Source organism: Mus musculus, chromosome 17 (assembly GCF_000001635.26).
Source record: "Mus musculus strain C57BL/6J chromosome 17, GRCm38.p6 C57BL/6J".
NCBI classification, from domain to species: Eukaryota; Metazoa; Chordata; class Mammalia; order Rodentia; family Muridae; genus Mus; species Mus musculus.
Genome location: NC_000083.6, coordinates 25,861,983 through 26,138,962, shown reverse-complemented (window position 1 = coordinate 26,138,962; position 276,980 = coordinate 25,861,983). Strand labels below are relative to the sequence as shown.

The following is a 276,980-nucleotide window of genomic DNA, read 5'->3' as shown; positions in this document are numbered from 1 at the left end:
GCGGGCGGGCCACGGCGGGGGCGCGGCCCTGGGGGGCCCCCATCGCGGCGGCGGCGGCGGCTCGGCGACCCGTGGCCCGGAGGCGGCGCAAGGCAGGCCGCAGAGCGCCGCCAAAACCGGCTGCTCACTCTCACCAGCCCTCTCTGGAACCAGGCTCCAGCCCGACCCCAGCAGGCTCCTGCGGCGGCGGCCGCAAGCGCTTCCCTGAGCCGGGAGCCTGAGCCCAGAGCCCTGAAGCCCAGGCCTGAGCGCCCCCGCCGGCGCCGCCCGGAAGTGCGGGGGCGGGGCCGTGGTGTGGGGCGGGACTGCTGCGGAGGCTGGGTCTCGTTGTAGAGGCAGAACCACGGTGTGGGGCGGAGCTTCTAACACGGGGCGGGTGGGAGTCCGAGGACAAGAAGAGTAAGGGGCAGAGTCTTGAGCGAAAGGCGGGACTGCGGCGTACTCAGGAGCCAAGCACTGTCTTGCGGTGGTGAAGGCGGGGCGTGAACTAGGAGTGCCGCTGAAAAGAAACGTAGCCGCGGAGGATGCCCAATGGGGCAACGACTACTGCTCGTCCCGAAAGGTGCCATGGGAAACAGCCCTGAGCGCGCTCAACAACCACAGCCATCACTGAACCCTAGGCCAGTACACTGAAGGCAGACCACTCATATCTGATCGCAGATGCTATTGAGAGAGTAGAGTTTCTGGGTAGCTGGTCGCCCTCCACACAAATACACACATAACACTTATAATGTCTGCAAGGCATCTCTTGCTAAGTCTGCAAGCGCAAAGAGTCAACTCCATTTTGCCCCACCACAGGAACATAGATGCACAACTCTCTACTTGGCAGGTCTCAACCCTCGGTCAGCCACATCCCAAGGAGAAATATGTGAACACAAGTAATTACTGCACTTAAGAATGTCATCTACCAGTCAAATCAGCCCCTGACACCTCTCAGGTAGTCCATTTTGCAGACAAAAAGTTGTGACCTAGGCTTAGTACGCACCCACCCAGACCTCACCTTGGCCAGAGGACTCCTGGTACCCATACCACCCTATACTGGCTGCATCTGCACTTGCCATCTACATGCTTTTATACTGCTGCTGCCAGTGCCACTGCCATGTTTTGTTCTGGACATTGTTCTCCCTCATTGCCTTGTCCCTTCTTCATGGCTCACAGGCAAAAGCAGTAGTACTGGCTTCAGACTCTAAACCCACAGCTGACTGGGGTGATCCTAACCCTGCCACCTGTCCCTTAAGAGGACTTAGCACAGTACCGAGGACCAGGATTGCTATGTATAGAGAAGGAACCACTTGAACTATAGCTACTAGGGTGACCAAGCCTGACAAATTCCCCTCCTAGACTCATCACTGAGCCTCAGGTCTGGGGCTGGGGTATAGATAGTGCCCCCCCCCTCAAATGCCAGGACAAGTTTCATGTTCACTTCTGTCCATCTAATGCAGCCTCAGGTCCTCCGGCCTCTGGGCACTGGAGACTCTCTAGCAGCCCCTGACCCAGACCATTCAGCCTCATACCATTAGAAGAAACAATCACGACCACTGAGTGAGCAGTAGATAGCCTTGGCCTTGGGCATCCTCCCCACTCCCAAACCCGGACCCCAATGCTTGCCTTGATTCTGTAGAGCTGCTGCTGCGGCCAGGCCAGGCTCTCGGGATCAAGTCCACGTCCATCCTCCTGCTGGCCCACGGTGGTAGGTATCCCCAAGCCCTGGGACCAGAGTAGGGCCCTCGGGCCTCCAGCTCCTCGGGACCCCTGCCCTGCAGGGACAGGAAGGGAATCAGGAAGCCTGGAGGAAATGCAACGGCCTGCTAAGGAGTGCTGGGGGGGGGGGGTGTGGTGGGGGAGAAATTATAAATAGGGGTAAAAGGATTAAATTATGAAGACCTTGAGGGAGTTTCTGCAATGAGAGGGTAAAGGACAGCACTTGAGAGCCTTGAAATGCCTTTGCTCCTCCCAGAATTGCCATTAGCAGCTTTAACTAAATTTTCATGGCATTTGCTCATGTTTCTTGCCAGGAATCAAGAGTTTTAAAAACCCAAACTCATGAGCAGAAATTCTTTTCCTCAATGTAGACATAGAAATATACTTTTGCAAAAAAGGTTTATTTTTATTTTACGTATGTATGTGAGTACACTCTCACTCTCTTCAGACACACCAGAAGAAGGCGTCAGATCTCATCAGAGATGGTTGTGAGCCACCATGCAGTTGCTGGGAAACGAACTTGGAACCTCTGGAAGAGCAGTCAGTGCTCTTAACCACGGAGCCATCTCTCCACCTTGACATAGGAATACTTTTAAATAAAGTGTCTTTTAATAATGATACAAAGAAGCCGGGCGTGGTGGTGCACACCATTAATCCCAACACTCGGGAGGCAGAGGCAGGCAGATTTCTGAGTTCGAGGCCAGCCTGGTCTACAGAGTGAGTTCCAGGACAGCCAGGGCTACACAGAGAAACCCTGTCTCGGAAAAAAAAAAAAAAAAAAGATATAAAGAGCTCCGGGTGTGGTGGCACACGCCTTTAATCCCAGCACTTGGGAGGCAGAGGCAGGCGGATCTCTGAGTTTGAGGCCAGCCTGGTCCAGCCTGGTCCAGCCTGGTCCAGCCTGGTCTACAGAGTGAGTTCCAGGACAGCCAGGGCTATGCAGAAACCCTGTCTCAAAAAACAAAAACAAAAACAAAACAGAAAAAGATGATATAAAGAGTGGGTGGGCTGGAGAGCAGGGCGGGGGGGGGGGTGCATATAGGGGACTTTCAGAGAGGAAACTAGAAAAGGGGATAGCATTTGAAAAGTAAATGAAGAAAATTTCTAATGAAAAAAAATTTTTTAAATGATACAAAGAGGGGCTGGCAAGATGGCTCAGTGGGTAAGAGCACTGACTGCTCTTCTGAAGGTCCTAAATTCAAATCCCAGCTACCATATGGTGGCTCACAACCACCTGTGATGAGATCTGACCCTCTTCTGGTGTGTCTGAAGTCAGCTACAGTATACTTACATATAATAATAAATAAATCTTTAGAAAAAAATGATACAAAGAAAGTCACCTGGCACCACCTGGTATGCACACTACAGAGGGTCTGGCCTAGTGATACACTGCAGGAAAATGCATGGCAGAGGGCCAGCTACAGAATGGCCACTGTCCATGCCACAACTCAGGAAGAGAAGGACCATTGTGATCTTCAATTCTAGGGCAAGAGGGGCTTCAGGCTCTGCTGGTTTCTGTCTGTCCCTTGCCCCCTCTACCCAGTGCAGAAGTCGGGGGATGCAACTGAATCCCTGGTAGAGAAGACATGTGGTCTTATATGTTTTATTTGCCATTATAGAATACAGCAGCCATCTGGACCCAATGTGACCCAGAATGCTCAAAGGACTCAGGTGGCCCAATTCCCTCGCTGTCAGCCAGCTATCTCCCTGCCATAACCAATCCCTGGCTTACGTCTCACCCCCATGAATCTTCTTTTTCCATCGTTTCTGACACTGGGTTCAGGGGTTGAGGGGTGGGAGTGGGGTGGCCAGGGCCTCTCTGCCTACGAGGACAAGGAGTTGGAGACACAGCAGTGAGAAAACCCGTAATGGTACTAAAACAGATGCTAATTTTTCTATCATAGAGCAAGTGACTATGAAGGCAGGAAGAATAAGAGCTTATTAAAGAGGGCTCATGTAGGTCCCTAGAAGAGGCAGAGCTACCATACCACTCCAAGATGGAGTGTAGCTCAGGCTGGCCTTAAACTTAGGATGGCCCTGCCCAAGCTTTCCAAATGCTAAGAATACAGGAATGAATGTGCCCAGCGTGCATTTTACTTCATTGTTTTTTATTCATTTTTATATGTATTGGTGTTTTGCCTGCATGTATTATGTCTGTGTAAGGGTGTCAAATCTTGGAGTTATAGACAGGTGAGAGCTGCCATGTGGTTGCTGGAATTTGAATCTGAGTCCTCTGGAAGAGCAGTCAGTGCTGTTAACCGCTGAGCCATCTCTCTAGCCCCATTTTATTCATGAAAGTGTGGCAGGGACGGTTGTGGTGGTGCATGCCTTTAACCCCAGCACTCGGGAGGCAGAGACAGGTAAATCTCCGTGAGTTCGAAGCTAACCTGTTCTACAAAGTGAGTTCCAGGAGAGACAGGGCTGTTACACAGAGAAACTGTCTTGAAAAACTGTAACAAGTAAAAGAAAACTGCTGCTGTAATATTACCATTACCATGAAATGGAAGCCTCAACCATTCTGCAGTTGCTATCATCTTCCAGTGACATCAGTGTATAAGGAAAAGGGACAATGGCAAAGTGAGCCCCTGAAGGATACAGCTGCTCATGGGCAGCATTAGCTAATGTGTTCCTGTGTTCACTCCAGGCTAGGGCAGAAGGCCTTAACTCTGTGCCAGCAGCCACCTTGGCATGAGCGTGACCCATGACAGATTTATTTATTTTTAATGTGTTTGGGCTCAAGATAGCCATGGTCCATATGTAGATGTCAGAGTACAACTTTTGGAAGTTGATTCTCTTCTACACGTGTGCCCTTAGGACTGAACCCAGGCAATCAGGCTCAGCAGCAAGCTCTTTTAACTGCCAAGCCATTTTGCTGGCCCCAAGTTGTTCTTTTCCTCGTATCACTCCTGGGGATGTGTGTTCTGAGCTGGCACCTTGCATGACTCTTGGTGTTTGTATTTTGCCCAGCAGGAGCATGACTGTTCTAAAGGATATGGACAGTTCAACATGGCTGCAGTGTTAACCATTGCTGAGACTGCTAAATAACAGGTTATGCCAGCCAGCATTGCAATGTGGGGTTCTGATGGTTCCTGCATTAAAATGCTGTTACAGCTGAGTATCTGCCTTCTCCTCCCAGGTGAGAAGCATCCATCCACAGAGGAGTAGAAAATGAGTTATTCTGCCTTGCTAGCATGGTCTCTTCAGAGATGGACACTGTAATCACCGTTTGTGTCCTTTGGACTGTTATCTGTTCCAGGCCCAATCAGGAGTAGCATGCTTATCCCCTGGATTAGACTCCAGAGGTCCTCACAGCCATGTCCTCCTTTGTCCAGCACACCTGACCCAGCATAGCATTTCTCTGCAGCCTAAAGGAGTCAGGAGCCAGTAAGGCAGGAAAGCAGTGCCAACAGGCATGAAGGTAGTGCTGAGCTAGCTTTCCACTTGAGTGGACCCTAAGAAATAAACCCTTGTCAGGATGCAGCTCACACCTTCTTACTGAGGTCTGACTCCCTATTGTCTTAAGTTTGGGGCATCTGGGAGGAAGGAGAATGCAGATACCAAGGTAAAAGGCTAAGGTGGCGCACGCCTTTAATCCGAGCACTCAGGAGGCAGAGGCAGGCAGATTTCTGAGTTCGAGGCCAGCCTGGTCTACAAAGTGAGTGCCAGGACAGCCAGGGCTACACAGAGAAACCCTGTCTCTCGAAAAACCAAAAAAAAAAAAAAAAAAAAAAAAAAAAGGCTGAGTTGATCAGGGTCAGCAGGTAGGTATGGAGGATGTGAGGTCTAAGTTAGCTCTTTTTGATATCCTCAGCCTAGTAAACAGTCAGGGAGGGTAGCCTGCCACCAAGCCCAATTATCCCCACCCCCACCCCCACCCCAAGAAGCCTCAGGAACATAAGGGAATGGCACTCTGGAGACTTGAATACTTGCTATGTCTGAGTTCCCTCCTTGGCGAGATGAGGATTCCTTAGCGGTCCATGCATAACTTGTACAGACAAGACTGAGTAGCAGAATAAATTCTACTGCTATGCCCGGTATATATCTGGTAGAAGGAGCCAGCTGGTCTCCCATTTGTCCAGGGTCGGCAGTACTCTCCCTTGTGAGTGTGCCAGGCCCTAAAGATGCTCTGCAAGTGTTCTTTCATACTTTGCTACTCCACCCCAAGTCACTTCCTCTTCCTGTTGGGGCACACCTGTCCTCCTGCTGCCCACCGCCACCTTACTCCTTCTGTTCCCACCCCTCCCATGTCATTTGCCATCCTTCCCAACTTCTCACATCTTCATAAGTCTCTGTCCCAGGCACTCTTGCACCATGTATTAGGTATTCATTTTCCTTCTGTCTGGCTCTACTCAGTTGTCCCCACAAACTTGCAGAGTACCCATCAGCCACCTGTCCAGCAGGCGGCCAGGGGATGTCCAGACAGGTGAAAGGGTGTCACCTAGGAAGGCCAGTGGCCAACACACCTTCAGCTCGCTTAGGCCCCTTCTACCTCCCACCCTCTCACTGTTGTCCTGAGATGTCTCTCTCTGCTGCCTAGGAACCCCGTGGGCAGCGGCGGCCAAGTTCTAAGTATGTGATTATGTATGCTAGGGTCCCTCCAGCCCCTTTGTTGCCGCAGAATCTGTCTTGGCAAACAAAAGTGCACTGGATTAGCCACAGTGGATTAAAAGATTTGCTTCTCAGAGTTTACCTAACAACCTACCAATCACATCGACAGCAGCTTTCAACCCCCAGGATGCAATTCCCAGGCCAGCTGAGTGCTCATGGGCAGCAGGACCTGGTGCAGTTATAAACCCAGATACAGCCCATCCTCACATCGACCACTGCCCGTGGCCCAGCATGCCTCCCTAGCGCCTACAGGCTCCTTTAGGAAGACTCTGGGGAAGGGACAGGACCCAAGTAAAAGTGGAGGCCCGGCCAGAAATGGGGACCAGGTCTAGGCAGGACTGCCTTCCAGAGGATGCATTAGGGACCAGGCCTCTCTTTTGCCCAGCCTGGCCCGATGCATCCACGCATGTCATACACAGCAGCAAGGACAGAAGCAACATGGAGGGTGGCCACAGGAGGCAGGTGATACACAAGGCTCTTCTGTACTATGGCACATGGCCCCTCCACTGTCACCACACAGCATGTGCTCCTATACACACACATGTGCACACTCGCGCACACGTACATACACACACACACACACTCACACTCTCACAGGCATGCCCCTTTGATCTCCAAAGGGGACTCCATTGACAAGCTCTTAATCGCAGCTGCCTGTGCAGGGCTGTGCTCTGAAGTCCCGAGTAATGGGATTTGGCGCTTCTGATCTATCTGGGCTGGCTGCCCCCCCTTGTTATAGGTGGACATTTTTTTCTGTTGCTTTTTTTCCCCCTTACTGGAAAAAAAAAGAAAAAGAAAAAGAAAAAAAAAACCACGCTCCCTAAACCATGCCGATTTAAGGCGGCTTGCCGCAGAGCCCTGGCATGGTGGTCAGGACACTAAGGGCCTGGGCTAGTCGGGGGGTCTTTGATGCTGCCTCTGTATGGAATCTGACGTGAGAGACCAACCAAGGCAGTTTTCGGGCCCGTGGTGATGTGGTGTGGCTCCATTCTGCTCATAGACTTTCTTTTGTCTCTTCCCTTGACCCTTCCATGGACGATGTGGGGTAAGGATCCAAAGTGAAGGTTCGGTGGGAGAGTGTGTGTGTGCTGAGGGTGGGGTGGGCTGAGGGCAGGGCCACAACCACAAGAACAATGGGCTACAAGGACCACCTACATACACCTGTCCACCCATTCTTCCACCCATCTGTCCACCCGCCTGGCTTACCTCACCTGCCTGGCTCCAAGTGCCTGATCACGACCCACTGTCCCGCTGTCCGCCATGATGGGCTTGGCTGTCCGTCCGAGCACTTTCAGCCACTCTAGGAAGCCGGTCCCTGCTCTTGGCCACTGTGTGGCTGGGAGGCAGAAGCGTGACTCTAGGCTGCAGCTCGGGCTCCTGCCGCCTATTGGCTGAGGCAGGGACCAGATGACGGGCCTCAGAACCCTATGGTAGCCATGGCAACCAGCCCCTTTAGACACCGCCACCCCCCAAGCCACTCCTATTTGCGGAGGGAGCAGGCAGTGCTGCCAGTGGCCCCATGCCAGTGTCCCTTCAGAGGGACAAATGGATTGACTATATGGTAACTGTCACCACACTAGCTGTTAAGCATTTTTGTTATGTGTTTCATACGTGTCCCATGTGTATGGGTTTCTGTCTACCTTATGGCCTCTCTTGAGCTGTTCCATGTCCTGCTTGACTCCCTGGCTGAAGTAGAAACAATGATCTTTGAAGTCCCTACTGAGAAAAGGACTTCAGGTCAGGCTTGCCCCAGGGGCAGACGGCCAGGCCTATGCTGGTGAAAACCCAGTGAGAAGTGAGGAATGGAGGACAGTAAGAGGAAGAACAGGGAGAAACCCCGCCCCAGCCCCCAGTGGGAAAAGCCAAGGTTTCCACCTACCTCAGATGGACGTTTGACAATGTTGTCTCTATTCACAAAGCACTCCATACTCTTACTGTAATGTCATTGCCTGCTGAACACACACAAACTGCCAAGAGCCTCCAAAGGCCCTAAGTATGGCCCTGCTCTCTATGGACCTGGGTGCCTGACCTGGAAAGACTCTGGAACCCTTCTCAGAGTACAGGACCTTCTGGAGAACACTGAACCCCCAGAGCCAACTAATATTAGCCCCTAATGAGACATTCCAGGATACCCCCAAAACAGAGATTCTCAGCAAGAATACGATGTGGCACACCTCCATGGACTGCCCATCCTGTTAACAGACCCAGAGCAACCTTGAAGCCAGCAACATCCCAGTTCTGGGACATTCAGAAATACACTATCTGGTCAGACACCCCTATGAGCAGCACTGCCTGGCCTAGAGCACTGCAAAGGCCTCTGGGAGCTGCCAGACTGCATCCCACTTTCTAGGTAAAGCCTAGGCCACACCTGCTGAACAGTGTCTCCTCCAGGGCTCCCAGGAACTCCTTAGAGAAAGTCAGAGCCTAGCAGGCCCCAGAAAACTAAGCGGCCAACTTAGAGGGTCCTGCCAAGACAAAGGGACCAAAGGGCCAGGATGGGTCCCAGGATTCTTGCATCCAAAGAAGTAGGGTAAGAACAAGCAGGGCTGGTCTTAGGGCTCCAAGCTTGGACTGGTGACTCAGAGACCAGTCCCAGCAAAACTCATGGCTCAACTGCTTCGCACTGCTCAGACCTGGTGTCTCCTGAGCTGACACAGGACAACACCTGGAAGTGGAAGGGTCTCCTTACCATATTGGAGGCCATCAGTAGACAAGTCTCATCCACAGGCAGGGTATGGGTGGGAATGGGAGCCTGGGCCAGCTGGTTGTGAGAAAGGGTCCACTCTGTAGCACAGTGTGAGTTTAGGGAGGCTGGGGAGAGCTACACCAGATGAGCTAGGGTGATGTGGAATTCCTCCTGCTGGCTAAGCTCTTCAGGCCCAGGGATCCAGCTTGGGATGGCTCAGAACAGACAGGAGAAGGCCTGAGTACCAAACAACCTGACCTATATTTGCAGGATGGGTTCAAGTTGTCAGGAGACCTTGGTGGTAGCACAGACCAAGGCAGGTAGACTACCATGCACAACAGGGGTAAAATGAGTGAGCCTAGTAGCTCCCTGGGCTCCCAGAGTGCTGACAGGGCACAGAACAATGTCAAAGGTTCTTAAACAAGTCCCCAGGGCCCATCCACACTCCCCTAATACCCTAAAAACCACTGTGGGGATCAACATATATGTCAAACTCTCAAAACAAGTCCAGTACAGAACTCTGGGCTCACAGGCCACCTCACGTCATCTCACCTTTGAACAGCAAAGGTTCTTTCTGGCCCTGGTCTCATTTTTAACTGGAACAATGGAGTTGCAGCTTCTCCGGCCTACACTGCCCTCTCTCAGCAAACAGGAAAAGCAGCAGTGAGGAATCACAGCTACGATGACCCAGCCTATCAGCCCTCCTCATCCCAACCAGCCGCAGTCCTCTGACATTAAGGCTGACCTCAGACTGTTGTCATAAAAACATAGCGGGAGGTCTTTCTGGCTTTTAACAGTTAGTCTTCGTACATAACCCCAGTGCAGGCCCTGAAATGCAGCACATGGCCACGCTGGTTCCAGGAGCACACAAAGAACCGGGGAGAGTGGCTAAGGCAGCTGCAGTGGAGGACTCATGACAGACAAGAAAACACAGACAGTTCCCCAGAGCTGGCACCTCAACCCCTAGACCATGTGTGCTGTGGGTGACCAACACAGGCTGGCCTCAGCATGTATGTGCGTGCACATGTGAGCAGGGACATTTCATGTTACATCAGCTCCACTCTGTAAGTTGGGACTCTCCCTCACCACACCCCAGAAGGCAGCACAGGGTGCAGATGGTTTGGGACCTGCCTCTGACCTGCTCGTCCTGTGGGAAGAGGTAAGCTAACCATTTACTCTGGAGCATCACAGTTTTCTGACCCAAGGATGTTGGTGAAGCTGGGCATGGCTCACACCTATAATGCCACAACTCAAAAGGGTCGAGGCTTTAAGTATACTTCACGTTCCAGGCCTTCTTGGGCTAGTGAGACCCTATCTCAAAAAGAAAAAAAGTTGTATTTATGAGGATGTAATGAAACAAATACTACATCCCACTCGAATGGGGCTATTCTGGGAATCAAGGCTAGAGCCACAGAACTCTGCCTGGCCTTCTATTAGGAAAACAAAACTGCCTTAGACCTCAGCAAAGGTGACTAGCAGTGGCCTCTTCATATTCAGGCCACATTCAGCACCTGTTACTGCAGACTGAGGTCAGAGCTTATAAGATCTTAAGTGTAGCCTTTGCCCTGTTCTGACTATATACCTCAAGGTAGCCATTGTCACTTGGGGCCCCAGGAAACTGACACAAGATATCATACAGGACCTAGCCAGGCCTGGGAGTGGGATGGCAGTGTGTGTATTTGTGTGTCTGTGTCTGTGTGTCTGTGTGTTGCATCTATAGCTCCAGCACATGGAAAAGAGAAAGACATGAAGATCTGGCATTCAAGGCCAGCCTAGGCTACATAATGGAGATCTCCTCTACAAAAAGAATAAGCAACAACAATAACAACAAAAACTCGACACAGGTCCTACTTGACCCAGGCCTTGGCAGTGAAAACAACAACAAACAACAATGGATAATCAAATAAGCAGCTAGCTAAACCAAGTCAGTGGGGACATTCTATTCCACACCCCAACAAGGATGTAGCCCTAGCTGAAAGATCTGGTTTAAATTTAGGACTCAAACTTAAAGCCAGTGATGTGGGAACTATCCTGACAATGATTTAAACAGCTAGGGTGAGCCTTTTGGGCTCACCAATACAATAGCTGGCTGAGTAGTATTTGCTTTAGGTAAAACAAACAAAACCCTTTAAATTGCACTTAGCAAGATGGCTGAGCCAGTAGACACTTGCCATCAAGCCTAGTGGCCTGACTTTGATTCTTAGAATCCACATGGTGGAAGGAAAGAATCGACTCCCACAAGTTGTCCCCTGACCTGCGCATGAGCCATGGCACATGGAGGCACACATATACAATAAATGTGATTTAAAAATTTTAGCCTAATTATTATACACAGAGTAAGAGTATTATGTGATATGCAAGGACACAGAGGCCAGAACAGACAAAGACCCGGGGTACATCCATTGGGCTCTGACCTAATCCTTATGTATGTCTGTGTAGGTCCCCTAACACTGGAAGAAGGGCTGCATGCCAGCTTTGGCTTTAGCATCAAGAACACAGTCAAGCACAGGCACTCCTATTGTCTCCCCTGAGTGATCCCACAGTCAGTGACCATGTCCAAGTCCAGCAGGCACCCAATGTCCCCTTTTACACCAGCCAGATGTGGAGCTCTGCTAACTCAGCTCCCACTACCACTCCAGCTTCCTCCACACATAGTTGGGGAGACCCTCCTTCTCCTTCCCATAGAAAGGAATGGATTTCAGTGCGAATACCTTTGAGCCCTGAGCTCTCAGGTGAAAAATGCTCCTGGCCTGGCTTCCTACCTCAAGCCATAGCCTCAACCACAAGTAATGGGGGCAGTTAAGGATGGGGTGCTGAAGTCAAGGCCTTTTAAGTCCATTGGGCCCCACTTTCTGCATCATTGCAAGAGATACTGACAAAAGCTCTGGACCCAGAAAGCTTCCCACTTTTAGCTCTTCAGGGCATACTGCAGAGACCCTTCCCAGGCCTGACCCATGGCCCAGGCTCCCTTCCTGTGCCCAGAAAAACATTCCAGAGCAGGCAGGAGCATACACTGGATGTAACCCAACTCTCTATGTCCTGATGCCTCACACATGAGGGACATAAGCAGCAAAAAGGCCCTCAGTGCCCACAGCGCAGAAGTCAGCAGCTACAGCTGGACAGTGCAAACAGTCTGCGTGTTTCTGGAACAAAGGAATGATCCGGACAAGAATGCACAGAACTGAGGCTGGCCATGGTGGCGCACACCTTGAAACCTAGCACTTGGGAGGCAGAGGCAGGTGGATTTCTGAGTTCGAGGCCAGCCTGGTCTACAAAGTGAGTTCCAGGACAGCCAGGACTACCCTGTCTCAGGATGGGGAAAAAAAAAAAAAAAGAACTCACAGGACTCCAGACTTCCAAGCAAACCAACACACTTTACTGTGGCGCAGGCTGCCTCAGACTGTTACTTATTTCAGCCCAAGAACTAGAAGGACTTGACCAGCTTGGACAGGCATCTGCTCCGCTCCAGGCTTCCACGAGTCCTGGCACAGAAGGGTTCTCTGAAAAGTCTACCACAGGAACTGTGTGCTCGGCACATGCCAAGTGGGGTTCGCCCACTGCCCACAGGGGAGGCTGAGCCCAGTGCTCAGGCGTGGTCACCGGCTCTCTTCTGCACCACTGCGGGCCTGGACAGAACCTGCTCCTGAAGCCGCTGGACCAGCTCCTCTACGTAGACCTTGAACAGGGGTACAGGGTCCTGAAGGGGAGAGGGCATGGTAAGGCTCAACGTAGCCCAGGGATGGCGCCCTAAGGAGGGTGACAGCCAGCTGCTTCTGGCTGACCATGGGGAGAAGCAGGGTGTAGAAGGACTGGGGATGTTGCTGCTTGTCATCCTGGAGGGCATTTGACCGCCAAAAGAGGACTGCTTTCCCTTGGTCACACAAACTCACATGCCTACCCTTGGCTTCCCTGTAACTGCTGGCCGCCACAGGCTCTTGACTATTCTGGGAAACAGACACAAATGGAACATCCTAGGGGCTGCCAAGGGATTAAGAAAACACCTAGTGCCGGGCGGTGGTAGCGCACGCCTTTAATGCCAGCACTTGGGAGGCAGAGGCAGGCAGATTTCTGAGTTTGAGGCCAGCCTGGTCTACAGAGTGAGTTCCAGGACAGCCAGGGCTACACAGAGAAACCCTGTCTCGAAAAACCAAAAAAGAAAGGAAGAAAGAAAGAGAGAGAGAGAAAGAGAGAAAGAAAGAAAACGCCTAGTGCCAAAGATCCCCGAGCATTCAGAGAAAGAGAGGGAAGGGCTTCACGAGACGAAGCATGCCATGCAATTTCAAAATGGAAGGAACCAAACGTATGGCAGCATTTCGGTGTGGCAGACCCTAAAAGCTAGCCTTCCCGCCCCCCCCATCACTCAACCTCAGTGGCCTGAGATCTGCCGGTACACAGGTACTCACCTTTTCCTCCAGAAGCCTCTGTTTCTCCAGGGCCTCCTCCAGCGTCAGGCCAACCCACTCGGCCTCTGCCTCGGGGATGACAAAGCTCTGAATAAGCAGGAGAGGAGGCTGGCATGAGGTGTGGGGGCTGGGCCAGGAGCCTCGGGCAGCAAGCAGGATGGGGAAACTCTCACCCTGTACTTGTCATAGATGGCTGCTCTCCGCTCAGGGTTCTCAGGGTGGAGATGGGGGTCCTGGCGAGCAAGCCTCAGCAGCATCCCTCGCTTCAGGTCCATGCCAAACTTGGAGCCCAGGTCCTCCTTAGGGGTCTGGCAGAAGGTTCACATAGGGTCGGGTGCTACAGCAGGCTCACCACCCCACCCCCCCACCCTGTCAGCTGACCCTATGGGTTCTTCTTCAGCTGCTGGCAGCCCTAAGCTAGACCACAGCAGAACAGGCATTGGGATCAGCGCTAGCATCCAAGCCTATATGGGTCAGGCCCAAGGCATGCATGGTGGCGCACACCTTTAATCCCAGCACTCGGGAGGCAGAGGCAGGCAGATTTCTGAGTTCGAGGCCAGCCTGGTCTAGAGTGAGTTCCAGGACAGCCAGGGCTATACAGAGAAACCCTGTCTCGAAAAAAAAAAAAAGAAAGAAAGAAAGAAAAAGAAATGGCTACAACCATTGGACAAGTCAGCGACTCACAGGGAGTGGCCTCAGCAAGACAGAAAGCTTCAGGGGCTGCACCAACAGGGACTCAGTCCTACTTGTAATGGCTACCCTGGGGTGCCCCACACTCCCTGCCCATGCCCATGCAGTGCACTCGGCACTTCCCACGAGTCTGACAAGACCTTGGAGTGCACTAACCCCTGCTTGCCTTGAGAATATAGAAGTCAAATCCATAGGCCTCATCGATGAGATCCAGGGTCCTCATGGTCACAGTCACGGTGAACTTCTTGTCCAGGATTTCACTGTAAAGCTCCCGAGTGAACAGCTGTGGCTTCCACACCTTCTTCACCCTCTTGGAGAGCTAAGGGTGCAAGAGAAACCTCCCGTTTTCCTATAGACCAAGTGGGCCCCAAAGCACCCTTCTGGAACCTGGGCTACTGTGAGCCAGGCCCTCTCCCTTCCTCAGACGCTCCTCAGGACCACTGATGCAGGTCAGGGCCCCTGAGCTGGCTCTGGACACCCACCCACCTAGATGTCTGCTTCACTCAGGCTAGCCCTAATGCTACTGGTATATGTTCCAGATTCTCACACAGCTGAAACCCAGTAGCCACAGGCAAGTGAATGACACCCTGGAAGGCCTGAAACATACTCTCTCCTCCCACAGGGCTTGCCTAGGAGCAGAGTATCACCAGAAGAGATAGACTCCAGGCAGTCATCTCGGTCTTTTTGATTTTTATGTACTAGGAGCAAAGTTATTCCGTCCTAAAAATGAGGGAAATGCGCATAGAAACTAGCAGGTGACAAGCAGATTTCACTTCTCCCTCCTCTTCGGCACAAGCTTCGAATCTATCCTTCCTCCTTCCTTTTCTCCACCACTGTCCCCACTCTGTCCTTACTTTTGATACTATCTGATCCAGGACCACCCCACTTCAGGACTAGACTTTGCTATCGGAGTTAGCTTGCTCCGTAAACAAAACGCTTGTGTTAGTCTGGTTGACCGTTTGTGGCGCCCAGAGCAGCGCCTGCTCAGCAAAGCATGCAGAACAGCCGAGATGGTCCGCACCCACCTTGTCGTTGTTGGCGTATCTGTAGCCTAAAATCAAGCCCTCTCCACCCCACAGTCCCTGCTGGGACTCTGGAGGGTAGTGAACTGGAATGGGTACGTCCTCAACGCGCTCGCGCTGCCCATTCTTGGGGTTGATCTTGAACTTGGTCCCGTGAGGTTTGTAGTGTACCGGGGTCGGCGTCCGTTCTTCTTCCAGTGAGCGCAAGAAGTGGGCGGGCAAGCGCGCACAGATGCCCTGCCGCAGCCGCAGCTTCTGCCACAGGTGCACAGGATACCTGTGCAGCGGCATCGCGCGACCCTCTACTTCTAGGAGAGCGCGCCCGCGCCTCCCGGAACCGGAATAGCGTCACCGAACGTGCGCCTTCGCTCGCTGCCAATTGGCAGCAACGCCCGTCCATCTAAACTAATCCCTTTCCCTCCGCCTCCTTTAGGGACCATGAAAAATTATCTACTGCGAATGGGTTCAAGGCACCGTCTGCCAAGTGCAGCCCAGGAGTTCCCCAGCAGCTTTGGCAAGCCTGTTGGGAAAGGCTACCCTGAGCTCAACCTCCCTTTCCCTCCAGGGACGCAAGGAAAAAAAAAAAAAAGACCACTCATTTGATTTGAAAAATTATTGTAGAATATTAAATTCACCAATTACATAAAAATATGCCTTCATATCTTAGAACAGTAACATTTTACCACCTGCCCCCCACCCCCAACAGAATATACACATTTCCCCTTTCAGGGGCTAAAGTGTGCTTTGGTGCCAAATAAAGGATGTTAGTAGCTTGGGAAGGAGCCCAGAAGCCCACACCTGCAATCCCAGTACTCAGAGCAGATGAGCCTCACAGTGGGAACCAAATGGCCTGGGCACACAGCACTACCAGCTCAGTGACCCCAGGAGACCAGAAAGATTGGGCTGGGGATCCAGAACCCACTCCTTAATCCTCAGTTGATCCAGTAGGGGTCAGCCTCATCCAAGTGTCTAGGGCCAGCACAGGAGAATGCTCACCAGACTGGGGCCTTGGACCCCTTAAGAGAGAAGGGAACACTAGCGAGCATTGTGTGCCTTCTGGAGCCAGACCTCATACAGCTGAGCAGCCTGCTACCTCAGGCTCTCCCGAAGGCCTCCTGCTCCAACAGACAATGAGGGAGGGACAGCACACAGCACTCCAGGTCTTAATCAGCTCTCTGATGACCCTGGACTCTACCATAGCAACTGCAGCAGGAGGGTATCCCCATGCCAAGGCAGGATGGCATTAAGGGTACAGGATGTCAGAGACAGTGAGTGACCTCTGTGCACTCAGACTTCCTTGCTTGTGGGTCTCATATCACGGCTTTCCAAAGGAAGGGGACCACAGGAATCCCTTATCTGTATCCCCATCCATAACAGCGTGATCAGCCCACACGTGGCACCTGTGGGCTCCAGGTGGAAACAGCTGTGACCTTCAGAGGAATTGGCAGCAGCCATAAAGATTTTTTGGGGTGGAGGGGGTCTTCTCTGGAGAAAGAAGCCAAGCGTCTCAGGACAATTTTATTCAGATGGAAACCTGGTTGGGGCTAGACAAGCACCTCTCTCGCTTGTCCTAGCTGAAGAGGTCATTAGAGTTTCAGGTGTCCATGAACCAGCCTTATCAGGTCACTGTGTACAACTCATCCCGATCATTCCTGCAGATCTGGTAGTGACAAGGGAACTTCTGCAAACAGGCCCAGGACCCAGCTTTTTCCTCTCGTGGTGGCAGAAGAAATGCTGCACTACCAGCCAGTAGGATGTGCCAAATGCTGTGGGTGTAGTAGTAATTGTCACTGGTCATCATTGAAGTATACATGGCGATGCCAACGGAAGCCATGGAGATGCCAGGCAGGAGGTAGAAGACCCAGCGCTGCCAGGAGGTTGGGTAGCACTGTCCCCGGTGCCCACAGCGGTATATCTAGAGTGGATAGCCACATGGGAGTTGGTTGGTTGGTGCAGACCCAGAGCCAAGAGGTATGGGGTCTATCTAGATCTGGGCAGGAGAAGTGCATATGGCCTCATGCCTAGTGGTTATCGGCACAAGACCTAAGGCACATAGCCAGACTGGGGCTCTATGGGTAGCTGCTACCGACTCTAAACAGATGTGGAGTTTTGGAGCCCTCCCAGCATAACTGGAATTAAGGGCCTGGCTCTCTTCTCCATGAGTCTGAACAGGAGACTATATGCCCTGTTCCTTACCCACATGGAGGCCATGATCACAAAAGCAAAGACGCAAGGTCCCATCAAGTTCCAGATGCCCCTGCGATCCATCTGCAAGGACATGGCGATGACGAGTGTGCCGAGGACAAGTAGTACCTAGGAGAGACACAGTGGTTTGTGAGGCCATAGAAGCCTTTGGCTGGAATCACCTGTGATAGCACGAGACACAATAGGCAGGCGCTGGGGTCAGGGGCGCTGATTACCCAGGTCAGCTTCCCAACATCCTGGCTCCTCTCCTCTGTCGGCTCCTCTTAAGACTCTGCCCCGTTCCTGCTCAGCCCCTGGGAGGGAAGTACCCTTCCTCTAGTCCCTTTACTGTGTCCAAAGGACCTTTGGAGGACTAGGTGATGATGTCCACTCCTAATGGGCAGTCTTGTACACACTTGCATGACCGTGCATACCAAGCCTTCCAGGATCTACAAGCAGGGTGGCCTTAGATGCAACCTGGGAGGGGACCCATGCCTAAGTTTCTATCTGCCCACTGCCTGAAAGTTCATGCCCTCCACACTCAGCCTGCTGGATCTCCAAATTCCAGAACTTTCTCCTCCCACTCTTTGAGATGATATGGGTGCCCCTGATGGGCAGTACCCAGGCTATAGAGGACACAGCTCACAAGCACCGAAGAGTCACCTCTATTGTCCAGATGCTGCATAAAATCCCCAAGTGCCCTTAGACAAGGAACCCAGGAACATGGCTCCAGCTTCTCAGGGAGGCCTGCCCTGACTCCTCTTTGAGATTAGGGTCCCGGTCCCCATCTTCTTTCCTGGCGTCCTGACGGCTACACCTTTCCCTCACAGCTTCCTACAACGTCCTCCAGTAGTGGATGACGAGTTCTCTTGTGAGATCCGATACCCAGTCCTATCTGGTCTATCCCTCTCTGCCACGTCATGTACTGTATGTGAGGGCCCCTGCTTCCCTGGAGCCCAGGCTTGGCATCAGAGGCCACTCACCTGTTTCAGGATTGTCTTCAGACGGGCCATGCAAAGAATGGTCACCCAGGTGGACGCCCCAGAGCCCAGAAAGTCGCAATACTGTAGCGTGTCATAACTGAGGATGCACAACACTGCCTCCCCGGGTTGGTCACAGGCGTGGTAGAACTATGAGGTGAAGCGATGAGCAAGCAGACCTGACCTCCCCACCCAGAGTTCCCGAGAGGGTTAGGGCCAAGCCTACCGTGGAGAAGAACATGGTGTAAAAGTAGACAGAGGCCTCGACCAGGAAGGAACGGTGCAGGGATATAGCAATGGGGGCCAGGAACATGAGGTTGCTGAGCGTGAGCAGAAGCGCTGCTGCCCTCTGCTGGGCTACGGTCTGCGCTGTGCTGTTGTCGGTGCAGCTCCACCCACGCCAACCTGGGGGCCACGCAATACCTAGGCATGAGCTTCTGAACTTTAGGGCCCTTCCTCGCCCAGAGGATGCTGTGTAGACAAGCCTGAGGGAATCCACGGGCATAGGAGGAGGAAATCGGCACTAATAGATACTGGTATATGCAAGAGTGGGCAGGCACGGGCAAGTGGGGACAAAAGTGGAAGATGCATGTAGGCACGGGAGGGTCTGGACGAGCACGTGTATCCATAGCAGGCATGGTCAGGAGTGGAGAAGGAGGGATAAGCATAGTTGGTACAGGGAAACAGGTATGGACGGGTGTGTGTAGACACAGGTAGGCGTGGCCAAGTGTGTTCTGCTGTGAGCAGGCACATGGAGAAGGCTGTGTGAACCAGTACGTGTAGGTAAGGGCGGACAGGTGTGATAAGTTGGTAGGGACAGATGTAGAGATATGTGGACACGTAGGAGCCAGTGTGGCATGCATGGACAGACGTAGAGACTGTCGAGGAAAAGTGTGAATCAATATGTAGTCACAACAAAACGTGAGCAGTAGGACACAGCTCAGACAGGAGTGGGTAAGGCAGACAACTGTAGGCACTGAGTGGGTAAGGGCAGGCAGGATGCAAGCAATGCCACAGTCAGGAGGCAGCACCCCAACCCCCCCACAAATCAGTGTCCCTTACACCTAGACTGGGGGTCCCAAGTTAGCAGGGGAGCGTGAGAAGGAGTGGGAGGGAGTGTCACCCCTGCTTGGCCTGGCAAGCTCATCCTCACCTGCCTTGCAGCTGCAGCCTGCGTACACATAGCCGTATCTACGGAGCAGGAGACACTGGCCGTAGGGCCCACAGTCATTCAAACAGGGCACCAGATACAAGATGGTCTCCACGCGAACCACAGCCTGTTCACAATCCCTACAAAGAAGTGGCCTGAGAAGGCTGGTTGTAGCGCTCCTGTTGGTGGCTCTACCACTAGGACTCCCAGGCCTAGAGCCAAGCCCTCCAGGCTCCAATGGCTGGGATTCCCATTTCCCCTGCTTGTGCTGCTGTGGGATGGGGGGCAGGTGGAAAAGGAGAACCCCTCCAAACTCATAGATGCTTCCCACTCTCCACTGCTACCAGCCCATGTCATGTTGCCCAGGCCCAGATTCACATACTCAGGACTCTCAGGGCACACAAGCTGCAGGGAGAGGTACCAGTTGTCTGTCTCCGGGAAGGGCATGATGAGGTTGGCCATGTGAGATGAGGCTCTCAGAAACATGGGGTAGCCCTGGAAAAAGGCTGCATGGGGTGGGAGGGCCTGTCAGAGGTGGCTAGAGGGGCCAGTCAGTCTCTCCACCAAAACTGCCTGCCCAGAATACCTGTGGTGCAGTTGAGTGAAGTGTTGAAGCTGAGGAAAGGGGAGGCAGCATTCACACAAGCTGCTACCAAGGTGCCATTTGTGACCTCTGTCTGGAAGGGGAAGTAGGGTAGGTTAGCCATTGTCACCCCTCAAAGACATCTAAGGAGCAGTTTGCCTCCCCACCTTGTACTTTAGCTCGGTCATGCTGGGTCCTTTTTTTGAGGGGAGGGAGGCCGCCTGCTAGCCCAAAGTTCATCATGGTCCAAATTTTCTTCAGCTGAATTATCTTCAGCTGTCTCCTGTTCTGGCCATTTCCCTGTCCATTTGCACAGATATAATTATAACTTCTACCAGGGACAGGGCTTCGGGTAGGGGAAGTCTTTTATCTTGGAGGAATCCCCTTCTGGCCCATGCTATTGATAGCATGCTATCACCTACCAGGTCCCTTCACCCCAGTCTCAGAGCTGAAGTCACCCTGTACCCTGAGCCAAGCCCAGGCTACCAGCAGCTGTAGACTGCTTCAGTGGGCTTCCAGAGGATACCTTGTTAGTCCTCAGGACGATGATGAAGGAGCCTCCGCTGTCCATGCCTGTATCAAGGCGGAGCTGCATTACAGAAGGCATGCTTGAATGCACTAGCACGAAGGCCCCATTCAGGGGCTGGAAGTGTACAGACACCACATCTGTGTCCTCCCTCAGGACTGGATAGTTCAGGAGACAGAAGGGGCCACTGTCCACCCTGCTACTCCTGCCCAGGTCCCGGTGGACAGCGCTTTGGGACAGCTGGATTGCAGAGGTATCATAAGTCTGGTTTGGGTTGTTTTGTATAAGATGATGGATGGTCACACTCCATGGCCTACATACTGTCAAAAAGACAAGGGGCTCAACCGGAAGAAAGCCCAGAGCTCTGGGGGAGGTAGACAGAGCCCGTCCACCCCGCCCCACTCCCCTCCCATGGAGCCCACCTGTAAAGACAGCTTTAGCAGTAAAGCCCACTGTCACATGAGGTTCAGCCAGGCTCTCAAATGTCACTTGTAACCACCGGCCCCAGGGTGGAGAGGACAGTAGCAAATGGCAGGATGGAGCGAGGCCAGTGCAAGTCAGCACCCTCTGGAAGTTTCTAGGCAGGGTGGTTGCCCCCACTGTGACACGTACTGGGCAGCCGGGGCTCACACTGGACACACAGCCCTGCAGTTCCAACCGAAGCTCCTGGGTGTATTCAGGGACAAAGATCCTGTGGCAAGGTGGTGACTCAGACTTGCTAGCTCGCACTGGGCACTTATTTCTCCTAACATGCTTACAGGGAGATATCTGACTTCTCTTCCCAGCGCGTCTCTACGCTTTCTCACCTGCAAGATGAGATGGTGGTACCACCCACCCTAAACCCAAAGGTTTGCAGCTACAGGACAGACTTGGCCTCCCTGATCCACTCACTTGAGGTAGCTGGGGTAGGAGAGCAGCGTCTGTGGGAGGGGAACATCAGGCTCTAGGGTGGAGACTTCAACCACCCTCATTACCAGCATATCAGGCTGGAAGATGTAGGCACAGGTTGGAACAAAGCCCTGAGGGGAGAATAAGGCAGGAAGTGATAGGGGTTAGAGAAGGTAGGACATAGGCCAAAGGAGAAGACGGAGTTGAATCTAGAGTCGGGTAGCTGAGAGTAAGGTCTGCCCAGACATTGACAAGAGGCTGGGTCCTCCATGCATCAAGCGGTTCAGCCTCCATCCCCGGAGGTCAGCCCCTCACCTTCACCTGGATCTTCTGGGAGGAGGGAGGGAGGTGAGCAACCAGGAACCAGTCCCCAGGGGCAGGGTGGGAGATGTTGACTGAGGTGTTGTCCAGCATCAAGGTGCTCAACAATGCCCTGATATGGAAGGAGGCGTGGCTCAAGGTGTTGTCAGGGAAGCTGGTGCCCAGAGGGTTGATGACAGGAGGGGCGCCATAGCGGAAATGCCTGGAAGAGATCATGTCAAGCAGGGGTGAGAGTCGGGGTTTCTGCCGGGCATAGGTGCCGGGGGTGCAGAATACTGGGTACCTACACTGTGATCTCTTCGTCAGTGCATGAGGGACTTCCCTGGGACACGTGCAGCAGCCAGCGGAGCAGCACAGTGTCCGGGGGCACGCGGAAGTGGAAGAGCCGGGTGCTGCCATACCAGCTGTAGAAGGACAGCTTCTGTGGGGCCTGGGAGAAGTGTTCAGATACCAGTCCAGCCTCTACAGGGAAAAGGTGACAATCAGGTAGGTGGGGCAGGCACACAGGAAGCATGGGCTCCAGGAAGTACTTGTCCCACCCTGAACTTTGTCCTTAGCCAAAGTAGAAAATGCGCCTTCTGCCTGCGGTGATCAACAGTTTCTCTTAAAACTGAGCAGTCAATCCTTGGCCTCCTCTCTCTAGATGGCAGGGGACTCTGCTTTCTCACACTACAGCAACGTGTAAACAATGAAGTCAGTAGCCCTATCAACCACCACCTTCAGATGGACCCTCCCATGGTGGGTCTTTTTGTGAGCTAGTTATTTGTACCCTTGCACTATATTCTAGTACATCCAGGCCAAGAAATGTGGAGCCTGAAAGACAGCGGGGGAGGGGGGGGGGCGGCCCCGGGGGGGGGGGCAGTCTGGAAGGAGATCCCTCCCCTGTTAATATCTACCTTGAACTCAGGGCCACAGCAAAGGCTCCTCCCACCTCAACTCCTCTGAACCTCCCAGAACCACATGGGCAGGTAGGGAGGTTTAGGTCCAGAAGATGGCTGTCTCTCCAACTTGTTATGACTTAGGACACAGCCAGATCCCTACCCAGTAAAAGACCATGATGAGGGACTGTAGTTCAGAAGCCTGGAACCAAGGGACAGGTGGCCTCTCTGTTCCAAATGGGTGAGATCTCCAAATGCCCTCAGGGCACACACCCATGCATGGAGGTACAATGACAGAAGACCAGGCAGACAAACTCCCTAAAGCCCCCAGACTAGGGCATCATGTGGCCTCAGGCCCTGCATCATCTTACAGACTCCTACCCCATACCCAGTGGCAGCTCAGGCCTTGCGCCTGTATGATCTTGGGTGCCCCTTACCTCTCTAGATTCCTGGATCCCTATGGGTAGTCTAAAGCAGACTGCTTTTCCCTTTGAAGTTAATGAGTAATAAAGTGCTTTAAGAGAAACACAGTACTATTTGGCGCCCTTCCCACTCAGGAAGCCTCCCTTTGCCCCACTGTGAAAGTGGTGCCTGGTTCCCCCAGGAGAGAGGAGAGGGAGTCAGGTGAGCAGCTGGCTTTCTTGCCAGACATGTGACTCCTCCAAACAGAGGCACCTGGAGAAAAGCTAGCAGCCTGCTGGAGGAGAGCAAAGGAGCTGCAAAGGAGGCTGGCATGGGGAGGGCAGAGGGGAGCTCCCTCGGTGAACTCCACGCTCTCTGCTAGCTGCAGGTCCCATTCACCAGGTTGAGGACTGAATACCAGGAGCTGCTACATGGTAATATGATAATGGAGCAGAAAATAAACTGTGAGGCAGAATATTGCTCTCTCAGCTGAGGCAGAACAGGTTCCCCACCCCCTAGGACTGTGCGGTCTTGGATAGGCAGGTATCCAAACCTCTGAGGCGGCCCGGTGGGAGAGATTACCCTACAGCGTACAGCAGCACCCTTAACCTGCTAAGGGAAAAGCCCTTGGACCCCACAAAGCCTTTGTGAAGGGAGGGACACTTGGAATAGAGCTGACATCTGTGATGTTTAGATACCTAGATGAGACCCAAGTACCAAACTCTCATGTCTAAATAACCTCTCCAGACTTCCTTGATGAGACACACACTTACTTTGTTGAACACATATGACCTAGACAACTGGCATGGTAGGGTGAGCCCTGCCTGCCCCACACACCACCCCCATTGGCATAAGGTTGAGTAGAGAGTGGGAAAAGAAAGTCCTGAACTTTCCCTGAGAATTTAAGCAAAGGTACTCTGCCCCACACCTTCCAAACCCCAGCAACTGTCAGAGATACTACCCACACGTCAAAGCAGCCAGGGCCACAGAGCCACTTGTCCCCCACCCAGCCATCAACTCTCACTTGGGCTTAATCCCAGGGCTGGAGAAGGAGGAACAAATAGGATGTGGTATGGAGCAATCTATCAGAAGGTCTTTAGGGAACACTGCCTTTCATTTCAAACTATACCAACTCCTCGGAAACCAAAAACAACAACCCTCAAAGAAACAAGAGCTCCGGGCTGGAGAGATGGCTCAGCGGTTAAGATCACTGACTGCTCTTCCAAATGTCCTGAGTGCAAATCCCAGTAACCACATGGTGGCTCACAACCATCCCTAGTGAGATTTGACTCCCCCTTCTGGAGTGTCTGAAGACAGCTACAGTGTACTTACATATAATAAATAAATAAATCTTTAAAAAAAGAAACAAGGGGCTGGTGAGATGGCTCAGTGGGTAAGAGCACCCGACTGCTCTTCCGAAGGTCCGAAGTTCAAATCCCAGCAACCACATGGTGGCTCACAACCATCCGTAATGAGATCTGACTCCCTCTTCCGGAGTGTCTGAAGACAGCTACAGTGTAATTACATATAATAAAAATAAATAAATAAGTAAATAAATAAATAAATAAAAAAGAAAGAAACAAGAGCTCCAAGGGAGGAGGGGGTGGAAATGGGAGGTACAGTCAACATCCGGAAAGGTCCAAGGAACACCAGGTAGCACAAAGGTCTCCCGGGGAGTTTCCCGCCGGGCAAGAGAAGGGAAAGTACTCATCTTTCCTATTTCTAAATGTCTGCGGGTAGGCAGAACACAGAGGGTCAAAGATCTAACTGCCTCCTTAAACTGTAGTCCAGTGCGTTCCCACTTGCGGAGCAGAAATAACAAAAAGCAGTTAGGAAGCTCCCCTATAAGGGAGTACCCTTTCTTTACATCCATTCTGGTCAGCCAGCTTCTCTAGGGCCAGCTGGCAGCACAGTCGGTGAGAAGCAAAATCAGCAATCAAGAGTGACCTTCCTGGGATTGGATTAGGAACATAATGCTGGTTAGACCCCCCCTAGTCCAGGGTCTGCCCAACTTTCTCTAGCTCAACCCTTCTACCAGATACTGTCCCTTGCGTCACCACGGTTCAGCTATTCTTCGGAGATAGGTTCCTCTACCTCCCAGCTCTTGGGTGCCACAGTCGCGTCTCTAAAGCACAGGAGAGACGGACCGGTAGAATCCGCTCCAAGTGAGCGAACTCGGCGGGCCCGGAACGGAAAAGCGGGCATGGGGGTTTTTCTGGCCCGGATGCCCCGCAGGGGGCGCAACCCAAGATGAGAACCTCGTTTCAACGCCGCGCCAGGTGAACGCACAGGTGCCCCCCGTGAGTCACAATCCCCGCCTCCCGCCCGCCCCCGGCCCGCGCCGCGGATGGCGCTGTAGGCCCGCGGGCTCACCGCTCTCCTTGCTGTTGCTGGCGGCGGCAGGCGGAGGCCGAGCCAGGAGCAGCAGCAGCAGCAGCAGTGACCCGGTCGCTGCCTCCCGCGCTGTGCCCCCGGCCCCAACCCGGCCCATGGCTCGGCGCTCAGCCCGAGCTACCCCTCCCGCGTCCCGCGCCGCTCGCCCCCGCCTGGGCAGCCCCCGCCGCCTCTGCGGCCGCCGCCACTGCCTCTGCCCGGAGCTCCCATGGCTCCGATAGACCTGCCGCCAGCGCCCCGGGCACTTCCGCCTCCGAGGCCCCGCCCCGCAGGGAGCCGGCCTGCGGTCTAGGTTCCTGAGGATGCTGGACCGCGTCACCTTGGCCAGAGTGGAGGCGAACAGCAGGGGGCCGAAAAGGTCTCATTGGAAGGGGACACGGATTCACTGGGGATCACTCAGCTTGAGGGGGTGGGCGGCAAAGGATGAAGGGTCCTGTCGAACGCTTTGGGGTACCAGACGACAGATGTCACGTATACGTGACATATACGCCCGAAGGTGCACTCTGACCTTGCCTGGAAGAACCGAACCTCCAGCTGCTCTCAGGACCCCTCACACCATAACCATAAACTGCCGCAAAAGTATAAGAGACCAAATGGAAACGGGAAGGTGCACTTTGAGTAACCGAGTTTCATGTCAGTGTCAGATGAACTACTCTGGGTACCAAAGGGATATATTCCAAACATGTTAAAGATGTGGTTGCAAACTGAAAGCCCAAAAAGAGAAGTTGAGGCTTTTTTCAGAGGGGTTCGATGCAACAACAAAAGTAAAACAATGCACTAAAAACATGCGTACAAAAATAAGCCAAACATTTGTGGCCCGTGCCTTTAATTCCAGCACTGGGGAGGCAAAGGCAGGCAGACCTCTGAGTTCAAGGCCAGGGTAGTTTACAAATAAAGTCCAGGACAGCCAAAGCTATTACACAGAGAAACCCTGTCTTGAGAAAAAAAAATTATAAATAACACCAGGTCAGGTTGCAGCCTATCATGAAAAGCTGAGTACAGTGGATCTCAGCTGAAGTCCCAGTGCTGGCAAGGCTAGAACAAGAAAATCACCAAGAGTGAGGCCAGCCTGACCTACAGATACTAGTAAAGTGCTCCCCACATCAGTATTACCTGCCTTTTCAGGAAAGTGATAAGGGACCAGGGTGGTCATGGTGCACACCTTTAATCCCAGCACTTGGGAGGCAGAGACAGACCAACCTCTGAGTTCCAGGTACTCAGAGAAACCCTGTTTTGAAAAGCTGGGGGAAAAAAGTCAAAGTGCTACATGCTACAGGATTCCTAAAACATTATGCAAATTAGAACAACAGGACCACCTCCTGTGTTAGAGAATGTTAAAAAGTTGGAGCATATTTATCCTTTTGCCAAACAAAGATCAAAAAGCTCTTTGGGGAGATGGGGCCCAAATTAAGGAATGTCCCCAAGGAGCCTCCGAACTCTCCAAAAATAGCCCCAGCCTGTAGGAAAACTATTTCCTTTGTTATCCTGCCAGGGTTCACTGAAGTGTGGGGCTGCATCCACCCACTGTTCTAATGGTAGATGCATATATAAAGTGGTCACCCCTACTGAAAGTGACTGTGGTCACATGAGAAAGGGCTGGTGGGGCAGAGCACACCTGTATCTCAGCACAAGGAAGGAAGAAAGGCCCCACCCACCGGCAAGGCAAGTGGATATCTAAATTCAAGGCCGGCCTCGGGTACAAAGGGAGTTCCAGGACAGCCAGGGCTACACAAGAACTCCTTTCTCAACACCTCCCCTTTCTCCTCAAGAAAAAAAAGGAAAATATTGTGCTTTGTTTGGGAATGATGTACTGTGTTAGGAAAGTGGGGGGGGGGGGATGTTTTAATTGAGTGAGAGAAATTCACATCTTGTGTTGGAGAGAGTGATAGCCACAGGTTAAAAGCCCTTGCTCCTCTTCTAGAGGACGAAAGTTCAGTTCCCAGAATCCATGTTAAGTGGCTCATAACCACCTGTAACTCCAGCTAGGGGATCAGATAAGCTCCTCTGGTCTCCTAGGCCACTCCCATAGAAAAATAAAATTAATTTTCATGTCTATGTATCAAAGGTATGGAATATCTGCAAAAGAAGTTGGCATCTGGTCACCGTGCTGCGCCCTGGGGGAAGGGAGACAGGAGGCTAGGAATAGAAGACTGAACCATACCTGCTTTTATCGCTTAAATGTTTTACACAGTAGGGGGAAGGGAGAGGTAAGCTTGCTAGCAGCATTGAAGAAGGCATTGAAGACTGAAGGGTGTAGGTCACAGAGGAAGGAAACAAGGTAGCCAAGCTAAAGGAGACCCTTTGTTGCTGTGGAATCCGGCTGAGCCCTGCAGACCCCAGCTGCAGGGGGCCCTCCAGCCACTCTGAATTTAAAGCGACAGAAGTCTTTGAGTGTTACTGCTCCATGCCTGCTGAAGCATCCCACAGTCCCAAGAGCAGCAGACGTGATCAGTACTGAAGTATGCTCTACTGGCTGACCCAGCCTGGACTCAGAGCCCCCTCTCCTCTCTCTGCCCACTCCAAAGCCCTCTCTGAGTGTGTCATTGTGGAGGAGGGTTGTTGTGCTTTCCAAGTGAAAAACAGGCAGCAGAAGTCCCTGCTGTGCCCCTGTAAGGGCTAGAGAGCTTGAGGGTGGACACTCACCCCAGAGTAAAGCCTAAGGGCCCCGGGCTGAGTAACAGCTGAGCAAGGACCCCTACCAGGAAATTGCACTCGCAAGGAACCCTTCCAGGAAATTAGGGAACAGCAAATGCAAAAACGTACTGTATTGTGTTGGCCTAGTAGTCAGCACACAGTGCACAGTTTGCTGCAGGACTGTGAACTGTCTTGTAACAAGAATCTTAGGGGCTGGAGAAATGGCTCATTGTGTAAGAACAGAAACCACTCTTGCGAAGGACACAATTTCAGGTTTCAGCACTTACATTGGGTGGCTCCAACCAAGCCTTTCTTCTGCTTTGCTGTGGCACTTGTGCGCCACTTGTAATTAAAAATGAAAACGTTTTTAAAAGCTGTTAATTGCTGTCTGATGTGTTAATCACCATCTTCACCTAAAGGACCAGATCTGGTTCCAACAGAAGTATATACTCGGAATGCAGCTTTTTCACTATACATAGCTGTCCTTGTCTTGGGACAAAACTCCATCCTCAGCAGGGAGCTCTGAGAGGACAAAGGAATTTCCCTCGATTTGCACAACCTAGAAGAGGGTCCAGAAATGGGTGTGTTGATCCTGCTTGCAAAGCCTTGCTGGTTCTGGAATCCTAGGAGACCACAGGCTTAGGACAATGATTCTTTTGGCTTTGTAGGGGAGAGAAATGAGAAAACTGGGGCTGCTTAGTGAGGACCCTGTGTGTGTGACCGACAGAATGCACCTCAAGGCCAATGAAACAAAAGGAAAGTAAAAAGTATCAGAGCTTCACCCCTTTTTTTTTTAAATTTAAATTGTGGGTCCACGTAAAGAGTCAATGCTTTTTTTTTTTTTTTTTAAGCAAAAAACAGCTTCTATGTGACTCCTACAAACTCAGCCCTTGAAAATGAATGTGGGGCTGGTGAGATGGCTCAGTGGGTTAGAGCACCCGACTGCTCTTCCGAAGGTCCAGAGTTCAAATCCCAGCAACCACATGGTGGCTCACAACCATCCGTAACGAGATCTGACTCCCTCTTCTGGAGTGTCTGAAGACAGCTACAATGTACTTACATATAATAAATAAATAAATCTTAAAAAAAAAAAAAAAAAGAAAAAATGAATGTGCTAACACATTCATTGTGGTAGAAATTCCAGGAGCTGAGGAGGGAAGACCTCCAATGCCTGCTGCTGTAAACACCAGCCAGCCTCGAGAGCAGAGCACAGAATAGAGATGGATTCCAAATGTTCCTTTTTCTTTTTAAGACAATTTCAGGGGCTAGAAAGATGGCTCAGCGAGTGCTTACGAGCACTGACTGCTCTTCCAGAGGTCCTGAGCTCAATTCCCAGCAACCACATGGTGACTCACAACCATCTGATGCTGTGTGTGGTGTACTGGTGTGTCTGAAGACAGTGACAGTGTACTCACATACATTAGTAAATAAATAAATCTTAAAAAAAAAAAAGATAATTGCACTGTATAGCCCAGATTGTTTTCAAAACCATTATGTAGGGAGCTGGAGAGATGTCTTAGTGGTTAAGAGCACTGACTGCTCTTCCAGAGGTTCTGGTTTGATTCTCAGCATCCACTTGACTGTTCATAACCTGGAACTCTCGCCCTAAGGGATCTGACGCTCTTCTGGCCTCATCTGGCACTGTACACACACGATATACAAACCTGCATTCAGGCAGAACAGCCATACGTATAAAATAAGTCAAGAAAGACCAAGCTAACCTCGAACTCTGATCCTCCTGCCTCTGCCATTTCCGCGTATCATACCGGCCTGCACCACCAGAACAAGAAGGAAGGAAGGAAGGAAGGAAGGAAGGAAGGAAGGAAGGAAGGAAGGAAGGAAGGGAGGGAGAGAGGAAAGGAGGGAGAGAGGAAAGGGAAAGGAAAGGAAAGAAGAAAGAGAGAGAGAGAGAAGGAAGGAAGGAAGGAAGGAAGGAAGGAAGGAAGGAAGGAAGGAAGGAAGGAAGGAAGGAAGAAAAAGAAAATCAGGCTGGAGAGATGGCTCAGAGGTTAAGAGCACTGACTGCGCTTTCAGAGGTCCTGAGTTCGATTCCCAGCAGTTACATGGTGGTTCATAACCATCTGTAAGGGGATCTGAGGCCTCCTTCTGGTGTGTCTGTAGACAGCGACAGAATACTCACATATATAGAATAAATCTTTAGCCGGGCGTGGTGGCGCACGCTTTTAATCCCAGCACTCGGGAGGCAGAGGCAGGCAGATTTCTGAGTTCGAGGCCAGCCTAGTCTACAAAGTGAGTTCCAGGACAGCCAAGACTATATAGAGAAACCCTGTCTCGAAAAAACAAAACAAAAACAAAAAAAAACAAAAGAAAAAGAAAAAAGAGAGAGAGAAAAAGAAGGAAGGAAAAGAAAGAAAGAAAGAAAGAGAGAGAGAGAGAGAGAGAGAGAGAGAGAAAGGAAGAAAGGAAGGAAGGAAGATGGAAACACGATGTGGGGTGAGGCTGGGGCTGGGGAGATGGCTCAGTGGTTAAGAGCACTGGCTGCTCTTCCAGAGGTCCTGAGTTCAATTCCTAGCAACCACATAGTAGCCCATAACTACCTATAATGAGATCCGGTGCCCTCTTCTGTCATTCAGGCATACATGCAAGCAGAACACAGAACACTATATACATAATAAATAAATCTAAAACAAACAAAAATACCCACTATTTTTTTTCCAGACTGGCCTGAAATTCTTGATCTTCCTGCCTCAACTTCCTGAATATGAGGGTTACAATGTTTGGACCCATTTGGGTTGGCCGATGGGGTCTAGTTCAACTTGGATCTGATTATACCACATGGAAATCTCACTGAGATTAACCACTAAACTCAGCAGTGACAGTCAATGAGTCAGAGAAGGGGCCCCTTACCCTTATTGTAGCTAAGAAATATTAAATATGGGCCCCCAATGGAGGAGCTAGAGAAAGTACCCAAGGAGCTAAAGGGGTCTGCAACCCTATAAGTGGAACAATATGAACTAACCCCGGAGCTCATGTCTCTAGCTGCATATGTAGCAGAAGATGGCCTAGTCGGCCATCATTGGGAAGAGAGGCCCCTTGATCTTGCAAACTTTATATGCCTCAGTACAGGGGAACACCAGGGCCAAGAAGTGGGAGTGGGTGGGTAGGGGAATGGGTGGGGGGAAGATATGGGGGACTTTTGGGATAGCATTTGAAATATAAATGAAGAAAATAGCTAATTAAAAAATAAGCAAAAAAAAAAGAAATATTAAATATAATTCTTTTTTTAAAGATTCATTTATTTTATTTATATGAGTACACTGTAGCTTTCTTCAGACACACAAGAAGAAGGCATCAGATCCCATTACAGATGGTTGTGAACCACCATGTGGTTGCTGGAAATTGAACTCAGGACCTCTGGAAGAGCAGTCGGTGCTCTTCAGCACTGAGCCATCTCTCCAGCCCCATATAAACCTTTTTTATAAAATACTTTAAAATTTGTATTTAGGAAAAATAATCCAACCCTTTATTTATTTGTTTATCTATTCATTCATTTATTTACTTATTTCAGTTTTTTGAGACAGAGTTCCTCTGTATAACAGCCTGGCTGTTCTGGAACTCAATTTGTAGACAAGGCTGGCCTTGAACTCACAGAGGTCCATCTGCTTCTGCCTCCGAGTGCTAGGATTAAAGACTGTGCTGCCAGCCAGGCATGGTGGCTCATGCCTTTAATCCCAGCACTTGGGAGGCAGAGGCAGGCGGATTTCTGAGTTCGAGGCCCACCTGGTCTACAAAGTGAGTTCCAGGACACCCAGGGCTATACAGAGAAACCCTGTCTCAAAAAACCAAAAAAAAAAAAAAAAAAAAAAAAGACTGTGCCACCATGGCGGGCTTCTCTCATAGGACTCTCTCTTCATGGCCTTCAGTTTCAGTCCTTGTGTCCTTACTGTGTTCGCGGCTCATCCCTCATCATCCCTCAGCACACTGAGGTCATTAAATTTCCAAATGGTGGTCTTCATGGAAACCCACTATGACCATGCCCCTGGGCGGTTTTTTTTTTTTTAAGATTTATTTATTATATGTAAGTACACTGTAGCTGTCTTCAGACACACCAGAAAAGGGAGTCAGATCTCATTACAGATGGTTGTGAGCCACCATGTGGTTGCTGGGATTTGAACTCAGGACCTTTGGAAGAGCAGGGTGCTCTTACCTGCTGAGCCATCTCACCAGCCCTTTTTTTTTTTTTTTTTTGAGACAGGGTTTCTCTGTAAAGCCCTGGAACTCCCTTTGTAGACCAGGCTGGTCTCGAACTCAGAAATCTGCCTGCCTCTGCCTCCCAAGTGCTGGGATTAAAGGCGTTCGCCATCACCGCCCGGTGCCTCTGGACTTATCTGTCATCCTCCAACCTCTAAGAAGAAAGTCCCTCTAAGGAGCCATAATTCCTGTACACACGGCCTGGAGAAGCCAGCTTAGTCACCACCCTTTTACCTTCAGACAGAAGTCTAACTTTACCCTGAGAGAGGGTCACTTGGCAATAGGGAGTTAGGGGAGAGGTCAGAAGAGGAAGAGACAGCACACTCATGTCATAAAACACTTGGTACTCAGTTATCCTTCCAGATACCTCCATCTAGAGACCCCACTCCTCCTGAAGAGCACTCGGTGCCTGCTTGAATCACCTACTTTTGCTTTCTCTGAGTCTCTGCTCCTTCTATTCTTAGGTGTCCAGTTGTTTATTCACCTCTTAGAAAGAGCCTGACTCCCTGGACAGTTGACCCTCATGGAAGAACCCTTAGGCAAGTGGCCCCCAGCTCAAACCCCCAACCCCAGGATCAACCCCTGTTACACAGTTATAGGTATATACCACCACCCTTGGCATGTTCTGAATTTCTGACATTCTTAGGTCCATCTGTAGATCTTCTGGAGGAATAATTGCTACCCTGGGAGGATCTAGTTGCTGAAAAACATGAATGTGCCCTACTTCCAGGCCGACTAGAAACCCTCAGACCCACTCCCCAGCACAGTATCTGTTTCCTCAGACAATGTGCTCGTCAGTATCACGCTTTGGGTACAAATTTCCAAAGCTTAACAACAAAAGATTCCTATCTAGAGCTAAGTTCTAATGTTCCTCTCTTGTATGCGCAAAGCCCTCAGTATCAAAAAAAAAAAAAGGAAGGAAGGAAGGAAAGGAGGGAGGGAGGGAGGGGGAGGAGGGAGGGAGGGAGGGAGGGAGGGAGGATAGGAGGGCCTCTGTAGTTTAGCTTGAACCAAATAACAAGGGGAAATGCTATAGAGCTTTGGTTTTAAGGATGCCTCCAAGCTCCTGAACCTGCCCTATGCCCTACAGATGATAGGAAGTGGAGGGGTTTCTCTCCTGACTGTCCCACAAAGGGACCAGGGCATGTTCAAGGCCACCAAGCTATATTCTGTGTAACCTAGAAGGAAGGAGGGAGACACATATTCTCTCTATCTCCCCTCTCCCTCCCCAGTACCCCAACTTGTTAGTATAATTAATTAGACCAGGGCTGCCTAGATGTTTAGGCACATACAGTGTTCATAGTCAGTGTTGTGGGAATCTTTCTCAATAAGCACCCCACACCAACGAGAGTGGAAGAGAGCAATGTGCAGATGTCACAAGTGTATGGAAGCCAGGACTGCTCCTGAGAGACCTCCGTCCCAAGTTGTGGTCTCATTTTACAGATGGGGCAGGCTAGCAGGAGCTCTCTTGCAGAAGCATACATGGCACTCAACAGGTTAGAAGCAGCAACCATTAGTAGTTTCAGGCTCTCCTCCAGTGCATTCTTCAAGTAGCAAGTGAAGTAGCAAATGGGCATACAAACGTGCTTTGGGTAAATCACTAAATAAGTCAATAAATATCTAATAACTGGTCTTTTTTTTAAAGATTTATTTATTTATTTATTTATTTATTTATTTATTTATTTATTTATTATATGTGTACACCATAGCTGTCTTCAGACACTCCAGAAGAGGGCATCAGATTTTTGTTATGGATGGTTGTGAGCCACCATGTAGTTGCTGGGATTTGAACTCAGGACCTTTAGAAGAGCAGTCGGCGCTCTTAACTGCTGAGCCATTTCACCAGCCCATAACTGGTCTTTTTAACCTTGTTCTACTCCACCAGCATAAGATTTCTGAATCTTGCTGAGCATGGTGGTTCATACCTGTAATCATAGTACTGTAATTATAGGAGGCTGAGGCAGGAGAATTACTGAGAGTTTAAGAGCAGCTTGGGCTATAATTATGAGACTTTATTTCTACACCAGAAAAAAATATTCTGAACCTTAGTTATTCTAAAACACCTGTGTTTTCCCAAATGCAACTACCCTCTACAATTTCACGAAGGAAAGATCATTTTCTCAGAGGAAAATATAAAGAACATTCTCTTTTTTTTTTTTTTTCTTTTTCTTTTTCTTTTCTTTTTTTCTTTTTTTTTTTTTTTTTTTGGTTTTTTGAGACAGGGTTTCTCTGTATAGCCCTGACTGTCCTGGAACTCACTTTGTAGACCAGGCTGGCCTAGAACTCAGAAATCCACCTGCCTCTGCCTCCCAAGTGCTAGGATTAAAGGCGTGCTCCACCACTGCTTGGCTATGGTTGCAGTTTGTTAAGTAGTCATGTGCAAAGAAGAAATTAGGTATCTTGATGGTGAAGATCAAACTTGCCCCATGGACGTCAGTGCCCATCAGTAACAGGAAGTAGTCTAATGATAATGTCACCTGCTTCCTTTCTCTTCTATCCCTTTCTTGTCTCTGAGGGGCAGAGAAGAAAAAAACCCACAAAGTAGCCAAAGTCAGGATACAAATTTACAAATCATTTCTTTTTTTTTTTTTTTTTTTTTTCTTTTTTTGGTTTTTTGAGACATGGTTTCTCTGCGAAGCCCTGGCTGTCCTGGAACTCACTTTGTAGACCAGGCTGGCCTCGAACTCAGAAATCTGCCTGCCTCTGCCTCCCGAGTGCTGGGATTAAAGTATTGTGCCACCCTGCCTGGTTCTTTTTTTTTTTTTTTTTTTTTAAGATTTATTTATTTCGAAAAACCAAAAAAAAAAATTTTTTTTACTTATTTAATGTATATGAGTAGCTGTACAGACGGTTGTGAGCTTTCATGTGGTAGTTGGGAATTGAATTTAGGACCTCTGCTCTGCTCGCTCTGATGGTCCCTGCTCACTTCGGCCCAAAGATTTATTTACTTTTGTACATAAGTACACCAGAAGAGGGCATCAGATCCCATTACAGGTAGATGTGAGCCACCATGTGGTTGCTGGGATTTGAACTCAGGTCCTTCAGAAGAGCAGAGCAGTTGGTGCTCTTAACCACTGAGCCATCTCTCCAGCCCTGGTTCCTTTTTTTAAAAAATGACAAATATTATAGAAGTATGTTTTCATTTCCCAGGTGGGGGATATTGGCCTGCTTCAGATTGTCCACAGAGGCTAATTTGATTTGCCTCACACTTTATTTAGCAGAGCACAATTTTGCCAGCTGCAGATAATTTTCTGTGATTGTGCAACGTTTGGAATTCTGGGGATTCTTCAGAGACTATATAAATGCTAGGGCTCTGGGGAAGAGGGGTTGTTGGTTGGTTGTTGTTGGTAGTTCAGGTGGGTTGTTGTTGTTTTTTGTTGTTTTTTTGGTGGCTGTTGTTGGTCATGTTTTGTTAAATAGTTAACAAAAGTAGAAACAAAAAAATGAAATTAGATAACCTGACAGTGAAGATCAAACTTGCCTCAAGGAATTCAATACCCCTACTCAGCAGGAAGTAGAATAGCAATAACATCGCCCCCTTTCTGACCCTGGACTTTATTCAGAGATCTCTTTCCTTTCCCCTTTCCCCTTTCTCTCTCTTATCCAGTGTTAGTGGGTTGAAAGGGTGGAAGCTAAAGGGTAGGAAGGGTGGAAGAAAGAAGAACCCACAAAGTAGTCAAAAGACAAGCAGCAAACACCTAACCACTGAGCTGTCTCTCCAGATCCCCTTTTTCCTCTGAAAACAAAGATTCCACTACAGAGGCCGCCCTAACTCTGCTGCAGCTCTTTTTTAAAAAAATGTAGCCATGCATGGTGGTGAGAGCTTTTAGTCCCAGCACTTGGGAGACTGAGGCAGGCAGATCTAGACCTCTTTGAGTTCCAGGACAGCTAGGGCTACAAATGAGACCTTGTTTCGGAAAGAGACAGAGACAGAGACAGAGAGAGACACAGAGAGACAGAGAGATAGACAGAGAAAGACAGAGAGGGAGGGAGAGAAGGGAGAGAAAGAATGAGAGAAGGGAAAGGAAAGGAAAACAAAAGGCAGGTAGCTCGTACCTACCTCCTAACTCCCTGTATAGACAAGGATGACTTTGAAAGTCTGATCTTCCTGTCTCCAGGGTTAGAATGTTGTGACTATACACTTATGTCACCACACCTACCTACTGCTGTTCTTTCTTTCTTTGTTGTTATTTTGTTTTCATTTTTGTTTTATTTTTTTGTTTTGTTTTTTTTTTTTTTTTCGAGACAGGGTTTCTCTGTATAGCCCTGGCTGTCCTGGATCTCACTCTGTAGACCAGGCTGGCCTTGAACTCAAAAATCTGCCTGCCTCTGCCTCCCAAGTGCTGGGATTAAAGGCGTGTGCCACCAATGCCCGGGCTCTTTATTTTATTTTTGAGACAGGGTTTCTCTGTGTAGCCCTGGTTGCTCTGCAGACCACACTGGCCTCAAAATCTGAGATCAGCCTGCCTCTGCCTCCTGAATGCTTTAATCCACTGAAGCTGCTGCCACTCCCATCTTTCTTTCCTTTGTTTTTTTCTTTAATTTTTATTTTAAGTGTATGGGTATTTTGCTCACATGTGGAGGTTCACCACTTCCTCGGACACCAGGCACACATGTGGTGTACAGACATATGTCCAGGCAAAACACTTAGATCAATTAAATAAATCTTAAAATTAAAAAAAAAAATTTTTTTTTTTTTGCACTTGGTAGGTAGAGGCAGGCAGATTTCTGAGTTCGAGGCCAGCCTGGTCTACAGAGTGAGTTCCAGGACAGTCAGGGCTACACAGAGAAACCCTGTCTTGAAAAAAAAAAAATAAAGCACCCATTTCTGGGAAGATCTCTCTGGGTGGGCAGGTTTTGCTTACTGAGAGAAATAACAGCAAATTCCAAATTTAAAACTGCTTGTGGTGATCTGAGCACAACTGTAGTCAGCAGTTTTCCCTGTGCACAGGGCCTCCTGCCTCTGAGCATGTGAGTCAGCACTCTGCATGCATGCCTGCCTGCCTGCCTGCCTGCCTGCCTCCCTCCCTCCCTGCCTCCCTGCCTCTCTGCCTCCCTGTCTCCCTGCCTCCCCGCCTCCCTGCCTCCCCGCCTCCCCACCTCCCCGCCTCCTGCTCCAGAGTGGCCACTGCTCCCCTGATGCCAGTCACAAAGGGAAAGGATTTCAACATGAAGCTATGGGCTGCTTCGCCCTTTTCCTCCAGTCATTCTCTAGACTCATCTAAGTGGTAGCTCAGGGTATGACAGTACATATCTGCAATCCCCATACTTAGAAGACTGAGGCAGGAGGATTACTCCACACTGAGCCAAGTTCTAATCAACCATAAAGACTTACCAGTTTATGCTAAGCAAGGATTGACACATCTCTCTCTCTCTCTCTGTGTCTCTCTCTCCATATATATATGTAGTAGTAGTAGTAGTAGTATGTGCATGTGTGTGCGTGCACATGATGTGGACAAGTTTGGTGAATGCCACAGTAGACTTGTGGAGGCCACTGGACAACCTTGCCAGTTGTCACCTTCTACCTTTATGTGGATGCTGAGAACTGAGCTCAGGTCCTCAGGGAGCCCCCAGCCCCCTACCCCATGCCACCCCATCCCACTCTCCATCTCCATTTTCTACTCACTTTGGGTCAATCACTGCTCTCCTTTGCCCATCTTTGTTCATCTAGCTAATCCCTGTCGCTATGCGGTATGGCACCACCACTTCCCATTTATAACAATCTACGATTTGAGGGAGTCTTTTGGTTTTTTGGGTTTGGATTTCTGAGACAGGGTTTCTCTGTGTAGCCCTGGCTGTCTTGGAACTCACTCTGTAGATCAGGTTGGCCTCAAACTCAAAGATCCACCTACCTCTGCCTCTCAAGTGCTGGGATTAAAGGCCCAGTAAGCAGCCCAGCTCTTGCCTCTGACCTTTCTATATTTGCCCCCCCCCCCAACCACCCCCAGCCACCTCCCCCCAACTATGGTGCTGCCACTCTGAGGGAGGGTCTTCCCTATCAGTTAATCCTTCCTAGCAGTGATTCACAGACCAGACCAGTGGGCTTGTCTCTTAGATCATTTGTGATCCTATTACACTGACTAACAAGATTAACCATGAAGTGAACAAAAACAAAAACAAAACAAAACAAAACAAATACAAAACAACAACAGCAAAAACCCATCTGGTCTTGGATCTTGGGTACCAATGAACCAGAAAGTGCAGGCCAACAACTTCAAGTAAACATTCTGGCCTGTGGAGAGCCTGGGGTAAGGTCTGTGCTGAGTGTCTCTGCCCCATTCCAAGCAGTGCAGGGAGGGCTTTGTCATGCCTTGTGCTGTGGCTTGAAGGCTCAGTTTGGTGCCTGGCAGCAAGTAACCCGACCTGGCAGGCAGGAGTGACACCCTGGACCTTCTACATAGAAGCAGCCCTCATTCCTGCATGTTTTACATACTTCCAGTAGTAACTTTAGTAGGGCAGAAAGAGGGCTAAAGGGAAATTAGAGTTCCCGGAGAGTATGAAAGAGACTGAGACAGAAAAAAGTATTGGTTAAAATACCTTTATTTTTCAGACTTGAAGAAAGGCATTAATCGACCAACTCAAACAGCCCAGTTAACCTTAAGAATCAGTACAGGGGAGCTGGAGAGGTGGCTCAGCGGTTAAGAGCACTGACTGCTCTTCCAGAGGTCCTGAGTTCAATTCCCAGCAACCACATGGTGTGTCTGAAGACAGTGACAGTGTACTCACATATATAAAATAAATAAATCTGAAAGAAAGGAAGAAAGAAAGAAAGAAAGAAAGAAAGAAAGAAAGAAAGAAAGAAGTCTAAGAGAGAAAGAGAAAGGAAGAAAAACTCAGTAGTATTTACTACTCCACAGTGGACCTGGGATGGTAGCTATAACTTGATAATCTCTGGCCTCCTGGGACACCTACATGTATGTGAGGTACACAAACTCATGCAGGTACAAAATGTACACATAAATAAAAAATTAATTAAAAGTAAGAATAATAATTACCGCCAGGCTTGGTGGCTCACACCTTTAATCTCAGCACTTGGGAGGCAGAGGCAGGCAGATATCTGAGTTTGAGGCCAGCCTGGTCTACAAAGTGAGTTCCAGGACAGCCAGAGCTACACAGAGAAACCCTGTCTCGTAACCCCCCACCAAAAAAAAAAATTAACAATAAGAGGGCTGGAGACCTGGAGACATGGTTTGGTTTAGTGGTTAAGAGTAACCACATGGTGTCTCACCACTATCTATAATGTGATCTGATGCCCTCTTCTGGCTTGCAGGTGTACATGCAGATAGAACATTCATAAAATAAACAAATAAATCTTTAAAAAAAATTAATAATAATAGAATCAATGTGGAGTCTTGCCTGGTGGTGCAAGCCAGCGCTCCCAACATTTGGGAAGATTTTTTTTTTTTTTGTGGTGGGGGAGTAAGATTTTAAAATCAAGGGCTGCCTTCGCCGTTGTGCCGAGCCCGCAGAGGAGTCGCCATGAGCAAAGCCCACCCTCCCGAGCTGAAGAAGTTTATGGACAAGAAGTTATCATTGAAGTTAAACGGTGGCAGGCATGTCCAAGGAATACTGCGGGGCTTTGATCCCTTTATGAACCTTGTGATTGACGAGTGTGTGGAGATGGCAACCAGTGGGCAACAGAACAACATTGGCATGGTGGTCATCCGAGGAAACAGCATCATCATGTTAGAAGCCTTGGAAAGAGTCTGACCTGTGCTCAGCAAGCAGTGTCCACATCCCTCCTCAAAGGCCTGTTTGATTGTGATGTAGAATTAGGTCATGTACATTTTCATATGGAACTTTTTACTAAATAAACTTTTGTGATACTCAAAAAAAAAAAAATAAAATAAAATCAAGGGCTGTCAGGATAACCTACAGGTTAAAACTCACCTCAAAATAAATAAATAAATAAATAGATCTGGGGATGGTAGAAAACTTGTCTAGCATGTTCGGGCACTGGGTTTGAACTTCAGCAAGGCACAGACCTGGTGTGGTGACCCTTGCTTGTAATGCCAGTACATGGGAAATTCAGGAGGAAGATCAGTTTATCTACATGATGAGTCTGAGGACGGCTTGGGCTATAAGAAATCCTGTCTGAACAGCAACAATCGTAGCAATAGATGGTGGATATCTGGCTCAATGCTTAAGAACACTTGCTGCAGCCGGGCGTGGTGGCGCATGCCTTTAATGCCAGCACTCGGGAGGCAGAGGCAGGCAGATTTCTGAGTTTGAGGCCAGCCTGGTCTACAAAGTGAGTTCCAGGACAGCCAGGGCTATACAGAGAAACCCTGTCTTGAAAAACCAAAAAAAAAAAAAAAAAAAAAAAAAGAAGAATGCTTGCTGCACTGAGTCTGGAACAGCCCAGTCATGGACCAGAGAATGACTGCAAAACCAATGATGTAGTGAGGACAGGAGGATTGAGGGGTTGCTCACTGTCAGTTTCCTACAAGAAACAAGAGCTCGAGGTTCTGGGAGATGCTCTACCACAAAGAATAAGGTGGAAAGTGATGGGGAAGGACAGCCAATGACTTCTTCTGGCCTTTGTGCAGAGACATACACATGTGCCTATATCACACATGTACACTCATACACACACCTATATCACACACATATACACATGTACATACACCACACACATCAGACAGGAACACTCATACACACACATATAGCACACACATATATACATGTACATAGATTACACATACACACATGTTACATACATATACAGTGCATACACTACACATACACACTCATACACATGTACATACATCACACACATTCATACACACTCATACATATATCACACACACATTCATACACACTCATACACATGTGCATACATCACACACATTCATACACACTCATACATACATCACACACACATTCATACACACTCATACACATGTGCATACACTACACATACACTTCATGGATAAATCAATAGGTAAATAAAATAAAAAGAAAAACAGCTGAGTGTAGTGGCGATGGCTTTTTTCCCCTTATTTCTTTATCATTATTATTTTGTTTGTTTGTTTGTTTGTTTCAAGACAGGTGCTTTTCTGTGTAGCCCTGGCTGTCCTGGAACTCACTCTGTAGACCAGGCTGGACTCAAACTCACAGATACCCACCTGCCTCTGCCTCCTGAGTGTTGGGATTAAAGGCGAGCGCCACTAGCAGGTCAGTGCCAGTGCAAGCCTTTAATTGCAGTGTTCCAGATGCAGAGGAGGCCAGCCTGGTCTACAGAGTGAGTTCCAGGACAGCCAGGGCTACACAGAGAAACCCTGCCTGGAAAAACCAAACCAACCAAACAAACAAAAAACAAAAAACCCAACCAGAGTGCTGCACCACTGCTAGATTAGTGGCAATGCTTTTGTTTGTTTGTTTGTTTTTGTTTTTGTTTTCTGAGACAGGGTTTCTTTGTGTAGCCCTGGCTGTCCTGGAACTCACTCTGTAGACCAGGCTGACCTCAAAGTCAGAAATTTGCCTGCCTCTGCCTCCCAAGTGCCGGGATTAAGGGCGTGCGCCACCACCGCCCGGCTGGCAATGCTTTTTTTTTTTTTCCCCTTCTTTTTAAAGATTTTTAAAATTTTATTTTGTGTATGCCTGCATGCCAGAAGTGGGCATCAGATCCCATTGTGATTGTGAGCCACCATGTGGTTGCTGGGAATTGAACTCAGAAAGAGCAGTCAGTGTCCTTTACCACTGAGTCATCTCTCCAGCCCTGGCAATGCTTTTAATCTTGGTATTTAAATAGAACTCTGTGAGTTCAAAGTCAGCTTGGTTTACATAGCTAGTTCCAGGCCAGCAAGATACACAGTGAGAAGTCGGGCGGTGGTGGCGCATGCCTTTACTCCCAGCACTCGGGAGGCTGAGGCAGGCAGATTTCTGAGTTTGAGGCCAGCCTGGTCTACAGAGTGAGTTCCAGGACAGCCAGGGCTACACAGAGAAACCCTGTCTCGAAAAAAACAACAATAAAAGTTCAAGGGGTAATATATATAATAAAATAAAGTACAACGGGTAAGAGCACTGACTGCTCTTCCAGAGGTCCTGAGTTCAATTCTCAGCAACCACATGGTGGTTCACAACCATTTGTAATGGGATCTGACACCCTCTTCTGGTGTGTCTGAAGACAGCTAGTGTACTCATATACATAAAATAAATAAATCTTAAAAAAAAAAAAGAGTTCCAAGCCAACCTCTGCTACATATGCAATGCAGTGACAGCAGCAAGGATTGATTATACCTTTGTCATAAAGTCAAAGCAATTCCCAGCTCCCAGCTGTGGTACACAGATGGGGTTGGAGAGATGACTGAGTGGTTAAGAGAGCAGTGCTTGGCCTCCCAAAAGATGTGAGTTCGGTTCCTAGCACCCATCCTGGGCAGCTCTCAACTGTTCAATGTAAATCATTTTTCTTTGGGGGTGAGTTGAGAAAGGGTTTCTCAGCAGTGGTGGCACACGCCTTTAATCCCAGCACTTGGGAGGCACAAGCAGGTGGATTTCTTAGTTCAAAGCCAGCCTGGTCTACAGAGTGAGTTCCAGGACAGCCAGGGCTACACAGAGAAAACCCTGTCTGGAAAAACAAAAACAAAAACAAAAACACAGGCGGGGGGTGGGGGGGGGGGGAGGGATTCTCAGAGAGCTTGACTCTACCTTCTTGAGGGCTAAATTCAAGGAGTATGCCACCACCACCCTGCTAGTAAATAAAAAATAACTTTTTTAATCTAGAGAGGTTTAAACAAAATAAAAAATTCCAATAAATAAATAAATTGATAGATAACTTGAAAATCAAGGATGTAATAACAGAACTGACAAATAGTCCAACTGTCAAACTTAGAGAGCCAGTTGGTATTTGCGGCGATGGCCACTCTGCCCCCAAAAGTAGATATAACAATATTTGACTGTACGTTATGAAAACAAGTATATAATCTAAAAACTGAATGAGCAACTGCAAAATTTATACATACGCGCATAGACACGCGCACACACACACATAATTTTTCATTTTTTTTCCCCCTGCAGTACTGGGGTTGGTCGAGCCCAAGGCTCTGAGCATGATAGTCAAGCGCTCCGTCACTGAGCTGCACCCTGATTTTAACAGAGATCAGTGTTTGAAGGCTATCAGCTCCAGAAGACAAGAATGTGATGTGGGGCCCCAGCGGGCCCCTTAGGGTGGAGGCGGGGCGGGGCAATGCGTGGCACCTCCCACTGCCCGCTCTGCGCGGCGTTCAGTGCGGCGCCAGCCCGCAACATGGGCAGCCTTTTCGGGCGCGTCGCGGCGCTGCGGGCGCTGTTGTGCGGGCCACGCTTTCAGTGCCTGCTGGTGCGCCCCAGTTCCGGTGAGTCCTGTGCCCGTGGGGAACTAGGCGGATGGCCGCTGCGCGGCCTTTGTTTGCGCACGTGCGGCAGCCAAAGGCTTGGTCTTGTCCCGGAGGAGTGCAAGTCCAACCCTCAGCAGCCCGGGACAGAGCTTTTAGCAGTAGAAAGCCAAAGCCGAGGCGGGGAGACTACCAGACGCTATGGGGTCACGTTCCCTCCGCGGAGCAGTTGTTGCCCGGGTATTGAAACTTGAGCCAGAGCAGGCCTAAGACACCCCGGTCATTTCCTGGGGTCTTGGCCCTTTCTATCCACTCATGGGGTGCTTTCTGAGAGCCAGATAAAGGGTATTCCTTTCATGAATCTTGGAAATTGAATAGCCTCACCAAGGCACAGACCAGCAGGCATCAGACTCTGGGGCTATCCTGGGTCTCTTGTCCCTTGGGGAACTTGCAAGTTAGGGAGACACCTCCCCCCTTTTATCAGCCTGTTGAGTTTAGTGGGCATTCATTGTGGCCTGGGGATTAGAGCCTGGTCGATCACCTCTTCTCTAACTTGGTGTTTCTCCTAACTTTGCTACCGTTTTGTGAGTCAGTCAGGGGCTAGGACCCTCTCAGAAGTAGCGTTTGTTTTTGGAGGAGACGCACGTGCCGTGGCAGCTATGTTTCTGCCCTGTAGTGTGGGTCATCCTCTGCTCAAGCCTGATCCTTGGTCCCCAGCACTTAGCCCGCCTAGACATCGTGCACTAATATTCCTTGATTTCAATGCCATTTCTCCACACCCAGAGGATAAGCTCCTTGTGGGCAAGCCTGGGCTTCACACACTGTGGTACCTGGAGTCATGTGAGGCTAGACTCAAGTTTTCTTTTCAGGGGAAAGGGAGACTTCATCACCAAGACTCTCTGGCCCCTAAGTTATCTGAGCCTTTTCAGGGAAACCATCTCCACCTTGAGCAGCTTCTGCGACTGCCAGGGCGGCTCCCCTTTGCATTTGTCTGTGTTTGTATTGTGGCAGGAACTTCCCAGTCCTTTGATGTCTGAGCTCTGTCAGGTATCTAGGTGGGAGGGCCCTGAAAATGTGGAGCATCCTCACCCCGACCTGTCTTTTTTTTTTAACAGGAGGCCCCCCCTGGCCCCAAGAGCGGACGCTGGTTGCTGTGAAGCCAGATGGGGTACAGAGGAGACTAGTGGGGACTGTGATACAACGCTTTGAGAGGCGGGGCTTCAAGCTCGTGGGGATGAAGATGCTGCAGGTATCTCCCTTGGGCTGTGGTGTCCCAAAGGCTCCTAGCACTTGCAGTTGCAAGGGTTGGGAGGTATCCATTGTAGGAGCTAGCTTCTGGAGTTGTGTCCAAAAGGTGCCCCAAACTCAGGACACCAATTGGGGGTTTATTCTCCGAGGGTTGGTCTCACACCTCTTTCCACACAGGCACCAGAAAGCATCCTTGCTGAGCACTACCGGGACCTACAGAGGAAGCCATTCTACCCAGCTCTTATCAGCTACATGAGCTCTGGGCCTGTGGTGGCCATGGTACAGCAGGGCAGGGGCAATGGAATGGGTCTTTGGGGTGTCATTCTCCGAGCAAAGGAAAGGGCTTGGATTGAGCCCAGGGCACCCAGGGTCCCCAGCTTCTCTCGAACCCCCATATCTGTGCTGCAGGTCTGGGAAGGCCCCAATGTGGTCCATATCTCAAGGGCCATGATAGGACACACCGACTCAACAGAGGCAGCCCCCGGGACAATCAGGGGCGACTTCAGTGTTCACATCAGCAGGTATGGAGGCCCTGACACCCTTAGTCTCCCAAAGTGGGGCAAAGAAGGCCAGTGTTAGTCAGGCGGCTGTGACAGTGACAGTGACACCCCCTTAATCCTACCGCTCAGGAGGCAGAGGCAGCCAGATCTCTGAGTTTGAGGACAGCCTGGTCACAAAGGGGAGTTCCAGAACTGCCAGGGCTTCACAGAGAAACCCTGTCCAAAAAAAAAAAAAAAAAAATCCTTGAGAAGTGGGAATCTTGCTGGGCTGAAAGAAAAGCCAGGTTTTTTTTTGAGATCTGTTCTCAGGTAGGCCAGATTGTCTCTGAGCTTATTGAAGGTGTCTTAAACTTTTTTTTAAAAGATTTGTTTATTTTACTTATATGAGTACACTGTAGCTGTTTTCAGACACACCAGAAGAGGGCATGGGATCCCATTACAGATGGTTGTGAGCCACCATGTGGTTGCTGGGATTTGAACTCAGGACCTCTGGAAGAGCAATTAGTGCTCCTAACCGCTGAGCCATCCCTCCAGCCCCTGTCTTGAACTCCTTAGTCTCATATCTCTACTGCCTGAGTGCTGAGCTTACAGTAGGCTTCCATGCCTGACTAAAACCACTTTTTCCTGGCTCTTTAGTATTCTGTTTTGGTCGCCAACCACGAGGGGCGTCTCTGATTACCGGTAGGGAGAGGCAGCTGTCAGAAGTTAGTATATAGGCTGGCCTCTGAGCTTGGGAGAAACTGAGGCCAGGAGAGATGCAAATGTCCAGCCCTTCTTACTGCCCACCCTTTCCCCTTCCTCCTTCCCTTCATTTTTCTCATGTAATCTAGGCTGGTCTCAAACTGATTATATTGCTGAGCGCAGCCATGAATTTGTACTCTCCCTGCCTCTGCCTAGTACTGCCTACCGAGTGCTGGGGATCAAAATCAGGGGTTTGTGCATGCCAGGCAAGCAAGCACTCTACCAACTGAGCTTCATCTCTGGCTCTCGTCTCCCTTATTTATTTATTTATTTATTTATTTATTTATTTATTTATTTATTTATATTTTATTTTATCTTTGTGTGTGCATATGCCTGTAGTGCCTGCAGAAGCCAGAAGAGGGTGCTAGATGCCTGGAGCCAGAGTTACAGGTAGTTGTGAGCCACTGTATTTGGGTGCTGGGAACCAAGGTCTGGGTCTCTGCAAGAGAGGATGTGCTCCAACTGCCATGCCATCTCTCCAGCCCCCGTCTTCTATTCTGAGACAGGGTCTCCCTCTCTAATCCAGACTGGCCACGATTCAAGGCAGTCCTGCAATCTCAGCTTCTTCAGTGCCCTTGTTATAGGCTTGTAGCACCATAACCAACTCCAAAATCTCCTTCTCTTCTCTACGGTCACCTTGTTCCCTGACAGAGGGCAGCAGGTTAGAGGCAAGATAGCCCTGGGGTCCCAATCCAGACTTAAACTGGACTCAACCACAGACTCCACCTTTTCCACCTCTCACAGGAACGTCATCCATGCTAGCGATTCTGTGGATGGGGCCCAGAGGGAGATCGAGCTGTGGTTTCAGAGCAGCGAACTGTTGAACTGGGCAGATGGTGGTCACCACAGCAGCTGCTACCCTGCCTGAGGGCTTGCACTGCCTTCTGCACTTCAGGTCTACCCATGACCTACTACCTCTGTCAACAAGAAGTCAAGCCCCCATGCTTCCCATGTCCCCAAACCACTCCCTACTCCCGCTCTACCCAACTCCAGCCCAGGGGAGTCTAAGCCTCAACTCTATGTGCCTTTTTGTATCCTAAGTCAATACAATATTGGACCATGTCCTTGTGTACAAAAGTGCCAGACAACCTTTGGGGCATTGTCAAAGGTGACTTCACCTGCCTCAAAGGAGAGACATTAAAATTTTATGCTTAAAATGGAAATGGTCTACTTACTAGTTCTGCTATCTCAGCACTGTGTGACCTTTCCTGGGAGATATGAACAAATGCTTGTTCACCCCCTCTAGGGCACCAATAACAGACTAGAGTAACAATTCCAACCATTTCCAGTTGGTGAACCCATGAGTTCGTTGGACTGGCTTATGGGACCGTGGATGAGAGATTGGCCACAGAAACATGGGTGACCTCAGGACAGCCGAGTCACTGAAAGGTCCCCCTGCCCCCAGCATGGGCAGTGACAGCAAGCCTGATGGGATCCTGCTTTCAGTTTACCTACCTCCTACAGGGGAGTAGAAAGTCCTAGGTGAGGAGTTAAGGCCAGTGTATAATGCCGATCCTGGATTACTACTCCCCTAGTCCCAGCTACCACCGTATTCTACTTATTTCATTGGCACGACTACAGGGCCAAGCTATAGGTCACCAGAGCAATGATGCACCATGATGTCCCATAGTCATGACAAATGTGGAGGAAATTGCTTTACTCAAGCACTTTAATGAGTGTTTTTATGCATGGTATAAAACATTAGGCCTGAAGCTTAGAGCTTTGAGTAAAGAAAGGAAGGATCCCTCGACTTTGGGTAAATGCAAGAACCAAGCAAGAATCCAGGGCCCATGAAATTGAGAATCCAATTGGGGTTCTTTTGCGGGCGCTGGTATAGCTCCTGCCCATCTGATTTGTCTGAGGATGGCAGTAAAGAATAGACCGGACCTGAGGCTTCTTCAAGGCCCAGTGAGCGAGCCTTCAGTAGGAGTACACACCAGTCTTTGTGGGTATTGTGTATCAGGTCTCCTGAAGTTGGAACAGCAGAGCCTAACACTCCAAGGGCTACTCTCATCTCTCCCTCAATGCAACCCAGGCACAAAAGAGTATCCTCCACTCCCGACCTGATGCTGTCCATGATGACCACCACGGCCTGATGTCCATTTATGTTCACATTGACACATGTAAGTCACATCTCACCCCGGATCCCAGAGTCACTGATTCAGTTGCAGGTACATCATGACAGCTTCTGTGGCTAATTTGATAAGTCATTTCACTCTTTGACATCTAGACAATGGAACCCAGTTCTTGGTTCTCTGAGTTTCAGTGCAGTGATTCTTGCCAGCCAGCAAGAGGTTCACTCTGGACTTTCCACCCGGGTTAGCCACGAGAGGGAGCTATTGGGTTTGCAAGCTCCAGATTCTCTGCACTGGGAGGTAGTGTCCAAGAGCGGTGTTCATCTGGAGTTCCGACTTCCACAGCTGATAGCACGCAGCCCGGCCAGCTTGGGTATATGGACTAAGTGGCTGCACAGACACCAACTGGGAAAGGAACCGGGCATTTAACTGGCTGGAGCGTCTCTGGGCCTCTGTATCAGTGCCTCCTCCCATTCTCAGTCCCAGCAGGCTGCGCGCCACCGAGGGCGGGGTGTCCGCCTGGTCGAGTGGGAAGGGCTGGAGGCTGGGAGTTGCGGGAGGGTCTGTGATAGGAAGGCTTGAAGGGCCCAGGCACCTTTTTGGGGTGGGGCGCCCCTGTCCCACCCCCGTCTGATGGGCGGCTTGATGTGGGGGCAGAACTTTGGTCCTGGATCTTTCTGGGCGGAGCGAGCAACCTGCAGAACGCTGCGTTTTGCGTTGGAAAGGTAGATCTGGTTCCTGGTTCCACTGTCCTTGCCATCCCGGACACGCAGCAATCATGGCCCAGCCGCCGCCCGACGTTGAGGGGGATGACTGTCTTCCTGAATACCACCATCTCTTCTGCCCGGATCTTCTCCAGTGAGCTAAAGCAGGGAACCAGGGGGCGATCCAGACTTGGGGCACAGGGTTTAACGAATCTGCCACTGGATGTGACATCACAGAGGACAGATGCTCAGTACTCCGTTCCTGGGCAATCGTAGACCTGAAGTTTCTTGGGGTTCTGGAAGAATGGGATGAGGGACTGAGGGTGGAAGCTGCTCACTTTGTTTTGTTTTGTTTTAGAGACAGGGTTTCTCTGTATAGCCTTGGCTGTCCTGGAAGTCACTTTGTAGACCAGGCTAGCCTCGAACTCAGAAATCCGCCTGCCTCTGCCTCCCGAGTGCTGGAATTAAAGGCGTGCGACACCACGCCCGGCGCTTGCTCACTTTTGAAAACAAGTCTCTCTTGGTAACTTACTACGCAGAAAATTTTAGGCTAAATAAACTCCTTCACCTCCGAACTTCTAGGGAGCCTAAAAATAACCGACTTTAAAGATTGCAGTTTTATGGCTGGGGATTTATGTCTTGCAAATTCATTGAGTACCTGTTTAGCAGGAGCATGTTTTCCTTCATAGCGAAACTGGGTAGAAGTTCATGGAGTGAAAGTTCTCCACGGGCCGCTTATCTATTTGAGCTTGAGTTAACAGAGATCTATCTATCTAAAGCTCTTCGAGATGAGGTTTCTCTGTGAAGCCCTGGCTGTCCTAGAACTCTCTCTGTAGACCAGGCTGGCTTTTAATTCTTGGTCCCCCTGTCTCCACTTCTCACAGGCTGGAATTACAGGCATGCATCCCCCATCAAGCTAAAACATGGTTTTCAAAGAAGAGTTTAGGGACTAGAGAGATGGCTGAATAAGTTCAGAGCACTTACTGTTCTTGCAGGAGACCCAGCATTGGTTCCCAGCATCCACACGAGGACTCAACTCTCTGTAGGCACACAGGCAAAACACTCATACTGGTAAAACAAATAAATATTTAAAAATGACTACATTTTCTTGTTTTTGAAGGGACAAAGTGGCCTTTATCACAGGTGGTGGTTCTGGGATTGGCTTCCGGATCGCAGAGATTTTCATGAGGTACACACTACCGGAACCCTTCCTGCCACCTTACGTCCCTTTGTCTGGATCTTGGTGGATTTGGGGGAGTGGTTGAATGCTGTCTTGGGGAGAGGTCAGGACCTTTGTGGTCTCCTAGAATTAGTTGAGACTGTGTGTGACTAGCCTCACAGCCTCGTACGTTGACGGGGTGCTGCTGATGTGGGAGAAGAGTGTCCCTTGGACACAGGTTTTGTGACCTCATTGAGAGGATTAGCAGCTCGATACCAAAGCTGGTGGAGGCTCAGAATTGTGGAGGTGGAGGTAGAAGAACCCTTCTCCAGTCTTCCCCAGCACTCAGCTTTTCACAACTGGACGTGAGTCCCACAAGAATCGACTGAGGCTCCAAGTAGTAGATTATTATTCAGAGCTGGTGGCTTTATGAAGTTTCTTCTAGTAGAACAAAGCCCTGTCTATTCAGAGTCGGGAAGATTAAATAAGCTGGTGTAGCTTCTATGAAAACCTGTGGAGCAGGTCATAGACACTGTTGTCACCGGGTGGCTCCCCCTCTCAAAATGGGCTCCTGTTCTTCACTCCAGTGTCCCAGCAGGGCCCTGCACAGATATGGGATTGACACCAGTATCCCACTACACCCTCTCTGCCATGTACATGGTATCTGAGGCAGGGTACCCCAAGCCAGAGACACACCACAGACACCTAGGAGTGGGCAGCCATGGCATCCAGAAGTCTGTCTAGACTTACACAGTTGTGCCTGCTGCCGGTCAGGCCAAGAAACTAAGAAACTTGGGGGAGTTCCTTCTGGAGTAGTGCTTGCTGGGAGCCCCCCAGGGTTTGTCCCTCATCTTTTCTTCTCAGGCCTACTATCTGGTTTTATAGGCATGGCTGCCACACTGTCATCGTCGGCAGGAGTCTGCAGAAAGTGACCACGGTGAGAAGAAAGCTGTGGGGAGGAGTCCTGAGACCCAGAGGATAGAAACAGAACAAAATCTGTCTCTTCTTGAGCAGAGGAGCTCAGTGGAAATGGAGTCTCAGAGATCCCCTGGACTTTTTTTTTTTAGAAGTTTGGTTATTGGGTCATGTTTTTAGAAGTTGTCTGGTTCCAGAATGGCTCAGTAGGACCGTCAGTGTTAAAGGCCATCACTCCAGCCATCTACCCTCCAGGCCAGGCGGAATGTAGGCAGAAGGTGGGGTCTGGGATGGGTGACAGATTATAGAGAATGCAGGCTGTCTTACCAACATCCACCAGGGGTCTGGACCCAGGATGTCGCTATTTTCAAGCTAAGTCTCCCTGGCAGGTACCCCAACAAACTTGGGGTCCTAATGTAATGTAGATGAGTCATTCCCATGAAGTTCTTAAGGGTGTGCTTCTTCAGGCTGAGGCTGCTTTTCCAGGCTAAGGCTGCTTCTCTGGGCTGAAAATGCTTCTCCAGGCTGAGGCTGCTACTCTGGGCTTAAGCTGTCATCCAGCTCTCTTTCTCTCTGCTGTCTAGGCTGCTAAGAAGTTGGTTGCTGCCACCGGAAAGCGGTGCCTCCCTCTGTCTATGGATGTCCGAGTTCCCCCAGAGGTCATGACTGCTGTGGATCAAGCGCTGCAAGAATTTGGCAAAATCAACATCCTCATTAACTGTGAGTGTGGCTTAGTGAGGCCAGAGTCTGCTGATAGGTTAGAAGTGCCGTCCGGAAGCTCCAGAACTCTGGTCCAAGGGCAGTGATGTGACAGAGCCTAGGTGTTTGTCTTGGTTGAACTATCGCCTCACAATCGGTTCTGGCCCAGCTGTGACCTTTCAATTAGGACAATCTAGAGTATGCTCTGCCCTGGACTGTTTCCTACGTCACACAGGTCAGCAAACTCTAAGCTACCCTGGATGTCCTCTGGACATGACTAAGTCACATACAGGGTGTTTTGTGTACTGAATTTTTTTTTTTTTTTTGGTTTTTCAAGACAGGATTTCTCTGTATAGCCCTGGCTGTCCTGGAACTCACTCTGTAGACCAGGCTGGCCTGGAACTCAGAAATCTGCCTGCCTCTGCCTCCCGAGTGCTGGGAATAAAGGCGTGTGCCACCACGCCCGGCATGTACTGAAATTTCTACTTTAAAAAAACAATGGGAAGAGAGGCCCCTTGGTCTAGCAAAGATTCTATGCCCCAGTACAGGGGAATGTCAGGGCCAGGAAGCAGGAATGGGTGGGTTGGGGAGCAGGGCAGGGGGAGGGCATAGGGGACTTTCGGGACAGCATTTGAAATGTAAATGAAGAAAATATCTAATAAATTTTTTTTTGTTTTTTTTCGAGACAGGGTTTCTCTGTGTAGCCCTGGCTGTCCTGGAACTCACTATGTAGACCAGGCTAGCCTCGAACTCGGAAATCCGCCTGCCTAATAAATTTAAGCCGGGCGGTGGTGGCGCACACCTTTAATCCCAGCACTCGGGAGGCAGGGGCAGGCAGATTTCTGAGTTCGAGGCCAGCCTGGTCTTCAGAGTGAGTTCCAGGACAGCCAGGGCTATACAGAGAAACCCTGTCTTGAAAAACAAAACAAAACAAAACAAAACAAAACAAAACAAACAAACAAAAAGAACACTGATTGCTCTTTCAGAGGACCTGGGTGTTCAATTCCCAGGACTCACATGGCAGCTCACAACTATCTGAAATGCCCAGATCTGACACCATCACATAGATAAAAATAAATAAATTAAAAAATTAAAAAGTGGGCTAGCCTGGCAATGGTGGTATGCCTTTAACTCCAGCACTTAGGCAGAGGCAGGTGAATCTCTATGTTCAAGGCCAGCCTGGTTTACAGAGTGAGTTCCAGGAAAGCCAGGGCTACATAAACCATGTCTTAAACAAACAAAACAAAACAAAAAACAGCAGTAACAACAAAACCATGGAATGGGGAGATGGCTCAGCAGCTTAGGTCTGAGTCCTGTCCCTGGAACCATGTGGTGGAAGGACTGGATTCACTAGCACAGGTCATCCTTTGTCCCCTACATGTATGCCGTGGCACATGCACACCCACACACATCATACATACATGTGTACATACATACAAACTAAATACATGTTAAAATAAAAGTATGGGCTGGCTCTCCAGGTGTGGTGGCACATGACTTTAATCTAAGCACTCAGGGGCAGAGGCAGGAGGGGCTCTAAGTATGAGGCCAGCTTGCTCTACCTAGTAAGTTCCAAGACAGCCAGAGTTACATAAAGAGACCCTGCCTCGGAATTAATTAATTAATTAATTAATAATAAGCAAACCAATGTAATAGATATAGGAATGAAGCCCAGCATGCAGAAAGCCCTGGTTACTATCATTAGCCCAGAAAAAAAAGTTGATTTCATAACCTTACAGAATAATTAAGTAGATAAAACAGAAGTCTATATAATTACTTCACTGTATCTGCTATTAATCAAATGTTACATGCCAAATAATTGATATTATTACCGTGTATCAAGGTTCAATCTTATGGCCTCCACAGGCACCAGATGTACACATGGTACACAAGCAGGCAAACACTCTTAACACAAAATTAAGAGACCTATATACATATATATTTGTAAAAGTAGACAGAAAAATGTAAACATCCTGTATGTTCGCTTCCTTGGGATGAACAAGTGCCACAAACTTGGTGGCCTTAAAGACTAGGTACAATTCCTCAGTTCTAGAGGCCATTGCAAGCTAAACTCAGGTGTCATCAGAGCGCTACTCTCTGCAGGCTCCCAAGGGGCTCACTCTGTGGCTTTATCTCAGCTTTCAGAGTTGTACCAAGTTTTAGTGCCCCTTAGCTTGTGGCTGTGTCGCCCCAGTTTCTGACTCCATCTTCCTGTGACCCTTCTGTGTCTTTGTATCTTTACGTGTTCTCTTTCTGCCTGCCGATTGAACCCACAGTGCTGTGCATGCCAGGCCAGTGTCCTACCCCTGAGCCACACCCCAGTTCCTCCTACCTCTTCTTAGAGAAAGAAATCAGTTAGTGCTGAACCTAACTCAGCACCATCTCAACTTGATAATAAACATTCTATTTCCTGTTTTTGTGGGATGTTTGTTTGTTTGTTGAGACAGGGATTCTCTGGCTATCCCTGGATGTCCTAGAACTCATTTGGTAGACCAGGCTGTCCTTGAACTCAGAGAAATCTGCCTGTCTCTGCTTCCTGGGAATAAAGGTGTGTACCACCATGCCTGGCTAAAGGCTCTCTATTCAAATAAAGTCACATTCACAAAACAAAAAAAAAAACAAAAACAAAAAGAAAACAAACCAATAAACTGTCTGTCATCTATCCATCTACCCATCCATCTGTCCGTCCATCCATCTCCCTATTTTTGTGAAATAGAATCTCCTATCTTCTTTGGGGTCAAGCTCACTATGTCCATTGAACTTCTGATCTTATTGCTGCTGCCTCCCAAGTGCTGCCTTCAGACTTGGTCTTAGGACTCCACTTCTTGGCATATAGTCTTCTATCCTGTGTCTGTTGAGTGCGTAGTGTCCTGTCCTGTCTAGCTTAGACTACTTTAAGGGTCTCCATACTCTTTTTTGTTGTTGTTGTTGTTGTTGTTGTTTTTTTTTTTTTTTTTTTTCCCGAGACAGGGTTTCTCTGTATAGTCCTGGCTGTCCTGGAACTCCCTTTGTAGACCAGGCTGGCCTCGAACTCAGAAGTCCGCCTGCCTCTGCCTCCCAAGTGCTGGGATTTTTAAAGGCGTGAGCCACCACGCCCGGCGGGTCTCCATACTCTTGCTGTTCTCAGAACACTCCTGACAAGGCTTAGCTCATTAGTGCCCTGTCTTCTCAGAGCCACAACCCACCAGCTTTCCCCTTCTATTCTCTAGGTGCAGCTGGAAACTTCCTATGCCCTGCCAGTGCTTTGTCTTTCAATGCCTTTAAGACCGTGGTTGACATTGACACCATCGGTACCTTCAATGTGTCTAGTGTGCTTTACAAGAAGTTCTTCCGGGTGGGTATCCTCCTGGCAAGGGCCTTTCTTCCTCTTGGCTACTTGCTCATCACCATCCCTTATATGTTTCAGGACCATGGAGGAGTGATTGTGAACATTACTGCCACCCTCAGTATGAGGGGGCAGGTGCTACAGCTACATGCAGGCGCTGCCAAAGCAGCTGTGGGTATGTGTGTCCCCTGTGCACTCCTTAGACTCTCCCCAGAGGCTGATAATCTCCACATGAACTTGATCCTAGCTGTGGACACTGTAGAGCTCACACTGATACTTGGGCTACCTCAGAGCGGAACAGCCTCACAGTTTCCCCTCCCATATGCATTTCTCATGCAGATGCTATGACGCGACACTTGGCTGTGGAATGGGGTCCCCAGAATATCCGTGTCAACAGCCTGGCTCCTGGTGCCATCAGTGGCACTGAGGGTTTAAGGCGATTAAGTAAGTCTCCCTGGGAGTTTGAGACACCCATCAAAGCTTCAAGAATTGTTGCAGTACTTAACAATTCTGTCTTACTGGGTGGTGGTGGCACACACCTTTAATCCCAGCACTTGGGAGGCAGAGGCAGGTGGATCTCTGAGTTCGAGGCCAGCCTGGTCTACAGAGTGAGTTCCAGGACAGCCAGGGCTACACAGAGAAACCCTGTCTCAAAAACAAAAACAATAAGGACAACACAACCATCAACAAAAGTCTTCTTATTCAAGTCAAGAAGTTATCTAAATGTTTAACCTTCTACCCTGTTGAACTTGGCCTACTGTGAGGGTCTCCAATGTCCATCATGTGGGTTCAGTGTCAGTCTGCTGTTGGCCTTGATAGAGCAACCACTGTTTCCAGATCTGGGTCAGGGAGAGAGCTAGCTGGAGAGAGCAGCAGACACTGTGGCATAGAGGCTTACTGGGATCTGACTTCCTATTGCTTTCCAGGAGGCTCCAATGCCAGTTCGAAATTAAAGCATTTTTCAAATCCTATTCCAAGACTTGGGACCAAGACAGAGATCGCTCACAGCGTGCTGTACCTGGCCAGCCCTCTGGCTTCCTATGTCTCAGGTATCGTGCTGGTGGTTGATGGTGGAAGCTGGATGACATTCCCCAATGGCATCAAGCAACTGCTAGAGTTTGAATCCTTCTCTGCTAAGCTGTAGGTAAGGTGTTGTTCCCACTTCTCGGGATCCCCATGTCCTTGGATGCCTCATCTTTTATTCTACTAAGTGCAGCTATAAACTACTAGTCATGTTTTCATAGGAGCATCCCTGCCCCTGTCCTGGCACAGAGGGGCCCTGGGCCAGGTGGGCAAGACATGGTCTCCAAGAATGTGAAGGAAGTGGGCTCTATGACACTGGGTTTTCCCAGACCTTATCCTCGTCTCTATTGGAGAAATACAGCCTTAAATTTGCAATTTTCCTATCTTAGCCTCTGGAGTGTGAGAGTACAGGAGTACATGCTAGGATATAACTTTTTCTTTTCTTTTCTTTTCTTTTCTTTTCTTTTCTTTTCTTTTCTTTTCTTTTCTTTCCTTTCCTTTCCTTTCCTTTCCTTTCCTTTCCTTTCCTTTCCTTTCCTTTCCTTTCCTTTCCTTTCCTTTTCTCTCTTTCTTCCTCCTCCTCCACGTTCTTCTTCTTTCTCCTTATAACTTCATCTCAGGTCAACGTTTATTCAGTGATGATTAATGATTACTTTTCTATTAATTAATGAATTAATCAATTTTCTTTACATCATGACTGAAGCTTCCTCTCCCTCCCGTCCTCCCGTCCCCCAGGGGAGTCCTCCCGTGGATATCCACCTTCTTCTTCTTTGAAGATAGGATCTCATGTACACTATGTAGCTGAAGATGATTTTACAAAAGAGCCACCCTGCCAATTTTTGCAGTGTTTGAAGATCACACCCAAGGCTTCCAGCAGGTTCAACCAGCAGAATCAACTGATCTGTACGTCCTCCCCCGGGGATCTTCTGACACATAAACTTCGTACTCAAGATAGTTGTTTTGAGGAGGCAGTGTTCTTCATGGGGAATGCCTCCTGCCTTGCATAGGTCTATAGTCACACAGGAAGTGTTGAGTCTGACTTGGAAATCCGAGCCCACTCCCCTGCCTCTGGGATCAAGCTCTTTGCAAGCTCTGCCTCTCCTCCGCCCACATCTTGAGTAGGAATAACCCGATCATGCATAGCTGAAACTTGCTTACAGTATCTGAGGAATTCCTATGGTTTTACCAGAAAAAAAATGCATTTTCTTGTAAAAAAAAATTTTTTTTTTTGAGACAGGGTTTCTCTGCATAGCCCTGGCTGTCCTGGAACTCTGTAGACCAGGCTGGCCTCGAAATCTGCCTGCCTCTGCCTCCCAAGTGCTGGGATTAAAGGCATTCGCCACCACTGCCCGGGTTTTTTTTTTTTTGTTTTTTGTTTTTTCTACTATAAAAATAGCTATGAGTTGGAATTTGTAAAAGTTTCTAGAGGGCTGGCAAAATGGTTCAGCAGGTAAGAGCACTGACTGCTCTTCTGAAAGTCCTGAGTTCAAATCCCAGCAACCACATGGTGGCTCACAACCATCTGTGATAAGATCTGGTGCATCTGAAGTCAGCTACAGTGAACTCATGTATAATAATAAATAAATCTTTGGGCCAGAGCTAGCAGGATTGAGCGAGCAGAGCAGACCAGAGCGAGCAGAGGTCCTAAAAATTCAATTCCCAACAACCACATGAAGGCTCACAACCATCTGTACAGCTACAGTGTACTCATATACATAAAATAAATAAAGAAATCTTTAATAAAAACGTTTCTAGACAGAAAAAAAATTGACTGATTCTACCATGGAAATAGTGCTTGTGTTTCCTGTCTTTTTTCCATATCTCTTTAGCTTGGTTGCTTCTCATGCCTTCCTCCCACCTACCGAGCCCAGTCCTTCCCCCCTCATGCACTCCTCCCACCAACTGATCAAAGTCCTTCTCCCTCATGCCCTCCTCCCACCAACTGAGTGAAGTCCTCCCCCCTCATGCCCTCCTTCCACCAACAGAGCCCAGTGCCCTCCTCCCCATTATCCTGCCCCCCAACCCTAGCAGCACAGCTTCCTGACTTCTTACCAATGGTCTCCAGATCAGAGGGAGGTGTGGCACTGTGGCCACCCTGGTGGGAGGGAGCATCTCCCCCTCCCTGAAACCTTTCAGCCCTATAGTCACCTGTCTTTGAACTCCCCGCTCTACTACAAATCCTGAGCATGTTCTGCTGTTCCGGGCCCCTTTGGCAGACACAGTATCAAGCTCTTAGCTGTTGAGCCAGCTCAAGAAGGACACAATTTCAGCACTCACTCAATGTGTAAGGTACAAGCAGCCCCACTGCCCCATCCGTGGGGGTTGCCTGCCGGCTCCAGCATGTGGCCACCATGCTGGTGTGTCAGAGCATTTGGTGGCCAGCCTTGTCTAGCAAGTGCTGGGATTAAAGGCATGCGCCACCACCGCCTGGCTAACCTTAATGTGTTAGTGTAGATACCCCCAGAGTCCAGAAGAAGGCATCTTTGAGATCCCCCTGCAGCTGGAGTTATAATCTGATTTGAGTCTCATGAAAATTGAAATCCATTCCTCTTCAAAAGGAGTATATAGCTCTAATCACTAAGCCATTTCTCCAGCCCCGCCCCCCCCCCCCAAGATGCAGATTTTAAAAGGCATTAGTTCATTATGATGGCACAGGCTTGTAATCCCAGCACTTGGGAGACTAAAATAGGAAGATTAAGATTAAGGGTGGTTTAGACTGCACGGTGAGACCCAGCCTTAGAAACCAAGCAAGCAACCAAACAACAAATAACACACCCCTCAAACCCAACCCAAACCAAACCCCCTCAGCAACAGCAAAACCCAGGCTTAGTGGTATACACTTGTAATCCTAGCATAACTGCCACAAATTCAAGGCTAGCTTGGCTACAGAGTGACTATCAGCCATGCCAAAAACCTGTCTTAAAATAACAAAGTGGGGCTGTAGAAATGGCTCAGTGGTTAAGAGCACTGACTACTCTTCCAGAAGTCCGGAGTTCAATTCCCGGCAACCACATGTGTCACTGTGAGGGTGGGCTTTGAGACCCTCCTCCTAGCTGCCTGGAAGTCAGTCTTCTCCTGACTGCCTTTGGATCAAGATGTACAACTCTTTTTGTTTGTTTGTTTGTTTGTTTTTGTTTTTGGAGACAGGGTTTCTCTGTATAGCCCTGGCTGTCCTGGAACTCACTTTGTAGACCAGGATGGCCTCAAACTCAGAAATCAGCCTGCCTCTGCCTCCTGAGTGCTGGGAGTAAAGGCGTGCGCCACCTTGCCCAGCTAAGATGTACAACCCTTGACTCTTTCTCTAGCACCATGTTTGCCTGCACACTGCCATGCATCCTGCCAATATAGTGCACTAAACCTCTGAACCTGTAAGCCAGCCCCAATTAAATGCTGTCCCTTATAAGAATTGCCTTGGTCCAGCCGGGCGTGGTGGCGCTCCTTTATTCCCAGCACTCGGGAGGCAGAGGCAGGCGGATTTCTGAGTTTGAGGCCAACCTGGTCTACAAAGTGAGTTCCGGGTCAGCCAGGGCTGCACAGAGAAACCCTGTCTTGAAAAACCAAAAAAGAAAAAAAAAAAGAATTGCCTTGGTCATGGTGTCTCTTGTTAGCAATGGAAATCTTAAGTCATACAGCCAGTACTGTTACACAGAGAAACTCTGTCTCAAAAAACCCACACATCCTCCCCTACCACAAAAAGAACAAAGTGTCTTGGGTTGTATGTGTTTAATGAACGAACAAACAAAACTGCATGTACTCACCCGTGCCTTGGTTTGAGCCATACAGGTGATTTCTAGCATGTCAGTGTTTTCCATAGGTTACAAATGAAGGTCTGGGTATGTTTATCTTTGTCTATCCAGAACACAAAAACCTTAAAATTGCCCAAAATAAACACTGCTCATTTGGAGGGGGTTCCTTTCCACTGATTTCTGTTGCCTTGGTAACTTGGAGCAGCCCAGCTGTGGCTTGCATGTACTACAAGATCTGGCACCAAAATCCACTTGTCTCCCTGGAGGATTTTCCCAAGCACTGGGTCTTCCTCTCTGTTTGCCAGGGCGGGGCCACCTCATGGAGACATAGGAAACAGGTTGAAGGTACCTGTCTGTTGTATTTGTTTGTTTGTTTTTGCTTTTAAACATTTGTTATTTATTTGCATGCATATGTGTGGGCAGGATGTGTTACGATGCTCATGTGGAGATCCGAGGATAACATTAGAGACTTGGTTTTCTCCTTCTACCAAGTAGATGCTGGGGGTTGAATTCCGGTGACAGGTTTGGTGGTCTTTACCTGCTGAGCCATCTTGCTGGCCCATATTACTGTGTGTGTACAGAACATGGGAAGGGGAGCACATGTATGTGCAGAGGTCAGAGGACAGCTGTGTGTTGTCACTTCTCTTCTTCCTTCCCATGGGTTTTGGGAAGCAAACTCTGGTTGTGAGGCTGGCAATCTCTATGCACTGAACCATCTCAGCGGCCCCTGAAGAAGACCTCTTCACGTCAACATTTTTTTTTTTGAGTTTTTATTTACATGTCTAAAAAAATGTTGCCTGAATATGTTTATGCACCACAGGTATGCAGTGCCTGCAGAGTCCAGAAGAGAGCATTGGATCCCTTGGGATTGGAGTTACAGTGAGCTGCCATGTGAGGGCTAGGAATTGAACCCAGGTCATCTGCAAGAGCAACCAGATTTTTTTTTTTTTTTTTTTTTTTGGCTTTTTTATGGTCTGGAGAGATGGATCAGTGGTTAAGAGCACTGACTGCTCGCTCTTCCTGAGTTCAATTCCCATCAACCACATGGTGTCTCACAAACATCGGTAATAAGATCTGATGCCCTCTTCTGGTGTATCTGAACACAACAGTGTACTCATATAAAATAAATAAATCTTTTTTAAAAATGCATTTTTATGCCGGGTGTGGTGGGGCACGCCTTTAGTCCCAGCACTTGGGAGGCAGAGGCAGGCGGATTTCTGAGTTCGAGGCCAGTCTGGTCTACAAAGTGAGTTCCAGGACAGCCAGGGCTATAAAGAGAAACCCTGTCTCGAAGAATCAAAGAAAAATGCATTTTTATTAATAAAGAACATTGAAATGAGTGTATGTATTTAAATACAAAAAAAACCATTTCTCAACTTGATGATCATGTTAAAACAGATTTGCTCATCTTATTCACGGCTGTTATAGTTCACAGACTACTTAGTATCTCCCGTTTATTCTCTTTCCTCCCGTTTCAATGGTTGACATTCTTCTGTCTGTTAAGCTGATGACCATGAACACCTTGTCTCAATGTTGTCTGAAGCCTTACTCATCTGAAAGGCTGTGGCTGGCTGCTAGTGTCTATAGAAGAGCAGGCAGGAGGGTCCTGCAGCCAGTGGGCACTCTGGACACCACGCGTTAGGAACCCAGAGTGTGTGAGCTGAGCCTCCCTGGGAAGTGATGACGTCTATGGTCATGGCTTCTTGTCTTCTCTTTGCCTGAATTCATGTGGGCTCACTGACTGAGTGGAGGAGAGACAAGCTAAAATGGCATTTTCTAGAAAACTACATTAGCCAAAACATTTTAAGGCCAGCAGATGTTCCTGTAACAGCTAACATGATGGCTAAAGTTATGTTTTAAGGTTAAATTACTGCACTTAAAGAGAGCTATAAAATAAAAATGCTTCTAACCTGTAAGCCCTACTTGCCCAAGGACAGATGACTTCCTGGAATGCTGGAGGCTGTTGTTCATGTAAAGTAACACCAAGACACAGGTCTGGTCTTTACCTTTTTTAAAATTAGGTATTTATTTCATTTACATTTCCAATGCTATCCCAAAAGTCCCCCACACACTCCCCCACCCACTCCCACTTCTTGGCCCTGGCATTCCCCAGTACTGGTCTTTACTTCTATAATCAAGTTTGGTTGCCCCAACAGCACAGGTGTCTAGGCAGGAAGTACCTAAGAATGTATGCTGGCCCCTGATTGGAAGAAGAAAAAATACCTATTTTCAAATCGTAGTTAACCAATATGATATATTAAATAGCTGTATCATTAATCTTAATGTGGTCTAAATTAGTATTCAATTAGCTAAATCAGCATCAGCATTCAAATATTATCTCCAAACAGCAGATATTTATATAAATGTTAGCTATCTCAGTTTTTAAATAGCAATACATTAAAATGTTATACGTGACATATTAAAAGCCTCAATGTAAAGAAAGGAAGGAAGGAAGGAAGGAAGGAAGGAAGGAAGGAAGGAAGAGAGAAAAGAAGAGAGAAAGGAAGAAAGTAAAAGGAAGTAGCTAAGAATGTATGCTGGTCCCTGATTGGACGAAGGTGGGAAGCACTGTAGCCTCATGGGTTTTGCTTTTATAAAACCCTTACTTATGAAACTCACCTCCATATTCTGGGAATCCCAGGTCTGGATCTGGCCAGGGTCCACCATCTTGGCTAGTATTTAATAAAATCTTCATTTGAATCTGGCTAAAACAGTGCAGTAGTTGTCTTATTCTCAGCCACTGGGCTCACCCCTTCCTGCTTAATCATTCCATCCTTCTCTCCCAGGACAGATTAAACCTGTCTTGCCATGGTGAAGCTTTCCCGTGGATGTGTAGGTAGGCAGTGAGTAGCATTTTGTCCATCTCTGGTTCTGTGCTGAAATTTCAGGCACACAGCAATATCTTCTAGGACACTGAACAATGTCAGTTTTGGGGCCATGTCAGGATTTCCCAAGCTGGCTCCAGCTGTCACTGCCTTCAGGACACATCAAGCTTTTACTTGGATGCAGGAAGATCTGCTCTGGCCCCATAGATCTAAACAAAACCCTGGGTCCCCGAGTCAGGGAAGATGCACAACACAAGAGTTCCAGGCCTGGGATGGAAGAGCTCGGGTCAGACTCCAGCCACACAGGCACTTGACAAGCTATGCTCCTTTCCAAGACAGGGTTCCCATGTAGTCCTGGCTGACCTGGAACTCACTCTGTAGACCAGGATGGCCTTGAACTCAGAAATCTGCCTGCCTCTGCCTTCCAAGCCCTGGGATTAAAGGCGTGCACCACTACCACATTCTTGTAATCCCAGAACTCTAAAGGAGGAAGTAGACCAGCGTTCAAAATCATTCTCAGCCACACAACTGGTTCAAGGCCAAGCTGGGCCTCCTGAGGCCTTGCCTGTAAATGAATAAATTAATAAAATTGACTTTGAAGCCAGATATGGTGGTCTCTTTACTCCCAGTACTTGGGAGACTGAGATAAGAGGGTTGGCATACATTTGAGGCCAGCCTGAGCCAAACACAGAGCACATGCGAGTCAGGGCTGCACAGCAAGACTCTGCTTCCGAAACCAAATGGAAAGAATCACTTTAGGATTCTTCCATATGTGATGTCATAGTACGAGGAGGAGAACAGAACGATTCTTTAACCTGGGACAGAAACTGATGGGTGCTATAGACAAGCCCTTCTGATTCATGGCTGCAGCTCTCCTGCTGGTGCTTCTCCTGCCCCAAGCTGTGTGTGTGGGAAAGGGTGTAGAGGGGAGGAGGAGACGGGTGGTGGGTGACTGTGGGGGCTGTGGATGCTGTTTCTTCCCAGGGAGACAGGAGCAGGTGTGAGCAACTTCAGCATGAGATGTTAAAATAAGAAAACCAGCAAACCCTCAGGCTGAGTCAGGAGGAATTAAACTCTGCTCTACAAACTCACACTCTATTTTTACTCAAAGAAATGTACTTTGCCAAATTTGAAGGTGAGGAAAAAAAAATCCTTCCCACTAAATAAAATATCAGTAAACATGGGCGGCTCTGTGCCCTTGAGTGCCGGAGGCCCCAGGCGTATGTGACATGGACCTAAAATTGACTTCTCACTTAACTTTGCTTGTCAATACAAAATGCTAACCTAGCTTTCAAAAGTATAAATTTAAAAAGGCTATTTTAAGGTTGGAGAAATGGCTCAGTGGTTAAGAGTACTTGCTGTTTTCCAGAGGACCTGAGTTTAGTTTCCAGCACCCATGTCAGGTGGCTCAATTGTAACTCCAGCTCCAGGGAATCTACACCCTTTTCAGGACTCATGAGGTACCCACATGTGTGTACCATGAAGCACACACACACACACACACACACACACGCACGCACACACGCACAGGCACACACACACACACACACACACGCATGCACGCACACACACACACACACACATGCACACACACACACACACACACGTGAGAGCGCACGCACACACACACATGTATACACATATGGACACATGCACACATGCGCACACAAACCTTCATCGAGGCACTGTTTCTAAGAAAACACTGAAGATGAATATATAGAAAAAAGGCATCAGAATAAAACATGTCTGCTTTCAATATCTGTACACTTTTATCTTTACATTTTTGTCTGGAAGAATATGAACAAAACCAGGTTCACCACGCTAAAATAATGGTTTCGCTGACTGCCGTAAAAGCAGAACATACGAATTGCAGGGCTTTTTCAGGCCTTACGTTCCATGATTACTGAGAGGCTTCCCCTGCCCTCGGTGGTTTATTATATTTCTTAAGAATATAGGAGCGGGCTGGTGAGATGGCTCAGTGGGTAAGAGCACCCGACTGCTCTTCTGAAGGTCCGGAGTTCAAATCCCAGCAATTACATGGTGGCTCACAACCATCTGTAACAAGATCTGACTCCCTCTTCTGGAGTGTCTGAAGACAGCTACAGTGTACTCACATATAATAAATAAATAAATCTTAAAAAAAAAAAGAAAAGAATATAGGAGCAAGCTGGGAGTGGTGGCACACACCTTTGATCCCAGCACTTGGAAGGCAGAGGCAGGCAGATTTCTGAGTTCGAGATCAGCTTGGTCTACAGAGTGAGTTCCAGGAAAGCCAGGGCTACACAGAGAAACCCTGTTTCAGAAAAAAAGAGAGAGAGAGAGAGAGAGAATATAGGAGCAGTAGCTTATCACAAGTCTGCACTAGCACATTAACGATGGAAGCAGAACACAACGGACTAGTCAGGATGAGAGACCTCAGAACTACCTGGACTCAGATTTATGCTTCTTCCTGCTCTGAATAATTTAGGATTTTGTGGTGTGCCTGACATAATAACTATTGCTGCTGTTTGAAGTAAACCTTCTATGCTCCTTTTATGGCAAAAAAAAAAAAAAAAAAAAAAAAAAGCAATTCCAGCCAAGATTGACCTTTGTAAATCTGAGTTAACACTACTGAACATCAGGATAGCAACTATCGTCTCAATAGTAGGAAAGACAAGGGCTCCACGCAGAATCCTAGTAACAGAGACGTGGTCTGCTAAAAGACCAGCTTCAACTGGAATTTGAGAACAGGACAACCAAATTCTTGGGAAGGAATATACTGTTCAAGATTTGTAGTTTGAGTATTTGCACCATAGTCTAAGCACATTGTCTTCCCAGTCAATCATTTTGCCTAGTTATCAGCGTCACAGGAATAGTAGAAAGTCTAATCAAATCGATAAAAAGTCAGCTCGCTCCATGACGTGCAGCCCGGCTTTATGTCCTACAACCTGCATCTCTGTCACTGCTCTGTAAGTCACAGCTGTCCATGAGATAGATCCAATCATTATTCCTGTTGCAGCAGAAGGGCAAGATTTTGAGACCAGTCTATCTGCAAGGTCCAAGACCAAAAAGACTGGACCCAGTTTTGGAAAAACGATTAAGTAACTCAGCACTGCACTGAGGGCACGCCACTCTGGCTGCGCTGTTTTCTCTTTGCTCCTCATCTGCCCAGCTTTGCAGACAAGCCAGGTGGTGAACTCACTCACTTAGCAGAAACTGCGCCTGCATGGTCTCACCCAGTCAGCACTTTTATCATCTTCATCGGTGGCAAAACACACCCACAACTTCTGTCCAGCATCTTGGTTTGGTTTTTTTGTTTTGTTTTGTTTTCTGTTTTTTTTTTTGAGACAGGGTTTCTCTGTAGCCCTGGCTGTCCTGGAACTCACTCATGTAGACCAGGCTGGCCTCAAACTCAGAGATCTGCCTGCCTCTGTCTCCGCCTCCTGAGGACTGGAACTAAAGGTATATGCCATTCCCCATCTGGCACATTGATTTTTTTTTAAATTACATGTATGTATGTATGTATGTATGTATGTATGTATGTATGTGTAGGTGCATGTGTATGTATGTGCATATACACACACAATGTTATAAAAGATTAAAAAATCAGTGCAGACTATATGACCCAGTCATTCTGCTACTAACATGTGGGACAAGTGAAGGTTGGGTCCATACAAGGTCTTTCTGGGCAGGGAATTCCTGGATTGGAATGGCAGGCAATGTGACTGAGATTTTTAGAACAAAACTTTTGGCTCTGGCATCCCCAGAGGTGTGGGTGCCCTTGCAGATAGGCCAGTTAAAGAGGAGTGAGGTGAAAATCAGAGAAGGGAGGTCTGACTTAATAATGTGGCCACAGTGGAAAGAAGAGAGTGGAAGGTTCAGGGATCCTAAGTACGGATTCCTGGAGTTGCTGTCAGCATTAGGTTTAAGCAGGGGATGAATGGGGACAGGCAATCATGTCGAGGTGTGGTCTGATAGGTCATGGGACAGTTCTGGTTCAGAGAGGTGGTTATGCAGGCTGACAGCACACCAGGGGAGCGCTCTAGTTCTCCCATGATTGCCTCTGCTCCGGGGTGTGGCCTCCCCATGCAAGGGCAGAGCAATGCCTTTTCTTTCTGCCTTCAATCTTCAATCTTGCTGGTCTGAATAAGGAGTCAATGCTTTTTCAGGCAAAAGTAGCTGCTGCTTCTCTTTTCCTTCTTTGTCTTGATTCTGCACCTGGCCTGGGATGGATGTCAATTCTGCTTCAGTCTCATGTGTGTGAAGCTATGTGTACCTTGTTTGTGGGGGTCAGAAAGTGACATATATTTTTTAAACGATTTACTTATTTCATTTATATGAGTACACTGTAGCTCTCTTCAGACACACTAGAAGAGGGCATCAAATCTCATTACAGATGGTTGTGGGCCACCATGTGGTTGCTGAGAATTGAACTCAGGACCTCTGGAAGAGCAAGCAGTCAGAGTTACAGGAGGGCACAGGATTTGAACTTGGTCCTTATGCTTGTGGCTGACAGGCGTCTCACCCCAGTGGCTGTCTTGTCTCTACACCTTTGAGAGCTGGAGTTACAGGAGGGTGCAAGATTTGAACTTGGTTCTTATGCTTGCAGTGCAGCTGCTCTTAACTACTGAGCCCCTGCTCCTAGCTTAATTTTTTTTTTGTTTAATTTTAAACATTAAATTTTTTTTTTTTTTTTTTTTGGTTTTTCGAGACAGGGTTTCTCTGTTTAGCCCTGGCTGTCCTGGAACTCACTTTGTAGACCAGGCTGGCCTCAAACTCAGAAATCCACCTGCCTCTGCCTCCCAAGTGCTGGGATTAAAGGCATGTGCCACCACGCCTGGCTAAAAATAATCTATGTGTATGTTTGGCTCCATGTATATCTGTGTACCACGTCCGTACCTGGTATCTGAGTAGCACTTGGGGTTACACATGGTTGTGAGCTTCTATGTGGGTGCTTGGAACTGAACCTGGGTTCTCAGGAAGAAAACAGGGCTTTTAACTACTGAGTCATCTCTCCAGCCTCCTCTTCTTCCACCTCTTCTTCTTCCTTCTCCTCTTCCCTCTCTCCCTCCTCCTCCTCCTTCTTATTGGGACAGTTGGGTTGGCTGGTGAGCATCTGCCTCCTTAGTGCTGGGATTATAGGTACATTCTCAGCTTTTAAGATGGGTGCCGGAATCTGAACTCAGGTCCTCATGATTTCAGGACGGTCACTTTGTTGACTGAGCCACCTTCCTCATCTCGACTGGCTCTTTTTTTTTTTCAAGTTTTTTTTAAAAAGATTTATTTATTTTATGTATATGAATACACTGTAGCTGTACAGATGGTTGTGAGCCTTCATGTGGTTGTTGGGGTTGAATTTTTAGGACCTCTGCTCACTCTGGTCAACCCTGCTTGCTCTGGTCAACTCTGCTCACTCAGTCCCTGCTGGCTCCGGCCCAAAGATTTAATTTATCACTATACATAAGTACACTGTAGCTGTCTTCAGAGTGAGTCAGATCTCATTATGGGTGGTTGTGAGCTACCATATGATTGCTGGGATTTGAACTCAGGACCTTTGGAAGAGCAGCTAGTGCTGAGCCATCTCACCAGCCCATCGCCTGACTCCTTATAACCTTTCATCTGCAGCCCCATTGCTTGGTCTGAGCCAGGAGGTGTGCATTCTCTACACACTGGTTCTATTTGGGCACACAAATGCTGGAAGTCATAAATATTTTTCTTAGTTTTGGCACACAACAGGAACACCTGGCTCCTCAGAAAACTGATCTTGACTGAGAACACCAAAGGACAGGTGGATACTTACCATGACACACTAAATAGAAAGGTTGGCACTCACTGGAACTGCATGTGAGAATGTTTGTCAGTCAAAGGGAATTTCCAGTCCTTGCATTAGATAGAGGGGACTTTATTCTTTCAATATATATATTCCTCACAAAAGCATTCAGTTCTTACAGGAAAATAGGACTACATTTTAGGGAGGGAGCACATCACCTTCCTTTTTCCCAGCTGCTGGAAGTCTCCTATAATATGCTGGGAGTTTTGCTTGGGGATGACTCAGTAGATTAGCTGGCTGTACACCTGGAAACGGAGTTCAGTTTTCAGCTTTTGCCAAAACTGCTTATGAAACCATACTTGTCCATGGTGCCCACGAGTGTACAATTGGTTCATAGTTTCCCCTGGCTAAATGGCTAAATTTAGTTCTTGACTAGATGCACCTCATTGCTTCCAACTGGCTTAGTCAACTGCTCCGCATCTCTGAGCACGACCCTTTGATGATGATAACGGCATTAGTTAGCAATAAAGAGATAAGCGCTGTTTATGTAATTTAAAAACATGTTCAGAGCAGGGTTGTTTGGGCCAGTCTACAATCCATGGCGGCAGGATTAGGAGTTAAAGGTAGCGTGGGCTGCACAAGTTCCTGTTTCAAAAAGATACCAAACAACATATCAAAGTAAAACAACATCTGTGCCTCTTTATTTTACTGTGCGCTCCTGTGGATGAATGTGTGAGCCCCTTAGATCCTGTCCTTGTGTGAGAGACTTTGGATAATTCCTTACCTGGTGGGGCAATTCGAGCGCTCCTTCGCTCCTACTTGCTGCCAATTAATATTCTGGTTTGTACCACCAGTTTGTGAAGGAGTCACACAGAAGGGACTAGCGGCTTCTTTTGGGATATGCGAATGTTTTGTTCCCGTTCAGCAATAGTTTTCCAAAACCTATTCTCGGGCGCCTCTTCCTGCGACAGAACACTTCACTCATCCCACTCGCGCAAATCGTACGGAAAACTCGAATTGGGCAGAGCACCGTCGCCCCTAAGCTGTGCCCTCTTCGAACTCACCTTTATAGCAATCCATGGGGGCGTGATCAGGTTACACGGCGTGCTGACGTCACGCGCGACGGAGGGCGGGCCGGCGCCGGCGCCGGCGTCCCTCACTGGGTTCCTAAGCTCAGGCGCTCTGGCTTCATCCTCCGCTGCCCGGCCGGTGCCTGTCTCCCACCGTCCACTCCCCGCCACTGGGTCCTTACATCATCCGGACTGTGCCGCTGCCATGGGCCCGCGCCAGCCGCGCTGCGGGGCCGGGAGCCGCTAAGGTGCGGTGCGAAGATGGGCGAGGGCGGAGCAGGGCCCGAGCGCCAGCCTCAGCAGTCCGGGCGCCCCGCGCGCGCCCGCCCGCGTCGCCGCGGGGATGCCCGCGCCCGCCGCCGCGCCCTGAGCGCCTTTGTCTGCCTTCCGCGCCTTTCGTATCATCCCTAGTTTAGCCGGCGCCGGATCATGGAGCTGTGCCAGCCGACCTCCCTGTCAGACCACGACCAGCCAGCGTCTGGGCCCCAGCGTGGGGTCATGGGGCTGGTGGGGCCCGACGCTCCTCGCGGCTGGTCAGAAGAGCCCGAGGAACACGCCCAGCTTCAACGGTGGCCAGAGGGACCCAACGCGCCAATCTGCTGGCCCGAGGAGGTAGAGGAGCCTCACGCTCCTAGTCGCTGGGCCAAAGAGCCCAATGCCCCTCGCTGCTCGTCCCAGGAGCCCGATGAATCCTGTCACTTGGCAGAGGAGCTGGAGGAATCCGACTCCCCTCGCTGCTGGCCCCAGGAGCCAGACACACCGTGCCACTTGGCCAAGGAGTTGGAGGAACCCGACGCCCCTCGCTGCCTGCCCCAGGAGCCCGACACACCGTGCTACTTGGCCAAAGAGCTAGAGGAACCCAACATCCCTCGGTGCTGGCCCCAGGAGCCCGACGTGCCGTGCCACTTGGCCAAGGAGCTAGAGGAACCCGACGCCCCTCGCTGCTGGCCCCAGGAACCAGACGCATTCTGTCACTTGCTCAAGGAGGTGGAGGAACCTGATGCCCTTCGCTGCTGGCTTCAAGGGCCAGACGCACCGTGCCACTTGGCCAAGGAACTGGAGGACCTCGACTCCCCTCGCTGCTGGCCCCAGGAGCCCGACGAATCCTGTCACTTGGCTAAGGAGCTGGAGGAACCAGACGCACCGTGCCACTTAGCCAAAGAGCTGGAGGAACCCGACGCCCCTCGCTGCTGGCCCCAGGAGCCCGACGTGCCCTGTCTCTTGGCCAAAAAGTGGGAGGAATCCGACGCACCGTGCCTCTTGACGGAGGAGCTGGAAGAGCCTGACGCCCTTCACTGCTGGCCCCAGGAGTCAGAGGCACCGTGTTTGTTGGCCAAGGAGCTAGAAGAGCCTGATGCCTCTCACAGCTGTCCTCAGGAGGCGGACACAGGGTGCCTCTCGGCCAAGGAGCCAGAGGAGCCTGATGTCTCTCACCTGTGGCAGGGGGTACCCGATGCACCGTGCCTCTTGGTCAAGGAACCAGAGGAGGCCGATGCACTTCACTGTTGTTGGCCCGAGGAATCCGAGGAGCCGGATGCTCTCAACCCACCGTGTTTCTGGGCCAATGAACCAGACGAGCCCGATCCATCACGATGTTGGTCAGAGGAGCCCCAGGTGCTGTGCCTCTGGCCGGAGGAGCAGAACACAAAGCGGTGCTGGCAGGAAGAGCCCGATGCACCCTGCTTCTGGCCCGAGGATCGAGAGGAACCCATAGTTTCGTGTCTTCAATTTAAAGAGCCAGAGAAGCCCAAAGTCCGGAGCAGTTGGCCTGAGGAGCTGGAAGACTGCTGCCCTACGCGGGGCCTACCCCTTGAGCCCTTGCTCGCCGACGGCGAGCTGCTGCAGGCATGTCCCGGGCCACCCTCGGACCCAGGACCAGCGTTGTCGCTGCCCAGCGAGCCCGGGACAGCTCAGGAGGAGGGTGCACGCCTCAGGGCGGTATTTGACGCCCTGGACAGAGATGGGGACGGCTTCGTCCGCATCGAGGATTTCATCCAATTCGCCACGGTCTATGGGGCAGAGCAGGTAACAAACTGAGTACAGTTCTGGTCGGGAGAGATGTCGCTGATTTCTCAGGGTAGTTTCCCACGAATCCCCTCTTACCTCTCAGAGGAAGGTGTCCTCTCCTCTAACGTTACACTTGCTACTTATTTCCTAGATCTGGGAGTGGGAAACCCTTTTCAGTGCCTTGCTTCTGCCACCAGTGTTAGGACCTCAAAGACCAGACTTGTAGATAGATGCCTTTTCAGTAGAGTTAGTGTACTGCGTGTTTGCTATTTGTTGTACTGGGTTTTGTTTGAGAGACGGTAATTAGTGGCCAGAAGGTCCTAGGCATTAAAAAATGTTAATTTCTGGCTGAAGATGTAATCAGTTGAAAAGTATTTTCCTCCTGCTCATAGCCTGGAACTCAGTCCTCTGTATCACATAAAAGGATAGATACCTGCGCTACAGGAAAGTGTCACAATCAGCAAGCACAGGTACATCTGAAGGTGGTCATGATGGTGCATGCCGGTTGTCCCAGCGTCTGGGAGGCTGAGATGGGATTGCTGGAAGTTCAGGGCCAGCTTAGTCTGTGTAGTGAGTTCAAGACTAACTTGAGCTACAAAGTAAGACCCTGTTTCAAAGCACACATATGCATGTGTGTCCACACTCGCTAAATACACACCATGTTCTGCACCGTGACCAAGAAAAGGAAGGGAATGGGCCCAGGAGTGTCATGGCAGGTGTCAAGGGTCGCAGAGCCATCAGGGCCTCCACTCTCACAGGAGAGCTGAGCTGTGTGGAAGGGTGACAGAGAGGAGCTCCTGGGGAAGTGGGATGGAGACCGAGGCCTTGTGTTGTCCCTTCAGCACTTAATTGTTTGGGGTAAAGATGGCACCAGGGTTGTGTGCCACCAGGGTTGTGACACCAGCTATGTCACGTTTCCTCTTTATTTATCAGTTGGGAGGCTGGAGAGATGACTCAGCGGTTAAGAGCATTGACTGCTCTTACAGAGGACCCAGGTTCAATTCCCAGCACCCACATGGCAGCTAACAACCATCTGTAACTCCAGTTCCAGAGGACCCGATGCCCTCACACAGACATATATGTAGGTCAAGCACCAATGCACATTTAAAAAATTGTTTATTGGTTAGAAGTCCCTGAAAAAACACCAACTGTGTTACATGTTCTCCTTTATTTTAATTATTGGTTAGAAGTCTCTGAAATTTTCATCTGTTAATTTTCATGTTATTCATTTTTCACACATGCAGACATTTGTTAAGTGGGTGTTCAAGTACATTTGCATGTTTGGGTGTTCTTTAAGAAGAAGAAAGAGAAAAATGCGCTGGGTGTGGTCGCATACACTCAGGAGGATGTAAAACCGAGGCCAGCCTGGGCACATACAAGACCCTGTCTCTGAACACTAACGGGGGAAGGGCAAGGTTGGGAAGAATCGCCCTGGTTAACTTGGAGCTCCCTGCTGAGGTGACACTGCAGGGCCAGGTGGCTTCTTACCATTGCGCCCTCTTTCTGGCCTTTCTCTTAGAGCTTGAGTTCTTTTTGTTGTTGTTGTTGTTGTTATTGGTTTTTTTTGTTGTTGTTGTTGTTGTTTTTTGTTTTTTGTTTTTTTTTGGTGTTTGCTCATTCCCGTGACCCACTGCTGTTCTCTCTCACTGTGTCATTGCTAGTTCTCTGAGGTGGTAATTAGCCAAGTAGGTCTCCCTCTTGCTTTACAGGTAAGAAGCCAGAAGCCTGAGAAAGGCCACACACCTTTCCCCAGCCTCACCGACTATGCTGAGCCTGAGAAAGGCCACACACCTTTCCCCAGCCTCACCGACTATGCTGAGCCTGAGAAAGGCCACACACCTTTCCCCAGCCTCACCGACTATGCTGAGCCTGAGAAAGGCCACACACCTTTCCCCAGCCTCACCGACTATGCTGAGCCTGAGAAAGGCCACACACCTTTCCCCAGCCTCACCGACTATGCTGAGCCTGAGAAAGGCCACACACCTTTCCCCAGCCTCACCGACTATGCTGAGCCTGAGAAAGGCCACACGCCTTTCCCCAGCTGGAACAGGACTGGAGATTCTCTTTCTTTTTTTAGCTCTTAACCCACAGATGACTCCGGGAAGAACTGCTCAAAAGTATTTCTACCAAGTTTCAGCTTAGTGAATTGCATACAATTCTCTTTGAGAAATGTCTTTGGTTGTCACCTCTCCAATTTGATTACTCTGGGGAAGATTTAGCCACACTTCTTCTCCATCCCCTTAATCCTTCTCCTCAAAAGGTCTCACCATGTAATTCTGGCTGGTCTAGAACTGGCTGATCTCTGCTCTGCCTCCAGGGTGCTAGGATCACAGACAAAGTGCCACCATTCCCAGTGCGGCACAGTCCTCAGTACAGACTAAACTGGATCAGAATGGTTTGCTCTGGTGCTTCCTGGTGGAACGTGCAGCCTGGGATGGTGAGCAGAGGGCAGTCGCTTAGTCCTTTGGTTTTTTAGCCTCTTGGGAGGAAACAATGTTGGGTTGGCTCAGCTTCCTGGACTTAGAACCACCTCCTGGGTTGTGCAGGACACTTCTTGTTTTCTGTGAGTGCTCTCACTGTTCCGGAGCCGATAACACACAAAGGGATGGAAGTTAATCTTTATGTGAGTGTGAGGTGAGTTAGGCAGCCTTTGTGGCTCGGCTTTGCTGAGTATATCCTAGGGGAGCAAAGGCAGGAACATGAACCAATAGAGCAGGACTTTAGAGAAAAGCAGAGCATTCCCACAGTAGATGTAGTTTGAAGGTTATGTTTCTGTTTTTCTTTTTGTTTTGGAGACAGGGTCTCTCTATGTAGTTCTGGCTGTCCTGGAGCCAGGACATTCAATAGGGCAGACTGGCCTTGAACTCACAGAGATCCATCTGCCTCTGCCTCCTGAGAGCTGGGATTAAAGGGATGTGTTACCATGCCCTGCTGTATTTTGAAATTTTTAGGATGAAAGAAATCCTGAGTGTACATACTAGAGAGAGCTGGCTTATCATTCCTTTATGAGTGTGAGTGTCTGTGTGAGGCAGCCATGCAGCTGCCTGCAGAGGTGGTCAGACACTCAGGCTGGAGTTACAGGAGCCGGGAGCCACCTGACCCGGAGTGCTCTGCATCTCTGGAAAAGCAGCAGGCCCCTCGTCACCGAGGCATCGGCCTCCCCAGCCCCTACCCTGCTCAAAGCAGACTCCTGACTCCATTCTTGACACTGTGTAAGCTTTTTGTTTTTGTTTTTTGTTTTTTTTTCAAGACAGGGTTTCCCTGTGTATCCCTGGCTGTCCTGGAACTCAACTCTGTAGACCAGGCTGGCCTCGAACTCAGAAATCCGCCTGCCTCTGCCTCCCCAGTGCTGGGATTAAGGTGTTTGCTACCATTGCACACCTTTAATGATTGATGCTGCTAATCTTTATCTGTTAACAATTTTGTATTTATTTAAAAAATAAGGATTTTGTTGTTGTTGACGTTTTGTTTTTGTTTTTTTTTTTTTGGAGACATGGTCCAGTTTGTAGCCTTGCCTGGCCTGGAACTCACTAAATTTACTTGTCTTTGTTTCCTGGGTGCTGGGATACCTCACCTAAGCTAAGGATTAAAAAAAAAAAACAACATTTATCTATTCAGGGTGTGCAGGGCAGGTGGTGTGCCAAGTGCTTGTGGGCAGGCTGGAGGAGAACTTTGAGAAGTTTGGTGTCGCCTCCTGTACATGCCGTCAGGTCGTCAGGCTTGGTGCTGGGCACCTTCACATACTGAGCCCTCTCTCTGCCCGATTTCTAACTTTTACATTTCATTTCTTTGCGAATGGCGGCGTGTCAGGGATGAGGAGGGTGACCCTGAGCTTCTGATCCAGCTGCCCCCATCTCCCAGATGCTGGGCTCCCAGGTGTGAGGCACTAGCTAGGCTCCAGGGTCTTTTATGTAATCTGTTTATGAAGGTAGCCTTTTCAATTATTAAGCAGGTTGTCTGAATTTTTAATAGGAGCACTCCCATTTATAATAGAGATGGCTGTCATGTCCCTCTTTTCTCTTTCTCCCCAAGTGTCATGGCATGTGTGGATCTGATTACCTCACCTGGTGGCAGGCCAGGTGTGTGATACCATCCAGTGTCACTCACTGGAGTCTGAAGGGGTCAGGAGCAAGGGCGCATGGGCATGGTAGAACTTTCTAGATGCATCTCTTTTTTCTCTTTTTTCTTTTTTATCTTTTTCTTTTAGTCAGAGGCTCAGATAGCCAAGCTTCTCCTTCAGCTGGCTTTGTGGTGGAGGGCAACCTTGGACTTCATCTCCCTGCCTCCATCTCTGAGTGCTCAGACTGTAGGTGTATGCCGACACGGTCGGTTTTATGTGGTGCGGGTGGGGGGTGGGGGGGGTTGGGGGGGTTCTGAATTGTGAGAAGGAGTTGGGCCCTTTCTTGCTTGCCTTTTTGTTGTTGTTGGTTTGGTTTTTTTTTTTTTTTTAGATGGATTCTCTATGAAGCTCTGGTTGTCCTGGAACTCTATGTAGACCAGGCTGGCCTCAAACTCATGGAGATCCTTCTGCCTTGAGATAAAAGGCTTCACCACCACTCTTATTTTTGCTTTTAAAAGGAATCCGTGGTAATCGGAAAAGAGGTTGTTTACATTCTATTTTCACAGCATTTACTTTTCTGTTTTGATATTCGAGACAGGGTTTCTCTGTGTAGCCCTGGCTGTCCTGGAACTCACTCTGTAGACCAGGCTGGCCTCGAACTCAGATCTGCCTGCTTCTGCCTCCAGAGTGCTGGGACTAAAGAAGTGTGCTACCACTGCCTGGCAGCATTTGCATTTTAACAGCCATTGATCCTTCCCGGGAACACTCTGGTTGGAGCCATGAGTGCTCTGGTTTTGGGAGACCCGGTTTGTCCTCCACAGAGTTCATAGAAGGAACTGCAGAGGCGAACCCATTGTACACAGTGTGTCCATTTCTGTTTCTCCTTCCTTTGCCAGGGGCAGTTGATAGTTCTTAGGAATATTTTTTACTGAAATATCAAAATTTCAGAAGTTTGGTTAATTTCTTTCCTGTTATTTCCTGTCTCTGTCCTAGCCTTGGGTTTAAGTGTCTGTGTATAGGAATGAAAATGGGCTTGTGTGGCCAGACTTGGTGTCACACGGCTTTAGTCCTAGCCTTTAGGACACGGAGGCAGGCAGATCTCTGAGTTTGAGGCTAGCCTGGTCAACATAGTGTGTTCCAGGTCAGCTAGGGCTATACAGTGAGATCCTGCCCCAGAAGGAAAGAGAGAAAGAAAAAAAGAAAGAAAAAGAAAAGGAGGGAGGGGAAGAGAATAGGCATCTGTGGCCTTGGATGTGTGTGTCTGTGTGTCTGTGTGTGTGTGTGAGAGAGAATGAGAGAGCTCGCTCGCTCGCACAAGTGAACTTGAGGGAATATGTACCTGTGTACCCCTCTGGGTCTGTGTTGACAGAATTGTCAAAATCAGATGAAGTTCCTGTTTGTGCCTGGATATCAGATAGCTGTGTTAGCATCTAAAAAAGAACCTGTTTTGTCTTCTAAAAGTGACACAGGCTTATCATCAAGCAAAGCTCCTGAAAACAGTGGTGTGAAACACAAGATAGTTTGGGCATGGTGGGTCAGAGCTTTAATCCGGCAGTTAGGAGGCAGAGGGGAATAGGTCTTTGTATGTTGAGGGCCAAACTGACCTATAAATGAGTCACATTCCAGCAAGGGCTACATACTGTAAATACATAACATACCAAAAAAATGTGCAGTTGGAGGTGCTGGTGGAGGAGGTGGTGCACGCCTTAATCCCAACACTCAGGATGTAGATGCAGACAGATCTCTGAGTTTGAGGCCACCCTGGTCTATGGAATGCTTCAGGACAGCTAAGGTTATACAGAGAAGCCCCGCCTTGAAAAAACAAAAAATAATAATTAAACAACAAAATAAAAATTATTATTTGGGACTGGGGAGATGGTCCGCTGGTTAAGCGCATAGACCGCTCTTGCAGAGGACCCAAGTTTGGTTCCCAGCATCTGACTTGAGTGCCTCACAGCTGCCTGTAACTTCAGCTCCAAGAGATGCCATGCCTCTGGTCTTCTAGTCCACACATAGACACATAATTAAAAACATTTTTTAAAAAAAATTTTCTTCATTTGCATTTTAAATGCTATCTCCATAATTAAAAATATAATTATAAGTCTTTATATTAAGTAATACAGAGGCCGGTGTGATGGATTTTTGCTGTAATACCAACATTAGGGAGGCCAAGGCAGGGAATCTGCTGTGAGTTCAGGCCAGCTTTACTGAGACCTGCTTCAGTGCCAGCCACAGGTAGACAGATCGCAAAATGTAACAATGTGTGTGACCAGTATCTGTTGCTGAGAAGATTATTATATCATTTGTATATTTCCTTTCAATTTCTTGTTTATTTTGGTTTTTCGAGACAGGGTTTCTCTGTGTAGCCCTAGCTGTCTTGGAACTCACTCTGTAGACCAGGCTGGCTTCAAACTCTGAGATTTGCCTGTGTCTGCCTCAGTGCTGGGACTAAAGGAGTATGCTACCGTGCTCAGCTTCAACATTTTATAAATTAAAATTTATTTTATTTTTTGGAATTGTGAGACATATATTCCCGTGGAATGTTGGCTTTGAACTTACAGTCTAGCCTTGAACTGTCTCTTGTCTCTCTGAGTGCTGGTATTATAGGTGTACCTTACCATACCAGTTTTTCCTGTTTTTGTTTTTTTGTTTTTTTAAACTGAAGTTTGTGTGTGTGTGTGTTTATTTTTGTGTGTGTATGGGTGTTTTGAACTCCTGAGCCCCTGCCTCTGCCTCCGAATATATATAATAGGACATGACAGACATAGACATATATATGCTGTACTAATCTATATATAAGCTGTAATAACTACAGGCATGTGCCACCATGTCTTGCTATCTCATTTTATTTTGCCTATATTTTTGCTGAGATAGGTATCAGTAGGTAGCTCAGACTATCCTTGTGGCCAGCCTCCTGCCTCACCCTCACCAGGTTCTGTAAGAAAATGGAAGCTTTACCACCTTAAGTCCCTGGGCTGATAAGTGGAGGACTGTGCCTAGGGAAATGTGGTACCTGTCGTTTAGGTCACATTAAGCAGCCTGCCAGTGAACCGCTCACACCTTTGAAGTTAAATGGTAATTTTAATTTTACTAACTGGTTCAGCACCAATAAAAGCAAGCAAAAGTCCACTTGATTAGAAAGATTAACATTTTCTTGGGAAGAAAAGCAGCCAGCCAGCCAGCCAGCCAGCCTTTCTCACTTAAAGTTTCAGGTTGCAGGAGAGAACCTTTCTGCTTCTCCTCAGTACAAGCTCTCCGTGTAGCCAGGCTGCCTGGGGCTGCTGGCCTCCTAGCCCAGCCTCTGCAGTGCTGGATTCTGGGCTTGCCTCACAGGGTTGATTTCTCAGTGCATCCTTCTTGCCTCGGGGCCCTGGTGAGTCTGACCACCAGGCTAGTGCACGTGGATCTTTTATTTAGTTAATTGACTTTGCAGCTGGGGTAGAACTCAGGCCCTCACACCTGGCAAACAAGTGTTCTTACCATAGAGCTCTGCTCTCCTCCCTCCAGCCCTGGGATTCCCCAGCCCCCCCCTCCTTGCCTGTTGTCATTGTGACATAGTGTTCTCACCTTCAAAATTCACCTCCAGAACTGAGCAATTGAATTAAGAAACCAACCCCAGAATATTAACTAAAAAGCCTGTCTCAGAGTGGTTAAAATCAGTTCCCATTTGTTATTAGCAATAATACAATCTTTTATAAACCGAAGTGTTTCACACACCCTGTGGATGCAGGCCTGCGGAAGCTGGCTCCCCCACATTGCAGATGAGGATGTAGATGGTCCAGGCCCCCTGAACAGAACATGGCACTGGCTCCACGTCTACTCTGCAACCTAGCTTTGCCATGTCTAATGCTGTACCCTGAGCACGGGCTTCCACAGCCGTAAATCTGTTATGAGATGAAGGGAAAAAGGAACTCAGGATCCACCTACCCAGCTGAGAGCTCCGCTGCTGCAACCATGAAATTCTTATGACCCAACAGAGACGTAGCACGTTTGTTTGTCTCATCTAGCCTTCTTGGTCTCAAACTTGTTTTTAGTTGAGGATGACCTTGAACTATTATGGTCCACCTGCCTTCATCCTGTGTGCTTCATCCTGTGTACCTTCATACCTTACAGGCATGTGACTCTCCACAGGTGTCATCATGCCTGTGTCAGTTTACATGCTGTCGAGGTTCAAACCCAGGGCTTCGTCCATGCTAGGCAAGTGCTCTACCCGCTGAGCCGCTCACCCTGTCCTGGGGAGAGATTTCTTGGATCTGCTATTGAGAAGAAAGTACAAGTTGATATGTGAATGTAAGTACTGGGTCCTATAGGATTTTCATGTAGGAGGTACCCAGAGTAGCCACATTGTAGAATCACAGGGGGATAGCTCGCCAAGGGTTCCTGGAGGGTCCAGGGTAGTGGTAGGGCTTCTGTTTAATGGGGATGGAGTTCACTTGGGGAAGATGGATGAGAATGGCGTCTGCATAGAGTGCACAAGAAGTCCTTGGTACAGTTCTTATTACTGCAAAAGCAAACACAAAATAACCCCCATATGGTAGCATAAATAATGGCTTTAGAGGTTTTTTTTTAGGGTCATACATAGCCCAGGCTGGCCTCAGACTTACCATACAGCTGAGGCGGACCTTGAACTTTTGTTGTTGTTTTTTGTTTTTTTTTCTGTGTAGCCCTGGCTGTCCTGGAATTCACTCTGTAGACCAGGCTGGCCTCGAACTCAGAAATCCTCCTGCCTCTGCCTCCCAAGTGCTGGGATTAAAGGCGTGCGCCACCACGCCCAGCGAACACATTCATTCTTTGCAGGGGCTTCCACCAAGCACTGTTCTAGCAGGTTTTTTTTTTTTTTTTTTTTTTTTTTTTTTTGAGATAGGGTTTCTTTATGTAGCCTTGGCTTGTCCTAGCTTTGTAGACCAAGTGCTGGGATTAAGGGTATAGGCCACCATGCCAGGCTAGCACGTTTTGTTTTGTTTTGTTTTGTTTTTTCTTTGATCTATTGTATTTATTCCAGTGTTCACAATATTTGCTTGGAACCCTTCTGTTAACTCTTTAAAACCTCAGGTCTGTAGTGGTGCCCTCTGCCCTCAGGCCCATCTGGTCTGACAGGTTCCTTGCTACTTTCTGGCTCGTGCTCGCCACTTTCCTTTTTGTTCTTTGGTTTTAATTTCATCACCTCAGGTGGTGTACTTCACATGGCAGTCAGGGATACTTGCTGCCCTTGCTGGGGACTGAAGTGCTTTCCTGCACTCATGGTGGACAGCTCACAACTGCCTATGACTCACGTCTAGGCGTCTGATTGCCTTTTCTGGCCTTCATGGCCACACACACAGATATGTATACACTTAATGTAAAATAATTTGTAAATAGAACCCCAGTCCAGGGAGGGTTATATGGTAAGACATCTATCTGTTTAAAAAAAAAAAACCTGGGTGACAGCCAGATGGGATCATGAGATCCTCTAGGGTTACAAACCTAACTTGATGTGAAACGGTAATATGATTACTGTACGCACGGACACAAATATAAACTGAGACTAGATCTCACCACTGATCTGAGACTAGAAGGATCCAGGCTGTCTGCCTTCTTGCCTGGCCCCTTCCCAGTGTATGACTAGCAGGGCATCCAGTGGGGAAAATACACACGTTCTTACAGCCATTGGAGCAGATGAGTGGGATGCAGAGAGCATGCTCAGAAGCTCTGGATGAGGTCAGCTAACAGCCTCCCGAAAAGCCCACTGGGAAAAACTCCAGAGACTCCCAATATCTGGGAGATGTAAACGATTGGGCAAGTGGGCTTTCAGAGTAAATACCATGGCTGTGTAAAGCGGAGTACACCAGGAAGGCATGGGGTGTCACACCTTACAGAGCAGAGGCTCCAGATGACCAGAGGTGTTCCCCAGGAAGACACTGGACCTGGGGGCTAAGGTCAAGGCTGACACAATGGTACAGGACCAGTAGCAAGAGGGAAATCTCCCAGCCCTCAGGCAGAGGCTAGGAAGAGCTACTGATGATATACTTCCTGAGAAGGTGCCATCTGTTTGAGCACAAGTTTCTTGGGTGGCTCCAAAATAAACTCCTAAGACTCAAGCTTCCGGCCCGAGGCTGGCTGCTGCACCCGCTTCCCCGATATGGCTGAGTGCAGCAGCGTTGTGCAGCCTGGTCCTGTTCTCTGCGTGAGCGGCTCTGTGTGGAGCACTCCGGGAGTGACCTGGGTGGATTGACACAAGGACTGTTTTCTGGTCTACAGAGTGGCTGTTAAATTTAAGGGAACACATTTGTAAGTCTTGCCAACCTTGGGATCACGCAGGCCTGGGTTTTATCAGCTCATGGCTGCTCCCATCGTCACTGGGTGCTTCTTGGGTCTCTTGGGCATTAGGCAGTGTCCTGTGTAGGATACTGAGTAAGGCTGCCCCGTTCCTTTCCTCTAGGCAGCGGGCAGGTCATCTCTAATGCTGGAAGGTGGAGGTAGGTAATTTGGAGGTTGTATAACTGGGAACCTGACCTACTTAGGGGAAGCTCCTTCCTGTGGGGAAACAAGTGCTTTGTTTTTTTTTTACCTCTGAGATGAGCGAGGGTCTCGTGTAGGTCTCGCTGCCTCTTTGCTTCTGTGTAGCTGAGTCTGATGGTGGCCTCTTGATCCCCAGCATGTGGAATCAGTGTGTGCCACCACACCATTGAGGCAACATCTGAGCTTGTGTTCTAGAGCTGAGCAGTATTAGTAAGGCGGTGAGTGAGAGGGGAAGGGGCCGTCACTGATGGAGAGGAGAGGCTGTAGCTGTATGAAAGGGGGTCTTAGACTTTAAATGGCGGACAGGTAATGAGATTCAGGGTTTTATAAGGTGACTCAGTATGGAGAGGTAAAGTGTGGGTAAGCATAGATGGTCAGGATGTCGTTCATGGTGCTCCTGCTGTGGAGACTGAGTGACAGCGAGGAGTAGAATGGAAAGAACCTACAGGGGGACCTCCTTCCAGGACAGCCGGGCAGAGGCTGTGGGAGGAGGAGGACTCACCCGGGGGTAGTCAGAGGTCAGAGATGGGATTGATTGACAGTACAGGGGTTGGAGCATCCTCAGCAGCTTGGAACAGGACGCCCTGCTGGAATCCAAAACAAAGTGACACTAGGCTGGGGGTCACCTCTGCAGCGCCTCCTGGGCTGCTCCCTGGATGCAGACACTCCATCTCTCTTGCTCTTCTTTGTAAGGCACTGTCCTCTCGCCCCTTCTCTGCTGGCTGCAGGAGCTCAGATGCTTGGCTTAAGTGGGGGTGCCACAGTTGGCAGTGTCCCGTCCCCCAGCATGGTCGTGGCCTGCAGCAATGCTGGTGGCAGCAGTGTCACTTGGGAACTTCTTAGCAAAGTCTTTATGCAGCTCTGGGCCCAGTGGGCCTGTAAAAACAAAACAAACAAACAAACAAAAACCCTGCTTACTACAGAAATCAGGCCCTATCTCCTCATATAGGGTTCATAATTAATTAATTTGTGACAGGGTTTCTCTATGTGGTTGTCCTGGAACTCACTATTGTAGATCAGGTTGCCCTCGAACTCAGAGAGATTCTGCTTGCCTCTGCTTCCCTAATACTGAGATTAATGGTATGCACTATACCACCAGACATCATTTTATTAGGTGAAAAGCTAGCAAGGCATGTGCTAGGTGCATGGTGGCATAGGTCTGCACCCTAGCACTAGAGTGGAAGCCCAAAGTTATCCTTGTTTATTTTATTGAGAATTTGAAGTCAGCTTTGGTTTCATGAGACCCTGTCTAAGGAACTTTTAAAGAAGGAAAAATTTATTTTACCTTCTAGGGGGTCCTCTGAACCCGTCTCTGTATATGAACATGCAGAGCTGCCTCATTTCCTTCAGACCAGCAGGGAGCAAAGCATCTTCTGATGGTTTTACTGGTAAACGACCCATTATTTTACTTGGTAAACTGGTAGGCACTTTCATAAGTTCTAAGGTACTTAAAAGTCTTTCTGGAATACCAAATCTGTATTCCTCTTTATTTTTATTTAGAGACAAGATCTCACTCTGTAGCCCTGGCTGTCCTGGGACTCACTATGTAGACTCAAGCCAGCCTTGAACTCACAGAGATCCTCCAGCTGGGATTAAAGGTATGCCCCGCCCCACCCGGCATTCCACTTGTTGTGACAGGTTCCTTATGAGTGACTTGAAAGCTTGAGATTCACTGAGGCATGAAACTGCATTCTACCAAACGGAGTAGCAGGAGGAGAAAGCAATCAGCTTGCAGACGTGAGCTCCCGTAGGGTGAAGGAGCTCCAGGCTCTCTCCTCCTATGGCCAGTGAAGTCACTGTGGGTGTGATTTATAGTCCGCAGCACCCTGATTTCCAAAGAGATTTCCACTTGAAGAAAGAGGTTCCTTTGCTTTGCTGTAGGAGTCCAGCTCTTGTCTGTGGTAAGGTCAAGGGGCTGCCTCATCAAGAACGTTTCAGACAGGTCCCTTTGCCCTTGACGGGAAAGAAACTCACTGCCCTCAGTCCCTCTCTCTCCTGGGTCCCATATATTTCAGGTTGGCCCCCAACTTACTAAGTAATGGGAAATAGTCTTGGAAGTCACATCCTTCTGCCTCTACCCCCCAAGCAATAGGGTTTTAGGTGTGAGAAACGGCACCCCATTTATATGGTTCCTGGGAGTTCATGCCTGCTAAGTGAACACTGTGCCGCTGAGCTACATCCTCAGCCCAGGCAAATCACTCAGATGGTGCTGAGTTTCAGGCTCCGGTCTGGACCAGAGGCCCGGAGCACTGAAAGGGTCAAGTGGGCATTGCTAGTGCTAGCTCTGCTCTGTAACAGGCTAGCTAGCTTTGTCGCACTTCCTCCTCATCCAGAACTAAGGAGAACTGGCCTGGGGTCATTATTCTCGACTTACGCCTCATGATTCAGTAATGTGATAGCCTTGTAAACTAGTGCTCACCATGCCGAAGCCGACAAAGGCTAGGCATGCACAGCCAACCGTGGCCACTGACATTTCACTGGGAATGCGCATGCCGCCCTCTGTACTACTTTTGGTAAACTGCTGACAAATTTTACAAGTCCTGTAATTGGAAATAAATTACTTTAAATACCCTGTAATAGTAATAAAGTAACCCTGAACCTGGTTCTCTGGCTTCTAGTACAGACTCACTCCATAGGTATAAATCCCACCATGCTCTGGGTCTAGACCTCAGCTGGTGCCGGGCCTCTCTGAGCTGCAGTCTGATTACCAGGCTCCCGCCACGCCCGCCCGGCCACTATCTGTGCTGCCTCTTGAGCTGTGAATTCTCTTGGAGGCTTGTCTGATCTAGTAACTGTTCCTGCTGGGAAGGTCTGGGGGCTGAGGATAGGAAGGTAGCAGGAATTAGATTTAACCAAGGCCTTCGGCTCCTTCATTCAACGAAGTCTGCCCTGCCCTGGGCCTCTCTCAGTAACAAATCGTTCCTGAGCTTGGATACATCGGCTTAACCTGCAGAGCATGTTAAACAACACTGGGCTTTGTCTTCAAGTTTGAGTCAGTGGTACAGCCAGTCCAGGCGCCATCCAAAGAGGTGCTTCTGAGTGGGTGAGGATCCCGGGAGACTAGAGGACCTTGTTTGTCTCTTTACCCCAGACAGTTTTGGGGGCAGGCAAGTAGATACCTCCATACATAATTCTGTCTATTGTAAGGCCAGACCTTCCTCTGAAGAAAACTAATTCTTTAAGAGTTGGGAGTGCTTGAACTTAGTTGTTTTTGTTGTCCTAGTGATGGAACTCAGGACCTTGTACAAGCTTTTCCACCAAGCTACATACCAAGCCTGGGGGCTGTGAATGTGAGGCAGATGCTGGGCTCCCCTCTCTAGTGGATCTTAGCACAGCTTGTTAGTCTGATAAGAGAGCTGTCCCTAGTTACCAGGAGGTTTGTCAGGGGCAGCTTTGAGACCAGGAAGGTACTTGGTGAGAGGTATTCAGTTTTATCTTTAAAAAATTTTTTTCTTCTTCTTTTTTTTTTTTAGATTTATTTATTATTATATCTAAGTACACTGTAGCTGTTTTTAGACACACCAGAAGAGGGTGTCAGATCTTATTACAAATGATTGTGAGCCACCATGTGGTTGCTGGGATTCGAACTCAGGACCTTTAGAAGAGCAGTCAGTGCTCTTAACCGCTGAGCCATCACTCCAGCTCTTGTTTTTGTTTTTTGAGATAGGGTTTCTCTGTGTAGCCCTGGCTGTCCTGGAACTCACTCTGTAGACCAGGCTGGCATCAAACTTGGAAATCAGCCTGCCTCTGCCTCCCAAGTGCTGGGATTAAAGGCGTGCACCACCACTGCCTGGCTAATTTTATTATTCTTGTTATTTATGATATATTATTATTTTAGTATATATGTGTTTTGCTATATGTATGTCTGCATGTGTGTCTCTGCATCATATATATGCAGCACCTGAGGAGGCCAGAAGAGGGCAGCTTGTCTGGAATTGAAGTTAGAAATGGTTGTGACCTGGCTTTTTTGGTGCTGGGAGTAAAACCTGAGTCCCCTGAAAGAGTAGCCCGTGCACATAACTGCTGAGCCATCTCTCTAACCCCTAGTTTTACCTTTATAACTTTGTGTATGGTAGGCTCGAGGCTGTATGTGTGGACTGTGGCACGTGTGGAGGTCAGAGAACAGCTTTGTTGAGTCGGTTCTTTGTTTCTTCCTTTATGTGGTCTTGGGGGGTGGACTCAGGTCATAAGGTTATCTGGCAAGTGCTTTACTCAGTGAGCAGTCTTTTTTTTTTTTTTTTTTTTTTGGTTTTTGGTTTTTGGTTTTTGGTTTTTGGTTTTTGGTTTTTGGTTTTTTGAGACAGGGTTTCTCTGTGTTGCCCTGGCTGTACTGGAACTCACTCTGTAGACCAGGCTGGCCTCAAACTCAGAAATCTGCCTGCCTCTGCCTCCCAAGTGCTGGGATTAAAGGTGTGTGCCATCACTGCCCAGCACAGTGAGCAGTCTTACTAGCCTGGTGTTGAGTTAGATGTGAGGGACTCCAAGCTGGTTGTTCTCTTCATCGGGCTGTCATGGCGTATGCATAGATGGCCTGGCCTGCAGGGGCGAGAGTGATAGGTCTCGGTGGCTGGGGGTGGAACCTTTGTTGCTGATCCAGGGTTGTGTCCTGTGGCTTCAGTCAATTCTCTGGGGACAGAATCTCTACGGTCTTGTTCTGTAGATGAAGTTACTGGGCCAGCTCCTGCCCCTGTGTCACTTAGGCTCAGTTAGTCTAAAGCACTCTTTAAAGGAAACTTTGGAGACTGGTGAGATGGCTCACTAGATAAAGGCAACCTGAGGTCAATCCCTTGGACTCAAATAGTGAAAGGAGAGAGCTGGCGCCAGCAAGTTGTACTCTGACCTTCACACTCACGCTGTGGCAAGCACACAGCCCCTCAAACAAGTAAATAGTAAACATAATTTTAAAATGTTGGGGAAGTTAGAGTGGGTTCACGTGCTTTGACTTGAAGAAAGTATTTTCTATTCCCTTTGGAGCCTTTTGGACCTCTACAAGGGTGTTGATATCAAAAGGAAACTGGCTTCAGGAGCAGTGGTCACTGGTGGGTTGCTTCCCTTCCAATGGGAGGCAGGAGGACAAGACAGTCAGGGAGCCATGAGGACTTGTTTTCTGTGTCACTAGGTTTTCTAGTGACTGAGTTTGTTAGGCTGTGCTCAGGCAGGGAAGAGAAGTGAAGGTGGTGTTTTGTGTGTGTCAATAGAAACCCTGGGTATCTCTGCCTTCATTTTGTCTCTTTTCAGTCCTTTGGGTCACCTGATCACCTCTGCATGTTAGGCATGTTAATCCCTTAAGGAGTGTCCATGTAACCTCTCCACCCCCCTTTAAGCTTGAAGGCACAGAAACCAAGGCATTGTTCTAAACCCGGAGTTACCTTGGATTTCAGGAAGACCAGTCTTAGACTCCCTCTCCCCCAGTGAGGGTTGTTGGCCACGAGGGCCAACTGTACTTCTTGAGGGGAAGTGATCTGGAAGACACGTGAAAGAGTCAGTGTCCCCTCAAGAGACTAAGTTTATAGGACTCGACCATTGGAGGATCTGAGCTAGGACAGTGATGGGCGGAGATCGTTGGGGATTTGACCAAGTGCTTAGTCACCCGTTCTTCTTGTCCTCCATGTTACTATTCTGAAGGTGGATTTGGAGTCACCGAATGCCTTAATTTGTTACTCCTCCCACTGTGGCCACAGTGAAGAAGTCTCCACTTTCCACTGTTACTAGTGTTTCTTAATTGGGGCTTGAGAATGGGTGGGTAGCTGAGCCCAAGGGGTGGCTGACCCAGCCTAAAATCAACGAGTGGCCTGTCTAACTAGCAGTGGCTTGGATTCCTCCTGTGTTTCTCAGGTTACCTTCTGGACACGATAGAGGTCTCACCTCACCTCTGCGGCCTTGTTTCTCTTTCTCCACTCTGACCCCCAGTTCTCCTTCACTGCTTACTAAGTTAATTTCCTCCTAGTATGAGTGGGTCGAGCTGCTTTATACTGGACTGCTTGGACATGGGTTTAAGCCAATAGAAAGTCTCTATTAGCCAGCCAACGACTACACTGGTGTTTAGGATTCCAGCGTAGCACTGAGTCTTTCTCGGGGAGAGCTTTTTTTTTTTTTTTTTTTTAAGATTTATTTATTTATTATATGTAAGTACACCGTAGCTGTCCTCAGACACTCCAGAAGAGGGCATCAGACCTCATTTCAGGTGGTTGTGAGCCACCATGTGGTTGCTGGGATTTGAACTCTGGACCTTCGGAAGAGCAGTCGGCGCTCTTAACCACTGAGCCATATCACCAGCCCATCAGGGAGAGCTTTTAAGTACAAGAAACATGTTCTGGGTTGGCATGCTTCAGTTAAAAAGAACAGTTAGCCAGAGGCAGAAAGCAAGGTGAGCACAGTTAGAGACCTCCCCAGAACCGTGGACACTGAGGGATTGGGTCTTCCTTTGAGTTTTGGCAGGTGGTGCTGTCTCTGTGCTGAGTTTTACAGCCTGAATGGCACTTGCATCATGGAGTCAGTTGTGCTAACATTTTCTGCCCTTGGAATGAAAGCCCTTTATGTGATGGTCACTTCACAGCTCACTGACTGGGGAGAAATGAACAGGCCACCCAGTGCCTGGACATTCTTGGTGCCTTAACTCTTACGTATTTTGCTTTGTTTGAGAAAGGATCTCAGGTAGCCTGGGCAGATATAATACCCACTATGTAGACTATGCTCGTGACACTTTCGTTTCTGCTTCCCGTGTGCCGAGGTCACAGCCTTACAGCCACCTGCCACCTTGTCTGCCTTTGCTGCCTTTTTCCTTTTAACAACAACCACAACAAAAAATTATTATTTGTCTTTTCCCTGTATGTATGACTGTGTATCAAGTGTATGTTCTGTATCTACGGTGACCAGAAGAGGGTGTTGGATCCTCTGGAGTTAACAGATGGCTGTGAACTGCCATGTGAGTGCTATGGGTTCTAGGAATTGAACCCAGGTCTTCTGGAAGATCCCCTAATAACTTTTAACGGCTTAGCCATCTCTGCAGCCCCTGGTGCTGTAATTTTAAAGGCCCCTGAAAGGAGTCGTTTCTGGAGAAGATCAGTGCAGTCGTTCACTCTGCACTTGACTTGGTTGACCTCTCTCAGCACCCAAAACTTGTGAACCGAGAAGTTTCTTTTTTTATACTGAGACAAATATTTTTTAATTTATTTTATGTCTATATGAGTACACTATAGTTGTCTTCAGACGCACCAGAAGAGAAAATAGGATCCCATTACAGATGGTTGTGAGCCATCATGTGGTTGCTGGGAATTGAACTCAGGACCTCTGGAAGAACAGACAGTGCTCTTAACCGCTGAGCCATCTCTCCATCTCTCCACTATTTATTTTAATAGTGCAAAAAAAAATTTTTTTTTGCAGTATCAGTATCAAATAGCAATAAGTTATCTCATAATTATCAGAATTGTTTGGGCGTGGTGACTCATGCCTATACTTTCTATCCCTTGGAGGTAGAGGCAGGAAAATCAGAAGTTAAAGGCTTGTTTCAACTAGAGTGAGTTTGCGACCAGCCTGGTCTGCAGGAGACTCTGTATCACCTCTCCTCGAAAATTACCAGGACTACATAGACTTGATGCCTTGGCTAAGTAGGGCTGAAACCAGTCCAGCCTCCCGAGCTACCTCAAGTTTCCTTCTAGGAAGGCCACTCTGTTGTCCCTCGTGGTTAGCTTGGAGGCGATGACCTTGCCTTTAGAAAAAGTCTCTGTGTCTTTCTCTGGAGGCTGGAAGTGACTTTATCACCTCTCTAAGCACCTCACCGTGTCTGTCATTAGTGTGTCAGGATTCCATTCTGATGTACACACCTCAGCTTTGTTGTGCTTTGTTGTTGTTGTGCTTTTGTGTTGTTGTTTGTTTGTTTTCTTTTTTCCAAGACAGGGTTTCTCTGTGAAGTTCTCACTGGCCTGGAACTCCCATTGTAGACCAGGCTGGCCTTGAACTCACAGGTATTTGCCTGCCTCTGCCTCCTGAGTGCTTGGATTAAAGGCATGTACCACTATGCATGGCTTGTTTGAAATTTTAAAAAATATATATTTTAAAAGATTTATTTTTATATTATGTCTGAGTTTTGCTTGTATGTATGTATGATGTATGTATGTATGTATGTATGTATGCGCATCTTCTGATGGCCAAGGAGGCCAGAAGAGGGTATAGAATCCCATGGGACTGAAGTTACAGGCAGTTGGGACCTGCTATGAAGGTGCTGGGAACTGAACTCAGATCCTCTGAAGGCACTTTTAACCACTGAGTCATTTTTCCAGCCCCTAAAATTCTGTCTGTCTGTCAATCTGTCTGTCTATCTAGCTTTGTGTGTGTGTTTGTCTGTCTTTGTGACTGTGTTATTATGCTATGTGCATGAAGGGGGGTCAGATCCCCTGAAGGTAGTGTTACAGGCCTCGGGTGAAGTGGCAAGGTAGCTCTGAGCTCCATGGGTAAAGGCGCTTGCTGCTAAGCCCGACAAACTGAGTTTGCTCTCCAGGACCCAGATGGTAGAAGGGGATAACTGATTCCTGAAAGCTGTCTGCCTCTCACTTGGTGGTGTGGCACGTGCGCGCACACACATGATGTTATTTAAAAAGTGAAAATTTAAAGGGAGGTGCCGGGTGAAGCCTTTAGCTGCATTTCAAGTCCCGGTAAGAGAAACCTCATTTGCTATTTTAGGGCAAACGCTGACTGCTTTGTGGCTTAGGTCTGCTGAAGGACAGGCACGGCTGGGAACCTTTCAACACCTGGCTTCTCCAGCATGTGATTGCCTCTGTCTAGGCCTCCGAGTGGCCTTTCCCATGTAAGACAGTGTTTTCTCCCTACAGAGCCTGCTCAGTTCAACCTCACAGGCAGTTGGTATGGTGTGTCCCTGTCTGGTGATTCAGGAAGCTTTTTTTTTTTTTTTTTTTTTTTTTTTTTGGTTCTTCGAGACAGGGTTTCTCTGTGTAGCCCTGGCTGTACTGGAACTCACTCTGTAGACCAGGCTGGCCTCGAACTCAGAAATCCCCCTGCCTCTGCCTCCCGAGTGCTGGGATTAAAGGCGTGCGCCACCACTGCCTGGCCAGGAAGCTATTTTTGTACTGAGAAAACTGAGCTGCAAATGAGCAAATTCAGTGTTTAACCTGCCTGTCTCACTTTCAAGTGTAAATTTAGGAAAAAAAAAAAAAACCACACACACACACACACACACACACACACACACACATTGCCTTTGTTTTGTGTTTATGGAGCCTGCTGTTTTTATTACAGTTTATTTTATTAATTGTTCATGGTGGTGTGCGTGTGCATGCAGAGGTAAGAGGACAACTTTGAGGAGTTTCCTGAGTTACCTCAGGGCTGAGGGATTGAGCCGGAGTTTGTCTTGTTTGGACGCAAAGAGGCTTTACCTACTGAGCCACCGGGCTGACTGTCTTACTCAGTAGCCTTGGAACGTGAGGGAATCTTTATGAGCTGGCTCATTTTATGTCAGCTTGACACAAGCTAGAGTCATTTGGGAAGAGGGACTCTGGTTTGAGAAAATGCCTCCGTAAGATTGCCCCATAGGCAAGTCTGTCATACATTTTCCTGGATGCTATAGGGAAGCAGGCTGAGCGAGCCATGGAAATGAGCGAGCTAGTGAACAGCACCCCTCCATGGCCTCTGCATCAGCTCCTGCCCTGACTTCCCTGGTTGATGAACTACAAACTCAGATGAAATCAGCCCTTTCAAACCAAGTTGATTTTGGTCATGGTATTTCATCAGAGCAATAGAAACCTAAGACGCCTCCTGACTTAGCATCCTTAGTACCAGGGCAACAGGCATAACTGCCCTACCCAGTCAAGAAACAAATGCTTTTTGAAAAGTCCTAAGCACACCTGTAAAGCTACAGTCTCAGTGTCTTGACGGCTGACACCAGAGGATCCTGAGTCCCAGAGCATCTTGAGTTATGTGTAGTGTGCTGATGTCTCAGAATACAAATCGATCCAAAAGGCTTGAGTTGTACTCCCCACGGCTCCAAAACTCATGGGTAATAAGTCTGTCTGTCCTTCCTCCTCCTTTTCCCTCACTGACTAATTAGGAGATGTATCAGCACCTTTCTGTTGCTGTGATAATTGCCACGACCACGGCAGCTCACAGAAGGGAGGGTTTATTTGCGCTTACATTCCATAGGGTGAGGACTGCAGAGAGAGGGAGAGCACGGCACAGGAGCAGAACGCTGCAGAGAGTGCCGAGGACACATGCTGGGTAGGTTGGTTAGGAGCTGGTGAGAGTTGGCAGAACCCTGGAGTACAACCAAGAGTCACAGGGCTTATTTATTGTTAGTCAGAGGCCTCTTGAAGTAGGAGCAGCTCCTGAGGAGGGAAGCTAGACTGCCCCCATGCCTCTTTCCTGCAGCCTGCCTGAATTCAACAAAAGGATTTTATTCTGCTAGACGAGTGTTTCTTTGGAATTGAGTTTTTAACCTTGTAAACTATCAGTGAACTACACCAGGGGGATGGAGATCTTGAAGTAATCCACAACTTTGAGCTTTGAAGCGATCAGAAGAATTTAGATGTGCTGGTCCCTTCTGGTCCATGTGGGGCACCAGGTTGGTGCAGCACAGGGTGTCTGTGATGTCATCTGATGAACAGCAGGGCGGTCTGCTGTGTGCATGCTTAGCCTCTTAGGCAGCTTGTTAGAAGGAAAAGTGGGTGCAACAAGATGGGCTGACTGCAGCCTTTGTGGGGTGCATGCGTGTATGTGTGTGTGCATGAATGTGTGTGTGCATGTATATGAGTGTGTATGTGTGTGTCAGTGTGTGTGTATGTGAGTATGTATGAGTGTGTGTGTGTATGTGTGTGTCAGTGTGTGTGTGTATGTGAGTATGTATGAGTGTGTATGTGTGTGTCAGTGTGTGTGCATGTATATGTGTGTGTGCATGTATATGAGTGTGTCAGTGTGTGTATGTGAATATGTATGAGTGTGTGCATGTGTGTGTGTGTGTGTGTGTGTGTGTGTGTGTGTGTATGTGTGTTTAGGTTCACTTTGTAGTTGAGGATGGCCTGGAACCTAGTGAGTCTTCTGTCTCTCTCCACTTCCCCAGTGCTGGGATTACAGGAGGAACCATACCAACCATACCATACCTGGTTTCATAGAGTCCTGGGTATCTAACCCAGGGCTAGCTAGGGAGACACTGATCACTGAACTACCCGTATCCCAGTTCTTCAGTGCGATCTTCAGAAATCACCCACAGTAGAGTATCTCTCCTGCCCATGCTGATATAGTGCAGAGTATATGGATAGGAAAAGGGGGTCCTCAGAATCTTTGTTTCTGGTAAATTACATCTTGTTGAAGATTTTGATTCACTCAAAACAACAGAATTTGAACATGGAGATGTTTTGTTTCCATGGGCTGTGATTTCCACAGAGAGCTCCAGCTCCCTGGGAACCGTGGCTAATGCCCTTATTCTGCTCCCTTAGTCCCAGATGAGTGAGCTGTGTGCTAGCCTCTGTAGTGAAAATGGCACACAGTCTGCTGTTCTCCCTTTAGGAGCCAGTGGCATTTCCTATGGCTTAAAGTGGCCTCCTCCCCTGAAGCGTCGTGACTGTCCCCTTGTTCAGTGCTGGCTCTTGTGTCCTAGTATTTCACTTCTTTGCTCTGGTTTATGTGCCTTGGCTAATTTCCCAGCTGTGCTGGGCTTTACACGAAGGCTTTATTTACAGAGCATTGCTTCCTGGTCACATACTTTTCTAAGATGCCTACTAAGAGTAGCACTCTGGGTTGAAGGAATTAGGCCATCCTTGCATCCTCAGGTCCATGGGAGTTGATTTGTTCTTCAGATTATAAGGAAAATTAAGTTTAAAAAATGTTTTGTATTCAGAGAGTGTGTGTGTTTGTAGAAGTTGGTTTTCTTTTCTTTCTTTCTTTTTTTTTTTTTTTTTTTTTCAAGACAGGGTTTCTCTGTATAGACCTGGCTGTCCTGGGACTCACTTTGTGGACCAGGCTGGCCTCGAACTCAGAAATCTGCCTGCCTCTGCTTCCCGAGTGCTGGGATTAAAGGCATGCGCCACCACTGCCCGGCTTTGGTTCTCTTTTCATCATGGGTGTTCAGTGCCTTTACCTGCTGAACTATCTGAGTGGCTGAATATTTTGCTTTTAAAGTTAAAAATGGAGTTTAGGTCTCTCCATGTAGAAGGTAGCCCAGGCTAGCCTCAGCCTTGTTGTTTATTTTAAAGATAGGGACTCAGTGGGTATGGTGGCACATTCAAGCACTCAGATGGCAGAGGCAGGAGGATCTTTCTGATTTGAGACCAGCCTGGTCCAGGCTCCTACACAGTAAGATGGTGTCGTTGTCCCCCCCCCCCCTTTTTTTTTTTCCTTTGAGAGGGCATCAGATTCTTTGGACCTAGAGTTACAGAAGGTTGTGAGCTCCCACGTAGATGCTGAGAACTGAACCTGAGTTCTCTGCAAGACCAGTCAGTGTTCTTAGCCATTGAGCCATCTCTCTAGCCCTCAAGTAAAAACAAGCAAACAACCCCACCCCCCACCCCCCAAAAAAAACAATACAGTGTGTACTTTTCAGGGCGGAGAACGGCAGCATACTGTTCTGAACCTGTAATGATCCTCTGCCTCTGCATGTGTTTAATCTCAATAATGTACGTGCAGAGGCAGGATCTCTACAGGGTTGAGGCCAACCTGGTCTACATAACAGAGCAACTCTGTTGGGAGAAAATGAATAAATAAAACTAATAGTTAGTAGAGAGAAAAGTAAAAAAAAAAAATCCAAAAGCCATAAGAAAGAGTATATTTTCATTCCTTCTTGGTCATTCTAATGTAATATATAAAGGGCCTACTCTTAGTTAAGGATTTGGTTAAAAGTGTTTGGCCAAGGTCTGAGAAGGAACAGAACGCTTGTGTTCTGTTAGTAGCTTTGCTGCTGATACTGTTAGATTGCTCAAGGATAAAGTGGCCAGTGTCATTCTGGATTGGGTAGCCCTTCCAGAAACAACAGGGTTCTGCAGACTTCTTTACTTAGGAATCAAGGCTTCTGTGAAGTAAGAGGGGAGGCATTTGATAACCTTGATTCATTTGTATCCAAGAAATCAGCTTTCTGACCTAGAGAGATAGCTCAGCGGTTCTCTTCCAGAGAACCAGAGTCAATTTCCAGCATTCATGCCATGGCTTATGATGGACAGTGCACAACAGTGCTCGCTCGTACATGCAGGCCAGACACTCATATTCATACCGTAACTACCAACTCTACCAACACTACCGCTCGGAGCCCCTTGGGTACCATTGAGGAGACTGGCTCAAGAGTTCTGCACTGTTGGAGCCAGTCATCTATTTTGAGTCTGACTTGAAATTGTATGTGACACAGTAGGCTGGGCCTGACGGCCTGATTTCTTCAGGGTCTCTTTTTGGGTGTCCTTAAGTGTAGATTCTGGAGCTGGTGTTCTGCCTTTTTGAGCTGGAGCATATGATGGACACAGAACACTCTCTGATGTCCTGCCGGAGTCCCCAGAGGAGGTAGCTGTGTCTCTGCTACTGTCTGTCTTTGTTTCCTTGTTTCTCCACATGCCTGCCCCTCAGTTCTGCCACTGTTCCTCTGCTGGGCGCTGTTCCATCTGGACGGAAGCCATCACTCCTTGCACTTGTAGCACTGCCATTGGTTGTGAGCTCTGGCCATGCTTGAGGCTGCTTTGTGTCCCCACGGGGCAGGAGGACTCTGTTCTAGCTCTGTTTCCAGTCAGCTGTCCCTTGCTGTTTTTCTGAAGCACCCCTCTCTCCTTCACTTCTGGTGTGGGTAGGGGACGGACAGAGACAATGCTTGGTGTCAGAAGTATCCTGTCCTGTCCTCCCAGGCCTGTCCCCGTCTCCCCAACAGCCTGTGCAGTGTCCTTTTCATCCCTGGTTGGCACTAGAATCTAGTTCGCCTGCTTCTTTCCTGGGTAGGGCTTCTGTGAGATATTCTGGTGGCTCACTGCCTTTGCTGTGAGTGCCAGCCCCCTCGCAGAGGAGGCTCTGGCACTATGTAGGCTTTGTGGAGTGACAGGTATGGCCTCAGCAAGAGCCGGTGCAGCTGCAGGATTGAAACACACTTATCCATCCCTAACTCACACACTATTATTAGACACTGTTCTATTGCTGTGAAGAGACACTGCGACCAAGGCAACTCTTATTAAAGAAAGCATTTAATTGGGGGCTGGCTTACAGTTTCAGACGTAAGTCCATTATCATCATGGTGGGGAGCATGGCAGCAGGCGAGCCGCTGAGAGTTGTACATCCAGATTCTCAGGCAGTGGGGCGGGGAGTGGGGGGGAGCGAGCGAGCGAGCGAGAAAGAGAGAGAGAGAGAGAGAGAGAGAGGCAGGCCCTGTTATGGAGTTCTAAAACCTTAAAGCCCACTCCCAGTGACACACTTCCTTCACCAAGGCCACACCTATATTATCCTGGAGCAGGTGGTAGGTGGGGGTGGGGGTGGGGTCTTCCTATTTAGACCACCACAACTGCTCACCGTGCTGAGGGATTCCTCTGTAGTCATCACTACACTCTCAGCCCAAGTCTCTCCTTAGCCAGGGTTCACCCTCCATCTGTTCCCCTTCCCTCATTTTGAAATTTTATTTATAGAGTACATATCCATATAAAGAGGGGAGTAGTGGACCCTTCCCAGCCTTGCAGCTCTGTCATGCAAATTCAGTTGTGTCTGTATTTACCCACATGTACAATTTATATATAATTTAATATTTAATATTATATATTTATTAATACACATATCTAATCTGTTCTAAATATTCAGTTACGACTTAATCTTAGATAAATAATACTAATGTATTTAGAAAATATAGATATTAAATAGAAAATATATTTATAAATATAAATATTAAATAATATATATTTATTTAATTTTAAGATACAATGTCATATATATCTGGCCTCCACTCACTATGTAGCTCTGGCTGACCTTGAATTCCTTCTGATCTTCCTGCCTCCACCTCCCAAGTCCTGTCATTAAAGATCTGTAGCCCCAGTCCTGGCTGGGCACGAAACCTAGGACTTCTGAATGCTAGGCGAGCACTCTACCATGAAAGCCCAACTCCTGTTCCAGAAGTCTGAAATAACTCCACATATGTCAGTAAGTGTATCTAGACACCAGTGCTCTAAAATATTGCCAAGTCTATAACCATTAACAGCAGCCCATGTCATCCATAGCCAGTGAATGTTCAAATTTCTAGCTACCTATAGGTGTGTGTTTGAGCACAGGCCCTAGGTAACATGGGCTGTCTTTCTCCCCCTGACAGAGTCTCTCTGAACCTAGAGCTTGCTGATTCAGTCAGCCTGGCTGGCCAGCAATTCCCAGGGTTCCTCCTGCCTCTGATCCAGGCGCTGGAATTATAGGTGTGCACTGTTGGGCTCTGCAGTTTTGTAAAAGGCGGGTGTGGGAGAGCAGACTCAGGTCCCCATGCGTCCGTGGCCAGCCCTCAGTCCTCTCCCTACGGAGCCAGCACCCCAGGTCTTCTCTGTGCTTGTTGGGGTCCATGTCCATGAAAGCACTGTGTGTTTGACAGAGAGTCCTGGTTGTCTTCATGAAATCAGCAGTTCATTTTCTGACTCTGTCAAACTTCTCAAAGGCTGAATCTGGGTCCCTAGGATGTGGTCAGCTGTCCCTTTTTTGCTCTCTTTGCTTCTTCTTGCTTGGCTGCAATATCTGGCTCTGGGTCCTAGCTCTGGATTCTTGTTTAAGGAGGGGAGGTGGTGTCAGTAGGGTCAGGCTATCGCCACCTGCTGGTGGTGCTGTGTTGTGTGCTCAGGACAGGCAGGCCGATCCTTTTTGTTTAACTGGCTTTCTTTCACACAGTGACTCATCTCCTAGTTACGCCCGAGCACACCTGATGTGTTTGTTTGTTGTCACATCTGATGTGCTTGCTGTTGCAGTTGTCAGTCTGCAACCTACTTTTTTTTTTTTGAGACAGGGTTTCTCTGTATAGCCCTGGCTGTCCCAGAACTCACTTTGTAGACCAGGCTGGCCTCGAACTCAGAAATTCGCCTGCCTCTGCCTCTCAAGTGCTGGGATTAAAGGCGTGCGCCACCATGCCTGGCGCAGTTGTCAGTCTGAATTCTTGTTCTGAAAGGTTCTGGAAGGAAGCCTCTCCACATTGCCTCCTGAGTCCTGCTGTTGCGTCACAGCAGTTTTGGATAGCTGCTCTGTTCTCAGCTGTGTTGCTGGGCTCCACACTCAGCTGCCGCAGTCCCATAGTCACACAGTAGCTCCTGCTTCTTCAGAAACTCCACAGCTGGGGGTGGGGGGTGGGGGGCGTCCTTCCAGGCCTCCTCATGCTTTAGTAGTAGGTTTCTCTCACACAGTGCTCTTGAAGGAACTCCAAGCCATGACCACAGCTACAAAACTTAACCATAGTCCCTCCTGTCCCCTTCCCTCATCTCCTCCCTCCCTCTCGTTCCCTCCTCTCCCTTCCGAAACAGTCTTTTAACCAGATTGGCCTTGAATTTGCTCCATAGCCGAGGGTAACTTTGAACTCCTGGTTCTCCGAGTGTTGGGATTTCAGGCGTTCTCTCCCCACGTCCACAGTTGGTTCCACTTTTGATTTTTTTCTTTTGTTTCTTGTTTCATTAACTCTGTTTTGTTTTCCTAATGCTGGTGATTGAACTCAGGGCAGGGCCTTGACATACTAGGCGGGTACTCTAGCACTGGGCCACACTCCCAGGCTGCTTTTAAAATTAACTCATTCTATTTAGTGCATGTCCCCCAAGTATGCACACTTACGTGAGTGTGCGCATTCTCAAATATTCATATGTCCCATGGTGTGTGTGTGTCCGTTACAGGACAACTTTGGAAACTGACTGTCTCTGCTCCCCTGCTCTACAGGTTAACTCAAGTTGTCACACCTTGTGTTCGAGAGCCTTCACCTCCTGAGCCGTTTCACTAGCACATCTTTTTATTTCTGTACAGGGTCTTAGTAAGTTGCTCAGGCTGGCCTTGAATGTGTGGTCTTCTGGCCTCTGACTCTGCTGTAGCTGTGCTTACAGGCCTAAGCTCAGCTTTTTTTTTTCCTTCCCCTTTTAAATACATTCTCAATTCATAGTGCCACTACAATTCAAACTCAGGATTGTGCTGTGCTGTGAGTGTCCTCCATGGTGCAGAGATAAATCTTGACAGAGCCCTTGTGGAAGTTGTCCCTCTGCTCTGGCCTATGGAGGGGATAGCTCTCACCAGACACTTGATGCTGGCACCACCATCTTGGGGCTCCAGGCTAGAATGTGAGAAATAGGCTTCTGTTCTTATCGATCACACAGTCTGCAGTACATGGTGTTTTTAGTCATCTTCTGACTCTCTCTCTCTCTTTCTTTCTTCCTTTCCTTTCCTTCTCTCTCTCTCTCTCTCTCTCTCTCTCTCTCTCTCTCTCTCTCTCTTTGTCTTTTTCAAGGCAGGGCTTCTGTGTAATAGTCTGACTGTTCTGGAGTTTGCTTAGTAGACCAGGCTGGCCTCATGCTCACAGAAATTCACCTGGCTCAGCCTCCTGGCTATCCTGGAACTCACTCTGCAGACCAGGCTGGCCTCAAACTCAAAAATCCGCCTTCCTCTACCTGGGATTAAAGGCGTGCACGTCCACTGCCTGGTTTTTAACCCTTTCATAAAGGACCGTGGTTCTTAGCAGCACTTGGAATGCTGGGCTTACAGTGTCTGTCATTGTGAGAGCTATTGCTCTCTCAACCTCAGTGTAACCTAGCTCCTCTACAGAGTCACTCGATTTCTGTGCAGCTTGAATTTCTTATGAATTCTTCCCTTTGAAGTTCAAGACCTTCGGAAACATGCTAGGCAGGTACTCTTACACAGACTAAAAGTTGTGGAGAGGGTCTTTGATGTATTTAGGTGCATGCGCACACACGCGTGCACACATCACGTGTTTAAGAATTCCTCAGAGGACAAAAGATGGTATCAGATCCCCTGGGGCTGGAGTTAGAAGTGACTGTGATGGACCTGATGTGGGCGCTGGAACCTGAATTAGGGTCTCAGGTTGCTGATCCTTACAATCAGTAAGGCCTCGCTTGACCTTTGTTTTGTGTTTGAGACAGGGTTTCTCTGCATAGCCCTGGCTGTCCTGGAACTCATTCTGTAGACCAGGCTGGCCTAGGACTCAGAGCTCCACCTGCCTGTCTGTGCCTCCCAAGTACTGGGATTCTTGTGCCAATATGGTCTGTCTGTGTGCATATGTGTGAGAGAGAGGCGGGAGACAGACAGGCCTTTAATCCTAGCATATTGGAAGCAGAGGCAGGCAGAGCTCTGTGAGTTCGAGGCCAACTATAGGGTGAGTTCTAGAACAGCCAAGGGTCACACAGAGAAACCCTATCTTGAAAAACCAAAAAAAAAAAAAAAAAAAAAAACCCAACCAAACAAAAAAAAAAACAAAAACAAAAACAAAAAACCCAAACAAGGGCTGGTGAGATGGCTCAGTGGGTAAGAGCACCCGACTCCTCTTCCGAAGGTCCAGAGTTCAAATCCCAGCAACCACATGGTGGCTCACAACCATCCATAACAAGATCTAACTCCCTCTTCTGGTGTGTCTGAAGACAGCTACAGTGTACTTGCATATAATAATAAATAAATCATTAAAAAAAAATCTCATAAAAAAACCCAAACAAACCCACCCCCCCCCAAAAAAAACCAAAAAACAACAAAAAAAAAAAACAAACAAAAAAAAACCCAACTCCTGGGCTCAAGCAGTCTTCCCACCTCAGCTTCCCAACAGCTGAGACTATAGGTGTGCATTAGTTTATTTATACATACATGTTTGTGTGTGCATGTGCACATATAGAGGCCAGAGGTTGCCTTTGGTTATCTTCCTCAATCACTGTCTTCCTCACTTCCCCAACACACACACACACACACACACACACACACACACACACACACACACACACACTCTCTCTCTCACACTCACACACACACACTCACACACACATACTCACACACACACACACACACACTCACACACACACACACATACTCACACACACTCATACACACTCACTCACTCACACACACACTCAGACTCACTCACACTCACTCACACACACACATACACACACACACTCTATCTCTCTTGCATGTGGAGGCCAGGGGAGAACTTCGTGTCCAGTGCCCTGCTCCATTGCTCTTCATCTTGTCTTTCCCTGAAGCTGGAGTTAAGATGACAGCCAGTAAGCCCCAGTGATCTGTGTCTGCTCGCCCACAGTGCTGGAGTTGGGTGTGTGTGCTGTCATGCCCAGATGTTTACATGGACGCCAGAGATTTAAAGTTAGGTCCTCATGCTGGCATGGCAACCACTTGCCTGGGGAACCATTTCCCTGGCTCCACCACTGCCTGGCCCAGGACAGGGTCTTACTGAACCCGGAGCTAATCAGTCTGTCCTGCCCGGCCAGCCAGTGAGCCCCGGGGGGCCTGGGCCTGCTTTCCCAGTGCTGGGCACTGCTGTGCCTTGCTTTGTATGTGGGTGCTGGGAGCTGGGGATGCAGCTCAGGTTCTCATGATGCTTGGCAAACACTTTGCCAACCGAGTCATCTTTCTACCTGTTTGTAGACAAATTCTCACTATTTGTGTGTCTTGCTTTTTTCTTTTAAATTAGCACCTATTGTATACTCTAGATTCAACTCATTCATACAGGATTTGCAAATACTTTCATCTATCCTTTGCTGTGTCTTTTGATTTTATGAATGTTGTCTTTTGAAGCAAATAGTTTTTGGTTTTGTACTCCCTGCTCCCTTCTTAGAGTTGGGTCTTTTCTGTAGACTAGGCTGGCCTTAAACTCATTGTGTAGCCCAGGCTGGCCTTGGCTTTAGGTAGTCCTTTTACAATAGCCTCTGGAATGCTATCAGTCCGCACATCTGGCTTGTCAAAGTTTTACACTTTGATGAGATTCAACTTACCCTTGATAATGTAATTATGTCTGCTTTCTAAAAAGCTGTGTCCACTGTAGCATGCACATGTAGGTAGCAAGGGTCTGTCTGCCTCCGTTATTTTCCACTAAGGCACAGCCACTGCTTAGAGAAACTCATTTCAGTAAACATGCTAGAACAGTCCCTAGAACTTCCAACACCTGATTTTCCCACCAGGGCAGCTCAGATGTCATCTTAGAACCAGGGTGTTATTTCTAAGGTTAGGAACACTGTGTTCCTGGCGGATCCCTCCAGGTTGCCTCTCCGCCATGTGGCTGGAACATTTGCCGTGGCTGCTTCTGCCTCGGTGGTCGGAGGTCTCAATAGCTCTTGAGCTCTGAACTGTGTGAGCAGGCCGCTGCTTTGTAGAGTGGTAACGGAGTCAGCGTCCAGTTCGCCCTGCCAACCGTGAAGTCTGTGGGTAACACACTCTCCTGTGACCTTTGCAGGTGAAGGACTTAACTCAGTACCTGGACCCGAGTGGGCTTGGCGTAATCAGCTTTGAAGATTTCTACCAAGGGATTGTAGCCATCAGAAATGGAGGTAGGTCAGTGGGCTCCACCCCGTGCTCCGCCGCCTCTCCTTTCTCCTCAGGGTTCTGTAACTGTCCATTCTCCCCCACCCACTCTATAGCCCTGGCTGGTTTGAGCTCACAGAGATCCACCTGCCTCTGCTTCTCAAGTGCTGGGAGTAAATGCGTGCACCAGAGTACCCGCACAGCCCATTGCTTCTTGGATTCCCAAAGCATCTGGTGTTCACTGTTCTCTTTCCTGTTCTGGGAGCCCTGCTCTCCATGATTGAAAGACTCTCAACTGCTCGTTTGCAGTGTGGAAAGCTACTTCCCTTCCCCAGCATTTCATGAGGAAAAATTAAAACTGAAAAAAGCATACAATTATTATATATTCCCCACCTGTTGTGTATGTGAACAGTGTGCTGTGTGTGCCCCATCCACTGTCTACAGTCCATCTTTCAGTGGAATGCAGTCAGCTCGTTACGTTCACGCACTTCCCACTAACGCGCTGGCGTGCAGCCTAACCCTCACCTAGAGTTCGGCAGCTCTTGTGAAACGTGCAGATCTTGCGTGTGGCAGTTGGAGTGGCCTCAGATCCATGAGCTTCCTTCTCAAGTCTCCCATGAGACTGTCTCAGCAAGTCCCTCCCACCTTTATCTACCCTGGGCTACTTTCTGTCTGTCCCTTAATTCCTCGGGTTTCATGTGAATGTGTCCTTTATCTATCTGACTTCTTTCCCTCAGCATGCCTCATAGCCCACTGTGTGGTTTGCATTGGCTGTGACTGTTTTCAGACGGTGGGGTGCTCATCTCACTTTGAGGATGTCTGAGTAGAACTTTGAAGGTCTGTGTTCAAGCTTGTGTGGATACATGTGTGCCTAGGCTCTGGTAACCACCCTATGGTTGACCCTATGCTGGGTATAAATTTAGCCTCTTCACAGTGGACATGCCATTGGACAATCAACATTTGGCCCCTGTGTTGTCCTTTTTAATCAGACTTGCTACCATGGAGCTAGGGTCGGCAGTGATGGAGTGTGAGCCACAGGCTTTCTCCTCCCCACACACATCAGGGCTTGGCTGGGAGTCACCAGGTGAGATGGGCTTTGAGGATGCCTATGGGCTCCACATCTCAGCTTGTCTTTCTTACCTGTCACACCACAGATTATTACTGACAGGATCACTTAGGCTGGAGTTTCTAGAACATCGAATCCTCTAGTGGTTCTAGAGAAGTTGCTGTGTTTTGTCCCGTGTGTTACTCCATTTGGTGGTTTCTCACCCATAAGTCTGTTGTGGACACACACCAGCCTCTGGGGATAATATTGTGAGCCAGCATCAGAGTGAGACCAATGCATGGTGACAAGAAGCCAGCCAGATGAATTACCTCTGTTGTCTAGGCAGAAGACAGGAGCTGAGACTATCGTGCGGGCCAGCCTTCTCTAGGGAGGAGCGGAAGGGAGAAGGGAAAGCATTTGTGACCAGGGAGCAGAGAGCCAGCCTGTGTGATGGGGACTGGCCAGGAAGGAGGGCCGTAGTGATGGTCCAGTGACATTCCCACTGTGGAGAGGCAGGCAGGTGAGTGAGCAGAGCTGAGCACGGGCCTTGGTAGGGAATGGAGTGAGTTTCCTGAGGGGTGAGATAGAGAACAGTCAGGAGATATGCACAGGCCCTAGACGGAGCCTTGCCAGGCTGAGCCCTTTGGCTGACTATATGCCTGACCTGTAATTGATAGATTGCAAGTAGTTAGGTTTTTTTACCAGCAGTTTTTCTGTTGTATGTATTTATGTGTGTATGAGTGTGGGTGTGTGCCTGTGATCTCAGGTATCCACAGAGCCTGGGAGAGGACCTGAGACCCCTGGAGTCCTCACAGCAGCCTTTACCCCATCCGGGATTTAAATGATATCTTGATGTTTAGGTATACTTTAAAATCTTGGCATTAAACCTGGAATGGTAGTTACTACATGTATCTGAGTATTTGGGAGTCTGAAGCAGGAGGATTGCTAAGAGATTGAGGTTACCTTGATTTATATAGTGCGTTCTTCATAATGGGTTACAGTGTGTGACTCTGCCTCAAAGACCTGTTCTACCTCCCTACCCTGAAACTCGTGGGAAGTATATTTGGGGATGTGGTGGGACACGAGACAGCAGGCTTACAGGCAAGCGTGGTCAGACTGCCTGTCACCAGCAGCCTTCCACATAGATCATCTAGCACATGTGATACATGCACACAAAACATAAAACAGCTGGCACTTTGATTGCTTTGTTCAAAATGGGCAATTCTCCATCATGACTGCCCATCTCATTATAGATACCATAGATAATGTCCGTTTTTCTTTGGAACTCCAGAGGTGCAGAGCACTGGGCTGATCACCTGCTCTATGCATGCCAGGCAGTGAGGTTGGCTCTGCACCTTTAAACAGTATTCCCAGGTCCTGTCCACAGGTAGGAGGGAGGTTTGTTTTTACTCTCTAGCCCAGGGAGTTCATTGGCTTACTCAGACTTGGGTAGTTGATGGGCCAGGCCTCATCAGGCGGGGAGGAATTGCAGCAGGAGCTGTGGGTAGGTAGGAAGAATCTATAGAGATGTCTGTGTGAGGTGATTTCTCCATGGCTTCTAGTTAGTGTACTCTGCTGGACCCCAGCTAATGGTAAATGGTGTGCTCTCTGCTGTGGGCTGTCCTTGTATTTTGACTTGGAAGGTCCCTGCCCCCATTTTCTGGACTTCTGTGCGTCTCAGGGTCAGAGTCTTTCTGTCTGTCTGTAGGAGACTGTCTTCTGAGTGACCTGGGTCTTGGTTTAATGACTGAAGGAGCATGTAGGTGTTTTTCATCTCCAGTGACAGCAAACACCTGTCTGTGATGTCTTGTCACCCCATTGTCACCCCAGTCCTACTCCTGTTTGCCAGTTAGGACTCAGTCATGAACTTATTGTCCCTTGCCTTCCAGGACTGATCGTATAGCCTCTGTAGTGCCCCTTGTCCTTTCCACAGGGGAGGTGCTTCTTGGCCTCAGCCTGAGAAGAGGACATGCTGGTCTCAGTGAGGCTGCCAACTCTCTTCACAGCCCACTCTCTTCTCCTGCTTTCCTCTCTGAGGAGCCATCCTGGCTGGTTACACCCAAGCCCTATCCACCCTGCCGCTGCTGTCTGTCCTGGCCGCTGCTGTCTGTCCTGGCTGCCGCTTTCCTGGGGTTCTTTTCATTTTGACTTGCTTTCCTTTTCATTTGTTTCACTTTTGTTGCTGTTGTTTTTGGAGATAGTGAATTCATGAAGATCTACCTGCCTCTACTTCCCGAGTTCTAGAATGAAATGTGTGCACCACCCTAGGCTGGTTGGGTTTTGAGGCCAATTCGTGTAGCCCGGATTGACTGTAGTTAAGCATGGCCCTGCACTGTGAATCTTTCTGTCTCTCTGCCAAGTGCTAGAGCGAGGTGAGCATTACCACTCGTAGCTAGGCTGCTTTGTTTGAGACAAGTGACTTCCTGTGCAGCATTGGCTAGCATGGTTTTTCACTGTGCAGCCCATGGTGGCTATGAGCTCACACCAGTTTACTTCAGCCTCCAAGAGGTGGGTGACAGGTTTATCACCTGGGTCCATACCGTCTTTGTAGAGGTGTAGTGACAAACCTGTCACCCACCTCTTGGAGGCTGAACTGGTTTATTTTGTTTCGAGATAGGGTTTCTCTGTCTAACCCTGGCTGTCCTGGAACCTGCTCTGTAGACTAGGCTGTCCTTGAACTCAGAGCTCTCCCTGCCTCTGTGTCCCACACCCCGAAGCTGGGATTAAAGGCATGCCCGCCATGGTTTTTTTTTGTTTGTTTGTTTGTTTTTGTTTTTTGTAAGAGACAGGGTTTCTCTGTATAGCCCTGGCTGTCCTGGAACTCACTCTGTAGACCAGGCTGGACTCGAACCCAGAAATCCACCTGCCTCTGCCTCCCAAATGTTGGGATTAAAGGCGTGCGCCACCACTGCCCAGCTGGGGTTCATTTTTAATTTCATCATTTTTGTATTCTTTTTCATTTATATTTTCACCTTGATTTAATTAGTGATGTAAATCTCCTTGCTGGTTGGTAGCACTTCGGATGGTGCAGGGTCTCAACCTGATACCACATTGGGGAGACATTGCTTTGAGCTCAGCTTGTACAGAGCAGATACTGGACCTGGAGGATGGTCTGAGCCTCCTTGGTGGGGTCCTTAATGGAGCGGAGCTGTAGGGAGCTGCAGAGATAAGGTTAAATGAGGTCGACCTGTGAGATGTATTTGCAAACGAGAACAGGATCCTTTGCCTTTGGTGCTGGCTTTCTAGTGGGAAACAGACAGATGATAAGGTGGGAGACTGGGAGCTACGGGGGTGGCACCAGGCAGGGGGTGTCTTGTGGAGTCAGAAGGTAGAGGAATGAGCAATGGAGATAGCATCTGTCCAGTGGTACAATGGGAGGACTTGGCCTTTTCTGTGACAGATTGAGCTTCATGATTCAGCCCCAGCCTAGGCCATGAAAAGTGCTCAGTGGGACAGTCCCCTGCCTCAGCCATTCTGCCCGGCACTGGAGGAACTGCCCAGTGTATCTGATTAGGGCCGTGCCTTACTTTTCTGCTTCTGTACTTTTGGGGTTTCATTTACTTGCGATTAGGAAGACACAGTGAGAGACTAGAATGAGAGGTGAAGTCAGAGATGGTTTTTGAATCATTTTGTAGCATTTAGAAGAGAGACGTCACACATCTCCAGTGGTGTTCTCTTCAGGTCTCACTGTAATGTACTGTGCAGCTATAGCCAGCCTGGATTGCCTGTCAGCCTCACTCCATGGGCGAGCAACACAGCAAACCACACAATATATTGACCCAGTTTGCAGGGAAGCGCAAGACGCCTGCTGTCACAGCCACAGGCACTGTTCCAGGAATAGAATGAGACAGGCAACTGTTACAAATAGGCCAGGACTCTGGTTCTTGTGCCCCTACTTCAAGTTTCCACTTAATAGCGAGCTGTGGTGGTGTGCACACCTACAATCCCAACATTCAGGAGGCACAGACAGGTGGATCTCTGTGAGTTCAAAGCCAGCCTGGTCTATATAACAAGTTCTAAGGCAGCTAGGGATACATAGTGATATCCTGTCTCAAAACAAAACAAAAAAAATTCCACATAAAGACACACAGGCGGGCTGGTGAGATGGCTCAGTGGGTAAGAGCACCCGATTGCTCTTCTGAAGGTCTGAAGTTCAAATCCCAGCAACCACATGGTGGCTCACAACCATCTCACAACCATCTGTAACGAGATCTGACTCCCTCTTCTGGAGTATCTGAAGACAGCTACAGTGTACTTACATATAATAAATAAATAAATAAATCTTAAAAAAAAAAAAAAGACACATAGGCAGGAAGATCTCAAGCTTAAGGCCTGCCTGGGCAACTGAGAGAGACCCTGTCTCAAAGTCAAAAAGCAGGGCCAGAAAGAGGTCCCAGTATTAAGAGTACTGCGTACTCTTCTAGTAGACCTGGGTTCAGTTCCCAGAACCCACATGGCAGCTCATGACCATCTGCAGCTCCAACCAAGAGGCTCTAACACCCTCTTCCGGCCTTTGTGGGCACCATGCATGCAAGTGATGCCTGCCAACAATATATATATAAAAATATAAAGGGGCTGGAGAGACGGCTCTCGTTTGGGTCTCTGCATCCATGGCAGGCAGTTTTTGGCTGCCTCTAACTCTAGCCCAAGGGCTTCAGTGCCTCTTCCAGACCCCACAGTGAAGTTATAATTATGTGGATAAATGCACCTATATTCCCCTTTCTCTTTATATAAATTTAAGATTGGTTGTATATTTATATTTTATCTCATTAAGGTATTATTTATTACTAAGCAAAAATAGTACCTTCAAGGAAAAAAAAGTGTCATCTTGGATGTTTACAAGTGAGTATCTTATGATCAGCAGGGGGTCTGCCCTGACTTCACATGCTGGTCTAGAATTACAGAGATCTGCCTGTCTCTGCCACCACTGCCCTGGTCAAACATTTCACCTCAATTCCAAATCATCCTTAACTTTTTAGAAAACAACACATTTGAACTGTAGAGACATTCTGAATTTACATAAGATCTTTAAAATTTTCCTATTTTTGAGTAATGCCAAACAATAAAAATACCCTTTGTATTTTCTGTTATTGGGTAAAAACGAAACATTCGAGCAAGCATCAAGCAAAGAAACAAGACAGTTGTACACTTTTGGGCCAGTGTGTTGTGTCCTGCTGTAGCAGTGAACCCTGTGCATAGTCAGGTGGTGCTGCCCAGCGCTGGCTGACCCTTAGCAATAAGAGCTGACGTCTCACAGCCAGAGCGCTCTGAGTTACAGCTGCCGTCAGTTTCCTTTCTTCTTTCAGGAAGAGCCTTTCTCTTTCTCTATTTTTACTGCTGGAATTTCACATTCCATCACTCAGACCCCTCCTTACCTAGGTCTGCTTAGAGAGGGCACAGAAAACAGTAATCATCTGTGAACATGGTTTTTTTTGTTTTTTGTTTTTTTTTTTGTTTTTTGTTTTTTGTTTTTTTGAGACAGGGTTTCTCTGTGTAGCCCTGGCTGTCCTAAAACTCACTTTGTAGACCAGGCTGGCCTCGAACTCAGAAATCCGCCTGCCTCTGCCTCTGCCTCCCAAGCACCATCGCCCGGCATCCATGAACATGTTATAACTAGTTCTATAATGAATAACAGCTAAAGCAGAAATATACAAGACCCAAGCGACTTCTGCTGTGCTGTTGCATGTTCTTTTAACATGGAAAATATTTTTCCCTTTAATTTCTGCATCTCTTCTTAAGACTTCAATTTACCAGTTGTAAACTTAATGCCTTATCAGGTCAGATGCCTGGATCCTTTTTTTTTTTTTTAAAGATTTATTTATTTATTTAATGTATGTGAGCACACTGTAGCTGTCTTCAGACACACCAGAAGAGGGCGTCAGATCCCATTACAGATGGTTGTGAGCCACCATGTGGGTGCTGGGAATTGGATTTCTGGAAGAGCAGTCAGTGCTCTTAACCCCTGAGCCATCTCTCCAGCCCTGCCTGGATCCTTGTTGTAGCTCCGGGAAGATGTTCCTTCTGGACTTGTGTGTTTGCAGGCACCTGAAGCCAGCACGTGTCTGTGATGGCGAGCCTTGCCCCCATGGTTCAGTTCAGCCTTCTGCTGGTGCTGGCCAGGCCTTTCCAGCTTCTGCTTACCATGCTTCTGCGTCTGCGACTGCGTCTGCGCACTTCAGGCCGCAGCTTCAGGCCTAGGTGCTCTGGTGTGCTTGGGAGAAGTGGCAGCTGTTGTGCTCTCAGACTTTGGTCTGCTTTCATTCTTTTTTAAATAGACCAGGCCTCTTGTCTGGCTACCCTGGCCCCCATCCCAACCTTTTCCCCTGCACCTTTTCAGGCTGTAAGCTTGGGTTCCAGTTGTCTCACATTGGGTACCAATTGTAGATGAAAAGATTATTATGTTCTGTATATACTAATTAATGCTGGCAATTAATACAACAGCAATTATTCCTTAACCAACTTTTCCCCAAATAACCACACAGAGACCTTTTAATATTTGAAAGCCTTAGGCATTAGCTGGGCAGGCTCTCAACTAGTTTATCTAAGTTAACACAAACACCTAGCCCCATCCGGCTCTGTGGCTGGCTAGATCTTTTAGACCTGTGATCAACTCTCTCTCCTCTCATGTCTCCTGGTGAAAGACTTTCTCCTTCTTCCCAGGGTTCCTTCTGCCGCCTAGGAAGTATAATCTGCCACTTCCTGCCCAGCTAATTGGCTATCAGATTTTTTTATTAAAGCCAATCAAAGAATGCCTTAGGTAGGTGAGGAAGGACAGTGACACAATTTCACACAGGTTGCCCTGACACTACAGGCACCTGTACACATACCTACCTACAGACACACTTAATTTTTTTTAATAAAAAAATTAAAAAGAAGAGGCAAAACCAATTTAACATTTTTTTTTTTTTTTGTTTTCAAGACATGGTTTCTCTGTGTAGCCCTGGCTGTTTTGGAACTCACTCTGTAGACCAGGCCGGCCTCAAACCCTGAGATCATCCTGGCTCTGCCCCCCAAGTGCTGGGATTAAAGGCATGTGCCACCGTACTTGGCAGACACTAGTATTTTTAAAGAGACTATAAACTTGCCAGCCACATTTACATGTCCCTCTGGACACCATGTGGGTGGGTGCGCATAGATGATTTGCATGCCCCAGACTGCAGACACATTCATGGATCTACCGTGCTTGGTGGGTTTTAAAATTTCAGGTTCCTAATTTCAGTTTTGGAGTCTGAAGCAAACTTGCTAACATGGCAGTAGGAAAACCTGCTAGAAATGTCCCAGCCTTTCTGCCTGACTGTCTAGGATAAGGGGACTTTCCCTCCTGATTCTGGAAGGTTCTGTCTGTGGCAACAACCAGCTGTGTTAGAAGCCGTGGCATATGTGGCTTTCCTGGAGCTCTCCTGGACCAGATAATGCAGGGCCCACAGCTTGAGGTGGCAGAGGCCGGGTGTGCCTGGGCTGCAGGCTCCTCCCCTTTTCCATTGTCCTGCTTCCACATGCACAGCTATGCAGAGGACCCGTGATTCTTATTAAACTATAAACATGTTGTGTAATGTGTGTGTGTTAGAAAAGGACATCAGATCCCTTGGGACTAGAGTTACAGATGATTGTGAGATACAGTGTGGATGCTGGGAATCGAACGAAATTTCTCTGGAAGCACAGCTAGTGGGTCTTAACTGCTGAGCCATCTCTCTAGCCCCCAAACCCACAGGTTTTTGGAGGCAAGGTCTTTATATGTGCCTCCAAATCCACAAGTTTGTTTGTTTGTTTGTTTTGTTTTTGTTTTTAAGGCAGGGTCTTTTTCTTTCTCGCTGGCTGTCCTGGAACCACTATGAGGAACAGGATCACAGAAACCCACCCACATGTGACTCCTGAGTCCTAGGACTATAGGCATCTACCACCATGCCCAGCCCCAGCAATGCTTAAAAGCCACAGACGGGAGCAGTGTGTACTTACTGTAGACACTGATGTGACTCAGGTGAGGGACAAAGGACCTTCCCTTCTCCTATGAGGGATGGGTAGCAGGCCCGAACTTAAGGTTCTCTTGAGAGTAACCATAGTTGTTCTGATTAAGAGTATAATAGCTGTGATGCTTGGAGGACAGTGATTGACAGCATGAGCGTCCTTGGGCACTGCCCTCACATCAGCACTGTGTCTGACTGCTTTGTGATCCGAGTCCTTGGGCACTCACAGCGCTTCTTCAGTGTGCCCTGCCTCCAGTTACCCAGGTCTGGTAGTGGCCAACTCTCAGAACTTGTTGGGGTTTTATGATTGTATTTTTCTTCCCTGGTGTAGTTGGACTCCCTGCATGAACCTCTGGCCTTTTGTGGCCTGTTTAGAGGAAGCCAAGGCTGACCGTTCCTAAGCATTTCTTCAGGAAGATCTAGGGAAGGTTGCGGTTCCACTTGGCCCTTGATATATGACTATATAAACTAGGTATGGTTCATACCTGTAATCTACGTTCCTGAGGATGGACCCAGGAGGCTACATGGCTGACTTAAAGCCAGCCTTGTTTTCCAGAGACTTGGCCTCAGGAAAAGAAAAAAAAAAAAAAAAAAAAAAGAAAAAGAAAAAAAAATGGGACTATGATTTTTTTTAATTACTATTTTTGTTTGAGACAGGGTTCCATGAGGGTCTGCTGTGTGCACCAGGTGAGTTGGCACACAAGCCTAGTAGGGTTCTCCTTTCTCCATCCTATCATTAGAGAACTGGGCTACAGATGTGTGACACCACACCCGGTTTTATGCAGATCCTGGAAGTCTGTAAAACTCAGATCCCCATTCTGCACAGCAAGCACCTTAAAAAAAAAGATTTATTTATTTATTTATTTATTTATTTATTTATTTATTTAAGGTTTATGAGCGCGCTGTAGCTGTCTTCAGACACACCAGAAGATGGTATTGGATCTCATTACAGATGGTTGTGAGCACCATGTGGTTGCTGGGAATTGAACTCAGGACCTCTGGAAGAGTACTCAGTGCTCTTATCTTCTGAGTCCCCACAGCAAACACCTTTATCCATTGTGCTCTCTCCCCAGCCTGAGTGAACTTTTTTTTTTTTTTTTCCTTTTGGTTTCTTTTGAGACAGGGTTTCTCTGTTTAGCCCTGGCTGTCCTGGAACTCACTTTGTAGACCAGGCTGGCCTCGAACTCAGAAATCCACCTGCCTCTGCCTCTCGAGTGCTGGGATTAAAGGCATGTGCCACCACGCCCGGCCCTGAATGAACTTTTTGATCAAGTGCTGATGTCAGATTGACTGGGTTAAAGGTATTGACTAAGTAACCGAGCTGTAAGTCAGTGCACTCCATGGGACATTGGTATCCATGTCCTTCTGTCCCCCTTGCTCTGTGCAGTGCCTCTGAGCATCTTGGAGACCGTGAGTGTTGCCACCTCTTCCCACAGAGGGAGATGCAGGTGTCCGGAGTTGGCATTGAGTGAGGAGGTTGGTGCTTCTTTAACATTTCCTTTCATAGGTGCTGGAGAGAGATCTTAGCTAAGAGACTGGTTGCCCTTGCAGAGGGTCTGGATTCCATTCCCAGTACCTGCATGGGAGCTCATAACTGTAACTCCAGTTCCAGAGGATCTGACGCCCTCCTGGCTTCTGAAGGCACCAGGGATACATATGGTGCTCACATGCGTACATATAGGCAAACATCCATACAATTAAAATAATGAAAAAGGAATACATCTTTAAAAAGTTTACCTTCATTAGAAAATGAAAATAAAAACGCTTTCTGGAGCACACCCTTCCTCAAAGCACTCTAGAGGCAAACAGATCTCTGTGAGTTAAAAGCCAGCCTCGTCTACATAGCAACTTCTAGGCCAGCCTGGGCTACATAGTAAGACTCTGCCTTGGAAACAAACAACAAAACAATAACAGTAGCTCATGGGGGCTGGAGAGGCGGCTTAGCGATTAAGAGCACTTGCTGTTCCTCCAGAGGGTCCAAGTTCAGTTTCCAGAACCCATTTCAAGTAACTCACAACTGCCTATAGCTCTCATCATTTCTTCTGGCCTCTGTGGGCACACATATACATACATGGCATATACACACACATATACACACATGGCATATACACACACATATACACACATGGCATACACACACACATGGCATACACACACACATATACACACATGGTATACATATAATAAAAATAGGTCAGGGTATCCTACTCACTCAATTCCAGCAATCAGAAGGCAGAAGTAGGTGGAGGAATCTCTGAGTTCCAGGCCAACCTGGTCTACACAGTAAGTTCCAGACCAGCCAGGGCTATATAGTGAGATCCTGTCTCAAGGAAAGAACAATTCAAAACCCTTAAAACAAACCTCAGAGTGAGTTCCAGGATAGCCAGGGCTACACAGAGAAACCCTGTCTCGAAAAACAAAAACAAAAACAAAAACAAAACAAAAAAACAAAAAAACCCTCCCAAACCTCATATTCTAAAATATTTTCATTTTCCTGTTTATTGGGAATCGGCATGTACACATATGTGTGCATATATGTGTAAGGGCATGTGTGTGGAAGTCAGAGAACAACATTTGGGACTTGGTTTTGTACTTTGATGATGTGGGTTCCGGGGATTAAACTCAGCATACCAGGTGTGGTGGCAAGCACCTTTGTCCACTGAGCTTTCTAGCTGGTCCAACCCACATTTCCTTACTACAAGACAGTTCAGCGGAGGAGCGTCAAGCTGTTGAGTGTCACCCCTGGGCACGGCAGGGCTCGGTGTTCACCTGACAACCCGTTGGCAGTGCTGGGCCCGGGTTGTACGGAGCCAAGGCTTCTCAAGGCTCGGTGCTTTTGCAGAATTTGGTAGCTTACACTTTTCCTTACAATGTTGTCTGATTCTTTAAAGAAAAAAAGACATACCAGCTTCTCCCCATCTGCTTTCACCCCCACCCCACCCCACCCCACCCCACCCCACCCCCCGCCCCGGGTCCTCTACTTGAGGGACACTCAGTCCCTTCTGTGGCACTGACTCTCCACGCACATCATGGCTCAGCCCTAGAAGCAGCCTTCCTTGGGAGTCCTGGCTGCACACGTGGACCTCTCCGCTCCGGACAGCACTGAGTGGCCTGCTGAGGCCGGGTCTTCTCTCCACAGATCCTGATGGCCAGTTGTACAGCGTGGAGCCTGTCCAAGATGAAGAGACCCCTGCCTGTGCCGATGAGTTTGACGACTTTGTCACCTATGAGGCAAGTGCTCTCCTCTCGTGAGCCCCTCTTCTCCCTCCCCTGCTCCTGCTCCTGCCTTCGCAGAGCGCTGTGCCCTGTGCACACGAGGGGTGGGCTCTGGGGGATCTGGGCTGTGACAGAAACCACCAACTTTTCCCCCTGGCCTGGTTGGGATCAAGCTCTGCTGTTCAAAGGTCATCCTTGGGCCCGCTGTGGAATAAAGGTTTGTGGCTGTGTCACGTTCTACCAGGCAGAGGTAGAGCGGAAGAAGTTGGAAGGTTTCCCTTGGTGAGCTTAACAATAATTGTTTGTGTTTGAGAACATTGACTAACCTGCCTCCTGCCCTGTATCCCTCGCTGTCTACTTCTGGGGAAAATCAGGGTCCTGCTGTGTGGTGTGTCCTGTAACTGTGGGTTCCTTGTCTGCTAGCTGGGGACAAAGTCACAGCCAAGGAAGGCAGGCTTCTGTAACTGCCTAGCAGACTGGAGAGAGCCGAGTCTGGGGTCATGTGGCTGGTCTACAGGACTTTTTATACAGAATATGTGGAGGTGGTGTCCGGTTTGAATTTTAAGCACATGGATCAAATAATGCAGAAGATATCCACATGATGCCTTACCATTAGTGTGGTGGGACACAGCTGATACTTTACTGCTGATCAGCCAGGCAGTTTTGGCGCATACCTTTAATCCCAGCATTTGGGAGGCAGAGGCAGGCGGATTTCTGAGTTTGAGGGCAGCCTGGTCTACAGAGTGAGTTCCAGGACAGCCAGGGCTACACAGAGAAACCCTGTCTCAAAAAACAACAAAACAACAACAACAAAACAAAACAAAACTTCACTGCTGACCAACATTTGCAGTGTATATATGGAGCTGTGTCTCTGGGAGAGCATCATACACCATAGCTTCCCACCCAGGAAGTTCCCTGTGCTCTGCCATGCCCACAGCCCCTGGCTGCCTCTGGGTTTTTCAGAGTTGTCTTTCTGCTTTTGCTGAGTGTCTCAGAGCCCCACCCACTCTCAGGACGCACTCAGACCTGCTCTTCTCATTGGTGCTCATGGCTCTTCTGTGAGTTGCTTTTCAGGTTTGCCAATGCAGTTTTTAGAACTAGATATGCTACGAACTTTCAGTGAGATTGTTCTTTAAAACAAAACTAGACGTAGTGGTACAGGCTGCCTTCCTCGTGCTTGCGAGGTGGCAACAGGAGGATCAGAAATTCAGGTAATCGTTGCCGACATCCTGAGATGTATAGAGCAGCCTGGTCTATATAATACCATATCTTTAACAAAAAAAGGTCACCAGACGTGGTGGCTCATTCTTTTTCCCAGTGCTTAGGAGGCAAGAGTCAAGCAGATCTATGCAGTTTTGAAGGCAGAGCTACATAGTGAGCCTCTGTCTCAACAAATAGACAGACAGACAGACAGACAGACAAAAGGAATCAAAAAGATGTTGGTTGGTTGGTTTGTTTTCTGACACAGGGTCTCTCTACATAGCCTTCACTGTCATAGAACTTGCTATGTGGACCAGAGTGGCCTTGAACTCACAGAGCTCCTACCTACCTCTGCTTCCCAAGCACTGAGATCCTGGCTTCCAACTTTTTGGGTTTTGGGGGTTTTGTTGTTGTTGTTGTTGTTTTGTTGTTTTGTTGTTTTGTTTTTTGTTTTAGTTTTTCTGAGACAGGGTTCTGGGATAGTCCTGGCTATCCTGGAATCCAGGCTGGCCTCAGATTCAGAAATCGGCCTGCCTCTGCCTCCCAAGTGCTGAGACTAATGGCATGTGCCAGCTCCACCTGGCTCCAGCCTTTTTCAAAGCAGAGAACCTATGTGTCAAATCCAGATGCCATATTTGGGTCTTCACTAGTACTTAGAGAGGATTAGCATTTTACTGTTTTGCTGAAAATAGTTCCTGTTAAACCTGTAATTCAGTAGACATTGGTGTGTTTGAGCGCATGTAGACAGAAGCACTTGAGTCATTACTTGGCCTCCCTGTTAGGGCCTCCTGTAGGTGGCCTGGCTCTTACTGCCCCTTCCCCAGGGACCCCTTGGGCTTATAGCTTTGAAACTGGAGAATGTTGCTGATAGTCCCAGGGGAGGTGGGAAGAGCTGGGACCTAAGGTTTATAGGAATGATCATGAGAAGAAAGCTGAGCTGGCAGGGGGAGGAGAGGCCACAGTGGGAAGAACCCACTTATCAGGATGGCTGGGAGGGCAGCGGGGAAATCACTCAGAGAACAGGCAGGACCAGAACGATAAGGGTGTCCCAGAACTGTCCTGCCTGTGCTTTCTGTGTGCCTCCCTCCTCTCCCACTCCGGGGAGCTGGAGAAGAGACCAGAGATGAGGAGACTGTGCCTTTGTACAAACTGCTATCAGGAAGGTTAAAGTGTACAACAAAGTTGCCGTGTTTCCTGCCCTGCCTGTTTGTTAAGGCCAGCAAGGACTCTTCCTGGACTTTGCCTCTCCCCACCTGGCCAGCAGCCGCAGGCTTAACAGAGCGTGTCTGGGAGCAGGTTAAACTTTCTCTGAGGTGATGATGTGCCTTCAGACGGGCACATGGATTTTACAGGAACACCAGCTTGGCTAACAAACAGGAAGGTGACAGTCAGTGACCTGGTGAGCAGGATCGCATGATGAGAAAGTCGACTGCAGCCACACACCCTTCCCAGAGCCTGCCCTCAGAAACAGGCTCCTGAAGGTGCCTGCCCATCACCTGAGGGTAAGAAGAGATTTGAGACTGCAGTGTGCCCAAATTCTGTTTCTGTGAACAGAAAGGCTTGTAGAAGCAGGAATCATTGCCTGGACTCTGGGAACTGTGGGGCAGTGTTAGCCATACTTAGCAGTCTGAACAAGGCTCTCATCTGTCTCTTGCGGTGTGGATGATCTGGTGACTAGTAAATGTAATGACATATTGGTAAGTCCTTTAAGGCACCTTGACTTTAATGTGAGTTCATCTTTACTTTAGTGATAATCTAGAAGTTGATAATACAGATCTGTTAGCTTCTGGGCAAAGCTAGGTCCTAACTGGCTGGTAGATGTAGCTCAGTGATGATGCTGTGTGCTGTATTTGCATTGTGTGTTATGACCTGCAGTAGTGGTTTTTTTTTTTTTTTTGGGGGGGGGGGAGTGTTTTTTGGTTTTTGTTTTTGTATGTTTTGAAGGGTCTTGGAAAAACAGGTTTGCTATTTAGCTCATTTGCCCCTTGCATAGTAGCAGCTGGGAGAAGACCTGAGTCTCAGGACCAGGCACAGGGCAGGACCTGAGCTGGGCACCTGTCTTCACAGTGCCGCAGTCTCTGTCTCTTATCTTTGTGGTTTCTAGGAGACAGTTAGTGAGCAATCTGGGACTTCGTATTTGTGGCCTACATCCCACAGAGGAGCCTGAGTACTTTTTTTGCAGTGCTCAGTGATGATATCTCCTGACCTTTGCGGTTTTGAAGTAAATAAAAGTATATATGCAACCGTGTTCCCCTCTTTGTGACTGGGGTTCTTCAGTTACTCCACAGCGGTGCTGAAGGGATGACTACGTTAGAAATGGGTTGACAGTACGTCCTACAGCCTCCCTCCAGGATCTGTGGGACAGATAGAGATGCAGACATTTGCCTCTTCGCCCTGGTGTTGCTAGGGTAACTCTGTCCTGAGAACTGCCTAAACTTCAAGGAAGGTGTTGTCCTTGGTCTGCTTGCAGGGACACCACCCTCCGCATCATAAGAACTCCATAAAATGAGCAGGCTCTAGCCCTCAGGCTGCTTCTCCTTCCCAGACGGAAAGGTGCTAAATGCTCTGAGAACTTGCTACACTTGTTACTACAGTGTCCCAGCTATGGGGGAACCCAGGGTGTGATGGCCAGGAAGCAGTGAGGCCCTGGCTTATGTACTAGTAGGGTGGCTTTTTAAAAAGTTACTACATCTGCCAGTCAGTGGTGGTGAACCTTTAATCCCAGCACCCAGAAGACAGAGACAAGGGATCTGTGAGTTTGAGGCCAGCCAGGTCTGCAAAGCTAGTTCTAGGATAGCCGAGACTACACAGAGAAACCTTGTCTCGAACCACCACCCTCAAAAAGGTACTACATCAAGGGAGGGGCAAGGTACCCATTCTACAGCCCAGTTGTGGAGGTCACAGCTTTTGTGAGTCCTTTCTCTTCTTCTGCCATCTGGGTCCTGGGGACCAGACTCCAATAAGAAGTCTTGATTGATGGGAAGAGCTTTTACAGGACGAACCGTCTGGGTTTCTGTTTTGAGACAGCATCTTACTCTGTAGTCTTGTCTGGTGCCTGAACTCAGACCTGCCTGTCTGCCTCGCCAGTGTGGGACTAAAAGTGTGCACTACCATACTCAGGTTATCTGAGCCATTTTGTTGGCTCTGGGTTTTTGGGTTGTTTTTTGTTTTGGTTTTTTCGAGACAGGGTTTCTCTGTAGCCTTGGCTGTCTTGGAATGGCTCTGGGTTTTTGTTGTTGACATTATTTTTTTGTTTTTGGAGACAGCGTTTCTTTGTGTAGCCATGGCTGTCCTAGAACTCCTCACTGTGTAGATCAGGCTGGCCTGGAACTCACAGATCCTCCTGCCTCTGCCTCCTGAGTGCTGGGATTAAAGGTGTGCGACACCATTGCCTGTTGACATTTTTATTTTTTAGTTGGATTCATACAGTATATTCTGATTCTGGTTTTTCCTCCCCTGTCTCCTCACAGATTCTCTCCACCTCCTTACCAACCCAGCTTCATGCCTTCTCTTTGTCTCTCTCTTGTTTTAGAAAAACTAATTAAAAAATAAAAATATGAAAAAAGCCCAAGAAATACACACACACACACACACACACACACACACACACACACACACACACACAGACAAAATATAATCCATAAAAACACAAAATCAGAAGCCATAATATACAAGCAGAAGCCCAGTAAGATAAAACAAAACAAAACATACAACCAGAAACTATATGAGGAAAAAAAAAATCTACAAAAATCCCCACTGTGGGTTGGCTTTTTAAAAAGCTGCCTCAAATTGGAGGTAGTCATGCACAGCAGTATAGAGGAAGCAAGCAGATCTCTGTGAGTTGGAGGCCAGCCTGGTCTACAAAGTAAGTTCCAGGACAGCCAGGGCTACAGAGAGAAACCCTGTCTCAAAAAACCAAAACAAACAAAAGAGCTTCCTGAAGCTGGAGCAATGGCACAGCGGTTAGGAGCACTTGTTGCTGTTGCAGAGGGTCTGGGTTCAATTCCCCACACTCACATTGGGAGTTCTACCCATCTACAAACCCAGCTCTGGGAGAACCAGCCAGCATGCTTGTTGTGCACATGCATAGGTGAAGGCAAAACATTTATCCACAAAAGACAAAAGTGCGAGTCTAAAATTTTTAAGAGCTCCCTCAAGGTTCACATTCTACTATAAGCAACAAGCTGCTCCGAGGTCTTTGGAAGGTCCTGCCAGGGTAGTGCCGGGGCCTCGTCCAGCTCACAGGTTGGGGCACATGGGTTTTGCATGTCCCTGTACTGTGAGGTCCACACCTTGGTGCTGGGCAGGAACTCTTATGGGGCCATGCTTGTGGATCAGGGGCAGCATTCTACAATAGTCTTGTACAAGTTTTTGCTTACTACTAAAGTACCATGTCTAATCTTTGTTTGCTTGTTTGTTTGTCTGTTTGTTTAGTGTCTGGGTAACTGACTAGGGGCCTCCCCTCATGGACCACCAGGAACTTATGATAGGTCTTGTGTCCAGTCTGTCCACCATCTCCTGTGATGCCAGGCCATTGACAGATGCTGGTGCCTGTCTGCTGTTCGAGCCTCTCTGAACTGGCTCCTGCAGGTTTGAGTTCTGGCCTGCCTCATACTGGAGAGAGCAGCTTAGGTGCATGGGCAAAACAGAACTGGACCGTAGAGGTCACTTTCTTGTAAACACAGGGTCTCACTATATCACCTTGGCAGCATGGAGCTAATTATGTAGTCCAGGCTGAACGTGAAGTCAGAGACACTGCCTGTCTGTGTCTCCCCAGTGCTAGAATTAAATGTGTGTACCACCATTGACTGGCTTCAGTTAGATTTTAGCTTGGCAGCTGCTTTCTACACATTACTTAATATTGGTAGATTTGTATCCTTCAGAGTCAGAGGTACTCTGCAGTCTTGTTTCTTGCCTTGCTCTGAGAAGGAATGATGAAGATGACCCACATATCCACTGGAATCCTCACAGTGAGTATTTATAGCTCCCTTTGCAGCTGAAGCTCCAGATTTGAGTCATGTGTCTGAGGTCACATGCCGTTCGTGGTGGTCAAGATTAGCACTGGCTTCTCGTCAGCCGAGAGGGCCAGGACTTCCAGGAGGTTTGCAGGCTCAGGTGGACGCTGTTGGCCTCACACTCCTTGGAACACTAGACCTTGGGGACAAAGGGCATCTTTTTCCTGCTAGAACTGCAAGTTTTCTGAAATAATGTTTACAATTGTTAACCTCAGAATCTTCTGAATATGAAGTGACAGACTTACCCTAATTTTCAACTTCATTGTAATTAAAATTGAAATTATAAGTAGAAACCACCATATTTCATCCTTTTTTACTTTTAAGCTCCTTAGTATTATTTAAATTCTGACTGCCTGTCATAAGATGGGCCCTGAGCTGGGTTCTGTGCCTGAAAGGGGGAAAACAGAGATATGTTTGGGAAAACAGACATTGAAGTATAAAAGTTGGCTAGATGACTCATTAATACACATACAGAGAAACCCTATCTCAAAACAAAACAAAATAAAATAAAACAAAAACAAATAAAAAGCAGCAGTAGTCTAAACATCTTAATTTGATCTTCATTGGAGTTTGTTTGTTTATATATTTGGAGTTTTGAGCGTTTCTCTGTGTAGCCCTGGCTGTCCTGGAACTCTAAACCAGGGTGGACTATGTAGATCTGCCTGCCTTTGCCTCCTCAGAACTGGAATTAAAGGTGTGCCCCACCACCATCCAGCACATTTTTATGTTACTAATTTTAAATGCGTTTATGGTGGGGGCGTGCCACAATGCATGGGTGTAGGTCGGGAACAATTGGTGGGAGTCAGTTTTCCTTCTACCATGTGTGTCTTGGGGGTTGAACTCAGATCATCAGCTTTGGTGGCTGGTGCCTTTCCTCACTGAGCCATCCATCTTGCCAGCTGGCAAGTATTAATTTTAAATGGCATAATCTTACACTGTTGTATGTTAATTCCTTGACTATAAGTGACATGCCAGAAGCCACAAAACAAGTAGTTCTGCTGGGAGCATCTGTGACTCTGGGATGCTTTGTATCTTTAGATGTGTGATGATTCAAATGATTGCAGAATGACTACACTTCTGGTTTTTGAGACAAGATTTTTCCATTAAGCCCAGGCTGGCCTTGAACTCACGGTCTTCCTGCCCTATCTTCTGCAGGTCAGGAGTACAGGATGGCTCCATTGTGCCCACCTATATGTACAGAAGGTGCAGCTTCACACAGGGCGTCAGAGAGGCCCTGGGTGTAGTCTGCTCACACGCGCACACACACAGAGCCAAGTCTGATTCATAAGCCAGTGTTGATGTTTAGGGATGTGGTTATTGTTTGTTTGTTATTAGATATTTTCTTTATTTACATTTCAAATGTTATCCCCTTTCCTAGTTTCCCCTCCGAAAATCCCTATCCCCTCCCCCCTTCCCCCTGCTCACCAACCCACCCACTCCCGCTTCCTGGCCCTGGCATTCCCCTATACTGGGGCATAGAACCTTCACAGAACCAAAGGCCTCTCCTCCCTTTGATGACCAACTAGGCTATCCTCTGCTACATATGCAACTAGACCCACGAGTTCCACCATGTGTTTTCTTTGGTTGGTGGTTTAGTTCCTGGGAGCTCTGGGGGGTACTGGTTAGTTTATATTGATGATCCTCCTATGGGGCTGCAAACCCCTTCAGCTCCTTGGGTTCTTTCTGTAGCTCCTTCATTGGGGACCCTGTGCTCCGTCTAATGGATGACTGTGAGCATCCACTTCTGTATTAGTCAGGCATTGGCAGAGCCTTTCAGGAGATAGCTATATCAGGCTCCTGTCAGCAAGCTTATGTTGGCATCTGCAATAGTGTCTGGGTTTGGTGGTTGTTTATGGGATGGATCCCCAGGTGGGGCAGTTTCTGGATGGTCCTTCCTTCAGTCTCTGCTCCGAACTTTGTCTCCATAACTCCTTCGAGATTATTATTTTTGTTGGTTCCATATCCTCTCTGCCATGTGGCCTCCATAGCTGCCTACTGACTGTCCATTCTCTCTCCTAGGCCAACGAGGTGACAGACAGTGCATATATGGGGTCTGAGAGCACCTACAGTGAGTGTGAGACCTTCACAGATGAGGACACCAGCACCCTGGTGCACCCCGAGCTGCAGCCTGAAGGGGACGTGGACAGTGCTGGTGGCTCAGGGGTGCCCTCTGAGTGCCTGGACACCATGGAGGAGCCTGACCATGGTGCATTGCTGCTGCTCCCAGGCAGGTCTGTGCTTAGGCTCGTGTGTAGGTGTTTGTGTGTGCGCGTGTCCCTTGGAGTCCCCATTCTGTGCTGTCTGAGCCATATACAGCATCCTGCTGGCTTGTGGAGCTGCACCTGTGTGCTTTCATCCAGCTGACATCCACTCTCTGGATTTAAGGTCTCAATGACTGGCTGTAGAGACAAATTATAAGAGATAAACCTTAACTTAGTTTTCTGACATTTGTAAATACAGTTGTTTTTTTTTGTTTTTGTTTTTTTTTTTTACAGAAATAGGGTCTCAAATATCCTAGGCTGGCCTTGAACTTGCTCTGTGTTCAAGGATGATACTGTGTGTCTGATCTCTTCTGAGGGATGGAATTATAGGTGCGCACCACGATGACCAGTTTTATGCGGTATTGGGGTTCAAATTCAAGTCTTGGTGTGTGCTCCACAAGCACTTGTGGGTACTTGAGTACATGCATGCATGCGTGTATGAACTCACGTTAGTATGTGCATATGAGTACAGGTAAGCTTGTAAAGGCTTACAAAGACTACAGGATCTCCGGACCCAGAGTATAGACATTGTGAGCTGCCGTGTGGGCCCTCCAGAATTGCAGTCAGTATTCTGGCTATCTCTCCGGCCCCAGAAGCTAATGCTCATATTCAGAAGCACTCTGAACAACTGAGCTATGTTCCCAACCCTTAGCACAATTAAAATACGACGACTACTACTACGACTACTACTACTACTACTGTTATTTATTTTGAGACAGGGCGGTTTCTCTTTGTAGCCCTAGCTATCCTGGATCTCGCTCTGTAAATCAAAATCAGGCTGACCTTGAACTCAGGGATCTGCCTGCATCTCTCTCCCAAGTGCTGGGATTAAATTTGTACATCACTACCACAGGACAAAAGTCATTTTTTTTTAAACAGGGTCTCACTATGTGTCTCAGGCTGTCATGAAATTCACTATTCACTAGACCGGCTTTGGACTCACAGAGATCTGCTTGCCTTTGCCTCCCAAATGCTGGAATTAAAGGAATGCGCCACCATGACTGAACCATTACCACAGTCTTCAGGTCAGAGCTGGAGGACGTAATATTCATATCTTTGTGACTCCACATCGATCACATACGGACATAATAAATAATAAATAAAAATATCATTTAAAAATTGACAGGTATGGTGGTATACATGCTTAATTCCAGCACGGACGTGTAGAGGCATGGAGATCTTCGTGAGTTTGAGGCAAGCCTGGGTTACCTCTTGAGTTGCGGGCTACCCAAGAGCTATATAGTGAGACCCTGTCTCAAAACAACAATAATAATAACAAACACTTTAAAAGGTTGACTGCTCAGTGTGTACAAGTCCTAGGTTCTAGCCCCAGTACTACAAAAAAAGTTACTGAAAGACGTAATTGTTTATCTGTTAAATTTTTTGTTTTATATTTTCTGTTTGTTTTGTTTTTGAAGACAAGATTTCTCGGCGTAGCCCTGGCTGTCCTGGAACTCACTCTCTAGACTAGGCTGGCCTCGAACTCACAGAGATCTACCTGCCTCTGCCTCCCAAGTGCTGGTATTAAAGGCATGCACCACCATCACCCAGTGCAAGTTGTTCTATTTCTTTAGACCTTAGTAGATCCAGGAAGGGAGTACACAGGTAAGAAGGACAGCTGTGACAGCACGGGATCCTACACTTTTACTGATGTCCAGCTGCTAAGACTGGCCACGTGTGTGAGCTTCATGGGTGTCAAACTGAAAGCCACAACCCTGTTGGAGTACTGTGGTTTGAACCAAAAGGGCTGACTCTACTGACAGCTCTTAGCATGGTCTGTCACCTTATTGTCTCCCTTATACCCCTTTGAAGTGATGGCTTACGTAGCAGCTCACTTCTTGGAAATGGGTCTCACCTGTTTCTGCTTCTGTTCTGTTTTAGCAGTGTGGCTCCTGCAGTGATGGAGCTCAGACCTGTGGCTTGTCGAATAGTACGCATCTCATCAGGTGCCTGGGTGCCTGTGGCCGTGACTCAGAATTGCTTCTGTCTTTTGTAGATCCCGCCCCCACAGCCAAGCTGTCGTCATGGTGATTGGCAGTGAGGAACATTTTGAAGATTATGGTGAGGGCAATGAGGCAGAACTATCCCCGGAGACCCTCTGCGATGGGGACGGCGAGGACCCTGCTTTTCTCACCCCCAGGTGACACCTTGCACTGTCATGATCTACTCCCTCTCTACACCTAGTGCTGGGGAAGCCCCTCTGTTGGGCCTTGCTGGTCAGGAGGCTTGCTTTGTCTGTGTAGCTAAAACCACACAGACAAGTTCTGAGCCTGTCTCAGAGTGAAGTCTAGCTGAGATCCTCTTGTCTGTCACTGATTACTCTATGGCCTGTGGCTGGTTTTGAGGGACACTATAGAATCATAAGCCAGCGGGCTGGTGAGATGGCTCAGTGGGTAAGAGCACCCGACTGCTCTTCCAAAGGTCCAGAGTTCAAATCCCAGCAACCACATGGTGGCTCACAACCATCCGTAACGAGATCTGACTCCCTCTTCTGGAATGTCTGAAGACAGCTACAATGTACTTACATATAATAAATAAATTTAAAAAAAAAAAAAAAAAAAGAATCATAAGCCAGGCCATATGTGCTAATATTGGCCAAGTTTTCTGAAAAGTTCTCAGCTATGATATCGAGTAGGCATGATGAAGATGCTCACTCTCTTTAAGTTGTGCCTCAGGACATTGACTTGTGTGCTCACTAGACCCTGCCTGGCTTGTCTGAAGGCCCAGGTAGTCCCTCCTGAGCTTTCCATCTAAGGAAACCACTGCCTCTCAGTGGGGCCTGGACCTGTCTGGACAGCTCTTCCATATTGCCAACATCTCCTGTTTGCTTTCATGTTCCTGAATTTTGTGATGCTTTTGTGTCTACTTCAGCTCGGTTACCATGACAGCACAGACATGTGGAACCAGTGCTAGGAGGGCTACCTGTAAGCTTCACCTGGGCCTCCTGCTCATATACCACCTCAAAGGTGCACTGGCTGTGAAGTGGGATCTCTGAGTGCGTCCTGGGCACTCAGTCCTCCTTCGAGGAGTCCTAGGGACTTTGAGTTGAAGTAGTGGACTTATTCCAGAATTTGGCATTTGTGCATCCATGTGGCAGTCTCTCCTGTTTGTGAAGTTTGCCCCATCTCCTGCCTGGTGTTTTTAATCTAAATTGTAATTTCCACACTACATTTTATATATTCCTTTCTTTCGGAAGTTCTTCAATTGAACTTCCAGATCAGCTTCCCATGGCCTGTGGGTCCTACCCTAGGGATGAGGTTGCCCAGAACAGATGCATCATGATAGTGCACTAAGAGCTTGTTGAATTGGAATCATGGGAGTTGAGCCCCAGCATCCCCACAAGGTTGACAGAATCCCAAGTTAGCACGGATCTCAAAAGCACAAGTCTGCCAATGCACCTTTCGTTTGTTTGTTTGAGACAGTAATATCATCTCAAAATGACAGAAACCCAGCAAATAAACTCCCCTGGAGGCACACTTTGATGTCACATTCAGGTGACTTCCACAGGGGATAAGGATACATTGCCCACTATTAAGTGGGGTTCTGTGTTATAGCTCTCACTGGCCAGCAGGGGGCATGTGTCTAGCTGGTGGGTGTCCAGGCTCCCCAGGGTGGTGTAAGGCGGGGCTCATGGTAGTTGCAAGAGCACAGCCAGCACCTCGGACAGTTCATTCCCTTCCCCTGCGTCTGACTTGTGCAGTTAACACCTCCTCCCTGTGCCTGGCAAAGATAACCTAAGCGGGCCTCCTCTCTCTCTCCTGACTGACCCTCTGTCTTTCTAGCTCCAACCCTCTTGCCTCAAAGCTGTGCGACGTCCTCACTGACGAGGCCTTTGAGTTTTACTGTAGCCAGTGCCATAAACAGATCAACCGCCTTGAGGATCTGTCTGCCCGCCTGACTGATCTTGAGATGAATAGGTAACGAGGACCTGGTGTTACCTGTGCTGCCGGAGACTCCCGCTGCAGTGCTGCCCTCTGCTGGGTGCTGTCCGCGGTGCTCCTGCTCTGGTCACCTCTTCTAGCCAGGCACTCTGACATTGGGACTCTCCTGCGGCCCAGCTGTCCCTGCATGCCTTGATCTCGCTAGCTGCCTATGTCCTGTCTCCTTTATGGAGGTGGCTACCTTGTTGGCTGCTGTCCTTGTTGGAGAAAACAATCTAACACGTGAAAGAGGATACTCCAGCACTTTATAAAAATGAGGCACAGGAACCAGAGTAGGGAATTTAAAGATGGGTTTTTGAAATCAAATTTGTTGCTGGGAGGTGGTAGCACACACTTTTAATCCAGCAGAGACAGGCAGATCTCTGAGTTTGAGGCCAGACTGGTCTGTAGAGCGAGCTCCAGGACAGCCAGGGCTACACAGAGAAATCCTGTCTTGAAAAAGTAGGACAAGCCAGGCACGGTGGCGCACACCTTTAATCCCAGCACTCTGGAGGCAGAGGCAGGCGGATTTCTGAGTTCAAGGCCAGCCTGATCTACAGAGTGAGTTCCAGGAGAGTCAGGGTTATACAGAGAAACCCTGCCTCAAAAAAAAAAAAAAAAAAGAAAAAAAGAAAAAGAAAAATCAGGACAAAATTCATGAATAGTTTGTTTCCTGGAATGTTAGTCGTGCTCACCTGTGCTCTGGGGGCCTCGAGTTTGTAGGCAGGGTTGAATTCAGAGGACTTAGCATTACCACTTTACACCTCACGCCTGCTGCTCCTCTGCCTGTGCATCTCTTATCTCTGCCCTTTGTCCCACTGTCTCTGTGACCAGGCCCAACAGAACCAGCATTGCAGCTAAGTTTCCTTGCTGGCTATTTGCAACTTCACATACTCATAGGAAACATCTTTGGGTTCTTTGTTCACCTCAACATTCGCCAGATGCCATTGGCTTGGTGTGAAGAGGGACACGCCCCTGGCTGGGGGACTTTTAGGAGAAGGGTCTGGAGAAGATTAGGCGGTATGTGACGCTACCAATAGCATCTCCTGCTAGGCTTAGGTGGCGAGTGGCCACACAGGCTCCTGTCGGGCAGCACTGTTACTGCAGGAAGGCAGAGCATCTCGGGAGTGGAACACACTTGGAGGTCTGTGAGCGGCTGCCCCTTGCCTGCCCCGCCATTGCAGGACTGGATCTACACCTCCGTCCTGTTCCAGACCCTGTGCCATAACCCGTCGTGGTACCTGTGACTTAGCTTTTTCCCTGTGTTCTGTGCAGCATCACAAAGCTGGAGGCCTTTAACCAATATCCAGTGAAGTAGGATCTTGGCCAGTTGGGAAGGATCAGAGGGAGCCTGCTGGGGTCCTGGCCACGAATCCAGTAGTATCCTTTGAGGGCATGTTTTGGCAAGACTTGAAAATAAAAATCCGGTCTCTGGTGATTCCAGAAACCCGTCCAGTTCCCAGTATAGGGCACACAGGCTTTCCCCTGCCATGCATTCAGTGCTAGGAAGGAGCCAGCTGTGTTCTTCCTGCTGGTGAGCCATCCTGCTATTGATGAGTGAGTGGCTTTGAGTTACAGATATGTTGTAAAGGAAGATCCGTATGTTGCCTCAGTCACTGAAGACGTTTCCAGTGCTGAAAACCTGCCTGGAAGATGATGGTGATCATGCCAGTTAGGCCTCTTGGGGCAGTGTCAGACTAGTATGTGACTCAACATGACCAGTGGGACCTCTCCCGGGTAAAGGCTCTGCAGGTGTAGAGAGACTTTCCTGTTAGTTAGGACACAGATGATACTAGTACCTGAATACTAGCGAAAGAGCTGAGTCATGCCTCCTGGCCATCCTGGATTGCCTCGGGATAAACTTCATGACCTCACCATAGAACAGGGAGGGCCGCGAAGTGCTCTTGTAGCTACTGTGTTCTTTAGGTACCTGGGAGCATCAGTCAAAACAATCCATTTTATAGAAACCAAGCAGTCTGACTTACTCAGAGGTATATTTTGAAAATTGTAAACTGTTGCGGGATTTAGTGGTCCAGAGCCTGATAGTTACACAGAGCAATCTGCTCTAATTGTTCAAGGAGTGTCCGTGATTGTAAGACATCAGCACATTTGTACACTGCTAGTCAGGAGTCCAGTCAGGAGAGGGAGCCAAACAGTAGCTGCTCAGGAACTGCGCAGTGAGAGTGAATGCACAGGTGCCCACCCGTGCATTGTCAAGGATCCTGAGGAGCAGGAATAGCAAACAGCATCCAAGAGATCCAAATCCCACTACCACCCTTCCCTCAGCAGTCTACAGCCCTGTCGAAATGGCACAGCTCAGCCCTCTGTAGGCTACATGCTATCAGCATTGTCTCTCCAGTGCCCTCTAGTGGCACAATGTAGCATCACAAATGAAAATGGATCCCAGCAGTGTATGTCCCAGAGCCACCACAAAGGATGATTCTGAACCCAGCTGCAGTGATAAAGGGGTGGCTTGTGCAGCACGCACCGCTCCAGGTAGATTGCCTGCCTGGCCCTTGAAAGAAGAGGAAGCCGTGAGCTGAAACAGGTGGTTCTTGTGCCTGAACACACGGCCACAGCTTCAGAAGGGAGGCCATGCTCTGACTGGCTCAGAAGAGGCATGTTCAGCCTGTTCTTGCTGCCATAGGTGTTACTGCTCTGGGATGGTTTCAGGAAGGGGTTCTAAATCCCCGTCCTACAGATATTTGCAGTGTGAAGTTTCAGGACCCAGGTCAAAACGATTACACACTCTTCTGTCACAGGAGGGCCTGTGTGATAGCCAGTCAATTGAGATAATGGCTTCAGAAGTACTTGGGGACATGACAGTGGCCAATGGCTTAGAGCTAGGTGCAGTCAGCCGGTGGGTTTCAGCATTGGGCTTGGTTTCTTTTGAGGGCTCAGGCTGAGACTTGGTGAGGCCCTTTACAGAGGTGCTGTGCATGTCCTCTGCCTTGCCGAGTGGGTATTGTGTGCATGCGGCTTGCCGGGGGCAAGGGGCTGCATGCCTGGGCCCTGCTATCTCCCCAGCCCAAGCTTCCTGTTTCCTCCTGTCCTTCGGTCTGTTCCCTGACACTATTTTCCTGTTTGTTTGGTTTTTGCACAGCCCAGCCAAGCGGCTCTCCAGCAGGAAGGTGGCAAGGTAGGCAGAGCCTCGATCATTTGCTGAAAATCTTGTGAAATATACTTGTAATCATAGATTCTGAACAACATTTTAGAAAATACTCTCTTCCAGGTGTGGTTTGGGTTTTTTAAATCAAACTTTCAAGTGACATTTCATGGTTTGGGATAGAAAGCAATTGAGGGGAATGGTTGTGGAACAGATTTCTAGGGCTGGGGGTTTGGATCTGGACCTGGGGCTCATAGCAGCTTCTCCTGTTCCCTTGCCCTTACACACTCCCTGTAAGGGCTGGACTGGGCAGCAGTCTCCCTGTGTCTGCTGTTGGAGTCAGCCTCTTAGAACTGGCTCTGTGTGGCCTCCTGCCTAACTGTGATCTTGCCAGCCCAGTAGCTCACATGGAGAGGAGAGAGGGTAAGGAAAAGGTCTTGCTAGAGTCTTGGTTTTTGTTTTTTGGGGGAGGGTTTTTTTTTTTCTTTTGGTGTTTTGTGTGAGTTTTTTTGTTGTTGTTTTGTTTTGTTTGCTTTTGGGGACAGGGTTTCTCTGTGTAGCCCTGCCTGTCTTGGAACTCACTCTGTAGACCAGACTGGCCTGCAGCTCAAGAGATCCACCTGCCTCTGCCTCTCGAGTGCTCTGATTAAAGGTGTGTGCCACCACCTTGTAGCTAGCTCTTGCTAGTCTTAAAGGCCAGCTTTTGACTTTGGAGTTTGGCTGCTGTCATCTTCCTGCTATAGAAGGTGAGTTGTGCTTATGCCTGATAATCGGCTCCCGGCCACTCTTCACTGACATCCTTGTTCGGGGTCTGAGGCTCTGACACCCTTCTTAAGGCCCGGCTCAGGCAGTACTGTGTTTCCTTCTAAGACAAGTTGCTGCTGAGTCCGTGGTCACTACTGTCTTCTGAGTCTATCCAGTCTCCACTGGCCAGCCTTCTCCTGGGGTCATGGGGGAGTATTCCTTCCTGTTTATACAGAGTATCTCCTGGTTTCACAACTAGGGTCCTCCCTACACCTTGTGAATCTGTTTCAGAGATTGAGTCACACAGCTCCCTGCCCCAGCCTTGTCTTTTGTTTTGCATATCTTCCTGTGGCTTCCGGAGCTGGGAGGGCCTGGAGGTGGAACTGAGACCTTGAGTGGGAGTGTCCTTTGCCTGATTTGGGTTAAGGTTATGGTTTTCCTTAGATTTTTCTGGAGTCATTGGTCACAGCCTTTGGTACTAGAGTTGCTACTAAGTCTATCAACTTGTTTCTTTATGGCTTTTCTCTCTCTGGAAGCTTTTAAAATGTTGTCTTGGCTTCAGAAAATCATAATTTTAGCTTGTTTGGTTAGCTACAGACCTATAATCACAACTACTTGGGAGGTTGAGGCAGGAGATTCAACTTAGCTGCTATTTCAAAATTTTACAAAGATTCTGGGAACACAGCTCGGTGATAGAGTGCGCGCCTAACGCGTGGTCCTTGGTTCATCCCCCAAACCGTTCAAAACAAAGAAAAAGGAACGGAAACAAAAGATAATAAATTTCGTGAGACTTTGTTGCGTGGCCTCTTTCTCATAGATCATGAGAAGCATAGCAAAGCTGAGGCGACTGACCTGGCTGCTGCGCTGGCTGCTAGCATCTCTAGTGCAGTTGTCTTGCTGTGTCTATACATCCTCATCCTGGAGCCGTGGCCTCCTGGCAGCTTGGGGTCTGGAAGAAACAAGCAGTATCTACACTTGACCTCCTCTGGTTGTCACCTCTTCAGGAAGGGACTGTGCTGTAGTAATGCCCACGGCCACTCCGCTGAACTTACAGATCGGCAAGGAGTGGCTTGGCCACGCTGCCCCCCTCATCCTGAGAAACAGAGCCCGGAGGAACTGCCACATGAGCTCAGCCTCCCTGAGTTGCTGACAGGGCCAGGGTAGCTGCTGGGTATTGTGTCTAGAGAAAAATCACAAAGAGTCAGAGGAGTCACATGGCCTGAGAAGGGTGGGCAGTGAAGTCGGATCCTTTGAAATAGACTCAGAATTTAGTTTTCTTGTCAGATGTATTTGTTACAACAAAACTCAGCTTTCACGTTCACAGTGAATTTATGAGTAAGGAATCCTTCCCGCAGTGTACCTGCGGAACGTCAGAGCAGATATGCAGACATGATACGTCACTGTGCCCTTAGTTCTTCCCTAGGAGTCTTAGGAAGCACAGAACGGCTGCCTTGTCACTCACACTGCAGAATGGCCAGCCCTTTCTGCATTGAGGTTAAGATGGGTGTTTGCAGTGTCCAGCTGTGGCTCTTGGACCTGTCTGTGTCCATGAAGCTATTCCCTCCCTGTCTATGGAAGTGGACTGGGCCTCTCCTTGAGGCACCTGGCATGGAGTTGGCCCAGTGGCATTTACAGCAGAGACTTATTTCTGCCTCCTGTGGGGCTTCAAGATTCCTGGAACCTCTTGGTGGCCTCAGTCCTGTCTCCTGGGGATTCTTGAGTGGAGTTGGTGAAGGAAGAGCCCCTCTTCTTGCTGGGGATTAAATAAGCCACACTCCCTATGCCAGACAAGCTCAGCGGCAGCAAGAGGTCCACATGCTGGGTCCTTAGGGGCAGCATGTTCTCCTATCCTGAGACAAGCCCAGGCCTTGGCCCTTGCCCAGAGTGTCCTCTGGGGTCTAGGTGGGTAGTCTCCTGTCCTGGGTGTGGCATCAGATTGAGGGCAAGGTCCTGTTTCAGAGCAGTGGCTGACTGAGAACATACTGTTTGGTCAGCACCCCTTTGAGAATCTGAGGATACACAGAGCAGCCTGTAGAAGGAAGCAATTCTCCCAGGGTGCTGCACGGTTTATAATTTCAGAGCACAGAGCTAGCTTCCTTTCCCGGTAAAACATTCGTGAGGGGGGCGGGGGAGGGGGGTGAAGCTCAGTCAGTGAGGAAGGAAACAGCCTCATTCACTAATAAGGCCAAGCGACCACAGCCGAATCCTCAGGCTGTCGACTCCTTCCCCAGCTGTCTATAAAATACCCATGCTGAAACCTCACTGAAACCCCTTACTTGCTTGCAGATTGTCCCCTATTTCATAAGAGAAGGCTCAGTAAGCTTGAATGCTTTATCGGGGTCACGCAGATGCAAGTGTCAGCTTTAGAGCCTGGCCCCAAGTGTGGGACAAACTCAGCTCACAGCTTTGCTGCTGCTTCTGTATCAGAGCCCTGAAGGGCGTGCGAGCTGCTGCTAAGTTAGTCTTACCAGCTAAACAAGTTAGTCTGAGCCATAGGCGAGTGTCCATCTGAGGAATCCCTGTCCCGGCATCTGCACCTGAGGAGTGGCCCCTGCCAAGAGCGCCGAGAGTGGCCCTGGCTGTTACATGAGACTGTGGGGCTACTGTCTGAACCTGGCCGGTCAGCATCCTTGTCCACTGGCACTGGCGCCCTAGAGAACCGTGTACCTGGCTCTTACCTAATTCAACTGGACCTAGGTCTACCTGTGACCCACAATATGACCTGAGTGACTCCTGGGATTCATAGCACCCTCGGGACCCTTAACTGTCAGTACCACAGAGAACACACTAGAAACCCAGTGTCAAGAATGCATGATGGTGCAGACCTTTAATCCCAGCCGAGGCAGGTGGAGCTCTGAATTTGAGGCCAGCCTGGTCTACATGTTGAGTTCCAAACTAACCAGCCAACATCTACAAGGCAAGATGTGTCTCAGATCAGAAACAACAAAATGTCTGTAGCGCTTGCAGAGTGGGACTGCAGCAGGAAGGCAGACTGTAAGTGAAGGTAAAAAGCCCAAGTGCCCTCCCCACAACAGCAGCAGTGCCCCCCCCCCCACAACAGCAGCAGACATTCACACACGGAGGTGTGCTGGACAGGAGGCAGCCCGAGTGAATGCCTGACGGTCCTCTCGTGGGCGGACGCGGTCCTGTTTCATCCCTCGCTGAGGAATGAGGAGCTTTATTGCACTCTGGTCCAAAGTACCCGGTTGGTGCCCTCAGCTGACAGGGAGAGACCTGCTGTCAGACTCCAAAGGGTGCGGGGAGGACCCAGGCTACAGAAGGCAATCTTGGTTCCCGGCTTCTTGGTAAAGGCGTCCGGCCCAGGGACACTCCTTAGTGGTGCTTCGCTCAGGAGAACACTGCCCCCCAGGAGGAGTGAGGGCGTGTGCTCCCTGATGCTGGCCTCTTCCCTTCAGAGGGACTTGGAAGTGCTCTTGTGTGAAGAGCCTGTTGTTTGTATTTTCCCATTCTTCCCTCTGCTGTTGGTTCTTTTGTATAGGTATCTGCACCAGTCGGGGACCCTGACTATGGAGGCCCTGGAGGACCCTCCCCCAGAGCCTGTGGAGTGCCCAGAGGAGGACATTGCAGACAAGGTAGGCGCTGCATGCTGTGGGCTGGGCAGAGGTGTAAGGCAGTAAGACCAGAACGTGATGGGGCTGAGGGCCTGTCTGTCCCGTGTGCTCTGTTAGGTAGTGGGTAGTGCTTGGCAGCACCTGGTCTCTTCTTCACACTTGAGTATTGTCGGGACAGCTCAGCAGTGGTGTCATCTAGCTAATTAGATCCTTTGTTCAGCCCTGGCTCCCTCAAATGCTTGTGTTATAAAAGGGACATTCCATAAGATTTGAGCAGAGCAAGCCATGAGTAGAACTAAACAGGAGCCATACTATTTTATTATGTTCTCTTATTGTGTGTATATGTGTGTGGTTACACTAATGCACACACATTGTGGAAGTTCTAGGAGAAAGAGAGCGAACCATCTCTCCAGACTGTCATTAGTTACTGTGCTCTATCAGGCCGGGAGATATGAGTCATTTCAGGGGTCACCAAGGGCATCTGCCAATTACAGAGCTTACCTTGGCTCTTACAGTTTCAGAGGGCAGAGTCTATGACCACCAACCACCTGCAGCAGTCAGAGACAGCTGGGAGCATGGCAGCAGGCAGACTGGTATGGTACTGGAACAGCAACTGAGAGCTCACATCTTAACCATGAGGCAGAGTGAGCTAACTAGGACTGGGAGGTGAGGGTGGGGTTGAAAACTCAAAGCCTGCCTCTGGTGACACACTTCCTCCAACAAAGCCACACCTCCTCTTCCTTCCCAGGCAGTTCCTTCAGCTCAGGACCCTATAGTTGTGTGGCCATAATGCACCATAATGCACAATGCATGTAGTGCATCTTCAAGCGTCCCAGCATCTTTCACAGTCTCAACATGATTTAAAAGTCCTAAGTCTCTGAGTCTCAAGGTAATCTCTTAATTGTAACTATAAGTAAACTCAAAAAGGAAATTACATGCTTCCAGCATGCAGTACACAGAATATATCCCACTTCAGAAGAGACAGACAGGGGGACAGTGGGGAAATACTGAACCAAGGGAAGACCAAAACCTAGCAGGGCAAAGAATAAAAAAAGAAAAACAGAAAACCTAGCAGGGCAAACTTCAAATCTTGTAGTTCCATGTCTAGTGTCAAAGGGCAGAGGTGGCTCCACCCTCGCAGCTTTGCTGACTGTAACACACTTCTCTCTCCTGGGCTGATCCCACTCCTTGTGTGCAGCTCTTCCTGGCAGACACCTCATGGCTCTGGCATCTCCAGTATCTTGGGGTCTCTAACAAGATCCAGTCTTCACTTTCACAGCTTCTCACAATGGCCTCCCTGAGACACAGGCACACGTGCGCGCGTGGGCACACACACACACACACACACACACACGACACTGTTACTGTGATAAGGCACCATGACCAAAGAAGACAGATAATTACTTGGGATTTACAGCTTCAGAGAGATTGGAGTCCATCACCATCATGGCAGGTAGCGTGGCAGCAGGCAGGCAGGCACAACACTAGAGGAGCAGCTGAGAGCTCACATTGTGAGACACAGCCATGAGGCAGAGAGAACCCTGGGAAGCGTGGGGGCTTTTGAAACCTCAGAGTTGGACTCCAGTGACACACTTCCTCCAGTCCTTCCTAGTTTCAACTGGGAACCAGCTCTAGCTGTCTTAATCAGAGTTTTATAGGGGAAAAGAACTTACAGAATGAATCTATATATTATATATACATTATATGTATGTGTACAGAGAGAAACAGACACAGATAGAGAGACAGACAGACAGACAAAGAGACAGACAGAGAGAGATGGGGATTCATTAGAACAGTTTACAGGCTGTGGTCCAGCTTATCTAACAATGGCCGTGTACCAATGAAGGCCCAAAGAATCTAGTAGTTGTTTAGTTCACAAGGCTGGATGTTTCATCTGCTCTCTAATATAAGACAGAAGCCTGAAAAAAGTGGGGTCTGATGCCAGTGAAGACTTGCCAGCGAGAGTGAGGGCAAGCAGGCAAAGAGCAAGCTGCCTTCTTCTGTGTCCCCTGTGTAAGTGGCCAGCAGCTGTGGTCCAGTTGAAGGTGGTCTTCCCACCTCAACTTATTTAACTATTAAAGGCTACCCTCAAAACTAAAATATACAGCCCTTGAGAGGCAGAGGGGAGTGGATCTCAGAATTTGAGGCCAGCCTGGTCTACGGATTCCAGAACAGCAAGGCCTACCAAGAATAGCCATGACAATTTCACAACTTGTCAACTTAACAAACAGTCATGCCTCATGCTGTATTTAATTGCCAAATGAAAACAATAACCAGGTAATAATTACACCTAACATCATAAAACAGTCCCACATACAATCCCAAATAGGTTGCAATGTTCCTTGAAAGACATTCTTTTAGTATCTCAAATTTAAGTATGATATCTATTGATATTCTCTTAATTGGTGTGATTTTTTTCGTGACAAAGAAATTGAGGAAAGAAAACTGAAATACCTGTACAAACACATTCACAACAATAGGATAGAAACAGTCTTGTTGGTTGTGACGATCACGTGGCCCTGGCTGGTGTTCATAACTACTTCCCTCTCCTACCCATTCCGCATTCCCTCCACCTTGAGCAAGTACCTCAGCAGTGTTGGGTCATTTCCTGGAGGGATGACCCGTACTGTCATTCCTGAAAGGTCTCTTCCCTCTGCCCTCCTGCCTGGATTAGGTTGTTGTTGTTCCCGAAAGATTTTAATCACAGGGTACGATAGCACCAAGGGTCACCCAAAGACCTCCTTTACTCCACACATAATCTCCTTAGCACCACTGTGGAAAAGCAATCCAATTTCACTTGGAAATCTGGTCAATTGCCACTCCTAACACTGTTCTTCCTATGTCTCAGCCTGCTGTCTTAAAGGCATCAGGGTCTGTTGGAGGCCAGCAGAAACAACTCTAAGACTTCCATTCAGCTTTTCTAACGATAAAGCCCTCACTCCACAGGTCAGGTGACCAACAAGAGTCTTCTAAGTATATCTATCTCAATTATAATAGCTACAGGATGAGTTCAGGGACCTTGCACCCCCAACCAAACTGAAGTCAGACTTCAGCAAAAACTCCATTAATCACCTGACCTCCGTAAGCCCCTTGTCTAAATGGAGGGCCACAATGTTTCTTGAGGATTCCTGGAGTCAGCATCAATTCAGAACCAACAGACCTGGGAAAGTCCGATTTCCCTTCCCCACAGTGTGCCGTTAACCTTATAAAAGGCCACAGCACTGTCCCTGTGAGGACGAACTGTGGAAAGGCCGACAGTAAAATCTCTTAGGTCTTTTATCAAGGTCCTTCCTCAGGGGAACCTGGCCATCCCTTCATTCAAGGGGTTCTGGGTCTGCAGACTGGCTCGAGCCTGGGATTAGGTCACAGGCCCAGATTCCCTTCTGCCATGATCCAGTGGAACCTTTCTTCATTTGTTTTAGGATGTTTCTGCTTACACATATCAAACAAAAATGCAGTAGGCTTCTTATCTATGTCATACCTGGAGACACCATGATTGATTAGCCAGTACCAAGGTTCATAGGAGTCATGCCACCATCAGATTCACTTTGCCTGTGGTGCCCATTACCTTTGGCAATCACCTTTGTAAATCACCTTTGGCAGTCAGTGGTGCCACCTGGCCCCTGTGGTTTCTGGGCCCGGTTGAACCCGTTGTATTTAATCTTCTAGACTAAGGCCTGCAGAGCTCTTCAGGTATGCCGGGGACCCTCTCAGTGTTTTTTGTCTTATACTATTAGTGAAGGGTGAGTCTTAGTGGGCCTTCCCCTTGTGGAGGATTAGGTTTTCAGCGTACACACTCTAGCATTGCAACTTCCTTGAGCCTTACAATCCTTCATCCACACGAAGCAAGGGATTCGTGGCATCTGCAGCTCCGTTTCAGGAGGCCATCTCCTGAGCCATGCTTCAGCCACCACTCAGACTTCCGACAACTTTTGGTTTGGTTTGGTTTTTGTTGTTTTCTGTTTTTCAAGAGAGGATTTCTCGAACCCAGATGCCCCTCAACAGAGGAATGGATACAGAAAATGTGGTACATTTACACAATGGAATACTACTCAGCTATTTAAAAAAATGAATTTATGAAATTCCTAGGCAAATGGATGGACCTGGAGGGTATCATCCTGAGTGAAGTAACCCAATCACAAAGGAACTCGCACAATATGTACTCACTGATAAGTGGATATTAGCCCAGAAACTTAGGATACCCAAGATATAAGACACAACTTGCCAAACGCATGAAATTCAAGAAGAACGAACACCAAAGTGTGGACACTTTACCCTTTCTTAGAAATGGGAACAAAACACCCATGGAAGGAGTTACAGAGACAAAATTTGGAGCTGTGACGAAAGGATGGACCATCTAGTGATTGCCATATGCAGGGATCCATCCCATAATCAGCTTCCAAATGCTGACACCATTGCATACACTAACAAGATTTTGCTGAAAGGACCCAGATATAGCTCTCTCTTGTGAGACTATGCCGGGGCCTAGCAAACACAGAAGTGGATGCTCACAGTCAGCTATTGGATGGATCACAGGGCCCCCAATGGAGGAGCTAGAGAAAGTACTCAAGGAGCTAAAGGGATCTGCAACCCTATAGGTGGAACAACATTATGAACTAACCAGTATCCCGGAGCTCTTGTCTTTAGCTGCATATGTATCAAAAGATGGCCTAGTCGGCCATCACTGCAAAGAGAGGCCCATTGGACTTGCAAACTTTATATGCCCCAGTATAGGGGAACGCCAGGGCCAAAAAGGGGGAGTGGGTGGGTAGGGGATTGGGGGGGTGGGTATGGGGGACCTTTGGGATAGCATTGAAAATGTAAACGAGGAAAATACCTAATAATAATAAAAAAAAGAGAGAGAGAGAGAGGATTTCTCTGTAGCCTTTGGCTGTTCTGGAACTAGCTCTGTAGACCAGGCTGGCCTCAAATTTATAGAGAGCTGCCTGCCTCTGTCTCCCAAGTGCTGGGATTGAAGGTGTATACCACTACCCCCTGGCTTTTGACACCTTTCTTTACCTGTGAGAGTTTCCTTAGTAAACCTAGAATCTCCACTCAGAGGGCCCATATCAATAAACTCAGCTTGATCCAGTTTTATGTTCCTTCCACCTTTATCCCACACCCTTAAATCCCACACGTTCCCCAGACTTCTGCTACAGTGAGTTAGCAAACTCATTAAGCTCCTTGGTGCGTCTCCTCATGGACTTTACAAGCTCCCCTCTAGGAGCCTGCTCAGCCTTAAGTCTGGCTCTGGGTCTGGAGGCAGCATTGATCGGCCCTGAAGAGCATCAGTACTGTGTTGTCTGTCATTTCCTCCAGAGACGTCACTGCTGGTTCACAGACAATGGAGGCTTGAGTTCCTCCGTCCAAGGTGGAAAGGTGATGTCTCAGGTGTTGGAATCCATCTTCTGCTGGGTGGGGAGACTCCCTCCTCAGGGGAGGTAAACCCTTGAGAATCTGGGTTCAAAGTTCTCAGCTTCATTAGGGCCCTCCCACTGTTTCCACCCCAAGATACTGGATTCCATTCTTTACCAATTAGTGCTATCACTTCAGCAGCTGGTGCCCTCCTAGGCTGGGGCTCACAGGTGGGGTTGTAGTTAACTCTACATGTAGTCGAGCTGACAACCCAGACTAGCCATCACAACAGCCATGTAAGTACACAAGTCCTTTGGGGCCATTGTCATCTTCAACACCACAGAGAGAGAACTCCACCATGGGCTTGCTTGGTGTATATTGCTGCAGCCTGGCCAAGTGCGGTCATGCCCCTTTGCCAAGGGCCCGTATGAGTCTGGGAAGGGTGGCAGCACCAACCCTACCTGGTTACTCCTGTACCCACCAGGCACCTGTGCCCGGCCTTGCCCTTGCTGGCACCTCACCACCCTCATCTTGCTGCCCACTTGGCTTCCTCTGTATCTCGCCTCACTTCCCTGCCTTTCCTCACGTGACTCACACGAAGGCCTCCCTACAGCCACCTGACGTCCTCTGTACTCGGCCATGCGTTCACCTGTGTCTGCTTGGCTTGCCCTCTCCTGACCTTCCATTTCCCTTGCCTGCCTTGGTGCCTCGTGTTTGGTTTCAGCCAGGCCTCACCTTTGCTGTGTTCCTTTCTGCACAGTATCTTCAGGGCTCCGTGTTCTGAGGCTACATCCTTCCTCTGCTTGTCTCCTGTGGTATCTTCTCTCCTGAAGGAGGAAAAGACTGAGACGTGGCCCTTTCTGTCCCTGCTGTCCCCAGCATCTGGGCCTCCATGAGTTTTGTGTGGCATGAGTCTCACATGTGAACGTTTGTCTGAGTGAACCTCATGGTTCCAAGCACAAGCAACGAGGCCACTAGAGCTTGAATTTCCCAATGTCACCTGCCCTGTTCTGTTGAGTTGACTGTGCCCCTATGATAGCTGCGTGGCTCTGGATTTATGAAATAGTCTCTAAGGATGAGCATAACTCTCAGCAAGTGCATATGGGAATCCCATGCTGCCTCCCTTGCAGGTACAGCGTCTGCCCCTTCCAACTTGTTCCTCAGGCAGTCATCTCTTTACCTAGGTCATCTTCCTAGAGAGACGGGTGTCAGAGCTGGAGAAGGACAGTGCAGCTGCTGGCGAGCAGCATGGCAGGCTGAGGCAAGAAAACCTCCAGCTGGTGCACAGGTGAGTATGGCCTGAGGCCTGGCATCACTCCCACCATACGCATCCTCTGCCCTGTGCAGAGTCCTGCAGAAAACCTGTTCTTACCTGATCCACCCATCCACTCACATGCTGGCTGGGTGCCAGGCATGGCCAGAGGACTATAACTGGTTGAAATGGGCCGGGCGGTGGTGGCACACACCTTTAATCCCAGCACTTGGGAGGCAGAGGCAGGTGGATTTCTGAGTTCGAGGCTAACCTGGTCTTCAAAGTGAGTTCCAGGACAACCAGGGTTACACAGAGAAACCCTGTCTCAAAAAACAAACAAACAAACAAACAAACCAACTGGTTGATCTGAGGCTCTGTAGATGTGTGCCACGATATCACGGACAGAGAAGTGAGCAAGGATTTTACTTACCTGTATGCAAGCAGGAAAGTTCTATTCACTGGGAGCCAGGAGGGAGGCACAGCTCAAATGGAGAGCCGGGCCTGGCGTTTCATAGGTACATTCCAAACACTTGGGAGGTAGAGGTGAGAGAATCATGAGTTCAAGGTTATTCTTGGTTACACAGTGTGTCCAAGACCAAGTTAAGGTATATGAAATGGTGCTAGGGAAATAGGCAAACATGGGGACCTGGGTACAAATCCTACGTAAAATGTTAGGCATGAGGGCACACACTTGTAATCCCAGCATTGGGGGGGGGGGGCAGAGAAGCAGGAGAATCCCTGGGACTTGCTGGTCATCTAGGGTAGCCAGGTCAATGAGCTTCAAAGTACTACTAAAGTACTACTAAAGATGACGCCTGAAGTCCTCTGTCTTCACATGCATGTACCACACACATGGAGAGAGAAGGGGGAGTTGGGGGGGTAGGGAGGAAGGGAGAGAGATGGAGGGAGAGAGAGAGAGAGGAGGGGAAGAGAGGAGGGAGAGAGACAGGGAGAGAGGAGGGAGGGAGGGAGATTTTAAAAGAAGGCATTGGAGAGATAGTTTAGCAGGTAAGAACATTGGCTGCTCTTGCAGAGGATCTGGGTTTGATTCCTGGTACCTCAGCTACATGGCAGCTCACAACTGTCTATAAATCTAGTTCCAGAGAATCCAACACCCTCTTCTGGCCTCCACTGACACTACACACATGGGGTACATAGACAGACAAACAGGCAAAACACCTACACACAGTAAAAAACAAGACTTTCGCCGGGTGTGGTGGCGCGTGCCTTTAATCCCAGCACTTGGGAGGCAGAGGCAGGCAGATTTCTGAGTTCGAGGCCAGCCTGGTCTACAGAGTGAGTTCCAGGACAGCCAGGGCTACACAGAGAAACCCTGTCTCGAAAAACAAACAAACAAACAAACAACCCAAAAAACAAAACAAAACAAAAAAACCCCAAGGCTTTCCAAATAAATTAAACAATAAGTAAATTCAAGTGAGATTGTTTCTCAGGAGTAGACTGTGTGCTGCATGAAGCTCTGAGTTCAGACCAGAGCCATGAAATGGGAAGGTGTCGCCACACCCCGACAGAGCCTTATAGCTCAGTTTTCTGGAGCACTTGGTACTCTGCATGGAGATGGCCCATATGGGAGCCTCTGATGACTGTTTCCGAGATTCTGGCCTGGGGAAAACATCTCCCTGGCCATTGGTCCTGGGTTACGAATCCTGAGGCTCTTGCTGCTCAGTAACTTTGGGAGGTGATTATTTCCCCCATTCTACAAACAAGAAAATGGAGTTCGTACAGCTTCCATGGTGTCCTCAGAGGACAGTGGGGAGGGCTTGTGGGCTGAGGGCAGAGCCCTGTCCTGGAAGAACAGATAGGGGGTGCAGTACAAGGCAGTGGATGGCCTTTGCAGACCTGAGCCTTTTCGAATGTCTTAGCCAAAAGCAAAACTGAAGAAAACAGGCTGTATGGTGTCCTCACATGTGCAAGACGAAATGACATACAGTACTCTGCACAGAGCAAAGGAAGAGGCAGGGGCATGGTAAGTTTGAAGCCAGCCTGGGCCACAAAGTGAGGCCCTTCCAAAACATAAGGAAGGGGAGCAGGTGTGCTCTGGATGTGACAGGCCTTCACTAGCATGGAGTCTGGGATACTGTTCTGCACATTCTCGGTGGTCTGTTTATCACCCTGGATCCTCCATGTGGCTCTCAAAGGTTTATATGCTGAGTGCTTGATCTTTAACTCTGAGAAATGGGCACACGCATGTACACACACAATCAGATCAAGGCCATTGGTTTTCTTACTCAAACTTGGGTAGTTAGACTTAGAGGCAAGCCTTCCAGACCATCTTGCTACCCCTTCTAAAGCTCTCTCTGTAGACTCTTCCTTTTCTCATCAGCCTTGACTTCTTTTGGTCAAGATAGATCAATTAGAACTTTCATTTTTCTCCATTTTCCTAAGCTCTGATGCTATCTTTCCTTTCCCTGTTTTCCTTATGTAATATCTTCTGTTTTGGTTTTTGAAACTTTCTTTTCTGTTTTAATATTCTTACTCATTTTCACTTTCTCCTTTTCTCCCCAGTTCTGTCTCTCACTGGAGTCAGCTCAGCGTCTTGCATATGCTAAGCAGGCCCTCACCTTCTGAGCCACAGCCTCCTAAGATTAATGTCTAAGACTTATTTTTGGTTTTTCAAGATGGGGTTTCTCCTTGTAGCCCTGGCTGTCCTGGAGCTCTCTCTATAGACCAGGCTGGCCCTGAACTCACAGAGCTCCTCCTGCCTCTGCCTCCCAAGAGCTGGGATTAAAGGTGTGTGTCTGTTCTTCCCATAGCATGCCACTCTCAGTTCCACACAGCCACAGACAGGTGGCTTCCACACCACCTGTGTTGGTGTGACATGTCTTTATGTGTGCTACAAACCCCTGTGCTGTCTGGTGCTCTTTACTGCTCTTCAGTCTCACCAAAGAGATGCTGAGGCGCACACGCTAGGGTACAGCTGCTTCACAGCTGTGGACAGGGCTGGCAGCACTTTTCTCAGGACTATGTCTGACCAGTCCTATCTTCTGCAGGAAGCTGGGGAAGAGGCCAGAGCCTCAAGCCTAAACTAGGCTCTTCTTAGAAATCCTGGAGGGGATAAAGTACAGAGTGAATCCTTCTCTCTAAGTGTTACTCCACCACAGCAATTAGGGCCTGCACATAAAAGGAGCTGATCTGGGCTAAAGAGATGGCTCAGTGGTTAAAAGCACTGACTGCTCTTCCAGAGGTCCTGAGTTCAATTCTCAGCAACCACATGGTGACTCACAACCAGCTGTAATGGGGATTTGATGCCTTCTTCTGGTGTGTCTGAAGACAGCAACAGTGTACTCATGTACATGAAATAAATATATCTTTTTTTTTAAGCGATTTTGGTTTTTTCGTTTTCGTTTTTATTTTTTAAAAGGAGCTTATCTAGCCCCTTGGGTGTGATGTGGAAGCCGCACCACAGTCTAACTGTGCTGCCCCTAAAGTCTGGACTTGCCTCAGCAATACGTACCTGCTGTCACATTTGCTTTCTGCCCAGTGCTGTTGCCCAAAACTTTCTGGCTCTTTCTTCAGGTTGTCCATGTCTGAGATTGTACTGGCATTCCTGAGACAGCTGCTCCCTGGTCATTACAACACTCCATACACCTTACAGATGTGTACCCCCTCTTTGCCCTCAGAGCCAATGCCTTGGAAGAGCAGCTGAAGGAACAGGAGTTCAGAGCCCAAGAGAAGGTCCTAGAAGAAACCAGGAAGCAGAAGGAACTTCTGTGCAAGATGGAGCGTGAGAAGAGCATTGAGATCGAGAACCTGCAGGCCAGGTGAGCCAGGCTCAGCTGCAGGCAGGAGAACTCCTGTCTACCAAGGAAGTATAGCATCTAGGGAGAGCTTAGTAATGGAAAAAGGAATACTCAGCCCGGGGTTGGTGGTACACACCATTTATGCCAGCACCCAGGAACAGAGGCAAGCAGATCTCTGGGAGTTCAAGCCAGCCTGGTCTACAGAGTTCCAGGACAGCCAGGGCCACACAGAGAAAAACTCTTATCTTGAAAACAAAAAACAAAACAAAACAAAACAAAAGACAGAAAGAAAAGAAGGGATACTCACATGAAAAGATGCTTAAAATTTCTGTTTTAATTTTAAAATTGCGTTCATTTATTTGTGAATGTTTATGTGTTTGTACATGTGTGAAAGTAAAGAGAACAGGTTGTGGACACTGACTCTCTCTTCCTACCATGTGGAGTTCGGGCATTAAGCTCAGCCCCAGTTGAATATCAGGCCAGCCTGTAAGCACAGAGATACCATGGGTACATTAACACTCCAGGAACAACTGATAATGGAAATTCCCACAGACACTACACAGTGATGGGTGGAGCTTCGCCAAAGGACACTGGGGCCAAGTGAAAGAGCTTCAGTGACCAGAACTGTGATGGTAGCAGTCCCTTGGGAAGCCAGTCATGGTGTAAATGAGATGGGCTGGGGTCCTCAGCCACACAGCCAGCCTGTAAATAGAAGATAGGGGTATTGCTCCTAGAGGAATACTAAATATTGTCTATAAACACACCTCCATGAACTTGTGTGGGGTCCCTCTCTTGGGGTGTAAACTAAGAGACAAGTAAAGATAGATATATGTACCTAGCAGACATACCTTAACTAAGTGACCCATGATCGTAGTGGGTGTCAGATGAGTGTGACAAGGACCTCACTATGGAAGAATTTTCCCTAAACATCTCCCCCCCCCCCCCCAGTCCTACCACCAAAAACCAGTCTGAGGCATATTTTGCAGAATATACATCAAAGACTACTACAGTATGACAGTCAGAGACACACAGAGCACGGAGTATAAAAGACACAAGGGCAATGCTGTGAAATCCTGGGGTTTGGTGGAGTGTGCAGCCCAGCTGGGTATAGGTTGTGATTGCTACGGTGATGAATAGGAAGACCCCAGAGGAAACCAAGACAGAGACTGCACTCTCTACAGCTTTTCTGTAACTTAAAATTCCTAAACCCAAAGCACCTTTAAAAGCCATCACGGCCAGTGCAAGGTAGCACACAGCTGGAATGTTAGCCCAGGAAATAAACTAGAGGATCAGGAATTGAAGGCCATCCATGTCTACACAGAAAGGTTGAGGCCAGCCTGGGCTTTATGATTCGCTATCTCAGAATACAAAAACAGAGCACAGAGAAGCTGGGTGGCGAGGTGAGGACTAGCCATGGCATTTGGGGTTATCGTGGGTCACAGAACAGCTCCCAGGGATTGAGTCTTCCTCCATAGCTAGGCCTCCCTTGTCCTTTGGAGGCATATTTTAGGGGAGCCGGTCCTGACCTGTTCTTGTGTCCCAGGTTGCAGCAGCTGGATGAGGAGAACAGTGAGCTGCGGTCCTGCACACCCTGTCTGAAGGCCAACATCGAGCGCCTTGAGGAGGTGAGCTGCTGGCCTGGTGCTTGTGGGGAAGGCCTGCCTAGAGTCAATTCTGTCCTTTGCCCTCTGCTTGTCACACCAGCATAGAGCCAGGACATGTGGCCAAGGCCTTCTGAACAGGAAAGGCCAGGTTGGCAACAATGGGCCCTGCTGTGCTCAGATGTTCAGACCTGGGACCTGTAGGCCCAGAGCCCATACTACCAACTCATCTGAGGTGACTGGAAGACGGTCTTGCACATCACCAGGAAGAGGCAGTACTCTTACCTTCTACTCCAGTCTTTTCACTGAGAGGCCACCCCCCACCCACCCAGAGTGCCCTGTGGGAAGCTCTGAATATTTCCAGCCCACCTAGGCTGACTCTTACAAACCAGAGGAGGAGCCAAGCAGGAGCTTCCCATAGATACTGGGCTAGCTCTTGTCCAGATGAAGGTCCCTTGGCCACAAGCAGGGCAGCTTTGACAGGCTGACAGGAAAGCACAGACGTAGTCCTGCCATAGACTGAGAGTGGTGTCCACAGCGTGTCACTAGACTGGAGATGAGTGGGCTCAGGCTGCATGTGTGGATAAAGCAGTGCCACGGCTTGTCCACACAGGTGTCACGGCCTGTCCACACAGGTGCCACGGCCTGTCCACACAGGTGCCACGGCCTGTCCACACAGGTGCCACGGCCTGTCCACACAGGTGCCACGGCCTGTCCACACAGGTGCCACGGCCTGTCCACACAGGTGTCACGGCCTGTCCACACAGGTGCCACGGCCTGTCCACACAGGTGTCTGTTTTCGCAGGAGAAGCAGAAGATGCTGGATGAGATTGAGGAGTTGACACAGCGGCTCAGTGAGGAACAGGAGAATAAGAGGAAAATGGGGGACAGGCTGAGCCATGAGCGGCACCAATTCCAGAGAGACAAGGAAGCAACCCAGGAGGTGAGCTGGTTTGTCTCCCCACCATGGACCCAGAGCTGGGCCATTCTTCTCCCCCTCGCCCCCCCATGGTCCCATGTTGTCTGATGTAGCCCGCTGTTTGGTGGAGGCCAGGAAACAGTTTCCTGCCATGTTGGGCAGTGCCGTTGGAACTGAAACCTCTGGGCAGCAGCTTCTTGGAACAGGTTAACGTCCTCCCAGGAGAGGGGGTCAGGCCAACTAGCCAGAGCCCACCTTGTGGTTGTCTCACAGCTGATCGAGGACCTCCGCAAGCAGCTAGAACATCTACAGCTCCTCAGACTGGAGGTGGAGCAGCGACGGGGCCGCAGCAGCAGCCTGGGCCTGCAGGAGTACAACAGCCGTGCACGGGAGAGCGAGCTGGAGCAGGAGGTCCGCAGACTCAAACAGGTGTGGCCCTGCCCTTGCATCTACCCTCACAGAAGCTCCTGAGAGGCTGGCATGAGAGGGGACACACAAGCTCGGGTCCTTCCTGGAAGGTCCTTGTCCCAGCAAGGGCACAGCCCAGTGTGACACTGCCATGTCCCCTAGGACAACCGTAACCTGAAGGAGCAAAATGATGAGCTAAATGGGCAGATCATCACCCTCAGCATCCAGGGTGCCAAGAGCCTCTTCTCCACGTCTTTCTCAGAATCACTGGCTGCAGAAATCAGCTCTGTCTCCCGAGATGAGGTACCTTGCCCCGCCTTGGTATAACCCTAGGCCTCTTTCTCCTGTACAGGCCCCTTCCTTTCCCTGCATTGACCCTCTGCTTTCCTGCAGCTCATGGAAGCAATCCAGAAGCAGGAGGAGATCAATTTCCGCCTGCAGGACTACATTGACAGGATCATTGTGGCCATCCTGGAGACCAACCCATCCATCCTAGAGGTCAAGTAGTCCATCTTAGCCCAGTTTGGGCTGGTTAGAGACTCCACAGCACCCAGGAGTGGCCCTGTCTTGCCACAAAGAGCCCGACCAGCAGGTCCTGCAGCTTACCAAGCCCAGGGTGTGTGGGGCCCTCACGCAGTTCGACTGGGAAAATACAGAAGGGCTGCAGAGGCAATAAGAAGGAAGAAAGGGAAGTCCACGGCAGGCAAAGGGTGTGGCTGGCTCTCTGAACATCAGGAAACCAGGGCCTCCCACCACAAGCCAGCCTCACCAACAACACCATGTCTGCTCAGCAGTATGCAGATATGTGGGGATAGTCTCTCAGGCTGGCATGGGCCCCTTTCTGCTATGCGCCCTATTAGGAAGAGAGAGAGAGAGAAAGAGAGAGAGAGAGAATGAGTCCTCCCTCAGTTGCTGCCTCTCACTCCTGGTGACATGGTGCCACCCAAGCTTGGCCATTCCCACATAGTCAGCAAGCTGAGGACCCAAAGTTGGACACAGAAATGGTAGTGTTGGAAAGACAGACAGGCAAAGACGGCACACGTTGGGTCTGCTTCCAGTCCATAGGCCACCAATTCTCCTTGCGCTGCTCAGGCCTTCTCTCACCAGATGGGCTTCCATTCACCTTCGGACCCAGGGCCTCCAAGCCACACAGCTATTCTTTGGCCAGACCCTCACTACAGTAACTCATCAACTCTGGCTCTTGTAGGGGCTGGAGCAGCTAGTTCATGCTGCCTGTGGAACTCACTTCCTGGACTGATGAGCACGGTCAGCCTCTGTCCCCACTGCAGGTGCTGCTTCTCCTCAGGTGTGGCCTACCTAGGCTCCTGGACCCACACCCTCCTCAGGCTGACTTTACTGCCTTGGGAGAAGTCTACATTTCCCAGACAATAGTCTAGGCCTCTGGAACAGTTTCCTTCTCTGCTTTTGACTTTAAATCCCTGGGTGTCCCCCAGGAGTCAGTTTGCTAGTGGATAATGGAGGAGGTTCTACACTGACCCAGAGGCATAGGAAGGCTTGCTGTCTGCCCTGCACCACCCACAGAGCTGCGGCACCCATAGCAGCTGGGCCTGAGCCTGAGCACTAGCCGGAGTCTGGGCACAGTGTCTGAGACCACACCATAGGCTGCGTGAGTGTGAGTGTGTATGGAAGTGTGTGCGCAAGTGTGTGCGCATGCATGAGTGCGCACACAAGTTTGAGTGTATGAATTCTTGTGCCCACACATGCTGCCCTGCATCCCTTCACTGCCTATCCCCCTGCCCCCGCCTCACACTACAGTTTAAGATGTTGCCTCGTATTGTACATTTTGGGGAAAGCCTTGTGTGTAAATCAGTGTAAACTTGGAGGAGAGATTTTTCTATCATGTAGAGTAGGTATTTTTTATAGATTGAAGGTTGATCAATTTTTTTAATACTTTCCAGAGAGAAAACTATCTGTGTATACATATGAAATATATATATATATATATGTATAATATATCAATACTGGAGCCCCGCCTTTCTGTGCCCAGGTCCAGGCCCTGTGTAAGGGCTTGCAGCCTGTCTCTGCTGTCCACCCTGCAGTGCTCACTTTAAACACAGGTCTCTAGGAGACCCTGGGAAACACACCAATCACCAACTTGCTCATGACATTGCTTCAGCTCCCTGAGAAGTAGCTCTTCCTCCAGGGCATGGAAGGATGGGAGGCCAGCAGGACCCTGCCCCATGTGTCAGCTACCACAGATTAAAGCTGTTACCGCACACGGAGCCGGCTTCTTTCTCCACAGGGTGGTGGGGTGGGTGGCTATGGGCCTTGCTTTTATCTCCCTCAGGTTTCTAGGGAGATGACGTTGGCCATTTAAGTACAGACCAAAGAAACCCACTGTTTTCTGCCCTGATCAGGTCAGGCCTACCCTGAGGCCCCAGGATTTCTCCTCTAGGATGGGCAGAGTCTAGGTCCTGAAGTGAGTTGTTCAATTGACAGTCACTTCTAAAGGCAAGTTCCCGATGACCTCCCACAGCCCCTTAGTGGTAAGACTTGTGCCCTGAATACAGCCCAGAAGGACTATAGGAGCCTCAGTTGAGGTTGCCACACAGGCAGAGGGGAAAGTATAGATGTGGATCTCACAGATCTCAGGCACAGTGCTCTTACCCCTGGCCTACACATCCTGTGTCCAAGAGAAATCACTGTATTGTGGTCAGAGGGTATAGTGAAATATTGAGAGCCATCGAGAATGGGAGGAGGTATATTATGAAGAGTTTAAGTGGCACAGTAGACCCTGACACTACACATCATCAGAACAGCAAACCACGTACCTATTGCACTCCCAGTTAGGTTCTAGCCATGGGAATTTAATTGACACCAAAAAGGCGCCTCTGCCTAGGAAAGGCTAGAAATAAACCAGGAGCACAGCGCACCAAAGCCTGGCAGCTCCTCGGTGTATCTCCCAGGTAAGCGTTGTCCATTCAACCCCCAGTGGAAGATTCTGAGGGAACTGAGCCCCAGGCAGACAGCTCTGCATTTGGGATCTGCTGTAAAGGGATCTCATGTTTGAGATGGGTTGTTAGTAGAAACATTCCAGGAAAAGCTGTCCAAGAATTTTCTGTATGGGCCCACCACTATGCCTAGAGGATAATCCCAGAAGTTGGCATCCTCTAGCAGACTCCTCACTATACTTCTGATGGTGGGGGTGTGGAGGGAGTGGCCACAGGACTTGCCAACTCTTGAACCTTCAGCAAGTGGAACGCTTTGCCCAAAGCAAATCCTGTCTCCAGTTGGCCTCTGACATTGTTTTTATCTTCCTGGTCTTGGTCAGTTATCTGTTAGAGAACAACATAGATGAAGCTTAGCCTCTGCAAATTTAAATTGATACTAGACTCCCTGACTACCCTGAGGAATTGTGGTGAGCCCGGGTACTTATACATATCTGCTCTGAACCTGCTGACATTTTGGAATCTTAGAAGAAGCCCAGAGCGTGACAGGAATTTTAGCCGGGAACCTCCACTTACATTTTCCATGAGGTTGGTGTTCTGACTTGTGTGTGTATATGTCACTTGTGGAAATCAAGAGAAATTTAGACCCAAGTTTTAGACCTGACTAACCTGCCAGTCCTGTCTAAAGCTTTCTGGGTGTTCACCCAATGGGGACCTTGACTCTGTAATAGCTTCTGAGTCTTACTAAACCTAGGTTTTCACGCGTGCTAGGCAAGCACTAGCTGCACTGTGGCTGCAGTATGCACCTTTATAAGTGTACCTTTGTGTTTTGTTTATTGAGACAGGGTCTTATGTGATTCGGCCTCAAAACTTGGAGAGATCTGCCTGCCTCTGCCTCCCAAGTGCAAGAGCTGTGATTAAAGGAGTGCACCATCTTGACCCACCCCTCTACTTTTTGAGACAAAACCTTGAACTTTCTAGCCCAGGTCAACTTTGAACTCATGACCCTCCTGCCTCAGTCTCCTTAGCAACTATGCAACTATACCTAAGCAACTATACCTTTGTAGCTGTGGCCCCAAAACTATGAGGAATAGTGTTGGGTCCCATCTGCTCAAGAGTCAGGGTGGTTGATCTATGGCTTCTGTCCCTGCAAAGCTCTCTCTGCCCTTCTTGACCTCTGCAGGGTGTCCTGTGGTCTGTGCACTCAACAGGGTGTCTGTCTTCTGGCCCATACTACACTAGCATAGATCAGGGCTCAGCCAACCTGGGATGATCCAGCTTTACCTGCTGTGTGATCATCTTACTTAGTGCAGTGATACATCATTGCACTAGTGATGACCCGTAGTGACCAGAGATACTGTCCTGGATCCAGCTTGGCCATTCTCCTGATCATGGGTATCACCTACTGATGAATGAGCAGTGACTTCACCACTGTCAGGGGGCTCAGGAAGACAGCCTCTGCTCCTCTCCTCTTGCCAAAATTTGGTGTCTTCCCCATTCAGGCATAGGTGTCCCCACAGCATCCTGAATTCAATGGCCAGTCTTTAGCTTTCTAGCTTCTGGAGCATGAATGATTTCCCAGAAACATTATCTGTAGTCTCTACTGAGCCAGACTCAGGTTTTCTGGGTCCGGGGGCAAATAGTACCCAATCTCTCACACAACATTCAGAGTGCCGGGTGTCCTTTTGCTATGTGCTATGTTTTTTTTTGTTTTTTGTTTTTGGTTTTTGGTTTTTGGTTGGTTTTTGGTTTGGTTTGTTTTGTTTTTTGAGACAGGGTTTCTCTGTATAGCCCTGGCTGTCCTGGAACTCACTTTGTAGACCAGACTGGCTTCGAACTCAGAAATCTGCCTGCCTCTGCCTCCCGAGTGCTGGGATTAAAGGCGTGGGCCACAACGCCCGGCTAGCAGCCTGATTCTTAGTTAGCTTTCAGTTGCAGAGGACAAGTGGCTGGAATTAAGTTAATTCGGGGGAGCCAAAGGGCTCTAATGGGAAATAGCTTGGGGGCTCTTGTGAACATAACTCAAAGGACTGCCTCAGATGCCAGTGTTTCTCTAGAAAAAGTGACGTGCCTATCTAGCACTCGAGTAAACACAGACCTCAGATGGAGTAACCTCGGAAGGAGCAGTGCCAGCACGGTTGCTGCTTCAGACCGTTGGGAAAGAAACCAGAAGTCGCTGGAAGAGGTAGAAAGCAGCCAAGGCAGCTAGGTTGGACTGTACCACCTACTGCCCCAACGCAGCAGACAACCGGTTCAGACCTTGTACAAAATCACGACCCAGACTCCCGACATCTCCCCTGGCGCAGTAACACTCGAACCCCGTGGACGCCTACCGGAGCCCAAAGCCCATCTTAAGGGGATCCTGGGAGCTGTAGTCCGTTCTCTTCCCGGATCCAGCGCGCCACATCAAACTAGCTTGGGAGTACCAACTGCATCCGTGAACTGAGCGTCTCCGGTCACGTTGGGAGGGCGAAATCTCAGGGAAAGAGTAGAGGGTAGGACCATTCATGGACTACAATTCCCGGCGTGCCTTGAGCCGCGTCGCTCTGCCCTGTGGGAGCCGTAGTCCCGGCTCCGGGTTCCCAGTGCCGCGTGCGCCCCTGACGCGCTGTAGCCTCGGGCCCCGGCTGGGCGCCACGCTACGGAAGCAGCGTAAGGCGTAGCGGGTAGGCCGGGCGGGACGGCGGGCGCTAGCTACGGAGGCGTTTGTAAGGTTGCCGGGCCGAGACGGATCTTCGCGGCCAAAACGCGCTAAGCCGGCGGAGCATCGCGGCTGGCGCGAAGGGGCCCTTGGTGCCCTCCGGTCGAAGTTGTGGGTCAACCGACTGAGGGCCGGCACTAGGGCCGCGCCCGCCTAGACCGATCGCGAGCGCTGAGGAGGCGCCGCCGGCTCGCTAAGGTGAGTTCCACGGTAGGCGGCCGGCCAGACGGCCTAGGACTCGTAGAGCTCGGCCTCAGGGCATCAGCCGGGATGCTCCATGTTTGTCCTGGGAGCAGTAGCCTGGCTTGTGGTGAGCGGGAAGGGGAGGGGGAAGCGCGCCGGAGGTGTGGGTCACTCGAGGCCAGCCTAGGAACCTCAGACGCAGGCGACCCTCGGTGCCTGCCTGTCCTTGAGTGCCCTCTTGTCCGGGGCTAAGCGTTGGCCCACTGTACGAAGGTATAGGTCGTGGGGGCACTGTCTGCAGAAACCTGCAGCTGCCTGGGGCGGCAGCAAGAGTAAAGCGTCCTGTGTGCCCCCTCATCCCACACTTCTGTTTTTGCGGGCCTGTCAGCAGGCCGAGAAAGTTACAGAGCAGCCCCTTGACAGCTGCGGGATTTTCTTTTTGTTTTCTGAAAAAGGGGCCCTTCCACGTCTGATTTGGGAACCCTGTTGTGTGGCCAGATGGTCCTTGCTAGGCTGGCTCTTAGGGTCCCTGAGTACAGATACTGAAACAGGACCGCGAAACACCTAGCCTCGAAAACAGGATAGATACCTCCTGAGTTTCAGGAGAACCTGAGAGCCTACCTGAGTGTTTGCTGCTGACCCTGCAGTTCAGCAATAAATCAGGAAGAACTGCTACTCAGTAAGAAACTGTGAGATTACCCCTCCAGTGGCAATTTCCCCTTTCCCAGTCTGGAGAACTGCAAGTCACAGATGTGGAGCTTGCCTCTTGAGTTTCTCCCTGCTTCCAGAGTCTAGCTGTCAGGGATGCGCTCAGGACCACAGTTCTGCAGTCTAGGGCAATTGTGTCTTGCTGAACAGTAGCTTGCCTCCATGGGGTAGTAGATTCTGTTTCCTTTGAGGTCCTTCTGCTCCACAGAGATGCACCCATTTCTTTTCTAACATCTAAGAATGTCTAGAGCTGTCTGACTGGTAGACAGGTCATTGACCTCCATGGAGGAAGACTTGAACCCTGCTGGATCCAAGGCTCAGAAACTGTACAACTTAACTGCAATGGAGTTATCAAAATCTCTGCTGGCCATAGTGTCTGAGAGTGGCCCTAACTCCATATCTATGTAGAAGCCTAGGTTAGTCCTCTGTGGGTAAAGGGTTCCATTGTGGCCCATCCTTGGATCCAGGCTTTGTCTACTCCCAAGCTTTCCTGGCCCCTGTTGTACATTGTCCAGGCCTTAAGGCAAAACTTGTAAGGCCCATTTTACAGATGTGGAAACTGAGGCTGTCCGTCATCCATTGACAGGAGAGGGATAGACAGAGTTCTAAGTCTCCAAACCACAAGCATTTTTTGGTCTCCTTCCACATTCTCACTGGTGGCTCTTGAGATGAGCCTTTTTGGTGACCTGAAAACCTTCAGTATACATGCTATTGATGAGCTGATAAGTTAAGAGCCTAAGAAAGTTAGAGTAGTCCTTTGTCCATCCCTGTGGTCTTTAGTATCAACACTGCCTTTCACTGCACTAGACAATTGCTGGGGCTGAAAAGGCCAAAATTAAACTTTTTAAAAATAATTTTTAAAATGATAAACGAAAAATGTTAAGCTCTTTGAAAAACACCAGATACGGAGAGACCCAGGATCACTGGTGACTTGTCTCTTTATTTTGTCATGATTTCTAAACTGTGTGGCCTGGGAGGCTGAATTTTGAGAAATACAGATATGGCCTTAAGACTCTGGCCTAAAGGACACTTCCTGTCCCCACCTCCACCCCTCCCTAGGCCTGGGGGCGGGGTGTGGATTGTTCTCCTACCTGGCTGTTTATCTCTTGACTACCCTGTCCTTCCAGTCCCCTCTGGTTCTATCACCTCACACAGTCTGAGCACCCTGAAGTGTTCTGTGCTCCTGCTTTCAGAAGCTCTAATTAGTCCCTAACTCCTCAGGCTGGATACACCTCTGCCATTTGGCCTTCACACATCCTCAGTTTGTCTCGGCTGTCTGGAGCCATTTGATTCCTAGACCTCCAATATCTTTCTAGCCTATCCCCAGGGCTCTGTTGGGGGCAGCCCAGCTCCTGGTGTCTCCCAGACTCAAGACGTGTGTGTTATTTCTTGGCAAGTCCTGGTAACCAACTCAGTTCACCCCCACACTGATCAGGTAGCCAGTAAGCATCCTCAATTGACTGCTGACCTCTGGTAGCCTTGAGTCGATTGACTTCTAAGGTTAAAGAGTTCTCCTAACCCAGAAAAGTAGCATGTGGTCTCTGTGGAAACAGGCACCTGGCTTGTTTCTCAGTCTGAGAAGTAAACTACCAGCTTATGACCCTTGCATAAGTGTCGCTGAGAGGAGGCAGAGGAGACTGGGTTGAGGCTTGGAGATCATGAGGCTTAGCCACATGATTGTCATTCTGTGGACCATGGCATGGCTGTGTGGAAACCTTGTGACCAGTGGACCAAAGAGTATCTTGGTGTGGACAGCATATTGCCTACCAGACTGGTCCTACTAGGCAGACAGTGGCCAGGGGTGGCATTATAGGAGGACAGTGTGGCAATGCAGGCGTGGTTAGTGTGGGTCTTAGGGTAAACCATCATAAGGTGTTGGGCAGTCCAACTGCTCTGTTCTACTCTTCTGCACAAGCTGTCTGTCATGTGGGAAACCAGTGATATAGCCATCACTGCGTAAGAACTCACTGGGCACCAGAGCAGGCTTGCTCCATTTCAGGAAAACAAGTGGGCACTTGCCCTGGCCTCAACCCTCTTGTACTGACAAAGGCACAGTCGTGGCTCTCCTGCACCATATTCCATGTCTCAGCTTCCCTGAATCTGCCATCCCCATTTCCCTGTGGCCAAGCTGGAGGATGAGCCTGGGTAGAGTGTTGGGATATTGGAAGGAAAACAAGTCGATAGCGGCTATTTGAAAATGTCAGGGTACAGCCATACCTGCTGCTAACAGGATGGGAAGGCTGCAGAACGCTCACTGATGGAGAAGGTGCCCTCTCCCGTTGCCTTCCTCTGTCCTTAAAAGTTCTTAAAAGTTGTGTTTAAAGAAGTCTCAAAGCTGGGCGTGATGGCGCATGCCTTTAATCCCAGCACTCAGGAGGCAGAGGCAGGTGCATTTCTGAGTTCGAGGCCAGCCTGGTCTACAGAGTGAGTTCCAAGACAGCCAGGGCTATACAGAGAAACCCTGTCTCGAAAAAAAAAAAAAAAAAGGAGTCTCAGACTTCTGTCCCTTGCTTGTTCTTGCTGACCATACACAATTTAATGGAAAAATCAATATGTTCTATAGCTTTCTGGAGCCCCTGCCCTTCTGCAGAGATGTTGAAAGGCCAGAGCTCTAGTGGGGAAGGAAGTCAGGGGAGACATGCTATGGCCCCGCATGCTCCTAATCCCGGCCACCTCTTTGGAGCTGGCCATGAGCTTGAGTGCCTCATCCCATGACTCTTGTTCTGCTGATGGCAGGGCCGGCAGGCTGCTCTTCTACCTTCTCTTAAAATGGTGTTCCACATTAAACAACACAGCTTGTGAACTAAAAACTTAAATCCTTTGTTTTCCTGGCAATACCACGTTGAAAAACACAATTTCTGTTCTCATAATGTATAATTAAGCTGGTGTGCAATTCCCTCTGGATGGTCACAGAAGGATGCTCAGTGGCCCTTTCCCTGTTAGGATGCAGCAGGTCTGGCATGTAGATGCCTCAAGAGTTGCTGTAGCTCACCTCAGCAGGATCAGTGTGTCTCACTTGCTCTGAATAGGCGTACAGCTGGAGGTGCCGCTACTGTTCTGAGGTCCAGCCTCAGCTCAGGGGTGTGTGTGTGTGTGTGTGTGTGTGTGGTTACATGTATGTCTGTGCATGTGTATCTGTGTGCTTGTGTGTGTGTGTGTGTGTGCGTGTGTGTGTGTGTGTGTGTGTGTGTGTGTGTGTGTGTGTGGCTGGCTGGCTGGCTGGCTGGCTGGCTGTCCGTCCTGGACTTACTTCAGACCAGGCTGGCCTCAGACTAAGAAATCTGCCTGCCTCTGCCTCCCGGGTGCTGGGATTAAAGTTGTGTGGAACTATACCCAGCTTCAGCCTGACTTTTTGACTTCTGCTTGTGAGCTGGAGACCAGGAAGCACTTGACACAAATGGAAAAATGGACAGCCTTCTTCTTAAGGCTTTTTGTCCTACACCTGGCTCTTAGATGGGCTTTTTCATTTTCAGTATAATCTCTGGTTCACTTTTTGAGTTCAGCTTGCACACTGCTTCTTGTGTGTAGGTGGAGGGTGGTGACCACCATCTCCAGTATTGTTCGTACGAGGGGGCAGTGGCCAAGTGCGTGTAGGAGGTTGCAGTGACTCAGAAGGGAAGTACAGGATGAGGACATGTGAATATCCTACCTGGCATGGCAGCATCTTCCATGGTGAGCAGCTGCTTAGAAAAGCAGAGCTTTGCAGCTCAAACAGTGGCTCCGCATTGGCAGGCAGCTGGAGTGGCTGAGCAGTGCCAGAACCCGAGTCCAGGGAATCTTGATGGCATTCTACTGTTTCCCTGAGCCCTGCCCCAACCTGGGCATGGTTCCCTGGCAGTACCTAGACAGCCTAGGCTTTCTTGCCAACTACTACTGATCTGTGGCCCTGGTGATGCACTCTGCCCAAGAGCAGAACCAAGGTGAGGAACATCAAGACAGGATCTTGAATAACCTCCTGTATTGTCCTTACCAGTATAGAATTAGCCACAGGCCTGTTTGACTATGGGACAAGTTGGTTCCTGTGACAGAGGTAGTTAAGAGCCAGCAAACCTTGTTGTCCCCTGTGGTCTCTGTCTGTGGAATAAATACAACTTGTTAAAGGACAGGAGTCCCTGAACAGCATGTGCTCAGGTGGGACAGTAATCAATCCTCTGAAAGGTTCTCACTGTAGCACTGTACAAGAGGGCAGGGCCTGAGCCACATGGTCAGTCAGGACTCATTTGTAGGACTTTGGCTTGTGCAGATAATCCCAGAGGCTGCACTTGGCATTCCTGAGCCAGAGTCCAAACCTTGATAAAAGGGGTATGCTCTCTTGGTGAGGATTGCAGTGGTCAGCTTTTTCAGAGGCCCTTTCCTAAGGCAGCAACTCAGGTGTGGGCACACTGGCATCTCGTCAGGTGAGCTAGTTACCAAATGGTGTGGCTTGTTTGTTGGATTGTTTGATGGGGCAGCAGGGCAGAAGTACCGAGGTGGCAGGAGGAACCCCTTTCTCTGGGCCAGTGCCCAAGGTCTCTGGTGACCAGCCCTCTGCCCTGCTGCCCTGCCCTACCAACCTGGTTCTCTGACTTTGCGGAAAATATTTTCGGGGAAGCTATGCTAGTGGCATTTGGTCTTGCCACTTGGGTCTCGTACCCTCTTAGATGTACCACCTAAGATGTCTTGCCTGTGGCCTGCCAAAGGCTCAAAGAGCTAAGGGGGTAGTACACTCCTGTGGAGACACTCCCCCTGTCTCTTAGAGAATGCTGCTCAGCCAGTTTTCACAGGGTTGGGTGCTTCCTTGAGGTAGATCTTAGCCTAGTTTCTTGAAGGGAGGGTTTACTTCCTGTCCCCAGGCCATTTTCTCTGGAGCTGGCCTTGATAGCAGCTGCTTTTGGACAGAATTGCATTCCAGCAGTGGCTTACTCTTGGCTTCACATCTGGACTTGCTGCCTCCTGCACTGGTGGGTACAAGTATAAGATATGGGGGTAGCTATGGGAGTCAGGTGGGGGCTAGACACTGCTCTCCCTTGTCATCCGCTCTCTTAAGAGGGGAGTGACATGGGGTTACTGTAATTAAAGTGGGAGAGAGATGGTCCTTTATAAAATTACCCAGAGGAGGGCCTTGTGTGGTAGATACTTTATCAATTGTTATAGGAAACCTCGTTCTACTCTTGTTTTACTGGGGTTGGGCACCGCCCCAGATAGGAGATGTAGGAAGACATTGTACTTCCTACACCAAGAGCCCTGGAAGCACAAGGTGCAGTAGGTCTCCCTGGCCTTGACTTGGTAAAATCCCCAGATTGTCCTGGAAATGAGACATCCCACAAGTCTTTGGGAGCTCTGGGCAGGAAATACTGACTTGGCTGTGGTAGTGTAGGACCAAGGGACAGCCTATACAAAGGGTTTGCAGCCCTTAGACAGGTTTTGGGGCTTGTGAGAGCCAATCCAACCTCCAGGCCTAAGCACCTGTGAGGAAGAGCCATGAATCTGACCTACCTGAAGTATACTAAGCATCTCCCCTGCAAATGGGTCCTCAGAGCTGAAAGTGAAGCTGTTGATGCCATAGCTAGGACTTGGCCTCCTGACTGAGAGGACACCCTTATGTGGCTCCATGCAGAATCTAATGGAAGTGTCATCCTGTCTTCTCATGCTTGCCCTGGGTGGATACCCCCCAGCTGTCCTCAACAAACACACCAAGGCTGGGGACATGCTAATGCAGCTTGATAATTAATACTTTGTCTTTTAGAGCAGTGGCAGTCCCATTCCTTGAGGCCAGATCTAGGCCACTGTCCCATTTAAAAGTGGAACAGTTCCCTGATGAAAATAAAGGAGGTACTGGCTGGTAGGTCATGGAGTTGGGAAGGCATAGCTATGCTCCTGGGTTAAGAGGATGGGAGAACCTATCTCTCAAATCTTGTGGTCTTTACTGTCCCCTGCCTCTTCTGCCTCCTGTTGGAGGCTGATGTGGTTACACTAATTCATGTAGCAGTGAGACAATGTCTGGGGCAGGGACCTCTGAGAATCACTACTTGCTGTGCCCAACCTCCTAAAGCAACCTGACTCAAAGCACAGGTCAACGGGTGTTTGCTGGGCACACAGAGGAGTAAAAGAATGAGCAAGTGGAGTATTCTCTAGAGTAGCGGCAAAGCGAGGACAGCACTTGAGGTAACTCAAGCCTAACACCCAGGGTGGGGGGCCGTGCTGGAGTACAGCCTATGCAACCAGAATGTGAACAAAGACTGGATCCACCTGTGTTGGCATTCCTTGGTGTCCCTGCTTCACCACATGCTAATTATGCTGGTGTACTCTGGGCTAGATGGGGGAGACCTGAGAGGGACCAGCCTCCTTCACTCAGAGAAGACCTGGTTCCCGTGTCCTTGGCCAAGTTGCTTGGGTGGAATAATTGCTTTTGTAGAGGGCTGGCCAAGACAGAGAACAACTAGTCCTCTCTAGGGCTGCTGCTGGATTCCCATTCTATTCTCTCAGTGGCCCCTGATTGTCAGACTCCAGAAGGAAGGCATGTAGAACCTTTTACCCAGCTGCCTACATACATGTGGACTTGCCAACTGCCAGCGTTGCTGGAGATGCTGGGGTCTATAGTTGTGCCTGAAAGGCCAGCAGAAAGAAGGTGGGTTTCAAGAGGCACACATGAACAGCTATGTGGTAAGCCACACAATCTTACACAGGAGGATCAGGAATGGAAGAACATTGTTGTCTACATAGTGTTTTGGGCCATCGTACGATACATGAGACTGTCTCAAAACAAGCAGAGCCATACTGATGCCAGCTTCTCAAGGTGAGAGGACCCCGTAGGCCAACTAAGAGCTGGTAGTCAAGTGGCTCATGGTGTGTGTAGTGGGGTTAAGGTAGGGGTCATCATCTCTCAAGCCTCAGGTGGCCCTTAGCCAGGACAGAGGCTCCTGAGCACACCAAAGGGCTCTCTCCTCCTCGATAGCAGACATGATTGGGGTTTTGTCGCATGGAGAGTTCCTGGAGTCATTGTTCTTTCTTCTTTGTTCTGCATACTTACCAAATAAGAAAGAATATGCTGTCCCCACCCTCCCAAGAGACCCTATGCTCAAAGAAAGTGTCCCCAGTGAGCGAGCACAAAGGCAGGAGGAGGATGTGCTCTGGGCAGGATTGGCAAGAAGGGTAGGTGAGGACTATAGGAACTGTGGGGCAAGCAGCACCCAAGCCCATGCACGTCCCTAGTACCTTCCTGGAGGAGCAGGTAATCTTCCTGTAGGCAGATGGGCAGCCCCTGAATATATTTCCTGCTTTCATAGTAAATGTGGGAAAGACCCTGTGGTGAACAATTTTTGCCCCATGGGCATTTGTGCTAAGCCTAACTCAATACTCTTTCCTCCCTCTCCCCAACTCAGTGTTTGGGTATGAGAGAGAAGCACCAGAAATGCTGGGGTACATTTCTTTTCTTTTTTTTTTTTTAAGATTTATTTATTTATTATATGTAAGTACACTGTAGCTGTCTTCAGACACTCCAGAAGAGGGCGTCAGATCTTGTTACAGATGGTTGTGAGCCACCATGTGGTTGCTGGGATTTGAACTCTCCGGACCTTCAGAAGAGCAGTCGGGTGCTCTTATCCACTGAGCCATCTCACCAGCCCTGGGGTACATTTCTTACGGGAGGCTCCCATGTTGCCAGGGCTTGTCAGTTTGAGGGTTGCTGTGGCACTGACAACCACAGGAGACACAGGTGACTGGGTGACTGTTGTAACATGGGACTGATGGATAGGAGCATGTTTTGCTAGGCACCCTGCCACCAACATTTCACTGTAGTTAGAATTCTGGAATCTTGATTTCTTAAAAAAAAAAAAACATAGAAATATAATAATATTATTTCACTCTAATCCCAGGTGTGGGGATGTGGGGATATGGGGCTGTTTTGCAGCAGCTGACTATGATTTGCCTCGTGCTCTAGCAAAGACGGGGTTTTGCCAACTGCAGATAGTTTCTGCAACATTTGGAATTCTGGGAACTTTTCAGAGGGTATGTAAGTGTTAGAGCCCCTACAGGCATTGTTGGGGAATGGAGATTGCAGTTTGACAGTAGTCATGATCCAAAAACAAAAAAACAAGGTGAAGCCTGGCATGGTGGCACACGCCTTTAATCCCAGAACTTGGGAGGCCGAGGCAGGCGGATTTCTGAGTTCCAGGACAGCCAAGGCTATACAGAGAAACCCTGTCTCGAGGGAAAAAAAGGGGGAGGGAATTAGATTCAGATCTCTGCCAGTTCCCCTTCCCTCACATCCCTGCCTTCCACACTCTCTCTCTCTCTCCCCCCTCTATTCTTTCCTGTTTAGTGATATGGAGTAAAACTGGTGGGGGCGCGGATAAAGGGTAGAAAAACAAAGAACCTATAAAGTAGCAAAGAAGAAACAAAAAGAAATTAGATTCTGAGATCTTTATCTCTCTCTTTCCTCTCTAGTCTTTCTCTCCTGTCTAGTGATAGAGGAGAAACCAAGGGTGGGAAAAAGAAGAATTCACCAAAGTAGCAAAAACCAGATACAATTCACTGATGCCCCAAACAAAGCCACCAGCACAGGAGCCTACTGTGTCCCATGAAGGGGCATGTCTATACTGAGCTAGAACACAGTCCAGAGATCTTAACCAGAGCCAAGTGCATTGTATTACTCCAGAAACTGAGGCAGGAGAATCAGGAATTTGCTATCAGCTTAGGCTACATTGTAAGACCCTGTGTGAACACAAAAGCAGTAAGAATGTGAGGTTAGCTGAGGTTACTTTGTGGCACCCTGAGAGGGCTGGGGAGTAGGGAAGGGCACCTTGACCAGAAAAGGGATAGTAGTATTAACTCAGTACTGTCATTTGGGATGATTTCATACTGACAGGACAACAGTCTATAGACAATAGATTACACAAAGTATACTAGCATCTTTTTATTTGAGCTTTGTTTTTTGTTGACTTATTGGTTTTTTGGTTTTTTTTTTAAGTTATTTTATGTATATGAACATTTTACGTGCGTGTGTGTGTGTGTGTGTGTGTGTGTGTGTGTATACCCATGGATGTTAGAGAAGAGCATGTCAGATCTACTGACACTGGAGTTACAGATTGTTGTGAACTGTCACATGGGTGCTATGAATCCAACCCAGGTCCTCTACAGTAGCAACAAGTGACCTTAACTTTTGTGCCATCTTTGAGCTCCCTGCTTTGTTTCCTTTTGAGGGGTTTCAGTATGTACTCCAGGCTGGCCTAGAAACCTTGATTCATCTGCTTTAGTTTCCCCAGTGCTGGATTATGGGAGGTCACATAACCATCTCTACCTGTCCTTCTTTGCCTTGCATTATTATTAATTTTTTTAAAGATTTTTTTATTTTATGTATGTGAGTGTACCATTGCTCTCTTCAGACACACCAGAGGAGGGCGTCAGATCCCATTACAGATGGTTGTGAGCCACCATGTGGTTGCTGGGAATTGAACTCAGGACCTCTGGAAGAACAGTCAGTGCTCTTAACCGCTGAGCCACCTCTCCAGCCCTGCATTATTATTATTAGGGCAGGGAACATGTGCCCACCTGTGAAGATCAGAAGACAATTTTGGGAATTCTTCCATGGTGGGTTCCAGCCAGACCTCTAGCCTTCTCTTAGTTCTTTATACCCTTTGTGTGGGTTGCAGAAAGTCTGAACCTGGGCTTTGCTGCCTGGTCGAAGCCAGCCAGCTCTCCTCAATAGAACAGTCAGGAGACATTTGTGGCTTCTTGAGCTGTGTGATCTCTGAAAGAAGCAACAGACAACATGTAAATAAATGAGCATGGTCTTTTGTGTAGAAACTGAAATTTGAATTTTCTAGCCCAGTGTGATATCTTATGCTTGTAATCACAGCACCTGAGAAGTGGAGGCAGGATGCGGAGCTTAAACCAATCTGTGCTACATAGTAAGACTCTCTCTCCAAAAGAAAAAAAACATGGAGGGAGGCATGTGAAATGTTCATTGCACATAAGTTCAGTTCTCCTACCTCCCCTTTTGTTTTGTTCTCTAGCCATTTCCAAGTATGAATTAAAAGCCTTCAAATCTCAAAGGGCCATCCAGCCAATAGCACCAGGCCCTCTGCAAAAGCAGCCCCTGGCATGCTAACTCAGAAGGTAGTGAGGAAAGAAACACTGTTTCATGGGAAAAGTAGCTGGTTCTGATTGAAACCTCATGGTGTAGGGTTGCAGAACTAATTTTCCCCATGCCTGGGTATGTTGGAGTGGGACTGGGCTTGGTGCTGGTGACCCTCCCAGGTATCAGGTGCTGGCTCTCAAAGGCACTATACAGACTGTCACCTGTCAAGCAGAACTGCACCCCTTATGTCAGTCTCCCCTCATCTGTAACCCAATACCAATGTCTGTGTTATAGAGACTTACTCAGAAGCCAGAGAAAGTGCTATTGGTGTGTGATAGGAGACTCGGGTAGGAACTGCTGAAACCAGACAAGTTTGTGGTCTAACCAGTCAAAGGGCAGCATAGAGACCTCCACCTACATAGAGACCTCCACCTACAGCCAGAAGAGGGCTATAAGTTATCCTGTGAGTGTCAGTCTCGCAGCTGCCAAGTCCTCGGGTTTATTTGGTCTCATTAGCACTCCCTTAGCCACCAGGTGTGGCTCTCCTGCACTCAGCATGGATGGTCTCTCAGGCTCCCTGGGATTGTCCAGGCCTAGGACTTGAGGGTGAGTGTGCCTTTACACAGTCGGCTGCTGCCCTTTTAAAGGCAGTCTGACCCTGGCCTCTTAGAGCTTTAAGTGCCATCCTGCTGTGCCCTCTGCCCTGCATTTTTTCCTTTCCTGTGATTTTTTTTTTTTTTTTTTTTTTTGGGTTTTGGTTTTTGGAGTCAGGGTTTCTCTGTGTAGCCCTGACTGTCCCGGAACTCATTCTGTAGACCAAGCTGGGCTCGAACTCTGAAATCTGCCTGCCTCTGCCTCTGCCTCCCAAGTGCTGGGATTAAAGGTGTGCGCCACCACTGCCCAGCCTTTCCTGTGAACTTAATGTCTCCTTGATAGTTGTCTGTAATGAGGCAGAATTGTTCTCCTAATTGAGGAATAAAACCTTTGTAGACTAGAGACAAGTTTGAGAGGGATCGTGGGTTTTTCAGACTAGGGTTATTTCCTAAAACCTTACTGTGCCTCAAGTCAGGGAGCAGCAGTTCTGTGGAGCGCTGGCCTTGGGCCTCTGACCTGTATCCTTTGTGGAGCTTGTCTATGGGATGTGCACTACAGTGCTGAATACTTAAAGTCATGCCCAGGTCCCTGAACCTCATTTTCCCCTTGCATACCCCAAGGCATGCTGGGAAACACACACACACACACACACACACCCGGGGGGTCCTAGAGTTTTCATCTGTGTGAGTTACACTGTTTCTTCTCTCTTTCTATTCTGTTTATTTTTGTTGTTGTGTCACTGACCAGCCGGCTGCCCTTTCTCCGGTGTGGGCACTCTCCTCTCTCCATGCTTCCATCCGTGTGCCACCGGCCAGAGGTGACCAGGCCCGGCTCTCTACGTGGCCGCTGTCAGGGGGGCCATGGGGAGCTCCGCCTCCTCCCTGGCTGCCGAGACGGAGTCAGACCACGGCTTCCCTGGGGGGCCACCCTACCCAGGGCCCCCAGCAGCAGCTGGCTGGTGTAGGAGTGGCCCTGGGGAGACTGTCTGGGGAAGTGCTCTGGTCACCAGACAGCATCCACGACCCAGGGCCCAAAGGTAAGAAGGTGGGGAGGGGCAACCCTGAGGGGTCATGGCCAGGAGACCTCCTTTTCACTGTGTCCTTCCTTGGCGTAGATGCTTGCTTAGAGCAGGGTTTCTGTTTGTCACTATTTCCTGGCAACTCATTTTCCCTAAAGGTGCAGGAGCTGAGCTGATCTGGGGTTGCTGCTCTTGGCTGCCAGGTCTGAGACTTTCCTCTGCCTAGGATTGTGCTGTAGCATGCTGTTGAGCAGCACTCACCCAGCGCCTGTCGTATTCCTATGAAAGTTGTCTGGAGAGCCCCTGCTAGGGTGGCTAGCACCGCAAGCAAGCAAGCCGAGTGCTGGCTAGCTTCACACAATTGTCAGAGTTGAACACTACTTCCCTCCCCTACCTAAGGTGCCTATGCTCCAGTGTGGCTGCCTCTAAGGATGCCATTCTGCCTGTAGAGAACCACAGGGGCCTACTTTTCCCTTCAAGTCATCCTTTCTAAGCCATGTGTGTCATCAGCTTCCTTTAGAGGGGTATCTGACACTCCCTAGACATCCAGGACTTCACCTCAGAGAGGATGTAGACCTAGTAGCTCTGTTCTAGTAAACCTAGGAAACTCTTAACTGTCCTCTGCTCAGAAGCCATGACACACATGACACACATGACATGACGCACTTCACAAACAGCTACCAGGCATAGGAAATTATCTGGGCATAAAACTGTAGACAGGAGACTACCTTCTGAAGTGACTTTGACCTGGCTGGGGTGACTTTAAGGAGATACTGGCACTGATACTACTGGAATCTGTAGGACCACGTTACTCTAATGGTCAGAAGATATTGGGAACCCAAGGTCTGGAGAGCCGTGACAAGCAGAATGGGACCCTTCAAGCAAGTGGGGATGGTGCACTGATTCACATGAGGGATTACAGTGTCAGTTCCCTTTGGGTCTGCAAGACGCTCCAGGCAATACCTCCAAGTTGAGGTTTAACTCCTTTTAAGCAGTTTTTTTTTTTTTTTTTTTTTTTTTTGAAATAAGACCTACACACTGTCTTAGTTTTTCTATTGCTGTGATAAGACACCATTGACCAAAATCAACTAGGGGAAGAAAAGTTTATTTCACCTTATAGTTCCACAGCACAGTCCATCACTGAAGAAACTCAGGAAGGGCACTTAGAGGAAGAGCTGGTGCAGAAACCATAGAGAAGAGCTGCTTACTGGCTTGCTCCTTGTGTCTCACTTAGTTTGCCTTATAGCATCCAGGACCACCAGCCCAGGGGTGACACTGCCCATAGGAAGCTGGGCCTTCCCACGGTTATAGTCAGTCATGAAAATGCACCATAGGCCTGCCCACAGGCCAGATGGTGGAGACATGTTCTCAGTTGAGGGATCCCTCTTCCAAAATGACTCTAGCTTGTATCAAGTTAACATCAAACTAGCCAACACACACACCATCAACTATTATTAGTGTACAAGTCATTTTCAACCAGTCATAGCTTTGAACAAACATTGTTATAAACTTGTTTACACTTGAAAGAGATCCTGTTTGCAGTCATTTGGTCCCTGCTCTGGCCCCAGGCAGTCACTGCACTGCTTCCTGTCTCTGTGCTTCCCTTTTCTAGAGATTTCACCTGTGACCTGGCTCTGTCTGGCTCATGTCACAAGCACACTGCCCTCAAGGTTCATCCCACTGCAGCTTTGTCAGGACCTCCTTCCTTTTCACACATCAGTAGTATGCTGTCTTAAGAATAAGCTACCCAGCCGGGCAGTGGTGGTGCACGTCTTTGATCCCAGCACTTGGGAGGCAGAGGCAGGCTGATTTCTGAGTTAGAGGCCAGCCTGCTCTACAAAGTGAGTTCCAGGACAGCCAGAGCCTCACAGAGAAACCCTGTCTCGAAAAACCAAAAAAAAAAAAAAAAAAAAAAAAAAAAAGGAAAAAAGCTGCCCTTGGCTCTCTGCTCATGAACAGATGTCATTTCCACTTAGCTTTTGTGTGATGCTTCTTATGCTCATTCATGCTAAAGATTGTTTGATTGTATTTTATTTTTTGGTTGGTTGTTGTTGTTTTGCTTTGTTTTGGTTTCGGTTTTGGTTTTTAAGAAAAGGGTTCTCTGTGTAACAGCCCTGGATGTTCTGGAACTTGCTCTGTAGACCAGGCCTGTCTGTAGATCTGCCTCTGCCTCCAGAATGTCACTATGCCTAGCTTTTTTTGTTGGTTTGCTTTTGGTTTTGGGTTTTTGTTTTGTTTTGTTTGCATGTTAAAGGTTTTTATGTGGATGTGTGTTTAATTGTTGTTTTGGGTATATCCCTGGGCTGGGGCTGCTGTATATGGTGAATTTATCTAACATTCTGAGAAACACTGCTGTCTCGGGGCTGGCCCATTTACATTTCCCATAACAGTGTTGGCAGGGTTCTGCTTTCCCTGACTTTGACGATGCTCACTGTCTTCTGGCTTTGATAACTGTCCTGCAGGGTGTGCAGTGGAGCTTGATTTGATTTGATTTACATTTTTCTGATGGCTATTGGTGTTGAACATTCCGTGTGTGTGCGCGCGCGCGTGTGTGTATGTGTGTGAGTGTGTATGTGTGTGTGCGTGTGTGTGTGTATGTGTGTGAGTGTATGTGTGTGAGTGTGTGTGTATGTGTGAGTGTGTGTGTGTGTGTGTGTCCTGAGGAAATTTAAGAGTAGAATTGCTAGGTGTACCTTGTGGCTTTGAGTGCTAAGGCTATATGTTGGACTTCCTTCTCAGTCTTGTAAGTCAGTCAGTCGTGCCCCAGCAGAGAACATCACCATACATGTGTCACATGGGTGGATGACTCTCCTACTTTCATATTTTACTAAATTCATATATGTAGATGAAAGTTTACTTTTGTTGTTGCTTCATTCTTTTTGTTGTTGTTGTTGCTTCATTCTTAAATGAGTTTTGGGGGGGGGCAGGGTGAGAGATTGTTCAGCGTTGTGAGCAGTCACATCTAGACTACATAATTTGGCACACTGAGGCAAGAAGCAAAGTAGGATTGTTAAGAGTTTGAGGCAGGCCCGGCAATGGTAGCACACGCCTTTGATCCCAGCACTTGGAAAGCAGAGGCAGGCAGATTTCTGAGTTAGAGGCTAGCCTAGTCTACAGAGTGAGTTCCAGGACAGCCAGGGCTACACAGAGAAACCCTGTCTCAAAGAAAGGATTTGAGGGAGAGAGCAGGGGGCTGTGGAGAGATGGGTAAGCGGTTAAGAACACTGACTGCACCGAGCATTATAGTGCACACCTTTAATCCCAGCACTTGGGAGGCAGAGGCAGGCGGATTTCTGAGTTCAAGGCCAGCCTGGTCTACAGAGTGAGTTCCAGGACAACCAGGGCTACACAGAGAAACCCTGTCTCATAAAACCAAAAGAAAAGAAAAAGAAAAAAACAAAACAAAACACTGACTGCTCTTCCAGAGATCCTGAGTTCAATTCCCAGCAGCCATATGGTGGCTCACAACCAACTGTAATGATATCTGATGCCCTCTTTTGGTGTGTCTGAAGACAGCTACAGTGTACTCATATAAATAAAATAAATTAATTATTCTTTTAAAAAAAAAAAAAAAAGAGTTTGCAGCAGCCTGGGCCACATAGTGAGTTGCAGGCCATCCAGGGCTGCTCAGTGAGACCGTGTCTCAGTAAGCAAAGCAGCACAAGCCATAGAGATGGATGGTGCCGGTTAGGAGCACTTGCTTCTCTTCCACAGGACACTGGGTTGAGTTTGCTTTGCAGCACATAACCATCTAGAACTCTGTTCCTGGGGAACCAGTGCCTCTCTGACTGACCTCTAGGGCCTCCAGCATATACACGGTACATATACATAAACTCAGGCACACATAAATAAATAAATTAAAGCCAAGATTTTTGCTGGGTATAATGGTGCACACCTTTAAACCTAGCCCTCCGGGACAGCCAGGGCTACAAAGAGATCCTGTAAATAAATTTAATTAATAAGATATTCACATCCAGAGCTCTGGCCAGGCATTGTAGTGTGTGCTTGTAATTCCAAGACTCTAGAAGTAGAAGCAGGAGAATAAGGAGTTCAAAAATAGCTTGAGCTATGTAAGAAAAAAAAAAAAAACTAAAGATGTCCAGAATGGTTTGGATGGACAAGTAGGATAACAAGATAATCCCAAGACCTGAGGATGTGTTGTGGCTCCATACTACTCTAGCTTTCCCCTGAACTGGCATCTCCAATATGTATTAGTTCCCACTACAGATAGTCCTAGGACTTAAGTGGGCAGTGGACATCCAAGTTGAATCAGTAATAGATAGTGTTAATGATCTAGAAGAATCCATACATATCCAGACTAGAGGAGATGGACCTCAGAGGGTTACTCAGCTAGACAGATGGAAGAAAAACAGGAGATGACACTCTTGTGTGGTCACCTGTCAGGACTCCTTTCCCACATATGTGCATACAGTCACACCGAAGTAACACAACATAAGCATGTGAAACAGGCAGCCTCTTTCCCTGCTCTGATAGGGCAGTAGTGGCCTGAGAGAAGCATGGGGCATGGCAGTCCTCATATTTAAGGACTGCCACCTCCAGAATATTAGGTACTCTCCTTTAGGGAAACACCCAGTAAGTGGATGAAAAGACTGCTCACACCACCTGAGCCAAGGAGACCAAGGAACAGTGACTCTCCCTCCTCTGCCCTCTCGTGAGCCCAGTGTAGAAGCCCTCTTAAGCCCAGCCTCACCTGGCTGGTTAATCAGTACACAGTTGATTTAGGCATTGGCTGCCTGAGGACAGAGACAAGGAGGACACACCCATCCAGAAAGGTTGAACAGGCCAGGCTGAGGCCAAGCCAGCAGAGTAGCCTGGTACATTTCCCTGTAAAGGTAGACACTCCCCTCACCCTTCTTTCTATAGCTCAGGACAGTCTACCCTGAGTATGAGAAACTAGCTAAGAAACTGGCAAGGGTGGGCCCAGAGCTGCTCTGCTGGGCAGAGGCAGCCATCTTTCATCACTGAATTAGTAGCTTCCCAGGGCATCCTTCCTCAGGTTGGCAGGTTATGGGTTCTTCCTAAAAGGGGAAAGACTTCTACAAAGTGCACAGCCTGATGTGACAACCTCTAAGTCCTCTGGGTGCTCATTTCTGGTGACTCGGGTGGACTCTGTTGTGGCTCCAGAGTGAGCAGATTTCTCTGGCAGTTGTCCCAGTTTGCTCTCTGTTGTGAGCCAGTGTCCTGACGGGTTGCAGTTATTTCTGTGAACTCACATGCCATAGTTTAGGAGTGTTTCTGTTGAGAAATCTAGATAAAGCCCAAAACCCTTTCTATGGATTTTTACTTCAGGATCTAAGGGTCAAACCCAGTATCTCACACACATGCTAGTCAAGTGCCCTGACAGCCAGCAACACTCTATCTGTCATGCTAAGACGTCCTCAGGGGTCTTGCCAAAGACTATAAAACAGTTTTATTGAGTCTTCAGCTGTTCAGCCTGCTTTTACTGCAGACTTTTGTGGTAGTAAAGGCTTGCCTGTGGACCCCAGTCCTTGAGCCCTGGGCACAGGACTGGCCATGGACTGTGAGCAATAGCCAAGTGAACCAAGGAGGGTGAAGGATAGGGGTCTTGTGAGGTGCACAGCACGGAGCTGACCAGAGCTGCCCAAAGAGTCTTGATAGGTTTTCTGGTTCCAGAAGACCCACAGCTTGGCCTCTGACCAGTTTGTCCTACTTCCCAGGACATATGTGATCTGTAGGCATTGTTTGGTTTGCACTGGAGTTGTCCTATACTACAGATGGAGTCTTCTGACTTGGCTTATCTACTGAGAGTTTCTATGTGGATTTTCCTATCCCCCTGTCTCCCCGGTTGATTGCCATGCTTTAGGTTCAGCTGGGCCAAAGCCAGACACTGGCCACCGCGGCTGTTTCCTGAGATGAATTGCCACCTGGACTTCTCCTGGTATTTGAAATTTGTATTAGTAGTCTTTCTCCTTATTATGACACAATACCTAACAAAGACAGCTAAGGAAATAAGGATTTACTTTATTCCTTCTCCATCATAGAAGGGGAAGGGTTGCCAGTGGGAGTCAGGGTCAGAGGGACCGGAGTGATCTGCTTCCTCTGCCTGCTGAGTGCTGCTGGACTTATACTCATGAGCCATCACACCCGTCTCAGGCCAACATTCAAGTCAGTGTCTTAATTATGAAGCTCATATAGTTCTAATAATATACAGTGGCATAGAGTAAACATACCCCATTCCCAAAGAGAGCAAATGGGGCATAGCAAGGTAAAGTAGGGTGAAGAAACCCAAAACCCCAACTCCGAAGCTCAGTGCCCTGCACCTGTGGCACTGTAATAGTCTCCCCTTGTGTCGTCCACAGCAGCTGCACTCCATTCCTACAGCTTTCCCCAGAGACATCCCATGGTCCTGGCACCCCAGAATCACGGGGTGGTTGTTGCATCTTGGTATTTACTCTCACAGCGATATGGCTTCCCATGGCCTTGCAGACATTCTTACTAGGAATCCAGACATATAAACAAGCCTATCACGGAAGGTATGCTGTCCACGGTTCAAGGAAAGCACGGCCGTGGGAGCAGGGGGCAGCTGGTCATGCTATCTGCAGCCAAGAAGCAAAGAAGCTCAAGCTCTCTCCTCTTCAGATATTAATTTATGTTGTATGTGCACACTCACGCATACCGTGGCTCACCTATGGAGGTCAGAGAACAATCCCTGGAAGTTAGCTCTGTCCTTCCACCATATGAGTCCCCACATATCAAACTCAAATCTCAAATCATCAGATTATAGTTTGATTTGGTTTGCTTTTTCTTTTTTCTTATTTTCTTTTTTTTTTTTGGGGGGGGGGGTCTTTTCGAGACAGGGTTTCTCTGTGTAGCCCTGGCTGTCCTGGAACTCACTCTGTAGACCAGGCTGGCCTCAAACTCAGAAATCTGCCTGCCTCTGCCTCCCAAGTGCTGGGATTAAAAGCATGCACCACCACGCCTGGCTGGTTTGCTTTTTCAAGACAGGGTTTCACTGTGTGGCCCTGGCTGTCCTGGAACTCATTTTGTAGACCAGGGTGGCCTCAAACTCAGAGATTCACCTGCCTCTACCTCCCGAGTACTAGGATTAAATGCGTGCGCCACCAGCACCTGGCCAGATCATCAGATTTAATGGCAAGTATGTTTACCTGCTGAACAATCTCCCCAGCCCTTCTTTTCCCTTGTAATTTAATCTGGGACCCCAGTCTATGGGATAGTATTGCCCGCATTCAGAGTAGGTCTTCTGGGGTAGGAATAGAGGGATATGTTGTTAATCCCAGCACTTGGAAGAGGCAAGAAAGTCTCTGTAAATTTGAGGCCAGCATAGACTTCAGAATGGGTCTTCTCTCTTCAGTTAAACCTCTCTGGAAACACCCTCAAAGATGCTGCCAGCCAGAGGTGCATCTTCTGTGAGATTCCAGATCCAGCTGTGTAGACAATAGACGTTAGCCATCATCAGCATCCCTCAGTTTGTACGTCAGTGGCCTAGAGCCGAATCAGAGAGCCCTAAGTATGTTGCCCATGAGACATTGTGGCCATAGACCTCAAAGGAGCCATACTAATTAGGTCCTTCCCTTGCAGCCACACTCATTCTCCTGGGTCTATGGCCACAGTTGGGGAGTGGTCCTGTGCACGCTGCACCTTCCTGAACCCTGCCGGCCAACGCCAGTGCTCCATCTGTGAGGCCCCCCGACATAAGCCAGATCTTGACCAGATCCTTCGTCTCAGCGTAGAGGAGCAGAAATGGCCCTGTGCACGCTGTACATTCCGGAACTTTTTAGGCAAAGAGGCTTGCGAAGTGTGTGGCTTTACCCCAGAGCCTGTTCCTGGAGCCCCTCTGCTGCCCATTATCAATGGGGTCCTGCCCAAGCCACCCACCATACTGGTGGAGCCAAAGGGCAGCGGTAAGGAGGAAGCAGGCCCAGTGCGGACAGCAGGGCTAGTGGCCACAGAGCCAGCCAGAGGGCGCCCTGAAGGAGAAGAAGAAAGAGAAGAAAGAGGAGAAGAAGAAGAAAAGGAGCAGGAGGGCGAGGGGGAGAGGGCAGAGCCTGGCAGTGGCTGGGCATGCCAGCGCTGCACACTGCATAACACACCAGTGGCCAGCTCTTGTTCTGCCTGTGGGGGACCCCGGAAACTGTCATTGCCTCGCATCCCCCCAGAAGCCCTGGTGGTTCCCGAGGTTGTAGCCCCTACTGGCTTTCATGTCGTTCCTGCTCCATCCCAGCCTGTCCTCCCTGGGGAAGGTGCTGAGGCTGATTCTCCTTCTACCAGCCAGGGTCCCACCTCCACTGACCAGGAGCCACCCAGGGTACCACTCTTCAGCCCCTTCTCACCCACCCTACAGAACAACCCTGTACCCAGAAGCCGCCGGGAGGTCCCCCCTCAGCTTCAGCCACCTGTGCCTGAGGCTGTTCAGTCCTCAGCCTCCACAAGCTCCAAAGGGCCCCAGCAGGGCCCTGGAAGAGCTGCAGCTGGGGCCTCCCGCCTCGCTGAGCTACTCTCAGGCAAGGAGCTGCTGCCAGGCAAGCGACTGAGTGTGTTGGAGGAGGAGGTCCCAGAGAGCAGCCCTGCCCGCTGTGAGTCGTGCAGTGATGTCATTGACCTAGCTGGGGACATTGTGCGCTACACACCTGCCAGTCCCTCCAGCCCTGACTTCACCACCTGGTCATGTGCCAGGTGTACACTTAGGAACCCCACAACAGCCCCCAGGTGTTCAGTGTGTGGTGGCTCCAAGCTGCATGGTTTCCAGGAGCACAGTGAACCCCCTACCCACTGCCCTGACTGTGGTGCCAACAAGCCTGGCCCCTGTGTTGGCTCCTGTGGACGAGCTCCCTCAGCACACAAGGCTGTCCGTCTCTTGCCCGATCGCCCGGGTCAGTGGGCCTGCCCGGCCTGTACTCTGATCAACACACCTCGGGCCAAGCACTGTGCAGCCTGCCATACACCACAGCTTCTGGTGACCCAGTGCCGGGGGGCTACCCCCCTGAGGCGCAGGGAGAGTATGCATGTGGAGAAGCGGAGGCAGACAGATGAGGGCGAGGCCAAGGCACTCTGGGAGAACATAGTGGCTTTCTGCAGAGAGGTAAGTAGCTTTGTTTTTGAGGCTGAGAACCAGCTTTGCCCAAGGTAACTTACGTTTATCTCCACTACTCATGTCACTTCCCCTCAGCTCACGTGCCTAGGAGCGTCCCAGAGCTCCCATGTGTAAGCTCACAGAGATGAGGATACAGTGAGGCTGTTCTACACAGGGCAGCATGGAGACCCTGTTAAAGCTCAAGGCTGGGGCACCCTGTGTTCTGTTTAAGCTGCAGAGCCTGGGACCTAGGTGACATCACCATTGGGTCAGCTGAAAGAGCAGCTGGAGCCATGCCATACCAGGCTACCATGCTCACTGTGGCCTGCTTGCCACTGGCCTGCAGTGTCATAGTCAGGGAGTACAGGTGTCCCCTTGCCCACTCAGGATCATCCTGATGGTGAGCCCTTCAAACCTCCAAAGTTGCCTAGCCCCAAGGTTGGTTTAATGTGCAAGGGCCCCACCCCAACCTTCTGCCGCTCCCTTGGGAGGGTGGGTCTTCCCCCAAAAGGTAGAGTGGGATTATTCTGGGCCTGAGGCTGTCCTGCCCAGCCTGAGTGTCTGGCCATGGTCCCTGCAGAATAGTGTGAACTTTGTGGATGACAGCTTCCCCCCCGGGCCTGCATCTGTCGGCTTCCCAGTGGGCGACAGCGTCCAGCAGCGAGTGAAACAGTGGCTGAGGCCCCACGAAATCAACTGCTCTGTCTTCAGGGACCACGGCACTCCGTGGTCAGTCTTCCACACCCTGAGGCCCTCTGACATCCTACAGGGGCTGCTGGGGAACTGCTGGTGAGGCTCCAGGTTCCCGTCAGGGCCAGACAGGCTCAGGGGAGGATGGAGGCTGCTGGTCCAGTTGTGGGCATGTTGTGAAGTTGCCTGGCTCCCTCCAGGTTCCTGAGTGCGTTGGCAGTACTGGCTGAACGTCCCGACCTCGTGGAGAGGGTGATGGTCACACGTAGCCTATGTGCAGAGGGTGCCTACCAGGTGCGGCTGTGCAAAGATGGCACGTGGACAACAGTGCTGGTGGATGACATGCTGCCCTGTGATGAGGCTGGGTTTTTGCTCTTCTCACAGGTAGGACAGCAAGGTGGGAGGTAGGGTTAGAGAAACCAGGCCATCTATGACTCTCATCCTTCCCCAGGCACAGCGGAAGCAGTTATGGGTGGCCCTCATTGAGAAGGCACTGGCCAAGCTGCACGGCTCCTACTTTGCCCTCCAGGCAGGGCGTGCCATTGAAGGTCTGGCCACACTAACCGGAGCCCCCTGTGAGAGCCTGGCGCTGCAGGTCAGCTCCACTAACCCCCGAGAGGAGCCTGTTGACACTGATCTCATCTGGGCCAAAATGCTGAGTTCTAAAGAGGCTGGGTAAGAAGGGCAGGCACTGCCATTGTCTGTGGCATTGGGAGGAGAGGCGGAGCTGTGGGAGGAGTGGGTGCCCTTTCACTGTATCTGCATCTAACAAGGTGCTCTTGTGCAGCTGGCCATAGCCAGAAAGCAGAGCTAGTACATTTTTCTAGGTAGCCACACTGGGATGAGTCTAGATCTCATTACCTCCCACTTAGGAAAAGACAGGCAAGAGTCCACAGAGGGACCCTAAGGAGTGGGAAGAGGTGTTCTGAGACACAATATCCTGGGCAGCTTTGTGAACCTTGACATCCCTCTCCCAAGGCCTAGGAGAGTATAGATCCAAAGACTTACAGAAGCCCTGGGCCTGAGAGAGGATTCTAAAATCCATACCTACAGCTGAACTTGGGCAGTACTCCTGCCCACCGCTTCAGGCCTAAGCCTTCAGAAGCCCAAGTTGCTCCAGCCCATGCCTTCTCACCTCATCCAGAGTGGGCCAGTACTTCCTGAAAGCATGTGTCATGTGGGTCACAGCACACCGCATATTCAAGGAGGGCGGTCTCCCCTGCTGTCCATCCATTTCATCAGCCAGGGGTTACTCTGCCCACACAGGTTCCTCATGGGTGCGTCCTGCGGGGGAGGTAACATGAAGGTAGATGATGCTGCTTACGAGAGCCTGGGTCTGCGCCCCCGCCATGCTTACTCTGTCTTGGATGTTCGTGATGTTCAGGGCTCCAGGTAGGGGCCCAATTGGCTGAGGGTGGATAAGTGTGTTGGCACAAGGCACACAGCTTTGGTTCTCAGTCCTGTGATCCACAGGCTCCTGCGACTCCGGAACCCATGGGGCCGTTTCTCCTGGAATGGCAGTTGGTCAGATGAGTGGCCACACTGGCCAGGGCACCTGCGAGCTGAGCTCATGCCACACGGCAGCAGTGAGGGTGTCTTCTGGATGGAGTATAGTGACTTTATCAGGTACCTGCATGCCTCACCCATCCTGTGGCTAGAGCATCTGGGAGCTGGTCTAGATAAGCAGCTTGTCTGGGTCCCAGCTCCTGCAGGCCTCTGAATGGCAGCTCCTGGTCTACCCAAGGAGCTCTGTGTAAGTCATTCTGCTTCTTGTGGTGTCCAGAAAATGAGTCAGTTTGCTTCACTGTGACACACACTGGAGAGGAACAATTTAAAACTAGTAGCACACCACTGTAATCCTAGTGTTCCAATGCCTGAGGCTGAGGCAGGAGGATCCCAAGTTGTTCCTGAAGGACTTAGTGAGTTCCAGGCCAGCCTGGGCTTTATGAATTCCCATCTTTATTTATATATATATGTGTGTGTGTGTGTGTGTGTGTGTGTGTGTGTGTGTGTGTGTGTATTTCACTCGTGGCTTCCAAGTTTCAGCACATGATCAGCTAACTCCATTGCTTTAGATATGGTGAGGCAGAAGGATGTGGCAGAGCAAAGTTGCTCATCCCATCGCCTCCAAGAAGCAGAGACAGACAGGAAGAGCCATGTATACCCTCTGTTTCCTGCTTGCTTCAACCAGGCACCACCTCTCGATAGCTTTTCCATTCAACTATGAACTCACTGATGGCTTCACCCACCAATGAGGTTAATTCCCTCCTGGCTGCAGTAGCCCCAGCAGCTGGGGAGCAGACACTTCACATACAAACCACAACAGAGCAGCAGCCTAGAGGCTTGCCTCCTGGCCAGAGAACCTTTTCTGGAAAGATGCTGGGGCTCCTGGGGCAGGGAGGGAGTGGTAGGAGACAGCCTGCTATGAGTGCTAGAAGCTGAGCACCAAGGGCCCTGGTGTGAGTGAGCAGGGCACCCCAGAGCAGCCCCATTGGGTTGTGCTCTGCTCAGTCACTCTTTCCCTCACTGTTTAGGTACTTCGACTCTGTGGACATCTGCAAGGTGCACTCAGACTGGCAAGAGGCACGGGTTCAGGGCTGTTTCCCAAGCACTGCCGGTGGGCCTGTGGGTGTGACAGCACTCACAGTGCTGGAGCGTGCCTCACTGGAGTTTGCCCTCTTCCAGGAGGGCAGCAGGTAGGTAACAGGATGGCCACTATACCAAGCTAGGAGTCCATGGCTGTGGCCACATGAGCACCCAGCCTATTGTTTCTGGCCCTCAGGCGCTCGGATTCAGTAGACAGCCACCTCCTGGATCTGTGCATCCTAGTGTTCCGGGCCACTTTTGGCACTGGTGGCCGCCTGAGCCTGGGCCGCCTCTTGGCCCACAGCAAACGTGCTGTTAAGAAGTTTGTGAACTGTGATGTCATGCTGGAGCCTGGGGAGTATGCTGTGGTATGCTGTGCCTTCAACCACTGGAACCCTGCTCCACCAGGGCCCCCTGCCCAGGGTAAGGGCCCCAGCCAGATGAGGCCCACACCCTCCTTCCCAACCTCCGAGCCCCAAAGCCCACCCACGGGAAAGCTGCTGGCTCCCTTATCCACACCCCCCACAGCCTCCAGCCCCTCAGCAGGGGTCCCCCGAGGTGCCCCCGAGCCACCCGGCCACGTACTCGCAGTGTACAGCTCCAGGCTGGTCATGGTGGAGCCGGTGGAGGCGCAGCCAACCACACTGGCCGATGCCATCATCCTGCTCACTGAGAGCCGGGGCGAGCGGCATGAGGTGGGTGGGGTCCTGATGGGGGAGGGCAGAGGGTGGGCAACCACCAGCCCTGGCCCACCCACCCTGTGCCTGTGCCCAGGGTCGAGAGGGCATGACCTGCTATTACCTGACTCATGGCTGGGCGGGACTCATCGTGGTAGTGGAGAACCGGCACCCCAAGTCCTACCTGCATGTGCAATGTGACTGCACCGACAGCTTCAATGTGGTGTCCACACGTGGCAGCCTGCGCACCCAGGACAGTGTACCACCCCTGCACAGGTGGGTACCTGCTGTTTTCTTGCCTACCCTAGGCCCTGCTCTTCCACTGGTCCTCATCAGCCCTCTCCTGCAGGCAGGTCCTGGTGATCTTGTCTCAGCTGGAAGGCAATGCTGGATTCTCTATCACCCATCGCCTGGCACATCGCAAGGCAGCCCAGGCCTTCCTCAGTGACTGGACAGCCTCTAGGGGTACCCACAGCCCCCCACTCACACCTGATGTGGCCGGCCTACATGGACCCCGGCCACTGTGACTGCAGTTCCCTAGGGCAAGGGCTGTGTGCAGATCTACCCACCTGCCCCCCTACATGCACTTTATGAGGGAGACCCCCAATGGAGGATGCTTGAACCAGAATCTCAGGACCCTGCCCAGGGAGCCGCCAGCCACAGGGTGCAGCCTCCCTTGGGCCTCCCTCCCCTCCTATCCCACCCCAAGTACCCTCAGTACCCCACCAGGCCTCCCAGCTGCCATGCAGAATACCTCGAACCGGGTGGGCTTCATTCCAGTACTTCTGTCTTGAGCCCTGGGGACAGCTTCAGATGGCCAAGGCCCAAAGGGGGCGGCCCTGTGAATATGGGGTCACTTATTATGGAGAGGCAGCCCAGATAAATGTTCGCAGAACCAGTCCGGGTTTTAGAGGCCATGCCCTGCTCGCCGTGAGAACCTGGGCAACCCTTTGTGGGGCTCAGATCTGCTGCTGCTCCCCTTGTTTGTTCCCAAGCCCAGCTCCCTGCCCTAATGATCAGGGTCCTGATAGCCCTGGCATATGAGCAGTGCATTGCAGGAAGCAGATGCCTGGTGGCCATCGGCCAGGGCTTGGGGACAGCTACACCTCCTGCAACACTATGCAATTCCTGGAGCACCTGCCAGGATCGAAGCCATGATGGAGCCACAGGACAGGAGCCAGTCCCAGCCCTGCTGTCTGGAGAAGTGCTTTGTCCTTAGTTTCCCTGGCCACAGTCAGCTCTGCCCATGGCCTCAGTCTGTCCACAAAGAGGGATACCCCCTACTCCGGTCCTATCACAGGCACATGTAAGGTGTGACTGACTACTCCCTCCCCTAGATGAGGGAGCCAAGCTGCCCACCTGCCCAGCATTCCCTCAGCTGCTTGTCAAAATCAGAGCCCTTACCTGCCACATGGACGCCTGAGTCATTTCCTGGGCCACTGTTGTGCAGCCCCCTAGGTAGGGGCAGCTCCCAAGCCCACTGTCCCTGCCTCCATGGGGCTTGCTAGGGTTTTTATACCTAGAGAAACATTCCCCTTCCCTCTGGGCCTCCTTTTACTCTGAGCTGTGAATATTTTTAACCCTGTAAATAGGACCAGCTCTTCGAACACAGAGACTATTTTATCAGCTGTCAGTCCCTTCCTTGTTCGATGATGCACCCCATAGGCCATTTCCACTCAGGCTCCACGGACCAAATAAAAGTGTTTTGTTTTGTAAGAAGCTTGCATTCTGTTGTCACCCTTCCAGTACCTACACACACAGAAACAGGTTCCTCCAAAGGCCAGGGTGGATAAACCTGGATAAACTCCAGAGGAATACCAGGGGTTGTAAGGTGACAGTTCTTGCTTCTGCCTAAGGGTCAGGTGAGCCATGACCCAGCCAGACTCCTCAAGCATTAGTGAACATACAGGTGTAACAGAGGCTGGAGCCCATCTCCAGGGTTTGAGCCCCACAGCCAGGAAGGACCAACATAGTAGGCAGGACAATGTGTATGTGAGTATTTTTTTTCCTCCCTGCACTGGGGGGGATGAAGGCTGTCTAAATCCATCAGTCACCAAGAAGGAGCAGATGGAGCCAGAGGGTGAGTGAGGCTGTAGCTGCTGCTCTCTTCTTGGCTGGTGTGCTGTGTCCCCTCCCAGCTTGGTTCAGGCTGGGCACATCTCATATCACAGGTGACGCTAAGCTGCTCAGCCCATCTCTGGCCAGCAGCCCAGGCCCCTTCAGGAGCTGGAGGATGCCCCTGGGCAAGCGGGGGCTGGGGGTTCACGTCCAGAGTGCACTGCGTAAGAGGCCTGTCACAGGCCAACCCATCGAATGTGAAAGCAATTAAAGCCACCAGCAGTGTTCGCTCCAGGCGGGCCTCGGGCAGCGGGGCAGCTGCCACAACACATCTCACCTCGCCGCCCACAGCGCCTTCCCTGCCCCTATGCGGCTGCGCACCAGGCTGGACCTCTTACAGTGGAGGGGCACTTTTGGCAGGAGCCAGTTCTGGGCATCTTTGGCAGCCAAAGACCAGCTCCTCTAGAGACCCCTTTCCTCTGCCCTACTCACCTGGTACCCACCACACTGGCCTGTGCAACTCCAGCCCCCAAAACAACTCAAGAGAAAGGCCAGGATTTTCTCAGGGCAAGATGGAGGTCCAGCCACTGCATGTTCATCCACTCTGGTTAGTCTCAGCAAACGTTTACCTTCCCTTTCCCCTCCATGTGGACCCCAGCATATGGGGGAGGGGGAGCTGGGGGGCATTCAGAGGGGAGTTGTACACATAAGTAAAACTCTTGGACTAGTATTGGGAGGGGGCTGGGCCTCCTCAAAAGGCTACTTGATTCTGGTTAGGGTAAAAGGCCTAGAGAAGGGAGGTAGTGCTGACTGGTCAAAGCAGACTTTACACTCCAGTCTCAGCAGGCTAGGCTAGACTTTGGTAGATTGTCCTGTGTCCTGTGCAGGACGTCACAAAGCCCAAGAGAGCAACAGGATTAGTGACTAGCACAGTGGACACAGGGGTTGTAAGGCTCACGGGCCTTGTCTGTGACCACCTCATCTTCACAGCATTTCCCATGCTTCTATGTCGACAGTTCTAGAAGCCATCAACCTGTTCTTGGTTTCCCTCAAATCCCTAGTCCTCATTGGCCCTGTGTCCCTCTGGTCCTTTCTCTTGGGCCTACTGTCTTCATTGCTAGCCGTTGTGGCCTTCCCAGGGCGGGCAATGGCATGTTCTCACTTGCGAGGCATCCCTGTCAGAAGCACTTAGTGTACAAATTAGCCATGGCCTCCCTGCCTCCCTGCGCAGAGCTCTGAGCGCTGGGCTGACAGGGCTTCAGCTCCCAGCCCTCTTCTACCTGCCTGGGGCGCACAACAGCCTGGTGTGGACCCCTGGCCACCACCCACAATCAATCAGGAGGTTCCTGATGACCAACCAGAAATTTCCTGAACCCCAAGTTAAAAGGGGTGCCCACCACAGGGTTCATTCAGTGAAATTGTGGGGACTTCAAAGCTGAGGCCCAGCTCTTGGATTACTCCAGGAGTAGTAAAAACCCTAGTGTTGAGAGCAGTAGAGGGCCTAAACATAGGGACAGCTCACAGGCCCCCCACTGCCCCACCCGCCATCCTGCCTGCCATTCAGGCAGGGAAAATCATCTGTGACAGGCCCAGGAAGGCTGGCCCCGGGGGCCGCAGAGCACCGCACACAGCTCCACTTCCCAACATATGGCTGCTGTCGGCCCCAGGCACTGCTCAACCAGTGCCAGGCTCAGAGACCGGGTGGGGGCCTTGGCAGCCTGAGCTTGTCCCATCCACCTGGACAGGCCGGCTGCTACCTCTAAAGGAAGAAGCCCCTGTCCAGCTGGAATGTTCCCATGCTCCCATGACACAGGTCCCCAGCACACACAGGCCCCCAGCATATACAGCCCCCAGCACACAGCACACACAGGCCCCCAACACACATAGGGAGTTTACAAACATCACACACACACACAAGACACCTGGCTCAGATCCTCCAGGGAATATTGGAGTGTCACCCATCCAGTTTCCCAGGACATAGTGGTAGCCCTTTTCTAATCCAGGTTGTTGAATAAGCCAGCATGTCCAGGAATAGATGACTCAGACCTCCGGGAGAAGACTTCCTAGGTTTCTCTATGGCCCCTTTATTGGCCCCACCCACGTCGTCCCCTCCACAGCCCTATGTAGTCTCCAGATCCTGCTGCCTCTCCTATACTGTGTACTCCTACACTGCAGCTTTCTGGGGCCATCAAAACCTGCAATCTCCAGCTGGTACAGAACTTCAGGCATGATCCCATCTCTGCAGTCAAGTCCTCAGCCTGCCTACAGTCCCCAAGGACACTTTGAATGTACAAGAGAGATGAAACCCCAAAGATATCTTTCTCTCTGGAAGGGCGATTTCACATGGACTCTAGATGTCTTGTGCTCATAGGGTACAAAATGAGCCGTGGTGTGGCGCTCTGTGACACTGACCTCCTCTAGAGCTTCACGTTAGCTGTCAGTCCATGGAGTCCTCTGTGCACAGGCTTTAGACCCTGTTTAGCTCAATCCACTGTCCCTCTGCCCATGGTGAAATACTAGCCAGTCCAGCCCCTACATGTTTTGCTGAGGGAGTGTCTGAGACAGTGCAGGGTCCAGCTCACAGCCCCCAGCACACACAGGCCCCCAGCACACAAAAGCCCCCAGCACACAGCACACACAGGCCCCCAGCACACAAAAGCCCCCAGCACACAGCACACACAGGCCCCCAGCACACACAGGCCCCTAACACACACAGGCCCCCCAACACACACAGGCCCCCAGCACACAGCACACACAGGCCCCCAGCACACACACGCCCCCAGCACACACACGCCCCCAGCACACACAGGCCCCCAGCACACAGCACACACAGGCCCCCAGCATATACAGCCCCCAGCACACACGGGTCCCCAGCACACACAGGCCCCCAACACACAGCACACACAGGCCCCCAGCACACACGGGTCCCCAGCACACACAGGCCCCCAGCACACAGCACACACAGGCCCCCAGCATATACAGCCCCCTGCACACACAGGTCCCCAGCACACACAGGCCCCCGGCACACACAGGCCCCCAGCATATACAGCACACAGCACACACAGGCCCCCAACACACACAGGCACACAGCACACACAAGCCCCCAGCACACACAGGCTCCCAGCACACACAGGGCCAATGCTAACAGAGGTGACAGGTGGGCAGCCATGGGCAGATCAAGCTGAGGTTAGTGACTGAAATAAGTAAGTCTCCAGCTGAGGGTAAAGGCAAAGCCCACACCAGGAAAGAATACCTGGTCCCTGTCCTAGTGAAGGACCTAAGAGTGGCCTAAGACTGGGGGGGGGGGGGGCGGGGGGTGCTCTCTACTCTTGAGCAGAGAGGGCTGCTGCTTAGGGAATGTGGGCAGGGTCTCAGGTTCAGACTGACAAGCAGAGGCCGGGTGGCACACGCCTTTAATCCCAGCACTCGGGAGGCAGAGGCAGGCGGATTTCTGAGTTCGAGGTCAGCCTGGTCTACAAAGTAAGTTCCAGGACAGCCAGGGCTACACAGAGAAACCCTGTCTCGAAAAACCAAAAAAAAAAAAAAAAAGATAACAGACTGACAAGCAGAAACACAAACACAAAGCTATGGGGCCTCAGCCACCCATCAGGAGGTATGGCCATCTCCTAGAGCTTATGGTCCCCAACTCCCAAAGGGTTGGATAGAAGGCCCAAGAAGAGTCCTCGTGTGAGGAAGGAGAGGAAAGGGCAATCACGAAAGGCTGTATGTGCCTGCAAGCCCCTTAGGCAGGAGGTGGACGACTGTCAGACACACACTGTCAAGCTCTCCAGACCTACATGAGCAAGCCCAGAGCTCAGGAGTCTAGGAAGCACAAATATATCTCCAGGGGAAAGATATCTGCCTGGAGAGATGGCTCAGTGGTTAAGAGCACTGACTGCTCTTCCAGAGGTCCTGAGTTCAATTCCTAGCAACCACATGGTGACTCACAACCATCTGTGATGGCATCTAATGTCCTCTCCTGATGTGTCTAAAGACAGCTACAGACAGCTACAGTGTGTACTCATATGCATAAAATTAATAAATTATTCTTTAAAAAAAAGAATAGAAAAATACCTTGAGGTTGTTTTGGGTTTTTGGTTTTGGCTTTGTTTGATTAGGTCTCTTCCTCTCCTCTCACTCAAATTTCTAAAAAGGCCTATAAAAGGTGGTACTGCGGGGCATGTGGGCCCTCCACTTCCCTCCCACTTTTCCCATTCTGGATATCTATCTGTCTCACTTCTCCGGGCCTCCATAGAGCTGGCCTAGGCAGTGATCATCCCTAGGGCTGTCAACCTCATAAGTGAGATGCCACATGGCAGACCTCTTGGTTTCTTCCACAGGCCACAGGCTCAGTCACCTGAGCTACACCGGGCTTTACTCCCTGGATGCCAGAGCCAGGCCTCCTCTGGACAGTGGTCACATCCTCCAGCCTGCCCCTATTGGCAGACAGCCTATTCCCTAATTCCCAAAAAGAGGATCGCTAGAGTACAGAGGTGTCCTTGAGAAAAGAAAAAGGGCCATGCCTAGTGTCCCTACTCTCCTTGTCTCACAGTGACCTGACTCTGCACTCATTTCTAGTTAGTGCCCATGAGGAGCTGGTCTTCTGGCCCTAGGACTACTGGCACAGTGGCCATTCAAGCTGTCTCCCGGCCCCAGGCCACCTGCATGGTCAGCTGATTAGCTGAGCCAGGCAGGCAGAAAGGAGCATGCTGTACAATTCATACGTAACACCACTTCCAGCTCTGGATGTCCCTCAGTTGGGAGTGGGCTGCCTTTGAGGAAGGTGGCATGGAGACAGAAGGAAACTAGACTGGAGAGGCCCTGCTCCTTAACCGGCAGTAACCTTTGAGCGTTGGCCAACAGCTGAGCCCTGGCCATTATGTCTGCCACACAGACATGGGACCAGAAGTACTGATGCTTGTTGCCCTGAACCCTATGACTGCCCTGTGTACCAACCCAGAATCCCTAGAGAGATTTCACTTCTTCCACAAATCTCAACTGGGGAAATCCTAGGAACCAGTAGTGAGCCTGGACGAGCCTTAGGGTCCCAAGAGTCTTTGGACCTCAGCCTCCACAGGGCAAGCCTGGGGCAACAATCACCCTTCTATGCTTGAAAAACCATGCAGCACACCTCTGGGCTAAGTTATCCTCCCCAGTCACAGGCTGACTCCAGAGAGACGGACAGAGACAGACAGACACACAGAGACAGAGAGAGCAGGAGGGAGGGAGGGAGGGAGCCATGCCCACATGCACCCCTGGAACTCACCAATTACAATTACGCAAATTTCCCTGGGATCTGGCTAGAAGTGTGAGCCCAGATTTTAAGTTTTGACAACCCAGGAGCAGTTCTGGCCATGAAGACATTACAGGGAAGGGAGTTCCAGCATTCACTGTGTGCTCGGCATTCCAAACCCTCCTGGGTCCTTTGTCACCCCATAGCCCTTCCAGGAGAAGCCACCAGTGGGGATGAGGCCCTTCCGATAGTGGGCACTGGCACTGGATCTCCTAAAGCAGGGAGGAACCTCTTAGGACGTGAAGAGTGGGGGCTGGGAATGGCAGGATGTATCCAGGGGTAGGGGTGTCAGTGCATAGTGACCATCAGCGGGTAGAGCAAGGGGTGTGGGAGACGCCTCCTGTTTGGAGTAAAAGAACTACATAGGCTCCCTGGCTTGCCCAGTGGAAGCTGGCAAGGAGATATAGACTCCACCGCCTGAGCTCCGGGCTTTGGCCTCTCCTAGTCCGCTCTGGAGGCTCCCTGTCCTAGGGTTCAGCCCCAAGGCCCTGATTTGGGTGGGCAGGCGGCTGTCAGGGGCCAGAGCCCTGACTGATGCGTGCTGACGCCCCCTCTTGCCGCTGCGGGGACCCGGGAGACTTGGCTGCCTCTACGCACCCCCGCGGCAGCCTGCAGGCGTCGGGGGCGGGGACGGTGCCAGGCGCCCCTCACTCGGCCCCGCACCTGCGCGCCACTCCAATCTCTTGCGGCACTGTGGCGGGTCCGGCCTCGCTCCCTCCAGGAGCAGTCCCAGCGCGTCCGGTGAGTGCGCAGGGCAGTGTGCTAAGAGGTGGGAGTCGTCTGCGGCTGAGAGTGTCCCGCCTCCCGCGCCCAGCCCGGTCGGAGGTCGCTGCGTTTGGAAGCTCGCGCCGTGGCGCACGCGCTTCTCTGCCAACTTTGGTGGGCGCCTGCGAGTCGGCGTCGGGGAACGCGGGAGGAGGCGGCGGCGCCGTGGAGTTGCCGCCGCTTCTAGCTCTGGACCTCGGTTACCCCGCGGTGTTCGCAAGTAGGAAGTTTGACCCTTTGCCTGGCGCACATTTAGCAGACGCCGCAGGCTCGGTTCGGCGGACGCGGTAAGGTGAGCGGGCGGCACTTCCCGCGAAGTTGGGGCTCCGGCTCTGGACGGATGCATAGAAAGGGCTGCTTGTGATCCCAGCACCGTGAGGGCTCGTCAGGGCGGCGCCCGCAGCGGGGAGGCAAAAGAAAGGTGTTGGGGTCCCAGCTATCCTCTTCAGCTCCCGCGCTCATCCCTGTAGGACACTGAGTCTCAAGAGGGTCAACGGATAGGTGGGCTGGCCCTTCCAGCTATTAGTTTTCCAGACCAGGCACGCAGCCAGGGAACCCATGCCAGGTCATTAGTTGGGGTTGGGGCTGGGGCCGGGCAGGATGAGTGTGCCTTTGTGTATGTGGGGGCTAGTGTAGGGATGTGCCCTGTGTTGGACCAGTGCCCAGCATCCTCTGGGTCTTGGAGAGGTCAGCACCTCGGGTGCCTGGTCTGGAGGGAGGCACAGGAGGAGCCCCAACCCCTGGATCCAAGGCCCCAGAAGGACCACCTAGTCCGGGCTGGGAGGTTAGTTTAAGCGGTAGCACCAATCCGCACAGCTGTGTGGCTCCCAGGGCTGGGTGATCGATGGCCCCTGCACAGACGCCTCTGTTGCCTGAGCACACATGCCTATCTGTCATCACATCTTGCAGAAGGGGGGCGGGGGTGAGGTGGCGGGGGGGGGGGGCGGGATGCAGGCAGAAGAGACTGCTTGTATACATGCCAAGTCCAGGCTAGATCTGCAACCCTCCAGGGGGCCCCTGACCCTTTCCTGAGCCAGCATCCACCACCCAACCTTTGAGTCTCCCTCAATGTATGTTTGCTCAGTCATCTCTAGAGCCCAGGCTGGCCATGTGAACTCTGTGTGATTCCCAGCCTTCTGGCATGCACTGCTTTCCACCCATCTAGCTGTCTACCTAAGGGGTGCCCACCTGATCTTAGGTGGGACTAAAGGTGAATATCTATCATGGGCAAAGTGTAATGGCCAGCATGCAAGAGAGCTGAGTTCAGCAACTGCCTTCCGCTCCCGTCCCTGCTGTTCAAATCATGCGGCACATGTATGTCTGCATCCATGATGAGTTTGTGACCAAGTGTGAGTTACCAGTCATGTCTTCATGTGTTTTCGGGCATAGTCTGTAATGTAGGTATACTGTCGTGAAGAGGCACATCCATCCTGAGTGGGAAGTGGTGTGGATGTGCGTGTCCTTTGTGGCACACCCTGTGCCTGGTTAGCTCAACCATGCAGGAGCTGTTCCTTTAGGTGTAGAACAAGGATTCCTTGGGAATCTTGCACGCTTGTATGCACACACCCAAAGCCTATGTGCACACCCACCATACACAAGCTTGAGTGCTGGGAGAGTGGACAGCCCAGGTGGTGGCCCAGATGGAGTGAAGGGAGAAGTTTCTGAGCCAGTGTGCAGGACGTGAGGAGAAGAGGGTCTTGGCTGAGCACGGTCACTGCAGGCTCAGTCACTGACCTGCCTGAAGCCACCCAGATGGAGCTGGGTTGAGCAGGTGGCTGTGCCATGGGGCCATGCTGTGACATCCACTCCCCCCAGCCTGGATTTGCCTCATGTGTGGCTGAACCCCCTAAGAGACCTCCAGTGTGAACTTGGCACTTCACTAGCCGGCTCGGGTTACACACATGCACTTTCACACACATTTGTGCACATGTAGTGTTAGTCAGATCTCAAAGTTTCTGTTGGTTTCTAATCTCGGTGATTTGCTTCAGTTTCTGGTAGGGGCAGGTGGCTCAACCAAGGAAGTGTTTCTAGAGGGCCATCAGACTGGTGGCTCTTGCTACACATGGCTGCTCTCATTCTCTTACCAAATGCTCAGCGGGTACTGCCTGGTGCAAAGAGTAGAGACTAAATGGAGACCAGTTATCCCAGAAACTGGCCTGCAGGGCCAACTGGGCCCCAGCAGTGGGGATTTGTACAGGGTCACTTGGTAAATAAAATACATCCAGTTAAACTTAATTTTGGAGCTGGGCGTAGTGACACACACCTTTAATCCCAGCACTCAGAAGGCAGAGGCAGGTGGATTTCTGAGTTTGAGGCCAGCCTGGTCTACAAAGTGAGTTCCAGGACAGCCAGGGCTATACAGAGAAACCCTGTCTCAAAAAACAAAACAAAACTTAATTTCAGATAAACTATACTTTTTTAAAAAAATATTTATTTATTATATCTTAAGTACACCATAGCTGACTTCAGACACACCAGAAGAGGGCATCAGATTTCATTACGGGCGGTTGTGAGCCACCATGTGGTTGCTGGGATTTGAACTCAGGACCTCTGGAAGAGCAATCAGTGCTTTTAACCTCTGAGCCATCTCTCCAGCCCTAAACTATACTTTCTTAGCAATGACCTCTAGGTCCTCCCAAGACCATCCTTACCTTGCAAGCTTATCTATGTCTACCTGGATCAGAATGCCTAGCTGCCTCTATTTTCTCCCCCCCTTTTCTTTCTTTCTTTTTTTTTGGGGGGGGGGGTCGAGACAGGGTTTCTCTGTATAGCCCTGACTGTCCTAGAACTCACTTTGTAGACCAGGCTGGCCTCAAATTCAGAAATCTGCCTGCCTCTGCCTCCTGATTCCTTTTCTTTTTACAGAATCTCACTGTGTAGCTCTGGATGGCCTGGATCTCACAGCAACCCCCCTGCCTCAGCTTCCCAAATTATGGAATCACAGACTAGTGCCACCATATCCCCTCTCAAAAGAATGAAAGGTCTAAAGAACAAAGGTCGGGCTGGTGAGATGGCTCAGTGGATAAGAGCACTGATTGCTCTTCCAAAGGTCCTGAGTTCAAATCCCAGCAACCACATGGTGGCTCACAACTACCCGTAATGAGATCTGATGCCCTCTTCTGGTGTCTGAAGACAGCTACAGTGTACTTATGTATAACAATAAATAAACATCTAAAAAAAAAAACAACTAAAGAACAAAGATCAGAGGCTAAAGAACAAAGGTCAGAGGCTAAAGAACAAAGGTCAGAGGCCTTGGGGCAGGGCGGACTGTGGCTTCATGGGTTCTGATGCAGGGACCCCTAGCAACGAAGAGCAGAGAGTGCCAGGGCTTGGTGTTAACTGGGTCTTTGTCTTTCCTATCTGCAGGTGGCCATGATACCTGGGCTTGCCTGCTAGCAGGCTGCCATGTCTCGAGAGGCAGGTTCATGCCGAGTGGGCACGGGGACAAGGGCACGGTCACGGAAGCCCAAGAAGCCACATTATATCCCACGGCCCTGGGGCAAACCCTACAACTATAAGTGCTTCCAGTGCCCCTTCACCTGCCTGGAGAAGTCACATCTTTATAACCACATGAAGTACAGCCTCTGCAAAGACTCCCTCTCTCTACTGTTAGACTCCCCTGACTGGGCATGCCGCCGTGCGCCCCCCTCACCCAGGCCTCGGGTGCCCACCCCCAACTGCTCCACAGACTTCTCAGACCCTAGTAGCAAGCCAACTGAGCCAGATCTCATTGTCACTGACAGCTTTTCCCAGCGTCGTTCTGGCAGGGGCCCCAAACCTGGACCAGAGGAGTCGCCAGGGTCACTGCCCCCACTGGCTAGACCCATCCGGAAGGGTCCAGGCACCAGTGGCCTTTTGGCAGAGTCATGGAAGCCAGGACTGAGTGGTGGCATGCTGAGTGGGACTTTAGGGACTATAGCTTCAACCCCAGGCTCTGAGAGTAGTGTCCCCTGCTACCCACCACCTGCCCAGGGTGAGTTCCCTGAAGCCCAGAGCCTCCACTTATCATTGCTGGGTGTCAACTACCCTCTTGGCCCAGGCCTCTTTTCCTATCTGGGGCCCTCACTGGCTGCTGCTGCAGCCCACATGCCCTTCTTGGCCTCAGCAAGCCCTTTGCTGCCCCCCACAGCCTTCCCAGCCCCACAGACACCCGAGCGTCCAGGCCTGGCCCCCCGCCTGTACTACCCACTACTACTAGAACACAGCCTAGGACAATCATCAGGCAGGGCTGCCCCTGCCAAGTCCTCTGTGCCCCTCAAGGGGCCTCCTGGGGCTCTGTCTGCTCCTGGGCTGCTGAAGGTGCCTGTGCCAGGGCCCGGGGGACCCTGGCCCCATGGTACTTCCAGAGACCCAGGGCATGAAGGAGAGCTGGGGAGAGTGACTCAGAGCAACCCGCAGAAGAGGCTGCCCACGGGCAACATGCCTGAGCTCCCAAAGGCCCCCTTGAACCTGGCAAAATTTGGCTGTCAGAGCAGGTGAGTATCAGGAGTTTTGGGTCCTAGCCTGGGGGTGTTAGGGGTGGGCTGGGTGGGAGGCTAGGCCATCTTCACCTAACTCACTAGAGTAGAGACTTCAGGCAGAGGGACCTGATACCAGATAGCCCTGTTTACACTGGAGCTCTTATTTTCCCTGGGGTATGGGTAAAACTGAGCAGAAGATACTCTAGGGCTAGAGGGACAGACACTAAGGGCAAGGATAGCCTTCTAACTGGCTTCTTCTTCTCAGCCTGCCGACAGGCTCCTCCCTCTTACTCTGGCCTGAGGACAAGGAGCCAGGTGACCCTGAGGCCTCAGGTCCTGAGTTCCACCTTCTGCAGCATCCACAAGGCCAAGGGCTAGGAAGTACAGTCCCAGTGGGAGAGGACCTGACCCAGGCCTTTGGTGACTATGCCAGAGTGGAGCAGTGCTTGGGGCAGCTGGCACCAGCTGGGGGTCTAGCCCCCAGACCTCTTCGGGAGCAGCTTGGCAAGATTCGCCGGGAGCTGTTCACTATCCATCAGGCGCTGGCCCGGGCTGCTCGTCCACTGGACACACCCTTGGACCTCTCAGTGAAGCGGGTACCTACCAAGGGAACTGAGGCACCCTCAGAATCCTGGAGGCTGCATGATCCAGGCCCTGTGCTGGCCAGGGGGACCTCAGAGCCCTCCAGCATACTGGGTCCAGTACTTGAGTCTTTCTCGAGCCGCACCACCAAGTGTGAGGCTGACTCCAGTGTCCCTCCTCCTGTCCTCCCCCTCCAGGCCCCCGAGGACCCTGTCATTCCTGGTAGTGGCTGGGGTAATCGGCTTGGAGCTGGCAGCTCCCAGACCCCTAAAGATACCCCGAGCTTACAGATCCTCCCAAGTGCTGACTTCTGTTCACAGCCACCATAGAGTATGGGTTCCTCTCCCTGACCTGGGCCCCGTTGTCTGGGCCTGTCCAGTGTCAGTATGCATGTGTTCTGAACAGATAACCGCCGCCCACCCAGACTCCCCCACCAGCCCGTGGTAGAGACTTACCTATGTGTTCACATGGACATAGCAAGGTCATGATTTATTTATTGAACAGAGTTGTGGACATTAAAATAGAAACCACCTTCAAACACCCCTACTTGGATCTCTTTCCTTTTCTGTCCCTGTATAAGCACCTGGCACACTCCAGGAAATGTCCCTGGCCTGAGTGTCCCAGGGAGCAAATGTCCTGGACACCATGCTGGGGTTCACCTTTGACCTCAGAAATCCTTATTGTTCTTCCAAAGAGCCTGGGGTCAAGGAGTGGCCTGGGTACACTCAATTAGGGGATGCAGGGAAGAGTGGCAGAGAGGCCGACATAGCAGGATGACCTGGCCTGTTTCAGCTCACTGGGGATGGGCAAGGACCCTGCACGCGTCCTTGGGCCTGAATCCATCCAAGCAGTGTAATGCCAGCTTTGCCTGTGGTAGCCAAAGCCTCCTGCCTTCTATGGCTCCAGGCTGCTCACCCCGTGTGGCCTTCCTGGGCCCCCCGCCAGCCCCTGCAGCCACGATAGGCATCGGTGGCCTTCACAGCTCACTGCTTCCTTCCCAGTACAGCCCTGCTTGGCCTTCCACGGGCCAGGGTGGGAGACAGCCAGGGAGGGCTGCTGGGGCCCCCCAGCCATAGCAAATAACTTTTCTCCCTGGGGAGCTGGGCTGTAGCCCACCCAGGAATGCCCTGAAGTACAAGCTGCCCTCAGAGGAGGTACTGTTCTCACTGGGGCTGGACTGGCCAGGCTAGGGCCAGTCCGAACAGGACCTTCAGCTGCCCCATTAACCATATACCTGTGATAGCATCAGGAAGCCACCCCACTGTGAGGCATTACAGGTGGTGTTGGGGCTAGAGTTCTGGCTGGCCAGCCCAGGGTGCTGTGGGGCTTTAGGCCAAGGCTGACAAAAGCTAGCTGGGCACCATTGACCTGGAGGCTTCCTGGGGCACCGCTGAGGGCAGAGCCAGGGGTCCAAGGTACCTCAGGTCTTAAGTCTGAGGCACCGTCCTCTCAGCGCCCCCTGTACCTGCCACCCTGCTTTCTGATCCTGGGAAGCAGCAGCAGCACTAGACTCACAGGAAGAGGCAGGACCAGCTTGACTTCAGCTTCTTGGTGGAGCTGACAAGAGGGCGACCACGATGTGGTCCTGGGTTGGACAGTGTTGGCGCACGCCTTTAATCCCAGCACTTGGGAAGCAGAGGCAGGTGGATTTCTGAGTTTGAGGCCAGCCTGTCTACAGAATGAGTTCCAGGACAGCCAGGGCCACACAGAGAAACCCTGCCTCGAAAAACAAAACAAAACAAACAAACAAACAAAAATGATGTGGTCCTGACACAAATGTCCTACTTGGAGGGGTGGCCTATAGTTGTAGAGGACTGAGGTGCCTCCTGTCTTGCCCGATGGAGCTATGTCAAAGCAGTAGACCCAAGCCAGAGGGTGCAGGCCTGGAGACTGGGGACTCAGCCCAAACAGCTCAATTTGTCCCTGCAGGAAACTTGTCTGATGACTCCTCCCCTAGCCGTCCTCCCCATTCCCGCCCCTCCCCAAACACCCAGGCTGTCTCCAACAACAGAGGCCTGACCTAAAGCCCTGAGGCCAGTTAGCCCCAGGTAAGAAGTATCATATCCTGATCTCTGTGGAAGGGATGAGGAGCTGGTGGAGAGCCCTGGGAGGTTGGGGTTTAGATGTCTCCCTGGCTGAAGCAGAGGGGCTGTGTGTGTGTGTGTGTGTGTGTGTGTGTGTGTGTGTGTGGTGGTGGTGGTGGTGGTGGTGGTGGTGGTGGTGGTAGTGGTAGTGGTGATGGTAGTGGGGGACTAACAGGAGCTTAGGCCATTCAGTGAAGGAGTCATCCCAGGGCTGGGGAATGCAGCTTATCTGCCTCCTCCTTCCCTAGGCAGGACACAGCTCTGCATGCGATTTGAGCCTTAGAGGTAAACCTCCGCCCCTCTTGAGTGTGTGGTGTCTCTCAGACCCCTGCTGCAGACACCCAGACACCTGTGTGGTTGCTGCTCTTGGGAACCAGGTGAGCACTCAGATACAATGCAGCAGCCTTCCCCTTCCCCCTCCCCCTCCCCCACCCCCACTCCCCAGCTCTTCATCTACAACGGGAGGGTGCTAGTGCCCATGAGCCACCATCTGCATGCATGGATGTTCCAACTCTTTTGCAGCTGCAAAGAAGCCAAGGCCGCGACTGCTTGCTGCCCCTGGCCTCCCATCTATCCTGACACCTTGACCTCCTGGGCTGCCCCTACCCCAGCCACCTACCCCTGACATCTTGATCTCAGGCTGGACCAACTTAGAGATGCCAATTGCTCTCGGCAGCCTCGCCTGCTGGGACAAATCCTGGTGCCAGCAGGGGCTGCAGGGAGCCCCCGAGGCCTGCACTGCTCCCCAGATGGTCTGCTCTTCTTGACGGCTGGTGTTGCATCCTGTGTCCATGTGCTGGATCTTGAGGGACGCTCCATTTGTCAACTACCCTGCTGCATTCCTAGAACTGGAGCCTTTGTCCCAGAGGATGTGGCGGTGACAGCTGCAGGGCTTGTGGTGGTCAGTGACCTCATTCACGGGGCTGTGTATGCTCTCCAGTACACTTCCCGGGAACCCCAGGGCCGCTGGGTGACTGTAGGCACATTCCTGTCCCCCCGAGGGCTGGCTGTGGATGCTCTTGGACACTTCCTGGTGACAGACTACTTGCCTGGAACTGTTCACAGCTTCATGTTAGGACCAACCTGGGAGCCCCTTGCTCCAACCTCCATGCTAGGTCTGGAGGGCCCTTGTTGGGTAGGTCCAGGGCCTGATGGGGGCTTTGCTGTGAGTGAAGAGTTTGGGGATGTACAGCTGTTTGGCAGTGCCCACCAGCCTCTGGGCTCCCTAGGAACCCTGACTGGGCATAACTTTGGCCACCCAGCAGGTGTGTGCTCTGATGCAGAGGGTAGCATTATTGTGGCTGATGAGCAGAGGCACCAAGTGACTTTGTTTCCCCGGGTTGGGCCACCCATCTGTTTGCAGTTGGAGGGACTAAAGAGGCCCTTGGGTATGGCCTGTGCACCCCAGGGCCAACTAGTGGTGGCAGATGCAGGGGACAACTGCATCAAGTTGTACCAGTATCTGGGGGAGATGGCCTGAGGGGTAGGCTCTGGGGGAAATTGCCCCTTGCTAGGACTGGCCGGGCCTGAGTCCTTTGTACTATCATGGAAGGTTGGTAGGCTCCTTGGGGCCTGCTGAGCCGTCTTCCTGATACCTGGTCTTAGCTGGCTTTGTGATTTCCTCTTGGCAAGTGCCCCTGTCTACACAGAAACCATGAATCACCATTTCTTGATGAGGTTCTAAACTGGGCCATCTCCACTTCCCTATTAAGTATGCTCATAGGTTTTCATGCCCCTAAAACCCAAGGGCCACTCAGTCCCTGGCTCTGCTAGCTTGGGTCTCGGGAGGCCTGAGCTTTGAGGCAACACTTGAAGCTATAGATCCTGGGTGCTGAGGCTGTCTGCCAGCAGATAGCTAGGCAAGATCTCCTGCCAGGTGTCCAACCCCTACATCCTAATCAGAGGCAGGCAGGCAGGCAGGCAGGGAGGGTGTGGCTAGGCTGGGTTGGGCAGTTTAGGGGAAGGGTGTGGTCCCTTAGTGTTCCCCCCAGCTTCAAAAATATTCCCATTCTTGAGCCTCCAACAGCACTCTGGGCCCAACAGAGAGGTAAGGAGTAGGCAAATCAGAGGGGTAAGGCCAACATGTGTCCTGGTAGGGCACATAGCAAGGGCAGGTCCTCTACTGGACACTCCCTGTTTTGAAAGATACCTTCAGTTTTCCCTTCAATCCAGGTCCAAACCACTTTTGAGCACTTAGGTGGGGTGCTGGGACGGTTCTGGGTAGCACAGGTTCTTTCATACCCTTCCATTCAAGACAGGAAAACAGTAGCCTTTCCTCCCATGTTACAGATGAGATCTGGAAGGGGAGGGGTGTGTGTGTGTGTGTGTGTGTGTGTGTGTGTGTGTGTGTGTGTTTGAAGAGCTTACTCATTGAGAATCTGGTCTCACCCATGTTCTTCATGTGGGAAGAAGCAAGAAAAAGCTCCTTGCTTTTGCTCCTTTAGGGTGTGGGGTGGCACCCAGCCTGTCATCTGGACGTTGAGGTCAACACACATGTCACTCCTGCAGGCTAAATCAATATGCCCTGTTCATTATGTTGTGGGGGATTAATGGACAATGAAAGAAACTTTGCTTGTAAGTAGATGCTCAATAAACACTAGTTACTGCGTTGTTAGGGGTATTGCTTTCAGACTATGCGGCCCACACGGGTCTGCATGCACCCTACTCGCAATGGATAGAAACAGATGGAAGGGCCTGGGTTTAGGAGGCCAGGCGGTAAGAACAAAGCGGCTACCATGGTCCTCAAAGGCTGGATCCACCGGACCTTTCAGGATATTTACAGCGAGGGTAGCTTTGATGACAGGAGCCGCGCGCGCGGAACTCTCGGGCTCAGGCGATGGACAGCCCGGGCATGTTTGGGGACCGGACCGTCGCGCGACAACGCCGCGGAGCCGGCGGAAATGGTGCTGATGTCCCGCGGCGGGCCTGGGAGCCGCAAGCACGGTCGTCCTCCCGGGCCCGCCGAACGCAGTGCCCAACCCAGTTCCTTCCCTACCGCTCGGGGACGCGGCCCCGGGGACCAGCTGGTGAGCACTAGCGGGTGGCGGGGCCGGGAGAGGAAGAGGAGGAAATCCCGAGGTAGCGCAGGCCTCTTGGTCCTAAAGACTCTGAGATGGGAAACCTGAGGCCGGGATAGAGGGAGAGGCGGCCACCCACGCAGCTGACCTCCAGGCTCAGCGGCACCCGTTGTGGGTCTGGGCCTGCTCTCCGGAACTTGAGGGCACCGAGAGGCCCCTCCTCCCCTCCAGGCCGGGAACTGGCTGGAAGATTCCTGGGGCACTGGCTGAGAGGCTCATATTTATCCACTCCAGTAAAGATCAGAAACAGATTACCCCCTCCTTTTGAAATGAAAAAGGAAAGCATTTACAGAGGCGGAAAATGTGTTTCTGTGCAGGTTCTCTTTTAGGCTAGGTTGGCCTCAAAATCCTAGTGTAGCAAAGGATGACCTTGAATTTTTGATTGTCCTTTGGCCACCTCCTGATTACAGATATGCACTGCTACTACTGGTCTATGAGGTTCTGGGGACTCAACACAGGGTCTGGTGCAGGCTAGGTAGGCTCCATACCAACTGACTACATCCCTAGTCAGAAAAGTGGTTTTGTTGTTGTTGTTGTTGTTTGAACGTGGGGTAAATATGAACCCTCTCAAAGATTCACAAAGTAATGTTTCAGCTATGATGTGTCCCAGGTCTCTCTTAACTGGGCTGGCCATCCCTCAAGCCTGTTCCTTGCAGGGGAAGTAAGCAGTAGCTCTGCTGCTGAAGTCTGACTTGGAGTTCTGTGAAGAGACTTCCTGGGGCCTCTTATTTAACCCTCCTGGGAATGGGCTGTCGGGGAGGGAACTGACTCCTTCTTAGCAAAGGTAGCTTTTCCAGGCTTGGGCTGTTCTTTTAATCAGCATCTTTAAAGGCCTTCACGCATCCCAGGTTTTTGCCTTCTCGCTCCAGCCTCTCACCTCTTGTATCGATCGCCTGCTCTTTCATCATCATTTTCTGCTGCTGGGATCCCAGCAGCCCAGTGTAAGCACACTCCTTCTTACACTTCAGTGCATCCGGAGGCTGAGATGGGAGTGAGGGTGGGGATTTGCCTCAACTTGAGTTCTCTCAGTACCCCACAGATCAGAGCTCCAACCTCTCTCTGCCTTGCACCTTCTTTCCTTTGACCCGAGCTTTTTTGCTTTAAGGTAAACTGTAAATGAAGCATACTCCACAAGGAGGATGTGCATAGACACAGTGTGTATATAGCACAGTGGATTCACGAGTTGTGAGCAGACTCCAAACCAACCTTTGAAACATCTGTTTATAATTAGATCAAGGGCATTTCTCTTCCTACACGGTTGTGAGCATTTTTCCTTAGTTCATGTGAAGTGTTCCCCCAGAGAGTCAAATGATATTTCACTGAGCTGGTGTGTCCTTACAAAGTTGTTGAACAAGAGTTTGGGCTGGGCTGAAGGGTTCCCTATGACAGTGACCCGCCGGGGCTCTTACAGGCGGAATGGCTCTAGTATTTTTAGCCGTGCCTCATGTCATGGCCTTCTGGAGTCAGTTCCTACTGAAGGGACAAGAGAAATTGGTTCTTGACACTGGCTATGGGGATTTAGCCTGCCCTAGTGTTGGGCGTCAGGTTTTCCCTATGGACACCTACCAATTGCCTGCTTCCTCCGGGTTCTTTGGAGTTTTGTTTTCCTGGAGACTTCTGACTCAGAGTTCTATGGAAAGGCTTCCCGAGACTTCTTTAACGGCTTTTTCAGGCTTGGACTGTTCTTTTAATCAGCACCAGCATTTGGAAGTCCTACAGTGCTGGGTCCCATTAGTCCTCTCAGCATTGGGCTGGGTTATAGTTCATATGAGACCCTAGGTCTAGTCCTCAATATCAAAACCAAAAAGCTTTGCCACATTGTCCATGTGACGGCTTTGGGCTGGACAGGAAGGGAGCAGCTGCACCTGGATCCTTCAAGCTCTGGCCATTTGTCTATGGGCCAGCTACCACCACCACTTGTGTCACTGTCTATCCCCTCGACTCCAATTGTTTTGTGCAGACACTAGACCAGGAAACTAGGCTTCAGCCCAAGATCTGGGCCTCCCTCAGGAAAGGATCCAAAAATGGGGTCTTTGTTCATGGTTGCTGTGTCCTTCACTTCACATGGGCAAGATGCGGTATTGACTAAAGAAAGGCATATGTAGGCACTTGAACCTTGCCAACCATTCCAGCAGTTCAGATCAGCAGGCACAAGTGGAGGACACCCACAATCTCCAAACAGCACCTTTTCTGTGGAAGGAACAGAGTGGGGTCCACAGAGTAAAGGATTTGTAGCTACTATGGTGGTTTTTTTTTTTTTAAAGATTTATTTATTTATTACATGTAAGCACACCAGGCACACCAGAAGAGGGCATCAGATCAGATCAGATCTCACTCATTAGAGGTGGTTGTGAGCCACCTTGTGGTTGCTGGGATTTGAACTCAGGACCTTTGGAAGAGCAGTCAGTGCTCTTAACCGCTGAGCCATCTCTCCAGCCCCTGTGGTGGTGCCCCTGTGGTGGTTCTTAATGCTCACACCAAGAGCCTGAGAGGTCAGGAGGGCTGCTGTTCCCTCACAGAAAATGCGTTGACATTCTCTCATGGAGAGAAATACTGCTCTGCTGGGAGCCCCATCTTGGGGTGTCTGCCAAGGATTCCAGAGAAAGAGGAGTACTACCCAGAGGTACCTCAGGTGAGCAGAGGGCAGAGCAGAGCCGCTACCACTGAGCTACACCTCCAGCCTCTTCTCTACTTACTTTCTGAGACTGAGTCTCTGTGTTACAGCTCTGAAGGCAAAGGTGTCCTGGCAGTCTGGAGCCAAGGAATAGCAAGCACAAAGTCACACCACACAACAAGCCTCATACAAGAGATTTATTGGGAAAGACACAAGATGGCAGCTACCTCTGCTTGGGCTAGAAGTAGCAGAAAACTGAGTGAGAAGCAAACTTATATAGGATTTCTTGGAGGTTGGAGGACCAAGTTTTCCAGGATGGGAACTGGTGGAGTTTCAAATCCTGACTTAGGCGGAGCTCGGGATTGATGAGTTTGTGGCAGCAGCAACAGGAGGACATGGTCCGTGTCACAGGAGGAGCGGCTCCTTTAAGCAGGCCTTACCCGCAGCCTTAGGACCAGTGATCTAGGTGTGCATCCAGTTTTCCTGAGCCCCGAAACAAGTTTGTTTGGTTCGCTTTTATTTTTTTATTTTTTAAAAAATATTTATTTATTATATCTTAAGTACACTGTAGCTGACTTCAGACACACCAGAAGAGAGCATCAGATTTCATTACGGGCGGTTGTGAGCCACCGTGTAGTTGCTGGGATTTGAACTCAGGACCTCTGGAAGAGCAGTCAGTGCTCTTATTTGCTGAGCCATCTCTCCAGCCCCTCGCTTTTATTTTTATTTTTGGTCATTTGGTGGTGTTTGAGATTAAATTCAGAATGTTGGCCATGCTAGGCAAGCACTCTGTCATTGAAAACCATCCCTGGCCCTCCAAAACAGGCTTAATACCTTTTAAATTTACTTTACGTATATGAGGTTTTGCCTGCACGTATGTAACCACACATGTGCTAGGTCTGCTGGAACTGGAGGTATGAATGGTTGTGAACCACCATTTGGGTGCTGGGAATCAAACTCAGGTCTTCTGCAAGAGCGACGAGAACTCTAAAGCTCTGAGTGGCTCTGCAGTCCCAGGTTTAAATTTTATCTTAACTCTTGCTTGTGTAAATCTAGTTTATTGCTGTTTGAGACAGGGCCTTATTTTGTATGCCAGGATTCCCTGAAATTCATGTGTAGGCCTAGCCTTGTCTTGAATCTTGAACCCAGTGGTCTCCCTGCTTTAGCCTCCTAAGTACTGAGACTATAGTCAAAAGCCATCTCCCCCAACCCCTTCCTTTGAAGGCTGGTCTTGAACTGGCACTCCTTCCTCCACCTCTCCACTGCTGGAATCACAGGTGTACATTACACAGCTGGCTGGCTTCTGGTTTGCTAAAGTTATCATTTGTGTACATGCTCATATGACACTCATAAGGAGGCCTTTCTCATTAAAGCCCTCAGGCTCAGCCCCACACTGCTGTCAGTCAACAGCATCTGTCCAGTACCTCACTCTGCCCTGCTTCAGGCTGCTGGCCTTAGAACGTGTGGAAGCACTGCCCTGCCATCACACATACAGCTGCTGCTTCCTGGGGCAGTGATGGGAAGAGTTCAGTCCCTGGGAGATGCACAGCCATGACCCACCGAATCCAGAACTGTGCTTTCCCAATGTGTGGCTGGGTGAATGGTTCGTAAGCAGGGTACAGCATCTTGCAGGCACTATGCTGCCAGCCACAGCAGCTCTAAACCAACCCTTTCTCGTCTCTTGCAGGGCCCCCAGCATGGTGCTCAAGGTCTTCTTCCCCACGTGCTGTGCCTCGGCAGACAGTGGCCTGTTAGTGGGACGATGGGTTCCAGGACAGAGCAGTGCTGTGATCCTGGCCGTGGTGCACTTTCCCTTCATCCCCATCCAAGTCAAGGAGCTCCTGGCCCAGGTGCAGAAGGCCAGTCAAGTACCAGTGGCTGTGCTAGGGACCTGGTGCCACCGTCAGCAGGAACCGCAGGAGAGCCTGGGGAATTTCCTGGAGGGCCTGGGCACCATCTTCTCCCATGACCCCTGGTTGCAGCTCTGCCGGGAGAGGGGTACCAGACTCTGGAGCTGCAAGGCCACTTACCCGCAGATGTCTAACCCTCTGGACATGCACCCCGAAGAGCAGGTCATGCTCATCTTCTATGATCAGCGCAAGCTGCTGCTCTCCTGGTTGCATCCGCCTCCAGTCCTGCCTGCCTGCCAGATGGGAGACACCACAGCCAGCACCGGAGGCCTAGCTGACATCTTTGACACAGTGGCACGCAGCGAGGTGCTCTTCCGAAATGACCAATTTGATGAGAGACCCGTACGCCTGAGCCACTGGCAATCAGAGGGAGTGGAGGCCAGCATACTTGTGGAGTTGGCAAAGCGGGCCTCTGGGCCTGTCTGCCTGCTGCTGGCTTCTCTGTTGTCCCTGATCTCAGCAGCTAGTGCTTGCCGGTAGGTGCCTCAGATGGGAAAGGTAGGACAAGAAATTGGACCCTTGAGAACCACAGGCTCTCCCTTCAGTGTAGTGGCATTGAGAGCCAGAGGGTCCATCCTGAGGCTCATGTTCCTGGGACTCAGCTCTCCTCTTACCTCCCTCCCTTTGCATCTCAGAGGATGTCCTAGTAGAGGCTGCTATTCCTGAAGACTGTGTGAGGCCCATCCACTTGGGTATACTATGGGTCGCAGACAGTTCAAGCACCGAGAAGAAATCTGGTGAACACAAAACTGGGTTATTGCACTTAAAAAAAAAATTACAAATAGCCAGACAGTGGAGGTGCACACCTTTAATCCCAGCACTTGGGAGGCAGAGGCAGTTGGGTTTCTGAGTTCGAGGCCAGCCTGGTCCACAAATTAAGTCCAAGACAGATCTCCTGGACTGGGGTTATAGATGGTCCTAAGCCGTCATGTGAGTGCTGGGAATTAACCCTGAGTCTTTATAAGAGCAGCAAGTGCTCCAGATCATCATCTCTTCAGCTTAGCTTACGATTGTTGTGTGCTTGGGACAGGGTCTCAGCTGTATAGCCTTAGCTGGCCTGGAACTCACTATGTGGTCTAGGCTAGCCTCAAACTCTATGTCGGAGTGCTGGGATTAAAGGCCAATATCTGCCCCACCTGGGTTGACCCATGAGGACACAGAGCTGCCCATTCCCCTTCTTTTCTGTTTTTCCCACAGCTGGCTTCAGGTAATAATGCAAAATGGAAAAGTCCTTAAGTCCTCAGAATGCTGAGTAACACTAGGCTCTTTTTTTGTTGTTTGTTTTGGTTTTTCGAGACAGGGTTTCTCTGTGTAGCCCTGGCTGTCCTGGAACTCACTTGGTAGACCAGGCTGGCCTCGAACTTAGAAATCCGCCTGCCTCTGCCTCCCAAGTGCTGGGATTAAAGGCGTGTGCCACCACGCCCGGCGCTGCTGCTCTTTCCTTGACCCTGCTCTGTTTCACACAAGCCAATTGCTATCAGGTATTTTCTTCTTCCTTGGCTTGAAGACATCTCTTACTATGTGAGCATCTGTGGAAATGTCTCAATGCTTCCTTTGTGAGGAATTCAGTCTTACTGGAAAGCCCAGGAGAACCTTGCTGAGCTGGGTTACCGTGTAGTAGGCAGGGCAAGTCTTGGGTGGATGAGAGATGACCTAGTCCCCCCCTCCCCCTCTACTTTTTTGGCCATCTTTCGGGGAAAGGGTAGCCCTTACTAAGCTGATCTATTTGCCTCAGCCTCCTGAGTCCTGGGATTAAAGGCACGTGCTACCACGACTGGCTATCTTTTCAGCTATCTTGACACTCATCTTTGCATTGGCTGGGGAGCTCAGGTATGCCTGAGGCTCTGCGAGGGGTCCAGCTCTGTAGTAGCAGTAAGCACGGCTGGGGGTTGGGGGCAGGAAGGTGCTGTGCTTTTCACATCTATGCATCCGTGCTTGGCTGTGTTGGTCTTCACATTTGCCTGGGCCCTGCTGAGCCTTCAAGTGGAACCAAAGGGCTCAGGGTGAGTGACTCCGGGTCTTCTTTCTAGAGTGAGAAACCTAGGCTGGGAAACCAAGGAACCTAAGGCTGGAGGTGTCAGTCTCAGCCCTTATATTCCCCCCAGGCTATGGAAGCTGTGGCCACTTTCCTTCATCAGAAGCAAGCTCTCCACTTGTGAGCAGCTCCATCACCGGCTGAAGCACCTCTCCTTCATCTTCAGCACGGAGAAAGCCCAGAATCCCATGCAGCTGATGAGGTATGGTTTCCTATACAAGGAAGGGGGCGGCCCATCCTCTTCTTCCTCTCCGCTTTGCATTGTGCCTGCAGCCAGGCCTTTCAGGCTGTGTCTGTAGCTGTGCTTTCCCTGACTTTCCTTCCAGGAAGGCCAACATGCTGGTTTCTGTGCTACTGGATGTGGCCCTTGGCTTGCTGCTGCTCTCTTGGCTCCACAGCAATAACCGAATTGGACAGCTGGCCAATGCCCTGGTCCCTGTGGCTGATGTGAGTGGATTGGGTGGAGCCCAGCTTCCTGAGGGTTGGGAATCCTCTTGGGCAGTCCTTCAGCTGGCAGGAACAGCTCTTCCCTGTCCTCACCCTAGAGACCCAGCCTTTGGCCCCAGCCTGAGATATTTCTTAGCTCTTGGGACCTATGTCTCTCAGGGCAGCATTGGTGAATTGCCTGCTGCCCCTTCCTGAAGGTGGCAGTGTCTGAGGGCCACTTTGGTTGAGGCTTTCATGGGCCCCCTTTCCATGCTAAGCTTATATACCAGATGAAAGCCAACCTTAGCACAACTCTGGCTCGGGGCTGTTGCTGGGCTGTCCACACTATTGCCAGATTGCTCTTACACTGGAGACAAGAGGCACAGGCTGTCCTCTCTACTCCCCATGCTCTCGTACACGGTATGTACAGCACATTCATGCTGGTTCCTTCACCTCATTTCTACCTGGCCATGGAACGTCTCGGTTCTCCATCTCATCTCAGTAGAGTCAAAGCAGTGTCTCCGTGGAAGTCTTGTGGGCTCTCTTCTGCTCCGTCAGTGCGGATGCCTGCTGGGTCTGTTTGTTGCCAGGCCAGGAATCTGGGGCAGCAGTGGGCTCCTCTCAGCTTTGTGAGATCTGTGGAGGTCATCCCAGTAGGAAAGAGGAGCTGGAGCTGGGTGAACGGGTGAGGCTGTTTCTATATTCTGTTTCTTGGCCAGCTTTGTCTGGGGAAAAAAAAAAGCACCCATAAATATTTAATTAAAAAATGGAGTCTTTTTCTGCTGCCAGGCTTTTATCCTTTAAATATTAAATAAGACCTATTTATAAAGAAGGTTTTGCTCTCCTCCCTGGTGGTCCTGAGGCTCTTGCACAGGATTGCAAGAGGCTTTGAGAAGAGCATGTAGGGATATAAGAGTTACTCTTGAGGACTAGACAGTGGTGGTGCAGACCTTTAATCCCAGCACTTGGAAGGCAGAAACAGGCAGATCTCTATGAGTTTGAGGCCAGCCTGGTCTATACAGTGAATTCCAGGACAGCCAGGGCTATATAAAGAAACTGTCTCAAAAACATACATACATACAGACAGACAGACAGACAGGATTACTGCTATGGCCTCACCTTGGTGACAGAGTAGAGCGTCCCTTAGCCAGACATCCCGTCCCTTACCCTGCTCGTCGCTGACGTCCCCATGGGTTCACTGCACTCAGTTTCGTCTTTTCTTTGGGCCCCTGCCCTCCGGCACTCTCCCCTGCTTGCCAAGTCTCTGATAAGCCCAACACCTTCTCACTCACCCAAGATTGCTACCCATTGCTGGGTAGCCCTAACCTCTGGTAGCAAGTGGTACAGTGAAGTCTTTAATGGGGGCCTTCAGTATTTCCCAAGTATGGTTTGAATTGAGCCATGGTCTGTCCCACCTCAGCAATATCCAGGTTTCATAGACTTAGGACCCTATGGGTCCAGGGCTAATGTAGCAGTATAAGAGGATGACGGGAGTTCTCAGGTTGAGGTAGATGTCTCATGGGGACACACGCTCGCTCAAGGAATTGGTTTATGTATTCCAGCCTGTTAGAAGATTCCTCAAACCAGGATCTTGGAAGTCATCTGTGGTCAGGGGTCAGGGGTCCAGTGGCCAGACAAATTTGGGAAACAGTTTCTGTCCAAAGTTAGAAGACTTTGGTGCACACCTTTAACTTAATCCTGGCACTTTAGAGGCAAAGGCAGGTGGATCTCTATGAGTTTGAGGCATCCGAGTCTACACAGCGAGTTCTAAGATAGCCAGAACTATATAGGGAGACCCTGTTTAAATAAATAGACAATGATTTTGAACCTTGGAAGGAAGTGCAGGCTGCCTCTGTTCTGCCCAGAGAGACTGGCTAGGGTGGGAGTCCACTCTAGACAATCCTCAACCTGCCCACTCATCTGCCTCTGTGACCGTGTCATTCCCCCCCTGCTCCATGTCCCTGCTGCCCACTCATCTGCCTCTGTGACCGTGTCATCCCCCCCTACTCCATGTCCCTGCTGCCCACTCATCTGCCTCTGTGACCGTGTCATCGCCCCCTGCTCCATGTCCCTGCTGCCCACTCATCTACCTCTGTGACTGTGTCATCCCCCCTGCTCTATGTCCCTGCTGCCCACTCATCTGCCTCTGTGACCGTGTCATCCCCCCCTGCTCCATGTCCCTGCTGCCCACTCATCTGCCTCTGTGACCGTGTCATCCCCCCCTGCTCCATGTCCCTGCTGCCCACTCATCTGCCTCTGTGACCGTGTCATCCCCCCTGCTCCATGTCCCTGCTGCCCACTCATCTGCCTCTGTGACCGTGTCATCCCCCCTGCTCTATGTCCCTGCTGCCCACTCATCTGCCTCTGTGACCGTGTCATCCCCCCTGCTCTATGTCCCTGCTTCCCACTCTTCTACCTCTGTGACCGTGTCATCCCCCCTGCTCCATGTCCCTGCTGCCCACTCATCTGCCTCTGTGACCATGTCATCCCTGCCTACTCATCTGCCTCTGTGACCGTGTCATCCCCCCCTGCTCCCTGTCCCTGCAGCGCGTGGCTGAGGAGCTCCAGCATCTGCTGCAGTGGCTGATGGGTGCTCCTGCTGGGCTCAAGATGAATCGGGCACTGGATCAGGTGCTAGGCCGCTTTTTCCTGTACCACATCCATCTGTGGATAAGTGAGTGCCTGCTGGGCAGGGTTGGGCAGCCCAGCAGGGCAGGTTGAGGAGAGCAGGCAACCCTAGTCAGGCCCCATTCTCCTCCTGCTTCCATTTGCTGGCCTCCTGTTTGTATGAAGCCAACTGTGTCAGGCCAGTTGAAGTCTCAAGCTGAAGTCTAGGTCCAGTGGCTGGGCTTGTGCTCACCCATATCCAGCAGTATTAGGTAGCCATTCTCAGAAGCATGGGCTCCCAGTGCCTTGGTGGGCACTACTTATGGCTGAACCCCATCCTGCAGGCTATATCCACCTTATGTCCCCCTTTATTGAGCATATCCTGTGGCATGTGGGACTCTCAGCCTGCCTTGGACTGACTGTTGCTCTGTCCATCTTTTCGGATATCATCGCCCTTCTCACCTTCCACATCTATTGCTTCTATGTCTACGGTGCCAGGTATGTGTAAGTGCAAGTGGGCGCTCAACAGGGTTTGAGCGAATAGGTGAGGTGTGGCCCTCATGGGTGAAGTGTGGCCTCATGAGCATGTGACCTACAGGCTGTACTGCCTGAAGATCTATGGCCTTTCCTCTCTCTGGCGTCTGTTCCGGGGGAAGAAGTGGAATGTTCTGCGCCAGCGAGTGGATTCTTGTTCCTATGACCTTGACCAGGTACCTACAGCTTTGAGCCTGCTGACCCTGCCAGGGCAGCTACTTAGACCCTACCAAGGACCAACCTACTCCTATCCTGCAGCTAGCTTCCAGCAGTTGGCCTAGGGGGAGGTACCTGCAGACCTACAGACTTTACCAAGGTGGGCATAGGACCTGCTTTGGCTTATTCCATTTGCTTACCCAGATGTGATACATGAAGTTTCCCCTAACATCATTTTTACCTATGTACCCTACTGCCTGTTTCCCCAGGTCCACAGGGTATGTAGACACACACTCCTCATGGTAAAGGGAACATGCTGACCCTTGCTAGCTCAGGAGACCAAAAAATTCAACTGCAGTTTAAGATGTGTGTGGGCAGTGATGGAGTTGCCTCCCTGGCCTGGATCTTGTGGTGCCAGGTGTGCTGGTCCTTTTTCCCTGCAGCTCTTCATTGGGACCTTGCTCTTCACCATCCTGGTCTTCTTGCTACCCACCACCGCTCTGTACTACCTGGTATTCACCCTGGTGAGCCCAGTACCTCCTGCCCTGGGGCCTACAGAACAACTTGGGATTGGTCACTGCCTGAGCCAGGCACACAGGAAACAGGCTATCTACCTCTTGGGTTCACATCAGCATGGCTGTTCTGAACTCTCTGGAAACTATGTACTGGTCTTAAAGCAGTTGGGGGTTCCGTCCTGGAGAAGACTGGCTACAGGGGAGGTTGGGACCCATAGTAAGTGGATGGGGTCATAGAGGAGCCCTCCTCTAGAGGTGAGCCTATTGGGCTGCTCTCCTCCTAGGCCCGTTTAATGTGTGCCCTCAGCCCTGAATGTCACCTTTGCTACAGCTCCGGCTCCTGGTGATCACTGTGCAAGGCTTAATCCATCTACTTGTAGACCTCATCAATTCCCTGCCACTATACTCCCTTGGCCTTCGACTCTGCCGACCCTACAGGCTGGCAGGTAAGTGTTGGGTGCTGGTGGTCTGGCTTCTGACAGATGATACAATGTATCCATAGGACTTATAAAACACTTGTGCCAACTTCATGTGTCTCCTTCCTGAAAGAATTGGTATGTGTGGCATAATAGGCAGGGCCATGAAGACAGGCTTGGTCCTGGGCACATGCTATCTTTTCTCTCTCCCTGGAGAGTAAAGTTCAGAGACATAAAGACCCAAGGCATCACCCTTTCTGTAATACGTGAGGCTTGCTGCAGAGTCTGTGTAGGATATAGATCAGACTTAGAGAAGTCTGCCTCCATGTGATTCTATGTTATGTCTGCTTTTTGATGACCCTTACTCTTGGAGGGACAGGCCGGAATGAGGGCTGCTAGACTGCAGCAGGAGCATCCTGCACTGTGTGTAATCATCGCCTATCACCCGAGCTGTCTCTCTGAATCTCTACATCCTGGTCCCATGTCCCTGAGGGGACTTTATCTCCTTTAGGCCTGAGGTTATCATGAGCAACCCATTTGTCCCTAGGGCTTTGGATACACCAGGGACTTTAGGATCGCCTGGCATAGCCAATGTTCAACACCAGTTCAGCTGATTTCTAAGGTGACCAGTAGACCCATTTGACTCTTCCAGCCAGCTCAGACCCTTTTGATAGGGATATGCAGATTCCATGGCTTTGAACCAATTTCAAAGTCTGCCTTCAGGCATCTCCCTGCTGCTGAATGCCTATAAAACATTTTGTGAACATCCTTCTAGCTAATTTCTCCATTGACCTCAGGGGACCCAGGTCAGAGTCTCATTTGCAATGCTACTCACTTACCCTCTGCCCCCACTTCTTCACTTCAGAACACAAAAGCAGGTGGGCCACAGTAGCCCCAGACATAGCCTGGGATGCAGAACCTCTTCCTCCTAAGTTTGGAGCCAGTAAATGGGGCAGAGCAGTTACTTTGCTTGGAAGGCCATGGTTCTGACCCTTCCCACTTACTGGCTTTAAGTAAGCTTCATTTCCAGCTCATTTATTTCAAGACAGGGTTTCTCTGTGTAGCCCTGTTGGTCCTAGAACATACTCTGTAGACCAGGCTAGCTTTGAATTCAACAGAGTTCTACCTACCTTTGCCTCCTGAGTGCTGGGATTAAAGACATGCACCACCACAACTGTCCCATTTCCTGCTCTTTTAAGAACCTTCCTGCCGGGCGTGGTGGTGCACGCCTTTAATCCCAGCACTTGGGAGGCAGAGGCAGGCGGATTTCTGAGTTCGAGGCCAGCCTGATCTACAAAGTAAGTTCCAGGACAGCCAGGGCCATACAGAGAAACCCTGTCTCGAAAAACCAAAAAAAAAAAAAAAAAAAGGAACCTTCCTGGGCATTTCCTAGACCTGGAACTCAAAATACAGGCCAGGGGTGCTATGGGTTCCTAAGTCACAGACACAGAAGCTGTAGGGCACTGAACTATTAACAGGGCATCTGCCACCCAGCATAGAGGCAGCTGGGAAAGTAGAGGAGGAGAGAACCCTGTGTTCCCAGGCAGGTCTGCTGCCTCCTGGGTGTGCTCAAAGGGGCTAGAAGCATCCGAAATTGCCATCTACAGCAGCCTCTGCTGACCCATAGCGTTCTGTGGGACCAGTGAAAGCTGATTGGGTATTGCCACCTTCCTTCCTAAATCCTTTGCTTTCCTATAGCTGGTGTGAAGTTCAGAGTTCTGGAAAAGGAGGCAGGCAGACCCCTCCGCCTCCTGATGCAGGTAAGAACTCTCTATGCTTCACTGCTACTCGGACCCGGGATCCCCACCTTCCATCAGACTCCCCAGTGTCCTGGGACAGCTGGTGTGATACTGTGGTGTTAGAGCAGCCAGAGGTCACATAGAGGTAGAAGGACCCAGTGGAGCTAAGGGATAGGTTCCCTGGCATCTGAGCACTATAACTCACTGTCTGGAGCCTCCCCAGCAGAGTTATGGCTACTTATTGTGATCTACATAGTTGATATCTAGTCCAGCCTGTGGGTGGAGTGCCCATACTTGGCTAGAGACATCATGAAGCTGCCCTGAGTCCCATAGTGCTCAAGATTGTGATAAAACAGAAATGACTTTACAAAGGCCTCATGACAAGTAGTCATTTCCTGTTGGTCTTGAACCCTTGACTCTTTCAGTCACAGATTCCAGTCCCCGTGAAGGGAGCAGAACATGTTTTGGGGTGACTTGCCAGGTATTGAGTTGTACCTTGGTCCAAGTCCAAGACTCTTAGATGCAGAAGCATCTGGCATGATCTCCTCCTCCTCTTCCTCCTCCTCCTCTTCCTCCTCCTCCTCTTCCTCTTCTTCTTCCTCCTCCTCCTCCTCTTCTTCCTCCTCCTCCCCCTCTTCCTCCTCTTCCTCCTCTTCCTCCTCTTCCTCCTCTTCCTCCTCCTCCTCCTCCTCCTCCTCCTCCTCCTCTTCCTCCTCCTCCTCCTCCTCCTCCTCCTCCTCCTCCTCCTCCTCCTCTTCTTCCTCCTCCCAGAAGCCTAGAAACAGAATAGATTCTAGGATAGGGCAGACACTGAACTCCCCTGCCATCATTCCCTCCTTAGGGGACCAAAGTGCTATATGGTTGCTTCTCTAAGGATAGATAGCATGGCTATTCCATAGGCAAACATTTGTCTGGGTTTGCCCTACATTTGTCTTGCTAAAGATTCTCTAGAGAGCCAGTCAGGCCCAGGGTGCCAGCCCTCAAGAGCTTCTTCTGTAGACACAGCTGAAGCACCCAGGACCACTACCCTACTGATATCTCCCCTGCCCTTGCAGATAAACCCCCTGTCCTATAACCATGTGATGCACATCTACCGTCTGCCTCGCTGTGGCTGCCATCCCAAGCACTCCTGGGGTACCCTGTGCCGAAAGCTGGTCTTCGGAGAGCTCATCTACCCCTGGAGGCAGAGAGAGGACAAACAGGACTGAGGAGCTGGACACAGCCTACCCATAGCTACTGCACAACCATCACGCCTCCTCTCTGCCAGGACAGCACTGACCACGGGGTCATCTCAGGTCCCACAAGGGCCAACCAAACACTCTGTGTGCTGAATGTAGGCAGGCCTTACCCTTGAGTTACTACTTTGCTCTCGGACCCTGCCAGCTTCAGTCCTGCACTCTATCTAGCACAGTGGTTCTCAACCGTCCCAAAGCTGACCCTTTAATACAGTTCCTCATGTTGTGGTGACCCCAACCATAAAATTATATTCATTACTACTTCATTACTGTTAATTTTGCTACTGCTATGAATCATGATATAATATAAATATCTGTGTTTTCTGACAGTCATAGGTGAACCCTGTGAAAGTGTCATATGACACCCACCCCAAAGGGTTGAGAACCACTGCTCTAGTATCACCTATGTAGGGACCCACATGGTTTTTGTAGTCATTACAGTGAGCCTGATTCCTAGGAGTTCCCGGACCCCGTGGGATATGCTGGCAGGTGCTCTTGGCTGCTTTATTGGGTGGGAGCACTCCTGGGCACCTGGTGTACTTCATAAGCCTCCGCAGAACATTTCCATTGGGAAACAGGCAGCTGCTGATCCCTTAGCCCCTCGAACTAATCCCTCACCCTGTACTTCATTGGGCTTACTTGCTACTCTGGAGATTGCTTTGTGAAGTTGCTGTTAATAGGCCTTTGGGTACCCTTTGCTTGAAGTTATATCAACTGAGGTGATTGGATACCTGCCAACCTGGCTAGTGCTCCATGTATGAATAGGCCCTTTGGCAAAATATTCTATGTTCTCTTATAGACTCCTTATGGGACCAGATAGCTTCCTTCTGGACAGGCACTTCATGGCTCATTGTGTGAATGATCTTGGGGTGGTGAAATGGCCAGGGTTGGTTCCCTAACACTTAGTGGGACCCCATGTGAGCTAGTCCCTAGGGGGCAGGAAACCTCACTGCCTGAATTGTCTACTGTGGGCAGGAGGGGACAGCCGGCCCAGCCTGTCTTTCAGGGGCACTTGGGACTATTGACATTGGTCTGTCTGTGCCTGCTTCCTCTTGCTATAGGTCACAGCCACTCTTAAGCAGCCAGTGGAGGGTTTTGGTGAAGATGAATCCTGATCCTGTGATGACAATAAAAATCTCATGAATCTGGAGTACCAGCTTGGGTGTCCTGCTCGTCTGGCCAGGCTCTAGGTGGGTGGGCTAGGTGGGGCACTGGGTTACCCCAGGTGACTATCATCATTTCCTGCCTAAGGCCTCTGCAGAGGCTCTGCTGAGTTGCAGCCCTAGGTACTTGAAGACGTCATAGATAGGTGAACAGAGCTAGAGCCTCAGTGCCTCTGGCCATAGTTTCACCCAGATTCCGGGAGCTGGGATACAGTCTGGAAGGGCTGGGGTTGTCTAATCTGGGCTTTGACTATGTGGATTCCAAACAAAGCAGAGCTCTGCCCTGGACTGACAAGTTTCTCTATGTAGTCTTGGCTATCCCAGAACTCACTCTGTAGACCAGGCTGGCTCACACACAGATCAGCCTGCCTCTGCCTCCCTAGTGCTGGGACTGAAGGAGTGTGCCAATACCACACATCTTCAACTGACTCTTAGCATCTGCAGTCTTCAGATGCCTCCAGGCCTGTCATCCTGGTTATGAAGAAGGGTCCCTCAGTTGCTTTCTAGCCTGGGACTCCACAAAGGATCAGTATAAGCCAACTGGGGAGTGCCATAGGGCCCTGTGTGACCCTGTGCCCAGAGAGAGCCTGCTGAAAATGGCTGTCACATGCAATACTAGGTGCTCCACTCTAGGCAGGCCTTCCACTTGTCTCTTGGTCCCTTTGGACTCAGCAGCACACGGATTACTACTTCTGTGCATGCATTTTTCCCTACTCTGCCTGGCCACCCTTACCCATCCTTTAGCTTCCTGCTCTCATCCTTTCACTCCTGTACTCACATCAGGCAGAGCTTCTGACCTCAGCCCAGCTGGCCCTGTCATGAGATTAGTCTGGCAGCTGTCCTCGTGTGCAGCAGAGTACTGGGCTGTCTGCCCTTCTGAGGACCAGTCAGGGCCTGGCACCAGAGCTGGCCAAATGAACACTGGCCATTGGAGCCAAAACAGTTGCCTCTTGCAGAGAGCTGTGCCCATGGAGGTTTTTCTGATGATTCTCAGACATAGCTCATGTATGTCTAACAACAAGGGCTGATGTTTGGGTGGGCATTACTTTGATGGACAGGTGCCTTTCCCAGGAGCTGTCAGGGTTCCTATCACAATCTGCCCTCCTTTGTAACTGAAAGAAGCTTGTCTGCAGGTACTTGGGACATGAACATGGCCCGACTTCATTCTGTCTCCACTAGCTGCCATGTCCGTCACTATGTCTGAATCTGTCTACTTATGAGAGGTTCTAGGGCTTCTTGTTTCCAGTCTTAAGGCCAGGACCTCTGAGTAATTGAAACATTGCCTTTTTTGTTTGGTTTGTTTGTTTGTTTTTTGTTTGGTTTGTTTGTTTTGTTTCTCTGTGTTGCCTTGGCTGTCCTGGAACTCACTCTGTAGACCAGGCTGGCCTCGAACTCAGAAATCCACTTGCCTCTGCCTCCCAAGTGCTGGGATTAAAGGCATGCGCCACCATGCCTGGCGGAAACATTTCTTTTTTGAAATATGTATCATGTGTTTCAGGCTGGTCTCAACTTGCTACGTAGCTAAGGATGACCTTGAACTGCTGATCTTCCTGCCTCTACTTCCTGAGTATTGGGATTACAGTTACATAACACAATTTATGGAGTGCTAAGGATCAAACCCAGGATGTCATGAATGCTAGGCCAACTGTCAACTGCCAATTTCCAGCCAAACTGAAATGTTTTGTGGTTACTTCCTAAGCTTCCTGGACACATGGTTTTTTGGGCCTAGGGTCTGTCCCCTTGTATGATTCCCAGAATTCTCAGAGGACTTAGGGTCCCACCCAGAGTGGGGAAGTTGGTCTTAGTTTGCTCTTTTTAATTATAACAAAATGCAAGAGCCCAGATGTGTTATCAATAGAGGTTCATTGTCTTGTTCTAGAGGCTGAGAATCTAAGGCCATTGGCACAGCATCTGGCTGTGGGCATTTTTGCCAAACAACATGGTTCCAGGCATCACATTGTGAGAAACAAAGCAAGTGTGCTAGCTCATTTTTCCTTTAAGGCCACTAATGCCACCATGGGAGCGACCCTCATGACTTCATCTACTAATTACCTCCCATGAGTCCTGCCTGACAAATTGTGAAATAAGGTGTGGGCCACCATGCTGCTCAGTCCACTCAGACTCAAAGGCCCATCTCTGTTTCTGGAAATATTCTGATGGATAGCCTAGAGATAAAGTGTGATCAGTTTTCTCGGTGTGCTTTAAGTATAGTCAGGCTAACAGCTGACTTCAATTGTCACAGCCAGTGTGTGTCTCTGGAAGGGGGGGGGTAGGTTAGTCTCAGCCCCCATGGGTGAACATCCCTATTTCAAACCTCACACCTCTAAAGAAAGACTCTCACCATCATTACAGCCAGCACAGGGGGTGAGAGCTATCAGAACAGAGGCAAAGCTCACGTGTCTGGGCAGAGTGGCCTCTATAAGGGAGGATCTCCCTGGTAACCAGGTTGTGGCCCTCCAGGACTCTGTTCTCAACTACTCATTAGCTGAGGATCAGGACTTTTTTTTTTTTTTTTTTTCGTTTTTCAAGACAGGGTTTCTCTGTATATCCCTGGCTGTCCTGGAACTCACTTTGTAGACCAGGCTGGCCTCGAACTCAGAAATCCGCCTGCCTCTGCCTCTCGAGTGCTGGGATTAAAGGCGTGCGCCACCATGCCCGGCAGGACTTTATTATTAATTAATTTTAACTAATCTTATTATGAAATCTATGTGATCCAGAGCTCAGGGATTGGCCACTCCTGGACAAAATGTAGCCAGGAAAAAAAAGAAAAGAAAAAGATACAGGTACTACCTCTGGGATCCTTTGGAGAGTCAGAATGAGCTGAGAAGTTCTGTTGGAAGGCCTTAGGGTGGTTCTGCCTTCCAGGACTCAGGAGCCTCCACCCTACACACCCTTGACCAAGAGAATAGCAGGAAAACCTGTCCCTGAAGGCAGGTGAGGAGAGCTCTGATGCCATTTCTCAGGCACCATCCCCTCACAAATATTTCCTGAATATTGTGTCAAACCAAGTGGCAGTGTTCACAGGGCCAAGACGCTCAGTAAAGGCTCTGTCTTCAGCTTAGGAGGGAGGTAGTCACTTAGTGTGGGGCTGCTGGAATGAAGGAAGGGTACCTGCTGCTGGAGAGGAGGCCTGGATCTAACAGTCCCTTGGAGAAAACACCCCTTGTAGGTTTTTTTCTTAATTCTTTCTTTCTTGGAGACTGGGCCTCTGTAGGCCCAGTCTTGAACTTGCATCAGAATCCCAAGTGTGCTGGGATTAGAGGTGTGAGCCACCATACCTGGCTGGTTGTGTGTGTGTGTATGTTTTTCACATTTCTTAAGTAGCTGGTGGGATATAACCTGGAATTACTGAATTCTAATTTCACCTTTGAACATTTAATGTTAGTTTTTAGCATCAGCAGACTTGTTAACTGCCTGACACAAACTTGACATCCACCAATTGATTAGTCAGTCTGTGCTAACCTGACATCCACTGATTGATTAATTCAGTCTGTTTTCTCCTGAGGGATTGTCCAATGACTCCCATTCTGTACAATCTGGGAAAACCAACTGAATAGTGTCACTGAAGTGGTCACACAGCTAAAGAGACAGTTTTCAGTATGTGAGTCAAATGGACTTCTTGGCCTTTCCACATGCTTGTCCAGTCACAGCTCCCTCAAGTTCTGTGGCCACCACACATGGCAACTCAGCTTCACCCTGCTTGTCTATTGTTGACATGACTGTGAGTGAGTACAGGTGCTCAGATGGGCAGAAGAGGGCATTGGATCCCCTGACCATGGAGTTGTATAGGTGGTCATGTGCTGTGGTACTGAGAGCCAAATTCCAATCCCGCCCAAGTACAGCAACCATTCCTAACTGCTGAGCCATCTATCCAGTACCTTCAGTAAACCTGGATTTGTCATGTAGCTCAAGTTGGTCTTGAACTCATGGCAATCCTCCTGCCCGAGTATTAGGACTATAGGCGTGTGTCACCCACCTAACCTGCTTAGGAGGAGGTCCTTGCCTTCCCAGCAGCCAGGAGAGCTGTCAGCTGTGGACACATCTGTGCTCAGCGGGCACCTCATCACTGGTGGCACACTGCCCAGACTTGTGTTCAGTGGTCATGTGAAGGAGCAGCACCGAGTCGGCACTGATGTTATCCTTTCTTGGCCTCCTGTCTCAACATCCCAAGCAGCTGGGCTTATAAACTTCTGCCATCACAGAGTTTTGGGGTTTTTGGTTTTGGTTTTTTTGTTTCATTTTGTTTTTGAGACAGGGTTCCTCTGTGTAACAAGCTCTGATTGACTGTCATTTTGTAAACCAGGTTGGTCTCAAACTCAGAGATTGGCCTGCCTCTGCTTTCCCAGTACTGGGATTTACATGCCCTGTCCAAATTCATTCTTGGGGCTGGAGAGATGGTTTAGTGGTTAAGAGCACTGACTGTTCTTCCGAAGGTCCTGAGCAACCTCCTGGTGGCTCACAACCATCTGTAATGGGATACGATGCCCTCTTCTGGTGTGTCTGAAGACAGCAACAGTGTACTTCCATATAATAAATAAAGTCCTTTAAAAAATTCATTCTTGTGCCAGTCTTCATACCTTTTTATGGGTAATACTTTTCACCATATCAACACACCTGCTTGCCATCTGTTTTCTAATGATATATGTGTCTCATTGTTTTGCCTGCATGTATGTAAGTGTGCCAAGAATGTGCCTGGTCCTGGAGAAGTTAGAAGTAGGCATCAGATCCCTGCCTGGAACTGGAGTCATGACTGTGAGCTAACAAGTTGGTGCTGGGAACTGAACCCTGATCCTCTACTAGAGCAACGAGTGCTCTGAACTTCTAAACCAACTCTTCATCCAATCCCTCATTTTATCAGTTTCTTATACTTGTTTTTAAATGTGCATTGGTGTTTTGCCTGCACATTTGTCTGTGTGAGGGTGTCAGATCTGGAACTAGTTACAGACAGTTGTGAGCTGCCATGTGTGAATTCAGTTGTGAGTTGCCATGTGTGAATTGAACCCGGGTCCTCTGCGTGCACACATGCACACACACATGCACACACACACACACACACACACACACACACTTTATCTATTATCTGACAATGTTCAGGAAGTTTGTGTAAAAACTGTTCCAAGGTACAGTATATGTGTGACTGCAGCATGTGGAGGTATGTGGAGGTCAGAGGATAACTTTCAGAAGTCATTGCAGCCTTTCCCCCTGTTAAAATGGGCTTACACCAGGCCAGGTAGCTCTTGAACTGCTGGACAAATTCTCCTATCTTTACTTCCTTTCTTTCTTATTATAGGAGCCGGAGCTAGATGGAGATTACAGATGGTCAGTCACCGGAGGGAGATCGAACTCATACTGTTAGGCTTACAGTGCAAGAGCGTTGGTCCCAATCTATGTTTACGGTTTTTTTTGTTTTTTGTTTGGTTTGGTTTGGTTTTGGGTTTTTGAGACAGGGTTTCTCTGTATAGCCCTGGCTGTCCTGGAACTCACCCTGTAGACCAGGCTGGCTTCGAACTCAGAAATTCGCCTGCCTCTGCCTTCCGAGTGCTGGAATTAAAGGCGAGCGCCACCACGCCCGGCTTATGTTTTACGTTTTAAATTTTTTGCTATTTATGTGACTTGTGAATGCACTCTTAACCAAGAACGCTGTCCGTGGCCCTCCAGCCTTGGAGCTGGCCGACCGAGTGTGCACATGCAATGCGTTGCCCATCCTGGAGTTCACCGGGCCAACGCTGCTCAGTCGCTGGTCCAAGCCCTCAGGATCCGCTTTGGGAAGGATGTCCCCCACAAGAGACAGCTCAGAGGTGGACTTCAGCCGCCATCCTTGTGCCAAAACACTCAGTAGCGGCCCCGCCCACTCCGCAGCCAGGAGGAAGTCCCACCCCTTGGAACAGCCCACAAGGGAGAGAGGCTTGCCCCTCCAGGGCGAACACTAAGTGGCTGTCCCCGCCCTGCCCTCAGGGAAGGCGAGCCCCACAGTGTACGACGAACTTTGTTACTTCCCTTCTGGGTCTCTGTGAGAGCGGCCGGCCAACGCAGCTTGATAGATAACCTGCCCCCTTCCAACACCCTCCTCCCGGGACTCAGCTGAAGCAGGAGTTATCTCTACCCTTCCGCTTGTCCACGAGGGGGGAAGGGTAGACTTGTGTAATGTTTGACTCTTGATTGGCCCGAATTAGGAAAGGGGTGGGCCTAGGAGGTTATGATCGATGTTAGATGGCACAAATGCCTTAGCAGTAGTAGCCAATGGTGATGACGAGGGGGCGGGAGGCCAGGATGTTGCAGGTCGGTGCCCGGCTACTATGGCTCTGAGGCATCCTGCAGGAAGCAGTAGGGGTTGGGATGGACATGCAAGAGCAACCAATGATTTCGGAAAATCAGTGGGAAGTAGCCAATGGTCACAGCGAGGAGGCGGGGAAAAACGCCAGCCTCAGCAACACTGTGTACGAAATAGCGGGGACGGGACTTCAGTGATAGACAAGCATGTAGACCAACAGAAGTGAGAAAGAGGGTGGCAGCGGGCCAGTAGCAGTGGCGAGTGGGCAGGGCGGGGCGACCGTGGGCTGGGCGGCACCTTGTGTGGGGCGACGTGGGGGCGGGGCGACCGTGACGGCCAGGCTGCCAGGCCAATGGCCCGGAGAGGGCCGGCGGAGGGTGGCCAATGGCGGCGGCGCATCCGGGGGCGGGGCTGCGGGGCTGCGCGGTGCCGTGCGGGAAGCGGCGGGTGGCGGCGGCGGCAGCGGCGGCGGCGGCGGCTAGGAGGCTGAGGTGAAGCTGGCGGCAGCGGGGCGGGTGCACTGGGGGCGGTGGCCAGCGGGCGGGAGCATCAGCGTCCTGACCGCACGGCCGCTCACCAGCCTTCGCCCGCAGGTCTGGCGGCGGTGCCGTGGGCCGCGGTGCGGCGGGCGGGAGGATGGGCACCCAGGGCAGTCCAGTGAAGAGCTACGATTACCTGCTCAAGTTCCTGCTGGTGGGCGACAGCGACGTGGGCAAAGGCGAGATCCTGGAGAGCCTTCAGGACGGCGCAGCTGAATCCCCGTACGCCTACAGCAACGGTAGGCCGGGGTTGGCTGTGGGCGCGCGAGGTGGGAGCGGCCTGTCGCGGGAGCGGGCGGCCTCTGCGCGTGTCGCTGCGGTATCCTCTGGCCCTGCCTTGAGGAGCCGTCGGCAAGCGGGCGCGGGTCCTGGTGGCTACTAAGAAGTCACAGCAGCAGGTCTTTGGAGTCCATTAGGGCCTGGAATGGGCCGCGCGGCAGATACCGCACGACGGGCCCGGTGCTCACCGCACTGCCGCCGGAGGGGTTTGCTCAGAGACACCGCACCCTGTGCAGGGAGAAAATAGGTCTGCTGCGATGTGATTTTTGTTAACTTCCGGGTGCATGGCAAAAAATACACAAGGTAGATTGCATCACTGGCACTTGCCTGAGCTTGCCTCTTAATTTAGATATTTAAGGTAAAATCGTAGCTAACAGTGGGTGGGATTGGATCACAGGGGCTGCTGACTCCGGAGGAATTAATGTGCAGTGGGCCTGTCATCTTATATCACTGGACTAATTCTACCTTCCTGGTCGCTTCCCGAGTCCCTTTTACTCTGCTTTTTTACTTCATTCTCTGGGGTCTTGTTAGCCCTGTCTTACTGCTCTGAGTACTGGCGGTCTGGTAAATAACAGCTGAGTGTGTAGGTAAGACATCTACCACTCTTAGCAGTTAGGACTTGTCAAGGGTGATGACTGCCAGGACATCAGTGGAGGACCCTTCCTTTTGAACAGTAGCGCTGGATCTTCTCTGTAAGTCCTCCCCAAGCACCTCTCAGCTTCAGTTCACAGCAGGCATCTTCAGCGCAGGAAAGGAAGAGTCATGGTTTTACTTTGCAGGGTATGTGAAAAGACCTCTGCACAGCCAGGCAGCCTTGACTGGTATTTAACTGGGCGTCCCAGGGTGACAGCCCTGCTCAGAAAGGCTTTGGGGGGTTACCTTTCCAATGGGGGAGTGTGGGAAGGGCTGGGCTTGGCTTCAGAAATGCTTAGTGTTAACTTGTGCTTTGGAGAGACTGCTTGTCCCTGCTCCACTCTTCCTTTCCCCATCAGCTTCAACCACATATCCACACAGCCTCCTGCTGGATCCTCTTTCCTCCTCTCCTCTGTCAACGGAGTCTTGCCAGATTTCCTATGACGTGCTACCCGAAGTGGGGCCACTAGCACATAAAGAGTACAGAGGTGTGAGACTTACCATGGGCACTGTTCACCCACCCAGTGCTTTCACGATGCACAAGCTGTACGGCCCGTGTGGGTCCAGCAGTGTGAAGCACAGAGGCAAACAGCCTCAACAGCATGGTTCTCATGCTGGGTTGACATGCATACAGCACAGATATCAGGCCTTTGGGTCAGAGCATTGGGCCTCCTCAGAGAAGAGATTAGCAGTGGTAAAGCAGCTGGTTCTGGAGTGTGCGCACAGTGTGTATTTACTGTTTGAAAGAGCTGGACTTCTCGTTCTCTAAGTAGATAAGCGCATGATTCCTTTCTCTCACCATTATTAAACATCCTCTGCATGTCAGCCAAGTGCTGGTGGTGTAGTCCTTTAGTCCCTGTGCTGGGGAGCAGAGGCAGGCAGACCTCTGAGTTGGAGGCCAGTCTGTTCTATAGAGCAAGTTCCATGACAGCCGTGACTACCCAGAGAAACCATGTCTGGAAAACAGAAAGAGAACGTTCATTTTCACTTTTAGGTTTTTTTCAAGGTCCAGGGCTCCTCTGAGCAGGGTAGTCCCCACCTGGGAAGGAGTCTGCTGCTCCATATTGGCCCCTGATCTCCTTCTTGATCCCAGCTGGGTTATTTACCTGTCTCAACGTCTGGTCTAGCTTGTTCCTTGGGTGTGAACATCGCTCTCTCTGACTTTACAAACATGTGAGTCATCAAAACGACTTTTTTTTTTCTTTGATTAGCACTGACACCTGAAACAGTGACAGTACTGTGGCCACATGCCCAGCGTCTGCAGGAGTCCTCTGGTCTGGTGCTTTAAATACTTGTGGTTAGGGTCTCTGTGGAGTTAGAAACATCAGGGCATTGAAGACACAACAGTGATTGTGCCCAGCAGCAGTGATCTCCTCTCTGGATGGAACAGGACATTTTCAGAGAGCTTCATCTGGGCATGCATGGTGGAATTATGCTCCAGAGAAAAGGCGTTGTGGAGTCTCAGCTGTGGGAGAGGACAGGGCGGGGTGTGGCGGGGGTGGGGAACAGCCTTTACACACAAGCATAAAACAAATAAATTTGCCTCTGGTTCTGATATGTGGCATTGGGATGATAGGTCCCTGTTGGCCTCAAGCCAGCCAACTGGGTAGTTACCCTTGAACCCAGGAAACATTATTACTACAGCACACAAGACTGTCCTTGTTTGTGATATGGGCATTGTAAGACAGTTATATCTCGTCCTAGCTCATACAAAGACTCCTAAGTGTTGGATCCTTCAGGAAAATCCATTGTGGTTTATATGCTCATGGCCTGTTAATGGGTCCATGGGTGCTCCTTCATTTCTCTGTTCCTTTGGGAGTTAGTGTTTATGAAGGAAGCTGTGGAGTGATGCTGACGATGGGCATTGCCGAGAATGTTGGGATTTGATGGTTACAGAGATGTCTGTGGCATCAGATGATGCATTCACCTGAGAGAGTGAGGATAATGTGCCTGTGTCCCAGCATGCTGTGAAGACCCTGCTACAGGCAGGGCTGTGGTGTCAGATTAGTGACCCACTGGTCAACACCATTTATGGGAATCTTACTCCATGCTGCCTCTCATTGGGGTTGAATTCCATTTCTCTAAGTGACAGAGTCAGGGGGAGTTTTTTATTTTTATTTTTTTATTTATGTTTTGGCTTTTTGAGACAGGGTTTCTCTGTGTAGCCCTGGTTGTCCTGGAACTCACTCTGTAGACCAGGCTAGCCTTGAACTCAGAAATCTGCCTGCCTCTGCCTTCCAAGTGCTGGTATTAAAGGCATGCACCATCACTGCCCAGCCAGGGGGAGTTTTTAAGTACTTTATTTATTAATGGTGTGTGTATGTCCTCATACAGAGGTCAAAAGACAGCTTTTTACCGGACATGGTGGCACACATCTTTAATCCCAGTACTTAGGAGGCAGAGGCAGGTGGATCTCTTGAGTTCTAGCCAGCCTGGTCTACACAGTGAGTTTTAGGATAGTCAGAGTTACATAGTGATTCTCTGTCTCAAAAATACCTAAATAGAGCTGTGTGGTGGTGCACGCCTTTAATCCCAGCACTTGGGAGGCAGAGGCAGGCAGATTTCTGAGTTCAAGGCTAGCCTGGTCTAGACAGTGAGTTCCAGGACAACCAGGGCTACACAGAGAAACCCTGTTTCGAAAAACCAAAAAAAAGAAAGAAAGAAAGAAAAAAAACATAAGTAAATAAGGGGAAAAAAAGACAGCTTTGGGAGTTGGTTTTCTCTCTCACCCTTGTGGAGCATTTAGGGATTGAACTCAGAACAGGTCTAAGGAGCAGGTACCACATTGGTATTTTGCCTGAGTGTATGTCTGTGTACCATGTGCCAGACCTGGTACCAAACAAGGGCATCAGATGTCCTTATGCAGTTATAATAGACAGTTGTGAGATACCATGTGGGTGCTGGGACTCAAACCTAGGTCTTCCTCAAGAGCAACGGTACTCTTAATTGCTGAGCAAACTTTCCAGCCCCACTCAAGGGAAAAAAATTTTTTTTTCCGAGACAGGGTTTTTCTGTGTAGCCCTGGCTCTCTTGGAACTCACTCTGTAGACCAGGCTGTCCTCGAACTCAAAAAATCCGCTTGCCTCTGCTTCCTGAGTGCTGGGATTAAAGGTGTGTGCCACCATCGCCCGGCTCAAGGGAAACTTAAAACCCACTTTTGCATGTATTTTCCATTATTGGACCTGTCTTTAAATCATACACTCCATATGTCTCAATCATTGCATTATCTCCAGCACTATCACGAGTCTTGCCTAGACCCCCTTTTTTTAGTCATATGCTTTTGAGACAGGGTCTTGCTGTATACCTAAACTGTACTTGTTATCCTCCTGCCTTGGCCTCCCTAGTCTAGAACTCCAGATCCACTGTGCCTGATCTAAATGTATATTTCTGAGTGAATGAAAGGCCTCTATACAGCTTCCCTTGGTGCTAGTCCACATGATCACTATGGTAACTCTTCACATTCCTTTCTCTACTCTATCTGAAGCCAGGCACTTAGGTCTCAATTTTACTGTATATACTGTGGGGTAATTTATTGGAGGATTCTGTTGGCTTTCCCTATGTTAGATGCCAGGTTTTCTGGCAAATTGTTGGCTCCAGGAGGAACAGGAATGGCCACTGTGGTAACAGCTAATTCCTCCAGTGTGTGGTTTGTTCCAAGCATGTTGCTGAGTGCGTATCTATTCGTCATTTAATCTTCACCAGTACCCATGATTCCTATCATGGAAGAGGCTCAGAGAGCCTGGGTGGTATGGTCACTGGGGTCCTGGGTGGCTCTGTTCTAGCCTTCATTGAGAGGGAGCTAGGCAGACTTCAAACAGTGCAGCAGTGGCACTTCCTGGTTTTACTCTCTTAACCCTCAGTAGGTGTAGGGTTGCTAGACACTCGCTGCTTCTGTACACTTGATTCGCTATCCGCACCTTAGGAGATCTGTCCCAGCTCCTACCTGACCCAGCTATTTTCTGAAAAGCCATATCATCCTTGTTACTTCTTGACAGGCCATTATAGTTTGACACGGGCCCTGCAAATGCTGGCTTGTCTGCTCCATTCCCAGAGAAGCATTCACCTGGACATTGGTTCCTATTGTGCCTGGGCATGTAAGCCACCCTCTGGGGGTTGGTTACCTTCTGTTTGTTGGCTCTGACTAGGTCCGTCTTTCTCACAGTGCCTGCACCTCACCCTCAGCATTTCATTCATCTGTTCAGTCATGTATTTGTGGATGTCTTAAGTGCATCCCACCTGCCGGCCAGAAGTGCAGGCTACAAGCCAGAGCCGATTAGAGGACAGTTTGCTTTTACAGACTTTTTGGGACAAGGTCTCATTATATAACTCTGACTGGCCTAGAACTCAATATTTAGACCAGGCTGGCCATGAACTTAAAGTGATCCTCCTGCTTCTGCCTCTGCTCCCCAAGTAGTAAGATTACCACATTTAACTAGAATATTTGTTTTTGGTAGTATAAACAATACCAAGTGACATAGCAAAGGCTCAGATGGCAAGCCCAGCAAGACTGTCAGCTTTCTGGGAGGATTGTGTGGTCACACTTGGGATTGTTAAGTTGCATAGATAATGTCATCTTTTCCATCAGCGTGATTGTTTGTGGCTTGGGGGTGATCTAAATTTAACAGCAGCATTTCAGGAAGGAAGCAGTATCAGGAGCTGAGCAGGGGGTGGGAAGGACATGAAGGGAGGGAACTGGCCCTTGGCAGGTCCTTTTGCTGCCTGTTCTTTTTGAAGATGATAACTGGAAAGGTATAAAATTGCTTGATCCCTACAAAGCTGCCTCACTGAGGTGTGGAGCCTGAAACTAGGACACATTTAACAGGAAGCTGTGGAGTTGTACATTGACCAGAACGTCTCTGCTATCTAAGAATGCAGGGAACAAACAGCCTTTAGCATTTAGCATGCTGGTTGAGAGAAACCTGAAGAAGACAAGGAACGGGAGGTAGGTGGCCAGGCTGATTAGCTACATGCCAGTAAAGCAGGTGTTGGGGACCAGCAGTATGAGGTTGGCGGGGGCGGAGCATCCACAGAGAGGCTGACTGGGCCAAGGACGGTGTCTAGGAGACTGTGCTTGCGTGGGAGGTAGGTGGAAAAGTAGTCCCTCTGAGTCCGTGTAGTGACGGGTGATTCTCATGTCTGTGGCTCTTTTGCTAAAACCAGGATCCCGAACACAGCATATATCTTTACACATTTGTCCTTCAGAAAGTAGAAGGATGGGAATAGTAGAGAAAGGCGAACCTGACAAGCAGTGGGGCACACACCAGATGAACTGAAGTAGAACACTACCTGCCTGTCAAGGTGCCAGACATTTAAATCTGGAAGCTGGGGGTGGGGACAGCGCTGGAGAACAGTTAAGAACACTTGTTCTTGCAGAGAACCCTAGTTTACTTTCCAGCACCTACAAGGAGGCTCAGTCGTCTATAACTCCGGTTCCGATTTCCTCCTTTTGATGTCTGAGGACACCAAGTCTGCAAGTGGTGCACATACACACATGCAGGCACAGTGGCGCAGACACATGAAATAACTGTCTGCTGGTGTCTTAGTCAGGGTTTCTATTCCTGCACAAACATCATGACCAAGAAGCAAGTTGGGGAGGAAAGGGTTTATTCGGCTTACATTTCCATACTGCTGTTGATCACCAAAGGATGCAGGACTGGAACTCAAGCAGGTCAGAAAGCAGGAGCTGATGCAGAGGCCATGGAGGGATGTTCTTTTCTGGCTTGCTCAGCCTGCTCTCTTTTTTTTTTTTTTTTTTTTTTTTTTTTTTGTGGTTTTTCGAGACAGGGTTTCTCTATAGCCCTGGCTGTCCTGGAACTCACTTTGTAGACCAGGCTGGCCTTGAACTCAGAAATCCACCTGCCTCTGCCTCCCGAGTGCTGGGATTAAAGGCGTGTGCCACCACGCCCGGCTCAGCCTGCTCTCTTATAGAACCCAAGACAACCAGCCCAGAGATGGTCCCACCCACAAGGGGCCTTGCCCCCTTGATCACTAATTGAGAAAATGCCTTACAGTTGGATCTCATGGAGGCATTTCCTCAACTGAAGCTCCTTTCTCTGTGATAACTCCAGCTGTGTCAAGTTGACACAAAACTAGCCAATACAGCTGGGAAGAGGAGGCAAGACGCGAAGTACTCAAAGGGTCCAGGCCTGCAGAGGGCATAGAGGCAAGAGAGATAGACAGGGCTTTCAGGTGGGGTTTATAACAAGTGCTTGAACAACTTCAGTGAAGGACATCTCTGTCCTGAGAGGGCTATCCATGCCAGCATCTAGGAAAAGCAGAGGATAGAAGAACTGAGTACTGGACAGGCACAGGTAATCTCATAATTTGTGAAGCATTTCGAAGAGTTGACAGCCAAGTGCCAGAAGCTCTGAGCCAGTGAGGTGAGGGTATGTGGGTTAGCTTGGGAGCTGTAGCTGAAGTGGACCTGGTGCCTTTCAGCTGTGCACACTATTAACCATTTGAATCTGCATAAGACCTAGTTATTAGGGTAAATGGATCAGGGTTCAAGGTGCTTGAAGCCCGTGTGAGGTACTGAACAGGTGCAGTGACACTTACCAGGGTTGCTGAGGGCCTCTTCTTTAGGTTCAGAAAATCTCTGCCTAAGAGTGAAGCACGACCAAGGGAACTAGGTCACTGCCCAGGCTGCCTGCCTGCCCTGCCCTGCCCCATGCCAACACTTTGTTCAAAGAGGGTGAGTCAGCAGTCTTGCCTAGGCTATGAGTCTTTGTGTCCCTGAAGCATCCTCTGGCTGAGCAGGGCCAGGAACAGTAGAACCCTGCAGAAGGGAAGACATTGAATGGTGGTCCATTCTGGATTCTTCAGTGTCTCCCGCATCCACTGGTTCCCACCCTGTATCCCTCACTGCCGTCTTGCTGGTGGTGCTCACATATCGTGCTGCATATGAAGCCTCTTCAGGCAGTTCTGCGCCATATCCTGAGAGGCTGACCATCTTCTGCTTTGGCAGTTGATGTTTAAGATATGTGCTGACCTTGCTTAGTCTGGAACTGACTAGTTTCTTCAGAGAGCCTGGTTTTTCTTCTCTGGGGACAGGTAGTATGCCTTTTACAAAGGTTCATGTAGCACTGATAAAAGTGGCCTTGAATGCTTTTTGTTGTTTTTTCCAGTTAGGGTTTCTCTATGTAACAGCCTGGAAGTCCTGGAACTAGCTTTATAGACCAGGCTGGCCTTGAACTCACAGAGATGTTGCCTCTGCCTCCTAAATGCTGGGGATTAAAAGCCTGTGCTACCATGTTTGGCCTTGAGCTCTTGGTTCCCAGTTGGTATGACTTCCACATCCCAAATGCTGGGGTTATGGGCTTGTGCAACTACAGCTAGCTTATGCTACTTTCCTAGATGAATTTTATTAAGTAGAGAATACTTAGAAAAAAATACTACATGTTCGTAACAGCAAATACAGTACAAAGCATAGAAATGGCAAGGTAAAATCTAATGTCCATTTGAAGACCTTATTCCATGAACCTTCTGGAAGGACTTTGATGCCTAAGTTTATTGCAGGTAGTTAAACACATAGTTCACCATAAGCAAGTGTGTAATGCTGAGAGTGTTGCCTGTGTGAACATAAGGGCTATAACCCCAGGCAGAAGCCTGTAGCATTTTTTTAAAAAAAATATTTGTTTATGTTATGTATATGTATATTTTGCTTTTATATATGTTTACACACCAGAAGAGAGCATGGGACCCTGTGGGGATTACAGTTGTGCATGGTTGTGAGCTACCATGTGGTTGCTGGGAATTAAACTCATGACCTCTGGAAGAGCAGTCAGTGCCCTTAACCCTGAGCCATCTCTCCAGCGCCTGTAGCTTGTAGTATTTCTGGACCTTGAGTTGAGGCTTTGTGGGAAGGTGTCTTTCTTTACAATTCTCATTGTTAATAAACATTTACTTACTGCTTATATGGGAGACAGCACCTTCCACATGTGTGTGGGGCTGGATTGGCATTTAGAACTCATAGAATCATGAAACTGGAGAGATGGCTCAGTGGTTAGGAGTGCTCATCCCTAGAAAAGCCAAGTTCAGTTCTCAGTGTACAAATCAGGTAGCTCACAACTGTGTGTGCTCCAACTCTGGGGCAGCCAGTACTTAGCCTTTGTGTACCAGCATCAACACACACATAAACAATAAAACCCAACTCTCAGCGTTGGAAACTTTGTTGTTTTAGAGACAGGATCTTGATATGTAGCCTGGGCTGGCCTTAGATTCAGTATGTAGCCTAGGTTGGCCTCGAAATCACAGTACTCCTTCCTCAGTGTCCCTGGTACTGGGGTTACAGTTGTGTGATACTAGGCCTAACATACAACCTGATTGTTCTTTTCATATTTATATGTTATATGGATAATATAATGATATATGGACACATTCACCAGGTATGGTACATATGCCTTTCTTTCTTTCTTTTTTTTTTTTTTTCCAAGACATAGTCTCATTATGTAGCTCTGGAGCCCTGGCTGTCCTAGAGCTGGCTGTAAACTCATTAGATCTGCCTACCTCTGCCTCCAGAGGCAGAATTAAAGGCTTGCGCCATTGTTACATGTCTTTTTTTTTTTTTTTTTTTTTTTTTAGATTTATTTATTGGTTATATGTAAGTACACTGTAACTGTCTTCAGACACTTCAGAAGAGAGTCAGATCTCGTTACGGATGGTTGTGAGCCACCATGTGGTTGCTGGGATTTGAACTCGGAACCTTTGGAAGAGCAGTCGGGTGCTCTTACCCACTGAGCCATCTCACCAGCCCGTTACATGTCTTTTAAAAAAAAATGTTTTTAACTGGTGGTGGCAGCTCACGCCTTTAGTCCCAGCACTGAGGAGGCAGAGGCAGGCAGATCTCTGAGTTCGAGGCCAGTGTGTTAGTGATCAGGACAGCCAGCCAGGTTTACATAGAAAAACTCTGTCTTGAAAAAAATAAAAAATAAAAAAATTAAAAAATAAATTCTTGTCTTTATTGTTATCTCATGTGTATGTGTGTTTTATCTGCATGTATGTCTATTCATCACATCCATGTAGTATCTGTGAAGGCCAGAAAAGGGTGTTGGATCCCCTACAACTGAAATTACAGACGGTTGTGAACAACCCTGTGTAGGTGCTGGGAATTGAACCTGGCTCATTTGGAAAAGCAACCTTCAGTGCTCTTAACCTCTGAAACTGTTTGCTTTGCCTGTTGTTGTTGTTGTTGTTGTTGTTGTAGTTTTGCTTTGTTTTTGAGACAAGGTCTCATTCTGTTGCCCTAACTAGCCTGAAACTCCTCCGCTTGCCTCTGTCTCTCGAGTGCTAAGATTAAAGGTGTGCATCACCATGATCAACTAGCACATGCCTGTAGTTTCAGCACTTCTAGGACAGAGGCATTTTGGGGCTAGCCTGGTCCCTAAATAGTAAGTCCCAGGCTAGCCAGGTTACCCTGCTCAAAATAAAATAAAATAAAATAAAATAAAATAAAATAAAAAGCTGGGTAGTGGTAGCACAGCACTCAAGAGGCAGAGGCAGGTAGATCTTTGTGAGTTTGAGGCCAGCCTGGTCTGTGAGCGAGTTCCAGGACAGCCTGGGCTCACATAGAAAAACCACAACAAAATACAAAGCCAAACAAACAAAAGCAACCTGTCCTAGAAAACAGCTCGCTTTAGAAGTTATCCATCCTGCCGAGCGGTGGTGGTGCACGCCTTTAATCCCAGCACTGGGGAGGCAGAGGCAGGTGGATTTCTGAGTTCGAGGCCAGCCTGGTCTACAAAGTGAGTTCCAGGACAGCCAGGGCTATACAGAGAAACCCTGTCTTGAAACAAACAAACAAACAAAAACAAAAAACAAAAAAAAAAGTTATCCATCCTTTCTGATGTGACATGAAAAAAATTTGACAACTTTGTCTGCCTAGGCTTTTATTAAAGGCATCAAATTAGTTACAAATAGGCAAAAATAAATCTGTTCAGTAGCAAAACTGTTCAGAACGCAGTTATCAACCTGCCCTGTGGTCAGTGAGGCTAAATCTCAAGGATCAGAGGATATATTCTAAAGACCCATGTGGGGGAACCAAGGGACATTAGGCTTTTGAGTTCAAGAGTATATTAAACAAAGTATTTTTTTGGTTTTTCGAGACAGGGTTTCTCTGTATAGCCCTGGCTGTCCTGGAACTCACTCTGTAGACCAGGCTGGCCTCGAACTCAGAAATCTGCCTGCCTCTGCCTCCCGAGTGCTGGGATTAAAGGCGTGCGTCACCATGCCCGGCCCAACAAAGTACTTCTCAATTGTATTATTGAAGCAAGTAAAGCATGAGTGACATTTACAGTTAGCTTAAGCAAACACAAGAATAGCGAGGGAATACACCTGGTGTTGTGTGTCCTCATCTTTGCTCATGTGAAAAGAGCCACGAATATTCATCGTCAGGCCTCTGCCTTTCCCACAGAGACGATGTGCCTTTGCCCGGGCTCCTCAGTGCTCCGTGGCATCCCCTTCATGTCCCTGCTCTCAACTGCATTCACTTGTCATAGTTGATGCCATTCTCTCTGGAAGGCCACCTTGTGGTACAACATGTGCATCCTTCCCCATCTTAGTTCACAGTAAGTTCACAGCTTTCTTACACAGGCTCCCACACACTGGGAAAGGTCTTGGAACTCCTAGGAGCCAAAATGAGAGTGTACATGCACTCAGGTATGTCTCAGATCTGTGTTAGCCCCCACAGCAGCTTCCTGGATAGAACAGTTTGGTCATTGGAAGTATTTTCCTGTTCCAGGTCAGCTGTTCAGGTCCACGTGTCCATTGTACAGAGAAGAATAGAGGGGTAGAAGAGGTGGAACCTTAAACTCAGCTGGAAGGGTGCACTTACCCATAAGACTAAAGCAGTGACTCACAGAACAGAGGTATGTGGGTGTACGCCTTTTAAAGGCAGCTGTGTATCAGCATCCTAGAAATCCTTCTTCTTCACCAAGTAATTAGGATTCTGCCCTACAGAGATGATAGATACAATAAAGGGAACCAAGACTTTTCATTTTTAAATAAAAGTGGAAAATAAATAGCCTAGTCCCTCCATGGCAACATGGTGTACTTGTACTTGTACTGTACTTAAACTGTGCAGCCTGTGCCTGTTCCTTCTCAGAGGAACAGCTAATGGACACTCACTGTAACATCGTGCGTGGTCCCTAACACCTGCTTAAGTGGAGGGGGATGCAATCACCTGTGGGTGTCCATCAGAGAGTAATATCAGGAGCCTGTCAGATGTCCAGATCCATAGATGCTCAAATCCCTTATATAAAATGGCACACAGCCAGGAGTATTGGCCCACACCCTTCATCCCAGCACTCAGGAGGCAGAGGCAAGCTCTGCGAGTTGTAGGCCAGCTTGGTCTACATAGAAAGTTCCAGGATAGCTAGGGCTACATAGAATGACTCTGTCAAAAACAAAAAGAAAGAAGCCAGGCATAGTGGTGAATGTCTTTATCCTGTACTTAGGAGGTGGAGGCAAGCAGATCTCTGAGTTTAAGGTCAACCTGGTCTACAGAGTGAGTTCTAGAACAGCCAAGGCTACACAGAGAAACCCTGTCTCAAAAAGTAGTAAACAATTCATATTGCTGAAAAATAACGATAAAATCTATATTGCTGAAGAAATAATGATACTAAAAAAAAAATCATGGGCTGGCAAGACAGCTCAGCAGGTAATGGTGCTTGTTTCGCAAGCCTGGTGACCTGGGTGCAGTCCCTCAAAACCACTTAAAAGTGGAACAAGATAACTGACTCCATAGAGTTGTTCTCTGACTGGCCTCCAGGACACATGCTCTGGCTTTCTTGCCTCCCTCCCTCTGCCACAGATAATCATATACACACTCACATATAATAATGTTTTTTTAAGTCCAAATATGAGGGTTGAGGAGATGGCTAAGCAGTTAGCAGCACTTGTCGCTCTTGCACAAGGTTCACATGGTGGCTCACACCATCTGTAACTATAACTTCAGAAGATCCAGCACTTTTCTGACTTCGACAGGCCTGCCCACACCCAGCACACAGACATACATGCAGGTATCACAGATAAATCTTTAAAAGTCTGACCCAGGGGCTGGTGAGCTGTCTCAGTGGTTAAGAGCACCAACTGCTCTTCCAAAGGTCCTGAGTTCAAATCCCAGCAACCACATGGTGGCTCACAACCATCCATAACGAAATTTGATGCTCTCTTCTGGAGTGTCTGAAGACACACTACAGTGTACTTGCATATAATAAATAAATAAATAAATAAATAAATACATAAATAAATAAATGTCTGGCCCAGCTACGGTGACACACAGCTTTAATCCCAGCACTCAGGAGGCAGATGCTGGTGGATCTCTTCTTATGAGTTTGAGGCCAGCCTGGTCTACATATCAAGTTCCAGAACTACCCAGTGAGACTGTTTAAAAAATAACAACAAAATAACAGAAAACAAAACAAAAACTATTTTTAAGAAAACAAAAAAGAGCTACATGTGTTCAGTACAAATGAATATTTGTTTTGTTTTTTGTTTTTTCGAGACATGGTTTCTGTGTAGAGTTCTGGCTGTCCTGGAAATTTTTCTTTTAGTACTTTTTTGCAGTTGTTAAATCTGTGGATGTGGAACTTAGAGATCAGAGATCTAGTGAGCTAATTATGACTATATAATATGCAGATGTGAAATGAAAAAGCACATTTAATGAAAAGTTAGTGGTGACTCTCCGGGTTCTGAGTGTCCTGGATCTCCCCGAGCTTCCATGCCGAGTGTGCTTGCTCTCAGTAGACAGAAGCTGGATCTCCCCGAGCTTCCATGCCGAGTGTGCTTGCTCTCAGTAGACAGAAGAGATATGCTTTGCTGTTGGCTCTAGAACAGTAAGTAAAAGTTTTGACACCAAGGAGTCCCTGTATACGACTCCCCTGGCGTGACTTCTGCTGTCTGGCGTTGGCGTTGGCGTTGGCGTAGCATCTCTGTGTCTATTAGCATCTTCCTCCTGTCCTGTACTTGTGCAGGCATTGGTTTGCCTGTGACAGCAGATGCACATGTCCCTGTTTCTGAGGTGTTGCCCGTGCTGAGTGTCCCCTTTCCTCGGTACAGCAGGTTCCTTCCTCTGTAGTCAGGCTCTGTGTGCTAGCTGCTCTGTCTGTTTCTGCTCTGCATTCTGCCATCGTGGCAGACAGTTCAGTCCTCTCGTTTGAAAGGAGACCTAATTTAAAGGCAAATTGATATCCTATATGGGTGTAATTCCCTGCCCCCGCCCTCCCCAGGCATGGTTTCTCTGTGTAACAGTCCCAGCTGTTCTAAAACTTGCTTTATAGATCAGGCTGGCATTGAACCCACAGAAGTTTTCCTGCCTCTGCCTCCTGAGTGCTGGGATTGAAGGTGTGCACTACGACACCCAGCTTTGGGCTTAATTTTCCTTCCTTCCTTCCTTCCTTCCTTCCTTCCTTTCTTTCTTTCTTTCTTTCTTTCTTTCTTTCTGGTTTTTCAAGGCAGGGTTTCTCTGTGTAACCCTGGCTATCCTGGAACTCATTGTGTAGACCAGGCTGGCCTCGAACTTAGAAATCTGCCTGCCTCTGCCTCCCAAGTGCTGGGATTAAAGATGTGTGCCACCACTGCCTGGCTGGGTTAAATTTTTTTTTTAATTTGGTTTTTCTTTCTCCTCTCTGCCTCCCCTCCCTTTCCCTCTCTCTTTTCTTTTGTTTGTCTGTTTGAGCCAGAGTCTCTCACTGTGTAGTCCTGGCTGGCCTGCAACTCACTCTGTAGGTAGTTCCATTGAGATCTCTTGAGTTGTGAAATTAAAGACTTGCCCACTAGGCCAGCTCTTAATTTGATTTTATTGAGATATTTGAGTTTACATTTAATAAAATGTACTAATCTTGGAGTGGTTCACAACCTGTGGGTTAAGGCCCCTTTGACAAAACTCTATCTCCAAAAATATTTACATTACAATTCATAACAGCAGTAAAATTACTGTTATGAAATGGCAATGAGATAATTTTATGGCTGAGGGCCACCACACGTTAGGAAGGTTGAGAGCCACTGCTCTAGGAGCTGTGGTGGATGTAGACATCAGGGTAGCCATTCCCTGTGTCAAGACACAGTGTCTGTATTCAGAAAGTCATCTCCTGTCAATGAGAGGTTAGTTACTGCTCCTACCAGTCTGCAGGCCACGACAGGTTTCTTTTCCTGCTCCAGAATGCCACAAATGGAATGTGTTTCTAAACATATTCAAACAAACAAAAAACAACAGCATTCCATTTTGTAGTTAGGCTGGCCTCAAACTTACAGTGCTTCTGTCTCAGACTCCACAATGCTTGCTTGCTCTTCTGATCCCTTCAGAGGAGCTTCTGCCCCTGAGTAGTAGTGTTTTATGTGAGAACACCCGTTTGTTTATCCATTTTTCTGCTATATGCATCTGAGCTGTCTTTCATTCTGAATTTAAAGGTATTAAGTACAACCACAGCACATAGATCCTTTGTGAGAATGTTTTGGTTCCCTTGGATAGATGCCTAGAAGTGAATATTGTCTTTATTTGGGGTTGCAGGTAGGTCATTTTAGAGCAACTGACAGTTCATGGCAGTCTGTTCTCATTACCAATACATGTAAGCTCTGGTCCAGCATTCGACGATGTCAGCTTCTTTATTTCCTAGTCAACTTCACTGAGGTAAATTTGCATACAGAAAAATTTGTTGAGTGTTGATGGACCAGAACCATGTGCAGCCCCATGCCTCCAGCCCTAGCAATTGCTGGTCAGTCCTGACGTTACTATGGACTAGTTTTTGTGTTTTTGTGGGTTTTGGGTGTTTTGTTTTGTTTTGTTTTTTGAGACAGGGTTTCTCTGTGTAGCCCTGGCTGTCCTGGAACTCACTTTGTAGACCAGGCTGGCCTTGAACTCAGAAATCTGCCTGCCTCTGCCTCCCGAGTGCTGGGATTAAAGGCGTGCGCTACCATGCCCGGCAAGCCTGTCTCTTCTGTAGACAGTAAGTGTCTGGATAGTTCTCATATTTGAATTTTGAAGAGTACTCCTATAAAATTTTCACAAGTGACTGGAGAGTTAGCTCACTTGTTAAGAGTGTGTACCATGCGGGACATGCACTCAGGAGGCAGAGACAGGTGGATCTCCCAAGCCAGCTTGGTCTACAAAGCAAGTTCCAGAACAGCCAGAGCTACACAGAGAAACCCTGTCTCAGAAAAAAACCAATGTGTACTGCTCTTCCAGAGGACCCGAGTTCAATTCTCAGTACCCATGTTAAGTGTCTCACAACCATCTATAAACTCCAAGGGAATCCAATGCCTCTGGCCTCTGAATGTACCCACTCAAGTGTACATACCATATACGAACACAATTTTAAAAAGTAAAAATAGAGTTCATTTGTGGTTTTGGTGACCATGTGTGTGGGTTTCTGTTAGGGAAGTGCTGGGTTACAGGTCAAGCGTGGACTTAACCTGCAGAGTGACTACTGAATAATTTCCCATAGTGCCTCTTCCGCCAGGGGGTGGTTCCTCTGCATCCTGCTTTCAGTTCAGCCCTGCTAATGGCTGGGGTCCTGTTTCTGTGCAGCTGCCAGAGAACAGGTCCTATCCTGTGGAGTCAGCTTATGCTATCTAGCCTTCTCTGACTGTGTAGTTTTTAGTTTGTATCTACTTTGATTATGAAGCACAATGCTGAGTTGCCATTACTAATTGTTATGCAGCTATAGCTCTTCTTTCTGCTGTAACACTATCCTACCCAGCTGGAGGTCACAACAGGGCTACCCTACCCCATCAGCTGAAATCAGTGTGTTGTCGGGGAATGGAGTGTGCCTTGGTAAGAAAGTACTTACTGAACACAACACACACACACACACACACACACACACACACACACAAAACAAAAGCTAAGCTGTTGGCAGCTAGCATTGATGGGCAAGTTCTGGAGGTTTCATTACATTGCTCACTGGGTTATTAGCAGAATTGGGTTCTTTATGCTTGTAAGACTAAAGTTTCTGTCTTTTTCTGATTTCTAAGTTATAGAGGGCACCCTTCCTCCATCTTCAGAGCTAGCAAGGGTGGGTCAAGCCCCTCTCAGGTTTTGATCATTCCTTTTCTCCCTAAATCAGCTATATAAGGCTTCTAGGTAGTCTTGTATGTAATGAAGCCCATCCAGGAGATCTAGGGCAGTCTTCAGTGTCAGGACGGTACTGTATTGGACCTCAATCCCAGCTGTTGTGTCCCTTTTGCCCCGTGAAGACACCAGTAGTTAGGATGCTTAATCCTTGGGAACTCTTCTGACAACATATTTTCATAAGTCCTAGTCCTTGTCCAATGAATTTGCTTTTGTGCTTTTGTGTGCTTTATAAGTTCTTACTGTGTAACCTAGGCTGGCCTCAAAATTGTCATCCTGTGGCCTCAACCTCCTAAGTGCTGTATTTTACATGCATGAGCCATTATTCCTAGCTAAATTTGCTTTAAGTGGAAAAAAAAAATCTGTGTGCCATTGGGGCAGGTGGTGGTGGTGGGGACCAAAAACCCAACCAACCAAATAACAACTAAAAAACAAATGTCTTTTTTGTGATAATTTTTTTTATGTCATTAGTTTATTTACAATTTTTTCTAGTATAAGAGTTCAAGAGTTTAATCCAATTTTCAGATCATCTCTTAAACTTTCTTCATTCTGTTAAAGGGATGAATTAAATATCCTTATTTTTTAAGTAGCTGGTGTCTTACTATAAAGAAAGGTGCGGCAAACCCAGATCCAAAGTACACGGTCATCATAGCCAGCAACTGCCACTTGTTTTCCACTGAAAATGGCAAATTCTTCCCCGGACCCTCCTCATAGTGGCTGCGACGGACCACGGAGGTGGTGAACCTCCGGATACTCTGGCCCAACATGTCGCTGCTGGAAGTTCTGCGAGGGCCACAGACACGGAAGGCGGAAGAAATGTAATTTTTTTTAAGATTTATTTATTTATTATATGTAAGTACACTCTAGCTGTCTTCAGACACTCTAGAAGAGGGCGTCAGATCTTGTTACAGATGGTTGTGAGCCACCATGTGGTTGCTGGGATTTGAACTCCGGACCTTTGGAAGAGCAGTCGGGGCTCTTATTTATCCACTGAGCCATCTCACCAGCCCTTTTGTGATAATTTTAATGACTGATTTTTTTGGGGGGGGGGAGAGAATGAGAATGAGAATGAATGTGTTTTGCCAAACAGGGTTTCTCTGTGCACCCCTGGCTGTCCTGGAACTCATTCTGTAGGCCAGGCTGGTCTCGAACTCAGAGATCTGGCTGCCTCTGCCTCACAAGCACTGGGAGAATCAAAGGCGTGCACCACCACTCTGTGGCAGCTTGTCATGAGTCTTGTAGGTCTTGTGGCTTTTTGCCAAATTGGAAACTAGATAACTACAAGTTTAGTATGACCATTTCTCCATAAGGATTTGAATCTTATAATCTGAAAAGTGAAATATTACAATATTGAGTGTGAAAATATAATGAAATTGTTAATTTTCACAACTCAAAAATTTAAAATATATATAAAATATTTATATGTGTGCATCCATATTCTTCTGCTGCTGTGACAGAAGAAGACAGCACACATACATTGCCTGCGGGGCCCTTGCACTGGTATGCTCACTTCATATGACTACATTAAATCTGGCCCAGATGTGTGGGAGAGTAACCCACCTCACACCCTAGCTGGGACTCTCAGGTTGGAGCTGCCAGCCAGCAGTGCATAATGGAGTGGCTCTTCTTCACTCTGGCCAATCTCTGCTCCTGTGGAACAATGAAGTGAAGCCGTGTGACCCAGTCAGAACCACACAGGCACCAGAGTTCTTAGCTTTCTCTTTTCCGTACATTGTTCCTCCTGAGCATTCTGTGATTTCCTGGGGGTGAATCCAGTTCACACAAGCTTACCTTTCTTACTGATGGCAGTGGAAGCAAACGGGGGTCAACGATGTGACTTCCAGTTTGCTTTGATGTGTCAGGTGATTATACCCTGCAGGACAGTGGCTGCTTGCTGAAGGTTGTTCTTGACAGACTGGCTGTGTGAGCAGAGGAACGATACTCAGATGGCCATCCCATGGCCAGCAGCTGTGTCACCCAGAAACTGTTCACAGTACCTTGCCTTCTGCTGTGAGTCTTCAGTGTTTTACAGGTCCTGGGCAATGGTCTCCAAGAACAAGATCAAACCTACACATCACTATTTAAAATTGTCTCATTACAGATATTTGACACTTTAGTGACTTACTTTAAATAAAAAAAAAAAAAATTGCATGTGTCTAGATGTTTTGCCTGAATGAATGTGTACTATGTGTGTGCAGTTCCTCTAAAGGCCAAAAGAGGGTGTTCGGCCTCTCTGGAACTGGGTTTACACCCTGCTGTGAGCTATCCTGGTGTGCAGAACCCAGGTCCTCCAGAAGAACAGCCAGTGCTTTTAACTCATGAGCCATGTCTCCAGCCCCTTTTTTGTTTTGTTTGGTTTTTCAAGATAGTGTCTCACTGTGTAGCCAGGCTGGCCTAGAATTCCCAGTAGTTCCTGGCTGGGCTGTTACTAGGATTACTGTATAGGCATATATCACTTGTCCAATTGGTGACTTGGTTTTGCCTGCTTCCTCTTGTATGGCTTTCTTATATGAAGTATATGAAGTAACCCTTTGAGAAGCAACTGGGTCAGCAGCCAGGTAATTTCAGTCTACTGTTTATCTGGACTCCTGAAACAGACTTCACACCTCCAAGCCCAGGACTGACACTTGTTTCCATTTATCCTCAGCCATCCTGAAGGGCTGGACATAGACCAACTGTGGGGGAATGGGATTTGGGAGGCTCAGGACCTCACTATACGCTAGAACACATAGATGTGGCCCTCAGTTCCACCTGGCCCAGGGCTGCTCCTCAACCGTGCTTTGTAGTATCTCATTTACTATGTTGAAAAGAAACAATATTCAAACAGTGCATTGTGTACTCTTGTGCTTAACTGTTCCTAAATACAGATGTACAGAACAGTTCCTGAATTGCCACATGTGGGAGGCAGAGGCTGGCAGATCACTGAGTTTGAGGCCAGCCTGGTCTTCAAGCGAGTTTCAGGACAGCCAGGAATATACAGAGAAACCTGTCTTGAAAAGCCAAACCAAACAAACAAAAGAGTTCACAAAGAAAAGGGCAGTTGGTGAAGAAAGCAGTTATTAAAATTAAGTACTAAGGTCCAGTTGTTACAGGCCTGAGGGGGGGCAGGTGAAGCAGGTCTGTGCTAGGGTTACAGGGGCAGAATGACCTTTCCCAGCATGGCTAGCAACTCTTGGTAAAATCCTAAGAAAACAGGATTGTTCTTCTGTGTCTGTAAGGCAGTGTCATGACAGACAGGACTGACGTACGTGCAGTTTTGCCTTGGTTCAGATTGTAGCAGTCTTAGCTGTGTGAATAGTCACCTAGAGTCAAGTGTGGTGGCACATGCCTGCCATTGAGGTAGGAGGATGAAGTGTTTAAAGCTAGCCTGGGCTATATAGTAAGACCCTGTCTCAGAAAGGAGGAGGGGGGGGAGGGGGAGGAAGAAGAAGAGGAAGAGGAAGAGGAGGGCAGCCTAGCCAGGCACTTGCCTGGTTGTGGGCATCAGTACATTCCCCAAGCTTCAGAACAGTCATGTTAGGATAGTGGTGACTTTGCCCCCATGTCCTCCCCAAGGACTGGGGAGATGGCTCTGTAGGTTAAGGCCTACTACACAAACATGAAGACCTAAGTTTGGATCTTGAAAATCCACATAAAAAGACAGGTATGGCAGCATAGGCCTTTAACTCCAGAACTGGGGGTAGGGGAGTCAGGGCAGCCAAGACAGGTGGATTCCTGAAGCTCCTTGGCTTAACAGCCTAGCCAAATTGCTGGGCCACATGCCCTCAAGGGAATGTTTAGAATCTTTGTGGGCAATGTATGTGTTTGTGTTAGTAATATGTGCATATGTGTACATTCATATGTATATGCCAGAGGTGGACATCAAATGTCTTACCTGAGCCGGGCAGTAGTGGCGCACACCTTTAATCCCAGCACTCGGGAGGCAGAGGCAGGTGGATTTCTGAGTTCGAGGCCAGCCTTGTCTACAGAGTGAGTTCCAGGACAGCCAGGGCTACACAGAGAAACCCTGTCTCAAAAAAACAAAAACAAAAACAAAAAAAGTCTTACCTGGATTGCTCTACACATTTATTTACTCATTCATTCATTCATTCATTCATTCTCCTTCCTCTTCTGTTTTGTTTGGAGATAGGGTCTCACTGTGTAGCCCTGGCTAGCCTAGAACTCACTGTATAGATCAGGTTGGCCTTGAACTCATAGAGGCACCTGCCTCTGCCTCCAAGTGCTGGGATTAAAGGTGTGTTTAATTTAAAATTTTTAAACTTTACTTATTGTTAATTTGTGGGTATGGGCACACGTGCCACACAGCACATACGTGGAGGTCAGAGAACAGCTTTGTGGAATCAGTTCTCCCCTTCCACGTTGACACAGGCTGTCAGACACGTCTCCCCACTGAGCCTACCTCCTGGCCTCCAGTCACCACTGGAGTGCATGGTCCAGGCAGCAGTTGGGTGATGGCTTATGCCCCTTCAGTACCTGAGAACAATGACTGGTGTGCCTTAGAAACGCTGCTGTTAAATGAGTTGCCACTCTCCTGAGAATTGCCTCCTAAGTAATAGTAAAGTGTCTTGGAATAAACACATAAATCTGGGACTAGCCAGATGGCTCAGCAAGTGGGGTACCACTAAACCTGACAACCTGAATTTGATCTGTAGAACTCATATGGTTGACGGCGAGAACTGACTCCCCCATGTTGTCTTCTTACCTCCATGTGCATGCTATGACATGCTCATGCTCCACCCCTCATCCCCAACATTAGTCATAGATCTGTAAGACAAGAGGCTGCTGGGTTAGGAAGCAGGATATGCAGCCGTAATTGGGTGAGGAGGGTGGGTCACAAGGATACTGTTGAACTCAGAGCAGGTGCCCAGAGACTGGCATGTCAAAGTCCCTCTCTACCAGGGGACACAGGAGGCTTATTCTCTTAGAGAATAGAGTCATGGACACCAGACACCACCGGGTGCATGAGGGTGGAGAGAAGCAAGGAACTAATAACAGAGTCCTCTTAGCCGAAGTTCATTCTGAGTAGAGGGACTTGGCACCCCCTGGCTCCAGCAATGGCAGACAGGATCCTGAAGCAAGTGTCTGGTCTTCATTGTGCAACTGTCAGTTTAAGAAAAGTTCCAGAGCCGGGCAGTAGTGGCGAACGCCTTTAATCCCAGCACTCGGGAGGCAGAGGCAGGTGGATTTCTGAGTTCGAAGCCAGCCTGGTCTACAAAGTGAGTTCCAGGACAGCCAGAGCTATAGAGAGAAACCCTGTCTCGAAAAAACTGAAAGAGAGAGAGAGAGAGAGAGAGAGAGAGAGAGAGAGAGAGAGAGAGAGAGAGAGGGGAAGAAGAAGGAGGAGGAAGAGGAAGAGGGAGGAAGGAAGGAAGGAAGGAAGGAAGGAAGGAAGGAAGGAAGGAAGTTCGTTCCAGAGACACCCACAGCACAGAAGCTCCTCCACAAGCCAGAGTCACAGAGCCGTCGCAGTGTCTCAGGGGTTTTCATAGGGGTCAGAGGGACAACCAAACTCATCAATGTGTGAAAAAAGATGTAAGTAGTTAGAAGAGGACCCTGCGAGCTCCAGGGAGCTCCAGACATCTCACCACACCTCTGAGAACAAAGACCAGCTTCCTGCCCGGTGGGTGGTATATCTAGACCCCCAAAGAGCTTCTAAAAATTGCAGATCAATGGAAATTGTGGAAAAGGCTGGAAAATAAAATGAAGCAAATCTCCCAGAAAATAGAATATACAGGCAAGACTGATGGGGAAAGATAAGAAAGCTGGACTGTTACCTTAGCAGTCAGTCTGGCCAGCACAGGTCAGGAAGGACAGGATCTGAGCACGTAGAGCAAGGTGAGCAGATGAAAGCACGGAGTACAGAGGTCACAGCCTTCTCTAAGCAGAGGAGACACCCTGAGCTCAGTTAGAGGAAAAGGTTGGGAGTTGCAGGGCACTGGGCAGGGGTCAAGGGTAGCTTTGTGAGATCTGGTCTCATACAAACTTGAACAAAATGCTTGACTTGAATGGTAGACCGAGCCAGGACCTCAGCCAATGGTTTTATTCTTGTGAGTAGAGCAAGTATTCTGACCTCCTTGCCTCAGTTTCTGTTCAGTATGTATCCCATGAAATTAAGAATTGTGTTCAGATCTATCAGGGGCAGCACTTTGCTCTGTTCAAATGGGCAAGAGGCCTGTGAGGATGGATCTAAGCTATTAGGTGAGGCTTTCAGATCCAGTGGGTAGTGGCTGGCTCAGCAGATGATCTGGGGCCTGAGGGGGACAGCTGGTCCTCTTTGGGGGCTTGTCTTAGCTGATTAAAAAAGAAAAATATTTTTAGACAGAAGGGAAAATGAATGATGTTGAAAGAGAGTTAGTGTGGATGGCGTCCTGGCGGCCGACACCGCCGACCCGTGAGAGTGATGTTCAGACCTGAGCTTGCCGGTGGCTCTGCCAGACTGGGCCCCACATGCCTGCTGTCTCCCTTGGGTCTGGTTTAGACTCCTTCCAGGTCACTGCTCTGCCTCCTCCAGCGCATTCCTCCGCATCTGTGCTCCTCCTTCTCAGGGCCTACTTACCCTCAAGCTTGGGATAATTGCTCCTCTTAGAACCTGCTAAGCCAAGGGCTCTTTCTCTGCTATCTTGGCTTAACACGTTAATGAGAACTGTCATCAGACCCCCGAGCACTCACTCCTACTGGACTTTGCTCGCTATGGTTGCTTGGTGTGGAGCCCCTTCAGAGCTGTGTGATGAGCAGTGGACCTAGTGGGTCCTCCTCACTGAACTGAGCACTAAGACACTAAAAGCAATCAGTCCTGTTGGGGAGAAAGGCCCAGAAGCTTCTGGGTGAAGCTCTGGGGACTCAATTTCTCAAATGGCCTTGGGTTGAAGCTCAGCCAGGCTGGAAGACTAGAAGTCTAGGTAAAGATGCTTTCTAGGGTGAGGAGACAAAGCTTTCACTTCCCAACTTAAAAAAAAGAAAGGGAACTGCTGGAAGGCACTGATGCAAAGCCACTGCTGTGACCCCTGTGACCTCGAGCCCATGTCTGCCAGGCAGTACTTGTGCTCTCTGGCGGGAGAGCTGAAAGTCTGGCTCCATCTGTGGGTTAGTGTAATGCAGGTTCCCTGGTAGTTATGCAGCTCCACATAGCTAGACTGACTGACTGACTGACTTTCTTTCTTTCTTTGTTTCTCTTTCTTCCTTTCTTTCTTTCTTTCTTCCTTCCTTCCTTCCTTCCTTCCTTCCTTCCTTCCTTCCTTCCTTTCCTTCCTTCCTTCTTTCTTTCTTTCTTTCTTTCTTTTGGTTTTTCGAGACAGGGTTTCTCTGTGTAGCCCTGGCTGTCCTGGAACTCACTCTGTAGACCAGGCTGGCCTCGAACTCAGAAATCTGCCTGCCTCTGCCTCCCAAGTGTTGGGATTAAAAGCATATGCCACCATGCCCAGCGACTGTTTCTTTCTTTTTGAGAAAAAAGTTGGACATAGCTGGGCATATAGCTGGACCCATACTGTAGCTCAGGCTGCCTTTGGACTCACTGGAGATTGTGTACAAGCATGTGCCATCACACTGTTGTTTTGTTTTTGTTTTTTTTTTTAAGATGTATTTACTTTATATGAGTGCTCTATCTGCATGTATGCCTATGTGCCAGAACAGGCATCAGATCTCACAATAGATGGCTGTGAGCCACCATGTGGTTGCTGGGAATTGAACTCAGTACCTCTGGAAGAGCAGTCAGTGCTCTTAACCACTGAGCCAACTCTCCAGCCCCGTCACACTGGTTCTTGATAGCTGATTTCTGTTTTGTTTATTTTGCTTTTTTGAGACAGGGTCTCTCTGTGTAGTCGTGGTTGTTCTGGAATTATATAGACCAGGCTGGTCATGAACCTAGAGCTCTGCTTGCCTCTGTTTCCAGAATGCTGGGATTAAAGGTGTGTGCCACCATGCCCAGATCACTGACTTATTTTGAATAAAATTCCCACCCTTTTGGGGGAGGGGTACTAGAAATGAAACCGGCCTTGTATATGCAAATCGTGTGTTACTCCTGTGCTCTGCTCTGGGCTCCCATTATTTAAAACACTGCTGAATGTTTAAACCTAATGGAGAGGCTGATTCACTGGCTAGCTCATGGCTGTGTCTTATATTTCCTACCTGAACAAGGAACAGCTAGATGTTTATGGAGCAGGCCAGTGGCCACAGAGCAGGCCCTGCTCCCTCCACCTTCAGGGTCAGCTCCTCTCCAGGCCCTCCTGGTGCTAGGACTCCTGTAGGTGATTCATAAATGTACTTCATTCTAAAAGAAAGGTATGTTGACTAGGGGAGCCTGTGAGTGTCACACAGTCTGCTGGGTCAGTGGCAGGGACCACCTCAGACCCAACTGAGAACAGTGACAGGCTCATCAACATAGTTGATGACTGTTGGTGACAGGTGTTAGTGATTGAGGTCTCTCTGAAGGTTCTTCCCAGGCATCCATTGTTCTGTTGCAGCTTCTGCTCTCGGCAGGCCTGGGGCCACAGCACCATCTAGGGGTAGCTTGGTAGACAGGCAGTTGCTTTCCTGGGGATAGGACTGGGGAGTCTAGGTCATAGTCAAGGAAGGCTATGCTGCAGGTCCTGCTGATCTTTTCTCAGAGAAGCCAATCAAAAATCAGTATAAAGTGTGGTGGTGCGCATCTTTAACCCCAGCATTTGGGAAGTAGAGGCAGGCGGAGCTCTAATGAAAGATCTCTTTAGTCCAAGGACAACCTGGTCTACAGAGTGAGTTCCATCCAGAGCGACATAGTGAGGCCCTGCCTCGAATGAATGAATGAATCAATCAATCAATTAATTAATTAATCAATCAAATAAAAATAAAACCACTGCAATAGTGTCCTCACAAGCTCTGCTTGGAAGTTGCAGTTGAACTCCTTCCAGGGGAGCGTAGGGAAAGGTGGGGAAAGAGGCATAGCTGCTGTCAGTCCTGTGGGTGTGCGTGCAGTACCCGTACTGTATGTCATGGAAATAGAGGAGTCAGGGGCAGGAGGATTGCTACAAATTCAAGCCAGCTATGTAACAAGATCCAGGCCAGCTAGACTTCATAGAAAACCGTGTCTCAACTGGGCATTAGTGGTGCATGCCTGTAATGTCAGTGCTTGGGAGGCAGAAGCAGGTGGATCTCTGTGAGTTTGAGGACACCAGGTATACAGAGCAAATTATAGGACTGTCTCGAAAAACAAAAGAAAAAAAGAAAAAGAAAGAAACTGTCTCAGAAAAACATGTCTTGACCCTATTTATCAAATACACAGCTCAGAAGCACCTATCTATTTGTACATTGTGCAATCATTATTTTATGTCCCCCACACACACCTGGCAAAGTAGAAGGGTCCCTGTGTCTCTATATCTCACTGTCTGATTTGAATCTAGCCATCTAATCCAGCATGCGGTGCTTAGCACAGGGCTCTGATGTCCTTTCCTGATGGGCTACCAGTAGTACAGAACAGTTTCTTGTGCCTGTTACCATTACTATCTATGTCTTTTGCAGAGATACGGTTTTGTCCACTTTTTTTGTTTGTTTGTTTTTCGAGACAGGGTTTCTCTGTGTAGTCCTGGCTGTCCTGGATCTCACTCTGTAGACCAGGCTTGCCTCAAACTCAGAAATCTGCCCGCCTCTGCCTCCCAAGTGCTGGGATTAAAGGTGTGTGCCACCACCACCCGGCAGCTTTGTCCATTTTTGAATTCTGTTTTATTATTGAGTTAAAGGAGTTTTTTTGATAGAACTCTGTCCTAATAAGATGTGTAATTTGGCTGGGCGTGGTGGTGCACGCCTTTAATCCCAGCACTCGGGAGGCAGAGGCAGGCGGATTTCTGAGTTCGAGGCCAGCCTGGTCTACAGAGTGAGTTCCAGGACAGCCAGGACTATACAGAGAAACCCTGTCTCAAAAAAAAAAAAAAAAAAAGAAAAAGAAAAAAAAGAAAAGAAAAGAAAAAGATGTGTAATTTGCAAATATTTTCTATTATTCTGTATGTTGCAGTTTTTCACTCTATTGTAGTGTCCTTTAATTCATGAGGACCTAGTTTGGATGCAGTTAAGTTTGGAAGGAGCACCTGATGCCTGAAGAGGATGCTGTATTGTGTTCTTGTACAGGGACGTGGGCACACAGACATGAGTAAATGCTCACCAGGATGTATACCTCACAAGTACACCACATTCTGTGAGAATGAGACCGATGCATTCTAAAACACCCATTTCCAAGCTCTCTTGGACCACAGTTTTATTCTATTTCAAACAAGGTTTCATGTAGATTAGGCAGGCTTGGATTTACTGTGCAGATAAAGATGACCTTGAGCTCTAAATCCTGATCCTGCTTCTATCTCTTAAGTGGTAGAATTACAGATGTGTATCACCACACCTGGATTGCAAGTAGTATCTATATGAAAGGTAAGAAGCTGATGCCTTGAAGGTGTTAATGGGATATGAGAGAAGAGAGTCATTGTTTAGGGTCAGTCTCTGCTGCATAGTAAGATCGTTGCCCCTGCCTTCCCCTCAAAAGGCTTAATACCACCTGCATCTGTCGGGGTGACTTTTTTTTCATAAAAATGTGAAAATATAAAGCAAACAAACTTTGAAGTCAGAGAAAGCGTAAGTTAGTTCTCTAAGGACTGCTGTAGGGAGCAGCATTTAAAAGGTCCTTTAGTCCTGTGTAGAAGTGTGAAGTGTTCACTTGTCATCCTCAGGAGCTTAGGAGGAGATTTCATGAGCTTAAGGCCAGCCTGGACCCTGCCTCTAAAAGCTAAGTAGCCAGGCAGTGATGGCAGACACTTTTAATGTTAGCACTTGAGAGGCAGAGGCAGGCGGATCTCTTAGAGTTGGACCAGCCTGGTCTACAGAGGAAGTTCCAGGACAGCCAGGCTACACAGAGAAACCTTATCTGGAAATAAAACAAAACAAATAAAAACCCTAAGTAAATAAGTAAATCCGTTGATGATCCAAGAATTAGGAAGTGTGTTATTCTTTGAGGGTTCAACTTAGAATCTAGGAAGGACATGTCACTGTGAGAGTGAACCATTTCCCTCCAGGCATTCTGAGCCCAGAGCCTTTAGAGAGACTGGTGTGGTCTGAGCGTATCTGATGCCCTGTCTGACCTGGGCTTCTGCCTTGCCCATGGCTGCCATACAGCATGAGCTAGGCTGGTGCCTGAGAAAGCCATAGCCGAGGGCAGTGAGCACCATCATTCTGTTCCCTCGGGGACATTGTGGGATTTGAGTACTGGGCAGGAGGACCTGAGTGAAGCAGTTGCTGATGGACACTCTCACCCCTCTGCTTCCTCCCAGGGATAGACTATAAGACTACCACCATCCTCCTGGATGGACGGCGTGTCAAGCTGGAGCTATGGTGAGTCGGTGTTCTAATGACGGTGTGGAAGCCAAGTCAGGAAGCCCCTTATTTGTAATAACCATTTAAAGAGACCCTGCTCAAATGGGACTTTTCTCCATAATGAACAAAACAAAAGGTCCAGGATGTTTTGTTTTAAAGCCTCCTCCAATTTTACTCATAACAGCTTGTTTCCATGGGGCTAGAGAGGTGCTCAGAGGTCACTAAGAGCTCTTGCTCCTGCTCCTCCAGAGGACCCAGGTTCAGTTCCCATCTGGCAGCTCACAACCAACCGTCTCTAATTCCAGCTCCAGTGGATCTGTCACCTTTTTCTGGCCGTGGGCATGAGGCATGCATGTGTTGCTCATACACTTAAAACTAAATTTTAAAAAGGAGCTAGGCATACATGTGCCTTTAATACCAGTGCTTAGGAGGCAGAGACAGGCAAGAAACTCTGTGAGTTCAAGGACAGCCTGGTCTATGTAGTAAATTCTAGTCAGAACTATGCAGTGGGCCTCAGTCTTCAAAACAGGAAAAAAGAAAATGGAAAAAAAAATTGTGGCTGGGACCTCTCCTATGGGGACTGATCTCCCTTCTGTGTGTTTCAGGGACACATCGGGCCAGGGAAGGTTCTGTACCATCTTCAGGTCCTACTCAAGGGGTGCACAGGTAAGACCAGCAGCGCCATGTTATGTTGTTGTCCAATAGGTACCTCTCCTGATTCTTTCTGAACCTAGATTTCTGTCCTGACAGTTCCCTGAGTACTTTACTCTCTTGTGTTTTATTTTCTTACAGCGCTGGGGATTAGCTCTGAGCCTCGTGCTTAATAGATGAGGGTTCAACGGCTGAGCTACATCCTTGGCCCTTTTTCTGAAGTATTTTGACATCTGGACATCGGGTCTCCCAGAGCCCATCTGAATAGGAAAAATAATCCAGAGCTTTGGAGCCTCCATTTCTGGACTGCCTATGTGGGAGGCAACTGAGTCTCTAGTGTTCCTGAAAGAGCCCTTCCTGTTCTCAGGATGAGCTCTGAGCATAGTCACTGCAAATGACCTCTCCATGCCATTAAAATGCAGCTTAGCTATCTGTTTCACTAAAAAACAAAGGTATCTCCCTATATCTCCTTCACACACAGAGTCGTGCACCTCCTAAGGGGTGTGACTGGATGTGAAGGTGACCTGGGCTGTATCACATGTTAGAACTCTGCAGATTGGAAATGCTAATGATGGACTGCAGATGATTCTCAGGACAGGAATGGACTAGGGAGGGGATCTTGTCTTGCCTGTAGAAGAGCATCATGCATGCACTGTGACACCCATGGTGTGGATAGCTGGTCCTAGCCTCCCACACGTTTTCAGATGATTTTTATCACTCTGAAAGCAGAAGATGGGGAAGTAGTCGAGACCTGTGTGGATAGAACTGCCTTAGACCCTGTGCTGCTACCACATGAGTGGTGTGAGTGGAAGTCCATCTCCATTGTGATGCACCCCTCAGAATTTTGAAGAGCCTAGAGAACTCCCCTGACTCAGACCCTACCTCTGGACAGCCAGGGACAGCCTTGGGAACAAAGAGGCAGACCCTGAAGGCAGGAGCGTGGTCTGAAGTATAGTTCCTTTCAGACACAATGAAGCATTGAAGAACATTAGGCTAAGGATGGATTCTGCAGGCCCTTCCTCCCTTCGCTTTCCTTTTGAAGATGTATTTATGTGATGGGTGTTTTGCCTGCATGTATGACTGTACCACATGTATGCTTGGTAGCCATGGAGAAGAGGGCTTCAGATCCCATGAGAATGGAGTTATAGGTGGTTCTGGGCTGCTTTGTGGATCTGGGAATCAAATCTGGGTCCTTTGAAAAAGCAGTCAGTGCTATTAGTCACTAAGCCATCTCTACAACTCCTCTCCTTGATTTTTGAAACAGGATCTCACATTATAGCCCAAGTGGACCTCAAACTCTGCAGGATCCGCCTCTTCCAGCCTCTCAACATCTGTAATTATATACACAAGCCACCATTCTCTGCCCTCTTCTCTCTCTCTCTCTCTCTCTCTCTCTTTCTCTCCCTCTTTTTCTTCCTTCCTTCCTTCCTTCCTTCCTTCCTTCCTTCCTTCCTTCCTTTTTCTTTTCTTTTTGTAGTGTGTGTGTGTGTGTGTGAGAGAGAGAGAGAGAGAGAGAGAGAGAGAGAGAGAGAGAGAGAGACCGAGACCATGCACAAGCACAGAACAAGGCAAGAGTATAGAGCTCAGTGCACAGCCTGTGGGAGTTGGCTTCCTCCAGGCGTCAAAACACAGATCTGCAGGCTTGGCAGCAAGTCCCCTTACACACTAAGCCATCTCCCAAGTCCTCCGTTTGTAGACATAGCTTATTGCCTTCCTTTTGCTTAGCAGCATTTTCAGATTTCTTTCTTTTTTCTGTTTTGTTGTTGTTGTTTGTTTTGTTTTTTTTTTTTGAGACAAGGTTTCTCTGTATAGCCCTGGCTGTCCTGCCTCTGCCTCCTGAGTGCTGGGATTAAAGGCGTGCGCCACCACACCCAGCCATTTTCAGATTTCTTGTGGTTGTTTCCAAGACAGGGTTTCTCTGTGAAGCCATGGCTGTCCTGGAACTCTCTCTGAAAAACCACAATGGCCTTGAACTCACAGAGATCTCCCTGCCTCTGCCTCCTAGGGTAGATTAAAGGTGTGTGCCACAACCACCCAGCTTTTAGATTTTTTAACAGTAAATACATATAATTTTGAAATTAAAAACAAAAAAGAAGGGCAGAGAGATGCTTCAGTAGTTAAGTGCTTGTTGTTTGCAGGGGACCTGGGCTTGATTCCTAGCATCCATATGATGACTCCGCCATCCTTAACTCACACTCTTAAGTGATCCAAGGTCGCCTTCTGACTTTGATGAGCACCAGGCATGAACTTGATGCACAGCCATAAACACAGATAAAATTTCATCCACATAAATCTAAAAATGTTACCAAAAAATAAATTTACAAAAAGGATGTGAGGGGCAATAGCTTTGGTGGCAACACTAAACGTTATTGGGAGAAATGAGAGCAGCGGCTCAGAGACGGCCTGACTGGGGTTGGTGCTGTGCATCAAGAAGCCATGAGAAATGGAGGTGAAGATAACAAGAGACTGACCTGCTCAGTACATGGGAACTTAAAAACGTACATTTCAGGACTCTGTCTTTGCCAGTCCAAATTCTTTAGAGAGCGGGGTCTGTATCATTGTTTTTGAATCATTCTCAAAGCATCCAGCACCACTGGTTCTGGTTCTGTTCTACCTGTCATTTCTGGAAGCTCTGGTGGCTATCCTGGCTGAGAGGAACTGAGAGCATGCCCTGCACACACATCTTAGTTTGTATCTGTGGTACAAGCCCTTGGTTCCATTCCTGCCCTGTCCCCTGTGCATTCTGGGTGGGGCCAATAGCAACAAGATGGTGCTTCCCTGAGTCACCTCCAGTGGGACAAGCCATCTTAACAGAGCCTGTGCCAACAAGGGCCTGCCCGTGAGAGCAAAGCTGGGCAGGCTTTACCCAGGCAGCCTCGATAGGAGCGCCTCTTCCAGGTTGGCCGGCCTTCTGCTTACTTGTCATTGAATACAACACAAGTGCTGGTTACGGTAAACGTCAGGCGTAAACAGGAAATTCAAGGCGCCTGGCCTCGTACCATCTGCTATGTTTGTGGAAGCTTCCTGTACTGTGCACCATTTGTTTATGCTTCCATTCTTCCCAGTGTTAGCATATATAACTCAGGGAATCTGCAACTTGCACTTCACAACTTACTATGCATGTTCACTGTGATTGACAACTGTACTTACTGAGAACTTTTGGCCTTTTGTGGTTTCCGACATCCAGATAGAATCTAGAGCGTCACACATCACACGTTGTACAGTGCACTCAGCTGTATCCCCAGCCCCCTTCCTTGCCTCTGGACATTTTCTCCCTCCCTCCTATTTCTGTTGTGCCAAGATTAGAATCCAGGCCCCATGTACTGGAGGCTCCCCCTCTGCCACTGAACTCTCTCCACCCCACCATAGCCCTGCCCCTCCCGCGCCTCCCCTACCCCCCACCCCCACCCCCCAGGAAAAGAGAAAACTCTCATTTTTGGAACATGCTGAGATCAGCCTCTGAGAGTGGTCTTTGGCATACCATTGAATAAGCCTCAGGAGCCAGGATGCTCTACAGTGTGATGCTATAGTGGTACTATTGCCTCTGAAGCTCAGCCTCCTTCCCTTGGCAACAGATGAGAGCTTGCTTCCCTGTGCCCAGGCAACAGGTTCAGAGATGTATTTGTTTATTGATTTTGGGAGGCAGTTGGGACTTTGCTATTACTGTTGGTGACTTTTGTCTTAGTTACTTGGTTACTGTTCTATTGTTGTGAAGAGACACCATGACAAGGCAACTTCTTATAAAGAACACATCTGACTGGAGCTTGTATATAGTGTCAGAGGCTTAGTCCATCATCATGGCTGGGAGCATAGTGCTGTGCAGGTAGGCATGGCTCTAGAGAAACTAGGAGCTGTATATACCTGATCTACAGTGGCAGGCAAAGGGAGACTGACAGGCAAATATTGGGCCTGGCATGAACTTTTGAAACCTCAGAGCCCCACCCCCCACCCCAGCAACTCTGGTCCTCTAACAAGGACATGCTTCCTAGTCCTTTCCTGTCAGCTCCCCAGCTGGGGACGAAGCATGCAGATAGAAGCCTGTGGCAACCATTGTCATTCAAACCACCACAGTTTGTTTTTTGGTTTTTCGAAACAGGGTTTCTCTGTATAGCCCTGGCTGTCCTGAAACTCACTCTGTAGACCAGGCTGGCCTTGAACTCAGAAATCCGCCTGCCTCTGCCTCCCAAGTGCTGGGATTAAAGGCATGCACCACCACCGCCTGGCTCCACCACAGTTTTTGAAGCAGGATCTTGCCATGTAGCTCAGGCTGGCCTAGACCTAGCTATCTAGATCCTCGAGTAGCCTTGAGTTTGCAGCAATCCCCTTGCCTCAGTTTCCTGAGTGATGGGATTAATGTAGACCTCCATCTCTGCCATGTCTAGTTATTGTAAACATTAGCCTTTTTTACCCACCAGCCTGGCTCCTTGAGGTCAAGCAAACTCCAGTTTGGCTCCTCTCCATGGTAACTGGCCTCAAGGTTGGTATGGGGCCCCTCCAGGATAGAGAAGTTCCTCCCCAGTTGCTGCCCTTGCTTGAGCCAGGCCTGCTACCTACCTGTGGGTAAGGGTACTTTTGTCTCTGTAGGACCTGGGACTATCCTGAGTTTTTAGAAATGGCAACTCTGCTTCCCTCCTCCCGTTCTGATCTAACCCCCTTCTATTCCTCCTTCTCTGTCCTCCATGTCTGAGAACCTGTGGAAAGAGGAGTGGGTAGTTCAGTGGGTGGACTCTGGCTGCTGAATCTCATTCTAAGTCATCTCAGAACAGGAGAGAGGCAGGTTGGCAGTGTGCTCAACATTGCCCCTGCTGGAAAGTCCATGATAGTGGCCCCGCTGGGATGTTTGAGGCAGATGGAGATAGCCCAAAGCTGAGCTTCTAGTAATTGGTCTCTGAGGGATGTGGCAGGAAAGGCCCCGTAGCAAATTCTGCTTAGCCTGACTTGAGCAGCTCTCACTGACTACTGCTCTGTGAGTGACTGACATCCTGCGGTACAAGTTTGGAGTTGGAAAACTCAGAGCTGCCTCCATTCAGCCCCAGGTGCCCCCAGGGCAGAGTTCGCTGATGGACTGACTTCCAGAATGCTTGCCCCTCTAGTGAGTTCTATGGCTCTTCATACCCCTCCCCCGACAAAAGCTTTGACCTGTGTGCGTAAGCTTAGCCTGTGTGACTTTTGAGTAATTTCAGAGTAATGTCTGTAACTGGCCTGGATTTAAAATATTGTTAAAAGTAATTTCTGCCCCAGCCATTTTCTCAGGGGATGAATAAGATGGCATATGTGGGCTGGGCCAATTTGACTCACAGAAGGTCCCTTCCTGCTGCTCTCCCGTTGGGTGGCAGGTGCATTTCCCCCTTCAGTTCTTGGACATACTAGTGATCTGTAAAGTCTTCTGGACCGTACTCCTAGCCCTGCCTAGGAGTTGTGACCACTCCCATGCAGCAGGTTTCTCCTGGGAGCGGGTCCAGACATGCCTGTGGATAATCTCCTTCCTTCAAACTCACAGGGAATCCTTCTGGTGTACGACATCACCAACCGTTGGTCCTTTGATGGCATTGACCGGTGGATCAAGGAGATCGATGAGGTAAGTATGGATCTGTGCATCTCCGGAAGAGACTGTGGGACCAAGCTGTGATTGGGGTATGCCTGGGAGTGCTGCCACTATAGTCTTTCCTGACCCTGGGAGTGTTGTTCAGCAATAAACAACTGGACTCTGCACTTTACCTGGTTCCATCCAGGCCTTCCTAGACTCGCTGCATTGCAGAGTACAGACACTGGGAGCCCCACACATGGCCAAGTGCTGGGGGTAGCATGTGGTTGTGCCTCTGCTAAGTTCTGAACCCCCTATCTCTTAAGCATGCACCTGGTGTTCCCCGGATCCTGGTTGGGAACCGGCTGCACCTGGCCTTCAAGCGGCAAGTTCCAACGGAGCAGGCCAGAGCCTATGCAGAGAAGAACTGCATGACCTTCTTTGAAGTCAGCCCCCTGTGCAACTTCAACGTCATTGAGTCCTTCACTGAGCTCTCCCGTATCGTGCTCATGCGGCATGGCATGGAGAAGATCTGGAGACCCAATCGAGGTGGGACTGAGGCTTAGTTTCTATAGGATGCTAGCTAGTGGAGTGATGGGGTGTGATGGTGGAACTGCAGGCATTGACAGTGAAGTTAGAGTCTAGGTGGTCTCTTGAGAGCTGCAGTCATCTGGACTGCCTGCTCAGACCTACAGGAAGTAATCACTTTCCTGGCTGTGCTTTAAGCGTGGAGCTCTGCACATGCACCTTTGCCGCCGAGTGGTCACAGAGGCAGGATGTGCAACTCAGCAATGTCTGGGCCATTGTCCACACCAAACCCCTAATGATGGCTTTACTTGGGTTACTTTCTAATAGGGCTCACTGTTTGTCACAGTTTCACCCTGTGAAGTCAGAAGAGAGTGGGGTAAATAAGTCCCTCTCTTGGGCCAAAAAACTGAGTTAACCTCCAACCAGAGCTATAGTAAAGGCTGCATTCCAAAGTCAGTCTGCCTCCTCACCCACCCCCAGCCTCATAGAGCAGCTGGGCAGACCAGCAGCACTTTGAGGTCTGCTCTGCTCTAAGGCAGGAGATGGTTGCCACCCAGTGGTCAGATAGTGGGCATCCAAGAGCCCTGAGCTGGTGAGATGCAGCAGCCAGGTTTTACAGGTAGTCTGAGGACCATGTAACTCCCCTAACAAAACCTATCTGTTCCCTCCTTCATCTTGCCTTCCGCTCACAGTTTTCAGCCTGCAGGACCTCTGCTGCCGTGCCATTGTCTCCTGTACCCCTGTGCACCTCATCGACAAGCTCCCACTACCTGTCACCATCAAAAGCCACCTCAAGTCCTTTTCCATGGCCAACGGCATGAACGCTGTCATGATGCACGGCCGCTCCTACTCCCTGGCAAGTGGGGCCGGGGGCAGTGGCAGCAAGGGCAACAGCCTTAAGAGGTCTAAGTCCATCCGGCCCCCTCAGAGCCCACCTCAGAACTGCTCTCGGAGCAACTGCAAGATCTCCTAGCGGGACACATGGGTTCCGCCTGTTCAGACTTGGGGCTTACGCTGGAGCACTCCTGACCATGCGCTAGGCCCTGCTGTGTGCAGGAAGACTTGGCTACACAACCCTGCCTGGGTCTCTCCAGGCTTTCCTCCACATCTGAGCTAGTGGAGGGAGGGGCATGCAGGAGAGAACATGCTCCGCAAACCAGGCAGCAGGGCTGCTGGTGCTACGGGACCAGGGGTGAGCCAGTCCTGGACTCCAGACTGGAAGTGAGCCAGGCTCCCCTTTATTTATATGGAGAACATTTTACCTGTTTTGTACATTTTTAAAGGGCTGTCAGGGAAGCCTGGATGCCCCTCATAGCCACATCAGCCGTTGGGGAAGCTCAGGATGTCAGGGAAGGAGGGATGAAGCAGTGGTGGGGGGTTTCAGTGTTGAAGCCAGATCTTTAGATTTATAAATACCCTGCCTGGGTGTTGCTCAGAGGCCACTGGGGAACAGTGTATTTCAGATGCTTCTAGCAGCAGGCTTGGCTCCGGCTTCCATATCTGACAAAGGTGATCAGTATGCTGGGCATAGGCAAGGTTTCAGCTCCTAAGACCTAGGAGAAGAGCCGTTGATGCACCTGGGAAACCCCACTAATCCCTCCTATTGTGCCCTGGCCCTTTCAGTGATGTTTACTATACACATCTCCAGCCGGGGCTACAGAGCTTCTGGCGGGCTCCGTGCATCTGGGCATGGGCACAGGGCCTAGGACCCCAGTGTCTAGCAGCTTGTACTCATCAACCTCGGCTGTGTTTCATAGCTGCGACTTGCCTCTTGTGGCCCTTCTGCCTTTAAGTTCATGTCACTAGAATCTCTTTGACCTGTTTCTTAGTGACACTCTCTGGAACACCAAGCCCCTCCTTAGGGACTCACTGGCCTGAGCAACTTGTGAAGCCATGGACTGTTCCCCCACAATGCTCCTCCTCTCCCAGTCTGGGCTGGGCAGCCTTCTCCCCTGTGGGGATGCTGTCCCCAGTGGATGTCCTGTGTGACTGCTTCCCTGTCCTTGCCTGGTGACACAGCCCTCAGGCACGCTGGTGCTTAACTCTACCTCCTGCCCTCAGGGCCCTGGCCATAACAGGAGCCATGACCCCTGACTGGGGACCTCTAAGTGCACGTTTCCTAAGATCATCTTACCATGGATGTTACTAGGGCACTGGTAGACGCTGCGCCAGCCTGCTGTTCTGGGAGATTGAGTCAATGCCTGTAGGGAGGGACGGGGCTATGGTTGTGGGAACTGCCTGATAAGCAGCAGCCTGACCTGGGAGCCTGACCCAGAGGCTGGGTACAATCAAGCATCACCTTTCCCCACCAGTCCTGTTGCTGTTGACAGAGACCTTTTCTCTGGAATCGCGATAGAATGGTATAGACTTTGAGGACCTGGATTGGCCTGCGTGCACACCATCAACACTACACTTGCTGCTGTGGACTCCACTATTCCTGGTTCTTTGTTCTTACTTCTTTGTACAGTAAATGTACTTCAGCAGTGAGCTTGTGTCTGGCTTCATCTGACTGTGGTTTGTTGGGGGTGGTAAGGGGTGTCTGGCGGTGTGTTCTGCCACATGCTCCAGCATGGCTTTGTGCCTGACAGAATGATCCCAGGCTTTGTTAACTTTCCCCGCAGCTGACCCTGCTGACCTGCAGCCATCCATCCACTGGGTTCACATTCCCAGCCACAAAGTAGCCAGGCCTGGTTACAAGCCACACTGTTTCCGGAGGTCAGATCTTGGCCAGGTTAGACAGAGCCTTTACTCATACATAGCCCAGGGCACATAGCTTACCACAACATGAAGGATATCTGTGAGTGGGACCTGGCGTTGGTGCCTTTAGCAGGAAAGCATCTAGCAGGTCATGGCCTCTGCAGGCCATGCTCACCCAGGGTTCTAGCTCATACACTGGAAGGCAAATCCCACTGAGTGGGATTGGACAGTTCACTTTAGAGTGGCCTCTGGCTCAGGTGTCACCTGCATTTTTCCTTAGTTGCATTCTGAGCCTGTGGCCTGGCAATCCCTGCCCCCTCAACACCACAAGCTGCCTCAACGACGGCTCTTTTGTAAGGCAGCAGACACTGGCGCCTGGTAGCCATCTCTTGATCTCCTGACCAGACCAGGCTCTTATTACCCTGCCTCCTGGGTCAGGAGGTCAGACAGAGGGTCACACAGACTTTTTCCTTCCTGTCTCTGAGAAAACCACTCCCTGGGGACCTCTGGAGCCACAGAAAGGGTTTGGAAAAGCAGATTCCAGGCAGGGCCTTTGTCTTGCCACCAGCTTTGATCTCCCTCCCCTCCCCCACGGTAGTGAAGCCCCTAGTTCAGTTAAAGAATGGATGCTGGCCTTCATGGTGGATGGTTGGGGCAAGGCTTGAATGTACTTAGATCCTCCCTGAGCAACACCGAGGATGCTTGCTCTTTGATAGGTGCACTTGGCCATCCCAGAGAGCCCCATGTGTCTCAGCCTGTGTGTGACCAGCTGGCTGGCTTCTCTTTGCTCTTGTTTACACTATGTATCAGTCATTGCCATGAGACTGTCTATGGCCAGTGCACATGGGTCACCTGCTTCCACCCAGATAAGATGGCCTTTTTATTTATTTTGTACCTGCCTTGCCCATTTGAAGGAACTGAGTGGCACAGACCCTAGCTAGAAGCCAGGAGCCCAGTTTTAGAGAAACTGGTACATCTGGGAGGATGAATCCTGCCGAGTTGTGCCCTCAGCTGGTGAGATGCCAAGACCTTTTTTTTTTTTTTTCTTTTTGAGACAGTATGTTCTTATGTGGCCAAACGGGCCTGGAATTTGCTATGTAGCTATGGGCTGGCCTCAATCTGGATCCTCCTGTGTCCCGCCTACCCAGTGCTGGGGTTACAAGTGTGTACCACAGATGCCAAGTACCCTAGGGGTTTCTTACTCCATGCCAGTGGGAAAGGTGCCTTACCTATAGTTATGACAGGTGTGGCCCTTGGCTGCCTTTGGAGAAAATCTAGTCTAATAGCTGGGGCTGGACTGGGTCCCTATCCAACCTCACTGAATAGGACACTGAAGAGCAGAGGACAAAAGCCGAAATTTACCAGCCCTGCCCCTCCTCCCTGAATAGAGGGTGGGAGGGTCTTTAAGGAGACTTTGATCCCTGTTGGGCTCCAGCTTGTAGAGGGAGGGGCTCAGGTTACAGCATCCCCCTCCCTGATTGAGCTGGCCCTTCTCCGCCCCTTGGTGACCCTAGTGGTCAGTTGCTCTGGGCTTCAGGGCCTCTGGCCCCTCCCCAGCCCTTCCTCTTCTTCTATTCCCAGTCCTATGCTGACCAGAGCCTGGGAGCCACCCACAGTGGTTGGGAGAGGGCCAGCCAGTATTTTGTGGACAGGTTCTGAGAGGCCCCAGAATAACTATTCAGGGTTCAGAGAAGAGCAGCATCACCTGTGAGCTCAAGCCTTGCGGGGTCCAAGAGTCCCAGGAGAGGGTCCTTTGAGGTAGGGGGTAGTGATCCTGGGCCCAGGACCCTATAGGGTGGATGCCTATAGGGAGTCTCAGCTGGTGGCCACACACTCCCACTCCCTGGCCCTGTGGTCCCCATGCCTGCCCCACAGCCATTCCTGCCTCTGCTCTTTGTCTTCGTGCTCATCCATCTGACCTCGGAGACCAACCTGCTGCCAGATCCCGGAAGCCATCCTGGCATGTGCCCCAACGAGCTCAGCCCCCACCTGTGGGTCGACGCCCAGAGCACCTGTGAGCGTGAGTGTACCGGGGACCAGGTGAGCACTGGCATTTCATGGGATCCTGGGCCCCACCCTAGTTCTTTCCTCAGTGGGGGGAGTAGACCCCAACCCTAGGAGTCTGCTTCCTCCAGGGTTCCTCCACACTCAATTTACCTGGATTTGTGGCCATGACCTGTATGTACATGGGGCTCAAAGGATACCCCTACCTTTTTGTCCTCTGAAGAACAAGAACATCTCCAATTCCCGGACTGACTGCAACCTCACCAATCCTGTCTCTCACGTGCCTGAGCACCACTTTTTTTCTTAAGTCATGTGGGCCCAGGCCTCTGACCTACCCCTGCAAATGGCATCATCACCTTCCCAGCCCTGGCCTGTCTGTAGTCCTTTCCTCATATCCCAGACTGGGAAGGGGACAAAGAGCTCCCAAGGTGGTGCGCCCTCTGATGGCAGAGCATTTGCCTGCACACTGTTCCACCTACTCAGTAGGAATGCTAATGAGAGTTGCACAGGGGCCTTGAGGATTCAGCGGGGTTGACTAAGGTGACTGGGGTTGACTAAGGTGACTGTGTGACCTTAGTACTCCTACTGTTCAAAATGCACAGCCACAGTTTTTCACAGGGGAGGAAGCTTTGAAAAAGGCAGCTACCTCTCCCAGGATAGAGAGGCAGAGTAGTGCATAGGCAAGGCTGGGTAGGGGGTCAGGGCTCCACTAAACTGTCCCTGTCCCTCAGGACTGTGCGGCATCCGAGAAGTGCTGCACCAATGTGTGTGGGCTGCAGAGCTGCGTGGCTGCCCGCTTTCCCAGTGGTGGCCCAGCTGTACCTGAGACAGCAGCCTCCTGTGAAGGCTTCCAATGCCCACAACAGGGTTCTGACTGTGACATCTGGGATGGGCAGCCAGTTTGTCGCTGCCGTGACCGCTGTGAAAAAGAACCCAGCTTCACATGTGCTTCTGATGGCCTTACCTATTACAACCGCTGCTACATGGACGCAGAAGCCTGCCTGCGGGGTCTCCACCTGCACGTTGTACCCTGTAAGCACATTCTCAGTTGGCCGCCCAGCAGCCCGGGACCACCCGAGACCACTGCTCGCCCAACCCCTGGGGCTGCTCCCATGCCACCTGCCCTGTACAACAGCCCCTCACCACAGGCAGTGCATGTTGGGGGGACAGCCAGCCTCCACTGTGATGTTAGTGGCCGTCCACCACCTGCTGTGACCTGGGAGAAGCAGAGCCATCAGCGGGAGAACCTGATCATGCGCCCTGACCAAATGTATGGCAACGTGGTTGTCACCAGTATCGGACAGCTAGTCCTCTACAATGCTCAGTTGGAGGATGCGGGCCTGTATACCTGCACTGCACGAAACGCTGCCGGCCTGCTGCGGGCCGACTTTCCCCTTTCCGTTTTACAGCGGGCAACTACTCAGGACAGGGACCCAGGTATCCCAGCCTTGGCTGAGTGCCAGGCCGACACACAAGCCTGTGTTGGGCCACCTACTCCCCATCATGTCCTTTGGCGCTTTGACCCACAGAGAGGCAGCTGCATGACATTCCCAGCCCTCAGATGTGATGGGGCTGCCCGGGGCTTTGAGACCTATGAGGCATGCCAGCAGGCCTGTGTTCGTGGCCCCGGGGATGTCTGTGCACTGCCTGCAGTTCAGGGGCCCTGCCAGGGCTGGGAGCCACGCTGGGCCTACAGCCCACTGCTACAGCAGTGCCACCCCTTTGTATACAGTGGCTGTGAAGGAAACAGCAATAACTTTGAGACCCGGGAGAGCTGTGAGGATGCTTGCCCTGTACCACGCACACCACCCTGTCGTGCCTGCCGCCTCAAGAGCAAGCTGGCTCTGAGCTTGTGCCGCAGTGACTTTGCCATCGTGGGGAGACTCACAGAGGTCCTGGAGGAGCCCGAGGCTGCAGGCGGCATAGCTCGTGTGGCCTTGGATGATGTGCTAAAGGACGACAAGATGGGCCTCAAGTTCTTGGGCACCAAATACCTGGAGGTGACATTGAGTGGCATGGACTGGGCCTGCCCATGCCCCAACGTGACAGCTGTCGATGGGCCACTGGTCATCATGGGTGAGGTTCGTGAAGGTGTGGCTGTGTTGGACGCCAACAGCTATGTCCGTGCTGCCAGCGAGAAGCGAGTCAAGAAGATTGTGGAACTGCTCGAGAAGAAGGCTTGTGAACTGCTCAACCGCTTCCAAGACTAGTTTTATGCACGATCCCCATCCCTGCCCTCCTTCCTGCTGAATAAATGTCCTTGCCTGTGGGAGTCATAGCCTCTGGGTCCCTTCTAGCTGCAGCGCCCCCACCCCCACCCCCACCAGCACCATCTCCACCCCACTCCCACCAACACTATCTCCACCCCACTCCCCACCCCCACCAGCACCATCTCCACCCCACTCCCACCCCCACCAGCACCATCTCCACCCCACTCCCACCAACACTATCTCCACCCCACTCCTCACCCCCACCAGCACTGTCTCCACCGCACCCCCACCAGCCCTATCTATTCAGTTGGAATCCTTCCAGTAGATGGAGCTTCCAGTTCCTAGTTGAGGTCACCAAGTAGCACCAACTCACTCTTGGGAGCCCTCAGACAGACATACAAGCTTGTCTCCAGGGACATAGGAGAAAGTCAGCTCAGTCCTGCTTCAGCTACACCCACCCCAAGCCCTAATCATCTCCCAGACCGGTCCCCTTTCGCCCTCTCCCAGGTATTCCCAGCAAGCAATGTGGTATAGATAGCCCACAGTGGGCTGGAAAGGATTTATTTTAAGGCCCCTTCAGAACAGGTTCTCTACAGCCCTGTGGCCACCAGACCAGGAGGGGCTAATTTATCCCAAGGACTGAGGGAGGGGCTGAGGTCTAGCTTGTACCGTGACAACTTTTGACAGAGATGCTATTCTTTCCGAAAAATCAGGCACTTGTTGTTGGCTGGCATGTCCACCTGGAAAAACGCTTTGCTGGAGTGACTTGGTTTTTTTTTTGTTGTTGTTGTTTTTGGTTTTTTCGAGACAGGGTTTCTCTGTGTAGCCTTGGCTGTCCTGGAACTCACTCTGCCTCCCAAGTGCTGGGATTACAGGCGTGCGCCACCATGCCAGGCTGGAGTGACTCTTAATCACAGGGAGGCTCCCCACCCCCACATCGCCCTGCCTACCATCCTCTCCAGGACCAAGCCACTGGCCTGGCCTAGTTCCTCCAGAAGGACTGTGTCACGAAGCCCCCACTCTGGGTTCCTGCAGTTGGGGAGGAAGGTAGAAGGCATTTGCAGAGTTGAGGTTATGATCCCGCCTACCCTCTCTCTGAGCCAAGCTACCTCCTAGCCAGATCTGACCTGCATCTGAGGGTCAGGTCAAAGTCCACGTTGCTCTGGGGAGAGATCTTCCCATTGACGGCATAGGGCTGTGAGAACAAGACACAATACATAGGCCCAAAGTCAGTCGTTCCCACACAGCTAGTTTGCAGGATAGGATGGAGTTCTTTCCATAGGAGTATAGAAAGAATAACTTTTTTCTGCACTCAAGAAGGAAAAGGGCTAGCTAGGTCCCGGGCCCTGGGCTTCAAGAGTGGGGAAACACCCAAGGCTGATAGGGGTGTCTTAAGGTAGGGTCACTCACCCCGTAGGTGATCAGCACAGCCTTGGTTTTGAGCAGGTGTCCTGCTGCTCTAAAGAGCCCCTGCAGAGGAAGGCAAGTAGGGCACAGTAAGCCGGGAGCTGGAGACTCATGCTTTCCTCTTTGCAACGTGAAAGCTGGGCTCCACAGTGGTCCCCACCTCTGTGCAGTTCAGGGGGCTGATGTGGATCATATTGATGCAGAGCAACAGGTCCAGCGATCGGGGTGGGATGCCGCCCCATTGCTCCCACTCCCAGGTCACGTCCAGGTACAGCGGAGCCTTCACATTGGACAACCCTTGGGCTCGGGTGGTGGCGGCAATGCTGTGGAGAGCAGCAGCGCATGGGCAAGGGCTGACGAGGCCCCTCAGTGATCGGGGTGTGGGGGGAAAGTCCTGAGGAGCAGCAAGCGGGTATCTTTGTCGACCCTACAGCCCATTGCTTCTACTACCTCAGTCTGGCACCCAAACCTAGGCCTGTCCTGATTTCCGGTCTGCCAGCCCCGCCGTTCACTCAGCCCCAAGCGGCCGCAAGGGAAAGACACCGCGCCGCCGCACCTGTCCAGGCAGCGTTGGTCCACGTCCGACGGCTGCCACTCGGCATTCGGGAAGGCCTGTGCAAAGTGTGCCGCGTGCTGTCCAGAGCCCGAGGCCACCTCGAGCACGCGAACACAGCGCTGGGCAGGATCCACATACTGGCGGAGTACGGACAGGATGGGCTCCTTGTTTCTCTCAGCAGCCGCAGCCATCATCATCGCAGCGGTGCGGCCAGCCCCAGCCAGAATGCGCGCGGGGCACCACGGGAGCTGTGGTCCAGCTCCTGCGCGGGGCACTACGGGAGTTGTGGTCGAAAGGGCCAGCCGCTTGCAACAGTATAACTGTTAGGAGGCCTCTCAACTCCTAAAAGGGTTTGCATCTGCGGGAAACTGATTCCGGCGGCCGGGATTTAGCGGTGACTTCGGACAAGGAACAAGGCTCGAGTAGAGGCTATGGTTTCCTGGAGTCTTTCAGCTGTATTTGTTTAAAAGCTCATTTGTTGCGTTTGCGCCTCACCTTTTTTGGAATGGTGTTTAAGATTGCAAGGCATCCTTCCTTTTCAGAGATGAACGGGAAAATAAAAAGAACATGCGCCGCCCGGGAATCGAACCCGGGTCGCAAGAATGGGAATCTTGCATGATACCACTACACCAGCGGCGCTGTTGAGCGAGACTGCAGTCCGTAGGGCATACGAATTGTGACGCAAGCATGTTAATGTAACAGCATTATGCCTGTGTCTTTTCTGTTGCGCTCCGTTTCTCTATTGGCAAGCGTTTGCAGAACAACATATCCCACCAGATCCCAAAGTGTTGTTGCTGTCGTCCAAGGGAAAGGAGAAAATGTGGGTACCGTGAGATTTATAGACAGGATTTGGTTCTGCGCCATGGAAACCATAGCGGTCGCGATCTCTTGGAAGCCTGAGGTCGCGCTCAGGTCCTGAGGTTCAACAAGCCAAGCCTTGTGGGCATGGGCGGTAACAGAATGGAGCTTGGGGAACCCAGATGCAGGAATCCTCGGGTCTGGGACACTTTGGGCTCAGATGAGCTTTGTGTGACGCTGAGACGGCTGGCATTAGCTCGAGGTCCACGGATAGATAGCAGGAGGCGGTCAGTGACTATTGAAATGAAATTCGAAGCGACAAGTGCACGGACAAGGGTACTTCTCTGATTCTCACCTTTGTGTGGTTTGAAGTGGTTCATTTCTCACAGGGGCTGGATTTTAGAAAATGTCCGAGACGTTCACGCTTGATTGCCAACAGTTAGTTCAAAGGTTGCGTGGGCTACTCTGCCCCATACTACATCATGGAGCTCAGGGTTAAACATGGCTCCTGCTTGGGGCTGTGTTTGAGGTGTCTATTCAGCCGGAGTGACCAGGGGTGTGAGTGTAGTCAAACTGTTAAACTATGTGAGTGACATGGCCCAAGGATGAGATATAGGGTGGCCACTCTAGAAATGCCTCTGAAAAGTTATCAGTCCAGACTCGGGGAAAGTCCTGAAGTCCAACCCCTCACCCACTCTGAGCAGCCCCTGACAGATGGTTATGGATGTCTGACATTGGTAGTGACCTTGACTGGACCTGAGTCAGACTCTCCCTTTTACAGCCTCAGCCTCTGCATACCTGGCTTGCTTTTCCCATAGATTATTCGTGGGATTTTGGGCAGAGGAGCTGGGGGTGTGAGCATCTTCCATATGTCCAAGTTCAGGAGAGGTCGTGGATGATTCTTTCTCTCCATCAAAGTGCAACACTGTTCTAAACATGCCCTGTCTCAAGGAGAGCCCCTGGAAGAGGGCCTGGGACAGCCAGGGAGCTACTTAAATTTCAACTGGGGCCTGTTGGTGGTGGTACTGGAGAGTCAGAGGCTAGTCCACAGTGAGAGAAACTGTCTGGAAAACAAAACAAACAAAACAAAACAAAGAATCAAAATTAATTCTTTTTTTTTTTTTTTTTTTTGGTTTTTCGAGACAGGGTTTCTCTGTATAGCCCTGCCTGTCCTGGAGCTCACTTTGTAGACCAGGCTGGCCTCGAACTCAGAAATCTGCCTGCCTCTGCCTCCTGAGTGCTGGGATTAAAGGCATGCGCCACCACGCCGGCCAAAACTAGTTCCTAAAGCATCGCGTAGCATATACACATTTAGTCTCAGCACACAGAGAAACCCTGTCTGAAAAATAAACAAACAAAAAACCAGGAAATAGGGAGACTGATGACAGCCCTAGATTGATCTTCTTGCTTCCCCTTCCCCACAGGGAGGCTGCGTTAGAGAACAGCGCTCAACAAGACATTTAAGGGTTCTTGGCCTCTGGTTAATACCCTCCTGTGGGAGTTGCTGCTCTGGATGCACCAACACTTTCCCTAATTACTGAGGTCAGAGGCCATCAGATGGGAGAGGAGACTTTGCTTGCAGTTGGCCTGTGTGAGCACCTGCTTCCTGGAGATCCTGAGTGCCTGATGCTGGCCATTGTCTGGACCCTGTAAGTTGGACTCTCCAGCCATGGCAAGCAGTTGTTGAGGCTGGGTTCCTGTTAAGGTCAGACATGCAGGCTCCTGGAGCTGATTTTGGCTTTTTCAAATGAGTTTATCTTTATTACCAAATTATCAGGGCCCTTGAGAGCCCCAGGTCTTAGATTTTGTGTTGTGTTAGAAACCTACGTTACTCTGGTCCTTCCACACTCTCCTAGCTTTGGCCTCTGTCCTGGCTTCTCTCTCTGGGGTTAGCGTAGAGGCAATACTTGATGAGTGAGCATCCAGCCTCGCTATATTTCTCCCTTAGAGGCACTGGTGTCTTTGTCTCACACAGCCTGAACTGAGCAGGACTCACATTCTTTTCCTTAGCCCAGTCCCACGTGTCTATGGTCACTGAGTCCAGTGCCCCTGAGGTTTCTCCCCAGCCCTTACTGTTGCCCTTCTTGCTTCTCTGTGCCCTCTGTGGCTACTGTAACAAATTAACCCAAAGCTTGGTAATAGAAAACAAGTTTGTTTTGTTACACTTCTGGAGACCAGAAATCCAAAACAAAGGTGCTGGATCACTGTCTTGGCCACTTGACTGTGACTCCATCTCTGCTTCATTTTCATACCAACTCCTCTGTGTTCAGATATCCCGTGTCTTCCTCTGAAAAGGGCATAGTCAGGGCCTGGAGGCTCCACCCAGGACATCTCTCTTATGGTTCTAGCTGTGATCTCCCATATCCCTCACTCCCTCAGATGTCAGGCTGCCCAACTGACATTCTACCAAGGCTCCATCCTCACAGGACCTAGGAACACTGCACCTGGGAAGACTTCACTGTTGAGCCCAACCCCCAACAGGCTATCTGCCCCTTCAACACATCTTTCCACCTCCTCAACTGAGATCACCTCCTACTCCATAGAGATCACTAGACTCCCACCTCTGTCCCCACCCCATCCCCCTGACCTCATCTGCCCATGCCCTAACCTCAGAACAAGGTCACCTGAAAACCCTTCTTAGGGCTTCCGAACCCAACCCTGGGCTTCTGCTATTGAATGAATGTCTTGCCCTCTAGTTCTGGCCAATGATTATCTAAGCAAAGACTGAGTTTGTCCATTGGTGAGTTTGTATGAGACTGGGCTTTAATAGTAGCTAGTTAGGGTTGCATATTATTTGTAAGGGACCTGTCACAAGGGAGCTCCTGTGGTATGCATGCTTTCCACAGGACCTTAGATGCTTCCGTCCCTTACTGTGCTTCATTCTGACCCAACTGATCCTTCCTGCCCCTTGCTGGGCAGTGGTGGCACACGCCTTTATTCCCAGCACTCAAGAGGCAGAGGCAGAGGCAGATCTCTGTGAGTTCAAGGCCAGCCTGATCTACAAATCTAGTCCAGGATATCCAGGGTTGGTTCCAATGAGAAACCCTGTCTCAAAACAAAACAAAACAAAACAACAACCAAACTAGCATGAGCTCCCAGGATCCTGTTCTGCCTTCCTACCATGTATGAGTGATTAAACAGTATGCTGTAGGCCATCTGAGTCAGGCCACAGTGGCCTTGGAGGGAAAGGTCACTAAGGGTGGGTCAGGCATTATGTAAGTGGGAAGGGACAAGTTTAGCCAGGAAGCAACCCTCCCTCCCTCCCTCCCTCCCTCCCTCCCTCCCTCCCTTCCTTCCTTCCTTCCTTCCTTTCTCTTTCTTTCTTTCTTTCTTTCTTTCTTTCTTTCTTTCTTCCTTCCTTCCTTCCTTCCTTTCTTTCTTTCTTTCTTTCTTTCTTTCTTTCTTTCTTTCTTTCTTTAACATTAGCTATCTTTTTTTGTTTGTTTCTTTCTTTGGTTTTTCAAGACAGGGTTTCTCTGTATAGCCCTGGCTGTCCTGGAACTCACTTTGTAGACCAGGCTGGCCTTGAACTCAGAAATCTGCCTGCCTCTGCCTCCTGAGTGCTAGGATTAAAGGCGTGCACCACCACGCCCGGCAACATTAGCTATCTTTTTTCAATTTTTTATTAGATATTTTCTTCATTTATATTTCAAATGCTATCCCGAAAGTCCCCTATACCCTCCCCCCTTGCCCTGCTCCCCTTCCCACCCACTCCCACTTCTTGGCCCTGGTATTCCCCTTACTGAGACCTATAAAGTTTGCAAGACCATGGGGCCTCTCTTCCCAGTGATGGCTGACTAGGCCATCTTCTGCTACATATGCAGCTAGAGACATGAGCTCTGGAGGTACTGGTTAGTTCATATTGTTGTTCCACCTATAGTGTTGCAGACCCCTTCATCTCCTTGGGTACTTTCTCTAGCTCCTCCATTGGGAGCCCTGTGTTCCACCCAATAGAAGACAATGACCATCCACTTCTGTATTTGCCAGGCACTGGCACAGCCTCACAAGAGACAGGGTCCTTTCAGCAAAATCTTGCTGGCATATGCAATAGTGTCTGTGTTTAGTGGTTGATTATGAGATGAATCCTCGGGTGGGGCAGTCTCTGGATGGTCCATCCTTTCGTCTCAGCTCCAAGACTCACTCTTTCTTTCTTTCTTTCTTTCTTTCTTTCTTTCTTTCTTTCTTTCTTTCTTTCGGTACAACTCCAGGCCTTAACTCTCTTCCCAGATCCACACTCACCTTTGCAGTCACAGGCCTGGTACCAGCAGATTGAAACATTTCCTTCTGAAGGAGGGAAGCTCTTAAGACTTAGGAAGGCGATATGAAACTTGTGAAGCTCAGGAAAACCTCAAGATTCAAATTCCCAGGTGCTATATAACCAGGTGCCAAGTGCTAGGAGAGAGGAGACTTTGTTTGTTTGTTTGTTTGTTTGTTTGTTTTCGAGACAGGGTTTCTCTGTGTAGCCCTGGCTGTCCTGGAACTCACTCTGTAGACCAAGCTGGCCTCGAACTCAGAAATCTGCCTGCCTCTGCTTCCCAAGTTGTGTGCTGCCACCACTACCCGGCTGAGAGGAGACTTTTTTTTTTTAAAGATTTTTTATTTATTTAATATGAGTACACTGTGGCTGTCTTCAGACACACCAGAAGAGGACATCAGATCTTATTACAGATGGCTGTGAGCCACCATGTGGTTGCTGGGAATTGAACTCAGGTCCTCTATAAGAGCAGTCAGTGCTCTTAACCACTGAGCCATCTCTCCAGCCCCGAGAGGGGACTCTTAAGTAGGGTTGGGAAAGAAGCTCCCAGGATCAGCACTCATGAGCTGTCACCTATACTGTGGTGGGCTTTTTGGTGACATAGTGAGAGTCACCCATGCTCCAGTAAGTAACCGCAATAAACTCACTGGCTCATCAACTAGACATGAGTGAGATGTCTCATGCCTCCCTAGTACACTCAACAGTCTTCTCAGAGCTGGAGAAGGCCTTTCACTCTCCAGCCCCGCTCTGCATAATGTAAGGCCAAAGGCCCAGGGCCAAAGGAATGAAGGCTTGGTCACCTGGGATAAAAGTCCCCTGGAGTTCCTTAGATACTCTGGAATTCAGGTGGACCAGCTACCCACCCTCACTCCTTCCTCACTGTTCGTCTTGCTTAAGTGGTCCAAGACTTGACAGACCTGCCTCCCCTAGTCCCTAGTGCCTGCAGACTGACCCTCCTCAAATATGACAATAGGAACCTTAAGGCCAGGTGTTGGTGGCAGGGGCAGCACAAGTCTTGGCAGATACAGTTCAAGACTTCACATCACGCCGGGCAGTGGTGGCGCGCGCCCTTAATCCCAGCACTCGGGAGGGAGAGACAGGCGGATTTCTAAGTTTGAGGCCAGCATGGTCTACAGAGTGAGTTCCAGGACAGCCAGGGCTACACAGAGAAACCCTGTCTCAAAAAACCAAACCAAACCAAACAAAAAACCAACAGCAAAAAAAGGAGACCTGGGGGCGGGGGGGGGGGGTACGGGGGGGGGGTCAGGCTGCTTCCACTCTTGCTGGGTTCTTCCTCCTTCCAGGCTGTACTGGGAAACCCTGTGGCTCTCCCCACAGACCTAATTTCCAGCTTCCCCAGTAGTTGGGGAAAAGGCTCAGGACATGAATTGAAGAGCGGTTAGTATAGTACTTTAGGAATAGGGTACCCCCTGAGGGCTCTGTGTTCTCCTGGTCTTCTGGTTCCACAGTACTTTAGATCTACTTAAACACTCTTAGAGCACTCATTCTAAAGCTGACTCCTGACACAGTGATCCCCAACAATCCAGGCTTGTCCAGGCACTTGGCTGGGTGGTGGTGGTGTCTCAAATATGAGCTGGAATACTGGTGTTTTTAGAGACTGTTCAGGGTCCCTAGCACTACCCTAGTACACAAAGGGCCCTCCTCAACTGAAAGAGCCTCTCTCTCTGAAATCTCAGACAGATACACAAGCACACACATGCACACTCGCACATGCACGCTCCAGTCTAGAGATGGCATACCCCTTGGCGAGTACAACCCGTTCTTAGCTCAAATTTAGTGACTTGGCCAATTTTCCAAAGGGTTGGGAAGGCTACCAAGTAGGCGAAGCTCCTTTAAGGGCAGGGGGCGTGTGTGGGTCGCTCCGCCCCTTTGCCCGTCCTCCCTCCTTAAAGGGGCCGAGCCTCTGGGACCGCAAAGTGAAGCTGGTGGAGGGTGCCTGATCTGGCCGCTGCCAGGGGCGGGCGGGACGGCGCACCATGTACACTATCACCAAGGGGCCCAGCAAGCTGGTCGCGCAGCGCCGCACAGGTGCGCAGGGCGGGCGGGCAGGCGGGACGTCCTGACCGCTGGCTCGCGGCGGCTGACAGCGCCCTCCGCCCCGGCCCGCAGGTCCCACACAGCAGCAGGTGGAGAGCAGGCTTGGCGAGCTCCTGAAATGCCGGCAGCCGGTGCCGCCGACCGCGCTACCCGCGCACCTGCAGCCCTCGGCACAGACTCAGGGACCCTGGCCCCTTGCAAGGTGAGCCAGGCCGCCGGGCACGAGGGTGACCTTGGAGAAGGTTGATGGGGACCACGCGTCCTGGTGGGCAGGGGGCGGGGCGCAGGCAACTCGTGCACTTCTGCTCGCCGGCTACTTCTGGGCCCAGCTGGCTTGAGTGGACCCTGGTGGCCACGTGGAGCCTTGAGGGCTTCCGACCAATCCCGCCTGTCAAGGACCGCAAGTACTCAAAACCGAGGGACCTGGTGACCTTGGGCCGCTAACTTGGACCCCTTGGGAAGTGGTCGAGGTCAAAGTTGGGGAAAGTTGCCCAAGGCCCTGGCTCTCAAGGACTTCAGGCCCTGTCCTTGCAGAGCAGAAGAAGCGCACGTGTTCCCGCTGGTCTTATCAGGTCCCTGCCCTTCACTAACACCCTGGGACACTGGAGCCCTCCTCCCCAGCAGTTGCCCGCGCCTGTGGGTTCCAAGAGTTTTCTGATTTTCCTAACCCGCAATGTGTCTAGGGAAGTTCAGCCCTAGCTACTTGGATTTCAGCCAGTGTGACCTGGAAGTGATCCCACTCAACCAAGGCTGAACCTTTTACTTCTTTGGCTCCATTTACTGTTTCCTGTATCGGTAGACTGGACTCTGCAGGCATGTAGGCTCTACTCTGGTAGAGGTGGCATGTGAACCGGTTAAGAGAGAGCACCAAAGAGACCACAATCTCGAGGGAGGCCAAGAGTTAGACTCGTCTCAGCAGGGGAGTCTGTGTGGCTGGCTCCACCCCTCTTAGCTCTCAGCTACTAGGCTTCGGAAGCTATAGGTAGGAGATGCCTGTGTGGCCTGTGTTTGCCCTAGGGGACATCCGTATGACATCGGTTTATGTCCTTATTGCCCTTATGTCTCTGGGAGAACTCTATGGTGCAGATGTATAACCACAAAGTGGTTACCCAGACAGGGAGTTTGGAGCTGCCTTGGTGACTGGCCTATCTCTACCTGGGAAACACCCCCCCCACCCCCCACCCCCCACCCCCACCCCAGAGACAGGGTTTCTCTGTGTAGTCCTGGCTGTCCTGGAACTCACTCTGTAGACCAGGCTGGCCTGGAGCTCAGAAATCCGCCTGCCTCTGCCTCCCGAGTGCTGGGATTAAAGGTGTGCGCCACCACACCCGGCGGGAAAACACCTTTTAAAGTCCTTATTGTTGGGGGACAACACGGACAGGCTTGTGGCAATATTTGGGTCAGTGTCCAGGAAGAGGAGAAGGTAGTAACACTCTCCAGAATGCTGAGTTGCAAGAGACACCACACTGCGTGTTTCCTCTAAAAAGGCTTCAGTAAGATAAGCTGATGTGAAGGCCTGGACTCATCTGTCAGCAACCAGGGAGAACACCTGACGCCCGGGAGATTGGTTTCCTGTCCTGAGTTCTGGGAACTGAGGAGATAGGCTAAGGAGTCTTCCCTATGTCCTCTGAGGTGGCCCTTTCCTGGGCTGGGAACTCCCATCTCCAATAGGACCTTCACATGGAATTTTACCTCTAGTCCTTTGTCTTTTCAAGGCCACCCATCAGTCACCCATGTCCACCAGCATCAGGGAACACAGGAGGCACTGGTCATTCTCCTGCTGCTGTGGGGCAAAATCATGAAGCTTTCAACCCACTAAATGGCTAGGCATGGGTGCTGCCAGTTATGGTGGCCAGGCCTGTGCCTCTGACATATTCTTTTCTCCTGGCGGCAAGAGACAGATGGGGGAGACTTGAGATGCGACCATGTTACCACCTACCCCACCAAGAGCAGATTGAGAAAATGTTCAGGGACCACTGGGCAGAAGAGCCTTGGGACAGAGTCAAGGTTGGGAGTACTGGGGTCAGAATACTGCTAAATCTTGAAATATTGATTTTGAATCTTGATGCCCTTCGCTGTGTGTCACAGGCAGGGAGATCCCAGGCTGAAAGATGAGTGACCGGTCACCTTGAGGGGGTAGGAGAGTACATGAGAGGATGTCTATGGGGCACTATGGCCTGGTGCTGCAGCAGGCAGTGGGCCTAGAAGTGGATACAGGTGCACTCTGGGATTAGTGCCCTTTCCCCTACAGAGCCTGGTCTTATATAACCACGGCCTCTAAGCAGAAGCTGGGCAGGGCTCAGCATGGTGGTGCAGCACTTGCCCTCTGGGGCCCTTTCCAGCTCCAGGGCCACCACCTTAATCCACAGCCCCTGGCTGGGATTTCCTTTTGTTTGTTTTTTAAAGAATCAATGTAAGGCACAGGTAGGTGTGCTACTACACACCCACCTATGTCCTGGTACTTAGGAGGATGTCTGTTAGTCTAGATCCCGCCTCAACCAAACAAAAGACATAAAAAGACTCAGTGTCCAATCCCAACAGCTCGCTCGCATTGAGCTTCAGCCCTTTCGGGGGCAGAGGTGGTTGCAGGCAAGGGGGTGGGGGTTTCCATTTGGAATGCCTTTATGCACCGGGGCATGGTGGCTTGAGCCTTTAATCCCAGTACTTGGGAGGCAGAGGCAGGCATATTTCTGAGTTTGAGGACAGCCAGGTCTACAGAGTGAGTTCCAGGACAGCCAGGACCACACAGAGAGACCCTGTCTAGAAAAAAATAAAAATGCCTTTATGCCCTCTAGTTTACCAAATACACAGGTACCCGTGGGTTTGGGAGGAGTCCTGCCTCCTCTGGTCTCCACTGGCACATCTAAAATTTTCTGTAGCCACCAGACCTGGCCAGACCTGGGGCTGGCAGGACCCTGTACCCCTCAAGACCCTCCTCTTTATTTTAGTGCCCCTCTCACCTGAGGAGGAACCCAGAGCGGCGTGGGGCACCTGAGCCCAGGAAGGCGAGCAGGCCTGCCGGGACCGCGAGTGCCTGGCGGAGTGGCAGGTGCAGCCCAGGACTCCCACCTCCTACTGTAGGTGCGGCCCCATTCCCTCCGTGGCCCCACCCCAGGCTTCACGAGCACAGGGCTTGGTCAGTTGCCGCCAGTCAACAGAGATGGCACATTACTGCCCTGTACTGCCCTGCACTGCCCTGCCCTGCCCTGGGCCTGCTTGGCCTCACCCCTGGGCCTACACCCCTTGATATAGAGTACAGCACAGGGTTATGGGGTGGGGGAGCATCTCATTCAATTTGCCCCTTTTCTCTTGCCTTGAGGAGTGGGTCAGGCTTAAGGTCATGTTTTTCCCAAAGAGACAGCCCAGCATTTTGTGTTCCTCTCCCAGGGGTCTGGGGGCAGCCGGGGACAGGGACGAGTAAACGCCGATCCATCCTTGTTTGGTCTGTGTTCAACAGTGGGGGGTGTCATTGAGGACATCTCTAGAAGAAGGGGACTATGCTTGATGGGTGGAGATGGCAAAAGGTTCTGATCATGTTGAGGTCTGACCCAGACTGCTGGAAGCCTGCCTGGTGGGGATTGGGAGTGCAGAGGAGTGGTCTCTGGGACCCCTGCTGAAGGTCTGGATACAGAGCTGGACTCTTTCTGACTTGCAATCACTCACCTTCCCTGGGCCCAGAGCTACAGAGCTGAGCTGCAGTCAGCTCAGGGTCTGAAAGCAGAGAGGCCTTGTTTCGAAGCAGCTAAGGGCAGCTGCTCTGGTTAAGGAAGGGTCTAGTTTGGGCCTGGGCCTATGCAGGTGCAGTGGGTATGTACCAGGGCCGCTCTTGAACCCTGCAAGGTAGCTCCTGGACATGGCTGGTGCCAACTGTATCTCTCTCCTACCCTCCCACAGTTCTGGGCCAAGACTTGTATTCAATCGAGTAAACGGCCGGCGACCCCTCACCACCTCCCCATCCCTCGAGGGGACCCAAGAGACCTACACAGTGGCCCACGAGGAGAACGTCCGATTTGTGTCCGAAGGTAGTAAGGGACCAGGGGGTGTGGCTCAGGCCACAGAATTCCAGTACTGTGGCCATGGCTTGGCCTTGTCCTTCCCCACAATACCCTGACTCCTAGCAGGTCACGGGCTAGACTTTTCCTTGGCTCTCTGCCTGGTCATGTCCATTCCTTGAGCTGGGCTGGAGTGCAAGGTGGCCCCCAGGTGCTGGGGTGGGAGGGACACCAGGGGCCCGGTTCATTCTAACTGTTCCTTCCCCCACAGCCTGGCAGCAGGTAGAGCGACAACTGGATGGCGGCCCTGCCGATGAGAGTGGCCCACGGCCTGTGCAGTATGTGGAGAGCACTCCTGATCCCCGGCTACAGAGTGAGCCTTCTCCTATGCCTCAAATCCCTAAAGAACCCTCTATACCAGGTAGCCTCAGGTAGTTGGGGAAGGAGGTGCTGGGTCAGAGTCTCCTGTTTTCCATTAATTGCTGTGCTTAGAGTCCAGATTAGGGGGTGTGATCAGCTAGAGGGCAGAGGTACCAGCCAGCTTGAAAAGCAGCATCACTGCCTGACATTTATTCTACCCACAGACTTTGTACCTATTGACCTCGATGAGTGGTGGGCACAGCAGTTTCTGGCTAAAATCACCAACTGTTCCTAGCAGCTGTCCGGGAAGGAATGTTGCCATAGTGGACCCTTTGCCAGAAGAGGACCATGGTGCGCCGATCCACCTTGTGGCCTGGCTGGGTACCGGCCACACCTGAAGTGCCAACATTTGGACTTTTGCACCTGTTGTTCCCTTGGCTTGGCTGTCCCAAGCTGCCAGAGCCAGGGGCCAAACCTGTCTAACCTCAGTCCTGCTCACTGTGCCCAGGGACCAGCCCCTGGGGCTGGCAGGGAGGAGTTCAGGCTAATAAAGTTGAGAAACTGCCCTTTCGGGTGTTGGTGATTGGTGAATGGTGGGGGATGTGTGTTGGGGCCACGAGTCTACTAGTTCTCAGTCTCAGCTTCTAGCCTCCCCTAACACTTTGTGATACTCGGAATTGAACTGAGGGTCTCACACAGGCTAGGTATCTGTTCTACTGACCTACTGACCTATATCCTCTGCCTTCTGTTTACTACTACTTCTTCCTCTTCTTCTTTGTTTTTTTTGTTTTGTTTTTTGTTTTTTTGGTTTTTTTTGTTTTGTTTTTTTGTTTTGTTTTTTTGGTTTGGTTTTCAAGACAGGGTTTCTCTGTATAGCCCTGGCTGTCCTGGAACTCACTTTGTAGACCAGGCTGTCCTCGAACTCAGAAATTCGCCTGCCTCTGCCTCCCGAGTGCTGGGATTAAAGGCATGTGCCACCATGCCCGGCCCTCTTCTTCTTTTGAAACAGCATCTCAGTGTGTAATCCTGGTTTACCTGCAGTTTGCTATGTAGATTAGTCTAGCCTTGAGTCCACAGAGACCTGCCTTCCTCTGCTTCCTAAGTGCTGGAATAAAGACATGTGCCACTAGCCTGGAACTTTTGATCCTCCTGCCTCCCCAGTAGCTGGGATTATAGACTGGCTTGCAGTATCCCCCTCCTAGTCACAACCTCTTTACTCTTGGACTAGAAGAAGTTAAGCTTTGTCCAGCTCTGTTTTTTTTTTTGTTTTTGTTTTTTTTTTTTGTTTTTTTTTTTGAGACAGGTGGCTGGCTGGCCTGGAACTCACAGAGTGTTGGGATTAAAGACATGCCCCACCATGCTGCGATAACTAGGGTGATGAGGTCCTTGACCAGCTCATTTTGGAAATATGTAGTTTCAAGCTGTCTCATCTGAATCCACTACCTCTTTTTCTTGACAATGGCCAAAGTCAGACCCAAGACCCAGGTGATACTGGAGTGAGATATAGGAAAGAGTTTGTTTTCTCTGCCGATTAAAGAATTAAAAGGAAGAAATCTTGGTGATACTGGAGAAATCAAGGTCCCCTCTTGGGGTTCTTAAGTTTCATTAATATATGGATTTTAAACGGCCAGGCAGGAGGATCTCTGAGTTCAAGGCCAGCCTGCTCCCACATAGTGAGTTCTGGGACAGCCAGGACTACACAGAGATATTCTGTCTCAAAAAGACAGACAGAAAGAGACAAGAAAGAGAATGGCCACAAACAAGCTCAAGGACAAAACCAGACTGAAATAGAAGTTTGGGAATTTATTAGCCTTTAAAGGGAAAACCCCAAGGCAGGCAGCTATAAATGTTCTAAACTGCTGTGGGGGAAGGAAGAAGAAAAGCTTTGCTCTTAGAGATAAGGTCAGCTACCTTGCAGAAGGGCCTCTGAAGGGAATGGCTGGCCCAGGCCTTTAATCCCTGAACTACAGAGGCTGGAGCTGTGAGTTCAAAGTTATCCTGATCTACATAGCAAGTTCTAGGACAGCCAGGATTACATAGATTCCGTCTAAAAGGGAAAAAAAAAAGTTGAGCAAGGAACCCAGTGCATTAGTTAACAGGATTAATCCTTAGGAGAAGACAGAGCATGTCTGGGAGGCAAAGTCCATTCTCCACCAGGACTTAGCTGGAATAGAATCCTAGCCCTCGACTGCAGGACCTTCTCTCTCAAGCTGGAGGTCTGCTGTAGTATACTGGGAAAATGCCTCAAGGGTCTTTGGGTATATGTTGAACCTGTGGTGAT

At 49.6% G+C, this 276,980-nt stretch overlaps 14 protein-coding genes, 3 long non-coding RNA genes, 1 other non-coding gene and 3 pseudogenes across 69 annotated transcripts in view; 12 read left to right on the top strand and 9 right to left on the bottom strand.

Annotated features, from left to right (window-relative positions):
• The window catches only part of Axin1 (axin 1), a 64,595-nt gene extending 56,849 nt beyond the window's left edge, over positions 1-7,746 (bottom strand). For 2 of the 6 annotated variants that reach the window (NM_009733.2, NM_001159598.1), the window contains exon 1: positions 1-277. This exon is cut by the window's left edge and continues 79 nt beyond it. The gene's annotated coding sequence lies outside the window, so the exon portion shown is untranslated. Of the gene's footprint in view, positions 278-1,608; positions 1,758-7,515 lie in introns of those variants that run through there. The other 4 variants (XM_006523515.4, XM_030249451.1, XM_030249452.1 and 1 more) reach the window with 4 other exon arrangements.
• On the top strand, positions 211-2,178 carry Gm46600. The gene is made up of 3 exons (XR_001782196.2): positions 211-562; positions 1,622-1,690; positions 2,150-2,178. It is a non-coding gene; the product is annotated as a predicted gene, 46600 (long non-coding RNA).
• Positions 7,747-12,349: 4,603 nt separating the features above from the next.
• Positions 12,350-15,460, bottom strand: Mrpl28 (mitochondrial ribosomal protein L28). The gene is made up of 5 exons (NM_024227.3): positions 15,114-15,460; positions 14,255-14,407; positions 13,572-13,706; positions 13,399-13,485; positions 12,350-12,692 (listed from the first exon to the last, which is right to left on the bottom strand). Exons 1-5 carry the CDS (start codon positions 15,399-15,401, stop codon positions 12,582-12,584), a joined length of 774 nt encoding a protein of 257 aa, NP_077189.2. The 5' UTR covers positions 15,402-15,460; the 3' UTR covers positions 12,350-12,581.
• A 248-nt stretch (positions 15,461-15,708) lies between these two features.
• On the bottom strand, positions 15,709-26,211 carry Pgap6 (post-glycosylphosphatidylinositol attachment to proteins 6). Of its 4 annotated transcripts, none has more exons than XM_006524736.2 (13): positions 25,396-26,211; positions 22,030-22,204; positions 21,737-21,944; positions 21,425-21,552; positions 20,956-21,224; positions 20,534-20,853; positions 20,011-20,101; positions 19,807-19,930; positions 19,428-19,564; positions 18,501-18,697; positions 18,278-18,424; positions 17,307-17,423; positions 15,709-17,025 (listed from the first exon to the last, which is right to left on the bottom strand). In XM_006524736.2, exons 1-13 carry the CDS (start codon positions 25,511-25,513, stop codon positions 16,729-16,731), a joined length of 2,328 nt encoding a protein of 775 aa, XP_006524799.1. In that variant the 5' UTR covers positions 25,514-26,211; the 3' UTR covers positions 15,709-16,728. The 4 variants fall into 4 exon arrangements, with proteins under 4 accessions (XP_006524799.1, NP_068565.1, XP_006524801.1 ...); NM_021793.2 differs by having other exon boundaries at positions 18,501-18,679; positions 25,396-25,647; XM_006524738.4 differs by lacking the exon at positions 25,396-26,211 and adding an exon at positions 25,117-25,263.
• Gm8186 (predicted gene 8186) lies at positions 39,706-40,091 on the top strand (annotated as a pseudogene).
• Nme4 (NME/NM23 nucleoside diphosphate kinase 4) lies at positions 43,440-47,229 on the top strand. 2 transcript variants are annotated; one of them, XM_006524677.4, is made up of 6 exons: positions 43,440-43,598; positions 44,693-44,826; positions 45,003-45,104; positions 45,234-45,346; positions 46,406-46,456; positions 46,811-47,229. In XM_006524677.4, the coding sequence occupies exons 1-6, from the start codon at positions 43,451-43,453 to the stop codon at positions 46,932-46,934; spliced, it is 672 nt and encodes a 223-aa protein (XP_006524740.1). In that variant the 5' UTR covers positions 43,440-43,450; the 3' UTR covers positions 46,935-47,229. The 2 variants fall into 2 exon arrangements, with proteins under 2 accessions (XP_006524740.1, NP_062705.1); NM_019731.1 differs by lacking the exon at positions 46,406-46,456 and having other exon boundaries at positions 43,493-43,598; positions 46,811-47,218.
• A 1,411-nt stretch (positions 47,230-48,640) lies between these two features.
• Decr2 (2-4-dienoyl-Coenzyme A reductase 2, peroxisomal) lies at positions 48,641-57,755 on the top strand. 2 transcript variants are annotated; one of them, NM_011933.2, is made up of 9 exons: positions 48,799-48,999; positions 49,966-50,034; positions 50,890-50,941; positions 51,504-51,639; positions 54,828-54,952; positions 55,025-55,118; positions 55,283-55,387; positions 55,870-56,087; positions 56,702-57,752. In NM_011933.2, the coding sequence occupies exons 1-8, from the start codon at positions 48,920-48,922 to the stop codon at positions 56,085-56,087; spliced, it is 879 nt and encodes a 292-aa protein (NP_036063.1). In that variant the 5' UTR covers positions 48,799-48,919; the 3' UTR covers positions 56,702-57,752. The 2 variants fall into 2 exon arrangements, with proteins under 2 accessions (XP_030105676.1, NP_036063.1); XM_030249816.1 differs by lacking the exons at positions 49,966-50,034; positions 50,890-50,941 and having other exon boundaries at positions 48,641-48,999; positions 56,702-57,755.
• On the bottom strand, positions 64,209-65,816 carry Gm17814 (predicted gene, 17814; annotated as a pseudogene).
• Rab11fip3 (RAB11 family interacting protein 3 (class II)) lies at positions 68,886-149,927 on the top strand. Of its 6 annotated transcripts, NM_001162869.2 has the most exons (15): positions 69,445-71,381; positions 102,281-102,374; positions 114,497-114,588; positions 122,808-123,019; positions 125,046-125,189; positions 126,832-126,966; positions 130,073-130,108; positions 134,319-134,412; positions 140,931-141,034; positions 144,637-144,777; positions 146,300-146,381; positions 147,163-147,300; positions 147,550-147,705; positions 147,847-147,987; positions 148,078-149,927. In NM_001162869.2, exons 1-15 carry the CDS (start codon positions 69,786-69,788, stop codon positions 148,189-148,191), a joined length of 3,279 nt encoding a protein of 1,092 aa, NP_001156341.1. In that variant the 5' UTR covers positions 69,445-69,785; the 3' UTR covers positions 148,192-149,927. The 6 variants fall into 6 exon arrangements, 5 of the variants coding, with proteins under 5 accessions (XP_006524086.1, XP_011244664.1, NP_001156341.1 ...); NM_001162868.2 differs by lacking the exon at positions 126,832-126,966; XM_006524023.3 differs by lacking the exons at positions 126,832-126,966; positions 130,073-130,108 and having other exon boundaries at positions 68,886-71,381.
• Positions 147,933-153,133, bottom strand: 1700022N22Rik (RIKEN cDNA 1700022N22 gene). Of its 3 annotated transcripts, none has more exons than NR_168725.1 (2): positions 152,927-153,133; positions 147,933-148,537 (listed from the first exon to the last, which is right to left on the bottom strand). It is a non-coding gene; the product is annotated as an RIKEN cDNA 1700022N22 gene (long non-coding RNA). The 3 variants fall into 3 exon arrangements; NR_166912.2 differs by lacking the exon at positions 147,933-148,537 and adding an exon at positions 150,492-150,980 and having other exon boundaries at positions 152,692-153,133; NR_166913.2 differs by lacking the exon at positions 147,933-148,537 and adding an exon at positions 150,492-150,980.
• Capn15 (calpain 15) lies at positions 153,089-180,599 on the top strand. 14 transcript variants are annotated; one of them, XM_017317570.2, is made up of 13 exons: positions 153,267-153,492; positions 165,584-165,872; positions 173,436-174,936; positions 175,508-175,716; positions 175,818-176,001; positions 176,147-176,292; positions 176,884-177,009; positions 177,091-177,243; positions 178,152-178,313; positions 178,400-178,626; positions 178,732-178,898; positions 178,978-179,156; positions 179,230-180,599. In XM_017317570.2, the coding sequence occupies exons 2-13, from the start codon at positions 165,697-165,699 to the stop codon at positions 179,405-179,407; spliced, it is 3,408 nt and encodes a 1,135-aa protein (XP_017173059.1). In that variant the 5' UTR covers positions 153,267-153,492; positions 165,584-165,696; the 3' UTR covers positions 179,408-180,599. The 14 variants fall into 14 exon arrangements, 9 of the variants coding, with proteins under 9 accessions (NP_001334263.1, XP_017173060.1, XP_017173059.1 ...); XM_006524607.3 differs by having other exon boundaries at positions 176,069-176,292; NM_001347334.1 differs by having other exon boundaries at positions 153,089-153,492; positions 176,069-176,292; positions 178,400-178,898.
• On the bottom strand, positions 175,353-187,491 carry D630044L22Rik (RIKEN cDNA gene D630044L22 gene). Its single transcript, NR_152187.1, has 7 exons — positions 186,205-187,491; positions 179,635-179,719; positions 178,789-179,254; positions 177,248-177,433; positions 176,975-177,126; positions 176,753-176,901; positions 175,353-175,991 (listed from the first exon to the last, which is right to left on the bottom strand). It is a non-coding gene; the product is annotated as an RIKEN cDNA gene D630044L22 gene (long non-coding RNA).
• On the top strand, positions 186,390-192,584 carry A930017K11Rik (RIKEN cDNA A930017K11 gene). 3 transcript variants are annotated; one of them, XM_030249394.1, is made up of 3 exons: positions 186,390-187,283; positions 190,363-191,471; positions 191,722-192,584. In XM_030249394.1, the coding sequence occupies exons 2-3, from the start codon at positions 190,402-190,404 to the stop codon at positions 192,365-192,367; spliced, it is 1,716 nt and encodes a 571-aa protein (XP_030105254.1). In that variant the 5' UTR covers positions 186,390-187,283; positions 190,363-190,401; the 3' UTR covers positions 192,368-192,584. The 3 variants fall into 3 exon arrangements, with proteins under 3 accessions (XP_030105254.1, XP_030105253.1, NP_001344948.1); XM_030249393.1 differs by having other exon boundaries at positions 186,390-187,288; NM_001358019.1 differs by having other exon boundaries at positions 186,398-186,972; positions 191,722-192,576.
• Positions 192,585-194,031: 1,447 nt separating this feature from the next.
• On the top strand, positions 194,032-196,730 carry Nhlrc4 (NHL repeat containing 4). Its single transcript, NM_001039038.2, has 2 exons — positions 194,032-194,086; positions 194,645-196,730. The coding sequence occupies exon 2, from the start codon at positions 195,192-195,194 to the stop codon at positions 195,600-195,602; it is 411 nt and encodes a 136-aa protein (NP_001034127.1). The 5' UTR covers positions 194,032-194,086; positions 194,645-195,191; the 3' UTR covers positions 195,603-196,730.
• Positions 196,082-212,543, top strand: Pigq (phosphatidylinositol glycan anchor biosynthesis, class Q). 11 transcript variants are annotated; one of them, XM_017317256.1, is made up of 13 exons: positions 199,645-199,831; positions 199,924-200,279; positions 201,501-202,199; positions 203,829-203,960; positions 204,085-204,205; positions 204,690-204,869; positions 206,732-206,858; positions 207,136-207,289; positions 207,390-207,501; positions 207,925-208,005; positions 208,328-208,442; positions 210,111-210,172; positions 211,207-212,539. In XM_017317256.1, the coding sequence occupies exons 3-13, from the start codon at positions 201,511-201,513 to the stop codon at positions 211,357-211,359; spliced, it is 1,926 nt and encodes a 641-aa protein (XP_017172745.1). In that variant the 5' UTR covers positions 199,645-199,831; positions 199,924-200,279; positions 201,501-201,510; the 3' UTR covers positions 211,360-212,539. The 11 variants fall into 11 exon arrangements, 7 of the variants coding, with proteins under 7 accessions (XP_006523727.1, XP_030105363.1, NP_001277954.1 ...); XM_006523664.4 differs by lacking the exons at positions 199,645-199,831; positions 199,924-200,279 and adding an exon at positions 196,082-196,169 and having other exon boundaries at positions 211,207-212,536; NM_001291025.1 differs by lacking the exons at positions 199,645-199,831; positions 199,924-200,279 and adding an exon at positions 196,974-197,148 and having other exon boundaries at positions 211,207-212,543.
• Positions 212,544-219,248: 6,705 nt separating this feature from the next.
• Positions 219,249-256,849, top strand: Rab40c (Rab40C, member RAS oncogene family). Its single transcript, NM_139154.2, has 7 exons — positions 219,249-219,311; positions 219,414-219,598; positions 247,617-247,677; positions 248,265-248,325; positions 253,811-253,888; positions 254,161-254,383; positions 255,055-256,849. The coding sequence occupies exons 2-7, from the start codon at positions 219,457-219,459 to the stop codon at positions 255,333-255,335; spliced, it is 846 nt and encodes a 281-aa protein (NP_631893.1). The 5' UTR covers positions 219,249-219,311; positions 219,414-219,456; the 3' UTR covers positions 255,336-256,849.
• Cox7c-ps1 (cytochrome c oxidase subunit 7C, pseudogene 1) lies at positions 236,810-237,155 on the bottom strand (annotated as a pseudogene). Its single transcript, NR_169129.1, has one exon. The product of NR_169129.1 is annotated as a cytochrome c oxidase subunit 7C, pseudogene 1 (transcript).
• A 1,255-nt stretch (positions 256,850-258,104) lies between the features above and the next one.
• Positions 258,105-261,335, top strand: Wfikkn1 (WAP, FS, Ig, KU, and NTR-containing protein 1). Its single transcript, NM_001100454.1, has 2 exons — positions 258,105-259,099; positions 259,795-261,335. The coding sequence occupies exons 1-2, from the start codon at positions 258,920-258,922 to the stop codon at positions 261,271-261,273; spliced, it is 1,659 nt and encodes a 552-aa protein (NP_001093924.1). The 5' UTR covers positions 258,105-258,919; the 3' UTR covers positions 261,274-261,335.
• A 464-nt stretch (positions 261,336-261,799) lies between these two features.
• Positions 261,800-263,463, bottom strand: Mettl26 (methyltransferase like 26). Its single transcript, NM_026686.2, has 6 exons — positions 263,237-263,463; positions 262,841-263,003; positions 262,684-262,743; positions 262,401-262,468; positions 262,224-262,302; positions 261,800-262,013 (listed from the first exon to the last, which is right to left on the bottom strand). Exons 1-6 carry the CDS (start codon positions 263,431-263,433, stop codon positions 261,966-261,968), a joined length of 615 nt encoding a protein of 204 aa, NP_080962.1. The 5' UTR covers positions 263,434-263,463; the 3' UTR covers positions 261,800-261,965.
• Positions 263,464-263,804: 341 nt separating this feature from the next.
• n-TGccc7 lies at positions 263,805-263,875 on the bottom strand. The gene has a single exon. It is a non-coding gene; the product is annotated as a tRNA-Gly (tRNA).
• A 6,347-nt stretch (positions 263,876-270,222) lies between these two features.
• Mcrip2 (MAPK regulated corepressor interacting protein 2) lies at positions 270,223-275,265 on the top strand. 9 transcript variants are annotated; one of them, NR_166095.1, is made up of 6 exons: positions 270,224-270,338; positions 270,420-270,549; positions 273,296-273,428; positions 274,242-274,369; positions 274,611-274,712; positions 274,924-275,265. NR_166095.1 is itself a non-coding variant. In NM_001378772.1 (6 exons), exons 2-6 carry the CDS (start codon positions 270,466-270,468, stop codon positions 274,992-274,994), a joined length of 486 nt encoding a protein of 161 aa, NP_001365701.1. In that variant the 5' UTR covers positions 270,224-270,338; positions 270,420-270,465; the 3' UTR covers positions 274,995-275,265. The 9 variants fall into 9 exon arrangements, 5 of the variants coding, with proteins under 5 accessions (XP_006524900.1, NP_001365701.1, NP_001365700.1 ...); NM_001378772.1 differs by having other exon boundaries at positions 273,296-273,396; XM_006524837.4 differs by having other exon boundaries at positions 270,223-270,549; positions 273,296-273,396; positions 274,611-274,760.
• Positions 275,266-276,980: the final 1,715 nt, after the last annotated feature.

Bases quoted from the DNA above. Each gene is read 5' to 3' on its own strand.
- Mrpl28 (NM_024227.3), bottom strand. From the start codon at position 15,401: ATGCCGCTGCACAGGTATCCTGTGCACCTGTGGCAGAAGCTGCGGCTG. The intron at 13,486-13,571 runs GTGAGAGTTTCC...CTGCTTATTCAG, and splicing joins CCATCTATGACAAGTACAGG to AGCTTTGTCATCCCCGAGGC. The intron at 12,693-13,398 runs GTGAGTACCTGT...TCTCCCCTTCAG, and splicing joins AGAGGCTTCTGGAGGAAAAG to GACCCTGTACCCCTGTTCAA.
- Pgap6 (XM_006524736.2), bottom strand. From the start codon at position 25,513: ATGGGCCGGGTTGGGGCCGGGGGCACAGCGCGGGAGGCAGCGACCGGG. The intron at 21,553-21,736 runs GTGAGGGGCTGA...TTCTCCCCTCAG, and splicing joins CCCAGAAGATCCAGGTGAAG to GGCTTTGTTCCAACCTGTGC. The intron at 21,225-21,424 runs GTGAGTGGATCA...ACCTTGCCACAG, and splicing joins TCCTACCCCAGCTACCTCAA to GATCTTTGTCCCTGAATACA.
- Nme4 (XM_006524677.4), top strand. From the start codon at position 43,451: ATGCGTGGCACCTCCCACTGCCCGCTCTGCGCGGCGTTCAGTGCGGCG. The intron at 45,105-45,233 runs GTACAGCAGGGC...TCTGTGCTGCAG, and splicing joins CTGGGCCTGTGGTGGCCATG to GTCTGGGAAGGCCCCAATGT. The intron at 45,347-46,405 runs GTATGGAGGCCC...ATATGCCTGTAG, and splicing joins TTCAGTGTTCACATCAGCAG to TGCCTGCAGAAGCCAGAAGA.
- Decr2 (NM_011933.2), top strand. From the start codon at position 48,920: ATGGCCCAGCCGCCGCCCGACGTTGAGGGGGATGACTGTCTTCCTGAA. The intron at 51,640-54,827 runs GTGAGTGTGGCT...TCTATTCTCTAG, and splicing joins AATCAACATCCTCATTAACT to GTGCAGCTGGAAACTTCCTA. The intron at 55,388-55,869 runs GTAAGTCTCCCT...ATTGCTTTCCAG, and splicing joins TGAGGGTTTAAGGCGATTAA to GAGGCTCCAATGCCAGTTCG.
- Rab11fip3 (NM_001162869.2), top strand. From the start codon at position 69,786: ATGGAGCTGTGCCAGCCGACCTCCCTGTCAGACCACGACCAGCCAGCG. The intron at 114,589-122,807 runs GCAAGTGCTCTC...TCTCTCTCCTAG, and splicing joins ACGACTTTGTCACCTATGAG to GCCAACGAGGTGACAGACAG. The intron at 144,778-146,299 runs GTGAGCCAGGCT...CTTGTGTCCCAG, and splicing joins ATCGAGAACCTGCAGGCCAG to GTTGCAGCAGCTGGATGAGG.
- Capn15 (NM_001347334.1), top strand. From the start codon at position 165,697: ATGGGGAGCTCCGCCTCCTCCCTGGCTGCCGAGACGGAGTCAGACCAC. The intron at 174,937-175,507 runs GTAAGTAGCTTT...TGGTCCCTGCAG, and splicing joins TAGTGGCTTTCTGCAGAGAG to AATAGTGTGAACTTTGTGGA. The intron at 177,244-178,151 runs GTACCTGCATGC...CTCACTGTTTAG, and splicing joins GAGTATAGTGACTTTATCAG to GTACTTCGACTCTGTGGACA.
- A930017K11Rik (XM_030249394.1), top strand. From the start codon at position 190,402: ATGTCTCGAGAGGCAGGTTCATGCCGAGTGGGCACGGGGACAAGGGCA. The intron at 191,472-191,721 runs GTGAGTATCAGG...TCTTCTTCTCAG, and splicing joins AAATTTGGCTGTCAGAGCAG to CCTGCCGACAGGCTCCTCCC.
- Nhlrc4 (NM_001039038.2), top strand. From the start codon at position 195,192: ATGTTAGGACCAACCTGGGAGCCCCTTGCTCCAACCTCCATGCTAGGT.
- Pigq (NM_001291025.1), top strand. From the start codon at position 201,511: ATGGTGCTCAAGGTCTTCTTCCCCACGTGCTGTGCCTCGGCAGACAGT. The intron at 207,502-207,924 runs GTACCTACAGCT...TTTTCCCTGCAG, and splicing joins GTTCCTATGACCTTGACCAG to CTCTTCATTGGGACCTTGCT. The intron at 208,443-210,110 runs GTAAGTGTTGGG...GCTTTCCTATAG, and splicing joins CCGACCCTACAGGCTGGCAG to CTGGTGTGAAGTTCAGAGTT.
- Rab40c (NM_139154.2), top strand. From the start codon at position 219,457: ATGGGCACCCAGGGCAGTCCAGTGAAGAGCTACGATTACCTGCTCAAG. The intron at 247,678-248,264 runs GTGAGTCGGTGT...TGTGTGTTTCAG, and splicing joins CGTGTCAAGCTGGAGCTATG to GGACACATCGGGCCAGGGAA. The intron at 254,384-255,054 runs GTGGGACTGAGG...TTCCGCTCACAG, and splicing joins GATCTGGAGACCCAATCGAG to TTTTCAGCCTGCAGGACCTC.
- Wfikkn1 (NM_001100454.1), top strand. From the start codon at position 258,920: ATGCCTGCCCCACAGCCATTCCTGCCTCTGCTCTTTGTCTTCGTGCTC. The intron at 259,100-259,794 runs GTGAGCACTGGC...CCTGTCCCTCAG, and splicing joins GTGAGTGTACCGGGGACCAG to GACTGTGCGGCATCCGAGAA.
- Mettl26 (NM_026686.2), bottom strand. From the start codon at position 263,433: ATGATGATGGCTGCGGCTGCTGAGAGAAACAAGGAGCCCATCCTGTCC. The intron at 263,004-263,236 runs GTGCGGCGGCGC...TGCTCTCCACAG, and splicing joins GACCAACGCTGCCTGGACAG to CATTGCCGCCACCACCCGAG. The intron at 262,014-262,223 runs GTAGGCAGGGCG...GCGTTTTTCCAG, and splicing joins GCTTGGTCCTGGAGAGGATG to GTGGACATGCCAGCCAACAA.
- Mcrip2 (XM_006524837.4), top strand. From the start codon at position 270,466: ATGCCGGCAGCCGGTGCCGCCGACCGCGCTACCCGCGCACCTGCAGCC. The intron at 270,550-273,295 runs GTGAGCCAGGCC...TCTTTATTTTAG, and splicing joins GGACCCTGGCCCCTTGCAAG to TGCCCCTCTCACCTGAGGAG. The intron at 273,397-274,241 runs GTGCAGCCCAGG...ACCCTCCCACAG, and splicing joins AGTGCCTGGCGGAGTGGCAG to TTCTGGGCCAAGACTTGTAT.